Genomic DNA, 243,599 nt, shown 5'->3' with positions numbered 1-243,599 from the left:
AAAGCCCCCCTGTTTCTTCCAGAATCCTCACGCCCCTAGTAAAGATAGGGATCATCCCTGTAGCAGTGGCAGATTTCCCTACAACCCTCTGTCATAAAACCTGATTTTCTGTACATTCACAGAAGGCCGGGTCCTTCATACATAGAGATGCTGTCCTCCATGGCATCGCGTCTGTGAGAGGTCTGTGGGATGCCCTGGCTTAAGAGGATGCCTGTCATAGCTAGAAAGGCTTCCGTACTGTATGGAGAACTACCTTTAAATAAATACACAAAAAGTCCAACCAAGGGGTCCTTAGCATTTCTACGTCGCTATAATCTCCTTTCTAGTTTCACACGTCCTCAAGAAGATCAGGTTTTGCCTGTCAACTTGGCTGATGGATGTGTTCTATATACACTACTACATATTTCATGCATACTAAGAATAAAAACATCCTGCTTCAGAAGGCCAACTGAATTAATGAATTCATTCTTTGGCCTGCATTTCCTTCACCTTTATCCCTTCTTTCTGCAGACTTTGACAAGTTTCCACAGCTAAAAAATCTGTACCCAATTTACACCAGCATACTGAAAAATCCACTGCTGCGTGCCCTTGTTTTTAATGGGAATAGCCCATCAGGGTGCTTGTTCTAACATGCGTGGTATGAATTTTGCACCAGCAAACAAATTTTTATCTGGCACGCAGAACTTATTCAAAAGGTATTACTTCTGCTGGGACTAGAGGCAGGAATGAGTCACATCTCTTTAATACTCAAGAAGTGCCCTGCCCCAAGGAGTGCCTCTGTTTTCCTCCCCTCCCTGTCTCGCGCACTCTCTCTCAAGCCTTAATTGTCTTGAGTTATAAAGCTTTTGAGAAATCACTCTTAAAATTATGACTCCTGTTAAATTTAATTAGACGTGAACTCCAGCCAGGAGAGCAGGGGTAGTTTTGTGAATTGTTATTCTGGCTGAAAACAGCAGGATTCCCTGACCGCAGGAAGTTCAAAGGACCAGCAGCAAAAGGAGGAGATAACCTTCGTTCCCAGGCAACACCGGCTTCACTTGGGATGCCAGCAGATTTATGACATGAGATTTGCTCTACTTACCATTTGGGGTGGGGCCTCTCACATTGATAAACAATCAGGTTTCTACAGGGCTGAAGTTTGCAACAGCACCACATATTTAGGCACAGGCATTATGGCAACACGCATTCAGCGTATTTCAGAGTCTGCTGTCCCTGAAGCTGAATATTGCTCCTAAAAGAGGAGGTGTTGTCCCATGTCACCCATTTGGAAAAAAAATAAGCTTCAGTGAGGCCACATTATTTTAACAAGAAAAATGTAGTAATATAGTAATATTTAGAAATTTACTAACCCAGAAGTCATTCGGATCTGCAACACTTCAGAAAACAAGGGAACTTTATTTAGGCAATATTTCCTCTATATAAAAACAAAGACAAAGCAAACTAACAACCTAAACCTACAACAGGACAACCATAATTGTAAGTCTGTACTCAATAACACCCTGTGGCAGAATTGCCATTGACTTTATTGACCAAATTCTCACCCCACAGATTTTTCTCAAGCTGGTTCCTTACCTAAAAGTCATTTCAAAGTCATTTCAAAGATGAATAATGGTCTTTTATTTATTGGGCATCAACAGTGTATTTAGCGATGTATAAACATGCACAGCAGAGCCTTTGCCCAAAGGTCACCACAGTCTAGTCAAAATACAGCTAGAACAGATCCAGAAGAGCACAATAGCTCCCTAATATAAACATTGATCATCTAAGCAGACAGATACAAATATGGAGACTGATGGAAAACATTTCAGATGCTGCTGTTTAAAGGCTTCATGCATATACAGAAGGTTTTAGAAAAAAGCGAGGAAGGTCCTATGACTCACTGTCAGGATGAAAGCCAGTTTGTTAGAAGGCACCAAGCTGGGATCTGTAAACATGTATGGTCTATGGTCGGGAGGGAATCTGGAGCAGCGTGAGAGCCAGATAAGGAAGGAATGTGTGAGCAGATACAGAGAGAGGGGGTCACGCAGGGCATCGCTTGGGAAGGCAGGAGGCTCCAAACTCAGTGCGGAGAGACAGGAAAATCTGGAGAGAGGGAGCGTGAGGGGTGGTGTGGCAGGAAGGGAGGCCGGCTTCAGCAATAGGTGCACTTAGAGTAATCCATGGTGGGAAGCAAGGACTTACGAAGATACAATTTCGATTCTTCCTAGAAGTTTTAAATACGGATGATTTCTGTTAAAAGAATACATTTTGTCCTTTTTTTAAAGGGTTCAAGAAAAAATTTCCATGTATGAATGACAGAACTTCCCTCCCCTGACCTTTTGCTGTTGTCTCTTTAATACCTGCGAGAAGAGGGCTGATCGCTGCTCACAGAAAGGAGCAACACAACATCTTTCTACATGCAGTGTTCGTGCTTTTCTATGATTGTAACATTCATTTAGCAGAGGGCGCTTTGACCCTGTACTGAGGATTTAAACTTCAGTGGAGCTGAGGTACAGCGTGAGCCTTAGCAGCAAAAACCAGTGCCTTGGAAGGCAACTCAGAAATTCCGGAGCGATGTAGGCATGGGGAAATGCAGGGCTGAAAGCAGACTTGATTGCTGCATGAAACACAGCAGGTTCACAGAGAGCCAGGATCCCATGGTGGCTCCCACAGCCTGCAAACAGGCAGCTCGTGCCCCCAGTGCGAGGGAGCAGGGAGACCCATCCAGCTGGGCACTGCCAGCCCTGCAACCGCAGGAATCCCAGTTGGCACCAGGTAAAGAATATTTTTTTCCACGCCTTCCTCTCATCCGTGAAAGCCCTCAGACGCTGTCAGGAGGTCAGCAAACCACTGCCTTGCAGAAAAACAGCAAGCGCAATGAACAGCTGGATGTGCCAGCACGAGTTGGCTGTAAGAGATGTAACAGAGAGCATTTTCTAAGTCATGCCCTATCCTGCATACAGCCATAGCTGAAAAACAGCTGGCTACTTTTCACAGGGATGAACATTTTAAAGCCAGAAGGAACTGTTTTGATAATGTAATTGGTGCCTGGCACAGGACAGACTATGTAATCTCACCTCGTAAATCTAATCTTGAATCAAACCTGTATTTTGTGGCTGAGTTAAAGTGTTAACTTTTGGAAACATAGGCAATCCCTATTTTACTTCAGACGACTCTATGACAGGGGTGGCTAAGAGCTTCAGGAGGAAAAGATCAACTTCAAAGGATCATTTTGGATCACAGATCTAAGCCGACAGTTTAACTTCCCACTATCCCTCGGTTAGCAAGCAGTATGAGACCATCTCAGTCCTGTCCAGCTGTCAGAGAAGTGGGAGCTTGTATGGGACCAGTTGGGAAAGCTTAGGTGGGAAAAAAAAGAGATATGATAAAGGGATACTGAGGTGGAAAGCTTGTGTATCTTTCTGGCTGTACTACATGATCTGACTTTTAGTCTCTTAACAAACCTCATTTCTCTTGTATCCTTACATCATCCCAGCTACCACAGTTCTACCCCTGCATCTTGCATCTCACCTTGGAAAACAGTATACAGAAAAAAATGTCTTTCAACAAAAGAGAAAGCCACAGCAAAACGCCAAAGCATATCACACCCCCACTGTGTGGCTTGCAGCCAGGTGGGACGGTCTCAAGATCTGTTAGGAAGCATTGCTTAAGTAACAAACATTTGATCTTATAGACATAAAATAATGCATTCAAACAAACAGATAATGCATTCATATGCATGCTGTCCATCTCCTGACTCGCACGTGTAATGCTGGAATGTATTACTTTCATAAAATATGTCTTTTATCTTGCTGCAGCTAATAACAGATCTGTGGTTAAGAATTTTTCATGCATGCTCCATTCAAGTGGTGCTGCCTCAACAGAGAGCTGCTGTGCCGTTCCCCTCCCCTTGCAACCCCGGCCAGCCGGCATGGCCTGAGGGAGGGAGGCCTGGCACACTGGAAAAATGGCTCTTGCCAAATTTACCTTCTGAAAAGAGGAGGGCCACGGCCACAAACCAGAAATCCTCATGGTGCTCCTCCTGCAGCATGGTCCCTCTGCCTCCGGGATAAAAGAGCTCTGACCGAAACAAGCAGGATTTTCCATTGCATTCGTCATCCCATCAGTGGGAAGCAAACTCCTGTCTCTCCTGAGCTCTGAAATGAGCTGGAAATAGCTCATTGTTGGTGCACAGTCAGCCTCTGGTGGGTCAAGGGTGGTGTGGAGAATGAACTATTTGACCTGGTGTCCTCTGCTTAATACGAGAAAAGGAAATTATTTTCATCTTTCATAGCCTGTGAAGTAGCACTCCGTGCTTATGGTACCCTGGAAGACATCAGAAGGTTAGGTACTGTCTGGCACCAGCTAGGTATTCTTATATCTAAATCTCAACTTAGACTAACAAATATAAATGTACATCTACTTTACAGGCATAATTTTTAGTGCTTCCACTTCTGCACAGTTGCACCAAGGGCTCCTGAGGTGCAAAAGGACTGGAGGCTAATTTTGGTGACTGGCACATAAGCTCACTTTGTACAAATATGTGGCCTGGAAAAACGTTTGATCTGTGGTGAAATAGGTTTGTTGCTTACACAGAAGAATTTGGCACAGAAATCCCTTTTTGGATTATGAAATTGCTATGTTTCTAAGCTGCAGTCTGCTCAAGAAAACTTACCTTCTTTTTTTGCAGCATGATCCATTTGTGGTCCCTTGCATTGTACCTGCCATCCTCACACACGTATTGAAGAACTGGGAAATACAGGCAGGCCCCCACCCCCCAACATATGAAATGAAATGACCCCAAGTCCTTAATAAGCTCATTTGAATTCTCGCTAATTAAAAGGCATGAGAAGGGGGTAAGGATCTGGCCCTCTGCCCCCTCCCACATCACCTGGGAGAGCTGAGGTCCCTGCCCTGCTCCCCAGGCACCCGCAGCCTGCTTGGGAGGTCCAAGGAGGATGGTGTCTGTCTGCAACCTGAATCCTGGATTTTAAAAGCCACAAGAGCAGATTAGATAAAATTTCAACTCCACCTGCCGAGCCAAACACATCTTGCATTTAAATCTGCTGATATCAGTGGCTGTGCACAAGACATGGATTCGCTGCATTGCAGCTACCCACTGGATATCAGCGGTTGCTGTTTGCAAATATTGTGTGGTTTCGTCTGCTTTACGTGTATATGTCCTGGCTATGCTGGCCTCAGCCCACCTCCCTTTTTTATGTGATTCCTGGAGCAACACTATTTAACATCAAGCCCATGCGAAACAGCGGGGGTAGGAAGGTACGTGAGTGTGGAAAGTAGAAAGCTGATGTGAGCAAATTCAATGTGGGAAGGAGCATAGAGACTCAAGAGTCGGTCCAGACTTGCTGTTCATCTAGCCCCAGCACTGTCCCTCCAGCAGTGATCTTCAGAAAGAAATGTTCCCCACAAAAAAAAAAAAAAGTTTGGATAATTGCCTGATGAATATGGTTGTAACAGTGCTAAGAATTGTGTGTGTTTCAAGAGGAAAGAAGGATTCATTTCCCTTTTCTCCTCTATACCAATGAGAAGTGACCTGAAACAAACAGTTAACGGCCTAGAATTCCATCTTTTGATGGGAATCTTCCAGAGCCTCTGGTAGGTGACGTTTGAGGACCCACAGAGTAAACTTGCAAAGAAGAAATGAAAAGAAGGTGGCACATACAAGTTTCAATGTATTCCAAGACTTTACCTTGAAGCAGAGGCTGCCCACAGGTATTTCCTTCACACATTTAGGTGTGAGGGACTTTCAAGCCAACCCACCAGCAGTTTTTGTTCTGAGAGCATAGCCACCTTCGCAAGAAACCACATCAACATGCAAGCCAAACCCCCCCAGGACAAGCTATTTCCCATTAACTCTTTCCAAAGCTGCACTGGATCTGAGCTTTCCAAAGGGCATGCCCTTGTCCTGGGCTACGAGGAAAGAGTTTGCCTCTCACACCCCTGATGCAGCTCCCAGTTCCCACAAGGCTGTCCCAGCACGGGGCAATGGGTGTGGAAGGCAGGCAGCTTCCACCCTCCCATCCCCTCGCTATCAGTAAAACATAAATCATTCACGCTCGGTCACAAGTAGGAACATGCCATCTGGATGGCTGCCTGGGTTTATTCTGCCACCGATGGCTGCAAGTAATTAGCAGTTAGCCCTGCAGAGAGCACGAGGTACTATTTTTATGGGTCTAGCAAGCTGCGATTATATAGAGACCACAATAAAGGCTGGAAATAACCCACACGGCCAATTGCCAATGGAGAGGGAGTGCTCTGCAGCGTGGATCCAGCCAGCTTTCCACTTTCAAAACTCGAGGAAATGCCTGCTTCCCTCGGCGGCTACGGGTCCGCCCCGCTGCGGCGTTGCACCGGAGAGCAAAAGCGCTTGTCACTCTCTATTTGCACACCCTCCAGCTCCTCCCCACCGTTGACTTGCCTTCCAGACTGAAAATGACTGCCCGGCTTGGCAATCGCATTGCCAACAACAAAAAGGAGAGAGCCAAAGGGCGGGAGGGGGAAGAAAAAAGAAAAAAAAGAAGAAAAAAAAGGCTCGTGGTGGTATAAAACAGACCCCTGCAGCAATGGGGCTGGGTAGGAGCAATGCCTGCGCTGCCAGCCAGTATGGTGCTGGGAGCGGGTGGGATGGCGTGCAGTCGTCCGTGGGACTTGCGGAGATTGAGGAGGTGTAACTTTTATGGGGGGATATAAAAAAGCACACGCACCGGGCAATCAGAAACTCTGAACCCTGCGCGCTGTGCGTATTGTAGACGTTACATTGGCTCCAGCAAACACAGGGCGGGCAGAGAGGGAAGCCGAGGGTAGGTGGGAACCATCAGCGGTGCCAGGAGGGAGAGGGTAAGCTCCGGCCACAGAGCGCGGGAGGGTCAGACTGGGGAGCCGCTGGCCCTTGCTGCTGCAACCTGCTGCCCGTGTGGGCATGGGCAGGAGAGCCAGCAGGCAGCAAGGCAAAGCAGCTCTGATTTTAGAGGCACTGAACATGCCCCTGCCCACAGCAGAGGCTGAGAACGCCCAAAGAGTCAGAAAGTGGGAGGGTGCAGCACCTGGGGTCTAATGAGGGCGGTATCTCTGAGGAGAGAAGGACTGAAATAAATAATTTGGGGGTTTTGCTATCTTTTACCCCACTTTCACCCACTCTTGTACAATTGTCACTGAGATAAATGAATAATCTGTCACCTTAGTTCCTCCACCTTGTTATCAGTTTAAGAAGAGGCTTTTCAAAGATGCCTTAGTGAGCCGCATTTGTTTTCACTGGGAGTTATAGTTACTCAGGCAGCTACTTTAGAAAACCTCCGCCTGGCACCAAGGGATATGGATCCAGCTGGGAGCCCAAAGAGCTTTGGTGAAAGACACCCAGGGGATAAAGTGCCGAACTTCCTTCCACTGGGATAAATTGTTCACTGAGGATATCTTACCTCTCCCTTCTTTAAAGGACACCAAGGGGAGAAAAACTCCCCTTATTTACATGACCCTGACACACATGTGTTTAAGCACAGACAGTCAAAGGCTTCTGTAAGTTTGACCCGTGATTTCACCCAGGCCATACCAAACCGATTGCTTCTCTGTAACATGTTAGTATATGCAATGCAATAAGGCATGAGCGTTATGAGCCCATATTTCCTTTACAGAAACAGCCACTCAGCCAGTTGCCCAGGGATGCTCCAATTACATCACTACTATACAAAATAATTTAACTTACTCAGAAATTACACGGATTGTTCCTGCTGAGGTTAGGCTGTGTTTAATGCAAGATAATTAAAAAATTTTTCGCATCCTGCATGCCTATTAAAGTGCTCTAATTGTATCTGCTAGGAGAGCGCCTTTGCAGAGAGCTCATTCGGTATCAGCAAAGTTGTGAGACACCGAGGCCCTTTTCTGGCCGTCAGTGGGAGTAGCTGCAGTCCCAGTGATTAATGCAGCTATTAAGTTACAAGGAAAACTCTGCATTTCATTGTCCTCTGACTCAGCCACAAACAAACTTGCTTTATCTCTCATTCTCCAGCCTGGGCCCCCTCCCTCCCTCCTTTTCCACATCAACAAAGGAAAACATGGGACAAGATGAAAGAGCCGGGCTAGGGCTTTCATTAGCATGCCATGCCAAGGAAAAATGGTAAGAAGCTCAGGGAAGGGCTCACTGCCCAATTCCTACCTCTAACCAATGCTAAGGTGTGCAACCTGAAACAACGCAATTGGCATGTAGCATTTAATGACATTAAGCGTTGATGCCTCCTGCCGATACCAAGTGACATCCTTGAGCGTTGTTCTCGGACCCGCTCTGGTTTTAATCCTGCCTTACTTCTGACCATGCTCTCGCCCTCAAAAGGCGCATGATCAGCGTAGGAAGAGAGCAAAGCTCCCTGCTGCCTAGTTCAAGCGCTGCCTGTCTAAACAAAACCTGTCTTTCACGGTAATGCCCTTTCCTGATGCTCTCCAGGACCTTGCCGCAGCAGCCCAAGCTGGCAGACACGGTTTTCATCAACGGTTCAGCCCCAAACGGGCTGAGGGGTGGCTGCAGCCCGACAGCCGAGCAGCCCGGTTTGGAGACCCGCTCTGTAGGCTGCCCCGGGGACCTCTGGGGAAGAAGTCTGCAAGGGGTCATCGGGTTCTTGCTGTGTTTTGTAGCACGGAGCCCATAAACCCATCCTGCTGAATACCTCTGTCGAAAGCTTTTTATTTCAAACCACTTTATCAAATAGCCTGTCACTTGGTCTTAACTTTATTAATGTCTCTTCCTAAACCTGCTTAAACAGATCTTTTACTATGCCATGTAGTAAGGCAGTACTTTATCAGGAGGTTTCAGTGCATACAGAATAATTTATAGCAGCTGGGGAGCAGGCCAAAATACATTTATAGTTCCACTATTTATTACTTTTCATTACTGTGTGTTTTTTAATGCACTATGTATTCAACCTGAAAAAACAATATAATCTAAGCAAACAATACTGATAATGAGCACCAAATAACAACTTTTATATCGCAGAAAGGTCAAAACCAAGCTAGATGTCATTCCTTGCCTGTAGAGATTACAAGTGACAAAGCAGGTGAAAGGGGGAAGGAGGGAAAACCCATACCATCACTGCAATGCCCAGGAAGATTTTGCTTGTTAAGCCACCCAGCTAAGTTTCTGTTACAAATTTTTTTTCACTAGTACGTTAAAATTTTGTATGGATGAACATATCCTTTTATAACTAGTCCCAACCTGTTACACTCTTGGCTGGCGCAATAAAAGCAGCACTATCTTCCATCTCAGGAATGGACAGGGAAGGACGGCGTCTCCGGGTGACGTCAGGAGAGTCCAACCCTTTCTGGTACGAGGCCCAAGACTGCGACCCACTCCCACGGTTGTGTGTAAAACCAATCCTTCAGGATACCGCTTCCACAAGCCCGGTCCTTCCCTCACCTCTTGCCTCCTTTTTCCCACTGAAGCAAAAAGGCAAGCAGCAGTTCCCCGCAGATGTTCGCGCCTGCTGAATTTCATTATATATTTCGTCCATTTTCTTATTTGAAAGCCTTCTTATCTGGCTGGGGAAGATGCTGAGCCATTCCTCCACAAGGCACCCTTTGTGCCCAGCTCCCACTCAGCCCCAGATGAACCACAACGCCATCTTGCATAGCAGCGTGGGGTAACGACAATATTTCTTCCTTGTCCCCACCGCTTGCTACTAAGCTGCTACACTCTTCTGGGGAAAGGCTGCCTCTCATTAAGCTACTTTACAGCCAAAACGGACCCCGACCTTGTTCAAAGTCCTTAAAGCTCACCACAATGCAAGAAACAGTACTACTATAATATTTACGAATGAAGGAGCAAGCCCTGCAATGTCTTGCTCTTCCTATCTGCCATGTTCTTACCATCAATATGGAGCAAGACAGGCTGCTGTGGTTACACAGAGCCTCGTGAAAGAGCACAGGCAGGAGTGAGCCGCAGGAATGTGCTCCCCTCTCTCCTCACTGTCACAGGTGCCCGCGGTAGCCTCCCCCAGCCATCTATCTGCCCGGAGCCGGCACAGGATCCTCTCCAGTTGCGTGCTCCCCACCACACTGATGCACTCTTCAGAGAAAAAAGCTTAATAAAGCGAGAAGTTAGAGATGCTTTTTTAACAACTCTTCTTTTCAAATCACGTTCCCCACGCTCTCTGCTTCTGCCACAGACTGGTGTGACAGCGTCAAATGGATGACTTGTGTGGGCAGTAGCACATGACCCTACTATGCTTGGCACCCTCCAAAAACGAGAAATGATCCCATTGAGCTTTACAAAAAAGCAAGTCCTCTGCCACGTAAGTAAAAGGTGCCTACGCTGCTTTTCCCGTGTCCGTGTCTGCAGATAAGTTACATTACAGAGTTTGCAACTTAAACCGTGTGGTCAAGAAGAATCACTGCAGGCAATGACCAAATTGCCTGTGGCAAAGCAGAAGGAATGGTGCTCCACGGGGGCAGCTGCAAAGCACTAACAATGCTGTCAAAATGCTCGTTAGCACCTGGACCATCCAATACCATATTGGTAAACCAGAAACCATCAAAAATAAGGGATACAGCACATTTTGTTCAGATCTCCTGAGGCTCCAAAGGCCATGGACATACACAGCCTATGGTACAGTCCGAGCTGTGGGCATCAGTACCAACTGCTATGGAAGGGGATGCTTTAAGAGATTAGTTTTATATAATCTACTTCTCAGGCTGATCCCTTTCCTTATACCCTAGGCAGATGCAGTGCCATGAACAGAGAAGCTAAGCAATAGATGCTGTGAACAGGAACAAGCTTATCTAATGAGAAACACAAGGTTGGTCCATCAACCTCAGCATCCAGGCTCCATTGGGTAGTCAAGGGCACATACCTATAGAGCTGCATATGTGCAAGACAAGTGCAAAGCAATACTTCCCCAGGTCTCAGGCATCCGCTGAGCCTCGAGTTAGATGCTGCACCAGAGGAGTGACTGTTTTAACTCAGATACAGTAGATTCTCTTTCATGAATTTATTCAGTCTTTTTCCATGTAAACCTTAAGTAGCTGATGCACCCTAGGCCATTGAAGAAATTCTCACAGAGTGGCTATTCTGTACTTCTCTTTATCCCAGACACATTTCTCTGTACTTTTTCCAGTTTTACAAAGTTGTTTTTGAGACAAACCAGAGCCATAGATGTACACTGTCATGTGCTGACACCTTCACTTCCGTTCACCACCTCCTTCCTAAAAATTATTTGACTTTTGTTTTACATGAGGATCATGCAGATTTTCACAGCTCAGTCATAACCCCAGACCTCATCCTCGTGTGGCAACCACCAGCCTGGTACCCTTTGCAGTATACATAAGGTTGGGATTGTTTCCCCCCTCCTCATCAGGTGCATCACCTTGCACTTAACTGTACTGTATTTTATCTGCTATTTCCTCATCCAGTCAGTGTCACAAAGCCCTTCTGCAGCCCTTCATGATGAGCCCTCAACCTCCTTGCCCTGATAGCTCAGAATCACCCACAGGTGTTCTCACCTCACTGCTCACCCACTCCCTGATCTTTTACAGATATGTGGAACAGCACAGACTCAGGAGAAACACCGCTGATGACTTCCCTCTGTGGCCATGCTTCTGCATTCACTTTTCCTTCCCTGAGGGATGACATCTCTCACAGCAATTGGTGAAGGCTTCTTGTTTTTCAGTAATTCTTTAATTACCATAGCACTAATCTTCCCTTTAAGTGACTTTGCTCTTTCAGTAATTACACCATGCAGGTATTTATGGCTGCAATGGACACATGGAACAACAGATCCACCAGAGTACCTATAAAAATTAGGATAGATACTCCACCCAAACGCTGACTTCGGCGATAAACAGCAAACCTACATCCACACAAGCACATCGTCTCCCAGTTCAGGGCAGCTTTCCGCAGAAGTCCACACGCTGCTCCTGGAGGACTCATTCTCCCACCGGACCGGTGGTTTGAATGCCCAACATGTTCACCGGTGCTGCATTTGCCAGTGGTGAGCACTTCTTCCCTGTGACTGAAGTCTGGTCCAATCATTCATTGTCATTATTAACTGATTTCTGTACTTACAGCACCAGATCCCATCCCTTCCCCAGAGAGCAACCAACCAACCAGCCGAGCAGAGGGGCAGCAGGCACGCTGCAGCAGGGTCTCTCCCAGGAGAGACCTGGCCTTTCTCAGTCCTGAAGGCATTCAACCTTCAGGCCAACTTGCTGTTCAACCCTTAACAGCGGCTGCAAAGCGGGGCCAAACACAGAACCGCAGGTGAAATACGTTTCCACGCTTGCTTGAGGGGTGCCTTGCTTCTCCAAGGATTAGGGCACTCAGCGGCGGCACAGTGTCTGCTTGCTGGAGACGGGCTCTTCTGGCATGGAGAGTTCATCAGATTTAGGACAGGTCAGATACACATTCACGCCCAAGAAACATGCAAGAGACATGCTGATTCCACACAGCCCCCTCCCCGCTGCTCAGAGTTTGCAAAGACGCATCTCAGCATTAAGTGCATGCCTACACACAGTCATTAGCAGGTCAGAAATATCATGGTGGGATAGCTTTTCATGCATTGACTTAGAACAGAAATAATTAAGAAATATATCTATTATTTTCTTTCAAAAATGTTAAAACTGTCACACTAAGTGCTACACATTTGCATGCGTTTTTCTCTTTTAGGATACTTCTGTATTTGTGCCAAGGCTGTTGAATTTTGTAAATATGTTAACATTAGTTGTATTATCTTCACTTCTCAGCCAGAGAAAGTATCAAAAGTTACTTTTTTTTAATTGTCTAAATATTCATAGCGGGATATGCCCTACATACTAGACTCATGACGTCTACATTAATAAATTGTGGTTGGAAGGAAAAAGGACATTTATGGCACATTTTTACACAGAACCATTTTCACTGGAAGAGATGAAAAATAGCGGAGATTTTTCTTACAGTGACTCAAGAGTTGGAAAAATACCATCTGTCTTCATTAAAATTAAGAAACATGATATTTTCTGACCTCGTTCTGCATTGACTTTTTTTCTGATTAACCTCTTTGATGATAATTGTTTTTATACTTCATTGCAGATCAGTGCAGACAAGGTCACTGCATCTCTCTGTAAAGAAAATATGTATTAATCCCTGCATTAATACCTACACTTATACATGACTGCCCATACCTTTTTGTGACACTGTGATACTTACTGTATCAAGTATTGCTATCCAAGTACTAGTTAAGTAAGGCTTTTAGGTATCTTGGTAATATTCATGCCAAATGTTGTTTTCACTTGTACCTACACAACACACGCTCCACTACCAACAAATATGACAATGCATTAAACCTTTCTGATAGGTAGTCAGTGTATTTCAGGTAACTATGAGAAAGTAAGGGGAAAAGGAGATGCAATTCCTGCTGTTATATCACTGTTTCTCAGCTTGGCCCTGTGGCATTTCACCCATATGCAAGACCTTGAAGGACTGCTGCCTTCAAATAATTAAGATCAAATGCATCCTAATGATTTTCCCCTGTTAATCCAGGGCTGAGTGCTCACAAGAATGGTGTTTTGTATTTGTATTTTGAAATCCCTTGCGCAGGCTTTAGAAGAGGCAGCCCTCTGCCAGTCTTCATGTCATCTCCCAATAACTTACTACCAAAAGGAAACCACCAGGAAAGACTGGAGTTCAGATGTTCTGGAGAGTTAGTTTTCCATCTTTTATAAAAGAATTCATGGAAAAACCTACCAAGCAGGACCATAAAAAATAATCCCTTTTTTCTTCAACTGGCTTTAATCTCTCCCTCACTTTCAGCGAGGACGGCTCCCAGTGGTGGTCCCAGATCAGATGCAGTACACGAAGCAGCTGCATTTCAGAGCACAGTAAATCACTTGCAGACATCCAAATTGGCCACAGATGCAGAGCCAGCTCATCCAACAACGTGCGGGACAGTAACGCTCAAGAAGCAACTTAAGTTTCATCAACTAAGGTAGCTTGGGTGACGCCTTTGCCTGGAGCACCGCGCTGGCTTCTGTTGCAGCCAAAAAAAAGCTGCTGAGTGTGGGCAAATCACGGAACAGATTAAGAAGTAGCTGAGCTGACGCATGTGCTTTGTATATCGTCTTCTTTCAATGTTCAGTTTGATCCAAACTCCTCAAGGCATCAAATGGTGGACTGGGGACATGATCTGTTTTCTCCTCCATTATAAAAAAGAAAAATCCACAATATATTTTTTGGAAAGATCAACTTGAAGTGATGCATGCACACCCAAAAATACAGAAAGCACCATGTTCCAAATTGCATAAACATTCAAGATAGTATTTTTTTTTAAAGTGTGCTTTTTGATATTGCTTCACAATCACATATGCAGATAATGGCTTCATGTTATCTAGCAACAGACAACCAAAGTTTTGCCAATACACCTGCACAGAGCTAATGGGAAATGTGCTTGGCTCTCCCCAATATCAAAGTATCCTGTGCATCACTACTCTTATATTTCCCCAAACCTGATAAGAGCATGTGTGCAGCACTTCAAAAGTTAAAAGGTTTCTTTAATATCAAACTGCAGGGAATGGAGAATGGCATTTCACATCTTTCAAGATTGTCTGCTCTGGCTGATCACAGTCATGCTACAACCTCCAAACCAGCAAGAAGTCACAGGAATGATTTGCAAGGAGCCTGAAGCCTGTAACTAGTTTTTAAACTATTTCAATCAGAGGGGGGGGAAACAAAACAAAACAAAACAGACAGTTGTTTTTACTTACGGTGTTTTGCAAACACACCAAACACTTGCAAATCCCACCATAGTTCAGGGGCAGGGGAGCTGCTGGAAAGACTGGCAGTACCTTTCTGAACGGTCTGTGGCATCTGCCACGACACAGTATGGAGATTTACGTTAAGAGGGGCTTTCAGTGTGCAACGAGTATAGGATTCAGTCTAACACCTCCCCGGAGCCTCCTGCAAACTGTGGGAGAAGCCCCTTCACTTCCATGGCTGATGGGTCAGTACCACAGAAAACCAAACCAAACCAACCTGCAAAGAAAGGAAACGGTAAAAGCACGTTGCTAAGAGCTGGAGTGCTCTCCCAGGGGCTGGAGCGCTCTCCCAGGGGCTGGAGCGCTCTCCCAGGGGCTGGAGCATCCAGCTTCTGGAGGAACAGCCATTGCTGGAGCATCCAGCTTCTGGAGGAACAGCCATTGCTGGTACCAAATGACAAGAGCCAGGGTGAGGCGAGGCATTTGCGATTCAAAGAGATGATTGTGCCAGAGGCAGAAATGGAAGCCAAGTAAAGCCTCTGCTCTCCCGACCTGAGCACGACAGCAGGGGAAGGAGTTGACACCAAGTAGGTTTCGCTTTACTAAAAAGATTTTTTGTTTTGTTTTGTTTTTAAATCGACTTGCCTGCACCTGTCAGGGAGAAACCATCAACTCAGTATAATCACAGAGATCTAGAGGGCAGCTCCTCCAGGATCATCCATCACACCCTGGTCCGGAGGAGTTGAAAAAGTTGTAATAAACACAATGCAAGCAAGCAAAGGCTAGAAGGCAAGATCAAAAGGTTTACCCGGCATGCCTAGCTATGGGAATGGGGAGTGCAGCTGCGTACATGAAAGGGTTACACCCAAAAAATGAATACGATTGCCAAGCAGGGTGGAAAGAAATTCTGTTTACAATTGCAAACCCTCATGCTTCCATCATCAGGTGTTACAGAACAGGAATCATTCCCTGCAAAATTTTCCAATTACCTTCCTTGACTTTTTCTGTGCGTAATTTCCTTTCTTATTATTTGTTTGGAAAGTTCTTTTCTGGAGTACTGTTCCCATGCAAACCAAGAATTAAAAAACCAAAACCCCAAACCCAAAAAACTCTGATATCATAGGATGAGCTGTATGCCAGTTCAGACAGGATCATAATGGGAAAAAACCCCAAAACCCTCAACTATTTGCTCTGATTCAGGTTCAACCTTTCAGCTTCACCTATAACAAAAATAGTGATAACTTCCTGTGTCTTTATAGATGGTCCGATTCATGGAGTCATTTGAAGTTTTATTACCAAAAAAAAAAGCATTTCAAAAGTAAAGCAAGCTGCCATTGCTTTCCTTTTTCCCAGAGCATATGCAAGTTCTGAATACACCTTTATGCTTTTAAAGAGGTGGCCAACTTGAAAACAAAATTTAAAAAAGGAAAGAAAGAGGAACACAGAAGTACTTTGAAAAACAACCACCAGGACAGCTGCTGACTTAGCAATGGCTGATATTTTGAGGTCTGAGAAGCTTAAGATCAAGGTCTTCCAGAAGAAAGCATTCAATACAGCAAAGAAGAGTTAAAAAGGAGAAAAAGAAAGGAACCAACACGAATCCCTTTGAGGCCAGTACATCACTGAAGACAAGACAAGGACTTTGCTGATCCTGGAGGCCATTTGCTGGGAGGGAACTCAAACTCCTCCTGTTACGAGATAAGGTTAAGAAAATCACCAGCAAACATCTGCATTGAAATACTACTACTAATAATACAGTACTCTGCTTTCCTGGGATGGTTTGAAAGCTTGCCGTATTTTTATTGGACTTTCCAATGATGTCAGTTTGAGGCAGGGCTTAGGCGAGTAATTGCTAAAGGGCGAGTCTAAAAAGGGTATAATTACCGCAGGGAGTGTCTGATGTGGGAAAGTGGCATTCCGGCTGAAGAGATAGACCGGCCCGTCTCTCCTGGGTCCCGATGAACTTGCCGCATGAGTGTTCCCGGCCCCGTGCAGCTAGTTGCAACTGTGCAACGCCACTGACCTCAGTTATTCTTCAGCAATTACTCAGGCAAAAGCAATTTCATGTCCGGCATTATTCACTGTCACAGTGCTGGGAATGCAAGCACATCTTAAACCTTTAAGATATGTAGCCCTCGAGTTATTGCATCAGGCGATGGTTGCAAAACAGACAATTGCTGACTTCAGTAAGGTTGCATGGGTGTAACTGAGAACAAAATTTGGCCTGTAGCATTTGGAAGGGTTTCACTGTAACTTGCGAGAGGGATGTGGAAGAATCCTCATTTTGAAATAGCAGAGGAAGCACTACCTCACCCGCTGTCCATCTCCTGCCCGCAAAAGCTGCCCAGCCTCCCCTTACGAATGAGAGGAATTCCAGGTGTCACTCAAAAAATCCATCCTCCTTTAAACTCCTTTAAATTCACCTCTCCCACAACGCTGACAGCTACCAAACCGGGCCTGTAAGTAGTCTGTACCAAAACTCCCTCGTAGCCCCGGACAACGTAGCTGCTCCTACACCCATGCCCAACGAGCCATTTGCTTCAGTCAGCTTTTGGGTCTTGCCATTGACAAAGGCTAGAAGAGCTCTGCAGCTTTTTTCTTTTAGACACGCCTGTATAGCGTCGCGGCCCCTGACCAAACCGCCCAACTGCCAAAAACTGTATGAACGCCAGATGGCTGGGCAGCACAGCCCCATCCAGAGCACAAGCGGTTCAACCCCCTTGTCTTGTGCAGCCTCATGAACGCTGCCAGATGCAATAGCCGGGGAGCCACTCAGCGATGCGAGGCTACGGCTACCCTGGGAGTAAAACAGCTCTTAACAAGCTACAGTTTTGACATGCCTGCTGTTAAAGTCCTTCCCACACAAATCTTTGCATCTTTTGCCTGTACTGCCCCTTGCGTCCAAAGCAAACTCCCAGAAGAGATCACCCACTGGTGGTTTCTGCAAGAGCCGCTGTGCTGGTCTGGGAGCTTACGTCTCCTCACGGTCCTGGCTAACGTAACTATGAGATAGCAAAAAGCATCAGCAAAGGGCTGGCTCAAGTCTGAAGGTGCTCTTGTCGTGCACTGACACCCTAAAGGCACGCATGGCTGACAGCATAGCACACACTGACGGCTCTTCGCAATCCACGCCTTGTGTTGAAGGATTTCAGTTGCGTCACCTTATTTTTCTCCCTCACTTGTTCCCTTTCCTTTCGGTACAAAACTCATAGTTTCTCCTGGCTGCACTACCAACAACAGGCGCTTTCAAGACTTGATTAAAACGCACTTCGTTTTCATTTAAGCCACCAAACTAATTTCATTACTCTCAGCTCCCATTTCTAACACTTTCAGCATCCCAGTCAGTACAAAGCAAGAGAACATCGCACCACCCAGCCTCACCAGCTGTCAAGAAAAAGTACTCATTAAACATCTTTCAAAGCTATACAAAGGGCAATGCAAACAGCACAGGTATTGTTAATCCCATACAAACGGTAATCCTTTAATTCAGCACAGTACAACCCATAGGCAGCCACAGGGTACTTAGTGTAATTGACGGACTCCCCAGAAAAGGGCCTGGCTGGTCACAGAAAGCTGACATCTCATTTCTATTTAAGTGGAAATCATTTAGCAGTAGCGTCTGTGGGCATCGCTACTGGTTTCCCCAAATGAAAAGAGACAAGAGAGAGTTCCTGGTTCATCTGTGGGAGGGGAAATAGTCCATAAAACATGTTTGACAGGGACTTGCCAGTATCTTGGGAAAGTTTTATATTTGTTTAAGTACTTGGAAAGCAAATGCTGAAGGTAAGTTAAAATTGTTTTGCAACTTCTTTAAGCAATAACAAATTTTGAGTTTGGTTGTTTTTGTTGGGGTTTTTTGTTTGTTTTTTTTTGTTTGGTTGGTTTTTGTTGTGTTTTTTTTTTTTAAATAAACACTTCCATTGCAGGCTGGAGCTTGTTCAACTCTGAGGAAAGATCAGGACTGGCTTTTCTCTCCACTATCTATCACGTGTACAATGTTGAAGCACATCTTAATGCAAGCACTTTGAATGACTGAAAAAGGCCATTAAAAATATGGTATTTTCTTCTTTTGCAGTATTTTTCAGTGCTATAAGCAGTAATCATCAGAAGCTCAGGAAAAAGAAAACACACATGTAACTGACTCTTCTGAACTGTTCTTTTAAATCCTTTAAAAACAACTTTGAAGGAACCACTTACTTTCTCCTGCTGCACCAATCCTAATGTGCCAGAACACCAAAAATGCGACACATTGAAGAAACGGTGCGCCTGTCTCCCCTACTCAGCTGCAAACTCTTCAGACCCGTTTTAAGCCAGCCTTAAAGCTCAACTGCCATCACTTGCACCTACATCGGGAGTGGGGCCTTTAGCAGGGCTTGGTCTGGTCCCTACCCATCCCCAACAATGACTCGCACCCTGTGCTGCACTGATGCTCCTGATGTCAGGGAGGCAAGTCACCGCAAATCTGCCACCTCAGCCACACAACCCTGCAGGGAGTGGCTTTTCAGACAAGTCAAAACTGCCCTGAAAAGAGTCGCCAGCTCTCCCTCCTGTTTCTTTGTTTTGCCCCACGTGTAGCTGGTGTGCAGTCTATGGTGAAGGTGAGGAGCTGAGGTCAGGCTGGACCAACAAGGGAGGGGAACTAGCAAGCGGTCAGAGCACGGCGGATAGGTGGGTGTCAGCATCTAGAAGGAGCAATGGTGCAAAAGGGGTTGGAGAACCACAAAGCGACAACCCCTTCTCCTCTTCCTCAACTGCTCTTTCCCATCTAGCTTTGTCTATCCAGACCGTTGCTCCATCACTTGAGCTATCATCACCTCCAAAGAACAACCGTTTCCCACACTCACTACTATTAGAGCAAAGCAAGTTGTATAAACAGCGTGTTTCACGCGGTGTGATGTTACCTCCTTACGTTTCCTCGAGGGCCCAAATATTTGTCAGACCCGAGGTCTACTGTGCATAGTGGTGGCTCTCAAGCCCACAGAAAGGCCTGTTTGTAGCCCAAAGAGACGCAACGCTCTGCAACACATGCACACTTACGCTCCACAAGCTCATGCCTGTCCGAGGACCGCAGAACGAGAAACCTGATGAGGACAGAGAAAAGAAACTTGAGGAACTGCTTGTCCTAACCAGAAGTATAAAAGCATGAAAAGCAACACCTTATCTCAAGCAAACAAATCAGAATCGTTCTTTTAAACAGCAACAACCAGCAAACCCTCCACTCCCCATTTCTAGTCAGCATCAGCCATCATCTAGTCCTGCTGACTCACAGGTCTCCAGGCCCCGTGCATCCCGAACGCAAACCCTTGTATGCAGACCAAAACTGCTCCTCTTACCACCTCAGAGCAAACCTTACCCCAAACAACTCTACGCACCTGACCCCACCTCAACACTCAATCCTTACTATATCTGGTGAGAAGGCTGCTCACCCAGCCCCACCTCTCCAAACCTTGTCTCCAACCTGCTTTGACTATTTATAGGCTAACAGCAACGTTACCAATACGATGACTTCAACTTATATACCTTACAAATACTAATCTGCACAGTGAAGAAGCCAGAAGGAAATTGCACCTTTTCAGACTCGCTGTCCAGATCCCTAACCAAAGTGTTGGTGACAGACCTGCAACATCTCCTTGCTCAGAACTCAGCATCATTTTTGATGGTATGAACATTCACTCAGACTTTGCAGAGCTGCCCATCCTGAGTCCCATCTGTCTTTCAGGCAACACACAGCAGGGCTAAAGATAGAGGGGGGTGAACAGGTAATTTTCTTTCTGGATCCTGTAAGTACCACAAAACGAGGCTGACTCTGGACAGTACCAGCTTGGCAAGCTGCTGGCTGTACCTGATCATAGGTTTAGGCTAGGGAGTGAAGGGGCTGAAGAACCAGCTTTGTTTCTTGCTCATTTAGGTGCCAGAGGATTGGGATGACAGGTGCTGCTGATCATACAGCCCAGGATGATGCCTGGGGAATACAGGACTTTCCTGTTTCAGGGTAAGGCTAGAGTTGGAACTGGGGTTAGTGCTCAGGGCTGGAGGCACTGAAAAGCTGGATCTGCCCCGATGAGTTAGTGGCAGGGCTGCAGCCAGCTACAGAGAACCTGCCCTGGCTGAGTCTGGGAGGGGGGTTCATGCTAGGCTTCAAGGGTTAGGGTCGGATTAGGTAAAGGAATGAAGAGCAGGAATGCCAAGTAAATGCTCTGGATCCAGCATTTCTGTCCTCAGAACCAAGCTTTCTGCCCTCATACCCCCATCACTGGCCTTTCATGCCAGCCCTTCGCCCCGCGCTAATGCCAGGAGGTCACTGCCTATCTTTCATCCTGCTCTGCGGCAGCCCAGTATAGCCTGCTGTGAAAAGGGAAGGGGAATAAAGGGAGGGGAATAAAGGCGGGGAGAAAGAACGCACAAAAAACCCCCAAGCAATACCTGCCAACTGCAAGTCCTGCCCAACAATCCCAGCCCCACGGCCTTTGCAAACTCCAAAGCAGACGTGAATCTCTGGGCTAGACTAGAGACAGAGTCTTAAATCTAGTGCTGTAGGCTAGGTCTAGCATTCATGTTGTTGCTTAGGAGAGCTTACAGTTCCACGCAGGCTGCAGAGGTTGGAGGCAGGTTGTTGCACGTCAGGAAGAAGGGCCGAGTTTGTTCTTATGTTGAGCCTTTGAAAATAAACAACTGGGGGTGGGGGGAGCAGCTGTCAACGACGCAAACTGTGTTTAGGCTAGTGATTGTGGCAAAACAATTGCTAACTATGGCGTTACACAAAAGATTGGCGTTTATGCCCATGAATTTGGAGAGTTGCGCAACAGCATCCTTACCATTTTTTAGGTTCTTACCATAAGTCTTCATACGTATGGGGGGAAATAAAGTCTCCTTGGTGTTTGTCATGTGCCATCTAGAACCTCATCCTAAACCCAGCACTAATACCATAGCTGCAGCCCCTGCCTGGCCCAGAACAACTTATGCTGCTATCACCTCTAAAAGTATAAAACTTTGCCCAAGAACTACCAACTCAGGAGAGGGGAAAAAAAAAAAATAAAAAAAAAATCTAGGTGCCATGTACAAATCCACTGAAATTTATAGAAAGTTATGTAGAGAATTGAAACATCATTAGCATTTTTCATGTATTAAGGGAGCCTTAACGCTTTCCAACACAGTCTGAGCAAGAACTTGCTTCTCCCTCTAGAGGATATGAAAATTAGCACAAGGAACAGAAGATTGTGTCAACACCAGGAAAGTAACAAGATGCTAAGGCAGAGGGTCAGCGTTTTTGCTGTGAAAGTCTAGTAGCATTTTAGAAGGACCAAAATTACAACTGGAAAAACAATGAGTTATAGTTACGTATTTATTTTTACAGCAATGCCCTAGAAAGTTCAAAGTAAATTCTCAGTTAGCTTCTTGCATTTAAGCAATCTGTGAAGCTGTTTACCATGGACTATTTTTAAAGTTCATTGAGAGTGACAAAACAGTTTCTTTAGGTCCTGCTTCACTCACCGAGTGTCCAAATCCTTTTGTTTCCTCAGCAGGGAGAGGTGAGGACAGGCTGGTCCCCATAACCAGACAAGAGACCCGTACACACTTTCCCGTCCCAGTGGTTCCCCATCATTCTGCAAGTGCACCCCAGGGGAGAAGCCCAGGGCGAGGGGCACACGGAGACAAAGCACCTGCCATGTTCTGCATCTCTGCATCATATTTACAGTACCATATTCAAACTGGCGGTACAATTTTGCAGGCACAAAAATATTTTGCATTGTACAAAATAGCAGGTAAAGTTTCAGCTGGAGAACCAGGTAAGTAATCCGGTATTCTGGAATTCATCTCTCACCTTTGCACCCCTTCATCATTAGCTTCTCCACCAGCTGTGACCAAAAACTGCAGGACACATCAGTCCTCAGAAAATGTTGGCCCTCACTTCTTTTATATCTCAAAGGAGCACAGGTGTGACTCTTGCCTGAGCATACATGCCAAAAGCAAGCATGCAGCCTGCCACAGTTAGTTTTGCATTGTTTAATCAAAATATTTCAGCAAGGAAATGAAAACCCTCTAAGGAGACATATCCTTACATGCAAAGCTAGCTTTACTGGCTTCATCACAAGGAAACCAAATCCACAAAACTCCACCTTCCAATGCTTCTCTCTGTACATACAGTAAAATATATAGTGTGGGAGAAGCAACAAATTAATACCAGCCTAGCACAGATCTCGGAACCGAGATGAAGCCTGATGCCAACTGCTCAGAGTGCAAACCAGCCATATGGCACTGTAGGACTTCAGGGAGATGGGGGGAGGAGTGAAACCCCCCCCCCCCAAACTCCAGCACTTCACTGATGAACTTTTTTAGAACTTAGCATATCTTAGCTAGGAATATCTCCCTCCCAGTCCTCCCCGCTGTACCTCTCCCACTGAGTCCCAGTGAACGACTGGGAAGATGGGACTACCTGGGAATGCCCTGGAAGATAGGATTAGTTGCTTTTGTACATTTTTATCTTTGATAGCAGAGTTGTAAATATTCCCACTCCACATACTTAAGCATTCAAGTGTCACTAAATCTTTTGGCTGCAAACTCCTAGAAGTGCATTTTTCCAAGCATGTGACCTGTGCCTGAGAATTTGATGTCTTTCATATGTTTAGCCTGTTCTAAAAAACACTAATAATAATAAAATAAAAAACAAAAAAACCCAGCATCTCAGATTAGACAGCTAATTTTCAGCCTGTGCTTACCTGCCCTGGTGCAAACACCACAAGCAGCACTCTGCTGCAACACACCAACAGCCCGCCCTCTGTGTAAAGTGCCTTCTCCTGCCTGTTTTAAACCAATCCTCCACTAGTTTGAGCTAGTTCCCCTTAGCTCAAACTTCTCAGGGTTTGATGAAGAGCGCTTCTGCATTCACTTCCTCCCCCGTTTTCACCATTTCTTAAACCTCTCTCATCTCACTGCTTTGCTTTCTCCTCTCCAAATGGAGAAGTCTCACTCAGCCTTTTCAGGCTCTCCCTCCAGCCCCTCAGCCACGCTCTTCCCTGTGCCAACTCGGTGATGCAGAGACCGGAGCTGCAGGCAGCACATTACATTTTAAGATTTGGTCAAAGCCGTCTTGTCTTCAGCTTGAAACCTATATGTTCCTTAAATGAAAATGTAACATTTTCCAATTGAAAATTTTACCTATAGGGGCTTTGATTTCACAACTGGTATTTTAGAAGCTTAGTGTTTCTAGTTTAGTCAGAAAGGAATATTAAAGCAGTTGATAGTTAACTATGCTTTTGCAGCTGTAAAAATTCATACTGATTGCCTGACCGAATTGTACTCCAATCCATTTTCAGAGAAGACATATAACAAAACATTTGTGCTTTGAAAAACATATCGGACAATATAAAAAGCCTTGCTTGCAGAAACATTCTCAAAGCCACAGTGACAAAGCAATCGAGTTTATGCCATGACCTCAGTACAGATGTTCTCATTCAAAGGGGGGGGGGGGGGGGGGGAAATAGGAATAATCTGGACGCTCCACTTTGACACTGGAACACCCAGTAAGCAGTGGAGCAGAGGAAGAACAAGTTTGCAGTCAACAGAAGGGAATTTTCAGTCTTAAGGGTAGGGATCACCCCCCCACAATTCAGCCTCACCACTGCAGTAACCTCTCAGGGTCATCTCCAGGAGCCACAGCCCACCAGTTACCCCACAGCCCACCAGTTACCCCACAGCCCCCCTTCAGGGCTGAGTGCCATCAGGTGAGCTCCACGACGGAGACACTTGCAACAGCCCACAAGAGACCCCAGAGCCCTACCAGTAAGCGCAATCTTGGGGAGGGGAAGAGTGGAAGACAAAGGGGAAGCATTATCTTAGGCTGTTTGTGTGCCAGTTCTTCTTATACAAGGTACCGGCATTCCTGCCCTGTCTGCACAGATGCCAGCAGCAGGGCGCACCGTAAACATGCTGATATGGCCAAGTGAGTGGGCCTTGTCAGATCCTAATCTCTGGGGGGGAAAAAAAACCCCTACCTCATCAAACATTGATATCAATAGAGCATAACTGAGTATCTGTGCTACTTTGAACTTTGCAGCTTTTTCTTTAGCACAGGATACAAAGTCATGCCATCCCACCCCCATCCTCCCCACCCTTTATCAGACCGATGCCTTTCTGTAGTTATGTCTAATAATTCTTAACAGCCATTCTCTTGCTTCAGGGATCACCAGTAAGATGGCTCATCTCACGGTCCTGGCCCAAAGAGCTCCCGGTCCACCCCGTTCCTGTGGACTGCCTCACTTCTGCACATCTCAAGCCTGCGATGGCCAGGACGTGTGAACTGCACTCACAGCCCACCCAACAAGCTGCAACAGCTATCCCCAGGCCATCTGCACTTGCACAACATGGGTTTTTCTGCCATGCTCCACCTCAGGAGCTCTGCAAACACCCTGCCTATGTAAACATGCCCTAGAGAAAACACCTGAGGTAGATAGCTCATGCTTTGCACAGCCTGCACAGACATCCTGCTGCACGTCACTGCGAGCAAGGCTCCAATCCCAAATGACTGACAGAGGACCACCTTCATGCTGCAGGGTGGCTAGAGCTAGGCAGACCTGATCAGGCTGTGGTGCACGGCCTGGAGGGAAGACAAGGTGATGTAGGATGAGACATTTCCTCTTCCCTCAAGCACAGGTGATAGCAGCCTCCTTTCTCTGAAGTGTCTCCTCAAGTAAAGGAGGTAAACGCTCCCCAGAGAGACACACACTCTGGCTCTGGGGTTTCCAGGCTCTTTGCCAAGAACTAGCATCTATCCTTGTCTTCGGAGCACCCAGCGCCAATGAAAAGAAGGTTGTCTCTGGTGCCTGACAACCCCCAACTCACACTGATAAGCCATGGACCGGTTTTCTGGTGGAGTCATCCACTGCTGAGCTACATGAAGTTAAAGCACACACAGCTTCTTAGAGATTCACTTATGCTTAGCCCGCTTCACCAAAAATGCTGAGGTCTGCCTAATGCACAACCTGTTGCTGGAGGAAGGCAACAGATCAGGCACAATCCCCCCCCGGTGCACACACCTTCGTGAGCCACAACTGCTATCGCAGATGCACACACCATAGCCTTGTCAGTCAGCAGGAAGAATCCCCCGATAAAATAGGATTTCAAGGGCAAAGCGCACCAAGCTGTTACTGTTTCAGTTGCACCTTTGAACACCTCTGGTTCAGGGCAGCCATCGCCAAGACCACCTCTGCCCGATTATGTCAGAACACAAGCTCCCACGACAGCAAGGAAAAGCAGGAAATATTGTGTCCGTACATCTGCCAGCACCTCAGCCCTTGGTGTTAAGACAAATGTCCATCAACAGTAGCCACTCACCTCTGGATGCAGGCCTTGCACCTCCTCCTTCCTTCACTACCAAGTTAGAGGCTGCCCCCTTTCTTACACCTGATGTAATGCCATTTTCCAAAATGCAGATATTTCATCTCAGTCTCCCAACAAACATCCCCACTTGCTGAGGAATATGCTTCCCAATATGCTCCAGCAATATTGTCTACACTTAAATGCATACTGTACGTGAGAGTGCTGTCAATCCCTATATGGGTAGGGAGAACGGGAGCACAGAGAGAGAGATCTGGAAGCATTGACCAGTTCCCCTCTTACCAGATTTCTAGTCAAAGGCACCAAAGAGTTTGTGAAGGTCAAACTGAGGAGTGCAACCACACGTGCAATTAGCCAACATCATCTCGCTTTTGGGTGTGGGAGGTGAGGAGCAGAGAAGAAAGCTTCACCCTGCCCCTGGCCAACCCACCATTGCTGGATATCCATTGATGGATAAAAGCTGTCCTCTGTCATCAGACGATATATGTCCTGTAAGCATAAATCCCCAGGGCATCAACTCCACCCCTAATGTAGTAGAATATATCAAAGACATTTACTGGAATCAGAACCTTTCTCTGTGCTGGCACAGGGAGTTCTGAAATGGCAGGCAGTGGGAAAACACAGCTGATGTGCTGCAGCAGGAGGCAGACACCTCTCCCAAGACTTGTCAGCCTCAGTGGCCAAAGCAGCTGCCAAGAGAGAGGTTGGTCTGTCTTCAGTACGGTGCCTTTGCCCTAGCCCAACTGGGTCACTTGTGAGCAGAGGTCGGTCAACTTCTCCCTAATAAAGAGCTGGGGCACCTTGGCACAACATGGATTGGTAATGCTGAGCCATACCACAGAGAGGTCCTGCCACAAGCTTTTACACAGTCTTGAATTCAAACACACGTGATTAATCTTGATGGCAAATACTCATTTGACCAGCTTACAAAATCCCTGGTTCATAATACTTTTAAGAGCAACACTGCCCTGTGTTGGAATCCAAGCAAAAATAAAAATTACAAAAAAATCACGCTTTGGTCTGTTTGGGTATGCCTGCCCGATTGCTTCAAAAGGGCACTGGGCAATAAGGACAGCTGCTTCCCAAACCAAAAACTCAGCTTTCAGTAATAAAATATTAAAGGTGATGCAAGCACAGGAAGGCAGCAAAGGCACAATGCCTGCAGAGTTTTCCATGGGTAGACTGTGACAGTCTGCAGAGGACACCTAGCTCAATTTGCTTCCATACTGTGAAGAAGGCATGGGCCTTTGAATCACCATTTCCCCTCCTCTGAGAATCTGTTTGAATCAAATCACTGCTCTGGAACAAACCAAACTAGCTTGTATGCAGTGTGAGGCAGGGGAGTAAGACCCCAGGAACAAATCAATGCAAATTTAACAACAGGTTAAACCTGCACAGGTAAAGGATTTTAACATGCACATTCTTTCCTATTGAGAAACCCATGGCATATACTCTGTTCAATTACACTGTGTTATTAACAAAGCCACCCGCACAGTTAATAGTGTATGTATATAAATAAAGGATTTTAATTAAAAAAAAAAAAAAAAAAAAGATGGTGACTAAATAACACACAACAAACCATCCCTTTCCCCAAGCCAAAGCTGATTCTATTTGCCTTTCTTCATTTTTGCAGTCTTTTCTTTCCGCTTCTTCACATGCTTTGGGATTTTGGTTTTTCTCTTCTCTCTCTGGGCTTCTTTAACCATCTTTTTCCTTTCCTATAAAGAACCAAAGACCATTCATTTAAAGCCAGAAGGAATGAGAGATTTTGAGCAGGTCAATCAATTGTTCCATTAACAAGTTAATTAATGCACCACATAAAAATGAGGTTATCAAGAGGAAGAAATAACAAAGGAAAAAAACCATCAATAGGAATGGTGAGGGGAAAGGAAAAAGAAGTATAGGTTGGGGGTGGAGCTAAGAGCTCCACACTGGTAATGACAAGGCAAAATTCAGACTAGTTAAAACCTGAGTTTCATGCAACATTTGAAGAAAGGGAACAAGAGGCACTCTTAACTCATGCTATTTACACCTAAGATTACAACAGGATACCTGATCTAGGTTTTCTGCTACCCTCGGGGCTACTATAGTATGTGTTTCTATATGTCATGGAAAAATACTGATCCAGTAACTGCTGGTAACTCAGAGCAAGCTGATCATCACCAGGATTGGCAAGGGTGCTATGCTACTGCAACACACTATTATTTGTGCCAGACAGTGAAGAGACTACACTCAAATGAAAAATGCAAAGTCAGCGTAATGGGGTGAGGGGTGGAACTAATTGCTGCTAATCAGTTGTTCAACCTACAGCTGAACACATAGGTTACCAAAAATCTCATCTTATTCACACAAAAAGAAGTCCAAATGAAAACCTATCCATAAGGATGAGAAGTGACCAAGACTTCCCTGCTTCACATCTGAAAGGCAGCAGCTCTAGATCAGCAGGAAGTATCTAGAAGAGCACATTTTTATTTGACAGATAGGGAATATATTATCTTACCTTTTCTAGGAAGAAAAGCCTAACAAGCAAACCCCCAAATCTTGAACTCCTTAAGCCCAGGAAGTTTCATCCTTCTTTTGCACAGCACCTAAAAGGCTGCCAAAAGGCTCTCGCCCATGGGTGATACTCTGCAGAACAGCCTCACCTAAACAGAGCATACTTGTTCTGCAGTTTGGAAAATGAAACCTTAAAAAAACCCCAACCAAACGCAAACCATAATCCCTTTGCATGACTGTGTTACATCTCTTGCCCACAGCGAAGCTAGCCAGTCTGTACTAATGGTGCTGCAAAAGCCACTGTGGTACAAACACTGTCACCAAGTCTCCAGTTCTATAGATCGAGTGGTCTCAGTTCCCTTGGCAAAAGGAGGTTAATCAGGGACCATGACCACAAACCTGAACAACAAAGCCTAGAAGAGTAGCCAGAGGCACTGAAAAGCTGCCCAGGCTCCACTAAATTCCTGCTTTGCATAGCCTTAGAACTCCCTGCAGAGATCCCTCTTCTAGCTTTGTCTTGGCTACAGAGAGCTATGTCACATGTTCCTCTACATAAAAACACAATTCATAAAGCATCCATAATGACATTCACTTTCTCTGCTCTCATTCTCCACAACAGGAAAAGTCCATAGCTTGTTTCAGACAAGAAGCAGCAAGAACCACTCAGAACTAAGTTTGGATTTTTTTCCTGTCACATAGGCAGAGGTGGGAAAAATAAACAATTCCTGGCCAGCTGACCTTTTTGTCCATGCTAACTTCAGCAGGTTTATCTTTGGGATGTACAGATTCTTTACAGCCCAAATCGGAGTCCCCTGAGCTGCCATCATCATCATCAGAGTCCGTTTCTGACTCATCTGCCTTCTTTTCAAGAAGTGCAGGAATCTGCAAGATATATCAAGAGAGAATTATATCAAACCAAAACAAAGAAGCCTAATGACAATACACACACACACACACACACATATATATATAAACCAAAACAATCTACTGCAAAGAAAACCTTGAGCGAGCTTCTGCCATCTCCTTTACTACAGCCATCACTGACTCTCAAGAAAAAGAATGAAAAGTAGATTAATCCAAACTAAGAACGAGGAATCTAGAATGTGCACCACAGAATCTTTTAGGTCAGGGCTCACAGCACAGCTGTATTGGCACTCCCAAACTAATTTCCGTAAGTTAAGCAGCAATTTGCTAATTTACGTGGAAGCCAATTTTTAATTATATTTGGATCGTACCTAACTCTACCTTAGGGGCACTGTATGTAGGCTTTATTGCAAATACAAATATCTACACTGGGAAACTCGCTTATTCTTAAGCCTGAAGACTGTTCCACAGCCTGATCCCATCCATATTTATATTTCCATTTTAAAACAGAGTCTACACCACTGCTAGATAACATTTACAAAGGAAGGAGGGGAAATCCACATAAGGCTTCCGCCTTGAATTGTATTGCGACAGACTGATCTGTACTCAAATTCTTATCCAACATACTTTACAGAAGTGTCATTGTCAAGTACTTCAAATATAGTAAGACATAATATCTTATGCCTTATACTGCAGGGTTGTTCTTTAAACAATAATTACAGCAAAGCTACTCTGAACGTAACAAAACTTGTAGTCATGCTACAATTTAAATCAATTACATTTTCCATAATTGGAAAACATCTTCCCTCCTCTCCACCTAAATTTTAGAGATCATGGCCATAGCAAGGATTATCATTTCATTCTCAAGCAACCCAGCATCAGCCACCATGCAGAGAAGCAATTCATGTGGTGTGCAGACACACTGTCATGCCAGACCCATCCCAGACATAAACGGCCACTCCGCAGACAAGAAGCTTCTTGCATGGTGTCAGCTGCAAGACAAGGCATTTTCTGTACTCCTTATAAGAGCTTTTCTGAAAACGACTAAATTGAAGGATTTCAGAGACCCTCTCACCTTCTGAACACCAGACAAATCCTTCTTCAGTCCTGTCACAGTCTGGTAGAGAATCTATACCCAGGGAAAGAGAAACAAAATTACATTATCAAAATATGAGACTTACATCTTCATGCCAAGAGAAAATTATTATCTTAAAAAAAAAAAAACCACAACAAAAACCCCCAACAAACAGGAAAAACCCCACAACATTAGCATTAGTACTAACCAGACGATTTTAAAGTATGACACTAGATTTGGTACTCCATGCCTTGGTAACAAGGCTTCTGGTTTTGTTTGTTGCTATCAGTTTCTAGCAAGAATTCATATTCCCTCCCTCTTTTTTGCAGTGCCTCAGCATGTCTACTCACATTATCTTGCTGAACATTCAATGCCATATCCTCTTCTTTCAATTTCATCATTATATCCACATCTCTCTCATAGTTTTTAACTTCATTCAAAGTTCGAGGTATGTAAGCCTTCTTAAACACCTGGCAGAGTGAAAGTAAACACAGATTTACTAATTTACATATAGTTTCATTATGTTCTTCCTTCCTAATTATGCATCCTTAAGAGAATAATCATAAAGGATTTCACGGCTCAGAGAAACTAAAAATGAACACAGCAGTCATCCACGACCATTTGAACTGCAGCATATTCTTTTTTTTTTTGCAGGAGCAGAATTAACATGCAACCTACACATTATTGATAGATCATGACTAACAATGCTCCGTCCTTAGCATGACTACCACCAGGCCACTTGTAAACTTTTCCAATCCTTCCAACTTCCTCTTGACCTATTTGAGTCCTAAGGTTTTATAATCTAAGGATTTTCTCTGATGTTTTTATTGTGATGTTTACAATGCCTTCAGGAGGCAACTCTGTTAAAAAGTGCTGTTAGAACTTAATCTCTTTATATAATAATACCTGCTTCAACCTACAGTCCAACTCAAAAAAGGTTCCTGCAGCAGTATAGTACAGTAAACCTAACTGCAGTATCAACAACATACCTAAAATTTGTCATGCAGTCTTTTTGAATCAGTTCTCCAGCAACCTTAAGTCACTACTAGATCAAAAAGAAGTATTCTGCTTCTCTTTTTCATGGTATCGGTTCAATCCCAGTACAAATTCAGTACACTTCATGATCATAACTGCTAGACTAAGTGCTGTGCAAAGAGCAGAGGCTCCCACCTCCACAGCGCTGGCCCTTAATCAGCGCTACTCTTTTGTGAAGGAAGTGACACAAACTAGCTGTGGTCACATGAGAAGCCTAAGAGAAATAAACTGAACTTAGATGCTACTAAACCATCTCTCTTATAGGTCAGTACCTTTATATAAGCAAAGGAATAATTGGTTTGCAAAAGATGGGCTTGCAAAGAAACACTAGCATCTGACGCTATAGTTCAGAAGTTGTATGCTGAGGATATTGTAGGTAACACACACACCCCCCCCAACCCCCAAAAAACATCTTTCCTTGGCCACACTTGAGCCAGAAGCAGTCAGTAAAACCAGCAGAGCTCCAAGAGAAAAAGAAAAATCTTTAATAAATCAAGTAGTATTGACTCCAAAGATAAACACCATGTGAACCAGTACAAATAGGTTCTCACTGATACAAATTCTGCTCAACACAGAGTTGGTGTTTTGGTTTCGGGTTTTTTTCAGTTTTTGTTTGGTTTTCTTTTAAACTCTTCTGGAACTGATAGATAAGACTAAGATAGGAATTGTTTCATCTTTACATCAAGCCTTTCCAGAACGTTAGCAGTTTTCTGTAATGGACTTGAGATGGTTTCACTTAATGTAAAAGCAAGGGAGAGAAACAGTACGTGGAAGAACTGAATTAGACTAGGACTGGAGCTAGACAGGCAATTTGGTTAATGCATGTATCCAAATATCCTACTTCTGTATCACTGGTCCAAAAACATTGGCATAATCAGATCTCTCCACTCAGTTTTTTTGTTAACTGTACCTGAACTGGAAGATACATCAAGGGATGTAGCTACAAGCAAACGTATTGGTTTAGGAAGTAGAGTATTTGCCTTCTAACACCTTATCACTGTCAGCTTTTACACATGGTGTCCCTTAATACTTCACATCTCAACTCGTTCAAGACATCTCATTATCACAAACAATGTTTTGCTTATCAACTGTGCATTTTGCCAAGTAAAACAGAACATTTTTCATTGTTTAGAAGAGGCAAGGTTAATTTTAATTTCATAGCAGGAACAAAAATCCTCGCTTACTTCCTCATCCACTTTATCTTGACTGGATCTTTCCTCCTCTGTTCGTTTCGATGCTATTTCCATTGCCTAAAGAAATATAAAACAATACAAAGTTATCACTCTTCACATCACATCACTTAATCCAACTAACCATTCCCATCTGTGTTTCTCCCTGTACTCCACACTGTCACTCAAATACTCCTGCTTTCCCTATGGCAACGCCTTGAGCGACACCTAATGGTAACCAACATTTCTGCAAAGCACACTTAGAACTGCAGATCTGCTTTATTAATAGAGGGAAAACATGCTTGCTGCTCCTCCCAGACCAAATTATGGCAGGCCCAGCATGACTACAGGACATAACAGTGCAAGGAGAATACAGCAAGCAGAGCTCAGTCCTGGAACCTGGCTGTTCTCATGCACATTGAGCAAGTCAGAGGAGCACAAGTAAGGGGAAACATGTAGCAGCAGCTCTTGTCTCATTCAACCTCCAATATGACAGAAAGTACACAACATTTGGAAATCCCCATGCTGTACTTGTATTTGGACCATACTCAGGTGGTCTTGACCAGGAATGACACATCAGATCTCCACTCTAGAGATCATGGCATATGCGGCCCCATTTCTCTTGCGTTAACTTAACCCCCTTTTTTTTTTCCTCCCCCTCCCTTTTCAAAGAAACATCTAACTGGGAGCAGAGGACTGGCAGCTAGAGATGAAATTCAGGGGTGCGGCTAGCGGCACTGAGTAAGTTTACCTCCTCCTAGAATCAGTGTGTTCTGCCAGCTGCTACATTTGGCTAGCAAGACCACGTACCTTGGAGTAACACTGCCTCAAGTCATTCCCTTCCTCCCTCAGCCTACCCTGCCCAAATCTGCATGCTTAACCCCATTCTCTATATAAGCATGGTTATATTTCTGCAGAGCTTCTCCTTGTCAAAAACCACAGAACTATTTTAAAGGATCCTGATTTTAGTAGCACCTGAAACAGACATTTGAGTTTTCATTATTAGACTTTTTAAGAAAAAATAGAACAAAAGTGTTGTCATCCTATAATGGTATAAATGGAGAAGACCTGTATGCACTTTTGAAGCACAACATAGCATAACATAATGACAGATACCAGCTTCCTTCAAAAGCAGGATGTAGAGTAAGTGAGATGAAGGAGCTTGAACTAGATCTGATTTTATTATTCAAGTCTTCCTACATAAGCAATAAGACCATGAGGTCTTACCTTTGACAGATAGTCATCAATGTTCTCACTTGTGATAGAAGGATCAGTAATAAACTCAAACAGCTCCCTCACAGTCATCACTGCAACATTGTGCTTCTGGAAGAAGTCTACCAGGAAACAAGAACAGAGACAAAAACCATAAGTAATTATGTGTAACACATGCAGCTGTGATGTTAAAGTGACAGTTACAGCAAGCCAATGGCCCTGAGGACTTGGGAAAGTTTCAGCAGCATGTACTGCATCATATTGGGTTTAGTTATCAGATGACTCTTGGACACCTGAAATAAAACTGCTTATATTCCAGATGCAACAAATACTGAAAGGAGAATAACTGGTTAAATATAAAAGCCAAATCAATTTCAGCAGGAGCCAGACTTAATGGAGTAGAGGCTAAGAACTACTAAGTACTACACTCAGAACTGGTTTCTTGAATCACGTGTAACCAAATTCGGAGGCTACACTTCTGTACTGCAAAACAGCAGCAAAAGACATTGAGGACTGCTTAATAAGCGTTTCCTACTAAAGTTCTCAGAAGATCTCTCACCATGAGAAATTAATCATAGAAAGAACAAAAAGATTTCATTTGGAGGCAGCTCTCTGTGCCCATGGAACCCCAAGCCTTGCAATGCTCACAGCTAGGGCTGTCTCTGTGGGAGGACTACACAGAGAAAGTTGCAGTGACAGAAAACAAACAAACAAACCACAACAAAACCACTGCAGCTCACTGAGGCACTAAAATATCTAGGGAGAGCAAGCCAAAAGACATGAAAAAAGAGCAAAGGTGCAAGTATCAGAGCTGGAAGGGAGTTATTAGAAATCCATGAATGGAAAAGGAACTAAAACTAGCATACTGGGCATCAACAAACACATAGCATCTAAATGCACACAGTTCTTCCACAGACTTTCAAGAGTCTCTGTAAAATTAGAAAAAAGCCAATCTGAAAAGAAAGGGCTGAGAAAAGCAGCCTGCAGTGACAGATTTCTTGTCCACAGAGAGAAACACAGCCTACCAGGAGATGTGTGTCTGTTACACAACATGCATACTCACACATGAGGATGAAATTTTCAAAAAAAAATACCATAAAGGTACCTTGTTTATCAAAGCACTACGACAAGTGATAACACCTCTAATAAATTACTCTATGCCTCAATCCTCTCAGCTGACCTGGACAAATAAATGCAGGGAACTTCATAACACGTGGTAACTTTTTGCCAGCTGAGGAATTCCAGATGTGGATTCCACTTACAGAATGAAACAGATCACTATGCCCATGCAGTCCTTTAAGTAAGTGAAGTTAAGACTGCGGTGGGCGCTGCTGCAGACTGGGACTGCTCTTTAATCAAGCTGGGACTGGTCTCAGATCTATCATAAATCTGAGATTCGGCCAGGTGACTCATTTCGGCCAGATGATTTCTAGCAAAATAGAGTACACTTTTCTGAACTCGGTACAGTACACTGCTCCCCAAGGAAGCCATCAGAACCCAGGAGAAGGAGCATTTTAACTGAAGATTGACAGCTTCTACAGACAGTTATACCTGAAAGAACATAGGTTAACATAGTTCACCTTCCTAAATAAACCAGCTATCAGAACAAGAGTTGTAAGTGCAGCCCACTCACCATTAACGTTGGCACAATCCTTTCGCAGGAACTCCAGCGCATGCGGGTGGTCATGCTCCACTGCCTGAGACACATCAATGATGTATACATCCCCGCTGTGGTACCTGCAAAACCACCATACAGAGCTGCACTAACTCCACCACTGTTATATGGGAGATACTGAGGGGCGGGCAACAAAGTGTGCTTCAAACTTAAGAATCAGCAAACAATCTTAACGTATTTCTGTAGTGTACACCTCGCATATTAGGGCCAGAGTGGCTTTTCTGGGTCAATCCTTTCCCTCCTCTACACAAGCTGTATTATTAAACTTTAAAGAAATAGCCTTCTTGTGAACACAAAAAGCAGAGTTATGGGTGGGGGAAGAAAATAAAATATACCTTACTAATTTTTTCTCTAGTTGAGGGGTTTTTTTTGTTTGTTTGTGAGGGGTTTTTGTTTGGGGTTTTATTGTGTTGTTTTTGTTTGGTTGGTTTTTACTTTGTTTGGTTTTGTTTTGTGGTTTTTTTCTTTAAAACAGAGAAAGCTCAGATCTGGGTTAAAAGCTACATAATTACATAAGTTACAAAACCCAGTCACGAAAAGGACACCACCCTCCCTTAAAGGTACATTAGTACTCTCACACAGAGGTTGCCAATGCATACATTTTAGATGTCACAATTCAGAGCAAAGTTTAAAAACATACAGCATATTAAATTCACTGAGATCTGCGTGAACAAGCCTGGCATCTTGATACATTCTTCTCATGTACTGGATGATTTGCAGGTACAGCTCCCGGACCTTGGAGTCAGATAACTGAGCATTCTTCAGCAAAGGAGCAGGCCTTGAAATCACAACACAAAAACCAGAAAGTGAATATTTTTGCCTTCTTCATACCAGCTGCAAATGCTTTAATCGCTGTACCTGATCCTTCTGCTCACTAAGTCTGTCAAGCAAGTCAGCATGAGCAGCTAAGTGCACAGAGCCAGCATGAAGGGCAGCAAAGCTTGGTATATGGTTGCCAAAGATACTGAAGCTTTGTTTCCAACGTGAGCTAACTTGGACCATGCTACATTAATGGTTGTACTACAAAACGATGAGCTATCTTCATGTATTATTAGCAGGCTTTTCCAGCCTTAATCTCTGGTTAAGCCACTTTACAAATTCATTTTGCACACAGCTGAGGCTTCAGAATCATGCAGATTGTCTGCAGTAATAGCTGGCACATGTCTGGGTATTCTACAGGTCACACACACACGTAAGAGTAAAATATTAATTTTACAGGCCTAAAGCAACAGAAGGTAAATTCAGAGGGTTGGATTGTTTGTTTTAATAAACCTTTGTGGAAAGCTACTAATCAAAAAAAAATAAATTTGATTTTCTAAGGATACTTACCTATCACCTTTACCAATAAAGCCCATGACAAGCACGTGACTTCTTAGCATAATTGGCTCTGGGCAAGGTATCTGGGCTGTATTCAACCTGTAACATAGCAACAAAGCCACAAAAAAATAAAACCAAACTCTACTATTTGCATTGCACTAGTGCCTATAGGAGCTCTGTTGCTTTAAACATAGTACACAACAAGAGCTCCTCTATTCAGGAAACTCTCACTTGTGAAGAACAACTAGGAAATGAATACAAAAAGCCGCAACCATTCTGGCTCTGACCCTTCTCTAAGCATTCCTGTGTCAGACAAAGAATCTTTACACAGTTCAGGTTAATCCTAGATTAACCTGTATCACACAGTGTGCTGTTACTCAGCAGCAGCTATTTCTAGCTTTTCCTCGCTTTTCAGTCATGTCAGAGAGTTCAGACATCGAAGAGCTTAGAGCATGAGCAGCAAGACAAAAGAATATCTTTATTCCTCCCTCCCCTTTCTTTTTCCTCCCACAGAGAAGCTTAAGACACTTTCCTGAATATTCCAGAGACCCTAAAAGGTAGTGATAGCCACAGTCTAGCAATAGGAGAATACCTCCTATAAACTTAAAGTTTCAGTTACTTTTCCATGCTGAAATAAAAACTGGAAGAATCACCTTATTAAATTCCTCATTTCTTTTTCAGCCCATGTCTTCACCATTTTTCTTGGGTTGCCTTTGCAATATCCATGACGAAATCTTTAAATAAAGAAACAAGACAACGGCGACTCTTAGCCAACCAATACAGTATTAGCACTGGTGATTTTACCACCTTTCAAACAACACCTCCTCCCCAGTAAAACCAGGCAGAAGTCAAACTCACCTGAATTCACCACTCACATACTTATCCCGATCTTTAAACATCAGAATAGAGGTTTTGTAAATCTTTATTGCTCTGTTCTCTCCATTCGCAGTACTGGCATGATATACATTAGCCTATCGGATTATGAAGGGAAGAAATAATATTAAAGAAAAACTCTTTAAACCAACATAACCTCTCTTCTTTGCTTTCTGACATCCTGGAAAAGATCTGATAAGCTTTCTCACCCCAGCCCCTATGTGGTACCCAGCTGAGTGAGACTGCACACAAGGGCAATCTCTTTTTCTACCAGAGGCAGCTTACAGGAAGTACCTAAGACTGGGTAGGGGTGTGACAACGCATATAGGACAAAAACAACAATGCACAAGAGAACTCTCCCTTATCCACATTTTGGAGACTAAAACAAGCCCTTGTGTGAAGGATTAATATGAGCCTGTGCACTATTTAGGCCCTAAAGCATGGCCCAAATACCTCACATTGACACCTCTACACAGGGCAGAAGTATGCCTTTAATCAGCATCCAAGGACTTGGAAGAAAACCAGATCAGCAAAGGGATTAGGCATTCTAAAACTGATTTATTAATTCATTCGGAAATCTGTGGTCTGGTTTTAATTATCTGCAATATTACTTGATAATAACAGCACACAAACGTGCTAGTTTTGTAAAAATAATGAAGGTTTAATAGTATTTTAAACAGAATTTTGTTACACCATTTAGTTACTCCCCTGTCTGCTGTCATGTAGAGCCAGTCTGATCTGCACACAAGAGAGTCTTGCATGAAGAAAGAATTACCTGGGTTTGTAAGTTTTTTCAGGCACTGTTTAATACTGTGTGTACACATACCCTTTCCAAAAATTTCAGTTGTAACATACAATTAACAGGATCCACAAATTTAAGATAACATTTAAATATTCTGAGAAATCTTTCATACTTGGGCAAACTTGTTTCCTTTAACATAAATTGCATTTTAAGATAACTTCCTACCAATCAAGCAACACACACACAAAAAAGTAGTACTAAAACCAGGTATTCCAATACATCTTCTGAGCACCATAAGCTTCCACCTAGCTTGCTGAGAAAAAGACTATTATGTCACTTGTAAGAAAACTTACTTCTTTCCCTGTGCTGATGCAGCCATTGATTTCTGATATGACACCTCTAGTTAGCATCTTGAACAAAATCATTCGGGTCCTTGGATCCAACACCTCAAATTTAATACAGAAAAGTCAGCAGAATTGCTGTCTCTGAAGAGGACAAAACCTAGTAATACAGTCCAGTCTTAGTACTATACTAAGGGACCCACAGCATCAGACCATTCTTAAGGATCAAACAATAATCCAAACAGCAACCACTCAGAATTTTGCCATGATTCTAAAACAATATTTCAATTTTTCTTTCAACATTATTACTTTTTTTTTTTTAAGCTAAGCATATGTCCTTGAGCTAGCTCTAGAAGAGATAAAAGAGAATGATTTCCCGCCCACTGTTGCATTAAATGTGTTAAAATAAGGTTTCTCTTGAGATACAGCTGTCATAACTGAAATAGAGCAGCTATGTGGCATTGGGCCAGTAATAGTTCAGTCTTGCTAAAGAAAAAAAGTAAAAAGCAAACCCAGCACATTTTTATTGTACTTTGGAATTTCATAAAAACTTAAGATGGAATTCTGCATTGCATATATGATCAAATCACAATGCTAAGCACAAAAATAAGCTTCAAAATGTTTATGGAAGCAAGTACAACCTTCATACAGGAAAGAAACATAAAGAAACAACATGTCTCTTCAGGATAACAAGAGAAACAGAATTCCAAGGCAAAACTCTGTTCCTACAGTATCCATTTTATCACTGATTCCAAAATTCTACATTATTTGTTCTGGTCAAAAGAGAAATTTGATGAATTAAGGACTTACCTGTTCCACTGTTGCTCTGTCTGACTTGTCTTTGACTCGGTACCTAGCAGAAGTGAAAATAAAATTATACAATCCCACATATAGACTCAGTACTTTGACAGAGTAAAACACAACATTCTGTATCAAATATAAGATGACAGCCCCAAGAAGTACGACTTTCAGTTCATACAAAAGCAAAGGTTTCCCCTGGAGGCAGGGTTAAAAAAAAAAAATTTAAAAAGAAGCCCATAAACATCAGCGCCCTTCACTTTTATAGATATATTCTTGCCTCCACTGAATTATGCTCATTCAGGAGAAAACAGTATATGTCTTAACAACTTAAGGCTATAAGCTCCAGGCTTTAAAAAAATTTAATGAAGAAGTACTTTTCCCTCACCAAATCATCAGGAGGAACCTTCAAAAGGCTTCCAATACCTTTTTAGCCCAAATGCTTAAGGACCTCTGTTTAGAAAAAAAGTATCAGATAAAATAGTCTTTTCTAGTGGAATGACACCTATCACTTCTGTCTTACTACACCAATACAATCAGATGTGCTACCAAGAGCAGTGACATAAGAACCAAAACTTTGGAATGATTTAGGCAACTGATCTGGAAACCAAGAAGTTTAAGACCAAAAGGAAAATTGCATGCGGACTACCTACAAATTTTGGTTTTCTTAATAAATTTATTCAAGACTCAGGATCACACTAGAAAATAAGAACTACTCTTCTGGGTTCAAATTATTTAAATGAAAATAGAACCATGAGTAATACTCACATGTCTGCTTCCTTCTGTCTAGACTTTTCTGTGACTCTGTTTATAACAGAGTCATCAAAATTTAACTTATCTGAAAAACACATAAGAAGAAATAAAAAAAAAACCCAAACTCCAAGAAGTTTCCTATGTTTGGAACTGCCCCTGCAATTCTGCCACCAGCCGATATGCCACAACACAATATTAAAACACAAGCAGAGCTCTCTGTAGCAAGCACAGAAGCTTAGCTACATACCAGAGTTAACCTAGCTCTCCCCTCCGTGTACTTTTCAAAGTGGTTACTATAAGGTAAAAACACAGATGAGTGAGACAGTCCCACAGACTTGGAGATATAATGCCATCCAGAAGTAATGCCTTTTGGATAACATCTCACCATTAAATTTGTCCACCCTTCTCTTTTCACAATCAAATGCCATTTTTCTGAACAGAATAAGCAACAACCTCCAGGATTCTTTGCCCATGATGTATTTAAAATGGTGTTGATTAATTGCTAAATGTATAAAAGCTGCTGTATTTGGCTACATATACCAACACCATTCTTCTAAACCTTCATTTTAGAACCACTTTGTTATAAAGAAAAACACAACCTCTGTTTACTACCCTGTGAAAAGGCCACAATCACAGCTACATCTAAGCCCTAACAGGCTGAGCTGAGCAGCTATCTCCATGACATGGTAAACATCAAACTACATCAGCTAGGACAGCAGCCCCTTTGCTTATCACAGAAACTCTACCCCTGTGAGATAACTGTTGCATAAGGTACCACCCTAATACTACAGGGGACTGCAATAGCCTAGAAAAATTAGCTGTGGTAGCAGCTTTGAGAATGACCAACATCATCAAAACAGAGAGTTGATACTCTCCCTCCAGCCAAACAGCTTGCTCCTACAGAGAAGCTAGGGAAGAAATACTTCAGCTTTATGTGCTCTGGAGAAGTCAAAGGGAAGGAAAAAAAAAAAACCCAAACCAAAAAAACCAAACAAAACAGCCCTGTGGCTCTAAAGGGGGATTGAAAGGGGTATGAGAGCTGGTTAATGGAGACTAAAGGCAACTTCCAAGTATGCAAATGCCATTTTTTAATCTGTCTGGAAATGGTTAATTGCCATTCCAGTGAGTTCTGGCTTAAAGTAAGCAGAATTAGTCCAAGAATGTCACAGAATGGTATCTGTTTTCATAAAAGAAGACAATGCAATTATACTCACCTAAATTAATTTTATGTTCAAATTTCCTTAAAGCCTTGTCTGTAGGGGTAGACATTTTTGCTGAATAGCAACTAGGGGTCTGTCTATTTGCCTGAAACAAAGGATTTGTCAATATAAGTTACCTTCTCTAAACAGCCCATTGGAAAAGTTAGCTCAAATGCCTATGCCTAGAACTATAAAAAAGAAAACCAGAAAGGGTGAGGAAATGGATACAGATTAAAATCAGATTTTACTTAATTTGATAAAAGAAAATACAGGTGACATATCCCTTAAAATTCCAAAAAGTGCCTCAATTCTGGGTTATTTTTAGTCTCTAATTGAGCTGCAAGTCTCTCATATTAACACTTTTTCTATCTGTAAAAGGAAGTGACATAGCAGACAGAAACAAGGAGAAAAATGAGAAGGTTAACAAACAGAGAAAACTTTCCAAGATGCTGTCTTTTCTTACAGGTAGTCTTCTCCAAACACAATTAGTATCTGAACATGATTTCACCAACGCTGGACAGCATAAACCTCTAACTAAAGGCAAGAATAAATTACCCAAGACAAGTGCTGCGAGTCAGACATGACATGCCATGATCAGCACCTCTCTAATCTCAACTATTCTGTTATGTTGGTATCAATAAGAAAAAAAGAAGTTTTGAACCTCCAGTGTACAAGCTGAAGGTAAGAAGGATGCTAGTTCTCACATCACGTGTGCTTTTCATTCTGCACAATGCCAGTTTCTATGCCAACAGCATACACTCTAAATTAATTCATTTCTAGCACCTCCCTCCATCTCCTATGCTTGCTTTTGCCTCCTTCACCACTAGTCCAAAACACAACCTGTTTCACTCTGGGTGTGACAAGCAGGTATGGTCTTAAAATCAGACAGAAATTATGGGGAAGATGCTCAAAAACACAAGAGGACAAATACAAAAAAGTAAGCAACATCAGTAGAGATTGGGGTGGGCAAAGAAAGAAAAGTTGAGAAAGGTAAGGAACAGAAAGAAAACTGCAGTGACAAAGAGAATCCAGTGATAAGGTTTGAGACAAGGAACTCAAGCGGAGCCCTGGCTACAACGTACATACACACATGGCATGGCAGAGGAACAGACTCAAAGGAAGGGGATTCTCTCAAGTAAAAATTTCCATTTGCATTTATGCTCAACATAATACTAATAAAGAACCAAGCCTTCGGGTTAGCCCCATTTGCTCTTGGACACCCTTGATGCCCACAAAATAGCCTTCAACATACCTGTGGATTGCATCCACCAGCAGCATTGTGGCGCTTCATGAGTCTTCCCACCTCATCATCCCAGTCCCAGTCCTCATCTTCCCCGTCATCATCGTTGTCGTCATCATCATCATCTCCTTCCTCAGTGTTAACTTCTTCACACATGCATGACTGGCAGTTCTCGGTGACCTCGCCTTCTTTAGCTGTTTCTGTGTCTTCTGTAAATTCACTTCAAACAAATGCAGATGTTTATATAACTACAAATGATTGTTGCAGTCATCAAAACTTTGATACGCTTATCTGAACAAATGATTTCACAAGGTTAGCTCTCCATGAAAGGTTTCTCACTTCACCTGTCTCTAAGCAAGCATATATGAGGGTGTCACTGCCTTTAAAGGATGGACTACGTTTAAATTTTCTTCACCAGCTCAGTGCTGCCTTCTAACTTATTCTGCAGTTACACATCTTTGGATCCCTCTGACTCCACACCAGATAAACACACCAGATCAGGCCAGCCGGCTCCTTCACCAGAGACGGTTGCTACCACAGCAGATTTCCATCTGACAAGGTATCCCACAAAATCTCACTGAGGCAGACAGCCAACTTGCTGGTAACTCAGGGCACCAGCACGACCTATGCAAAAAAAAAGTTAGATCTAAGAAGGAGTTTGTAGGAGAAGCGAATCCTCTTGACTTACTCATGTCTTACTGTCCATAGTACCTGCTAGAACAACTATGTCCCAAAGCAGACTGTCCGCCAGCATCTGACATTTAATTAAATGAATCACAAACTGGAAAGCGAATGGCCTGAACCCGTAACACGAGCCCATTCCTTACTCGCTCCCCACTAAATACAAAAAGCTCCAGGCTTTCAGCCCAACAGAAAACGCGCTTTCATCCCAGAACGAATCGAAGCGATTCGCTGTCCTCAGCGGCTCACCGTGTTTTTTCGCCCGTCCGGACACGATCAGATGACGCCAAGGTGAAACTGCCTCCCCCACCCCGAGTCTGCAGGCGGGTCTGCCCTCCCCCGCAGTGTTCAGGGGGCACCCCCCAGCCGGGCCTGCTTCCCCGCTGCAGGACTGCTCCCCTCACCGCTCGCCGCTGTAAGCCGGCCGCCCCTGGGGACGGACGTACCCGAACCGCCGCTCGGCAACCGCCCCGGGCCCGGCCTCACCTCACGCCGGCACAGGGCGCCGCGAGAGGCCCGGCCCGGCCCGGCCCGGCTCCCCCCCGCCCCCGTCCCCTCGCCGCCTCCTACCCGTCGGAGCACTCCGCATCGTCAAACTGCCCGGGCACGGCCTGGCTCATCGCCACCGCCCGGTAATCCATGACGACGGCGGCGGGTTGCAGGCAGGCAGGCAGGCAGGCAGGCAGGCGACCGGCCGGCCGACACGCGGGGCTGCAGGCGCCCGGGCTGCCCCCTACGGCGCGGGCAGAGGGACTAAAAGCATCGAAGGCGAGGGCGGCCGTACAACGAAGGCGGGCGGGAGCCGCCTTCGCCCCCGCCCGCTTCTCAGGTTCGGAGCGCGGGGATTGGCTGCCAAAGGCCTGACGTCGGTCCTACCGTAGCGGGCTTGGCGCAGCGGCGGGCGTGAGGGGCTGGAAATGGCGGGCGGGGGGGAGGAGGGCGCGGGAGCGGGATCTGTGTCCGCCGAAGCCGGTGACACACCGCGGAGCGCCGACAGCGAGGGTGAATCCGGCAGGCACGGCTTTCCCCTGGGGGTACTCACGGCAACCGCTGCGAGGTAAAGAACTGCTCATCGGTGGAACATCCGTGCGGTACGGCATCACCCGGCCTTAAAAACGCTGCCTCTCCAAGCCCTCTTCTCTTTGCTGGAAATGACCGTTTATGCCTCAGATTCTCGGCTGCTTTCCCTAAAACATTAGTGATGATCTGTGTCATCTGTGACAGATGGCGACAGAGTTTTACTCAATATATCTGAAATGCTGAATTCCAATCTTTATTAAAAAATAGCTCCGTCTGAAGCCAAATGAATTCCACATTTTCAAGCCTCGCTAGAAGCATCCGAGGTCACTGTAACACCCCTTACACTGAACGATGTGCTAATCTGTTTATATACCGATATCACCTAGGACTAAGTGAGTGCTAGGCTTTTGCTATCTGGTACATAATGGTAAAATTTTAGAATGCAGTCTTTTCTGTAGACGTTTTCCCATTACCCAAGTGGTATATGTAAAGGCCATCAAAAATCTGTGACTGTGCAGAAAACAGGGATACTTGTACTGAGAAGCCTTTAAGAAAGAACGAATGGAATAGATGTCATTCCCATCCACAGGGCTTGTGTAAAGTCAACCCGTTGAGAGTCTCTGAATGTGGAAAGCACCGAGCCAGCTTCTGACATTTCTTAAAGCTACAGCTTTACTTCAGACTGTCTTCAAGTTATGCCACTTCAGCTTCTGACACTAGAGCAGCTGGAACCTAAATAACCCTTTCTCCTTCTTTTGTATAAAAGAGGGAATCTTCTGTCAAATATTCTCCCTCTGTAACAAAGTGCCAGCTGCTGAGGTGGAAAAGAATACAGTGTCAGTCTGAAAGAACAGTACAAACAACTGCTATCCAAAGATTCTTTACTGCAGACAAACCCACGAGGCCCAACTGCGTGAGAAAGTACTGCTGCTCCGCTTGGTGTTTTTATTATAGTATCTGGGAAATTCAGTAAGAAGATGGTATGGCCTATTACATAAGGTACTGTAGGATATTCTGACTATCCCACTCATTAAACAGACTAATTCAGTAGCATTTCAAGCATATATTTTTGGCTTCTACCTCTGTTTTCAGTGAGTAAAGTCTCCCTTTTATCAGTCTTCTCAAAATTTAGTAAATAGAGCACTGCATAGAGCATTGGAAAACTTTTATTTCTTACTGCTTTAATGTAAACATTTTTTTTCTCTCCATTTTCTACAATCAAGTTGTTCGGCCAAGTTTAATTTAGATTTCTTGGTTTTTTAAAATTCTTGCTTTAAGATCAAAGATTACTGTAAATTAGGCCCAAATCTGACAATGATATTCTTCAGACTTTTCACTCCACTGGAGCTTGATGCAGGTGCAATACTGTAGGCATTGTAGAAGGGTGGGCTCCTTCAGTTTCACCATTTCATAATGCTGGCCCACACTGACTTATCTTCACAGATGGAAAATTTCCACTGAAGTCAGTGAAAAAGTAGTTTGCATAAATTGAACAGAGGGTGTCACCTTTTGTTTTGCAATAGAAAAATGTACTGTAGTACTGTAACAACATGGGTGAAGTTTACTCAAATTTATCCTCAGTTGCCTTTCCACCTTCTTTGAATAGATCACTGTCAAGCCATGTGACCCCTCATTTTTCTAACTTTTTCTAGTGACTTAACACTACTCGTATTTCATTGTACCCTATATGCAAATTGCTGAATTAACTGTGGCATAAAAGAGAAAGCTTGGGGGCTGGTTTTGGCCTTAGTATATTCACTGAATGTTTTGACTATGGGATTTGGGAAAGCTTTCAGTCTTAATATGCCTTATATTTCATTTAACAAAAGATCCACTCAGATAATGTATCACTTTCATATACATTGCCTATCACGCTTTGGGAAACTTTTATCAGTTAAACTATCAAATACGTGACTCAAACCCAGTGATCCTGGATCACACGGAATTGTGAGGTTTTGACAGCACCTCTGTTTCAGTAACACACTTTATCCTTGCTCCTTCCAGAGGTATGTTAGTCTGCTCTGCAAAAAAACCAACCAAACAAACAAAAACCAATCACCAAACAAAAAACTCAAACGTTGGATTTTACTCCTCCCCTCACAGTACGTTAACAAACACGACGGGCATTCCCTACATTACCAGCAACCCAGCCTCAAGGCACAGCCTCTCACACCACCAGGTACCGACGGGGCAGGCTGGCAGAGAACCGGCCCTGCCCTCCCCCACACCCACCCCGCCCACCTCTTTGCGGCCACGACCGCCCCGACAGCCGCCCCACAGCGACACCAGCACCGCTTCCCCCAGGCAGACTGCAGCCGCCCGGACGCGTTTCTCACAGGCAGCGCGACCCGCACCTCCGCTGCCCAGGGCGCTGAGGGAAACCGCGCCATCCCTCCAGCGGGAACCCCCCCCCCACACACACACCCCACCCCGACCTCCCGGGCGCCGAAGGACCCCTACCAGCCCTTCCCCGGCAGCCGCCGCGCCTCAGGCCGGGCCACTCGGCCGCGATTCACCTCAGGCAGGGCGCCCGCCCCCGCGGCGGGAAGAAGGAAGGCGGGAAGCCACCACGCACGCGCCCCGCCTGGCGAAGGTGGACGGCTCCCTCCCCCAACCTGGAAAAGAAAGGGACGGCGCATGCGCGCGGAGAGGACGGGGGCGTGTTGCGCTCACGTGACCGCCCTCACCTCCTCCCCGGCGGAGCCACGTCCGCTGCGGCGGGGGAGGGCGGGGCGGCGGGGGGCGCGGCCGGGGCGGGAGCGGCCCCGGATGGAGGCCGCCGCCATTTAGACAGCCCGCAGCGCCAGGCGCCGGGCCGGTGAGGTGTGTGTGTGAGTCGTTACCGCCGCCGTCCTCATCATGAGGCGCCTGTCGCAGCTGCTGTTGCTGGCTCTCCTCGCCTTCCCCGCTGCCCTGCTGCTCGGGGGCTCCCGCGGTGGCCCAGGTGAGGCCGGTCGGTCGTTGTTGCCCGGGGGAGCGGTAACGGCCGCTGAGGGGAGGAGGCGGCGGGCTCCCGGGGAGAGGGAGAACCGTCTGCCGCCGGGCCTGGGGAGCCCAGCGCCGCCTTCGCCGCCCTGCCGTTGAGGGGAAGGAGGAGGAGGCGGCGGGGGCGGGCGCTGCTCATTCATCGCCGCCGGGCGCGGGCCTCCCTGCGCACATGGGCCGCCGCCGGGGCTCCCCTCCTCGGCCCGGGACGGAGCCTCGGCGCCTGGTTCTGTTCCTGTGGAGGCCGGGCTCTACCCCCGCCCCGAGGAGGCGGGAGCGGGGAGTACCGGCGGCGGGAACCGCGTTTTGCGGTGCTGCTGCCTCGGGGGAGCGATCCGGGGACCAGCGGTGAAACGGACCACGGAAAGCCACCCCGGGGGGGGCTGTCCCGCTCAAATCCCACTGGAGGCTGTGGCAACGGGTCTGGGATGGTGGGGTTGTTTTTTTTTTCCTTCGCTCCCGCTTGGTGCTGGCTTCTGTCGTTAGCAGAGGCGCTGGCTGCCCGCCCGCCTTCCCACCTCGCCTCCCTCCGACCCCCCACCGCCCCCAGCGTCCTTCAGATCGCTGGTCTCTGTTTACACCGCGGCGTTATCTGATTCACCGTCTGAAAATTGCCCTCCCTGCTGCGAAGCCTGGGAAGAGGGAAGAAGGGCAGCCGTCTGGCCCAGCGCACGGGCTGGGTGGCAGCGGCTTCCCCCAGCCGGCGGCTTCGCCGTTCCCGCTCTTGCCACATCAGCAGCAGCCCTTCTGACAGCCCTGGGAAAGGCTCCGAATTTAGAGGTCTAGGGGAACGTGCTAGCGCAGTTGGTTCTGGAGAATGCCTGTAGCCTACCCGTAGGCTGTTCAGATACGAAAGTTTTACTTTAAAAAAAAAAAGTTTATTTGTAGACTTAAAGTTTGAAACTTCAGCAAATGAAATCTAACTGTTGTTAGTCTTAGGTCAAGTATTGCACGTGGCTGAGCAAAAGTCTTTGAGTGTACCCTCTAAAGGCACTGGGGGGAAGGTTGCATTTGCTTTTTCTAGCTATGACTGACAATCCTGAGGTCCTTGGATATACTTGGCCTGGTCAAGGATTCTTATTCCCTGTGAAAGGCTTTAAATATTTATTTTAAATGTGTACTAATGGCAATTAGATCTTTTTCAGGCTTGTGTAAATCAATCATTCATTTCTACTCTTTCGTTTTTGGAAGACGCTAGGTTTTTTTAAAAAAAAATCTAGTTTTGTGTACATGTTTTAAAAATTCTTAGCTTAGCCTGCATGTGCTCTAAACTGCAAACAGACAGAACTTTGTCCTGTGGCCACTATTTTTATTAGTCGTATCTGCCCAGTGTTTGAATGTATGAGACTCAGCTCCATAAAAGCAAAGAGGTGATGAACTATCTGACTGTTCTTGTCTTGGAGCCTTGCTCTGGAGCCATGCTCTAGATCAGGTTTCTTTTCTGAATAATGTTGTGGTTCTTTGAACATATGGGTATAGTAGCATATGATACTGAGGAGGTCATATTAAAAAAGACTTTTTTTATATTTTAAAACTTGAATGAAAATAAGTGCAAAAATAGTAACTGTTTAACTACCTGTGAAAATGTAGTGTTCTGATACCAGCAGATGTAAAGGACATGCTAATCTTTTGTTAAACTTACTAGTCTTGGAAGAAACAGTAGTCACTAAATTTATTTCCTGGCAGTAGCAATGTCTTTTTATTTTCACATTTGTAATGACAAAACAAAATTAAAATATTTTAATATGATGACATGTTAAAAAAAATTAAACAACAGCTTTTAAGGCAAGTTGTTTGCTCTCTGTGAATTTAAGCATTGCTGTGTGAATGTTTGTTACCCAGCTGTAGACTTTTTGGTTTTGAACTTACTGGCACATAAATGAGTAGTTCAGAAAGTTAAAATTCTTCAAACATTAGTTTGAAAATTGTACTACAATGTCAGTTTTCTGTTGATTAACTAGACATTGAAAAAGCTTTCTTGTATTTGCGTTTTCTTTTGGTAGGTTCAGGTTTATTAGTTGCAGCTCAAGATGCTACAGAAGATGAGGAAGCTGTGGAAGATACTGTAGTTGAAGATGAAGATGATGAAGCTGAAGTTGAAGAAGATGAGCCAACAGACTTGGTAATTTTACACCAAATGAGAGAACCAGATTCTCATAGGAGCCCCTCATAGGTTTTTTTCCAGCTTAAGCTGTGCCTCAGTAAACTGAGGAGGATACTGGGGTACAGAACTACTTCATTCTGGTTGCTTTGGTACCTGTTTTCAAGGGGCAACAGAATCTTAGTTAAGCTCGGTATTAATTCTGAAAACCTTGTTCTGCAGCCTGTTTTTGCTTACTAGTGGCTGTATTGCTGTTTGGGGGTCACTTGCTTCATCTTGACAAAGTGAAATACTTTAGTTATGTGATCTGCTTGTAGCAATAAAGTATTAGGCTTGCTAGATGCTTAGTGTATTTAAATTGGTACAAAAAGTTCTCAAATTTCTAGTGTAAAATAGGAAAGTTTGGGACATTATTAGGCGAAGACATGCATAATAAAAATGGAGACCTGGTAAACTGTTCTTTGGTTCTATTAGATTTTTATTGATGTTGGTATGTTTGTGAGCTTATGGTCGGCCAGCTTTGCTATGTGGTAGAAGGTATGCTAGGTATTCAGTATTGACAGAATATTACTAAATTACCTTTTGGATGTAATTTGCTTTCAATGAATAGTCTATGACTTGGGTACAAAACATTACAGTTTTTAGGCAGTTTCTTTTATTTATCACTGAAATAGAAGATACAGTTTTGCACTAGGTGCTCAGCTCTGGTTCATGGCTTCCCTAGCTCATGGTGCATGTGCAACCAATCTAGTAGGCTACTGCTGCTTCAGGTGGTTGTTTAAGCAGTGAAATCAAATGATCTAACTGACTTGCAAGCAATTAGTTCAGACAGTTCAAAATGGGATCAGCCTTGGTTTTATTTGGTGGGGGAGGCGGTGATCCCATGATCCCCATGTGGAAAATAAGCCCTTAATGCCTTTGCCAAATTAAAAAGTGAATCATCAGAAAGGTGAGCTTGAACAAGTGAATCCACCAACCTGTTTAGTTCCAATAGTCTAACGATTTCCAGGCATATGTAACACTTAACTAATGAACACTGAATAGAAAGCTTCTATAAACTCCCTCTGTAGTAAAAGTAATGCTCATTTGCCTTATGGTTGTCTGTAGTTTTGGAAATGCTTGTTTTCTAAATAGAAATAGCTTAGATGTGAACACTTAATATTTAGATTCTATTACTTTCCTTTCACCACTAAACAGAGGCCTTACTGTTGCTTTCTGATAAGAAACCTTTCAATACAGCTAAATGCAGTTGAGATTAGTCACTGTGTCAAATATTAGTAGAAGGATAAATGCTGAAAACTATGCTAGTCAAATCTAGAGGGAGAACAGACTAGGTGCTAATCCTGCAGCAGCAGGAACTGATCTTAATGCATGCCATTGTTGCATGCTTTGACACATGGGATTCTCATGAAACGAGCATGGTCTTTGCTTTGCTGTTCGCTATAGGATTTTTCAAAAAAGTCTCTTGTCTTAGACAGAAGAAAAAGAGGAAGAAGACTTGTCAGGAGAACCTAAAGCCTCACCTAGTGCCGATACAACCATTTTATTTGTGAAAGGTGAAGGTAAGAGTCCTGTGCTAATCTACCATCTTCGTGATGCTCTAAAAAACCAGAACCTGTTCTAGACACTCTCTGTTTAGAAATGGGCTAGATGTGGTATATGAAGCTTCTAATGGTTGAATGAATATTTTTTGTGTTTTAGACTTCCCAGCAAACAACATTGTAAAATTCCTGGTGGGCTTCACCAATAAGGGTACAGAGGATTTCATTGTTGAGTCTCTCGATGCTTCTTTCCGGTATCCTCAAGACTACCAGTTTTATATCCAGAACTTCACAGCTCTCCCTCTGAATACAGTAGTTCCACCTCAGAGACAAGCCACATTTGAGTACTCTTTCATCCCTGCTGAGCCTATGGGTGGTCGTCCTTTTGGACTAGTTATCAATCTCAACTACAGAGATGTAAATGTAAGCCTGATGTTGTAATTCACTTTAATCTTTCTAGTTGATGTGGAAATGTCAGGAAGGAACTGTTTAGTCAATTTACTACCTCTTCAGAAAGTGAATGCCTTTGTGGTTTTTAAGCAAATCAGTAGATACATAAGCACAGTAAGAGACTGTCTACATGTTTCACAATAGCCCTCCATGTACACTTAGTTCTGTATATGTTAGACTTAAAGTTATGTCATCAGTGTAAGCTAGAATGCCTTAGAACTGTAGTTGTGGGCTGTAGTCATTTAAAAAACCAAACCCACAAAACATAAAGCTTTCTTTAGAATAACTTAAATCTCATTGTGCTTTTCAGATTGGGCTTTGCTAACCTAGCTATCCACCTGAATCCCATCTGCACACTTGACTTTGAGCAAATAAATGGCCAGTAGTTGCAGTCTGGGGGAAGACTATCCAAAAGCATAAATGGGGATTAAAACGGGGGGTTCTTTTCTCTTTTAGTGCAGGTCAAAGTTTAACAGGCTTCTGCACCTTTATGTTTTGATTATTCTAATGAGAACCCTTCATATGTAATATCTCATTACAGGAAATAACATATTGAAGGCTAGATGTGACTGTTCTTTGTACTTGGACTAAAAAGTTTGCGCTTTTGTGTTGAGTCAAATTTGCACTGCTTATAAACTTCATCAGGTCTTGTGCAGGAGTTATTCCCTTCTAGAATTTTTCCAAGAACGTGGAAAAAGATAAACACTTGTGTATGTGTTCAAGAAATGAGTTTAAAATGTTATGTGGAAACTTTGTTGTAGGGCAATGTGTTTCAAGATGCTGTCTTCAATCAAACTGTTACAATTATTGAAAAAGAAGATGGGCTGGATGGAGAAACGTAAGGAGGCTGGAGATTCAGGTTTAGTTGGTGCACTGGTAGAACAGGTTATTGATGGTGCCAGCGAGACTAGTTCTTGTATCTTCATTTTATTGAATGTTAGGTCTGCTGTGTTTTGCTGATGGAATCACAGGCATTTGACTTGTAAAATGTTGATAGACTGAAAATACAATCTTTTCCCCCAAATTAAGATCTGTATTAATGCTAGGGATCTTCAGGATTGGTACTAAGTCAGTGAGCATTTTACACATCTGTTTTGGCTCAGAGGGTTTAAGCCTGGAATAGGACCTTATGTTATACAGCTACATAGCAATTCAAAGCTGTTAAGCTTTTGTTATGCTACTGTGCTTTTTCCTGAGAGTTAAAGATGCAGAGGGTCCATAGTATTGGGCTGTAGGTCCTACTGTGGAGACTGAATAACTTGCTTCTGGAGCATTCCTGTATAATCCAAGATTACGTAAACTGAAAGATGTATTCAGAGTATGAGATAGAGAAACTAACGCTCATTCTTTGTGGCACTAAGCCCTTTCTGTAGCAGGTATCTTTTGGGAGTGTGGGGGTTTTTTTGTCTTAAAGACTAAGTACATCTGACATGCCTTATATGTTGCAAGTATATGCTGTGCTGATATGCTTTTAAATATTCTAACACTGGAGTGGAATTTTAAGAGAACCTGTGAGTTAAAAAAAACTTTAGAAATACTTGTAGATAATGCTGAATATTTGAATTCTCATGCCACAGGTAGAAATTCCCGGCTGACCAAGCTTCCTTTTAAAAAAGGACAACCAAAAGAAATAGCTGTTGCATTAATTCATATTTCTCAAATAGAGAATAGCATCAATGACAGAATAATTGGTTACTTGAAAATGTGTGATACTCTGATAAAGGAGCTCTCAAGAATTCAAATTATTAGAACCAGTTTGAGTTAATGTCCTGTGAATAGATAATTACCCTAAATTGAACAGGGATGTTCAATTAAGTCTCTTCTGTAGTTTAATTCCATAATTTTCTTTGTCATAAAACTGAGTTAACATGTTCAATTTGGAATAGATTCTTTACCTGTAAACTCCTGCCTGCTCCCCAGATTAATTTTAAATATAACTTATGTTCACCTCTTGTTAAGTATCAACGGGCATTTCAGGTAGAATTCTTCAAAACAAATGCAAATGCTCAGATTTAAAAAATGATTCTTTGCATAAGTAGAATTCTAACTGTGGAACACAGAACAAGTTAAGCAAGGCTTTTCAAAGCTTTGTTACCAATAAATTAGTATACTAGCAGTACTTGCTTTGCAGTCGCGTACTAAAAGCATACAAGAGATTTTTAAGGGTTTTGTAAGTGGTTATAGCAGTCACAAATATAAATATTACCTGTGACCCAATGTCTTGAAACATGATACTGCAGAAGAGTTCTTGCAGTTACTCAATTTCAGTAATTATTTATAACAGTTTCTCAGTTCATACGGCACTTTTAAAATGTTCTGTTGTTCAGAATTAAACTTAGGATTACAGTTTCTGAAATCGAAGTCAGAATAATTACTTAATATTTGCTAGCACTTCAGTTTCAGATTCATAGGTTTTTTTCCCCACCTACCCCCTACAAAAGTTCTTGGGAAAGATCAAGTGGGCACATGGCCAAAGCTAGTCTTAGTTTCTATGCCTCTTTGTAAACTCTATTAAACACTTAATATTTTTAATTAGTGGTTTCTTAAACTGTTTTTTAAAGGATCTTCATGTACATGTTCCTTGCTGGACTTGGTCTACTCGTCATTGTTGGCCTACATCAGTTACTAGAATCTAGGAAGGTGGGTAGTGCATTTTGTCTATGTGCTTGTTAATACAAGACCTTACTGGTATGAAAAGAAAGCAATTCAGTAATTGCTTCTTGCATATGGTGGTACAGGTAGAACTTTAGAAGACTTACTTTTAGAACTAAGACCTTAAAGATTACTGGAAAAAAGTTTTTAAAAAATGTTCATTATTGGAGACATTTAGATTGCTTACCTAATGCACTTTGGGTCTGTTCTTTGGCACCACACTGAAGTGGTTGAATTGGAATCTTTGATACCTTCCAGTGGATGTGTGCAGCTACTGATTCAATACTTACTGGGTAGACTTTCCCCATGCTCTCTATTTATATCTATTGGTTTAATCCATTTCAAACTTTGGGGAAAACAGCTGTCTAGTCCTTTATTCTTATCAATGCTTTGCCATAAAGTTCATTAGGGCCTCTGGATTCCATTTATAATGCTATTACAGCTAAGAGTTTGTCCATGGAAGTGGTCTGGCAAGCAAAAGCTGTTGAAAGCTTAAGTCTCATCTGTATGCAGCGCATAGGTTATGTGTTCATGCAGTCTGGCTTATGATATTTTTGAAGTGGCTTCCTTTGGGAAGAAGCATGGAATTATTATTGTCCTTTGAAATCTATTTTGCAAGGTGATATACGAGAATATTGCACTAATCTGAGAAAGTATAACAAAATGGGTCATCACAAAGTTTGATTATTAATCAGCTGTATTTTTTTGTAACATGTATAATGAACTTGCCCAGGCATGCATGAAATCCTGGTATCTTTGTGTGGAATAAGTATTGTGAGGCATTAGGAGTGTTAATGCCAAGCTTCAGTGAATAAATTGCTAGTGGTAAAGATAATTAAAGCTAAGCTACAAAGACAGCTTTGTACGTTGACTAGCCTTAAGTTTGTGTCTTAGTGAAATAATTGCAATTCATTAAATATAATGTTATTAGTTAATACTTGTGCCATCAAAACTTTGTGGAAAGAAAAATTTTTTTCTTGAATTTTCAGAGGAAAAGACCAGTACAGAAAGTAGAGATGGGAACATCAAATCAGAATGATGTTGATATGAGCTGGATTCCCCAAGAAACTTTAAATCAAATAAGTAAGTAGTCTGCCTTCCACAAACGAGAACATAACAAACTTAATCAGTTGTAACTGAATAAGGAGCTGATCCAGTTTCTCAGAACAACATACATCTCTTCTAGGGAATAAAAAATTGGCTGAAGCACTGTGCTTAATGATTAGACTATTACATTAGCAGTCTATTCTTGTACAGAACAAACTTCACTGGTTAATACAATAGTGACTATCGTTGACCTTTACAATCTGTTCTGTAGACTCTTTTTGAACAGTATAAAATTTCTACCCAAAACCTGGATCACAAAGGAGGTTTAAATAGGAGAAAATATCTGTCATCTCAAAGTTTCTGTAAGTTGTTTCTAACTTTGCCTATAGACCAAAGCTTTTAAATAAGCTTCATAAGTGTGTATTAACCAAAGTCACATTAAGACTTCATACTGGTTTCAGCTGGGATAGAGTTAATTGTCTTCCTAGTAGCTGGTACAGTGCTATGTTTTTGAGTTTGGTATGAGAAGAATGTTGATAACACTGATGTTTTCAGTTGCTGCTAAGTAATATTTAGTCTAAAGTCAAGGATTTTTCAGCTTCTCATGCCCAGCCAGCAAGAAGGCTGGAGGGGCACAAGACATTAGAAGGGGACACAGCCAGGGCAGCTGACCCAAACTGGCCAAAGGGGTATTCCATACCATGTGATGTCATGCCCAGTAATAAACTGGGGGGGGTGGGAGTGGGGGGGATTGCTGCTCAGGGACTAACTGGGTATCAGTCAGTGGGTAGTAAGCAATTGCATTGTGCATCACTTGCATATTCCAGTCTTTTTATTATTACTATTGTCATTTTATTAGTGTTACTATTATCATTATTGGTTTCTTCTTTTCTGTTCTATTAAATTGTTATCTCAACCCACAAGTTTTACTTTTTTTTCCCCTGATTCTCTCCCCCATCCCACTGGGTGGGGGGAGGTGATTGAGCAGCTGTGTGGTGCTTAGTTGCTCGCTGGGGTTAAACCACAACAGTCTTGATATCAATGTCCTTCACAAGCCCAAATGCCCAAGTTCTACTTTATCTGAAATGCTGGCAGTAAACCAAACATCTGATTTCTTTAGACCATTTGTGTGTTTATACATATTTCTAACTTCTCTTGCTGTTTCTTCTGTTTTGCTTTCCCATGGCTTCAGTGCAGAGTAGAAGAGGTGAGGCAAATTCTGGTAATCTAAAGAGTGAAAGTGCTTAATGTGTTGTCCATGTGATAATTAGGCATAGATAGAAGTACAGCTTCCTGCATGCAGTGATTGGTGATGCAGCATGAGCATGCAATCACACAAACACATTTTATATACATATAAATTTGTTTTCATATATTATAAATATGTATATGTATTATTTCTGGTTATATTGTAGTAATGTAGTTTCAGTAGAATATTGCTGAACTACTGTTGTCTCCTCTACCAGTTCCCAGAACCCTTTATCTAAAATGCAGGTGTGTATCTTGCCTTCCCTGCTATCTTGCTGTAGTGTCAATCTGATGTTACATGAGGGATCATGACCAATGGCTGAGTGCATCTTGTTTCAGTGAGAAACAAACCTCAGCCTTGGGTATAACAGTTTAATAGTCAGGTTTATCTTCCTGGGTCTTCCTTATCCCAGGTAGACTCCTATCACCAGTAGCATTGGCTGGTGTGAAGTGAGATAGCCTCACTTAAAGTGCGTTCTGGACAAGTCCTTTGAAAACCCTTTGCAGGAACTACCTTTACTTGAAAAAGACTCCTGTTTTGATGAAATAAGCATATTCTGAGCTTTATTCAGTATAGAAGGACTAGAGGCTTTAGCTCTGATAGGAAGTTGTGCTAGGAGCTGGACTTTTTTGATTCCTTCACCCTTTTTAATTGTGCCTATATTACATAGGTATAAGGACTGTTTTACTTCTGAAAATGTAAGCTTGCTTGTACACGGTCTTCTGTGAGATAGAAGAATGACAGTATAAAATCTAGACACAGGAATTTGAAAAGCCTCAATCTAGCAAGAAAGACTGAAGTTCTAAATGCTATTCTTTTTTCTGAAGAGCAAGCTGTCTTTAAATGGGTTCAAATCCTGGCCCCCATCCCTTTAAGATAAATAAGGATTCATATCGTAATACCTGAAGTCTAGGAAAAACTGATGTTTATGTTCTTAATTGTGGTTTTCTTCAGCTCATCTTAGTTTTAATTAGAAATCTACACTAGAATCTTTTGAAATACGTGGCCTTCAAGTTCCTCAGACTATTCCTTGACTATTTTGTTGTTGAAGGACACTTCATACTGTACTGATTGGCTTGTGAAGGTGTGATGGTTGCTCCTTGTGTTTGCACATACTCCAAACAGTGAAATTATTGGAGATGGTTCTGTTTAAGAAAACGGGCATTTTAAAGTCAACAGATACACTTAGCAACGACTTCAGCACTTCGTACCAAGTATTGTAGCTTCTCTACAATATTGCAAGGATTGAAATTCTACCTATGTAAGGACCATCCTTGTAAAGGACAACTATAGGCCTGTCATGAAGTCTTAAATGTAGGATGATGCTTCTGGCATGCAGTGATCATACAGCTAAAGCTGGGTGGCTTCCTCATATGGGATAACTGATTACAAAGTAACATCTTCATAGTCAAATGTGGATGCTTCCTGGAAAAGTGTGTTATTTCACAACCAAAACACTTGTCTTCTGCTGTTAATCTGTATGAATGTGGAAATATGTCATGCAAGACAAAGCTGTCTAAAGAAGGGTCAATCACATACTCTTCAGACAGGTAAACTCAAACTAGTAATGATCAAAATAATTCATTAACTTTCTAAAAGTATAATTATTGAACATGAAACTTTTCTAAATGGCAGAGCATGCAGTCTTATCAGGAGATTGTGTGGGGTTTGTTTTTTGGGGGTGTTTTTTGCATTTTAGTAACTGGCAAATTGAACAACCCTCACCCTGGAGTTGCATATTACAGAATAGGAACATTCTTGTTTTGTTACCTTCTATGTAGGATGCTAATAATTAAAAAGTCATAAGTTGTTTGAACTGGTTTCTCTGTGCTGATGCATTGCACTAGAAGGGCAGTTTGGCTTGTGTTTGGGAGCTAGAAAAATACATGGTCACATAACATCTAATCTGAAGTAGCTGTAGCAATTGATGCAACTTTTCTTTTTTTTTTATCTAGATAAAGCTTCACCAAGGAGGTTGCCCTACAAGAGGGCACAGAAGAGATCAGTGGGCTCTGATGAGTAAATGTTAACTAGTACAACAGTTGAACCTTTACTAATCCTGCCTGTTTGGTTTTTTTGGATTGGAGTAGTGCAGAGAATCCGTATCACCATAAGGAAAATACTGCTAAACATTTGGACTGAACAGATTAACTGAATGGTGTTAATATTACTGAAAATGCACTTCTCTTTTTTTTTTTGTTCATTGTTGGGGGGTGGGGGGGAGGTAGCCATTAAGATTTGTGCCTGCGTGTGTAAGCAGTTGGTCTTAACAGAACCATCTTACCTGAAATGTGCCTTTAGAGTTCTTTGTAATGCTGGCTTGTCATCTGTGCACTGTCTTTGAAGGATTTTTCTCCTCCCCATAATCTTAATGTCTAGTGACTTAATCTGTCTTGATTGTGTCATGTCTGTATTGGAATCTGTATGCATTTTTCTTTTTCAGTAAGTAACTTCATTCTCTACAGTGTGCACACACTGAAGTTTGTGTGTGTGGTCCTATTTCAGTGGCAAGGCACTGATCATCTAGATTTCTGCATAGTTTGCATTCTAAAGGCACAATTGGGTATAGCTGCTTGTAGTGGTAGATATTTTACTGCTGTTTTGATCTGGCTGGGCATGCAGTGACCTAAAAATCTGAATTTATCTGCATAGATGTTAAGAAGACTCTTACACAGCAGCAGAACTTGTGAAGCATGGAATTTGTGTGCTGAATTGGTATTACTACATAAATTTTTTTTATACCCAACTTGTTAAATGGTTAGTTATTGAGTTGTGCCAGCAGCTTAGGTATTCTGATTATAGTGGTAGCTCTGCAACGTTTACTCAAGAAATTATTGAATAATCCAGAACAACTTTTCAGTAAGTTCTTGGTTCTCTCACAAAAACTAGAATGTCATATGCATCAAAATGTGGACTTTTCTTAAAGCGTTACATGGGGCAAGGACTTTACATTTACTGTACACAGTTGAAACTGAATTTGAAAAACTGTTGGCTTCAAATAATCTTTCTAAATGGCAAACTATTTAATCCACCCTTTGCAGTTTTTAAATCTCAAACTTCTTTCCACTGTTCAGTACATTGGTCTGAGTTTCTTTTTTTAAATTACTTTGTCTTTCCTACTAGTAACACAGATGCATATCCATTATTCACTGCATGTTAGTTCAGTACTACAGCAGAAAAGCTATATACAATCAAAATGTGATTTTTCTTTTGTGGCAGGCACAGCTTACATGATTACCAGGTACTTGAGGTATTGATCCACATCCATTGCATTCAGGGATTTAACTGACAGTAGAAAGATCAGATAACTCAGAGTGTCAGTTTGCTGCCATTCAGGCACTTGGACAAGGCTTGAATTGTTTGCATCTCAACTGCATCTCCTGTATCTGAAGGTTATCTGGAAGCTTGAGTTCAGGCAAGAGGCATTGATTTGAGACCTCTGTTTTTGTTTCCTCCCCTCCTGATCCCCACATGTCAAAGTGTTCTTTTAGATTCTTCTAAACTTGCTCTGCAGGGACTGAGCTTCTAATCCAATGAATGCTGAGCAATACTTGCAAATGATGTCATAGCATGTTTGAAGCATCTAAGCTCTGAAACTACCTGTACTGGCACTATTCTACTATACACTTTGCCAGAATGAACTGTGAAGACGTTCGTGACTCATCTTGCTGTGGAAAAGATAAGAATAGGACAAGCAACCCCAAAGATGCTTTGTTCAACTTCCTGATAATATGAAATATTTTTCTATATTATATATTCTATATTTCCCAGGCAGAATAATTTTAATAGTTAAGATTGCTGAATCATCATACAGATCACTTAGCAAACCATTGAATGCTATGTTCGTAAGAGGTATCTCCACTCAAATTGTGTGGAACAGCATTGTTTGCCTTCAGTGATGTAATCTGACTGGTTCTGTGGTAGGTTCATGGGCTTACATTCAAGCTTGCATTGATTCAACAAAGTGTTTATGTATTAAATGCTTTGTATACTAAAGCCCTGTAGCTATTGCACAGCACCTGATGTACTGAACTTTTAAGTTCCCTCTCTTGGATTATGTCTCTAACCTGAAATCAAGAGATTTTTTATTTTTTTTACCTTCTGGTAACAGGTAATCTTAAACTGTATACTCTTAATTCTTTCCAAGGTAGAAGGGTACTCTTTTGAGGGGGTGAAGATGAGAACTGCTCTGGATACGGTGGTACTCCAGGGAAAAAAGACAAAGGATCAGAACAGAAGATAATAATTTGTAATATCCTAGTTTTATTTGTTCAGATAAATAGTTTAGTCCTTACTGGTTTGAGTTCTAGAGCAAGTTGGGCCTTTAGGAATCTTACACAGGCTAGGACTTAAGAGAAGTGAAGGACTGAAGCACTGTACAGATAAGGAATAAGTATTTGAAGGTTTCTGCTTTTTCCTCTGCACTCAGTGGTTAACATCCAAATGCTTAAGTTCTGCGCATGAAAAAAGAGAGGAGACAGTTTAGCAACTTGCATGGGAACTGGCAATGGGAAAGTCTGGTTGTACCGAGACTGTCTTTCTGATCCTACAACTTGGCATTCACTGTGGCTGGTTCATTGTAACTTTCTCAGCCAGAAGCAGTTCATAGGAATGGCCAGCAGTCCACTGCTGCTCATGATAAATGAAGTAACAGTTCTGAATTTCGTGTTTGTTGTTGGTTTGCTGTAGTTGAAAGCCGGCAATGACATTCTAGTGTGTAGTGGTAATTGAACTTTGGCATCCCTTACATTATTTCTAGTGAATAAGCCAGTTGACTACAGATTTCTTCAAATGGGAGAACATAGTTTTTGCTTTATCCTCTTGGTTAACTTTTATTTTGGTACTTGAATTTTCCACTCAATATTTAAACACATACAGATAGCTTAGTGTCACAGGTACATAAACTGGATATAATTATTGTTATCATTTGAGTAGAGTATAGCTTCATTGACTTGAAGATGGAACAAGTAGCCATTCTGCTAGTCTCTATGCCACCCCTTTCCATGTGGTATCACAAGCATTTGTATCATCTAGCATTCTTACTAGCCTAGTTTTCAGCAAGCTTTCTATGCTACCACACAACTGCTCATGTAAGGTTATGAGAAGAGAAGCAAGGGCTGTGAAAAATGTGGACTAGGGTTTCTTCCTTGTTAGTAAGAGATGCTAAAATGGTTTTAGACTGCAAATAACTATGGCCGTAGTGTGAGGACTACTATTCATTCCTTTCTCACAGCTCCTTAAGTAATTTTAAAAATTGTGAAGTCTTAATGAGGCTGTACTTGGGGTAAGAAAAACTTTGGAGTTCATGTTTACAGTGGTAGCAAAGCATTAATTTAGCTATACTTGAACTGCATTTGATAGCTGTAGCCCTCTGCTGTCTGCATTGTGATAGCAGTTCATTTTTTCCCCTAGTATCATTTAATCTGAGAAAGAAGAGTGGCTGCTGTCAGACTAAAAGGTGAAGTATCATTTTTATTCTTCATGTACAAAATAATTAAATTGTAGGCCATGGAGATGAATGGAGCAGACTAGTGACGGCAGTGCTTCTGCTTGTTTCAAAACAAGTTATGCTGAACATCTTCCTTACCTTGGAATGGATCTAATCAAAAGCAAAATTTGCTGTTTATTCCTGGAATGCATTGTGCTAAACAAAATGTCGTGGTTGAAAGCTCTGAATTCAGGGAAGCAGCAGGAAAGTCAAATACCAATGTAGGCTGGTTGTCTTGTTTTGCAGTGTGCCTGATGTACTGAGCAGCAGTTAAGAGTCTGTTCTCTTTTCTTGTCCAAAGGAAGGACAGTACCTACCTCATAGGAGTGACACAAGGGCTGTTTCAGGAGTGTTTTGAAATTACTTGAGACTTGCACAATACACTTCCATGGAGACAATGAGACATAGCACTTGTGTAATTTGAGGACAACTACATAGATTGATGGTATACAAGTTTAATCCCCTCGCTGAATTTAGCAGCTTTACACTAAGACTTTTCTCAAATACACAGAGGAATTGTAATTAACTTAGAAAAGTCAGAAAGATCTTTATGTTTCTGCAAGAGTTTATAGGTGGGCTAAATAACATTCTTCTGACATTTTTCCATTTATCTCTAAATTTTCCCAGGGATTTTTTTAAATCAAGTAATAATAGATGATTGTATCTACACAATCAACAGTCAGTTTAAGAATGACTGATTGTTTTGGATGATTAAGTTCAGATGATGTACTGCAACCAAAATGTTAAATTAACATTTACTTTCTTACCTGCTGACTTTGATTTCTAAGTGAGATCAGATCTCCTGAAAATGGCTGCAGGTTTTTTGTAAAGTAAACTTGATTTTTTTTATCTTAGCATTGTGTAGTTTGTTTTTTGGGGGGTTTTGTTTGGGTTTTTTGTTGTTTTTTTTAATAAAGCATGAATATGGCACCAAAAAGCCTGAGTGGTTTGCTGGTGCTCTTTTCCTTGATAAGCAACCTGCAGTAGCAAATATGCAAAGAGTGAAAACATGCTATTCTTAAAAAGCTGCTTTTCTACAAGTGGATTTGGAATGGGAATAATAGTGAGGAAGTATTCTGTGATGTTTCGGTCAATGGACTAGTATTAAGATTAAAATTCTTTATAGGAATAAGGGAGGGCCCTGGGAAAATGTTGAGTAAATTCTTGAATCCTGATCTGAGCTATAGTCCCCTACGTTTCCAGAAAGAATAACCTATTGTTAAACTGTAGGCAGCATGAAAAGGATCTGTTAAGATGCTTAAAGGCTGCTGAGACATGAGGTTGTAACAAGGCCAAATACATATAGCTTTAAAGTGCATGCCATTGTCTGACCAAGCAAACAATATTCCAGGCAATGATACTGAAAGTAGGAGTTCAAGCAGGTATACTGCATCCAGAGAGAAGAAGGTAAGCCTTGCTGGGAAAAAAGCTAACAAAAGCACACCAAAAATGGCTTAAAATTAAGGGATACTGAGACTGCTGTATTTGTGAACTAGATCTGTGGATCAATAAGGGAAAACTTCAAAGCAGATGTGTTAATATGTATTTTTAGCTCCCAGAGAACATAAAAATAACTCTCAAATTTGAAGTCTGCCTCATCTTTCCCTGAAAAGATAAAGATGGATTTTTGAGATTTCATATTGGTCTCTATTATTTCTAAGCCAGCCACTGCAGTCTTAATTTCAGTAGGCTTTCTGTCCCCTCCTGTTAGTAGTCTTGTTTATAAATTTTATATTAACCAAGACTTAGCATTATACCATTCCAGTCCCTTAACTGGTGAGGGAAAACTGAAACTTAACCTGTCTTTCCTCGTCACTTTCAGTCTGTTCAGCTTACCTGGAAACCACAGCTTGTCCTGCCTTAACTGAGGCCACTTAAATTCACATAATGAAACCATAACTTAAGAGCTGGCTCTTTCACATAGTGAAGAGAATACTTTGAGTTAATGCACATAGCGACACAAGTGTCTGAACAAGAGAAATTTTCAAGATAACCTCAGTATATGTTCTAGTAAAACAGATACAGTCCTGCCTTACAGGGCCTGGTTAGAGCTAGACAGTATAGCTTTCATTTGGACGAATCTGCATTGGTGGACCATGTGCGATTAAAGCATTCACCCTGAAGACAAAATACAGTATTAGGTTCACTGGATGGAAAATATAGCCAGCAATACCAAAAGCTGCCAGCTGAGGGATCTCCCAAGCCAGTGTCAGCTGCTTCTCAACAGACAAGGACAAGAGCACTCCCTTCTCAAAGAGCAGCATCTAAATTGATGGGCTAGAGCAACTGTGTCTGGCTTTTCTTAATCATTCTTTGCTATGTCTTGGTCACTGAAGTAAGTCTGAGCACTGCATTTTTCTGTGCTTTTAAGAAAATAACTGACAATGTGAAACTAAAAGCTGTAAATAGTGTCTTGCATTTGCTTCCAGAAAAAGTCAGGGCTATAGCCATCTACAGGGTCAGCCTAAGGTATGCAGAAGCAGGGATAATAGTGATGCTGCATATACACTGCCTCTGTCATCTGCTTTCCTGGTCCTAGGCTCCTCAGCAAGGTTTCCTGCTACTGAAGTTAGATTAAATTGGGCCTTTTAACTCCATGTGCACCTTGACCATGTTCAGATGCAAATAGGTCCACATTCTGTCTTTAGCTGGAGTATTTTCTTTATGAAAGCTTAAAGAGTCCAGTCCACCCAGAACACTGAAGCATACTTCCTTGCATAAGCCTGGATCCACAGCAGTACAGAAGCAAGCAGTGCACAGGACCTTACCGTGACAGCGTGCTTGATCCCAACATCAGCTGGCAAGTCCACCAGTGAGTCTCTAAGAGAGACAGGAAGAACAAACTGTTTTCTTTTGCAGGAATCTACACAGAAAGGAGGAAAGTCTTAAAATGCCCTATTGAAGATTTCCGTTGGAAAGGAAGAGCTAGAATTTAAATATCTGATGACTATCCCATACAGTATGGCAAGCATTATAACCTGTTATTTTGGTGACAGTTGGAAGCAAGTGTAAATACCCTAACAAACTTGATTACGAAGCATGTTATAATTTCCTTAGAGCCAGTATTTAAGACTTTTAAGTTAATGCTTGGTTGTTTGTAATAGTGGTTCCATTCATAGAGAGTGGAATTACTTCTCACAGCTGGAAATGACATTTTGCCCAACTAATCCAAACTGGTTGCTGCTATAAGCAAGCTGAAAACCAGGAGGCACATCTTGCTGTTAGGCACCACAGGAAAGGCAGCCTTTCAGAAAGAAAAAACAAATGAAACAGGATTTAGCTCGTATTTTAAAAGCCACACTACACAGGAACCATCTCCTTTCCAATGTGTTGGTAGTCTGGCAGGTTGTGATACTGCAGCAAGCTGTTGCCCCCACCCCCAACTACAAGGTACAACAGGGATGAAGCATGAGGCATCAGTTGCAGTCACGTAGCCAGAATGATCACTGACTTCACTGGGTGTTAGTCCATGCTCATACAGGGCAAGATGTTCCTTCGAGGTCCTGTTGAGACTGAACTGCCTCTGCTCCTGTTAAATGCACCTTGCCAGGTGTCATTTACTGATCCTTGAGTTAGGTGCAGCACTCCGTGTGGTTACTCCAGTTTTCCTTTAGTGACAATCCCCAAGGGCCATCACCCCGTCGTTGCTATTTTGCTGAATTTGTACAATTGCTCCAAAACAGATGTCACTGATTGACTGCAGCAGTAATAAGCACAGGCCACCATGGATCTGTTGACAAACTGCAAAACATCCCACAGCTGCGGTTCAGTAGAACACTGCCACAGGGAACCCTGGGAGGAGCTGCTATCGCTTTTACTTAAGCATTGTTCAAATTAAGTACTTTCATTTTTAAGCAGGTGTTTTACAGCTGCTAAAGACAATATTTTGGTTCAGAAAAAAACTCCAATGCTTATGAGAAGTGCATTCACCAAGAAGTAATAGCCAAATGCATTAAAAGCAGCACCTGGCTCTGTATCCTGTGCCAAAGTGCGTTACCATGAGGTGCACGTGTTGCTTGGTTCTCCAGATGCCTTCCTTTCCCTCACCTACAACCCTGGCAAGCTTTTCTAACCAGCTCAGCGCTGATTCTGGGTTTCAGGTAGTAGTGCTAGAAGGCCTCTGTGGTTTTAACTCCAAAAAGATACCGGCAGATAACGATCTAGACAGGACATCAGAAATCAAACTCACTGTGTTGTGGTGCAGACTTTTCACAGAATTCTGTGTATACACAGGCAGCTTGATACTTTGGGTTTTGTCAGCTGTGGAAAAAAATGGACCTGACGTATGTAACCTTGAAGCCTGTAAAGCTTCAGTCATATAAGCATCTTGAAGGCAACGGATGAAATGGTGTTAACTATCCTGCTACCAAAAAGGGATTTACTGGCCAAGTGAGCAAATGTACAAGTATTGTGTCCCACTCGGCGGCAGCGCGTGAGGTGGCGTGTGTCCTCCCGTGTTCTGCCTCCTCCCCAGCTGCTACCCTGGGAGCCCTCTGCATCAAGTAGGGCTACGCTTCAGTAGAAATAGAAGAAAATGGCAATGGAAAAGGTTACGTTTTTTTGTTTACAGCCAGATTTTACCCAGTCACTTTTCCATTCCCAAGCACAGGTCACATGGTAAAGCTTGACTTGCAAACACTTGGGAGAAGTATTTGTTGATTAAAGCATGCCTACATCTCACAACTAGCACTGCCATCACCCTAAAATAAAATACAAGTATTTCTTTTGAATGCAGGTTCATTAAAAGTCAGGTGCTGCTCATTTAAAACATAAATCTAGTTGCCAAGTCTAAGCTGTTGTCACTCTCTCTACAATCGGATAACAGGAGCTGGGTGGAAAGGTTAATGCATCAGTTCTGTTAGTTACCCAAATGTAACTGATCTGGTTCCTGCACCCCGCTCCTTGTCTGGGGGCAGGGGCTGCTAGTCCCGAGTACGCTCGCAGAGTCGCCACAGGACCATTTCTTCGCATACTCACTGCAAAGAGGCACATTTCGCTGCTCCTCGTATCCCAGCTGCTCGGATCACACACTGGGGTAGAGCCACCGACCCCGCTGGTTGACATTTTGTCCTAACCTTCACACATTTCATTTTTACGAGTAGCACGGCCACGCTCCCTGTGTGGTTACAGGCTAAAAATCACTGACGGAAAGTCAGCCCACAGCAGAGCTGGCCCTCACCACATTAACCTCTGCCTCTGAGATTATGAAAATAGATCAGGCCTTTCGTGATGAAAAGCCCTTTCTCCGGCAAACTTCTCTCTTATTTACAGCCTCCTATTAATTGATGTTTGCAAACTGCTTCACAACCCTTTACTGAAAGGCCCTAGAGAAGTTCAAACACTTTCACAACAGCCTATTCCAAATGCCCATCATCCAGAGATTCCTCATACACTCCTGGCAGTTTTCCCTGCCAAATGAGAGACAAATCTGGCACAGGAGAAATAAACAACAAGCACAGCAAAGGAGAAAGCCGTTTTCAGTTCCTACTAAGAGGATTGCTACAAGGTTTTCTGCCACATTAAACCAACCCTCCTGCCCATCCACAGGGTCCACAGCCCACAGATTCATTCTCCACGCTTGGAAAGGGACACCATCCTGGTGCCCCTGGCATCCCCGTGGTGGCAGAGGACTTGGGTCTTCCCCAAACTTAATGCTCTGGGGCGAGCTCACGGACTCCACGCCTGAGGCACTGCTGTGAGGTGGAGCCAGTGCCGCTCTCCTACAGTTTCACCTTTAAAAAGGTGGGAAACGAGCTGCAGGAATGCGGCAAGGAGGCGGCAAGTTGGCAGAGGCAGGTGGGGACAGCACCGCCACCGCCCCGTCCCTCCCTTAACCCGGTGTTTCAGGCCAGCTCTAGCTATCGCTCCCACGGGAGTTGGTGCCGGGAGGAGCGGAGGCAGGAGGAGGGAAAGGAGCAAGGAGCAGCAAGGGAGACCAGCAAGGAGCAAAGTTCAGCCGTCCTGCAGGTTGTTACCCTGTCCGAGGCAAGAAGAGCAGGGAAATTCCCAACTCGGAACGGTCACAGTCAAATTCAGGTAGAAGAGGGCTGGGCACACCGGTTGTACCCTTCCATGGCCAAGAACCAAGTGCCTTCGAAGCCATCTATTTTGTAATTAATTAATCACAATCACTTTCTAGCCACATAGACTCGTCCCATTTGATTTTACACCTCATGACAGGTCCCCGCACCCTTTGGACGTGAGTTTCCCGTCAGTCTCCCGAGAGGAGGGGAGCTTTCTCACACCAGCGGGTGGGAAAGGGAAGAAAGTGATTTTTCTGCAGGTTTCTTCCCTCAGAAATCTTGTTTCCACCCCTTCAGCTGACCCAGAGATGGCTCACAGAGCCCTGCTTCATCAGCTGTCTTCGGTTTGGGGCAGAGCTGGTTGGCTGGCTGACTGGTTTTCTTTCAACTTGTCACCATTTGGCAGTGAGGGACCGGGTCCTCACCAGAGTGCTGTGGGGAATTTTAACCTCTGTCACGGAGGTACAGGAGGCTAGAGGAAGGAAAGCAGCAGCAGTTTACCCCCTGGGTATGTCTCTCTGATTCTGAATCCGGTTCACTTCTCTGCCAGAAAGAACCATCCCACCAGGACTTAGGAAGATGCGGATGCTTCGGCTTTGCTGCGATTCCCTGGCCTCCAGAGCTGGATATGCAACTCGGATGATTCTTTGGCTCACCATCCTGTGAAATGCGTTTTATTTATAGGAAAGCATATAAAATGCAGCTAAGGCAGCTCCAACAAGCTAAAACAAAGGATTTCTCTCTTTTTGACACATGCACGTGGCTTTTTAATACATCCTGAAGATTTCACAGCCATACACATTTATGCAAGAAGAAAACTATGCTGGCAGAAACCTACTTAATTTGTACAGAAAATGACTGGTATACCGTTAATCACCACAACGTGCTAGAAGGACGCTCACTTACGTGATGATGGGGCTACAATTAATAAAAAAAAAGGAAGGAGAACCCTGACCCAATGCCTGTGCAGGAAAATCAGCACCGAAGTATTTTTCTGCCATCTTCAGTTCCTACGTTAAGAACTGCACTGAGGAAAAGCACAGTTTCGAAGAGGCCCGACTACCAGAAAATGCTGGTCAAAACGAACGTGAATTTTCCAAGTTAAGTGCTGCGATCATCTCCAACCTAAACTCAAGACAGCTGAAGGAAGAGAAACGGTGATGCTGTTTGCACAGATAAGCTCCGGCTTGTACGTCGTCCTCTAGCAGAGAAGTCTGAAAGCGAGTTACAACAAACCCACAAGAAGAGCCACGTCCATTTTGTAACCTATAATTTTTAAATATAACATTTTATTGCTTAGATGGTTTGATACAGAACAACTTTTACTTTTTATTTTGAATTTGGAAGTACTGTACAACTGAATAAAAAGAGGAATAAAAGTACCAAAACAAATGTGTGATTCTCTGTTCATGTGGCATAAACCAGTCTTGTACACAATTCGTAGCAGCAGTTTAAGTTCCCTTTAGAAAAATATGAATTCTACACATTTATTACTGTTTCCTGCATGGGATGAAATCACTAGGATTAAACTTCCTTCGTGGAGAGAGAGAGAAGAGAGAAAGGAGACATACAGAGAGGAAAGAGAAGATGATGAATCATTCTGAAAATGGAATCAGACTGTCACATAGCCCCCAAGAGTTATTTCACAACAGCCTCAAACAAGGTTCTCTCTTTTTTTTTTTTCTTTTTCCTGTGTTTATTTTTTTTTTTTTTCGCTTTCACAGTCAAGTGCTTAATGTAGTGATTGAATTATCTCAATGTTAAGTCCATTGCAACTCAGGCAAAAGAATTTCAGAAGATCCTTTTTTTTTGTTTGTTTTTTGTTTTTTGTAAAAGCCCTGAGAGAGGAAAAAAAAATAAAAAGATTCAAACAAAAATCGTATAGAGACAAATTAGCTGAACATGCAAACTAAAGCCTAAGATTCACCCATAGTTTAAACACATTATAAATTTCACAGTTTAATATTGGGGGAGGAGGGGAAACAAAAAAAACCCAACAACAGCAACAGTTCTCAGTCAAACTCAACTAATAAAAATGTCAATAAAATGTGGCAAGACCTTATACTCTACTAGGATATAGATAAAGGCTAAATAAAGCTTTAAATCAATAGTGATTATTGCTAGCAGATGTCCCGGCAGGCTGCTGGGAATTAATTACTTGCTACATTGTTCTGCAGCATATAGTTTAGTAATGGCTTCTCCCCCACAGTATTGCGCAGTTTAGTGTGGAGAGTTGCAAAAAAAAAAAACAAAAACAAAAACAAAAAAAAAAAAGACAAAAACCAAAAATACCCAAAATAATAATAATAATTATTATTATAATTATAATAGTAATAACAATTTAAGGGATGCGTGAACTGGTTTTAATTAAGTAGAATGCACCTGGATAGAGCTTCAAATGAATCATTGGTTGCGATTGATTTATCTATATCTGGCGTTAGCTTTGTTTCTGAACTGGTTCAAACATCCCTATTTAAAAAAAAAAAAAAAAAAAAAAAAAAAAACAACACGAAAAAAATAGAAATCACATATACCTCAACCATTTTTTTTTCTTATTCTATTCGCAAGAATATTACTCGAGAACGTTTCTCTTCCTTTGAATTCTGGACAGTGAGATTTCAGTCTCCAGAAATTTTCGGAGAATTTTTAATATAGATATAGATATATATAGATATATATATATTATATAATATAGACTGGGTCCGAGGCCCACTTCCTCCATGTCTGGTGAGAGCAGGAAAAGCGATTCTGCGGGGGGACGAGGGAGGGTCACAGTGCGGGCTGGGCTGGGGGGCTGCAGTGGTGGAATAGCACAGTGAGGCTCCGGCAACGCTATTATGGCTCTGTCTGTCCCAGAGGTCATGACTGAAGGACAATTAACAAACAACAATAAGGACAACAACAACAAGGACAACAAAAACGCTGGGCACTCCTAAAAATGCGCAGCTACAGTAGGATACATTTCGCTTAACCCCTTCAATACTGGCGGCTGGAGCGTCGCCTGTTGCCGGCAACAGGAGCCATACGGAGAAATTCCAGCTGCCAGCATTAAAGGGGTTAAATTATTGATATGAAATTTAGACACACACCTCAAGTCTTCAAGCATCAACCCCAAAATCTCAGGAAGAATTTTTTTTTTTTTTTAATTTATTTTATTTATTTTTAACATGTCTTATATCTGTAGTTTTATTACCAGTAGTATTTTCTTGCTCTAGAACATGACAGTAGCAAGATGACGGTAAGGCTCGCATTTCTCTCCTGCTTGCTTTCAACTGGAAGACGGAGTAACTTTGCTCTTTAAGTAACACGCTGTCACCGTTGTGATTGCAACGAGATTAATCTGGTACTCGCAGTGCCTTTCTTGTGCACACGGAGGGGCCTTACACAGCCCCCTCGTTCTCGCACACTTCTCCCCCCAACACACACGCACGCACACGCACCCACACGCACGCACTCGCACCCCACCACGAGTGAGATGTTCCCCTGTACAGGTGTGATGATACCTCGCTGGCCTCCATTTGACTCTCCGGTCAGAGGAAGGGTTTCATTTAAAGTACAGTAGAAGAGCTGCAACATAAGAAGAGGAGCTGGTGAAAGCGTTAAGTCAAAAACATTTTGAGAGGGGATCCAAGCTGTGTTATACATCTGCGTGGGCAAATATTGCCCATTGGTTTCTGCTGACTGCAGAGACAAGCGAACTGATGGATTTATAAAATAATAATAAAATAATAATAATAATAATAATAATATACTGAAGCAAATCAAACATATATAACAGCGGGTGCATAATTTCCATAGGTTACGTTGCCATGTAACTCTTCTCTGCATACACGCTCAGTCCATGACGGCCAGAAAAACCCCCTAGGATTTAGAAGACCATTTCTCATGCTGAAAAGTGGAAACAAGCGTGAGGTTGAAATTCGTCGTGTTTCCTGCTTTTGGCTTGAACCACTTTGAACACCTTCAACTGCCACGTTGTTCAGGCCTGGAACAGGCTTAATGCTCCACCATGTGGCAAATGCAAGAACATCTACTGAGAAAAAACATAAATCAACATCTCATCTGCATTTCCTCTGACTATTTCATATGAAATTCACATAATTTTTCTTCCAGTTATTGGCTGTGGTATCCAAGGGCCTCCCACCCCACTGCCCCCATTTCCAGCTCAGAGAACAAACACAGCGACTATCACAGATATACAAGAACAAGCTCACGCACACCAATACAAAAGGTAACATTAATGCTTAAATGAAAAAGGTCCTCTCCAAATAATTCATTAAAATATTAAAAAAAATCATTTTTGAAAAAATCTATAATACCAAAAGATCTAATAAAGTAGTAAGGCACTCAAATCAGTATGTACTGTAGTCTCTTGCATTATTATACTGAAAGGCATATGGCACCGCATCCAGTCTGCCATACTCTCCCCGCAGCTGCAGGTCGCTCTTCTAGAACAAGACTCCAGAAACCTTGCTCTGCTGGCTTCAGTTTGCATGCTGGGACGGGTCCGACCTCCTCGGAAGTCATTCAACCCCCAAGAGCTGAGGCGCACTGTCTGCGGAGGCAAGGATGTGATTCATGGGAGACTTTCTGTTGTGCATCTCCAGCAAGTCTTGAATGAAACCCGAGGGCCTCTCGTGCTCGGAGCTACCCCGAGGTTCCTGGTCTTTTGCGGTCTGTTTCTGTGCACTCTTGGTGGGCTCCGTGAGGCAGGTGCTGGCTCCTCGCCCACTCGGCCCCTCCTCTCTGCAGGGGGAGTCCTTGACCGTGCTGGCCGGGGACTCTTTTCGGCTTCCCACGAGGGATGCATGGCTACCGATGCCCCCCGCGGAGTCGCACTCGTTTTCTGAGATGGGGTTGGTGCCACTGTGGCTAGACTCATTTTCGCTGTCTTCTCCACACCTCGACTGGGTCTCCTCCTTGTCGCTCTCCTTCCCATGGTTTCGGGCATTTTTTACTTTCTGGTGTATGCGCTGGTGACGAACCAGGCTGTGTTTCAGAGTGAAGGTCCGTTCACAGGTTTGACACTTGTACGGTCTCTCACCTAGAAGAGAATTAATAGACAAAGTCAGCCGTAAGGTCACAAACGTGCCTCCCTCTTGTTTCAAGCAGCATAAGAACACTTTGGAAATTCAGTACCTATATCAAACATGGATGTCACGTTTATGCAGTTTTTTTGCTTCTGAACTAGCTGATGGCATGCAAGCAGGAATACAGATAAATCCCCTGGGGTGCAAATGAAAAACCGCAACTAAGAGTCTTGAGATTTCTACAAGCTTGGTATGACCCTGCACTAAGGAGGGAGGAAGACCGTAAGGCCCAGGTACTCGTTAGCATCCCATCTAATTTAGCCAGCAACTTTTCTGGAAGAAGTTTGCAGTCGTCCTCTGGAGCTCAAAAGCCTTTGTGAAACCAGCCCACCACAGGGGCTCCCTGCTGCAGGTCAGCCCCTCATACAGGCGGAGAGAGAGGGCTCGAGATGGAAAGATGAGGATACTGCCCAGGCAACTGTGGTCAACAGCGCTTAAAACTGAACCAAACAGCATATGAGAAAACACCTCCCTCTCCCTTAGATGCTGACACGTGGGCAAGCATGAAATGTGCAACTTAATCACCAAAGTCGAAGAGATGTCAGGAATTCCCCTCGCCAGAACAGCCCCCTCCTCCTTCTGTGACGCAGAAGACAGGATCACCATGTTTCAACACAGACACAGAGCAGCTAAAGGACCTAAACTTGTCAGGCGTTCATGGGACACAGGACGTGTCTGTTAGAGGTGATCAAAAGTTACTGCCCCAGTGAAAAATGCTTGCCTCAGGATGTTATTTACAGAGCTGCTGGTGTTCCTCAGCCCACTGGTGCTTTAAGACAGGAGTGACATGTGAAAGCCCCTGAAAAAACTCTTCACACCCATTCCAGAAATGCTACTCAGAGGACAAAGTTCTTCCTCTTATTTTGCAATCTTAAGCCGCAGAGCAGCTGCAGGCACCCTCTGCTGTAATCACCAGGTAGTCTGCTCCAATCTCAGAGCTGCTTTTTGCACCCAAAATGCTTGAATACTTTCCTAAGCATGAACTCATCAGAAAACAAAGCAACCACAGCCGCACAGACAAAATTCCCCCCAAGTGCCAACGAAGCACAGTGCCCCAAGGTGCTGTCTGCCCTCAAGAACCAAAGGTCCCACCCTGTCCGCTGCATTCTCTGTTTCCGATTGCTTCTAGTAAAGATTTTTCAGTGCTGCAACTCCATCAAGACACCATCTCGTGTCAATGAGCATACAGAACAAGACACTTGCGGCTCCTTTCTCACTTGTAATAACACTTGGGATCATTAAAAGAAAACCGATTACAAACTTGAGGTGGCTGGCTGAAATGTGCAAGTAGGTCCTGCTGTCCGTGGGAAGCCTCACGCTTCTTACAAACGTTTCTCTCCAGCGCCCTGCTCTGGCATCTGCTATCAAGGGAGGGCACGGCTCCCCAGGAGTGTTTTCAGGTGACAGCCTTTGCCCATCTGGCACTTGGCTGTGGCCGATGCAGCACCGTGGCTCACCCTGCGCTTGGGCATGCAGCACCAGAGCACCCCACAACTACTTGCTTGCAGGGAAGCAGCCTGCACAGGCAGAACGAAACATTTCCAGCCCAACTGCCATTCAGTAGGCAGGCAGAGGTTTCTTGCATACTTCAGTGTGTTCCAAACTTTCCCATTCTGAGTAAAGAAATACCAAAACCTTACAGTTATCTTTAAAAAAGCCCACACATTAAAACGGAAGTAAAAGCAACGTTACAACCTGACAGTATTTTGTCAATATAACTGAACAAGTGGAAAGGGGAGAAGGAGGAGGCGAGTCAACCCGTAGTATTGAGGCAAAATCCTCAGCTGAAAATGGGTTGAACTAATAGCAGGGATAGGTGGTATTTACATTTATTAAATTTGAAGAAAGCACTGTCCCAGGTTCCTATTCAGCACCTATTCTATGTTAAAACATCCTTCAGTGTCAAATAAGAAAGAGAAACAAATGGGAAAAAAACATAGCGACAAGGCCCACATAGCTCAGCATGCAATGAAAACAATTCAAACATATGGTATGGGAATCACCACGGGCACACATCATTTGGGGGTAAAGCTCAGTACTTTAGATATTAGCATCTTCCCAAAGCTTCTGAGTTAGTATGAAAATAGGCACAAGAATGGGACCTGTCACCTGTTTCACTTGTGGCTCAATGCCAGAGGAAAACAGCTCAATTTTGCACTCAACAGGTCAATATTTATGATTTAGAAGGGTAAAAAGTCTGGCTAAGGCACTAGGCTTTGGTGTGGTTTACTAGACATCACTGTCAATTACAGCACAAATATTTCATTAATCACAAAGACCTTGTCTTGAGCAGAGAGCACCTTCAAAAGATACAAAATGTCAAACTGCACCAGTTTTCCCATGTCAGAGCAGCTTGCTAACAGGTAAAATGCATCATTAATAAGGACGCATTAATAAGGATGAATGATTAATTCACCTTTGAGCTGGCTTGTGGCTTCATCTCATTTGCAAGGCACTGCTACCAACTGGGTATCGCATAAAGCAATCCCACGTATTTTAACTGCCGAGTCCAGTCATGGGACAAGCGTTTCACCACCCGTGTTCCACCCTCCCTGCCCAAGCCTGAATGAAGAGCAGGGTGCCCACTTTGCCTTTCTCTCAAGCAGCAGGTCACGCAGATCACCAGCGCGTTACCCGTACCAGGCTTAGATAATCAGACAAAACCAGGCTGTCTCTTTCTAAACTTTCACTCAGAGATGAAGTCGTATCATATACTGTCACGTTTCTCCATTGCTCGTCAAAACACTGGGAAAAGGTAGAGCCACGCGCACATGACAAGAAGAGAGTCGGAAGCTGGACAGAACAGCTTCCCAGGGATCTCCACACTTGCTTTCACCTCTAAACTCTGCAAGCAAGCATGGGGAAAAACAGTTTGGGAATTGAAGATAAGGCAGCGGTGGCAATTCCTGCTCCCTCAATAGGCTTTGTATGCAGCATGGGGGATTGGAGCAGAGGATACACCTTGCAGATACCTGCAGGACTAAAAGCAGTGCTGCCAACCTCAAGTGCTAGCAGCAATCGTGCACCTACAGAGCAGATGCCTCAGTCTGGTGGCAGACCTGCTCGTCACCTGTTCTGCCCTCAAGCCTCCTCTTACCTGTATGAGACCGCATATGTCGCGTCAGATCTTGCAGAGACCAGAAACGCTTGTTGCACACAGTACAGACTTTCTTTCTTTTGTCTGCTTTTGCAGTACTCTTAGCCCCATCAGTCTTTGGTTTTTTGTCATCACTGCTCTTCTCAGTGGACTTTCTCTCTGTGCCTTCCCCCTCAGAGATGCTTTCGCTCTCTTCATTCTCCTTTCCTGTTGCCTCACAGTCCACAGGAGACTCCACTACCTTCAAGTCCATCGGAGACTCTTCCTGCTCAAGACCACAGTCCTGCATCGAGGGAGCTCCTGCATCATCCTGAATGCTTTTGCTTTCATCCTCACTGCTCCTTTCATCCTTTCTGTCCTCACGAGTGTGGGCCTTTTTGTGACGGCTAAGAGTGCCAGCAAACTTGAAGGTTTTGCCACAAATGTCACAGGCATGTTTCCTTTCAGTCTGAGAACTGCTGCCTGCACTCTGGTCACTCTCTGCCAGCTTGAAGTCCATTAATTTGCTGGCAAAATTGAGGTCAAGACTTTTGTTACTTACAGAATCTTCCTCAGGGCCCTCTTCATATCCATCCGCTTTTTCTTCGGCATCCTCTTCTGCCGGAGGGGAGTCAGCCTTTTGCTCCTCCTTGGGGCCGCATTCACTCTCTGGTAGCTCTGTTATTTCCTCCGGCTGTTCCTTCTCACAGGAGGTCAGGTCCAAGACTTCGTTTCCTGTAGCTAGTGCCTCCGCATCAGACTGGCTGTCTGCAAGCAAACAGAGAGAAACTTTCACTGGGATGCTCTCTGCTAATTCACAACTACCAGTGGTAAGGCTGCACGTGGACCCACAAGCATTGCTTCTGATCAAGCATCCCAACATCTGTTTCTCTTATCTGTGACCCAGCCCAGTAACTTAGAGCTGAAAAGACATCAAAACACTGCAGAACCCAATTAACATGATGATTAAAAATCTGTAACAATATGCTTTCTTTTCCAAAATACGCTCACATTCTTGGCAGTTTCTTGAAGCCATTTTTAATATTAGCAATTTTACCAGAGAGCACAAAATGCTGAGACACCAAAGAAGAGCTGAGGTCACTACTATTAAAAATACACCGTTCCAGAGACACGTGGATGTATTAAACTCATGTATGAAAAATATGGACATAGATTCAAGGAATATACATCCACATACTAATCAAACTAATCTGTAAGTGGCAGGAAATGTTTTTCAAAAGGAATGTAAAGGCCTCATGCAACCAACTGGTACAATTAAGTGTTAAAGGTTAGTGCAGACAGTACCACAGAGGTCAGTTTAAAAAGTTGGGTATACCTCATGTAAGCAAAAGATGCAGAAATTCGTCCACATGTGGGTCTTTGGCACACACTCTTTGACACACCACCTCGAACCAAAACATAAAGCCAAGATGCAGTAACAGGCAGTACCCTTCGCTGTTCCACAACTGCTCCAACAAGAAGGCAAAAACTGCCTAAGATGTTCACCTTAATGACCTCCTCTGCTTCCTTATCAGTCTGTAGCATTAATGTTGCTGAAGATGTAACATGTGTCCAAAAAATTAAAAGAGATAAGGTGCTTGAGGAGAACAAAGGGCTGGAGCTGTACCCCTTCAGAGGTCTATACAAATAGCGTACCTGTAAATTGGAAATTAGCTGGACTAGATCTGGACGCCAAAGCTGACGATGATGCACAGCATGTTAACTGCATCCCCAGTGCCACTTTCCAGCAACCGTTCTGGGACATGAACTTTGCAAACTGTGCTTTCTGAAAGTTGAAACTTTCCTTGCTTTAAATCTTACACCCCACCTCCTTCTTGTTGACAGCATGCAGCCAAGGGAGCACACAACCTACCAGGCATTTCAGCATTCATCTCCAAGCCCGATAGCTGCTGAGTAACTACAGGGATTTAGAAACTCTAGTAGAGCAGTTTAAGTTCTCCATTTGACATAGTACATGTGCTTGTCTCCAAATTGCTTAGATTTCCTAATACAGGCTTTTTTCATAAGCAAGGAGTAATGACAGAAGATAAGAACATAGTTCTCAGGCACTTAGTAGTCTGAATGTAGTCTTGCAACATGAGTTGCATTGACCCCACCTCCTCGCACAAGTGATAATAAATGGCCATTAGACAAATGTCAAAGCTTAGCAGCATTTCCAGTAATCGTGAACAATCACTTAATAGAGCATAATCCTCGGTACGCTTTTTCTTGGGGGGTGGAAGGGGGAGAAGTGACCTGTCAAAAAAAATAATCTCGCCTTTTAATCAAAACAGATCCGTTTACACAGACAGTGGATTACACAAAAGCTTTCCACAAAGTTCATTGCTCATGTAATTATCTGTCCATTAAAACATGCAACCAAGCCATAATCTGTGTATAATGCTGGAGAATTTGAGGATGTGGGCATCTGAAAACGAAGGTCACCTACAAGTGCCCTATGAATCTGCATTTGAATTCTGCGTTTTGACTTATTGATTATCTCTTGGCTATAGTAATGCAAAAAAGAAGAAGAAAAAAAAAAAACTATTACAAACAAAAAGAGGTCACTTGTAAAAATCAAGCTGAAATGCCAATGTGTAATAATTAAGGGGAAGCACTGCTCCGCAACCCAGAGAAACAGGATCCAGGCAGGTATGAGACGCCGGGCCCGCGCACGGCGCTCCTGGTTACACACAGGTAGCCGGGTCTCACAGCTTGCTGGCACGGGCAAGGGACCGAGCCCAGAAGCCAAAGCCAGGCCATACCTACACAGGGGAGACGTTAAAAAAGGAAGCATGGCTATGGGTTCCTGCCTGCCGCCTCCTTCCACATGCTGCATTTGGGGGCAGGACGAGCACATCTGGCTCTCACCGGCAGCGCCTCGCCTTGGCCTGAGAGCGGGGATGAAAGGAAGGATTAATGGCAATCGATGTGGCTCCCTGCTGCTGCTGGAAGGGTCCTTGTCCTTCCTCGGCCACCCACTCCTGCCCCAGCCCTTGCACGGCCCTAACGTTCACACAGGGTCTTCTTCGCCAGAGCACAGATCTATGTTGGACTGAAGCAACCCTGTAGTCACCGCTCCCTTTAAGCCAAGGGCAGGGGCGAAGGGAAACAAGAGGGAAGAGGAGTCTCCTCCCCAGCCACCTTTGGTGCCTACCATCACAAAGACGTATCTGTGGATGATGGACAAAGAGACAAACGACGGAGCGGCAAAGCGGCTCCGAGGCGCAAAGACCTTGAAGTGACACCAACAGAGAGCACCTACAACGGCTGCTGTACCCCTGCCATCGGTGCTCATCCCCAGCAAAGTGGGGGGCACCTCCTGGCAGGTGTGGGCCACCCTATCCCATCCCCGGCGAGGTCAGGAAACACTCCCCGAGGGGACACGCGTTAGGCCGAAGAAAAACCGCAAGCACAGCACGGAGGGGGTTCATTAGGGAGTGGGGCAGGGAACCATGTGAGCTCTGTTAGGATGGAGAGGAGGGAAGGGCAGGAGGAGACCAAGATGGAGAGAGATGGAGAGAGCTCCTCTTTTATTGTACCCAGAGAGATGTTTTGTAACTCTTTGCTGACCAAACGTAAGACAGCGGATGTAGAAATAAGTTGGTTTTTCAACATGAAATATCAGGAGCAAAGTGAACGAGGGCAATATACACTGGTAGCACTGAAGTAAGAGCAAGCCAAAACCAGAATGTCTTAAGACTCTCAAATGCAGAAGTCCCAATTTTCCCCTGATCTTCCCTAGCTTTTTCTTCTTCTGCTTCCAGTATTTCCAAAACTATACTTTTTTTGTTATAGTATATTCATCCTCCAATGAATCATACCTGAACTCCTATCTCCTTTTTTCATCTCCTTTGTACCCTGGGCCCCTTCCCACCTGTTATTCTGTTCTTGTGTGGCTGCCCTGCAATTACATTTTCCTGTGCATGAGAGAGACACTCCAAGGCATAGGTGGTCCACAGGTAAGTGGCGTTGCCTTCCTAACACAGGCACACAGACGAGGTCAACACCAAGAAAAACAAACGCCAAGTTTAAACAACGTGCCTTCACAAAGCGCAAAGACCACTTCAGGCACCGGCAGCACAGATGTACACAGGCTTTCTCTTCCAAAGCTGGCCCACCACCCCCAAATGAACACATTCAAAACTCAGGCAGGGATGTAGCCGTGAACATGCTGACTCGCATACGTGCCTGGGTAAGCGCTCTTCTTTCTCACCTGCACAAACCAGACTTGCCATTTTCTTCGTCAAGAAGGAGTTTCACAGGCCCCTTATGAACTTCATGCATATCGTAAAGCGGCAGTCCCCGACTAGTCGAGCCGCTCTGAGGTTACCTCCAACCTGCGTGGTTGGTTTTGCAGCTGGTGAAAAAGCGAGCTGCTTTGCACAAACCCTGGCTGTTTGGGGATGGGTGAGAATCACCCCAGCTCTGCTGCAGCCAAACTGGAATAGCAGAAGGGGAGCTGCGAAGGTGTGTGGGAAACACGACGGTCGTGAAGACAGCCAGGTCAGGTCTGGTGTGGGACTTTTCCCGCAGTGCAAGGGACGGCTCCAAGGGTAGTCTCGCACTGGCAGCTGCTCCATCCACTCCAGCAGAGGTTAGTCTTGGCCTACACTACTGGTTTTTCCCTGCTTACATGCCTACGTGCAGCAACAGAAACCTTGCTGGCCATACAACTCCAGCAGGCTTGTATCTTACACAAGGAGGAAGATTTTGACCAAGCCTTCAGATCTGGGCAAACATCCCTCCAACAAGGCCAAGCTCCTCTCACACGGGTAATTCGTGTTTCCAGAATTTTGCTGATTTGCAAGTGCAGAGCACTTGCTTGCATCCAGGCAGCGAGGAAAGCAGGGTGTGCAGGAAAGGCCTGCCATTTCTTTCACCCCTTTCCCATCTTTCACTTACTAAGGCAGTAAAATGCTTTCCGGTCCATTTGTTACCCCACAGATATTTACGCTCAGCAAGTCAAGAGGACAAGAGTGGAGAGGTCTGCTTGCCAAGGCTCCCACCCACCGCCACTTCTTCAGCAACCGTGGGAGCAGAATACATTACCTTGTCATGCACAACCAGAGTTTGTGTCACTCCCCCAAAGTGAAGACAAGAAGGTGACACTATTTGATGATGTCAATTCTGACACCAGAGTCAAAGAACATGGGCAAGGTAAGGGAGAGAGAGAAGACGAGCAGGGAGGTAAGACGTACAGAGGAAGGCAACACGCAACCACTGGTAGCTCAGCTGCTGCCTCATCAGCTCCTGGGAAAAAATGAACTTCTCAGGAGATATATTCATAAGCAAAACCTCAAGGACTCCATCTGAGAATCCAAAAACTTTTCCGCTTGCATGAAAGAAACCACTATATAGTTGCAGCCAAAATCATTTTTCCTTCAAACTGTGGAAAGCAAAGACTGTTTTGCTCTAGTCTATTTACAATTCAAGTTGCAGTTTTCAGTCAGCCCAGTCAAAAGACTCTGCTTCATCTTTTATAGGTGGCAAGAAAGAAAGAGAAAGAGGTGGCAGAAAGAAAGAGAAACACAAACCGAATTACCAAGAGACACACCAAATGTGGAAAGTTTCAGATTAAAGAGCAGATACAGATCAAGGCAGCGAGGTTGCTGGTTTGATTCTGTTTTCCCGTGGTTTTCTTTTTTCCTGGAACTAAGGTGGAATAGAGAGCAGAGCCTGAGATGCTAAGGAGTTGTTAGATAAAACAGGATGTTGTAATGGAAACTATTTTGTGACTTTAAAGCAAGTGTTTATTGCCAAACATTCCTGACATCCCGAGAGAAGCGTTAGAAAACCCATCGCATAAATAATGCTCAAACTTGGAGCAGACAAAGCACTGGAAATGGATGTTTTACAAGCAGTTGGCATTATCAGTCAGATGAGCCGACGATTTACTATTTTCCCCACATTAACTGAAATAACCCCAGCTAGTCTTACATTTTACAATAGACAGAGCCACCACTAGGTGGCAGCAGTCTAGTAAATTTTGGATTTTTTGGACCCACTCGCACAACGCTGCTTTTACTTCCATCCACTGGAGAACATCTTTCCAACCTGAGGAGTCAACCTGCAAAATTTGGGGGGCTATCTTTGTCCATTTTTATTGTAAACACTCTAAACACTAAAATTTACCCACCTTCATTACATCACCGGCACACACACAAGTTAAATATTTAGTTAGCCCACAGTTGAGGAAGCTTTGGTCATATCTGCATGCCTTTTGAAATGAAAACATTCGAGATACAAAAGGACTATTTACAGTAAATGGAACTGATTATATCTGGAGGAAAAGGAGAAAACCAATTCTGAAAAAAAAAAAACAACCCCACACACTTTTTGCCTTTGACACAAGGTATGATCCCTTAGTACCTTCAAGGGAGGAGCTGAAGTCACTGACACAAAGAAGAGCGTTCAGGACTAGCTCTGACTGCACCTACCAAGTGGAAATCTACATTGAAGGGGCAGGGGAAAATCCCCAGACTTTTAGCTTATGGTGAATTTCACTGTTTAGCGGAAAGGCAGTTTGATGTAGAGCTGGCAATGCAATCAGCAAGTTATACACCATCTCCTCAGCATCTTCCAAACAGCTCTAGCACTCAGGCCAAACCCCCAGCGGCAAGCAACTCTTGCTTTACCCTGAGCTGCAGCTCTGGAGTGGCTGTTAAACTCTGCCTGACACTGAAAATGCAGTTTCAAGCCCTTTGTCCTCTAGGAAATACCCACAAATGTAGTTCAGAGGTACAAACAGCTAAAACAGTTTGGAAAAACAAAAAGTCCCCCACTATACCCAGCACTCACATGATTTCTGGAGGGATCACAGAGCGGCAGATATCTAGAGCAAAGATGAACTCTGCTGAACACCAATCGGAAAATTCACTGTTGAGTATACTTACTTTGTCAATATTTGCCTAGTTAGCACAGAGCAGTTGTGTTCGACCCTCTCACATTAGGGGCAAGCCTCTTTAAGAAAGGGATCTTTCCTTAGCAAAGTCTCTTTCTGAATTACGTAAGAGATAATCCCTTACCCCATTCCCACCCCACATCTCTCCTTCATCAACTGTATTTTGTTGCAAGAAGGGAGCATTCAGAAAGCCCTAAGGAGACAAAGGCAGGGCTGCTTTAATGTGATGAAAGTGGGCGATTCATCAAGTTGTTCCACAATTTCATTGTACGCCTGTCCGCCAGTACACGTCTCCCCCGGTGTGACCGCTGTGAGCCGGGCGCGATGTCCTCAGTTTGCGGCAGGTGCTTCAGACCATTCCCCTCCTCTCCATGCAGCAAGGACATGTACAAGCCCCATCATTTACACAGCCTCCTCATCTCTGAATCCCATTCAAAACCACCAACCTGGTTTTGTTTTGGTGTAAAACAAGACTAAAAGAAACCCTCTATAAACTTGTTCCCAGTGACACTCTATTGAATTGCACTTCCTGTCTTACACCTCATCTTAAAGCTTCCCTTCATTTATGGCTGACCAAACACCATCCGACCATCTCCCTTCATTCCTTTTCCTTCTGGCATGCAGTGCAATCTGGGATGATTATTCACTTCCAAATAGAGCCCTCGCATGGGCTCTGCTTGTGAGCTCCAAGCATGCTACTCACCCACCTTTTAAAACCAGCAGAAAAAGATAAACAGCCCCATTTTTAAACTAAGCCACAGTTTCAAATTGTCAATTTACTTCCACTGATTTTGAAATCCGTTTTTCTTGGACAATGGAGGGAGACCGCAAGTCCAAAGCTGTTGAATGATTTTGGACCATGATTAAACACCACTTGGCAAAGCCAGTTATAAACACTAAGCTGAGCTATAAAGCGCACGCACTAACTATAGCAGTATAGGATCTGGGCTCCTTCCTTGCTGTCTAAAGCTGCTGTTTGAAGAACACAAAGCATTTGACAGCAAAGCCAATTTCAACAGCATCTATCCCCAGCGCCTCCCAGGAGATGCTGCCAACCCCACACCTCAGCTGCACCAATGTGCTCTTCCAGTGCCATACCGCCAGCCAGATCCGGGAACTGATCTCACGACTGCTGGTCCCTCCCCTTGCCCTTTTCATTTTTTTGGGCAGCTGGGTCAGCTACAGCTGTGGGGATGAACAGCTGGGAACAGGTTGAGCCAGTACGGCCCAGAAGTGCTTTGTGTTATCCAACCGTGTGGCCCAAGGCTCTGTCTGCCGGGGGCAGGTCGAACCACTCTGACCAGCCCAGTGGCGGCTGCTAAGAACAACATCTACGTTCCACCAAAGTCCTACCCATCCTACGTGCTGTGCCAGTGCTCACCTGAGCAGCTTTAGAAGCTCTTGCTTCCTCACCCCACTGACCAGCTGAGCTGTGTTAGGATCCCTCTGACTACAAAGAAAGTTTTCAACAGACCCAAGTAGGAAGTTTAGTTTCATTCTGCCCGTGAAGACCGTCAGCATTGAGCACTTTCGGAGCCCTTTCTGCAGACTTTTGTTCTGCAAGGGGATCATGTTATAACATGAGTCTTCCTCTCTCACGCTGTAGCCATCTGTTGTCTGCATAGGCAGGATGAGCCCACGTGACACCCCAGATACCGTGCTACAGCCCTGTGAAGTTACAGGCTGTTAACATGGTAACAAGCCAACTTAAGTCTCTTCGTGATAGGCAAGATCAAATCACGTCGTAACATGTCCCCAGCATGGCAGATTTTAATGCCAGACTAGTACCGAGACCTGTATTACTACATTTGAATCACTGCAAGGCAACCTGCTGTATTAAAAGAAGAAAGGATGAGAGAGGCTGGGAAGACAGCAGACTTTCCCAAACAAACCGGAGCTTAGAAATGTAAGAGGAAAATCCTGTGCACTCTTTTGTGCAATCTGATCAGCAGCTACCCTGAGGTTGAGAGTAACAACTCATTTGTAATTTTAACTACCCTGACGCACAGAGCCAACTTCTTGCTGCTTTTAGGTTTGTCACTTCAACAACTCTCCCGTGAAACCGGCTCCAAGTGACACAAAGTGACCCTGTCTCTCCTGGAGGTGTGAACACCTTACAGGAATGGCTCCCCTGTGCAAACACTTTTCAGGCAAGGGACATGTACCACCATCTGCTGAGCTTCCTTCTTGCATCCATCCCATTTGGTCGGCACAGAAAAACCCTGAGTGACTGTGCTCACCCTTGGTTTCGTGTCAGTTTGTCCCTTCTGACTAAATGTCACTCACCTGCCTACAACAAAGCCTCGTGTGATCTGAGAATCTGCTTCGCTGTTAAACTCTCAAAACAGAGAAGGCTATATGATGGCAGGTGAGCTTCAATGCAGACGAATATAAGGTGAAACACCTCTGGAAAAATAATCTAAAACAAGCCTATGTGATGCCGAATGTGGTACTGGCAGGTAGTCTCCTCCTTCAGGCAGAAGGTCTCGGAGCCATCGCTGACAGCTCTCCAGGATCACTGGCTTGGCCTGCAGCAGCAGCCAAACTAAAGCCAAGAAACACTTGGTACCACGAGCAAAGGTATTGAGAGCAAGACTAAGGGTGTCCCTTCGCTGCTGCATAAAGCCCTGGTGTGCCCTTGTTTCAGGTGGTGTGTGTCCTTCTGGTCTCTACGCCACAGGAAGGAGATAGTCGTGTTGCAGATGGCACACACCAAACCTAATCCAAGCGATGGGGCAGCTGCCCTGTGAGGAGAGACCGGGAAAGTTCAGGCTTCTTGTTTTGAAGGAGAAAAGGGTGTTACGATTGAGGTTTATAAATCATGAAGGCAGCTGAGAGGGCGCACACAGAACTGCAATTCACCAAATCCTGCCATACTGGAACTAAGGGGGGGCTCTCTGAAACTAGCAGAGGATCATCTGAAAGCAGATTAAAAAATAGTTCCTGACACAGCAGGTAGTGAACTTCTGGAGCTTGACACCAGATGAGGTTGGAGGCAGACAGCATCGGCGTGTTCAGAAAGCAATCGGGAGAGACTTGCAGACAGCAGGTCCATAAACAGGTAGTCAAGGGAGGAGGCAGGGATGTGCCCTCCAACACACAACCCTAACGCAGCAGTTGTGGATGCTGATAGAGCATTAAGAGGAATAGACTGCAGGAAGTGGCCAGGCCCATACGCTCACCCTAAATTGCACATCCTACCACTACCATCGGAGACACGAGTACTTGGCTGCACGTACCACTGCTCTAACGTGGCAGGGCACTTCTCACGTCCTTATGCTTCGCTGGTTTGCAGCGTTCAGTCCAACCAAACACAACTTGGGCTTCCTATTCTGAGCAGCTGGGAAAAACTGCATGTGCCACCGTGAGATCCAGCACCCTCTTCCTTAGACTGGGGGATAAGCACATTTCTCCTCAGGCAGCAGCCGGCAACTCCGGGTTTGTGCAAATTCTGTTAAATTTGGTAGAAAAGACAACTACACATTTGTGACAGGGGAATGGCTTTTGGCCTGACACAGGAAAAAGGTATGTCTTTCTGTCCTTCTAATGTGTAGTAAGAAACTTATTTTGTTTTTTTCCTTTTCCCCCTTTACTGCTTGGTGACCAACTACAACATCCTGACCGCAAGCTCCTCAACAGCAGGCTCTCTCCTGACATGTCTATCACCCGTGTGAATCTGACACAACTTCCATCAAAGTCACGGGGCATCTTTCCATTGACTTCAGTGGAATCAAGCCTGATATGTTGAATAAGCAATTGATTGCTTCCCCACAGGAGAAAGTTTTTCATGCCTGTAATTCATTTAAATGACTAGAACAAGGGACGGGACTGAGCATAGGAAGAGTTGAAAGAAAAGCCAGGATAATTCAGTGCCATGAGGAAAGCGGACCTGCACGACATCTTCGTGATGAAGAAAGAGATTTTGAGGATAGTCACTTGTAAAAGGAGATCGGCTCTCGTCACACCTTCCACCTCACACCCAAAATCTCCGAACACCCCCCCCACACACACACACCCCCAACACACACCCCACCCCCACAGCCAGCAGCCTCTTTGATACAACATTGTGGATGTGTTTCTCACTTTAATCTTCCGCAAGTTGGTTCTGTTCTAATTAACATCTCAACCTCTATGAGGGATTCCCCCCATCTTATAGACATCTCAGGCACTGTTTCTTTCTCTTAGTTTTCTTCCAGTGTCAACACAACTTTTTAGAAGCATCAAGGCACTGTTTTTTGTAGGCTTTCAAGTCACCCTTTCTTTTTAGATGCCTGCTAAGTCAACCATAAATTTCTGGTTACGAATACCACCACTTTCTGCACTTTTATTTGGCTTCATTCGCAATGCAAATACAAAACAGAACTTCAAAGTTGAGCAGAAATCCTTTTGCTTCATGATAGCCCAATTCCTTTCCACATTTCTTTTCAAGCATGCAATGACAGGATTAGCTGGGGATTAATTACTTGAAACTCAGCCTGCATCCCAGGTCACAATTTTCTCATATTTTCAGCCTTTAAAACTTCCCCATCAACCAAATATTTGTCATACAGACCAGTATTTACAGCAGGTAAGATATTCTTCTTTCCACACAAATGTCCTAGTTGGAGGTCTCAAAACCCAAACAAAAATCCTGCTCTACTGTGCAAACCCCAATCCTCCCACCCGAAGTTATAGTCCTATTCCCAAGTGGAAACCAGACTGCTTTCTAAAAATGTCACCTTTGAAGGCACAAAAAAGATCATTCAAAAAAGCAGTGTTCTCTGCTTCCTCTATTGTCCCTTAAAGACAACTGCTCTTCTGATAAAATATACTTACTCACTGGAAGGTAACCTAAACAGTCAGTTTAAGCGCAATGTGATTTCATTTTTTAATAACTTTTTCCATAAGAATGGTCATGGCCTGGATTAAAATACATTTGTGCCTACATATTGACTCAGAACTGACTGTAAAATTTGGTTAGCAGCACAGCAGGACTTGTCTAGGCTGGACATTTCATGGAGGCCAGTCATTTGAAGGGAGTCTTTTTCGATACAAAGGGTCATCTAAATCATCATGTCATGTAAGAAGATAATTCCTTAATTAAGATATCTCCTGCCACTGTTGTCCTAGGGGAAACACATTATCACCATGGTAAGGACAAATGTTGCTAAGTAAAGATGTCTACGATTTTACTTTTATTTAAGTCATAAAAGCAAAGAATAAAAATGCCTCCAGTCCTTTTTTTTAATGACTTGTGTTCTCTGATTAACAGGAAACATTCAGGTGCATGGGCTAGGTATAACTGTATTCTATTTATTTATTGCTTTATTTTGTCTATAGATCTTTTCTTGTCCAGTTCATTCCTATTGTAACACCAAAACAAAACAAAAACCTAACCTTCTTCTGCCACTAAATCTCACTTTCTGCAAAAAATAATCTTGGGCCAAATAAGGTCTGGCAGTATCACTGAAAATATCCTCAAGTGATTCTTTGCAAATGGATTTACATTATCGAAAACAAACTAATGGCCAAAAAAGACCATTATTTCAATTTTATATTGAACCTAGTCTGATGCACATGCCATAAAAGGAGCAAAATTAACTGCACCACCTGCAGGGCACATCTTACTTGCTGCTCTGAGAATGAAAAAAGTCAAGAGCAGGAGAGAAGACCAAAAAAGAAAGGCAAATAGAGTTGAACATAGACAAGTAAATTAAACAATAAAGACATCAAGAGAAAGAAAGTATTAAAAGCAAGTGTTCAAGCATGTTCAAACAAAACACAGGTACTGTGTTAAATACTGCATAAAACCAAGCTATGCCAAATTCCCAGTGCCCCACTTGTGAGCTTTGCATTAAAATAAAAACCGGTGAGGAAGGTGTATGCTTCTTCATCGAAATGCTTTTGAACTAAAAAACACGCGGTAGTGTCGAGGCAAGAATAAGCAGGGTGAAAGCTTTCACGAGACAGACTTTTGGTTGCGCGAGGGATGTGGGTTACTGGTAGCATGTGTGTTTTTGCACTTTCACAAAAGGTAAATATGATCTTGACACCACATGGAAGGAGTCCTCCATGTCGAAATTGTATTGAACATGAAAGGCACACTTGCAATAATCTTTTCACGTCTGTATAAACACAGTAGTTTAAAACTGGTAATATATAGATACTACTTAAATGCTCAAAATTATATACCCTTTCCTCAATCATGCTCACTCATTATTAGCTTAGACCACTTACATAAATTACTCCAACAACAACTTCCCTTCAAACGGATGGAGAAGAGCTAGTTGCCACTTTTTAGTTCAAATGACTGCCTTGGTTTTTTGATAGCAGCATACTACAGAAACCTAGGAGCATGGACCAGCCTGCCTGCAGTGATTCCCTACGGCGCAGACATGCAGCATGCAGTTTGGAAGCAGATCAAGAGGACTCTCATCTATCCCATTCACATCAGCCTCTGTGCCCCTTCTCTCCCCAGGTCAGGGAGCAGTCATCAAGCCCAGATTATAATGTTCCCTTTTTCTCTTACAATAAGATTAGTGAATAGAATTTTTTCTTAACTCCTTTTAAAAAAACAGAACTATCTAACAAGTCACCGCCTGTGCAATAGGTGGGGACAAAAACAGTGCGCTGCACTATCACACTAGACGTCTCCATCAGAGACCCAACTCGCCCACCCAGAACACAAACCCAACAAATTGCTGTTATCTATCGCGCAGCTGCCAAACGCCTCCCATGCCACCAGCACCTGACGCTCACCACAAAAACACAGGGCTTGCTCCACCTGGATGCATCCTAGCACCTGCTTTGGCACCACCTCCCTGGCCTAAATCTCCTCTACCTTCCTAGCTTACCCTTCCCTCTCCCCTCCAGTAAGCCTCATCTACACTGCTGCCACAGGGGAGCTGCTGCCAACTCCCAGTTTAAAAACAGAATGCTCGTGTCACCTGAAGGTGATGCCCCAAGGCCAGTCAAAGCTTGCTGTGGGGTGGTCCTCCAGCAACAAGTCTCCTTCAACACTGCTCTGATCATATTAGAAAAGAGCTCAGTATTGTCATTGCCAGAGCACATCAACTGGAATCTGATTATTGCCACTGCTGTAGTATCACCAAAAATCTCGTATCTGCACTGAGGATCCAGCCCTGCTACAGCCACAGTTGCTTGCCTCCCTTGTGGGGATTGCAGCACAGGCTTTCTGAAAGGACAGTGTCTCCTTCCAAGCCCAGTGGTGGCAGGGGCGACAAGTTTTACCAGTGTAACTCACGGCCGAGTGCATTCTCCTGTCTTCATTAAGGGTTTACACCAGTGCTGCTACCTTGGAAGTCTGCCATCAATAAGCAGGTCAAACCCCTTAGTCTGGGAAAAGCCTCTATTGTTTTCTGTCTCATGAACAGTTTTTCAGTAACTATATATTTTTTTTGGAGAGCAGGGTGTTAGAAAACAATTGATACAAATAAAGAGCTCTCCTTCACCATGGAAAGTAAACTGTATGCTTAATAAGATGAAATAATTTGGTCTCTGTGGGCCAGAAAACAATAGCCTCACTGTTGCACTGATACCTTGCAAGTTATGTCCTCACGTCACCCAAAGCAAACTGTAACAAGGACTGCTCCACAGCTCCGATTCCCTTTAAACCTCTTAGCTAACCTATTTTACCTCTTCATGACATGAATCAGTTGCTCCAGGAAACCTCAATTCCTTCCAAAAAATGAAGTTATCTTTGATGAGGCTGTACTCCATTCCCCTATGTTTCTTAAAAATATCCCTAACTTTTACTCCTTACACCAGGAGTTGAGATTGCAATGAAGCAAATAATATCAGCAACTGTGACTGACTTAAAAGGGAGCAACAGCAAGTAGAGCTTTGTGTTCTCTCTCTCTCTGAGCAGGATGAGAATCTGCTAATTACCTTATTACAGTGTGGGTGGAAAAAGGAGTGAACTTCAAATCAGCACACTATTCAACGCAGTATTTCCTTTATAGCGAAGAATGAAAAATAACCCCAAATCTAAAATAAATCTCCCTTCCCAATTCCTCCTTTTGTTTATACCAGGTTTGAGGTTACTTACACAGTGGCACAATATTAAAGATTCCATACACATCTCCATGCCTTAGAGCATAAGCCCACCTTTAGTTGTCTAGCACCGAGAAGAAACATTTCCTAGAGGCAAGCTACTACGTAATGCTCAAGATGATGTTTCTTGCATCCTCCTTCTTTGATCTGTCAGATAAAAGCCACCGCAAGAAAAAAAATGCTAAACACTGTATTATTTTATTTTCCTGCCACAATTCTATACTTACTTGCTCTTATTTTTATGGATCTTTTTATCGTTACTGATGCAAACAAACAGCCACTGGAAGCAGCCAAACAAACATGTAAGGTACAATGAAATATTCAACACACACGTTCACCTTCAAGGTAAGACAATAACAGAACACCTGAAAGCAGAGTCTTTTCCCAGGTACACCAAGTTATGCCACTGAAGTCAAATGGGTTTTAGCAGTTCAGTTTGCCCCCTTGATATGCAAAGGCACAGAGATTATTCCATTACTGAAAAATTTACCACCACCACCACTATACAACAGCAACGGCTAGGCACTTGCAAAATAACGAATACCATTCAGCCATCAGAGAGAGGTAAGAAAGGAAGATTCCCCCACAGGGAGGCCCCTCCTTGAGGAACATCCTCAGGGGCTACAACCCACCATGAGCACAAGGCGCTCTTACCTGTGTGAGTGAGCATGTGCCGCTGCAGGGAATTTGCCCATGGAAAGACTCGAGGACAGTAAGGACAGGGGATATTTTGCAGGCAGTCTGAGTAAGCGTTCCTCTTCCCTCTCAGTAGCTTATCTTCGGCAGTTTCCTTCTCATCTTCACTTGTTCCATTTCTGCCGCTGTCTTCCTTGAAATTGTCAGTGGACTGCAGAAACGGGCTGAATTTATTAGTGTCTGTGGTAGCCAGCATCTTCTCTATGCTGGCAAACTCTCCACTTGACTCCAGATCCACACCACTGCTAAGCTTAGGCTTATTTTTCGTTCCTTTCTTTCTACCTCTTTTCTTAGTCAACCCAGCATCAGCAATGGGAGACTGCTCTGGATCACATGCTTGAGTCAGGTCACTGGGCAGGCTGGAGTCTCTCTGAACAGCGGTCACGATTGTCACTTTTGCTTTGGCATTCCCTGATTTGTCACACCCCGTGGAGCTGCTCACTGCCTTGGGACTGGCGTCTGCAGCCTCCGTTTTCAGCAAAGCGGGAGCAGAAGACACAGATGAAATGATCTGCGCGATGGAAGCCAACGGTGGCAGCTCTTTAGTCACTGGAGGCTTTGGCAAGAGAGGTGGCGGTGGTGGTTTAGGCCTCAAGGGTCTCAGCAAGGCAGAATTGCCAAGGAGAGCTGGGGAAATGATTGGGACAGTCAAATGCAATGAACTTTTCAGTGGCTGGGGATGTCCGACAGCCCTGTTTTGTTCTGAGTTCCCATTGGCACCAAAAACCAAAGGACACTGCAGACAGTTATAGGCTTTATCACTGTTCCCAGAAGCAGCCAACTCTTGATTCCTGGCTTCACACGGGACATCATCTTTATCCTTCTTCAGGGCTTTGGGGATGGACAGGTCGATAGGCTCCATGGAACAGTCATAGAGGGACAGGGGAGAAGAGCCAAACAGGTTTTCCTGCTTCACTTGCACAGCACTCAGGTTTTTGTTCTTCTGAGAGAAATCCAACGGCTCGTCAAAATCCATCGGGAAGTTGCCTGCAGGTTCAAGTTTGATGGGAACGTGAGATGACGTTCCAAGCAAGAAGCCGTTTTGCGGCTCCAGGAAAGGCGTCATGGGCTTGCGGTCCATGTAAGTGCTGTCCTCCAATAAAGGAGGGTCTGTCTGGCTTTCCTGGGCACTGCAGTCCACCGCTAAGATGTAATTCTCAATCTCCCTTTCTTGCACATGCAAGTGCTGCTTGAGGATATGGTGAATACAATTTCTCTTGGCCGAAAAGGCTGTGCCACACTCCTTGCACTCAAACGGCTTCTTCTTCTGGCAGCCACTGTGTGTCCTCATGTGAATGCGGAGGGCCCGGTAATGCTTCAGGTCCTCACCACACAGCTTGCACACAGTGTCTGGGGAGCAGAAGGCATCCACCATTTCTGCGGCATTGCTGGTAACATATTCAATATTCTTCTCTATATCCTTCCTGGTCACTTTGAGGTGCTTCTTTCGCAGGTGCCTCTCACAATTGGCTTTCACTGTGAACGGGTAGTGGCAGATTTTACAGATATAAGGCCTCTCCCCGCTGTGTGTCCGCAGGTGCCGGATCAGCGCTGCCTTGTCAGCTGCGATGTAGTCACAGATGTTGCATTGGTATGGGGAAATACCCAAGTGAGAACGGATGTGAGCTCTCAGGACACCAGAGAAAGCAAACACCTGGTCACAGAAACGGCAGGGGTACAAAACTTTCCTCATGGTTGGGGCTTTCTTGTTCGCTGCCCCTGCAATGATGGCTTTGAGGTCTCCTTCTGTGACCTCTTGCTTGATCTTGGCTTCCATGCTCAGAGGCAGGAGAGCTTCGATGATGCTGTCCTGCTCCAGCTGCGTCTTCATCTCGTGCTGAGTTAAAGGCTCTACTTTGGGTTGGAGGAGCAACTGCGAGGAAGGACTTGATTTGGCTCCTGGCTGGGGGAGGTGAGAGTTGGACGAGGACTCCACCGAGTTCTTGATCAACCTCAGAGGGGGAGGTGGGAGGCTTGGGCTGATGCAGCCAGGGGAGGCTTGCTGGGCACTGATCAGAGGAGGAGGTGTAGAGGTTGCGACGACTGTTCGGGGCGTTACCAAAGGCTTTGGCTTCAGCGGTGGCATATGCTTGAAAATGGACTGCACAGGGACAGAAGGTGCCTTAGAAAGTGGAGGAAGACTGATTTGAGGAGGAGCAGAAGAAGCCATCTTCAAGATTTGCTGAATGTCCGCCAGCTCAATGGCAGACTCATTGGAGATGGGTTTTACCACAATACTGCTGTCAGGCTGGATGATAAAACCCTTCTGGAAAGGCTGCAGCGAGAGGAGCTTTATGTTTTCTTTCGTAGGGGGAAGGACTGAAAATGACCCTCCCATAGAGGCAGCTTCCAGAGGAGAGAGGCTGAGCAGACTGGTGCTGCCGGGTTCCTGAGGTAGGTTACTCTTCAGTGCTCTGAGCCGCATTTCTTGGACTTCATCTTGTGTATTGTCCTCTTGCTTGACAGGCTTGATGTCTTTGGTGTACTGTAGGCCCAAGGATGCCATGAAGGCTTTCTGGTCTGGGTTCTCGCCGGGTGGGGTCATGGACTGTGGCTTGTGCTTGTCTTTTCCCTGATCCACCACGTGAGTTTCTGTGTGCAGTTTGAGCGCCGAAAGCATGGGGAATGCCTTGTTACACGTCTCGCAAATAAATCGATGGAAGTCGCTGATGCACCTTCGCAAATTAGTTTCACACCAGACCTGCAAGACGTGCAAAAATATTTAGAGTGGACATCTCAAACTGGAAAGGCATCACATGCTGCTGCAAAACAAAACCAGTTCATTCTCTCTTCCACTGCCCAAGTTAAGGAGTTTAAAGCAGCCACCATCTGCCTGGCATGGAGATATTCCTGCTCCACAGCCTTTAGTCACCTGAGCGCTGTATCTGAATTAGGGGCTTATTCTGCAAAAGTTCGCTTCTATAAAGGCAAGCTCCTTCAGAAGGCTATTCAGACCCTCAAATACTTTTCCATCCTGAACTTCCCTTCCAGAAACCTCTCTCACTTCACGGACAGGACAGGAGCCTTAGCAGACTATACAGCAAACTTCAGTAAGCTGGGCAGTAAGACTACCTCCTTTAGCTTTATTACTCCAAAGAAACTAGGAGAAGAAAGAAAGAAAGAAAAAAAAAAAAAAAAAAAAGGCATCCAGGAAGGCAAAACAACATAAACCAACCAAAATAATATCCCCCAAAAGCAAATCAATGAAACGCAGAGCCCAAAGCAGAAAGGCTTTTGGTTAGTGAACTCTGATTACATTTATTCTCCCAAGAAAAATACTAAGCTCACAAATGGATTTTATACCTGTCCCTGAAAATGATCATGAATCCAAATGCTGTATTTAAATGCTACCCAGACAGCTTACATGTTGCAAAGGTTCCACATCAAAGAAGAGGGCAAGCGATAAATTAAGCAGAGGGCTGGCAAGATCTTTATATACTCCACACACTGTTCAGATACTTCACAGGTCTTGCCTCACAGTGCAAGCAAAACTATTACAAAAGGAAAAGTCCCAACATTTAAATCCCTTAATAACTTTAAATGTCTGCCATAATTACAAAAGAAATAAAACCAAGTTGTTTAAAAAGTTCTCTCTTCTCCTCATTTTGTAACTTTTACACTAAAACTCTACTAGAGTTACAGAATGACCTACATGCTCCCCTGGACCAGCAGCAAATTTCAGGCCTACCACCTTACAGCCAGAAGAGCTGGAAATCAATGCTTTAATCCAAGTAGAATAAGAAAAGTGGACATACTGAATAAGCATGGTCCTGGTGGACTGTGCTTTTGATTGATATCTTTTTTTTTAAAAAAAAAATAGATAAGCAGCTTCATCCAGACCCAAACTAAGGCAGGCAAGGTTTGACAGAGGGAGGAATAATACCATCCAATAGAAAGCTTTATGGCTCTCAGAAAAATATTTACAGACTACCTCCCTGCCTTTCCCCAGCCACTGTCCCTCAAAGGTGCAAAACCTTCAGAACTCACGTGACGAATGTAGTGGAAAGGTGCCTGGGAGTAAGTAAGGTGACTTCCCAAAGGTTTTCACGATAACATCTTTCACACCACAACTACCTCCTTATTACAGTAAACTAAATAATGTCTTGCTTACGATGTGTCCTCCCTATTGATTTTAAATGTGGGATGGTTTTGGGGAGAAGAGAACTAATGGGCAGGCTGGAAGGGGCAAGGATCTAGTACCACCGAAATTTTCCTTTAAAATATTTTTATAGATCTTTACAGCAATAGTTATCCACTGGAATGCTGAAATAAAACAACCCAAATATTCTTTGATGAAAAAAGAAAAAGGCAAGGCAGAAAGTATTTGAAGCCTACACAGACAGTGGTAAAGTGCTTCCCACAAAAAATTCTACACCCAGCCTCTGCCTCATCAAGGACAAGTCTGTCAATGAATTCAGAAGACATGGACTGTATCAGCTGGTACCTTAAGCTATGAAGAACAGAGAGTACCTGAGAAATGCGGGGGAACTTCCTACAGGAGAAGTCCGTGAATCCCAAGTCGTGGAAGCCTGCCGGAATCGAAGGGTTGTTCTGAATGAAAGGCTTTCCCATGGGATCTCTGGGAAGCTGCTTGTGGATAACTGCATTATGGCGCAGTAAGCCTCGATGAGTACGAAAGGTAATACAACAGATGTCACACCTGGAAAGGAGAGGAATAAAATAGAAATGACTTACTGACTGCTGTAAGCTTAAGAACTAGCATTCTTCTTGCATTAGGACAGCCTCCTTCCTCTCACCCCATGATACTAAGAACGTGCTAAATGCAAAACAAAGCCACAGCACGTCAAAAACCTATCACCACAGAAAGGCCATTTCAATCACAGTCACTTTCTACCAGTTTCTGGCTGTTAAGTTCACTGGAAGTTTAAAGAACATAGCATATGAGAACTGAGCGTCCCACATGGGCAGACGGCAAAGTGGCAGCTGAGACCACAGCCTTCTGACAACCTTCCCATTGTCCAACATAAAATATTTCAATGGCTTTACACGATTTCGTTTTTATTAGTAAGTACTATTAAAATAAAAGAAATTTAAAAAAAAACAGTGACAAGGAGAGGCTAAATCAGACTTAAGTAGCAAGCAGCTGCAAATGTATAAATAGCACCTTTATTTAACTACTGCTTAAAACATACTACTGCACACCATTCAAATACCCATGTATGAACTTCCTTCGTGCTGCCTTTCCATAAACTTTCACTGATGTTTCTCAAAGCTGTTATGAGAAATATACTGTTTTAGAAGGAAAACTAGTGCTCCTTGAAGGGGAGGAGGGTCAGAGGAGGGAGACCTGAAACAAGGTCAACATTCCTGACACTCATACACCCCCTTCACAGCCAGTGTGCCCTAAGAAAAATGCAGAAACAAAGTCTTCCTACCCACACTTTATTGCTATGATTTCTTGTTTTTCTTAAGTTCTCAAATCTCAAATTCAGCTAAACAAAAGTTTCTCACATAAAGCAGACTTGCATTAAACAATCAAAGGTATTGGAAATGCAGCTACGCTGCAGGCAGTAAGGACTATGCAGCAACATTTGGCCAACAGGTCAACAAACAAGCCCATTGCCTTTTAAATATCTGGTGTTTGAGCTCTGAAGCGTGACAGGTCACGTCCACTCTGCGTTCAGCAAGTGACATACAGTTTCACTCAACATGGTTTCTTGTGGTTACAGTTCCAGCTTGCAACCAAAGCATGGGTTTCACAGAAGCAAACACCAGTGAACGTGAAGCAGTCAGATTTTGTCAGGAAGAATATTATATGCACTAGGAGTTTTTCACGTCTTCCCTTGCCTTAGTTCTCCCCATACTGTCTTCGCCCTCCGTATCAAGGAAAAGGACATGTGCCTACTCATTAAAAAAACATCCTGCAATTAGAAATGACTTCTGACAAAATCCTGAAACCACCCCCTCCCTGTCCTGTCCCTAACAAACTCCCATTGTTGTTCTTTATACCACTACATAAACTTCCAAAGACCTTTTTTATTCCCTGAAAATGAAGAGATAACCAAGTCACTCACAAAGCAACTGGACTCATAGTCTATGAGTGGTGAAAGAAGCAAGTGTGAAGTATATGTAACATGGCCTTTGTTATCACGGTACCCAGAAGGCTGGGACATAAATATTATGCACTGGAGGTTTAATCTCTTTTATCTCCTCTGCCAATTCACTTGCATCCTACCTTTATAATTATAGCCAACACAGTCCCTGCATCCCATTAAATACCGAACCAATGCCATTTACAAAGCAAATGTTTACTTAAAGAGGTCTGCTAAATGTGACGACAATCTCTGGTGATGGTGGGGGAATGCCAACACGTAGCACTCCTCCAGCATCAGGATCTACTGCTCTCCTCCAGCTCACTTGGCAGCACCTATTCCATGATGCAAAGCTTTCATCTTCAGCAAAAACAAAAACACGCAACCACTAAAACCGCTGGGGGAAGGAGGGCATTAAAGAGTTAGAGCAGTCACCTGAAGAACTTGCAGACTACTGAAATAAATTCTTTTTTAGAGGTGATGAAAACGCTTTGCGTGAAAGCAAGCAGTGCTCCTGGCACACTCCTCCTGGTACGTCAGCGTACAGACAACAAGGGCTTGCAAGCAATGCTCCTGCACCACCGGGAGCATCGCTGGTGGTCTGTGGGCCCAGCTGCTCTGCAGAGGGATGCAGACCCCCTCCTCAGGGCGTCCTGAGCCAGCTCCGGGGTCCCCTATGTGCCTGTCCCCCCCTGGACCAGCAACACAATGCAGCAGCCGTATCCCCTCAGGAGTGACAGGGCAGCCACAGTTACCATTGATGGGACTACAGATCTACTGGAAGAGCTGGCGCCTGCCACGGTACCCTCAGGATTTGGGCTGAGCAGGAGCCAGCGCTCCTGGGCAAGCAGCCAGCCCCCACACACAGCGGGGAGGTGAGCTTCGTCCATCTTACGCTCCCTCACCTCCACTGGCTGTGCGACACGCTGATTTTAAGCACTGGTTTATTTAGGGCTCCCATCAAAAGCTGCACTTGAGAGTAAATCTTTCAGAGCAGAGACCCGTGTGAAAGTCCTTCGCAGTACACCTGTATCAACTACTATGCCTCAGGACAGTAAAAATTTGCAATGTAAAAATGGTGTTTTCCATGCAAAGGGAACCGCCTCCCCTCCCCCAAAACAAAAGTAATATATCTTGGAAGAGGAATATGTACTTTCTCTCTTTTATAATGCATAGAATTAAACCCCCCTCTGTATTTTTCTCTTTCCTCCTTAGTCTTCTCTCTTATTTTCTTTGCTGTGAGTGAGGAGGTGGCAAGCAAAAAGAGAAGCTGGGAAAAGGATTAAGCTCTTTTTCCATTCGGTCAAAAAGAAGCTCCTGGCTGAAAAAAGAAATATCCAGATAAATCACGCCTGGCATCTCAAGATGCAGGCACTTCGACGCATATAAGCACACCACGCGCTGGCTCAGCACCCTCCCCTGGTGTCACAGTTTACAGGATCACACAGGAGCTGGAGCACAGGAGGACCCGTGGACGCCCTCCCTTCCTCCGCGGTCCAGGCACACCTGTAGCAGCGGCCGCAGCGTGGAGAGGGGGAACAAAAACAGCCTGAGAAAAACCCTCCCTGAGAGATGCGTGGAGCTGCCTCTCCAGGGCAGGCACCTCGGGCGAGCAGGCGGCCGGCGGGCTCCGGCGCCTGCGCTGGCACCTTGCGCCCGCGCCGCTGGCCAAGGACAAGGGAGGTCATTGTAAAGCCGCTCCTGATGCTGAGGGGTGCCACCGTGCTGCCAGCTTGGGAGGTCTCTCACGCTCTGCAGACCTCACTTGGGCTTGTCAGTCTTCGCTACGGATGCAAGCTATTTAAAATACACGGCCCATTTGCCCAAGTGTATGCACAACGGGTTTTTTTGTGTGTGCGTGCGTTTGTTGAGTCCCCCCTCCCTCACCTCAAGTAAGGAGTCCAGAGTTTCTCCCAAATGACATGCCTTGAGCTTTGAATACAATTAGCAATGCAGATGCAGATAGGGATGTGTACCACCTCCAAGAAAAACTAACAGGTACTAAGCTTCAAAACCTAACTAGTTAAGGCAAGCATCATGCTGCATTGACTAAGGCTTGCGTTAATTTAAAATGGAGTTAGCTGCCATGCCTAACAATGCATTAACTGGAAGCATTACTTATTTTTTAAGGAAGCCTAACAATTAATTTCTCTGTTTTGTCATCAGTACTATTTTCCATCTTTAGGTAGTGTCAATGCTACAGTATTTTTAAATCCAAAACCACAGTCTAAGAAGGACAAGAGAAAGGAATCCTAGGTGATATGAACTTTTTTAAACCTTAGTTAAATTGCTTTAAAAAAAATAAAGTTAAATAATTGTGGAAAGTCTGAAAAGTCCAGCACATCAAATAGAGCATCTGAAACATATGGTAATACTTTGCTCATGATGAACTTTAAAAAAAACAAAACAAAACACCACCACCACCACCCCCCCCTTACAATTTCACAAGTCTGCTCATGTGTAGTGCCAAGTCAAACACGGATGGTATGGCTGCAGAGAACAGAGATGGGAACAGGTTCTGAGGTTGTTAGCAGAACAGGCAGAGCAATGGCTCAACACCTGAGTGAAGATAAAAGCACTCTACTTGCAAGGTAAGTTTCCAGATGTAGCAAATAAAAGCCGCTGTGTTATCATGTGATTGCTAGTCTTGGCCACGGTTTTCCATTTTTCTATAAATATGATTACAGAGCAGAGAGAAGAAAGCTGTTCAGTTCCAAGCACAGAGATTCAATTATAAGTAAAAAGGAAAAAAACCTGGTTTTAGCAGTTAAGACCGCTTTAAAACAAGCTTCATTCTCAATTGCCTTTATGTTTTGGAGTCATTCATACCTGTACAATGCACACGTAATACTAGGGCTCTGGCTCACGGGCAGAGGTGTACAAAGCAAGCGGGTGAGAAAACAGAACTGCTAAAACCCAAGAGCAGAACTGAAATATAATCATGTGACAACAGTGCAATGACCAGGCTGACCTTAGTGCTCAGGTCACATATCACACCAGGCGAGTCTGTTTAATTATTACTACACAAGTGCACCTTTTGCATTTTTTTTTTAAAAGGCAGACAAGGTCTCTGTGTAAAAACACACCATTAAAAAGCTTTCTACTAAAATTAGTTAGTATTCTTGAAAACTGTAATGCTAATTAGGATATAAAAGCATTTTAACAGGCTTTAAGAAATAGTCAATGCTTTGTGCAGCTTGTTCAAGGAGCAAGCCAGGATTTGCTATACTTATGACAAGCAGCACCTATGCAAGAGAAGTTTACATAAGTGATGCCTGTTGCTTTGCATTACACTCTGAGCCAATTCCAATCTGTCAGCAATGGAAATAGCTTTTTTCTTTAAGAAAAGGAAAGACATTTTAGAAAGGAAATGCAGAGCCAAATTTTAAGCAAAATTAATCAGTCTTGATTTTGATTAAGGGTAATGCAGTCAAACATTCAATCCTTCTAAATTTTGTATTTCAGTAATCAAGATGCGGATGCCAAATATTTATATCCATCATTCTGTTACCGAGAAATCAAATAAACACTATGCTCTGCATTACCTGAGGCTGGTGGTGGGAAAGTGACACTTAGCATTCCTCTACTTACACTTCTGAAAGCACAAAAGAGTAGACCAAAACCTGAAGACCTGAAGACTTGAGACCTGAAGACCCATGCAGCTCACTAACACTATGTTGCCCAAGTTGCGGATATCAATAAATAAAACCAGTGTTAATTTCTAGGCCTTATCTAAAATAAAAAGGTTGGTACCATTTTGTTCCTTTCCTCTCTGTGCTCTTTAACAACTGCCACAAACAGAAGCAAGGAAAACAAAACAAGAATTGAACATATCCTGAGAGAAGTCATTAATACACAGTTATGTTATTAAGTCATCTAACTCCTCCCACTGAAATCCCTTCCCTAATACAGCCAGTACATAAATTTCTACCTTTGTCCTTATTATTCTCCTTTCCGTCTCACAATAGTTGCAGAATTAATGCGGCTTTCCTTAAGAGCAACAAAAATCCTATGCTGACCTAAAAATAATACAACCGGGCAGAAGAGAAAGATGGGCGATTCCCTGCTGTTGACTCATGTCCACACCAGGGATGGGAGCAGGCTCCCAGCCTCCGCACTGGTAACGTGCGCTGTAGAGGAGGCCGACAAGGAGAGGGAGATAGGAGAAAGGATGGTTCTAAACATAAGGGCTTTCACCATCTATGAAAGAAAAACCAGCACCTTACAGACACACTCCCCTTCAGGAAAGGATTCCTTTGCTTCTCTCTCACTCCTTTTGGGGCAAGGCGAAGGGAGGGAAATGAGAGAGAGCAAATTGGTTTCTGCTCCTGTGCAACCCCACCCAGGTCCAGATACTCATCTCCTTTTGGATGAAAAACCCTTCCTGGCCTCCACACCCAGGGCCCTGGGAAATAACATCCACAGCTGCACTAATCTCTCCCAATTGCTAGAGATGAGTGATGGAAAAGCAGCAGTGCTTTGAATGCTGCTCCCGCCCCCCTCCTGGGGATCTCTGTGGGTCCTCCCGCTGTCCTGAGATGACTGTTCCTGCCTCCTTCCCCCACAGCATCACAGTGTGTCTGACCCCGAAGCACCGGCTGCTCTCCCACCTCCACCTTGCCCAGTGCTGTGGGTCGGCGCTGAAACTGCAAGCAGCACCGCGGCACTGGGAGCCAACTCCCTGCCAGGCACAACGGGCTGGAGAGACTTCCCTCCCCTTTCCCAGTGCGTACGGGGACGGACACAGCTCACCAGAAGTTCAATGCATGCTGCTTCACGTCCGCAGCAAAGGCGGGACTTTTCTTTTAACTTTTCCTCCCTCCCACCTCCCCACTGGCTGTCTGACTTTGTTACCAATGTGTCCCGTCGCTCCCTTTAATCCTCTCCCTCAAAGAAGCCACCCTTGGGTGCAGCAAAGGCTGAAACCACTGCACCAGCCCTTCTATTAATAGAGGGACACACAATGCTATGTGCATTCCTACAGCCGCGCTGTGGTCCAGGCGAGAAAAGTACCGTGTGGGAGCCAGGGCAGATCCGATATAAACTGGGGTGATGTTGTGCTTCAGAAACTTGTCGGCATGCCACGGAGCCAGTGTCCATACCGGCGTATCATGACTCCCACAGTCAGACCAACTCAAATGAAGTTAACTGCTATAAGGTTTAATAAAAAGGGATGAGCCATCCTGTGCCATCTTTTAACTTTCTTTGTGTGTGAGCGAAGAAAGATCAGGAAAAAAGATTTCACTTCTTCCCAACACTGTAATGAATTGCATGTACCAGCAACACTTCGACAGTGCCAGATATAAATACCTCTGCCCCAGTGGAACAGTAGCTTACTCTACCATTTACTTCAACAGAATTAACATGCAACTAAGAACAAATAAAGGGAACATGGGAGATGGCCTGCAGACACTTGCACAGACAAAGTAGTTCATTTTCTCATAATGACCTTTTTACTTAATAAAGGTCAAATTTTTAAAAACCAGAAGTGGCTGGACAGAATCATGGAGCAAGAGCTGTACTGAAGATCAACATAAATAACAATGAATAATTAGGGCAAGCATACCTGGTCAAAAAAAAAGCATGACCAGTGCAGTCCTCTACAGCTACCAAAACTGGAAGCTGCACAGCATCCAGAATAAAAGTCATTATTTGTACACACAAACTCAAGTGGACCTTCTGGTATTCTTTCGAGGTAAGAAAAGGAAAGCTATTCCTGCCTTCTAAGACATCTTTCAAATATGGATGCCAAGTACTTGTGTAGTTTTAAAATTAGTAGCAAGAGTTTAAAAAAAAAAATAACCTGTGTCTACCATGTTAAAAAAACCCAAAATTTTTCACAAGTAACATAAGAATAAATACATCTGCAGGCACTTGTCTATCCTATAATCATCCACTGATGACAACAGGGCTCGCAAATAGGTGCAGCCGAATCTGGACTGAACACCCTTGCCCTTATCTACATTTGCAGGTAAGCTATGCTGAGCACGCAGACTGACTGCTAACACAATAAGCAGCAGCCAGCACGTTGAGACAGCCTGCGTATAAACAAACCCCGGTCATCAGGATCAGGCAGGCATGCTAATAACCTATTTTAGCTCAGCCCTCTTTCCCTCCTGTATTCCCTTTTACAAGAAGCTTTCCTCTACAGTCCACTTTGCATTTTACCCACTTTCTATTCTTGCAACCGAGCTAAGATATTCAACACCATGTGACACACCACACAGTTTCACATGAGGGTATCGCTCCCTGTGTCCATTCACTATCTGATACTTTTACCCGGCTGCTCTGGATTCCCAGTCTCCTCGCACAATGAGCTCCCTGATGCGAGGTGACCGCTTCTAGGCCAGTGTTGGACTCGCACTGCTCTTCAGATGTTTCCCATCTCTCTTTTCTGAACAGAAACTTCAGAAAGCACTTAAAACACAGTTCTGGTTTGCTTTTGCAAGCCAGCATACACAGACAGATGCTCAACCGACTGATTTTACTTCTCCATTTGCTCAGTAAAAGGATGCATTCACCAGCTTGCTTGCATATCCTCTCCTCTGCCTTATCAACACTAAGAGTTGCATTGTACCACAGCGTATTTTTGGTCCTAGCGTTTACAAGAGCTGCATTTCACCCTCACCAGCTGGCTCATGGAATTGCTCCTGCACTGAAAATGCTGCCAACATTGACCAGGATTCAGTTCCTCGTTCCTATGAAGACACTGAGCGAGCAACTTGCAGAGCAGAGCAGAGCAGGAGAGTCAGCCGAATCAGCAACACCACACAACTGACCCTTGTGCGCTGCCGTCCTTGACTACAACCAGTCTTGTAGCATCGACTCTCTTAGTACTCAGTAACTCTAGCAGCAGTTCCTACCTAAACTAGCCTTGCTAGTACAATCTCAAACAATGACTAAGGAGGAAAGTATCAGGGCCAAAGTATAGTGTGCCAAAACCAAAGGTCAAGGAGGTCCATGAACATGTCTATGCTGGAGTGCTCTCCATCTCTCTCTTTGTACTCAATGATCATGTAGGATACAACCACCTCAAAATTATCCAGCTGCATTAAAAAAGCACAACATTTCATATTTTGAAGTGCTAAGAAGGAATGAGCTTATCTATGTGCACATCAACGGTTGTGACAGAGATGGAAAAGTAGTATGGAATTTCACAGCGCTGCATGAAGACTACTCGTCATTCATGCTTCAAGTTGCTTCAAGTTGCTTCCAGTAACAGTAGTGTCAACTACTAGGAGAAAACTTCCCACCACGAACCTGTAGTTTTGTCTCACAAGTAATATAAATTGCAAACAACATTTAGTTTTCCAACACATTCATTCTTCTAAGTTTGCAATGTCCCTAACACCCTCTTCCCACAGAAGGCTGACCACGTGTAGAAAGCTACATGCTTCATAAAAATGAAGTCAGCAGGATTATTCCCTACTATATAAGGAGAGAAAAAAATAGAAAGTGAATTCCTGAAGTTGCTTGAGTAGGCATTGGCAAAAACAGGAATGAAACTTAAGGGGCTTTTTCTGGTGTTTTTTCTTTTACATCCTGTACAATGTACTTTTACTCAGGCACATGGCTGCTCTGTATGCAACTTAGTCTTGTACTAGTCTTTTCTACTGGTGCTAATGACTGAAATAATCTCTGTACACTCTAAACTTGCACTAATTTATTTTCTTGGCTATTTTATCTCCCCAAAGCTGATGTACAGAACTGCCCTCAAGAACAGTAACTGGGCAATAAACATGTAATATTCTAGGTAGCTGGAATCATTTTGACTCAAAACCCACTTCCTTTTGTCTTGACTTAAACGGGGCTGCTCATGTGCATTGGCTAAAATGATTTAAGATTGGGACGTAGGTCCAGGTGCCTTGCAGCATGCCACCACCTGACACCATGCACTGAAGAACGGGCATGTGCTGGAAAAGGGGGAAACCTGGTGACCAGCCCGACAGACTCGCAAGCTGCACATGACACCTTGTGAAACAATTTATCCACAGAGTCCAGGAGACCATTCCTAGCGCATTTAAGTTGTCCACTCCTTCTGAGTGAAGCCAGGTAACACCAAGCCACAACCATAGCATTTTCCACGTGGGAGTGTTTTCAGAAACAAGAGCTTACAGTGGTTACCCTGGCAAAACTGGAGGCAGCTGACAACAGGCACCAATGGTCAGGGTGTCCTGACACTTTCCATTCCAGGACCTGAGCTCTTCTTTTACTACGCTTGTTACCGATCGAACTGTTCAAAACAGCTTTCCATGGTGGTGTTCAACCTCTAGCCAATTTGACTTTACAAGTTTCAGCAAAACTTGGGTAGGCTGTTTTGAAGAACAAGGTAGACTGTGAAAGACTTTTGGTTTTCTTTGTTTGGAAGTTCTACAGAAGCACATTACCCTGGGGCAAGAAAACTGCTTTCGCTGTCCTTGTGAAAATATGCCTGGGATTTGGCAAGTTTCAAAGCTTAATATATTATATCACTGTTTGGACATGCTCTGTAAAAGGTCAAAAAACTTAATCTACCCTGAATCCATTCATGGCAACAGGCATCTACTGGTTCTGGTCACCAGGTCAGCTCAGTGACTGAGGCAGTCAGTGTCTTTCACACTCTGCTACGTCTATTTATTTCTTGTCTCCTATAAAAAATCAGCAGACACAAATCCTGTAACTGAGGGAAATGCCACACTGAACCAAATGTGATCAGAAAGTTCCCGTAACACTCATTAAGATCCAGGCCTTTACCATGTTCAGACTGCACAACTATCCTCTCTGAGAACTGATGTTGAAACATGTCTGTAAGAAAGGAGGTAACTGCAACACCATCACCACCTCCCTCCTCCTCTCCTTAGGAAGACACACGGGCATGAGAGGCAGCATAAATATCTCCTTGCTGCTGTGAGGAAGGAAAAATTTAGAAACCTTTAGCTGTTGGTACAAAGTACTCTAAGAAGCCTCCTGGAGGAGAAGGAGAGGAAATATAGAGGGTACGCTCTGGTTACGATGAAAACCAACAGAGGAATGTTATAGTGCATGTACTTTTTTAAAAGCCACACATTTTACTTTAAGTCTGTTCCATCGTACTTGCCAAAGGAAAGAGGAGAAACCTCACATAGCGCCTGGAGAGGTTTCTCCCCAGGAAATCCTCATGTCTCCTTTGCTTGCACTGCTGATGTTGCTCAGAGCTGTCTGTCAGGCGACCTTTACAAGCACATTACCATGTTTGACAGCAACCCTCCGCCACAGAAGTTTCCAGAGAAGTTACCCCGCTCCACGAGGTTTCTCATTTTCCCTATTGGCTGCACAGCATTTGAGCGCTCTGCTAATTATATCAACACTCAGATACAAACTCACCAAAATAGACAGTGTCCTGAGGCCCCAGCTGCAGGGAAACAGACGTCGTCTTTAAATAATCCAGGTAGAGAGGCAAGGGAGGTCAGAGAGCACCCCTGGGCCACCTCCCACTGCAGACAACCTTGCTGGGACCAGCTCATGTCACTAATTAGGGTGCAGGTCCCAGGGCTTCAAAGGGACAGAGACTGACCAGAGGGGGTAATGCCATGAAGGAGATGCAGTGCCACAGCCCATTGTCAGCGGGACAAAGGGCCCTGTTATTGCTCCAAAGAGCAGGGCAGTTCTTATCGTAATTAGGAGACAAAGATGCACGATTTAGGATTTTACATAATCAAGAGATACTCTCCCAGGCAGGACCCCCTCTCACACAATCAGTGGATTAAGTATTGTTTATTCTGCTGCAAGTAAACAATGAGGTGCTCTCCCCCCTGCCCCCTACCGCTTGGGGCTTTACATGAAAAAGCAGTATTAGGGAAAACAATGCCGGGTGTCTTTTCATCTGACTTTGAACAGCTAACCCTGTGATTTAAAGTTGTTCATTTGACAGTATCTGGAAGGGTAATGGCCCACCCTGTAAATTAGCTGCTCACATACTGATTCGAGGGCTGCCAGACAGCCTTACCTTTGCTGCTGCTTAACAGAGCCGGGCAGGAACAGAGAGAGCGAGCTCTGGGGGCAAGAGGCTGTATTTACACTACAGCACTACAATGGCAGGATTAAAGGACCACAAGGAAGCCAGGCAGAAGCTCCTGCCCACCCCGGCACTTCGCTGCTGCTGGGGATGCACCCCTGAAGGGAGGTTGGTACCACCGTCAAGGCAGTGCATGCTGCTGCACCGGTCCAGAGACAATGTCCGCAATCACAGAATCATAGAATCTTTTAGGTTGGATCATTTTCATACTAACTACTGGGGGAACAAAAAGGAGTCCGATGTTTGCCCTGTGGTTTACAAAGAAAGGCACGGCTAGGCAGATTGAGCATCACTTATTTTTGGCCATGACAAAACAGCCTGTGCTGGGCTACCTAAAGCCGTAGCTCCAAACCGACTGCCAGACCTAGAGCACCTGGCTCTGGGATGCACGAAATCTCATACCTGCATCACAGAAGTCCTGAGGAAGTGACTCTACTTTTACAATATTGGCAATAAAAAGAGACTGAGGGTGTTCTGCTGCCTGCCCTTTGCTCGTAACACAGCTGCTACGCCTTTTTGTTTGAACTTTAAGGAGCGTTCTTCCTCCTCGTCTTCTACAATAAGGAAACACCAGGACTTGATGAACACCTTCTAACATTTTGCAGTTTGCTCCCCTGCCACGAGCACACCCATACACACGTGCCTCCTGCTCTGATACTCTAGCAAAATATTTTCTTTTCTTCATCTCTCTCACTCAGAAAAACACCCCTAAGCCCCACCAAGAGGAATCATTTCAGTCACATGAACTCAGGACTGAGAATGGCATGGCACTTTCAGTGTATCTTGTTGAATCCTACAAACAGTCTTGCAGAACTCTGGGAAACCAGAGGGTTACAGCCCCTGCCTGCCAAGGATTTTAACCTATTTCGTTTGGGATGAAAGCATCACCTTAAACAGCAGCCCAGACTGCTCTGCTTACCAGAGGATTTTCTGTTAGGTTGGGCCAAGCAGACAGTGTCATTTGACTTGTCTAGACTAGGACAAAAGGTGTGTTTTAAACCAGATAGGCAGGGCAAGTTGTATTTGAATATGTTAGCTGACCAGGGAGAACCACAGCTTCCTTGTCCTGTCCTATCTCCACTGACGTGTCTTAAATTGCTAAAGCAAATATTTGACACCCCCCCCCCCCCCTTACCATCATCCAGACAAGGCCATGAAAACCAGCATCTCAGCACCACCCTTAACTCATGCCCACAGAGCTTGACAATCATGGTTTTGATTTAAGGACACATTTTAGTCTTTGTTGCTCAATACAGTCAAGGGTAGCAAAATCCATTTCAGGAGAATATTATCCAAAAGCAAACATCCTAATCCTAGAGAAATAGCTGCATGAAGAGGAACAGCATGTCTGCCCAGCCAGTGTGTCTTTCTGCCTTGCTGTAGCAGACTGCAAACCTGCCAGGCTAGAAGGGTATTCCACTATCTTTTATCCAGCACTCAAAGCAAGAGAATCCACCTCTCCACTCAGGTCCATGGCATATAACTTTGCAAAGAGGTCATATCTTCATAGAAGCTTCAAAATGAGGCTAATGCCAGAAGAAGACTAATATCACAGCTGCTTTCTCTAAAGTGTAAACTGTATGGCAAAATTATCTCAGGCTCCCTTTTGTGGGGGTTGCAGAGCTCTTACCAGAGAACAACTGTTTCAGTTTTGCTCTTTAATGAAAATTTACTTCATTTACTTTGGAAACAGCAAACTCCATTTAATTAACTACTATTTGTTGGACCAAGTTTAAGAAAGAGCTTTCCAAATTCTTTCCTCAATATTACAGCACTTAAATGCCTTTAAAAATGGTTTTACACATATTTACCAAGGTTTTCTAATTAAAAATAAATGGAAAATTTAATACAATTAATTCCATTTAATAAAATGGCATGGAGCAGAGCCATCCCATTCTATTAAGAAACTGTATTCAGGAGAGAGTGTTGACACTTCAAGATGCTGAATTCTGCACCATTCCCAAGAGATCACTAGAGTCCAGCGTCTCAAAATAAGCTTAAAACAATGACAATCTTCTGCAAATGGACAATCTCCATTTCTAAAATAGCAGCTTTCCTACCTGTTTAAACTAGACTTGGAATATCTCTTTTGTATCTTCATGTACCTGGCTCTACATTTTTCTATGGTAAAAACCAGGAAATAAAAAAGTATCAGGAGTCCCAGGGGCAATTACTTGAACCAAAACACAACACCCAAGCACCTTCCCAAATAATTAATAACTAATTTTTCCTTGTTAAGAGAAGCTGATTTAAGCCAAAATCCAAATCATTCCCTAACCTCAACAGGCAGAAAAGCATAACACATTTTATTGAAAGTCTGGAACCAGAAATTCATCTGTCTTCACTCACTCCCATGACAGACAACAAAACCTTTATATTCAGCTGCCTTCTTCTCCCCGAGTGGAATAATCTCATAGGTTGGTACCTGAATGCTTCTATGAAGTTTTGCTTCATGTTTTAAGCATCTTTAGTCTAACTTGTTAAAATTTTGCTATGTTGGCATTTTACAGTTTTATGTAAAAACAGTGCTGAGTTTGGAGGGGAGGAAAGGGTGCTTTAATTTCTTCTAAAAACATTCCCAGCTATTAACTGGCAAGATTTCCTGTATTTGCAAAAAATAGTAAAATTAAGCCCTACAGCACCCTGGTGACACAAGATGAGGCAGGAACATTTAAAAACCTGTTCAAAATCACAAAGAGGGGCAGTCAACAGTGCAGGGGGCTGAATGGCTGTACCTCTCCCCAGCAGGCTCCCTCAGGCCACTTGGTGACCAGAAACACTCTTAGGACTATTTCTTACCTCAGCGAATTATCTGGATGTGTCTCCATGTGGGACTCCAGCCCATACTTGCAAAAAAAATCTTTGAAACACACTGGACAATGATAAACTTCCTCCTCAGCCTTCTTATCCCCTTCACCAGAGTGACCATCTTCGACAACCTTCAGAGAAAGGGGAAAAAACTTCACTAGACCAAATCTTAACCAACACACTAAACATGCAATCCTTTCAAAGCCCTTCTCTTAAAAACAGAGTAGCAGGCTTCATCGGTAACATTGCTGCAGGTGAGCAGAAATTACTCATTTCAGCAACAGAGAGGGTAAGTGACAGAGCCTCTGCGTGTGTGTGAGAAGGTGCATGACAGAAAAGGAGGCTCAGTAGGAGATAAAGTACGCAGCTAAGTCACAGATACATCAGTTCTAATGAGAAACTGCGATTTGAACAACTTATAAACCCGTATGTTTATATACCACTGAACTAGCATTCCTCCCCCTTCAGAAAGCCAGGCGAGCTGTCAGCCTAAATTATTTATGCCACTGAAGATACTGCCAACTGCTAACTCAAGTGGTCCAGGGAAAAGCAATAAACTTCTGCATGTTTTCTATAGCCCTCTTCTGATTACAGGAAGAAAAGCATGCATATAACAAGGGATACTGAGCTAAATGAAACTGCTACTAGTTTGCCATTTAGAGATAGTAAGTGGAAAGGGTTGAGTTAAGTTTGGCAGCCACCATACATTCTGTACAAATGACTGAAATGCACTAAAATATTTCATAAATAAAACCCTAATGGAAATGTCTAGCCTTCAAATACATATTTTCTGGTTGCTCTTGCAACTCCAATAATGCAGGATTATGCTACTGTGAAAGGGAAATGTACTACAGTTTATTTATTTTTTTTTTCTGGATCAAGACAAAAACAGACTTAAGCTGTTGCTGCTTCTGAAGTAAACGCTGTTTTTTTAGAAGTTCGAAACACTATCCTGCAAGACTACTATGAATTAAATGGGAGAAAACAAAACTAGGGGAAAAGCTGCAGTAGCAAAAGAATAGTTCATCCTCTTGTCATCCAACATCAATTATCTAATATAAATCATATGCAAATCCAAAAATTTAAACAATAAAGAATTAAACAAATGGAATTCTTTCAATCTCTGAAATTAGAAACTCATTTTCAATCTCAGACAACAGTGTTGGCTGCACAGGAAAAGCACGGCATCTTAAGATATATACAGGTCTGTCACAAGCCCACATTTTAATATTTCTATGCTGACTGCATGAACTCAACAGCTGACAGTTTAGGAGGTAGCCAGGAACATCTTTTGCTTCATGCCCCATAAAGAACCTTTTTTGCAGGTGTCCTCTCCTCTCTGTCCATCTCAGCATCGTGACTAAACTTTCGTTTCGAAGATAATCGCCTGCGCTTTAGCGGCGACGGGGGAGTTGTGCTCACTGTGCTGTTCGGATCCTTCTCGTGAATCTTCATGTGCCTGAACAGGAGGGGGAAGAAGACACCGTTAGCAGGCAAATCGGAGAGGAAAGTCTGCGTAAATTTTAATGCCAACACCACTTCTAACGTTTGCCTTTAAAGGATACCAGCAGAGATCCCATAAACCGGACTGCACTTCTGAAAAAAAGCTGGGGCACGATCCAGCACGGGCCGTTTGCAGTGCCCATGACCCTGCAGGGCCACGGCAGGGAGCCCGGCAGCTCTCCCCCACGCCCCAACCCCACAGCTCGGCGCCTGCCCTGCTACCATCTAGCCCCATCAGCACCGTGTCCGTCCCCCACCACCCAACAGGCCCTCCTTCTGCCTAATGCTGCACAGTAATCTACACGCCCGGCCTCCCAGTCTTGTGGCGGTCTAGTAAGTAAAAGACTGCACCGTAGCATCCATTTCTCTCAGTGCAAAAAGAGTGTCCCATCTTCAGCTGGCTCTCCTTTTGTAGTTTCAGATGGATCTGTATATGCCAATGCCAGAGCAACACTTCTTAAATACATTTGTTTTCTTCTCATCCTTAATGTGTTGGCGCACCCCAATATCGCATTTCAACTGCAACTCTGAAGTCAAGATATATCTGGTCACACTGTTCAGCTGCAGCAGGTATGGCTTGCAAAACTCTGTATTGCCGAAGCACGTTCACAAACCTGCCTCCCCAGGAAAACAACTATTTCTTGTCACAAAGACAGTGGAAAGGGGAGAGGGACAAAACGGCTCAGGAAGCAATCTCATGAATATCTGTATATAGCTGACCCACTTTGCCTTTTGGTTTTCTGTACTTGCAACCTGAGGAAGACACTGTCATCTAGTTCCCTTCAGTTAGATGAAAGGTATTGCTCCCGTGCTTCTTTTTCTGAGCACTCAAAGCTCAAATTGTAAATTTTCTTTTTAAAAAAAAACGTAGGGCCTTTAGCCTCACTTCAAATTTGCAGTGCTTTTGAAAAAAATCAAACTTGCGCTCCTACATGCAATGAAAATTTTTGCTTCTAATAGCTAGAAATAGGAGTGCAGGAGAGAGTTGCCCTTTGTCCATTCGACTGACTTCAAAGCAGCTCACGGGAGACAATGTTAATGGCATTTGGGCACATCCTTCAGAAGTCACACCCACAACTCAGCTCAGGACTGTGCCATTTAACTTGACTGCACGCTATCATGTTCAAACATGAGAGAATGTTGTAACCTAGACGAGTCTCGTATGTCCTCATAACTGCTTGGGTGTTATGACATAAAATCCGTTTTAGTTTTGGATGCCAAGGGCATGATGCTTCAAGATAACACACTGGACCGAACTGACCCACGGGCAGACTCCACTGGAGCTGCTGGGAGGACTGTCTCCTTAACACAATGCTTTTTTTAACATTTCCTTTCACCATCTCTGAACCTTAAAAAAAAAAAAAAAAAAAAAAAAAGGCATCTAAATTACCGTCTCAAACTACAGCCAGGCTTCTGAGGGTGTTATGCGGGAACAGCCTCAAGCCAAAAGCACCACATGTACCAGAATCGATGCAAGATTAAAATGGCTGTTCAGCTACTGCCTGCTTTCAACACCCGGCAAGGCTGGGGCTGCTCAGAGGACCAGGTCCACATGAGGAAAACGTGGCTCCCCCGGCCTCCCAGTAACCCTCACTGGTCACACAAATGGTGGACGGATACTGGTGTCACCTGTCAGTCACAGTGTTGGAGGTTCGAGGAGGAGAGAGCACCTGTCTGCAGACGTGCCCAGCAGGTTGGGCACAGCATCATGGAAGCGTTGCTGAATCTGACGTCTTTCCCTGTCAATTGCCTGACTGGGAGCAGACGGAAGGTTGAAACTCTGAGGGTTTGGCTCTCTCCAGGTTCGACAGGACCCAGGGAGAAGTCGGAGCGCTGACACAGCCTCTGGAGCGCCGTGCACTCCCCTGCCTCAGCCCCCTGGTAGCCCTGCCACCACAGGCACCAAAGCTGACTGATTTATCTGCATGAACCCAGTGCTACCTGGTCTCACAAACTCTGCTGGGAAGGCATCTGCAGGTACCGTACTGCCTCATTTTCTTTAGTCTTTTTTTTCTTTCTCTATGGCACTGACCTAACTTCTTCTGCTAGCTAGAGCTTCCTATGGGTGATAAATCAACAGCGTGAGGAGCAGTTGTCTGTATTCATGCAAGAATAAGGGAGAAGAAACCAGTTACTTGTTCAAAGGGTTTCTGTCCACAGTGGTTGAAGATAAAACTCAAAAAGCATCTGGGAACAACAAAATGTAGTATTCAATTGCACAGGCAAAGCAAAAGCTGGAAGGTGGTTTGTTAGGTTTTTTGGGGGTTTTTCCCTTCTTTTTTTCTTTTTGGTAAAAACTGCTTTCCAGTTTCAATGAGCTCTTGAAAGTGAGACAGAGGCTTTTGCATGTGCCCGTCTGTCCCTCGACCCCAGACACACACACATGGCCTGCATGCTTAACCTTGTGGCAGCTTGGCTGATGCATAACTAATATTACTTGGCCAGTTACTTTTCAGATAGCTAGAGAGCAAAAGCAGTCAAGCTAAATCGCATTCACCCAGAAAACAAACAAACAAACCAACCAACCTGCTATGCATTAAGCATGGGACTTTTTGTTCATATTTTCTTTTAACATCTCTTTTCTGCTAATAACAAGTATGCAGAACTCCTGTTTAGTAGCTACCTATGCAAAACAGCTTCCTTAGGGCTAAGTTCTCTCCTCTTGCTGTTTGTCCACCTGTTGAACTCTGCCTTTTGATGGATCTGTTCCTACTTGAGAGGGGTGCGATGGCACATCCACAGCATACCAAGAGGAGAAACTGTTGAGACCCCCAGGTTCGTGCCAGTCCAACCTGGCACCTCTGCCTGCTATGACCTAACGCACGCAAACATACTGGCTCCTGCAAGTCCCAAAAGCAGTCCAGCCTTGTCTGCAATATAACATATACTACTAAGGCACAGCTTGCTAACGTGGGTGCAGCACCACAGTGACGGGGCTTTGCTACATCTGGTGTCAAAGTCATCGACTGCCCCCAACTTGCAGTTCTCCTTCCTGCAACGTGCATGCTTTTGCCATGCCCTAAAAGCGAGAGCAGAATCCGTACCCACAGCAAGGAATGTGGCAATCCCTTCATGTTTTAGTTTTGCATATTTCAAAGGAAGCAGCTCGAGCTATTAAGCTATAAACAGGAAGACACCCTGACTGCACCTTTGACTTTTACTGTGTAGGTCAAATATCACAGTGGCTGTGATAGCTCTCTGCATGCAATCATTAAGGAAAAAAGAAAAATCCAAAACCTAAGCAGCCGGTTCCAGAGTTCTTAAGAAGAGTCGCAACCTGTCCACATTACAGCCAGCAAGTTTGTTCCTTTGGCAGGTTAAGCAAGTTTCACTACATCAAGTCAAGGGTGGAGAGGAAAAAGATTACTAGACCTTACAGCCCAAGATAAGCGGGAAGATAAAGCCAAGCAGTACAAAGGATAGACACAATCTCCATCTCTCTTTTACTTTGCAACATGGATGTCATTCTGCCTCAAGAAAACATTTATCACACAACTTGGGTTGAACTGCAGCAGATGCCAAGTCACATCCACATCCACAATCTGTCTTTTAAAGTTAAACACTCCCTTCACCAAGGCTCCTTTTACTTAAAAAGTTTCCTAACTATAATTGGGGGGGGCAAGTATTTGTGTTGCCTTACCCTCCCTTAGAAGAGTTTGCCTTGCTTAGATCTTACATGTAATGCTGAAAATGCTCGACCTCACAGTTTAGCCTGCCAAGATACAAGGAGAACAGGAACAAAGCTGTGCTTAGAAGTTATTTTCCCATTGTGACTATAACAACATATTTTGGCCTGACAACACTGGCATACTTTGAATACAAAAGCCAGGCTCACAAGTCAGCCTGGCTTTCAGCATCTTACAATGATAAAGGAAAATGATATGACATTAATCAGTTCCAGAAAATAAAGATAAACACTCAACACTTTAAGTGAGAATTAAAAAAAAGCAAAATAAGGACATGCACAGAAATGTTCATATTCAGCCACAGATGCAGGTTACAGTAACATGTGCCAGCAGCTGTGAAGTTACCACTACTGCAGCTCAGAAGAGAGCCAGAGCCACAGAGGATGAAACTTGGCTTTTTTTTTCTAATTTAAATCCATGAATTGTGCCTCTGAGCCATCCTACAGAGCAACCCAAGAATCACAGACAAGCTTAGGAAGGTACAGAGCCCTGAAGCTTGCACTTCATATGGCGTCCAGCTCTGGAGTCCTCAGCACAGGACAGACATGGACCTGTTGGAGCAGGTCCAGAGGAGGGCCACAAGAATGGTCAGAGGGATGGAACACCTCTCCCGTGAGGAAAGGCTGAGAGAGTTGGGGTTGTTCACCTGGAGAAGAGAAGGCTCTGGGGAGACCTTATTGTGGCCTTTCAGTACTTAACTGGGGCTTCTAAGAAAGATGGGGACAGACTTTTTAGCAGGGCCTGTTGCAGTAGGTAGGACAAGGGGTAATGGTTTTAAACTAAAAAGAGCATAGAATTAGACTAGATATAAGGAAGACATTTTTTTATGATGAGGGTGGTGAAACACTGCAACAGGCTGCCCAGAGAGGCTGTAGATCCCCCATCCCTGGAAACATTCAAGGTCAGGTTGGACAGGGCTCTCTCTGAGCAACCTGATCTAGCTGAAGGTGTCCCTGCTCATTGCAGGGGGGTTGGACTAGGTGACCTTTAATGGTCCCTTCCAACCCAAACTATTCTATGATTCTGTTGTTATTAGCATCCCCAGCACCCATGTACACATATGCTTGGACAGCACTGAGGGTGGAAAACTAAAGTGCAACCACGATACACAGGATGAAAGGAAGGAGATAAAAATTTGATCTTAATACTAGGGAGGACTCCCTTGCACTAAGTGCTAGCTAGCCTCATTTAACCTCACAGAGAAAGTGGTGGAACTCTATTTAAAACGAGACCAGATGGAGAGCCAGAAGAATTTGTAAAGAATAATCCTGAAATGGAAAAAGGAAATTAAGTCTTTTCCAAACAAGGTCTGATCCACCTCTGAACTAAACTAGCGTTTAAGAACTGCTATGCAAAAAATGCAGATAGCTTGCTACACACTATGCTTTTTGCAGCACAGCTGTACAGGAAAAAGCTCTCCTTGTAATCTCTTCCCTCCCCCTCACGCAAGGAATTTCCCAGGTGAGCCAAGAGGATCCAACTGTGTTACGACTGTGTGCCAGTCAGTCCTCTTGACAAAATCACATTTTTCAAGTGCCTGACTGCCTTTCATTCCGTCTTCCCTGTGAGAATCACCTTCCACTTCCCTTCTCCAGCCACAACTTTCCTCTCCCCTCTAATGGTCACGTGAACAGGATGACTAAGATGATACTGCACAAGAATTCCCCGAGCTTCTTTCTTCTTTCTTTTTTAAAACAAATGGGCAGAAAAAGTTTTCAGCCCCACACTGTAATGCTGAGTGTGATTTCAGAAGGGTGAATATTCCACCAGAACAGTATCAAGTGAATACTTTGCTACTTTTCATTGAAGAAGAGACTTTTGTAATAATAAAAAAAAAAAAAAAAGAATTCAAGTACCTTACTCCTTTTTCTCCCCACGGATGGTGCTGGATCAGTGCCTAAGGGAGGTGACTCATGGGGGGGGGGGGGGGGAAGGCATGTGTCCTAATGAAGTGACATGCAGCTCCTGCGGGTCACATCCCAGTCTTTACCGCATCTCCAAAAAGGGCTGCTGTATTTTTTTAATGCCGAGAGGATTTGCATGTTGATCGTATAAGCTTTCTGGAGGTCTCGAAACAGGGCAGCCTACAGCTTCAATGCCAAAACCAGAACGTGGGCAGGTTTTGACTGGCTGGCTCAAGGCTAGAGCGAGGAGTCAAAGCATCCTGAAAGAGGCAACTGCAAGAAGCAGCTGCTCCCAGCTCCGGGTCCCACTGAATTATGAACAAAACCAGGAGCTCCTGCTTTGCATGCAGATAACCCGATCAGCACCACTTTGGCTCTTGGAGAGGAAGCATCCCTCCGCGTGTGTGGGAATCCTTCACCTCTTAACTCTGGGGAGAAAAACCGGACCGTAGCTGCAGCCCGGGTTTCCACAGCTGCTGATGTGCTCCACATCCCTAAGAGAAAGTGCCTGCCTGGCTCAGAGGCCCAGGCAAAAGGAAGGTGTGGAACGAAAGGGTGTATCTGCAGCCTCTGAGCAGGGTCCAGAGTTAAGCCTCTCCCTTATAACTATGGCAGCACAAGCATTCCTGGCTTTCAGTCAAGAGAGGTTTATGCCAGGTAGGTCTGATTAGAAGGAGCAGCATGTCCAGAGGGGGAGCAGCAAGCAATTTCACTGAGGCCTGGTTGGGAAAGTCCCAGCATCTAAATCAAGATTAATTCTTGAGCACAGGATCCAGTGCATGTATAAACACCCTCCTCCTCCCTCACATCTCCACGCCTGTGGAAACGCAGTGGGGAGGCCAATGAATCCGGGCATTATCAGTCCAGAGAGATCATCTGACAGTATCAAGTTCAGGTTCTGGCTTCAAATCCCACATATTATTCTAAGTTTCTCCACTTTACCACTAGATGTACTCTATACTCTACTGTATTGCACATGGCTGTTCCTCATCTCCCTCGTGATTTCTGAGCAGTTTGATATCAAAATCAAGGCGATGATCCTCATACATGTGATGCTTATCTAAAGACAAGGGAACCACACATCCAACCACTCAGAGACTAAATAAAAAACAGTGCCTTCCATCCTTCACCTTATTTAAAATACACTTCTTTTTTTTTTTCCTCCAATGTCAAGAGTTCTTCAAGTTCACCGAGCTAGTCTGGGAAGGACTGAGCTGGTCAGAAGCCCTAAATACAATCTAATTGATGCAACTGCTTTACCTCTTGCACTGTTTTCTTTCCTGAGATCTTTCACTTACATTGCTACCTTCGAATACCAGTAAATAATCTCCAAAGAACCAAAAAAACATGTTTTCAATAACCTACAGTAAAGAAAAAGCACATCTATCATTCAGAACATGACCAAACATCTCTGTATTAAAAAAAAAAAAATCTTCTTTGTCTAAGCTTCAACTTCGTGCCACTGTATCAGAACCAACAAGAGTGCAGGATGCTTCTGAGACAGGTTGAAATTAGAACTGTGACGTTCTTCAGGCCCCATGGAATGAAAAATGGCCCCCAAAGTAAGAGAAGGCAGCCTTCAAAATAACACTGATAACGTCTCTTTTGAGAGATTTCTAGGTCACGTCATCTTTGCCACTGTTTTTGTTTCATTCTGCTTAACAAATGTTACTTCAGCCCAAATTGTCTAGAAACGTAGGAAACCCCAGGGAATTCCTCTTCAAAACTTCTGCCATTAGACATGCATGGGAAGTAAATCCTAAACAAACAGAAAGTGAAGCAGCAGCATTTTTAGGAGCAATCACTATTAATACACTGCTGCTAACCCTCTCCTCAAGAGTCTTGAGAATATGACTGGAACTTAAGTCAAAAGTGCAGTAACACTATACCCTTTGGTTAAAGAGTTTAGTCAGTTGTTTGTTTGTTAAAACATGTAGAGAATCTGTATTGACAATGTATTTCCAGTGCTAATTACCAACATCACCCACTTAAGAGAGCAATCCACTCAACCCTTGCCAGTTGTAATCACAGGATCCACCAGAAAGATGCAGGTAATTTTGCAAATCAGACACGATCTGTACTTGGACAAGTTTCTGTTTGTCTTCTCTTCTTGGCTTGTTTGCTATTTGTATCCTCAAAAAAAACCCAAAATGACCCAAAAAGCCCTCAGACATGCATGCACACTTCACAGCAAGTCAAGAGACATCGGAATACCAAAAACCCAACCATCTGGGAAACACCCTCTTACAACTGCGGAGCAATCTCAAAACAAATTTCAAGTACCACCAAATATTCTAGTGGTAACCAGTGCTGAATGCTAGCATGGGATAAACAAAATGAAGCTGAACAGCAAGAAATCTCCATGGCTATGCTATTAAGAAAGCCATTGCAACGCATGCTGTGAAAGAGCAGGGTGGGGCGAACAGGTCCCAGGAAGGATCAGATTGGGAAGCACTGACTCATTTTAGCCACACGTCCGCAACCGGGCACAGCAGGAGATCCCCCAGCTAGCACTCCCCACAGCATCCACGCGCTGCAATCTTGCCGGCACAGTGGCAAGGCTCATTATCCTCATGGAGGCCCCAGCACTTATTAGCTCTGTCTATCAGGGCTAACACGGCCCCAGAGAGCCTCCCCGCATAGCAGCGTGCAGCAGCATGTGGGTGTAGCAGCCCCCTTGGCGTCACCCCGGGAATTGCTGCGGCCCAAGGTGCCACACAGACATGCCATAAGCATCCCCCCAAGTTCAGTGCGGGCTGCCGCGCTAACTCCCTGCATAACGAGGTTCTCCCAGCAAAGCAAAAATAGCCTTACAGCAGGGTGGCAGACAGCATCATTAGGATGACATGAGCATTATTATTTAGATGCACCAAGACTAGCTCGATGCATTAAGGCTGCAACAGCCACCTGTGATTACATTCGAATGACAGATTAGACATCCCTTTTCAGTGCTACCAGGACAGTCTGCAAAGTTAACCAGTGCCATGCAGCTGCCAATACATGATACCTAAGGATATATGATACACATGCATGCACACAAAGCATTTTGTATTTTTATCCTAGAGTAAAAATTTGCTTCGCTGTGAATAAAGGCAAGTTGTAAGCATGAGTGAGAGGAAAGATACTGATCTACAAATCCAAGGGGGGGGGGGGTACCATTTCTGAATAATTATGCTGTATTCACATTTAAGCAACTACTTGCTACGCAGAATCAGCAAGTTCAAACAGGCTGAGATTGATATAACCGCATTCCCAGCTTGGCTCAAAGGTACTCCTCTTCCCTACCAGCAGCATTGTCAGAACACCTCAAAGGAAAAAAGGGAGACAAATATCTGCCTGATGATGTTGTGACAGGGAAGTGATTCAAACCATGCCTCCAAAGCAAAGCTTCCCAAAGCACAGCAAAAGAAAGCACACATTTGCAGTTTGCATCAACTCTTGCACAAGGGAGGACAAAAGAGTAGGGCAATGCAGTGTGAGCTTCCCACTATCACTTCCACCAAACTGCCTGCCTGCAGTCTGCACTGAATTCAGAGCAGACCTAAATTAACAATGCCAAATACTGCAAGGAGACTTCTAAGCCATAAGAAACCCTTTCATAAGGGACAGTATTAAACAAGATCCTTCTGAGGCCCCTGTAATTCCTTAAGCTTGGAGACAAAAGTTTATTAACAACAATAAAATTAAGCAGGAATAAGATTTTTTTTTTAAGTGTACCAATCACTTGGCCTGGGACATTCTGAACTGCTGTTTTCTTTCATCTTTTTGGAAATTTGTGGTTTTCGGGCACGTCCTTTAGTTATAATGGTATATAACCTTAGCCAATTACTTCATTGCTGATTTTTCAGGAAACTTCAGGTTTAAAGAAAACAGGTGGGTTTAGATGGTAAGGACAATTACAGCAGTTTCAAATTTTAGCATCAGGAAAAAGAGGCAGGGGGGAGAGAAAGAGAGAGAAAATTAGAGAAAGGATGTCAGAAGGTGGAGAAGTTTTACCCTTACGAGCAAACACAGTTGAAGAAGTCCTACGTACGTCCTGCCTCCCCCCGCAAACCGCACCCCTTTACCAACCAAGCAAACATAAGCCCCAGCTACTTCCCAAAACCAGGCAAAGCCCTCATGCAGTTGCTTCCCTCTCACACTCCACTGTTGAGCAATCCTGATGGCACACAGCACAGAACAACTTGCTGCGTCACACAGCTCAAGGAGGAAAAAATAGACAGCCACAGCAATGCTGGGGACGCTGTGCAGATGGAGCAGAATACCTCCGCCCGGCACACACACACATGCACGCACGCACGCAAGGAAGCTGCACTAGATAAGAGAAGCACATCTTCGTTGAAGCAGGGTCTTTGCATCACCCCGCTATCAGCAGTCACCAAGTAACTCGAGGGGCAAGGAAGTAAGAGGTTATCACTGCACGCACACAAGTTGTGCAAACTTTTCCCAGCGCTGAGGACGGCATCCTAGCAAAAGCTTTCACGTGCTCAGCCCATTTCCTCTCCTGTTCCTGAACATGTGGTCCTCCTTCCTCACCAGTGGTGATCTCACAGCATTCCCTGCCGAGCACATAAGCACTAGAAAAAGGTTTTGCATCTTGTTACATGTCTGTTTAGTCAAATGAAGTAGCTGGAAACAGAAGTCCCCACGTGACTTGTGCTACTTTATGGGAGTTTGGGAACTTTCACCCTCAAGTGAAATTAATTTTGGTGCAGCCCATAAGCAATATGGATTGCCTTACTCTCTTCACCCTCAGTTTGAAACTGTCAAGAAAGATGACACATTGAGGTGGCTTGATGTCAAAAATGAGCCATACAGAAGTTGTACACCTCTTCTGTTTTAAGACATCTTTCCACATAAACCACTGGAGAGCTGACTCTGAGGATTTACCAAAAAATCGCTGAGAGTGTTTAGAAAACTTCAGCTAATAGAGCAGCCTGAAGAATTCCGCATATCTATAGAAAGATACAGAAGAAACAGAAAGCAGTATTCACATATTGTGTGCTATTTACCAGTTGTATAATGGCACTGCTACTTTATAGACTGTGTCTTTGCCTAAGCTGTGTGCATCACGGCTCAGAAACCCAAATGAAAGGCCCTGGTTAAGCCCAAACGCCAAGATTCCCCTCACTGGTTTTTTTTACAGCTCAAGAAGTTTCCCCAAATGCTGTCAATGAACAGCCTATTTTAAAAAGAGGGGAGAAAAGAAAGAGGAAGAAACCCGCTGACCCTGAGAGGGGGTACATTCTGCAGTTTGCTGGTTCCAGCATGCTGAACTAGAACAGGTTGAGCAGGTTAGATACTGGGGGGAGAAAAGGTAAAGCTGGAAGACATACATTAAAGGTGGAACGACAGCAACCACAAATGCAGTTTGAGATAGACTTTTTCCTCATTCTCGTCAGTACTTGGCCCTGGGGTCTTTTCAGACAACAGGAGGAACAGCGAACACACATTAATTAGAGAAGTGATGCAAGCATTTCTGACGTGTGCACACACAACAGGCTGAGCAAAGATTACCTTAACATACAAACTCTACAAACTCTCCCAGCAAATTTTCTCACCACCAGCATTTTCTACACAGAATCACTCAACTGAAGTATAAGCTAGAAGACAAACCACCAACCAAAATGCCAAAAAACCAACACGTTACTTGTTAACCTTGAGAGCTAACATCTCTGCAAGAATCGCGTTAATCTGGCTTATGGCAAAGGACTAAAAGCACCTAAACTCCCCGCAAAGATCACCTGGGTTTTCTAGTACTTGCTAAGTCTTGTATTTATTTTGTAGCTCTTCAAGGTGAGAAGGGGAGGTAACATCCCTGAGAATACTAGACCTTCAGAGGAGGCGATGTTTCTGAAAGGGTGCTTTAGCCGGAAAGATCAAGGTCTTGTGCTGCCAGGCTAGAGTCTCATCTGTCAAGTGGCTTGTGCTCATTTGAACTGTGACATGGGTAACAAAGCAGCACTAAGCTACGCTCAATATGCTCTGTTACACGGAGATTTATGTTATTGCCCATGAGGAGGGTGGTATTACTCAGTTACGTCAGACTACCTTCCCCTCGGCACCAGTCGCATCAGAAACCTAAACTTATTGAAAGCAGCATGTACCCTTTTTTTGCCTGCAGAAATCCAAAACATAAAATTCCACAACCTTACAATGCACAAGATCAGACTTAGCTACTCCTCAGAGGCAATACACACAAAATCTAGGACTGAAAGCACACTGAAGTCTTTCTTATGTTGAGGTACTGAAGAGCTCTGGAGATGCAAGTATAATGTTCCTCATTGTGTACACTTCAGTTCTCAAGAACAATGGAGCTAATTAAGGTCTGCGTATAAATCTTAACTCTGCACTTCCTTGCTTCGCTTGATTCTAATCAGATCTCAGCGTTCATGTTTTTGTGTTAACTTCCTTTGCTGTTCTTTAATGATAACTGAAGGGGAATACTGTCCAAGGCTACAAGCAGCATGTAACATGTCTGAAATCATGGCATCTCCTTTCGCCTCCGACTGCTCACAGAGGTACTGTGGCACAAGGGCTCCTTCAGAGCCTCTCACTGCTAAAGACATCTATGGAGGGTTTTTTTGGAGCACCCTATTTATGCGTCATGTGAATTAAATAGAAGTTTATATAAAGTCTTTACAAAAGATGACCATCTACTCAGCAACAGTGAGACAGACAGAAGTTTCTGCCTGGGACCATTAAAAATACTGTCGTCTTCTACTTCTCATCAAAGACAGAGAAACAGACTTACTTACTGCTATACTGGTGTTGGAAAAGCCTGACCTTTTCTTTCTTTCTTTTTTAATCTTCTTCAAAACATAGGGATCCCAGCAGAATACCAAACATTTACTCTGGATATATCTGCTGACAGGACAGAGAACAAAAAAACTTCCCTCTGCCTCTTTCCCCATCCTTATTTACAAAATGTATTAGCAAAACGTAAGAAACTTTTTTTAATTGCAAAAAAAACCAAAACAGCTATCACATCTCACCTGTCTCCTACAACCACAGTCATCAGTTAGTAGAAGCAGAAATTAGTCTTTTGTGTTTGCTATCCCTGCTCAAGAATTAGGGCACTTGCATTTGCTGAAGCTTATCTTTCACAAGGATGCTGACAGTGGTTAAATCATCCCCCACATATAAGGAATGGATCTGAAAGCCTGTAATACAGCCTGCTTCTTCATATTTAAGAGCACTGTCTACCAATTATTACACTGAAATAAAAGCTCCTTAGGAGATGGCCAAAGAGACATTTCTATTGTGCAAGACAATAAAAGAGGGCCTTTTCACACGTGTGAAGTGTCAATCATTTTCAGCATCATGAGTTCCTTGGCTATTTGTTTTTAGCTTCAAGTTCTTATATGTTCAGTTTTTCAAAGCCACACAACATTTAACACCAAATTTCCACCTGGCCATCTTTGCAAACCACCAGAAACCAAACCATGTTGTAATAAGGCATGTTTTCGTCCCTCTCGCCTTCTGGAAAAAAAAAAGCTGATCACCACATTTGGCTATGCTCTGCCTCCAAAAACTCCCATCTTAAACCAATGCCAGACTGCACGTGCTAGACTGCAGAGATCCTATTTGTACTTAGAGGCTGGGCATTGTTATTGCACTGCACCCTACAAAGCACACACAGTGTACTGGAAGCAGGCCAATGCCATAAATAACACAGGAGCAAGTCACAGGTGGAATGCAGGGAAAGGATGGATTCAGGCAGATCTTGAGGACACTCTGCCTATTGGTTATTTGCAAAGTCAAAGGCAGTCTGTACACACGCCCGCCCATGAAGCACAGACCCATGTTAAAGAGAGTGAGGAAATCATTAAAGCATATGCATCTCAAGCCCTGTGCCTTTATCAGGATCTGACACTCATCTTCCAACCACTACATTACAATCTTCACCAAGCAGACGCTCTTCATTTGCCAGTGAAGATGGCTTACTAAAACATCAAAATTCACAGGCTACCCTCCAGCACATGCATTTTTTTCTTTCTCAAAAAACTCATTTAGCAACATATACACACACATAAAGTATTGTTTAAAAAAGACTGAATATGAACATCAGAATAGTACCATACCCTGATAACAAAAACAGCTGTTTGTCTCTCCACAGCACATTAAAAAGAGAAGTTTGGGAAAATTATCTAGCACTGAAAATAAGATTGAGAATGAAAGTGCCTTCTTAATTAAAAGAAGAAATACCTTCTTTGATAGGACCCTTTGTAAGCATGCTTCAAAGCATAGCTTCTGCGATCCAGATCTTCCAATTTGAGTTTCAAAGACTTCTGCATGTGGTTGTTGCATGTGGTGTTTCGCGTGTGCCAAAAAAAAAATAAATTCCCCAAACTTTGAGACCTGTTTCTGAGTACCTACAAGTACCTATGTAGGATGTAAATAAAAAGCCATTATGAAGAATTTTACTCGGTATGGAGTAAGAAGTGGGAGGAGAGAAAGAAGGTAGATACCTGTGACCTTTTGTTTTCATATGAAACCCTTCGGTAGGTTTGCATTACTGTACTAATATGGACAGCCTGGTGAACATCAGCCATGGATACTGCAGCTTCGTTTACCAAACTGGGGAAGCTGTGGCTGCAATACATATATTACCCCTTTAGCCTTTTCAGACTTGCCACAGAGACTTTAATAGCTACCCACTGGAAACTGGCAGGAAGGTCATCTCTCGCCTCCCTTCTGGCATTTATATCCTATTAACATTTTCAAGTTGCATGGAGACCATGTCTTTGGCAGGGAGGAAAATGTGATTTTAAAGCGATAGGCAGAGAACATCCTCAGTCACAGAAATGGAAAAGGAGCTGTTGGCAAAGTCTCCTACCCCTGAAGGAAACCCTTTTGGAGCAAGTGGAGGCATCACCCTTCCCCCTGAAGCCTGATGCATGTTCTACTGGAATGCAACACAGTAAGTCAAGCAAAGTCTTTTCTCCATCTCAAGGTCCCTTGCTAAAGCTTACAAACCACCACCACCACTAAAACTCACAGCAGCAGCCTAACTCCTCTGTCTGCATTTTGTGGAGATGCAGTGGTGGAGATGGAATAAGAGGCTTGCAACCTCCTATTTGGTGGCAGAGCCTAGACCCAAAAGGGCTCCTCAGAGTTGGCACTATTCATAGATAAACTCCCCAGGGAGCTACCGTGACAGTACAGATGGAAAGCCTTTAGTAATTGCAATTTATTGATTGGAGACACTACTTTGGAAATCCCCAGCTTTTTTCAGAGCTACAGAAAACTCCTTATACACACCCCCCCTCTCTTTCCATATAGTTTATGCTCGTGCTGGAGATCTGATAATACTCAACTTTAATTTACTGTGTCCAAGAGAAAGCCACAGTGTCTGTGTCTCTAGCGTGAAAGTGTGAGGATCAGTATCTCCTAAATTGCAGATTTTCCTATGTACTGATCATGACAGTGCCATTCCAGTTATAGGAATTTTGAACTCAAAATTACCATGATCTAACTCCTTCCTCCAAATTCCTGAAAAGCCCCAAGAAAACAACACACCAAACTCCCAGATCAGTCCCTGATGCTAGAAGGCTTGCTACTTCCAAGAAGACTTGCTCTTTCCAGTACTGGTCAAAAAGAAAACTCTCTAAAAAACTCAACATTGTCTCCAGCTCTCCTCCTCCAGAGCAATTCCTGTTGCTGATAGCAGACACTGATGGATCTCCCAGTTATCGTACCAGATTGCAACAACCCCCCTCAAACAGTAGGAGCAACGCTGATATGGAGACAGTTAGCTTGATGGTACATTCAGAAGGAGAAAATCAGCTTTTTGCACTGGACATTGAGCACTCTGCAGAGACCTTTGCTCTCTCCAACAGCGACTGTCCCCACAGGAGGCTCCTGCCACTCCTGAGCAGCCTGGCAGCTGTAAGAGAGCTTTCTGAGGTGTCCTGGGCTCATGGTTCCCTGCTGAAAATCCTGGCCAAGACTCACCCTAGTCAGAAAAGGAAGCAGGTTTTAACCTCTTTCTCTGAATGTTGCTGCACAAGAGAACCTTCCCCCTCCACCCCTGTCTGCTGTGCCCATTCAGCTTGACTTGTTGTCAAGGAGCCAAGAAGAACAAAAAGAAACCGGACTTTATGTGAGAGGCTATGACTCATTTACAAATGAAGTGTTGCATGACAGTCAGAATTGTGGGAGTCAGGAAGGGCAGCATCAGTTTAACAGGTAAAGAGTACACACAACACCCCAATACAACTAGACTTACCCAGAGAAGAGATGGGCAGAAAAGAGTGTTCCCGCTCCACAAAATGGCTATTGCAAAAAAGTTTTGCCCACAGGCAAAAGAACAGCAAATAAGAGCTCTGGAGTGTCTCTTCCTCTCTTCACTTAGTAAAGTGAGGGGCTTTCTATGGAGAAGATAGGCACTTAAGAGTGTACCAACACTGATATTTCTAACCCAGAAAAGCAACCAAAACTCCTTCCCTCCTCTACTCAGCTGAATGTCTAATGACCTGGCGGCTATGAGGTGGAAAAATGGATCAGAAATTTAATCCTCTGCCGGAACAGTAATAAGCACTCCTGTGGCACAGTATTTCCCTTGACAAACCCATTTTGTTGGACTTTCTCCCCTAAAAGGTCTTTTAAAAGTCTGGATTAAAAAAATAGTACAGACAGTTAAGTAAGAGCCAGAACAAGGCAGAGGGAGAGAAAGAGAATGTATGTGCCTATACATTTCTTCCCTCTGCTCAGATACTGGCAGATTAACTTCTCCCTCACTCCTCTCTTGTGCACCAAGCTTATTTGATGTAAATACTTGGGGAGGCTCCTTTAGGACCTTCACAAGCTGTGTTCACTCTTTAGCAGCACATTCACAACTTTCTGCTAAAACCAACAACTTCTTTCTCTGATCCCACACTCTGTGGGATGCTCCAGGGATACCACCATGCTGGCTACCAGGGGCACATTAGAAATCTTATTCTTTGCTGGTTTGGGCATGTATCTGTCACTACTTCGATACCATGGCACAAAAATAGCGAACAATAAAGGAACTGTGTGCAAAAGCAGAGAAAGATGGACTTGTATTATCACCCAGCTGGTGCGGAAGAAGAGACACGGCACCACCGCAGGCAAGGCCTGCAGGAGTTGCACACAAGGCAGGACCTGGCAAGCAGGTCCTTGTTCCGGGATCCTCAGACAGAAGCAGTTTTGATGCGATGTGAGAGTCATTCAGGCACAGCACTAGCAGACCGTTGGACCTGATGCTACAGCTTAGTTTGAGATGCCTATGAAAGAATTTACTTCACACCATCTTAAGACTAGAAATACCTGTTTTGGAAGGAGGTACCCGGTGGGCAAAATGAACATCTTCCTTGTGACTGTGTCATAGCACCAGATAACAAATTTCATTTCATTTTGCATTTAACCTCATCTGCCTACTTGCACATTCATGCTTTCCACTTCAGCAACAGGATTCACTATTACAGTCTGTTATAGCAACATGAAAAGGCTATTCACTGCAAAAAATTGGTGGTGCAGTCCTGCCAAGCACAACTCTCCTTTAGCAGAACCAGCCTGTTCCAGTGTGCTCAGGATCTTGCCTGTCACAGGTCTGGTGTCACCTGTTGCAGTGCCACCAAGCTCAGTAACAGGTTTCTGCAATGTCCCACCGAGCTACTGCAGTGAGGAGTTTTCAGAGCAGACAGCAATCTATTAGATGGAAAGAACTTTTAATAGGAAGATTTTTCCTTGCATGAACTTAGGTCCTTCTTAGTGCAGTCAGTAAATACAGTGTTCCATCCTGGTAACTTCAAGCAACATCTTGTTAAGAGAAAAACCTAAAACAACCTTCTCATCAGAAGGTTCTGATCTGTACTTACTTCTTTTGGGCAAGTCACCAAGCCTGGCAATTCTGGAAAATTTGTTACTAAAGCACGGTTAAGAGTTGCTGTATGGGGAAACCCACATAAGCAAATGACTACATCAATATCTGGTAGGCCTGGAGTCAGGTCTCGGGGGAAGCCTCCCTTTCCTGCTTGTGGGAGAGGACGAGGAGATACCTAGTGAGCAAAAAGCCAAACAAACCCTGCAGCAGTCCTTCAGCAAGCAGCCTGGGCTGAGGACCTGGACACGAGTGTCTGACCACCCCAGAGTCCCAGCACTGAAATTCACCCTTGGATGCTGACAGTGGCATCAGCTGCAACTCAGCAGCTGCCCTGCCTTCCTCACAGCAGACAGAGTAATGACCCGGCCTGGCAAACATGTGGCTCGTAACACCTCTGGTCAGGTGAGTCAGATGTGTGATTTATTCAGTGCCCAAGGCCAGTATCTCCTCTGAATGTCTTTGTGTCTTTCCCTTCTCATTTTACGTCTCTGTGTCCAACACTCCCCAAATCCAATCAAGTATAAGTTTAAGAAATATGGAATTACAAAACTGCATTTCTCCTCTGTTTTCACGCAACTGTTTAACCTGGACAATGCGACAGAGAAAAGGTAAAGCTGCAAGCAGCTATTGCGTCCTTTGTCCGGCATTATGTTATCTCTCCTCTTGTCACCAAAATCACCCCTTTCATTCCACCTATAGCACATTGCTTGACTGGTAATAGTCGAGGAAACAAGATCTCTTCCCTCCCACACAGAACCAGTCTGTAACCATCACTCTTGTCATTTTGCTTATAAGCCGTATTCCTTTCCCCCACCTGTCTTGCAGTTTCTTTGTAGGTTGTAAACTCTTTGATATGGGGACTAAAGCTATGTGGGAATTCAGCTCTGAGGTGTTCCACCCATGCAAATAAATGAATACTGAATCGGGGGATGAGAGAGGGGAAGAAATATCCATGTGATTTAACATTTTGTTTCCCCAGTTGACAACTGTACCTATCGCTACATCCCTATGAAGGAAACTACATGAAATGTTTGGCAGCTTGGGTTACAGAGAATTTCCTGGATCTATAGTGCGGTAAGTGGTCTACAGTACAAGCAAGTACTGATGTATGTATTTAAAAACAAGATCAATTATTCCGAAGAGGCATCTTCACGATGGCACTTGGATACCTACTACATAACATACAACACCACCAAAGATGTTCCAATACAACTACCTTGCATCCACGACTCTGAAGCTACAAAATTAGAAGCTTCTGTACAGCTTGGCTATATAATTTTGTCATCTGAGAAAAATTTATCCCATTTGTCAAAATAATAATACTAATAAAACCAAAAAAGCAATACTTCTTTATATCTGTAACAACTCTTGATAACATGTGAACAGAGCTAGAAGACCTTTTGCAGCTCTGACTTCCTCCCAAAACCTAAGCATCCTAGTAGTTGTAGTGTGTATATGTGTCATGCCATACTTGTAGATCACAGATAGTCCACATTTTTCTGCCCAAGTGTCTTTAGTCAGCTTGCAAGTCCTTCCAAGGAAAAACAGCCCTCTATCCTGTAATGCTTTCCAAACTCCTGGGTCATGATCAGCACTCACCTGTGCATGTTTCCATTGGTGGTGAAGGACTGTCCACATACTGAACATTTATAAGGCCTTTCACCTGAGTGCACCAGCATGTGGCGATCAAGGGAGCTCGCTGAGCTCAGAGACTTTCCACAGATGCTGCAGGAATGGTCTGTCCCTCCAGTGTCAGTGTTATGCTAGAGAAAGCAATGATTTTTTTTTTCATTGAATGCCCCTTCTTAGGTGCCAGTCAAATATTAGCGAAACCATAAACATCTTAAAAGCAGCTTTAAAGAGCCACTTGGCACAATACCTTATATTAAGCTGTGCCTTGTATATATCTCTCCTCCCCAGCCCTCCCCCCTCAACTCCACCCCCACCCTTCATTTTTAATTCCTTAATGCACCAGCACAAGTAGCCTGCAATGCCTGCCACATGCAGCATTTCTGCTGGGTGTGCAGCAGAAGAGGATACAACGGAAGTCAGCAACAACCCATCAGACAAACGGTACCTTGGGACATTTTAAGCTGTGCAGTGGTTTGGGGTTGGGTGAGTGGTAAGGGGGAAAACAGAAAGAGGATGTAATTACGAACTTCATGGCATAAGAAGGACACTGAAAACCAAATACTCTTTAAAGATATTCATTTCAAACTGACTGTGTAGTAAAAATCCCAAAGTAAACTGCTGAGTGCACATGCAGACTTCTATGGCTGTAAGGACGTGTTACAGGGCCAAAATATTGCCATTAGCAACTGTGCTATATGTACCATTCTTTCTTAATTGCATTCAGTGACTTGAAGACTTCTTCACGTACCAAAAAAAAAGCCGTCAGGAGAATAAGAAAAAAAAATTAAGTAACAGTTACAGTACAGGAGGGAAAACTGAAGTAGTAAGTATCTAGTGGACTCACAATGGTGAACCACAACCTTAGCATCCAAAGCAGAAGCTTCTGACATAGAGAAGGCCAAACCTCCTTATAAAGCATGCATATATTTCAAGAGAAGCAAGAAGAGGCTTGTAGCTCACAAAAAAGTGCAGTGTCCATTAAAAAAGTGTATTTTTAATTCTGCCTCCCAAAATTTCTATACTTCTGTCTTCCTGCTGCTTAATTTGCATGACCAGTAAAGAGATCTGTACTCAAACAGGATAACATGAGGACTTATGCCTCATGATGGAAGTGGTTTTCCAGATCCTTGGGATACCTTAAGCTATGCAGAACAGAATATACATCCTTGTTTGAGCCACTGGTGGCAGGGAGTGTTGGGGAAGAACAAGAGGAAAATTACCCCCCTCTGCGTTGGGTTTGTGGGGATTTTTTTAAAAGAAATTAAAAGGGGAAGGCTAAAATAAAAGCAAAACAATTAAATAAAGATATAAAGGAAACATTTCTGGTTTGCACATGGAATTGTTTTTCACCACTGCAAAACACACCCTGGCAAACCAGACACTCTTAATAAAAGTAAGAAATCAAGAACTGGTACTCTGCATACCTGACGAATGTGCATAGTTAGCTGATGCTGTGTAGTGCAAATCTTTTCACACAGAGGACAGGTATAGGAAGACTTCTCTTCTTTTGTTTCCTGTGCATAAAACAAAACGAAACAAAAAAATCAGAAGGAGTATCGATATAAAAGAGCTCTAAAGCTGTTACTGCTGGGGATGGAAAAAATATAATCCATCCTAAGTACAAAAGGCCACTGCTAACAGAACAACTTGCACATGCACATTTATCATCCTGATAGATCCCTCAGGGAAGGTTCAGAAACTTCTGAATTTATAAATAGGGGCCATTTCAACTACCACAGAGGTACAGCAGCTGTTTTAACAGCACACGGATACTCAGCAGTAGCAGTTTAGGACGGGAAGTGAAGGCAATTATTGCGACCAGCTCAAACTGCCAGGAGCAATTTAGGTGAGCAGAAAGTAATTCCTGGAACACTGCCAGAGTATGTGGGCAAATGCCACTAATCTTCCCAAAAGATCTTTAATAAGCACAAGTCGTTGGACTTCAGGTTTTCCACCCCATCTTGATGGCAAGGCATTAGCTCAGTGCCCTTTTCTAGGGGCTGTATGTTCTGCTCCATGGCTGACTCAGAAGGAAGAGTGGCATTTACTGAATCAGCAGCACCATTTCCCTTAGCATCCTGTGTTTCTCCTGGAAGCATCCCATTCAGGCACACTGGCCAGGCCCAACCCTTCTCAAGCTTGCAAGATCTGATGAGATCATAGCGAAAAAGAGGTGACAATGCAGGAGTGTACGTGACTCAAAAAGAACACATTATGAACCCGGTTATTCTCCACCCAGGTGAGAATCAGGAGTAACCATGGTCAAACCACGAGCACAAACAATGAAGCAGACCAGAGAGCTCAGCCTGATTTAAGTATGCCCTTGAGACACTGAGCAAAGCCGCCACTCTCAGCCAAAGATGAAATGGCACTCTTGCAGGAACCAAAGGCGTTTGCCTGAATTGTCCGCAAGGATGGCTACTGCATGACATAAAGGGTATTTTCACCACCTCGCTAAGAAGCCCAGGCGTGGCTTCTGCACCAATGCCTGTATATTAAAAGGAAGGTGGTCTGGCACCAAATATTAAACCTCAGTTTTCTGTGGAATGATGCAAATCTTCACCAGCTAGATAGATCCACTGCCTGTTACCTACACTTCTGGTGACAACACAGTATAAAAAACATCTCTGCATGACCAATGGGAAAGCATAATATTTATGCCAAAAGGACATGTTCTGCTGAACCTCTATTTTAAGTATCATTAGTAAAACCATGAAAACAAGCAGAAAAGAAAACCCGCCCTCAGCAGCTCTTTAGTTGGAAGGGAGTTGATGGGTGTGAGTGTATCTGTGCGTTTCCTCTCTCCCCACAACTCTTTTCCCCCACCACCATCCCAAAAGTCATCAACTCAGAAGCAACCATTTGCAGGTTGTCAGACACAAGAATTTGTGGAGAACACTGAGAATGACTAACTCTAGTCTCTGTGACAAATTCTCTGGCATGTTAGGAGGGAAGATGCTGACACAGGGTTAGAAAAAGGTTTTTTTAAGTCTCAATAAAGCAATATCCCCTCCTACAGGATTTAGGGAACCATTCTAGAGAGTATCCTATCAAAATCTAACACTGTGTTTTCAAAAATAGGGCCATGATAGTTTTCTATTAACTTCAGTGACCTGTGGACATGGATGAAAAGCTATTTTCCCATTTTGCCTGAAGTAAACAAAACTCATGACTTCACTTCTAAAAGGATCAGGACTGCAACGATTAGGTTCTCCCACTCCTCCCTACTGTTTCTCTTGTACATCTTTTTCTAACTGTATTTCAGGGCTCTCCATCCGAAGGGTAATCACTGTAGGTCACGCACACAGGCCAAGACCTAACACACTATTACTCGCAAAACATTAGAAAGCAAGCGAGAAAGGCTGCCATTACGAAGTCTGAACACTCCAAGAAAATAAAAATGCATTATCCCAGTGCCCCCCATTGTTATATACGAACATATAATTCACACAAGCTCATTCCATCCTACTTATACAACTTTAATTTTACTATATGCAATCTGTCTGTGGAGTAATGTTCAGCTCCAATTATACTGCAACTCTGTTAAAGTTGGCTCAGGACAGAGAACAAACACACTGTGCCGTGAGGAAAATCCCTGCAGCTGTGCTGACAGTTTAGACGGTGTTTAATCCCCAGGGCATTTCTGTGAAATTATCAACCTACTACTTTTTTTTTTGCACACACACACACACACACACCCTGCCCCAAGTGCTGCAGTTCTACATGATGCACTTGATTGTTTCAAAGCCTGCTTTCCAGACTGCCTGCTCTTCGAATCGGCAAATTAGCACAAGATAGAGTAATTACTGGTTCACCTTGAAGCAAAGATCAGAAACACACTATAGCTCAGCCAGAGCTGATTAGTATTGAATCTGGGGTTTATTATTAACTAAAACCCAAACTTTCTCCAGTGGTCACACAGGGTACATGCCACATACCGTAACACAGCTCAAGCAAATCCAGGGTAGCTACAACAGGAATGCTGTTGACTGACCCAATCCAGACCAAAAATGTAGCATCCCTACTGTAAAAGCACCTCCACTCACAAATTTAAAACATAGCACTTGGCTACCTCACCAGAGCCAGGCTGGTGAAACACACTTCCTGAACTGAAAGATAAAATTAGCAGCTAATTTGTTAGCTACTTTCCCTTTAGTAAGTCAACCTGGCACAACTGCTCTGCATTCAACTGATAGGAAATGCTTTTGGAGTTGTGCATTAGGTCTATTTGTTTTTCTCCAGCTCAAAAAAACACCTTTGTCATACTTTTTATTTTCTTCAAGAGCAAACCAAATGAGAAGCTAAAATGGATGCAGGTTGATGTGAGAACATGTTTATTAGACTATGGGTAGACTAGAGCCAAGATAAAGTCAGCTTTATAAAGAGAACCATAGACTTCAGGACAAAGGTTCAGGGCAAAATGTTGCACTGCCAACTCATGGGAAACAGCAATCAGACCCAGAAAACTAGCTAACTGTTATTATCCTTGAAATTATAATAAGGGGCACATTCCGACCAGAATCTGAGATCTGTGTGCTGCTATGCACTCAAACAATTCAGTGCTTTCATTCTGCATGCTGAAAGTGGAAATTCACTGTATTACAAGTTGCTAACCAGATTGATACCCACTTAATATTTCACATCTCACTTCTGTGTTCCCAGTAATGTAGCCATTTGCCCCTCTGGCGATAACAGTCTTTCAGGCTAAAAACAACAGGCTATTTACTATGTTTTCAATGTATTTGTTTATTTTTATGCTGTAAGAATCCCTCTTAATCCTGTCACATTTACTCTCGAGCTTCCTTTGATTCGATGCCCATCGAAATATCAGGTGGAATAAAGGTCACTAACGCTAATAAACTTCCCTGAAGCCAAACCACATGGTGTACCAGCAGACAGTTGTGTAATAGCACTGCCACTGAGACCAGTCTGAACTCCAGTGCCTCACTTCACACGATGAAATCAAGGAAAGAGGGAAGCCCCTAAGCGGGAAGACTGCAAAGAAACCTTAAAGCCAGGTGCTAGACTATACAATCCCACAAACACAGTTGCCCGTCTACTCCCCAGACTCTTCATTTAAGAATGTTCCTTTATAGCTAATGGCTTTTAACTCCTTTCAAGCAAAAAAATCCAAGACAAGTCATAAGTCTGTCAACTAGGCAGCTACTCGGCAAGCTATTAATAAACTACTATAGGAACATCACATGAGTCATGCCTCTCAACCTTTCTGGTCCCTGTTACATCTTGATTCATCTACAAATTCTCTGTGCTTCACCACAAGCTCTAAAGTCAAATGGACACAGGGATCTGGGGCATTTCTTGATGTTCTGCAGCACCTTCATTGGTAGGACTTGGCCCAGCTGGAGAAAAACACAGATATAAAAAAGAAGAGCTTTAACTGATAGACCTCCCTCATTTGTTTAGATCAATATTGCTATCAACTGGTGCCATCAACTGGTAAATGGAAAAAACCTTATAAAAGCTACATATATTTGCTCTGCAAGATTTGTACAAAGCATTCTGCAATAGCTCTTCATAGTTTTATTAACAATGAAGTAAAGGCACCTTACACTATACGCATGTGAACTGAGCATCCTGATGGATGTTTCGTTCTAGCACCGCCTTTAATCACTTGGATCTTCCCTGAGGAGAGCCACACACTTCATGAAGGGTACCAGATGGTGGCCAAGCCAAGCCCCCTGCCACACTGCTCTGCTCCTCTCTGAGCTATTTCTTTTCTCCTAGTTTCATGAAATGAACTGGTCCTCCAACAGATTAGGTGAATGCAAGAGCCTGGAGAAAGGATGCAGCAGGAAGAAGTGGCAATTCTTAGGTGGCTTTGCCACTGCTAGTGGCGTCTGCTAGACCAGGTCACCACTGCATGGCATCGAAGCTTGTGCTCAAATGTTTTATGTGTGAATCCAAGCAAGCGGTCACCTTCAATTCCCAGTTTTCTAAAGTTATGTTCTGGAGAGCCACCAGAAAACATACATGGAGGAGCAATAGCAGAGGCAAGAACTACCCACTGAAGGAAAAAAAGGCAAAACAATCGAAGAAACATAAATTATGTCTTATCACTTCCCATGCAGCTACTTGTCTCCCCTTCGCCCTCCCTGCATTCGGGTTTACATACCTGGTTCCTCCTGCCAATCCGATTTGGTGCAGGAGACTTTGAGGGGGATTTGACATTTTGAGAGTTCCCGCCATTTTCAGCAATCTTTCCCACATTCATCACTGCTGACATCATGGCGTCAATGGAGGACAAGTCTGCTCCGTCCAAACTGTTTGGTGAACTTGGTGATACCTTGTAGCTGTTTAAGCTTTCCAGCTGCTTCTCTGGAATGAAAAACAAAAACACACATAGGAGTTGCTAGGCCATCTAAAAAATAAAATACCACAGTATTTTCAGGTGCCTGTAGCTCGCTTCACACTCTGCTGGATCATCATGGAGCAGAGGCAACAGCCCATAATAACTGAGTTCCTGTAACAGGAGAAGTTTCTCATATTGGAACACACAGGACAAAGTGTACATTTCTTCTCACAGGACATTCACGTTATCTTCATTTTCAACCTTAATTCGGTATTCGGCTTATAGAGTGATTTACCTTAAAAAACTCTCTTGCTATAAAATGGTGTTATTCGTGGTACCTTGTGCTCACCATGAACTAGTAGCGCAGTACTGATGAATGAACGCTCTGGCAAGCACAATCATTCAAGCACACACGTGTTTTGAGCAGAACTGCACAATTAAGGCATTAGTAACACAGTGTAGGGTACGGGTTCTCTTTCTATCATAGCTTAAGCCAGCTCTGTATATGGAGTAAGCTAAATTAGTAAAAATCCAACCAAAACAAAACCCCAAATCCCCCCAAATGCCTCTTTACTGCCACAGCTGGCATCTACATAGATTTTTTTTCTTTTTGGTCTACGAAGCTGTATGAGCCCATGGAGCATATGTGTTACACCCACGACTAATGCCACAGCTAAAGCTGTTCAGATTCAGACTTCTCCATCACATTCTGTATGTAGCAGGGATGCTCCTGTCTCAGATACCAAATTCAAAACACACCTAAAATCTCATCTCTGGTTTCTCAACATACCATGTCAAACACACAGGTAAGGCCTTCCATGCTCCATTTTACAAGTCTGAAAAGGAAAATGCTTTCAAACTAAACACTCCTTTCTCCCCACATAAGTCTCCCAAACAGGAACACCCTGCAAGTCTATTGCTCTGTCACCTCTGGTGGAGAGCACTGAATCTTAATGTGTGTTTTGAGAAAGTCACTGTGACACAAGAGGATGTGAGGGTGAACAGGGAGGAACACGTCTGTCTGTGAACATTTGATCTCTGCATAATACTGTCTTTGGAAGATAAGTTTGAGCATTATAAACAGGTGGTTTTTTGAGGCTAAGTAATGTGGTGCCAAGTTACTGGGAGCCAAGAAAGTCTTAGTTTGGAAGCCTGCAGTGGTAGTCAAGTATTGATGTGCCCATGCTTCTGCTCAACCTATTTTATACTTGTCAGACAGATACAGATTAGGGATGGGGAAAGAAATGCACCAGTGCTTCTGCTCAAGGTATCTTATAGTCTTCACACAGATAAGGTGTATGGATGTATAACAAATGTTTCTACAAGCCTATTAATGCCCTAATTTACAGAGTCACACAGAGCTAGTCAAACCAGTTACCTTCATTTTTATCCCCTGATTGACTGTGGCTCTCTTCTTGGTTGCTGGTCTCCTCACTTAGTGTAGTATGTATAGTAGCGTCTGGCTCTTCAGCCTCTTCTTCAGCAGCACCCTCTAGCACTACATTAGGGAGAAGGGAAAAAGAGAAAGGGAGTAAGTTTTTCTGGAAGTCATTTTAGCAAAATAAAGACTACAGTCCTTTAGCTTGAGGGCTCCCCTAACTGGTACATAGGTCTGATGACAGAAGCACATGAACAGCACCAGCTCAGTCAAGCGCCCACTCCCACGAGTGGCTGGGCACTGGGCTGGGAGATGCTGCTGCCTCTGCCAGTGGCGAAACCTGGGCAAACAAAGAGAGGAAACCCTTACCAGCTTGGTCCCCAGTATTCAGCCAGTAAAAAACAAGAGGAGGGAGAGGAGAGAGCAAGTTAGCATATCACTGAGGTCCTCATATTTGGTTAAGAAGTTGGAAGAATATTCTGCAGCTAGAGAATTTAAGTAATTCAATTTCATACACACACTCCTCCCCCCTTCTCTTCTTGGAGGATTAACATTTACTCCAATACATGAATTCATAGTGACCTTTTTCTTCCTTCTAGCAGTGGTGAAATGACTACTGAGGTTTCTGGGACCATTTGGCACATTCCTCACACTCACTGCCCAAGGTTTCCAGATGAGTTGAAGGCACAAGCAACCATCGAATGTGCCGACAGAATTTCTCCACACCCCTTTCTGAAACCACAAACTTATCATGCTATCGCTGGGGTTTCAGGAAGGATGCCTGTTCTGGCTGGAGAATGACAGGGCAGTTAAACATCATTTTTAGAGGTGACGGGGAATGATCGACGCATGAGAGGAGTTCTCTGCCCACAGCACCCATGGCGATAGCCTCTGGAAAAGGTTATTTGTAATATGGAAAACTATTGATACATTTTTCATGGAGAAATACACCTTTATAACCTTACAAGCAAAATACTTATTTCATTATCGAAACAAACACACTGTGGACATTTCATCTCATCTCAGATTTACCAATCGCATCCAGCAAACTTAATACAGGTTTTCCTTTTTTTCAGAAAGCAGAGACCATCGGCCTCAGACTGTGCTTAACTCAACAGGGTTTCTTCCTTTTAAAAAAATACATTCTCAAGGATGACATGCAAATCAGTCACATAACACATGTTCAAATGCTGTTTGAACAGCATCTGCAAACAATAAATGACTACGTTATCCCAACTACTGATATTTTAGAGCGCGCAAGAAAAGGCAAAGAGAAAGGGCCCAACCTGGGTCAAGCAGTTCCTTGTTTCACACAATGCCAGCCAAAGCAGCAGATTCAACTGTTACGTTTAACTGCTGACCCTCTTAGGAGCAGCACACAAATAATTTGACATAGAGAGCCAGCACAGTCTAGAGACAAAACCTAGGACCCGACTAAGCCCACTGTCTAAGGCTCTGGATAACACCAACTTCTTAACAAACACTGTTTTCAATATGCATATTCAGAAACAGACAAAAATACTATGTTTGTGCTATCCTGAACAATTCAAGGTAAAACTTCTCTAGTCACTTTTGTACTTTTCTGCTAAGAAAACACTAGTAGTGTCTGCAACACAGGGATTTCTTGATCCAAGGTGAGGCCAAGCACCCACCCTTCTGTATTTTCTCCAGTAATTATGGGAGCTGTTTGTTTGTCTTTATTTTGTTTGTCCTTAACTGTTTTAATTTTGCTGTTATTCTGTTTTTAAAAAAGGACCATCTCATTCAAGAGCAACACAGTTTTGGGTTTTTTCTCTCTTGATCTTTTTTTAACCACTTGTGTGGTACCTGACTTAATTTTGACTAGAATAAGCACAAAAGAGTTATTTTCGACCTAAATCTTCTAAGTTGCTTGCTGTGTCTGCTTAGTACCACCAAAAATAAGGACCAGTTTAAATTACTGGGACAGATTTCTGTTAAAACAATGCAAATAAGTGCTTTAGCCCTTAAAAAAACCTTAACCAAACAAAACAACTCTCCCTTCCAAAGTAGACCTATTCACTCCTCTTTCAGTCAATACCTAGGACAGTAATGTCACCACTGATTCATCCTGGAAAAAGTCAATCTACTGTGTAACTGTGAAGACTCCGGTATTGGCCAACTCTAAGATAGCTGAGGAGCTTCGCAGAGAACTAGAGTCAGAATTACTAGTGCTGCTTTTGGCAGTGAAAATGGGAAATGTTCATCACAAAGAGAAGAGACAGGAATACATGGACACATTAACAAATCTACCTCCCGGTTTAGAAACACCTGCCAGCTTGCTCTCTGTTCTTCTCTCAGGAGGAAAACTTTGTATTGTGCTATTACAGCCTTTCATAATTTCTATGAACCAACAGTTACTTTATTTCTGAATCTAAGTATCTTCCTGCTAACACAAAGATGTATAGTCACAGACTTTGTTTTTTAAAACCATTTTCCGTATATTAAAAATTTCCTATTCTGGAAGCAGTCAAAATATCACAACTTAATTTCTGCAAAAATAGGTATTATTGTTGCATGCTTTTATTTAGATATGCATTTTCCAGTCTCTTGCATGAAGCAAAAATGCATGAGTGAAACAAAGACAACTAACTGCATGAGAAGCACACACCGATTTCAGAAGCGTAACTTTCTATTTGCAATAGGATATAGAAACAATAAGAATACTGGGCCAAATCACTCCTTCCTGTGGGAAAACCCGTGGCAGAGCGCCTTTAGGCAGGAACATACTGAGAGATTTCTCTTGCAGCTTTTTTTTTTTTTTCTGCCCTTTTTTTTTTTTTTCTTTTTTTAAATAAATGCACCACTGAGGATGGGGAAGTGTTTTGGTGTTTTTTTCCACAGCACCTATGAAACTCAGGGAATCAGACAGGCAGCAGCCAGCATGGATGCCCTGTGCCATGCTGCCTTCAGGACTGCAAGCCTCCTCAGCTCACACCTAATGCCCCTGCTTGGAGGTCATGCTGATGAAGCCTTCTTCCTCCCTCTCCCCAAAAGAAAACAAAGACCTCCAGGAAAGAGGACAAACAGGAAATAGGCTGGCAAACAGTGCAGCCTCAGGTTGCATTCAACACGGGACCAAAGCCTCTAGGAAACAGGGAAGTGGTCACAAGCATTCGAGTCATCTTTTACTTTGAAGAAACCCCCCAGTGTCACAGTCATCCTCTGTGAAAAGGAGGAAAAGCAGAGAGCAAGCGACAGAGAGTGCTAACACATGTTGGGGGTTAGGGACCAAACAAAACAACACAGCAGCCCTCTTTGCATGGCCACACCAAGAGACCTGGCTCTTCTGTGGGAATGTGTCCCCTCCACTTGATGATGTTGCTGAAACCATGAAACTGGGGCAACTTCGATCCCACACAGAAACCTGAGGGGCCTTTAGCTCCTGCTTCTGACAGAAGCCCATGCCTGATGCCTCGCATAACCAGCTAACGGAGAGTCCCTGAGAAAGCAGAGCTTAAAAAAAAAAGAAAAAAAGCCTTGTTGCTTCCCATTCAGTCTGTACAGGAAGACACTTGCTAGACCTATTTCCTCCTTTGGGATAAAGTGTGACTCCACTGTATGTTAAAGCTGAGCCCATCCACAGTTACTTCCCCCCTTTGCTTATGTGTATTTGTTTGTATTTAATTTTGTTGTTTTAAGACCACTCTCAACAGCTACAGCTGCTTCTCCTTCTGGTGAAGAGCATCACAGATGAAGCAAAAAGGAGAACACAGGCCACATGGGAAGGAAGAAGAAAAGAGAAGAAATGATGAGTCTTCAGAGTCACAGTCACTTGACTTGCCATCGAGAGGTGGTTACAGAAGCACGGAGCAGCACGTCCTGGCCCCTGGGAGCTGGTACAAGTCTCTGCTCCAGATTGCTCCACTGTCTTTGCACATGAGCTCTCCCTTTGGAATAGATAGGAAGAAACACACAATACAGGCAAGGAGGGGGAAAACCTGGTGTGTTGTACAAAGCTGCTCATTGTTCTGCCTTCTGAAAAAAATCCACATTAACGTTAAAGTAGAAGCCATGCACTAATTGGGCCAGGGAAAGATTAACACTCTCAGCCAAACACTTTTATTGGTTTCATTAAACATGCCGTAGTACGTAGTACAGAACACGGGGGGAGGAGAAACAGGGGAAACAAATGACAGTTTTAGGAATGTGCACCCCCACACACACATGCATTTCAAACCACTTTTTCCCGTGAGGCCCAAACAGGAATCCTGAGCCTTCTTCATCATTTCCATCTTAGCAACACTATTAGCTTATTCAAGGCTTTCCCACCACTTTTTTTCTAAGTGGTAGAAAAAACCCAAGGATCATTTAAATGAAGGCCAGACCTTCTAGTATACAAATTTAGACGAGAACAGAGCTTCAAAGACGGATATCACATTTGAATAAACAAAAGTTTACCATTTACCCTTGAGATTATAATACCTAAGAATTGCTAGGCTGCACTCCAAACGGTCTCCTACTAAGCTTCTACACAGAGGAGCAGATTTTACTCCCAGAGCACATGGCGACACTCCCAAGCACAAACAGTCACTCCCACCCCAAGAGATGCACACAATCACCCGCACTACATTTTGAACATGATTTTGCATCAAAGCTGGCAGGCAGGAAAGAGGGTGAAAAGGCATCGTGGGAAGAAAAAAGGGTTAACGCTATTCAAAGCACTGCCTCAAGGCAAAGGAAAACCAAACGAAAAAAGTTTTCCCAACTGACCTTTTTAATACCAACTCTGCCCTTGCTACTGAAGTGTTGGTGCTGACTCGGCACCCCAGCGGTAGAGAATTATACTGGCAGCGTCACCTCACTGTCACCACTGCTGGAGCACCAGTACAGAGCAGCCTATGGGGAAAGGAAGACAAGCATAAAAAGAAAGACAGTGGCATGGGAGTATATGGTGGTTGCTCTTTCACTTAGCATTTGGTAAAAACTAGGAATGTTACCCCAAAGGTTTTGAACTTGTACCTGTAACTAATGTTTTCCTCTAGGGAAAAACAAAACCAAACAAGAAAAAAAACTAAAAAGACAACAACTGAAAGGAGCAACATCTCTTGAAAGGTACTCTCTGAGCACCAAAAGACAGACTGCTCCTCTTGCTATGGACTCTCTGAGCTATTAGCGATACAATTGTTTTACCTGTGTTAGCGCACATGTAATACTTTGCTTCCTAAAACAACCCTACAAATCCACAACATCCCTATGCCTTTTCTTACCTAACGTACATACACAGATACACCCAGACACAGAATAAACAAGCACACACTCATGTCCATGCCTTAAAACTGAGCTAGGGACCACCTTCTTTTTGGGGGCAGGGCAGGGGAAGAAGCACCAAACAAGAACAAGGTGACTCCGTATTTCCAGGTTATTTTGTATAGTGTTGCTACAACACCTAACAGTTAGGCTAAATTTTAAATATTCAAACATATTTACTCCTCCTGCTTTATTCCTTTGTGTGCATGATGGGATACACATGTGCATTTAGTTTTTATGTAGGTTTTGCAAATCACCTTCTGATGACTTATGGACCACGAATGGTCCTCAGGACCGTGGCTCAGACGACCAAAAGCATCTCTCCATAAAGCATACCAGAATTTGAACTTAGTTAATGCCTTAAGCAAATGACAACTCTGAATCACCGTGATACTCTGGTATTACATTGCTGTAATACACTGAAAACAAGGAAGCTATATTAATGTAACAGTGAGAAACCCAGGCAAAGCAGGGGTTTCCTGGATGAAATTCACCTAGTTTACAGCAATGCATGGAGACACCAGGCAGCCTTAATATAAAATGCAGTGGTACGTATCTTCTTGGCCCTGTGCTCAATTTGCTAACTTGAACATGGTACCCACGTTTGCTCCTTCCGCAAGTGCTGCGTGCTGTGGGAACAGCCCTCACACAGGAGCCTGTGATCTTGCTAGGCTAGAAAGGAGAACCAAGGCACATGCTGCTCCAGCACTGAGAGTGAAAGCAAAACCCAACAGCCCCCAGGCTCCCAAGAGGAAAGCCCAGGTCTCCGCCAGCACGCTCTGTAGGCACCTCAGAGGGTTTGATCTGAACCTGCACCGAGCTCCCGACCAGCACTGCCATTCTCGGCAACCGCAGCACCACACAAAATGCACAGCACCTCAAGAGCTGCAGTAACCCGTGGCCGCGTTTAGGCTCAACAGCTGCTGATTTTGAGATTTTTTCTAACGCCTCAGCTCGCCTACCCCCCAGCCAAAGAAGTATCTACGAGCTGTTCCTCATCCTCACTGTTCGCATCAGCTTGTGGGTGAGCACCTGGCCCTCCAGGAAGCCTTTGTCACCAAATTGCAGTCAGCTTTGAGAGCTTGTTCAAGCAAAAAGGATACTGAGATTTGAAGACATCTTAACAAACCTGGGGCCACGAGCACCACTTTTAGACGCGCAAAAAAATAAAGTCAGGGCAACAGCAGAGTAAAACATGTGGCTGTAAGCAGACATCCCTCCACTCCTTCCCGTGTCCACGACTGCAAACACCCCTCCATCCTCATCCTTGCCTGCCCGCACAGCCGTCAGGAGGCCGGCGGCGAGGGGGCCCGGCTCCCCCCAGTCACCGGGAACCACGGCGGCGCAGGGGGAACAGGGGACAAGACGGGCTGAGGGCCTTACCCAGCACATCCCCTCCCCTGCGCCCTCCCCGCTGGCTGAGGAGGGACACAAAAGCAATACTGTCTGTCCTTATAAGCTCTGCTTTGCATGTGTTCGGGGAGCGGGGACAGCTGTGCGGACGGCTCGCAGAGTTCCAGGAAGTCGATGTGTTTCTTGGCTTTGACTCCAGTTTATTTGCCTTAGATGAAGTGGCGACCCGAGAAAGTCCCTTCGCGTCCCCCCTGGGCTGGCACCGGCCACAGCGGGGCGGCGCTCCTTGGGACACGGCCCGGGGTCTCTCCCCACACCGATAGGCCTTCCCCTCTCCGGCTGCTGCGTCTCTCCCTCGGGCCGGCGCTGGCTCACGTCCCACCGGGCCAGGGGACGGCCGTGGGACGGCGGCGCGGGAGAGGGTGGGAGCCCAGGGCAGAGCCAGGGATCGGAGGGAGCGGGCCCTGAAGGCTCTTCCCTCGGCAGGCGGGATGGAGGTGTCTCACGAAGGCGGGAACAGGTCAGGCGAGCGGCGTCGAAGCTGCCTGCCAAAACCGCCGCTGCCCACACGGCCCCGAAGGAGCCGAGGAGAAGGCAAGAGACCGGAGGGGCAGGGGGAAGCCGAAGCGAGGGCCGTCGGGCACCCCCATCGCATGTGTCTCCCGGCCCAACGGCCCAGGAAGGGGAGGCACGCCTGCCCGAGGGCAGCCCCGGCCACCCCGGGGAAGCACGGCCCCGCTGCCGCCTCAGACGAGCGAGAGGAGATGAGGGATGCAAAATGAGGAAACAATCTAAAACGTAGCTCTGTGGGTTTGGGGTTGGGGTTTTTTTCCGTTTTTGCTTTGCCCTGCCAAAGCCAGTTAACTTAAAACCCTGAGCAGGGGGGAAGCTATAGGTTGATGTCCCATCACCTACATGGCTAAGGAAGCACTGTGCTGAGGGAATGAGATACTTGCCCAAGAGCCCGAGGGGTAAGCTGGAAGGACTGTGCTTGGGAGAGCCAGATGGAAAACATTTCTGAGTAACGGAGAAGAAAAGCAACCTCCCCTCCAAACAGTCCGAATTACAGCAACCCTCGGCTCCGACTGAGGAGCGGCTGCAGGGACGTGGGGCGGGTGAAGTGGGACGCCGGGCTCGGCCGGGTAGCTGTGACGGAGATGCTGACATCCCCGACAATATATGGCCAGTCTAAACCATGGGATATCTTGTCCTTTTAAGGTGGGCCAAGAGCAAGCATCTGTGCAGCAGCAGCACAGCCCCAGCCTGCCATCAATAGCCCCTGGTGTCACTGAAAAAACAGGGGCTCCTGTGCCATACCAACTGGCCCTGCAGATGCCCAGGCACCCACCCCAAGAGGAGACAATCCGTCTGGTTGTTCATCCGCACAGCATCACGGAAACAAGACGGAACAGTAGTAACAAGAGGAAGAAAAGCCACAAAACCATGCAGCCGGGCTGCTTGCTGGCAATTGGCGCCTGCAGCTGTCAGGGAGGGAGGGAGGGAGGGAGGGAGGGCCTGTCCCCATCCCTGTCCCTCGCCCTAATGGCCAGCAGCTCAGCCAAGTGCAGCTTTGGACCCGGGACTCAAGGCGAACGTTTAAAGTAAATCTCCGGAGAGAGAAAAGAGCAAAGGTGTCACCCCCTCATACTTGCTCTTCACACGTAGCCAGAGCTGTGTGTGCGCAGCACGACGGGTTCAGCCGGGTTTAGAGAGGCAGGATGAATCACGTCAAGGAAGATGCAGAAAAAAATCTCCTGTGCTAGTGCCCTGCTTCTTGTGCAGCACCCTGGCTGTGATCCTCTTCCCCCAGGATGGATTTAAAGAGAGCTTCACAGAGGGCCTGAATGCACGGGCAATTTTACAAAAACCATTCTGCAAATAGGGTAAGCTAAACCAGGAAAAGACTCTCTCCTTTTGGAATAGCTATGTCCCACATGGCATTTCACCACTGTAACTGTGTCCACATGCTAGCAAATTTCCTTGCACAGGCAAGCCCAAGGGCGAAAGCACTGGTGCACTTACCGCAGAGAACCCAACACATCCTTTGCAGCCCAACTGTGCTGTCTTTGCGGGAGATGCCAGTGCACGCACTGCTTGGAGCACCGTACCAGGTAGAATGCCAAAGCACTTTGCACCTTGCAAGATAATGCAGTAACATCATGCACAACATGAGAAGAGAAAGAGTAGAAATTACAGGGATTAAAACTCATTTCCTGGTGGTAGCATTGTCAACCATCATGATTTTATCATGAGCCCTGTAAAAATCTGATGGTGTTACATTACTGCACAAAAATCTCAAACTTTTTAAGTCAAAGTTCTAGTTTTCCAGGTTGTGGAGAAAGAACAGAAACATTACATGCTCAGCAAAATAGAAAAAGCAAATTGAAGTGACTAGATTAATTTTAAAGCCTCAAGCTTTTAAGTACAATCATGATCTCAGATGCTCGACTTGTAACTTCTTAACACACAGGGATAGCAACACAGAGCGTCCCTTCTTTACACAACGGATTTTGTACCTTGGAACATATACTTTCCAGAAGTAAAATGGCTTTTTTCTTTTTTAAAGAGGGAAAAGAATCACAACATCTCAGCACGTTTCTAACGTTTTATTTAAAAGCCAACACAGCTGCACTTTAATGCTACTTAAAGATGAGAACCTCCACCAAATTACCAAACTCATTTTAAGCAGAAAGAGATTCAACATGCAAATATTTTGCAGAAAGAATGATTCAAGAGTTTGCAGCTCTTCTCGCTGCTCTTTTCCAGGGAGCATGACTTGCTGACAGGATTAACTACTGCCAGGCTCACGAAGCTGGGAGACAGCTGCCACATGGCAGCCATTTATTACAAAGCTCCACTCCTCTAAAGTTAGGAAAGAGGCAGACTATTTCATCTGTGTTATCAGCAGGGTTCCTCTGCTCCACAGGCTTTAGTGACTAGGGTTTTTCTAAACAAACACCTCCTTTTCTCCCCCACCTTGTTAACATCATTATCTTCCTGTCTTCTGTTTCTGGTCAGCACAGGAACTATTCCCCCTATCACACTCTCCAAACAACAACAACAACAACAAAAATCTATAATCAATACAACTTAAAATGTTCTGAAACACACATACCCTCAAAACAGATTTTTTAATTAGAGAGTTTTAGCTTGAAATTTTAAGAGGGGAAACCACATGCCACAGGGAGGAAAGAGAGATGTGCTGAAGCAAAGGGATTCAGAAGTGTGCTGTACAAACCTCACTCTCCTATGCACCCTAGGAGGCATTTGTAATGCAGCCTCCAACCGCAGTATCCAAAGCAGCTACACAGCTTTTTCATGAGCAAGATAACCTGCAGCGCTCCTTCCTAACTTCTATCTCCACACCAGGCAGACCCTCTGCAGACCGACAAGCCAAAGCCAACTGCTCCCCTGCACCGTATGAGGCACAAACAGGACTCAAGTCAACCACCTCCTACAGTCTGCTAAGGACCAGGAACAGATATACACCACCTACATCATCTCCATGTGATATTAAGCATAGGTGACCATTGGTTGCCATTCTCCTGTTATTTTGAACCAGAGTTAAGAGATACAAGCTAGCTGTTTAATATTACCTGAGGTTATTCTAGATATGTATTTACCATAGACGCCAGAGTACCACAAATCACTCAAACTGAGGTTTATTGCTTCCTCCAGGTGAAGGGAAAACCCAGCCTTGAGAAAAACGTCTCTCTCCTATCACTGAAGAACAAGTTGCCACAGTCTTGTGAGCACACCCACTGGCTTATACCAGCTGGGCAGGTAGCCTTCCGGGTTGTTGTGGAGCTCTAGATTTTGAAATACAGAGTTTCTTTCTTGGTTTAGTTAGGTAAATTAATTACAGCAGTAGATGGTGCTGGCAAGCCTCTCCAAGTTGAGATCCTCACAGGAAAGCCACTAGGAAAATTTTAAACAGCAGTGCTACTGCCAATGGTATTCTTCAGTACGAGTTTTCTTTCTATTTTGAAGTACACCCAGTGAAACTAACCTGTGGGAGGTGCTTCCTGCACACTGACAAAATGAAACAGCATCTGTTAATTTTCATAGACTGCAACATGCATGCAAAAAAGGGCATAGGGATCCAGTTCAACAATTTCTTATGGAATTCAAAAGTTGCTCAGCTTTATCAGGTGAGTACAAGAAGCCTTCTCAGAAATGACGTATCTCTATCAGACTTGAAAAAAGATGTATTTTCAAAACAAGAACTGCATACACACACACGCATACACGCACAAATCCCCCTTCATCCACAACCACATCCAGCTGCTGACCTTCCAAGTTCCTTGTAGTATAGCCTTTGCTCTGGGACTTTAAAAGCCTAGCAGGCATTTCTAAAGGATTTTAAAAAGTACACAGGCCCAGCCTTGTAAAAGCTCATGAGGAATCCATGGAGGTCATCGTGGAGCTTAGACAGTCTGCAAACAGCATAATCCACGTGCTGGTGAGGTAAGGAACAACCAAAGTCGGGTGGACAGGGCTGAAGACTTCTGCAGCAACTGGCTCCTCCAACAATGCTGTAAACCCTGGAGGAAATGCCTGCTGATCTTCAAAGCCCTTCAGTAGGAACAGCCTTAAGTTTCCTGAACATGAGCATTCTGGTTGCGAGGCCACAGTCCTCTTATGCACACAGAGAAAAACACAAAAACAAAGCATACAAAAAAAAAAAAAAAAAAAATCCACGAAGGTTAATAACTGCAAATAACCAGCAAGACTGATCCTCTGCTCTGCAATGAGCTGTCGGATCCACCCAGTAAAGTTCTGATGTTCCTTGGCACAACGGCCACACTGATGAAGCAGCAGCTTACAATCTCTGCAGCTTTCCTTTTTCTGTTCCAGGCAGTCCTCCACACGTGTAGACTCCTGGAATGCAATACTCAGTTGTTCGGATTAGGAGGGGATGCTACAGCCTGTAGCTGTACAAGGTGTCCACCATAACTATATCAAGAGCATTACAATACGCTGCACTGCCAGCAGAACTTTAGGTACAGCCTTCAGTCGCCTGATGGGCTGCACAGGCGACCATGAGTAAAGGGGAGTCTGGACACCTGCACACTGCGAAGAATTGCAGGAAGTTTATTTCAGGAACGCTGGGGGGGCGGGGGTGGGGAGGGAAAACAGACAAAATTGTGAACAGGTTTCTTCAGTAAGTGAAGTTTCAAGTTGCTATTCCTCCAGCCAAAAACGTCTGCTGCTAGTCCAAAACCACCCTTCTCTTCCAAAAAAACAATCCCACCGCTAGTGCTTCGCACGTTGCCATCAAACAGATGATACAGACAATTCTTTCCACAATTCACGTATGAAAAGGGGAACTCATTTCCTTCTGCTGACTGCCATTGACATATAATATACCAAAACTTTAGCCCGAAACAAACTATTATGAATTATGCATAGGTTCAACCCAATTCTGGGTAAAGTAGTAGTTGCAAGTGTTCACCTAGGAGAATAACAAACAACAACAAGAAGATGACCAAGTGGCCTGTGCACCCACTCGCACCCACCCCAATTTCTGCAGTAGGACAGCAAGAGTTTGCCAGTGGAACCTTGACTAATCACTTTCATATATGCACACATAGTGAAGCAACAATGAAATATCATAACCAGACCTATGATACTGAAATTCATATTTCTTTTGAGTGATGTTTCCACGTGAACATTTTCTCAGTCATATATACATACACACCCACACAGCCACTTTCTTTTAATTTTAAAAACGAAATCACCTTGCTTTACAGTTTTAAGGCAGTACATACTATAGCAATATATATATTTACATTAATCTTGCTGAGGTCACTTAGAACCTACTCTAAGACCAGAGGTGAACAAGACCTAAAGTGCTTTAAAAGAGCCACAAAAGAAAAAAAATCTGATATTGTTCTTTGATTACATTACAACTCTTTAAAGGAACAAACTGTATTTCTACCCAACTGACAGATCCCAACCTCCAAACTTCATATAAAAATGATGTTCATTCAGAGCAAAAAAAAGGACAAACAAAGCCTCAACACCAGAACTCATACTTTCACTCAGATACTAAATAGCAGGAGCTATTTTCCACTTCCAGCTCAGACATTATTGTTTTCTAGCAAGTTTTATATGCCTTATGGAGCTCAACCGTTCAATACAAAGAGAGCAAGAGAAGAATTCAAGACATTGGCAGCTGTCTCACCTATAGAGCAGACAAGTGTGCATTTGAGTTAAAACAAGAAACTACAAGGAGAGAGCAAGCAAAACCACCAGCTAAATAAATTATTTTTCACAGTAAGGTGAAAAACTCTTCCTTATCTACCCACTTATTTCACACATGGTAATGTGAAACTATCATTCTACCAAAAATTAGAAGAGAGTCACCACCAGATTTGTTCCACCTGTTCCTTCATCTAAACTTCAAATGGAGTTTCTGAAGCTAGAAGATTTCACCATCCCTGCTTACTAACAGTTGAAGACAGAAACTGGCCCCTTCCTCATCTGTTAGGGTTTGGTATCCCACAGAGGCTATGGAGGTAGGTAGGCACTTTATAAACAGAAGTGGCAGCAGCAACCTGTTCAGCGTATTTCATACTGAACTTGAAACATTATTCAATACTGATTTGACATAAATAATATGAAAACTGACAAGTTCAAAGGTTCCTCAGCAAATACACTCTTTTAAAACTTCCTAAAATCTCTAACCATGGATAATTTCTGAAGTAACGAGGTCTTTAAAATAGCAGTAAGCAAGCTCCCAGAAGGGTGGGGTAATTGGGAGGGTTATCACACCTCTGGGGGAAGTCACAGGCTCTATCTTGGCAGTGTTTCATCCCTTCATATACCCAGGGGACTGATTAGTTCATGATAAGCAATTAGGCACCCTAGGGAGGACGGTTAACCGTCTTACCAAAACAAAAAGGCTGCACAAATGTAAGTCTCACTAGATTAAAGAAACACTATCTGAAGAACAGCAAATTTGCGTTTGTTCCCTTCTACTGGAACTAGCAAATATTACATTCTGCCTACATATGGCACACACAGATCTCAGAAATCCCAAATTTGAGCACGTACTTGCTGCTAAATTGGTAACAAATGCTCTGAAGCATTTTCTTTCCCAAGACACCAGTGCTGTGATGCAGGAAAAAAGGAGGAGGGACGGAGGGGAGGAATACAGTAAATAACGATTAGATGACTTGAACTACCCATCTCATTCATTTAAATTCTCTTCCTCGTTGTTAAAATAGTCCCTCCTAACCAAGGATCAGCTGCTGAAAGCGGGACCTGGAAAGGCTATATATGGCTGAATGCTGCTTGCATTTTAGAATGAAACCCCCAGTGAGCAGCAGCCCCACCATTACACGCCCTGCTCCTAAAAAATTCTGGGAAGCTCCTGTCCGCTGTGAAGCTCGCAGTGAGGCACCTATGCCTATCACAATCATAGCCATGTTAAACATTTATCTCTGCTGAAGCAGAGGGATGAATTCACCTTTTGCCTGCCAACTGATGTAAAAGTTCCAACACACACCAGAGCTGCCAATGGGGCTGTTTCTGACTTACATCAGGCCCAATGTATTTCAAAGTACTTCAGCGGCTTAAAATATGAAGGAATGCTTTTTAGTAAGACGACCCCCTGTTCTTTTCTGTCCTTTTATCTTTTCTTAACAGTTTGCCATCCAGTGATAGGAGGGAACCCCAGCTGCATAGCCCGAGCTTTTATCTTCTGCTGACCATGCAACAACACAAAGCTCAGTGCTGGATTTCCTGCTGCTTGCCTAAAGGGGCTGTTCAGCTTGTTTAAATATTACTTGCCTTGGGAGCCTTGGAGTTGTGCCCAAGCACTGTACTGTATCTTCCCAGCATCCATTTCAGCATGTACTTTAAAGGTCTTTAGGTTCGATGTACTAAAGCTCTCCCTCGCTATGGGAGGAGCCTGATGCCTCCAGAAAAAAAAAGAAAACCCACGCCACTCCTCCCTCTCTCCCCGTTCCCCCCATTAATCTCTGTGCCTCATTCTGTTACACAGCTAACAGAAGTCTCTCTTCATCCTAAAAGCATGCAATCATATTTAGTCCAGTAAACCGAACCAACTGCAACCAAGGGAAAAGACATTCTGGTATGAAAGACTACAGCGACGAAGAAATCAGATGCTGTCTATCACGTACAGCAAGCTATCAATGCTCATTGAGCAAACAACCGAACAAGTACAGTAGCAAAAGAGGGCTTTTATGCCAAGCTGTGGCACAGCAGCCTCTTGCCATGCTCAATTTGGGAAGTCTCTACAGTGGATTTTAGAAGAAAACAATCTTCAAACACGACCTTCTCCGAATTTGCAAACTTAACATCAAGGCACTTTCTTTCCTCGTTCAGAGCCGTCATGAAAATAAAGCACGGCTTTTACAAAAACAGAAAGGATATTCCAGCCTTTACGAATTCTTTCAGAAGCCTTCCTCTTCACAATTACAGTGCCACTGAGAGGCTGAGTTCTGGCTACAAGGTCAGCAGGGAGATAACCTTGGCCAATAGAAACGATCTGTATCACCCCAAAGGCAGCCCCAGGCGGCCACCCATTAAGCAGCTCGGCAGGCCTTCCTGTTAGCCTGTTTGCAGCCCATAACAGCTGATACGGATGGAGAAGGAGGAGGTAAAAATCCAGATCCAGTCTACTTGTGTGAAAGTTGCGGATCGAGCAGTTCGAATAAGGAAAACCTTAGTGAACACTGACTGCAAGAACTGTCCTACAAAAAGATGTCTCTCATGTTCCACGGCAGCTGAGATGCAGAAATACATGTACCCCCACAAGCTGACACAGAATTGCAGTTGCGAGGAAACTCAAGGCTAGGAGTGAAAACCTGGTTTTAATCCATTCTGCTTCGCCTCAGCCTGCAGTGTACAGACTGATTTAACCTAATGTAAGCCATGGCTGTCATTCAGAAGGACAGACTGCCAGTCCTCACTTCACCCTGGAGCTCCAGCCACACGTTCTCCGTCCAGTCTTGTGCCAGTCCTAGCGTTTGAACAACCACATGGGGATCACAGAACTGATCTGGTTTGGGATTTGCATTTGTTTGGGGTTTTTTTCTGGTTTTCACTTAAAAATGTACACACATAGAGTTTCATCAACAGCCTTCACACAGGGGAGCTGAGACATCGTCAAATTACACCCTCTATTTGAGTGAGGGATGAGAGACCTGAGCAAGAATGTTGACGGTAACTCTACTCCCGTGGTGCTGCAGTACCAGGGAAAGATGAAAAGATGTAGTGGAATGAACCCACAGTCAGCTTCATCTCCAGACTCCCTCCTCCTGCTCCCCCTTGCTCCCTTCTCTCAGCTCAGAGCTCGCTTGCAACCCTTCTGCCATAAAGAACACTCCTATCATTCAAAAGTCTACCTGAAGTTCAGTTCTCCAATTGACCCCAGTGAAAATAAGTTCACAACAAAATAAACTACCATGATTAAAATGTCTGCACCGCTCCTCTCCCATGGCATCCCTGGAAGAGGAGAGCAAGAGCAGTCCCAGGCAATGAGTTAGTAATTTTCTGCTTACCTATCCAGTTTTTCCTAGATCAAGGGTTGGGTGTACCTTTTGCACAGGGCTAAGCACAAAACAAACACAAGTCCAAAATATCCCCCTCCCTCCCCGCCTCCCTCAGTCTTTACACAGCTGAATTAAGCATCAGTTTCAACTTTTTTGTTTGTTTGTAAACACTTGTAAATGACCCTCTCCCCATGCACAAAGACAAAATTTACCCCCTCCAATAGAATTCATGCTTCATTAAGTCACATCAATAACAACGCTGAAACAGTCTGCCACCATGTGCCACCACATGTACCAACCACAGCTCCAGAGTCCCCCATAAGCAGGGCAAGCAGCTCACCTGGAGTCCTTGGGTACTTTAGAAACAATATTTATAAACCTTGGGCCTTTCACTTAACATACAGCACAGTGGGAACAGCACACATGCTCCCACACAGGCAGCTGACCCCCTCCAGAGAACGGTATTTATTGTAAAATGCATCACCTTAAGGGGATGGGGTGGGACAAAGTGGAGAAAAGAAACCAAAGCTGCAGAGGGAAAGGACATGTTGCCTGGCTGCATGTCCTCAGGCGCTGCTAGCTCACGTTGCTTGCACCATCTGATCACTCAAAGCTAAACATGGAATGTAGGTAGCAAGTCATAACGCTGCGCAGGGCTGGAGACGTGACCCATCAGCTGTTTCTGCATTATAATTATTGCACTGGGGCACAGCAGGACCAAAATTTCGCCTGGGCAGATTTCTGCGACGTTTTGGCTTGGTGAAAGCGACAAGAAAGGCCACATGCCGCTTCCAGATTTGCGATTACAGTCGCTTTTCCGCAGGCCCAGCATTCCCTATTTAAAAATCCTCAAGCCACAAGAAAAGCAGAAGGCCTAGAACTATTTCACTTTATTCAAAACAGCATTAAGAAGTCAGATGTCACAGGGCTGTGATCTCTCTCTCCCCCCTCCACAAGACAGAAAGGAGTTTCACATGAAGATGCAGTAAAGCAGCACTCCTGAACCACCATTCTCTGCATTTCTAAGCTGGTCTTGGTCATTTCCCCTTCAGGCCACTTCTGCTCCCAGGCTTTCTTGCACTCTCTTTTTATTTTTAAAGTTTCTGCTACCCATAAAAAAAAAAAAAAAAAGAAAACCTTATTGCAATACCATCATTTCCTTGTATTATCATATTCTCTAGTGAACTGATTAATTCTCAGAGTGATCCTGACCCTCAGCTCCCACTGGGCCTCAAGTGATGCAAACGGTTTCTTTCAGCTCTTCCTCAATTTTATTTTTGTCCTAACATGCACCAAGTACAAGTAGAGGACTATGTTTTGCAACTCTGGACTTAAAATGCAAATATCTTCACTGGTATAGCTGGAAAGGAACACTTCACTTTTAGGCAATTTGATTGTTTCTGTAACACGCTCAGAACTGAGCGAAGCTCAAAGAGTACAAGTCAATAAGGAAATTATTTAAGCCAATATATATTCAACATGTCTTACTGTCCAGGCTTTGCCCCCTAAGTAAAGCTTAAGTTATTAAGAGCACAGTTTGTCAAGCAGTGACATGAATTTTAGGGCAACTGGTCAATGGACAAACAACAACAAAAATTGTAGAAGGACAGAACAAAAACCTGCAGCAGTACACGGCCACAGCGTTTGTTACATGAAACGTAGCAAGCAGTGGAAATCGGGATAGCACAGCCCCTTTCCAAATGACTGCCTTTAGAAGACCATGAGCATTTATAGGCCAGAGGGATGCTTTCAGGAGGTCACTCAGAGCTACCTCAAGCTTCCTTATTTAACACCATGCAGCCTCAACCAAACAAAATTAAAATTTTAGCACTTTCAGAGTATTTCCAGACAAAGATGCACTCAAAGCAAAATCGTTGTGAGGGCTGAATACAAAAGGGATATCCCCCAAACTTCAAATATGCCATTTTTGGCAAGAGCAGAGAGGTACAGGGATGCCAGGTGGTTAATGGGAAGGCAGACAGAAGGAAAGAAGACATCAGTAAGCTATGAATGGGCTGGTAGGTCAGAAAAGCACACTGGAGGCTAACAGACCAAAACTTCTGTTAGCACAAGAAGAGAACCCATCTCTAAGAAACCACTTCCTATCTTATTCTCCCCATCCCCTCCCCAATAGCCTTCTCCCTATTGTAATTCAGAACAGCCAGGCAACTGATGTCTAACCATCCATCAGAAGAATTGGCTAATACAATGTCACCCTGCCTACCACATGAACAAAAACCACCAACGAATCCAGCTAGTGGTTAACTGCAAATTTTTGCTTTACTGATGGTATTACACCGCCGAGAGTTCCCTTGCCTTTACACATACACTGCCCTCTTAGAAACCTCCTCTGCTCAAACTCAGATTTACAAACACATGTACAGATATTCTACACATCTGCTTCCACCTGGTGGATTACCAGAGACGGAGACTGCAGTGTTTTTAAAATAAACGTGTAAACCCACCTCTAAAATTAGTTGCATGGTAATTCTGTGGGCAAGAGCAGAGGGGAAGAGTGGTTGGGCTCAGGAAGGTGGCAGGGAGTTTGCAAGAAATGGAATACAAAAATACAAATCACTAAACTGTTTAACCCATTTTGAAAATTTTTTTTTCTCTCTTGGAAAACAAAAAAGGGTTTTTTTCTTTCATTTTGAGGAGTTTCTTGAAACAGAGGAGGACAGAACTATTCAATATTGCTCTAGGGTGCTTAACATGAAAAAAATACTTCAATCAAGTGATCGTCAAAGAACTTAAAAAATACTCTTTCCACCATCTCCCCTTCCATAACCAAGCAGAAAAGCAGTTTTGAAATGCACATTAAAATACATATTATACATACACACCATATATAATCAAAACAAAACAAACTCCTAAGGTTATTTATTAATTGCTAGCCATAACTACAGAAACCAGGGGTTCTTTTAACACTTCAGCAAAGCAAATGACAAATGTCAGGGAGTATCCTGAGATACTCACTGTTGTAAAATCTTTCAGGTCTGGTTTCTAAAAATTTCCTTGCTATGATACCTGCAAATGCAGCTTTGCAGTAACTTCCAGTTCCATTTTCATATGCATATTTTTAAAGACAGCAGCTACCTCTGCCCTGCGTATACAGCATCGGGGGTATTTCATTCTCTCTGGCAGAAGTTCCCAGAAAAGCCGACTCCGGAGATCCTAGGTGTGGCACGTTCCTTTTTGCTCTAGATACTCCTCCTGACTGGAAGTGAAGGTAAATATTACTCCGGCCTCAATCTGTTTCCCTCTTGCATCCACAGCAGCTTAGTAAGATACTGTCAGCAGGCTATTGCAAATTACACTTAAGGGCTCAATACAAATCAAGGCCTCAGTCTTGCTAATGAATTGATACTAACAGTCCCGTTCTATGGAAGAGACCCATTAGCTTCAACTGAAGCTACAAAGGTCCCAGTTCAAGCCGTGGTCTGCAAGGGAGGGCTGGGTGGCCCCTGCATCAGGAAGTTTGTTCACCTCGCATGCACAGGTATTTACAAACTTCTGGGCCTTTGTTTTTATTTAGGAGACGTGGTGTGGTGTTTGGCAAGGTGTGCAAATCTTGTCAGACAACTTTCAAGCTACCCTTACTCCACATGGAACAGAAGAGCCTATAAAGTAAAGCACATTCACGAGAACAATGTTTTCGTCTTACACCAACAAACCCCTCAACCAGAGATTTATACCTACACCTGTACATCACGGTGCAAGAGAAATGGTCACACATTCCCCATGTGTTTTTTGCATGTGAAAGAGAAGACAAATATGTAAGTACACAAGGTCGCTAAATTGTTAACTGGAGATGTCGGACTAGGTTGCCAACTTCAGTATTCACAGAGCTGATCTGAATTCTCTGGTCTGGAGTAAGAGGGACAAGAGGATGCTTGGCTTTCACTGGGTCATGCACAGTCCCCGACTGTATGTATTGCAACAGACATTAAGAACAGAAAGAACTGGAGAAATCACCACTGCCGATGATTAACAGCTATGATAATCAATAGCTAGCTAATTCAATTGATAGCTATAGCTGCAATCTCCCACCCACTTCGCCTTCCCAAATCTCAATGTCCCTGCATTACAGCTTTGAGGACTAGAAGAACAGGTCAGATTTTCACCCCCTTTTTTAGGAATTCTAGGTTTGTTGTGGGTTTTTTCTTCTTTCCAATAAGAAAAGAGAGGACATGAAAAAGAATTCAAAACCTGAAGTTACCGTTCCCTTAGCTGCATTCTTAGAAATGGCTGAAGAGTATTTTTTTATCACTTTTTTTTCTTTCAACCAAAACAAATGTGGCCTGAAGCTAAACACCTGACATGTAGTGTTTCAGCACAAATGGTTAAAGCTTGGTAGAGCCACATGCAAGAGAAGACAGGGCCCGTAATAAAGCTGCCTGGTGATCTCCAATTGAAAATCCTCCTGGCAGCCCAGCTTGTTTCACGCAGAGGAACTTACTGACGTTCTGTCTCCATTCCTGTCCCTGATGACTCTCTCAGTATACCTGGAAATTAGGAAGCTGACTAAGCTCCCTAAAAACTGGTCTGGTCAGTCCCAGTCACCCCTGCTCCGAAATGGTGAAAGCGGACAGTTTGACATTTCAGCAGATGAAGTCTTAGACTACAGTGGTAGAATTACCAGCAAACATTAAAAGTATCTTTTTTTCCTGGAGTTCAGTTGCTGTCACAGCCCCTCATCCCAAAAGTCAAGAGACATTTTCAATGCATTTTGGGAGTTGCTGACTTTAAACCCGTATGATAAACTCCACTAGTGGCTGTTCACGAGTCAGAAAATGTTTGCTTGGAAAAAGAAAGCAGAAAAAACCTGCAATTCTCTCACAATCGCTGGAGTCCAAGAGCCACAGCCTTAACACTGCCAGTTTCCCATCTCATTAAGTGTCTTGCAATACTTGTTTTTGTAATCGTTTTCCATGCTGTCTACACAAAAAGCTATCTCGGAAACCAGAACAACCACATTCCTTAAACATGGACCCTTTCCAGACTCACCCCAAACCTTTCTGTGCTTAAGGTCCTATACATACATGAACACACAGATCACTACAGGCCCAGCAGTTAATTCATTTTCAAGTTGCCCTAATTTTGAAGCTAAACACTTCCTAAACTTCTCCATCCCTGATGTTCCCCTAGCTCTTTCAGGGAAGCCAGGCTGCCTTCCGCCTTCTCTCCATTCATGGTTGCTAAGACTCCACTGCAGCCTACCAAGTTGCTCTCCCGTAAGCCATGTAAGTGTGCTACCATGCATGCAGAGTGCGATTCGCATTAACTACTACATACGCAGCATCTTTCTTTCCAAGAACTTTATAGTGAGTAGTTGCTTGTTTTCCAGTTTTTCCTTTTCAACTCTTTTTTAAGACACGGACACCTCCTCCCCCTCTTTCCTCACCACCTCCACTCAGTAAGACTAAAGCTCACTGATCCCATGGTACATGACAAGGCCTTTGAATCAGTGGCTGCTAGCTGGTCTTGAACCAGCCTTGGTAAGGTTCAGACAAGATACAGAGCACAAACACTCTTCCAGAAAACTTAAAATCCAAATTCAAATTCTCCGCCCATCACCTTGAAATGCCAGGCAAAAAAAATGGTAAGGAGAGAAGTCACAGTACAAGAGGTCACCGGCTAGCTGTCTGGGTTCTGATGACTGCCAACCAGTCCTTGGGAGAAAGGGATGGCAATCCAGCCACTGTTGCTGGTTGCCTCCCTTAGTCTCTCCACCAGATCTCAGCGTACCAACCTGGCCCCCTGTTCAGCTCACCCGAGTCCCTATGTCTCTCGGAGGTAACGAACAAGTAACGGCTGAACACCTCTAACGGCCACTTGAACTCAACAGCATCTACGTCCTCTCCTTGTCCTCCGGCCATGCCACAGGCATCCTGGGGCTCAACAACACCAAACTCAGAGGCACAACGAAAGATAAACTGGTGGTCACTTCCTGAGGTTGGAGTGTACCTACAAACGTAGGCCCACAATGCAATGCACATTTATTTTCTTGGCATACTTTACATTGTCTACGTCTAAGTCAAGACAAACCCCATTTTGGAAAGCTTTTGAAGAACAAAAAAGCCCAGTCCTTCCAATTTTTGTGCAAGGAACAAATCCTCCAATACTCACTTTGTGTGCTTAAGGCCCTGAAAGCTGCCAGAAATAGTCAAAGGATGGAGGGAGAAGGAAGATTTCTGTGACGACTCCTACTTTTCAAAAGGTTTTAGAAATAACTGTACGACCAAACAGATACAATACATTGCTCAAACCAATATGTAAACTCAGAATGGAAACTATTTTAAAAATCACTATGGCTTTAGGTTTTCTACTTCTGTTTATTTACAATTTTGACAGCAAAGGACAAGTGGTTTCCTGTAGAATAAAATTACTTTTCAACTTCCAAGATATAATTAACACAGAAATTGGTATCTTTGCATCTTTCCTATGCATTCATATCATAGGCTCAATGGTACAAACATGAGGATGCATACCTGCAAGGTTCATAACCACACCTTTGCATTAAAAAGATTACTGAGCAAGCTAACAAAAGGGTGTTTTAGTGCATACAATTCTGTATCACTCAGCCGATTTGCAATCTGTAACACTGATATCATTTAACATTGGAGACAAAGGGACCCATGCTTCTCCATCGATCAGATGCAGTAAATGCACAGAAGTCAAAACAAAACCAGTCAAGAGATGGAAGAATCAGGCCTTTCGGATGCTACGCTACTGTCTCCTGCGTGGTTAATTTTGATGAGCTTGTTAAAGCACAGCCTTTAGCCAAGTGCTTTTTCATACAAACTCATCCATAGCTCAGAGACGATTAATCATCATTTATTACTCACCTTCTGGCAACACCCACTTTAAGTTAGGCACCATCCAGACACATCAAGAAAGACAGTCCCAGTCTGAAGGCTTTGTGGTAAAAGGGAGCCATTTCTGAGACCCAATCCTGATGGACAGACAACTACAGACACTGATGGTACTCTGCACAGCTACTAGGATCTGCCAGAATAAAGCTGCTCACAGGATAACTTAAACACGAATGCAGTTCTTTCAAAAAGGGATAAGGTATGTATTAAATACACTGGCTATACCTACTTTTTAGTACCTGTCAACTGCTACTGGTGTTTCGGTACAAGTAAGTCTTGTGAAAGGATTTTGCTGAATAAATGTGGTGAATATTCACAGATTTATCGATCAGAGCACTTCACTTGGTTACAGTACATAGGAAAGTAGTTATTCTGTTCTTCTGCAGCATTAGTAACTTCTCAAACAAAGAAGCCTGATTGAGGCAGACAGTGAGGGGCTTATCAGCTTAGGAAATGGGAAGGATGGTCCAATTAACTGCCAAGCAGTCAGAGATAATTCACTCTGACGAGGCCAATGAGAGACAAGTCAGAGAAATGCATGTCCTGTCCATTTATGTAACACCCAAACATTACCCCCTGCAAAGTCTCCTCTTCTGGAAGCACTGTCTAAATAAGGAGCATGTCACTAGAGGAAAATCCACCTGCATGGATCTGCATCTAACCAGCACCCTCTCTGATTAAGCAACCATCTCAGTGGTACAGGAGGCACTGCCAGTCGCTAAACTGCTGGACCCAGCCATCACCAAGCAGACAGCCAAAAAGCTCTGTGCAAGTTTATCTGGGGTCCACACCACTGCGCTGTCTTTTCACCCGTCAAGGAACAGGGCAAGAAGTAGAAGGCATAAAAAGGCAAAAATACCCCACCCAGGTCTAGGTAGGCAGGCTTCATCTCCTTTTCCCAAACCACTTTTGCTAGCAAAGAAAGAGTCAGAAAGTTAAAGTCATTTCACAATGTCAAAAAAGAAGAAAGAAGAACAACAAAAGAAAAAAGCTGAAGGCAAACCATATGCAACAGCTGATTAAGAAAGCTGTGAATACAGCCACAGCCCTGGTCTTTGTGCCCTCTGCCATGCTTAGTACCCTGCTAGCACAGGATAAACAAAAAGAGGCACAGAGAAAGAGGAAGGGGAGAAATTCTATGAAAGATGCTGTAATGAAAAGAGAAAGTTCTCAGTGAATCATAGCTTTAGCTTGGGACCCATCACCTAGAAGGCAACAGGCATTTAAAGTGGAGGAAAAAAAGAAAAGAAAAGAAAAAAAAGTCCCCAAAACATTGATTCATAAATACAAGCTTCGTCTGATGTTTACAGAAAGAGCAGATTCTTCACTCTGCAGCAAAAATGCACACGTGGGACCTGGTCCATCCTTTGATAAGGCACCTTGTTTTGTATAATCCGCTTTGTTTTTCAAAGTGCCAGACTTAAGACTGTCATCATCAGAAACACGTGCTTTAATGTACTATGAGCAGGAGTGTAAAAAACACCCATTGTATGGAGTATTTATGTTACATATGGCAACATCCTATTTGTCAGCTGGTTACCAGGAGCTAAGGAATCTGTGTGGTACTAGCAAAGTCGCCTTGCAGCAGGGTGTTATAGCGAGCACGAACCGGACTATATATGGTATGTTTACTGAACGATTAGGCATAAACATGTTACAGGAGAAATGATGTCCTGTATTAGACGCTGGGCTCGCGTCTTGCTCGGAAAGCAGTTTGTCACATATTCCTCATACGCTTCTGGCTGTGGGTGCCAGTGAAACCTCTAGAAAACTGGAACAGGTTATGCTGCAAGTAATGATTAACTATGTGGAGGATTAGCCCTCCAAGCTCCACCCGCCAGCATTCCCTGTCTCCTTGCTGCTCTTCCTCCCCCGCTACTTTTCGGCTGGGACTGTTTGCAAGGCAACCCGGCGGAGGGCACGAAGGCACAGACACAGGCGCATGCCATGCAGAGCGCTGCCTCTGCGATGGGATGACGGGCACGGACAAGTGCACCCTCTATTTCTTAAGAAACAGCTGGCAGCAGGCGAGCAAGCGCTGCAACCATCCGCCGGCCCCACGTTCAAACCCAGTCGGCACAGGATTATTTCATAACGGGGAGGAGGGGGGGAAATCCTGAAAGGGTAGAGGGAGGAGAGTGTACTGAAGATGCCTTAAAGCATGGGAGAAGGTTTGTATCTGGCTTCAGCATCCTGCCTAACCTGTTCTGTGGTATGTTCCGGTTAACTCTCCTTTTGGTCGAGGTTGTTGGGGTTTTTTTTCTGGCAACCAGACCCAAGCTGCAGCCCCTTCTCTCCTTTCACACTCCATCGCACTCCAGCACAAACACAGGCACACGGAGATGCCAGTAAACAAAACGACGAGACATCACAGACTGAAACTGGACGCACAATTTCTTTACTGTAGGGAACTGGATCTTCCTTATCAACTCACCAGGACCACCAGCCCTCAAGTGCCAAACTTTGCACCTTCATCACTGCTTTTCTATGTTAGCAACTTCTGCAGCTCCTCAAAAAAAACCCCGAAACTATACAAAGTGGTAAGGGGGTGAGAAAACAAAGCAAAAAAAAAACCCCAAAGCCACACACCCAGAAGACTGCATGCCACGCAAATCTAGCCAGAGCATGGTGCAGGGGCAGCAGCAGTGATCGTAGCATCAGGACATACCATCATCACCACAGCAGATTTATGTCTTCATTGTGTACAGTATTCACAGGGTTAATGGATAGCCTGAAGATCAGAAATATACCTCCTAAGCAACAAAAGCATCAACTCAAAGCTGTGCTGGGTGGTTTTTGACAGAGGTTAAGCAGTTGGTAACCAGTGGCAAGAACTTGCTGGTGGTTCAGTAGCCATTTTAAGCAGCAGACATATTAATCATGGGAGTGCAGTAACAAAAGAACCAGGGGCAAAAACATGCTACAGAAACGAGGACCCCTAAAAGCTCAGCAACACAAACACACCCCTCCATCGTGTGTAAAATAAACTCAGAGAAGCCAACAAAGAAGAAAGATTATTACATGACCTCCAGAGCACAGCAAATCCCTCAGAGCAATGAGTGCTAGGCATCAGAAACTTCCTGGTCTCCAGGCCGTTGTTTCACATGTTTTCTGGGGAGTTTTCATGCTGTGGGAAAGATTTCTAAGTACACTGAAAGTAAGCCTGTAACATCCCCTTCCACTCCCACAGCAAGTATGCAGTCCATAAAAGATTAAAGCGTTGGAAACATATGCTTTAGCAAAGACTCCTCTTTTTTTTTAAATTGTATCAACAGTTTAGCACTTGATGTATTTTATCAAACTATTCTGCCATCCCTTTTTTAAGGCAGCAAGGTGGGGGGGGGGGGGGGTGCGGAGCGAGTGAGCGAGAGCGCGTGAGACGCATGCAGTCTGTAACTTGAACACCGTTTTACAGATGTATTTACTATACTGCTTTTCTTCGGGGGCTTTTCAGGCCAGGGCAGCCTTTGTCTCTGCGTGCTATATGCTAGCCAGCTCATAACAAATGAGCAATCACAGGGAAAGCAGATCTGGCTCCTTCTCTGAATCTGCTGTGATGCCAAGGCATGAAGATGTGCCTGAAAAACTCCTGTCCAGTTACGAATATGATCAATCCCTTTGGTCACGCGAGTGCCTGAAGTCTGGTACAATTATTAACTGTGCTACAGTCACATGAAAGAGAACAAGCTTCCCCCTCCCACCCTCATCCCGCGGGTAACATTATGTGGGCAGCGAATATATGAAGGAACATGGTGAGGTGGGGGGGGGGGGGCGCTGGAAACTTCCACAGAAAGGCTGCAAAGCTGTACTTTTTTTTTATTATTTCTTTTTGGTGGATGGATTATTACCTATCAGGCAGGCCTGCCCGACGCTTAGACTTGTTCGGGTACCCAAAGGAGGGTCAGGTGGGGAATCCTCATCTTCTCCACTCAGTACCACCTTCTTTAAAGCGGGAGAATTAGAGGTGTTTCCCGTTTTCCCCATTTCTTAAACACAATGATGATGGAGCATGGAAAATATTTTTACTGAAGCACAAGTGGGCAATTTCTAAGCCAGCGAGGTTGCTTTGGAGTTGTTCTTATTTGCTGGGGGCGACTCAACACGTATGAGAGCGCAAACATGGGGAGAAGAGCCCACTGTGCTTCCCAGGAGAAACTCCTCACATTGAGACAAATGAAATGGGTACCATGGACTAAAAGCCTAAGCTGTGATTCAGCTGTTCGGACCAGAGCCTCATGCAACCTCCCTGCTTTACAGCCTGCGCTCATGTAACTGAGAACGGGGACCAGAAGCTGCTTTTCAGGGCCAAGGGGGAAATAACAGTGAAACGACATGCAAACGGCATGGTACCCACTAAGCCCCAACTGTGCCTCCACATCCGCCAGAAGGATGGTGTTGCATTATTTTAAGTGTAAACCGAGCATCGTAGATGTGTGCATGCCATAGAAACCTGTGCTGGGAAATATTAAAGACTGCATCTCAACTAGGACGGGAGCCACACTCGATGGCCACGCAGCTCCTCCAGCCTCTCCCAACACGTCCGGACCCACCGCAGCAGCCCCGAGCCATCCGCACTACATGTGCAATTTTTAGGCCCAAACCAGTGAATTGGGCTCACTTTAGAAGGCAGATAAGCAGGGCAGGCAGTGAGAAAGAATGGCCAGGTTTGACATCAGACGACACTTCCTAGATGTACTTAAAAATGTAAAGCACAGAGCATCTTAAGTAGTTACATCTATACAGTCTCCAGCCCTGCAGGACTTAACAATAAAAGGTGGGGGGATACAGTGGATTGATGACATACAATAAAACATAAATGAGCACATACACTTTCAAAGTGCTACGTGTATTTTCAGTTAAGTTATAATTGAGTACATCCCCAATAAAACAACTACATTTGTAATGTTATACCATGCATCCATTTTATAAAATATTTTAAAATGTGCTTTTGCCTCGGCCCGCCTACACAAAATAATGAAGACATATCACTCATCAGGAACTCCCTAAGAAAAATAAACCTTAAAATAGCACGGTACGCTCACTGAGTAACATGTATTTCTGCAAAACTGCTGTTCTTTATATATTTTGCATCTGAAAACTGCAAGTCTCACACGCGCACACACAAAAGACAGACGGCTGCTGTGGACAAAATGGTGCCATTTAATACAAAAATCTGGTTTATGCATAGCCTGGCTGTAGTGCATGCTGGTCCCAAGCAGAGTGGGATGCAGCCAGTTATATCGAACAGTTGTGCCCTCAGCAACAAATGGTGCATTCATAAAACTGGAAAAGCCTCTGTCTAGGGGCTCACAGCTCTGCAAATGAAACAATTGCTTGCTGACATTTTCTGAGGGAGAGTATGGCCAAAAGAGGTTGAGGGGGAGAAGTATGATCTACAGGAAAGTTATGTACAGAAGAAATACCAAAATATAAGGGAAAACCCCCCAAATCTGCCACTGAGTTACCTTTGCACTCTCCCTGCATTAACTAGCCTCTAACAAAAGAGCAAGGCCACCTGAAAAAGACAGGTGCTTGGAAAACACTTGGTCAGTCAGAAGTATGGAAGAAAAAGAAGAAGAAGGAAATAAAAAAGCTTTCTTCTGAAACACTGGCCCATGAAGAAGCGACAGACATCACGCAGGCTGCAGTACACAAAGCCACATCTGACAGGCAGTTTCTCAGAAGTTTCTTACCCTTGCTTTATTAGCTATGCCACCTCCACACTGGTAACTAAAAGCCAACATCTGGTGCTAGCTAAATGTCAGCACAGACGATCCCTTTAATAAAAATTTAAAGAGTCTGGGTCCCAACGAGGAAGTCATTAGTGCTTTGAATGCAAGACCCTACATGAGAGCTGTACGACTGAAACAATTCAGGCTTTTAAGCCAGGCAGAGCAGTGACTTTGGTGTGCACCAGGCCACCTCTCCAGGCCCCCTGCCACCTCGCACAGGGGATGCTCGGCTCGTGGCCGCCAGCCCACGTGTAGCCCACCTGGACTGTTCACCTGGTCAGCACCCCACGGCAGGGAGCCCAGATGGGTCTGTGGATGCCCAGGTCCTGCTGCAGGATGGGAGCGTGCCGTACAGTCTGTCCTTGGTCTTGGGAGCTCTGCCTCCTGAAGCTGAAACGCCGGGCACCGCTTCCTGCCCCCAACACACCTGGCATCTGCATCGCCGAAGCCGAATCCTGCTGGCCCCTAAGATACATGAGACACCCACAGCAAGTCAACGCAAAAGTGCTCCTAAATGGCAGCTGAGCAGCATGGCTTCTTAATGAATACCTGTCACCTGCTCCGTTCTGCCGAGCTCAGTAATTAAACAAAAAAAAACCCCAAATCACACACTGTAACTGAAGTTCAGTGGCAGAGCCAGTGAAAGTTTCCGTAAGAGAAGAAGTGAATTGAGGCCCACCTGCACAGATAGGAAATAAAAAACAAGCCTCCCCAACCACTCCTGGCTGCCCCAAGGCTGTGGTGGGGTATCCACCCTGTTTTCTCCTGGCACTCAGGTGGCAGAGAGGTCTCTCCCAACAAAATTTTCTACCAAGCCAAACCTGACCACAATAGTTTGGAAGTGAAGAGACTGTCTTCACCACCTGAAGGTGGGGGAGGGCAGCTGAAGGACAGAGGACAGAAATTTTGTGTAATGGTTGACAGAATGAGTCCCTTCACTATATTATCAAAAGACTTTGTATATTAGAGATTTTAAGAGAGTACTCTTGCACTGGAGCCTTTGCAAGGGTATATCTACAAGGGGGACACATGTAATTCTTCCTGCCCACAGTGCACCTAACGATACTCTGAGAACATTTTATGAAACAATTTCAGAGGGGAACAGGACTGTGGTCTCACAGACTGACAGTAAAAGTATTTTTCCACAGAGGGTTAAAAAAAAAAAAAAGAAAAAAAAAAAGGAAAAACAGGATGAGTTGTCATTCTTCAAGAGAGAGAGCCCTTCCTGCACCTCAATGCTACAAGCAGACACAACCTGCGGGTCTGCTGGAGTCAAGGAATAAACGCTGGGAGCACGCATGGCTGGCTACAGCAGCGAGAAATGAGTAGAAGCTATTGAGGCACTGGAGAATGAATAGTAATGTTTTTGTTTACCAGCTGTGCACTGTAAATGATTGCGACTGCAATAAAGTTTGCACTGTATTTGCATAAATAATTTCAATAAAACTGTATGAAAAGCCAGTTATCAGTTGGAGATCTATAGCAAATACAAAACTGCAAATGCATTTGCAGAGGCATCAAAGCAATCTAAAAATTGTCTTTCTGACTTTATTCCTTCGTCAGTTTCCAGGCAAGGCAAAAGTTTACAAACACACGTAATGTTTTGTACATGCTCCCATTAAACTTGCCCTTAGTACTCAGTGAATGTGTTTTAGAATTCAAGTAGCACACATGATTTTGTTTCCCTCCATAGACTTTACAAAGGCTTCTAATACAACACATGATCGACTTGTTAGGAAAAGAAGTTTTGTTTGTTTTGTTTTAAATTTGGAGAAGGAGGCAAAAACACCTGGGAAGCTGTGGGAGAACATCAACAGAGTTAAAAAGAAAATTACATCCCAGCGTCCTGAAAAACTTTAAAATTAAGCTCTATGGGAAGTCTGTGAATAAGAGACGAACAAAGTTCTCAATTTGAGAAATGTCTTTCCTTTGAACACTGACTCACAGAATACAAGTCTCCACATCACCTTGCAAAAGAAAAATAAAAAAATAAATCCTGCCTGAAATGTGTCACTTTTCGCTGCTGTTTACTTTGTTTGTTTGTAGTGGTTTGGTAAAATCCCACAAATATTTAAGACCAAAACCACAGTCCGTATTTTATATTTAGATGAACGACGGCATCTTTCAAGAAGCTGCAATTGCAAGCCTGCATCTAAAGCTCCTCTCCCTCTGCCACCACCAGGACCATGCAGCCACAGCAGGAGGAAGAACGCAGGCCACCACAGCAGCCCTGGTGGTGGCCCTCCTCCATGCACTGGCCCGGCCACCCCACAGCTCAGCTTCAGCAGGACTTGAGAGCTGAGCCCTTGCACCTCCCATGACAAGGGATGGTTTTGAGTTGGATGGCTAATGTCTGTAGTTAAAATTCAAAACCAACAACAAAGTCCCATCCCACCTCTCTTTCACCCCCCAGCTGATCCAGGTGGAATGAACAGGATGGGATTTGCTTCTCACACTGATGCTTCCAGTATCAGCCCTGATTTAAATCAGTATAAAATGCAGTAAGGAAAGGAGCCCGAAGGTTTCTAACCGGGTATGTTAAACACCATGACCTCCTCACACCCCCGCCCCACAAATGCTTAACTGCTGAATGAGATTCCTCTCGTTTCCTGCACTGAATCATCTGTGTCACCACAAAGATGAGATTTTTAACCGTGCGCACACGTTTCTTATTTGAGGGGCATGCAGCGGAGGGTGTTTCTCAAACTATTGTCAGATCGGCTACAGACGGTTTGGATTTCTTCTGTGTTTGATGTATCATTTAAGTAAATCTGTATTTTTCCAATGAGGTACAACCTTTCAATGATGCTGTTTTCTAGGAAACATGCAGGTGAATGCTGCTGCTTCTTTCTTTTGCAAAGTATTATTTGAATGGAGCTTGGAGGGACAGGATATGCTGATTTGCACAATTAAAAATAACTTACAATTTGAACTCTGGCATCAGATGCTTTAACAAATTTCATTAGGGGAGGTCACATGCTCTTTTCAACATGCTTTTTTTCCACACCTCAGCTTAAAATAATTTCATTAATTTACCTGCAAATTACCTCATTTTCATTGCTAAGCTGATCAATTATTTTTTAATCACTACAGCAATTCATTTTGTAGAAAAATTAGCCGCACTGCACCCCTCAAAAGCAATAAAGAAACATCCAAGTCACCCAAGAGAAAGAAAGGTGAGGCAAACTGCTAAACCACAGTTCCTTAACCACCCTTCCTAACCAGGATGGCTTTGTACCATTGCTTCATGCAGGCAGGGAGGGGAGGAAATTGTGATCTCTTGCTGCCTGCGCTTGGCTGTGCACTGCCAAAGTCAGTGGGAGCTTTGTGGATGCTGGGCAGGAGCAGGCCCATATAAAGATGCAACAAGTGATATCAAAGATAATAGTCTGCTCTGGATTGATCTGAGTCATGAGGAGTTCATGGTGTCAGTCAGCAAGAGTGCAAGGAGGGCTGATGTGTTCTGGTCATTTCACGAGAGCAGAAGAAAAATTAAAGATGCACATCCTCCTTGCAGTACCTCACGTACTCGCACCTGGATGAAAGCTTAAGGACAAGAACCATGTTCTTCACAGGAGCCTACTTTTTTCCACAAAGTGTTCTCAACCTTCTCCACCCCTTATTTTAATAAAGAAAAACATACCATCCTTTTGACCTTGGACTTGTTCATTTTCTCTGTCTCTCTCAGTACATGCTCTTTACTAACCATTCAGCATGCTGCAAGCCCTGATAAAAGTGGTTAATGTTTACTGAAACCTGCATATGAACTGTACTAAACCTGATGCAGGGGGAGGCAAAGTTCTGCTAGCAGCATCCATGACCAATTAAAACAAGTGTTGGTTTGTTTTTCTTTTTAAACTCACCCCCCACACACACTAAACAGCTGCATCAGTAGATGGGCAGGCAGCACAGGGAAAGGACTGAAAAAAGGCTTCTAATCCATCCACCGAGATACTTCAAAATAAGTCACAGTTCTGAGTAGCATAGGCCTTCCAAGAATACACAAAAGCAATGGAAGAACTAACTATTGGGGTTCTCTTTCTGGGGGACGCATACTTTATCCCCAAATAATTGTTTTCCAGAGCAATCTGAAAACCTGCAAGTCTAGCAGAACTGCTGAGTGTTCCCTTCTAGCTTTCCTTGCAGGAAGTCCATACACCCTTGCTTGAGCAGTCTTCAAAACATCCTCTTAATTAAGTGAAAAAGCAAAATATTACTAGTCTAAACTCAAACTACAACTAACAGTTGATCAGTATGATTGAAAGACCTTAAATTCACCATAATTTCTTCTCATCAGAGACACATCCTTAGAAATAATCACCTGTTTTAATAGCTGTACCTGTGCACTATTTAAGAAGAATGTTTTGTAGCGTAAACCAAATGTATGCATCGCCCCTTCTTAGCTTACCAGCATTTTCTCCATCTGTATTCTAATATCCAGCCCAGAGATCTCTAACAAACAGCTCTTTCCTCCCTCCCATCGTCTCTGATGACAGTGGGATGCTCTCAGGTGTTTAAAGCCAATTTTTTTTTTGTACTAGAGGGCAGCAACAGCACCATAGTCACCTGGGAAACAACCATCACCCACTGTTTGCAGAACAAACAATGGTACCTTTTCAGCCAGTGCGAGGCAGGCAGGGCAAGGGGCAGCCAAGCAATTCTGGGACTTACAGGAGTGTTAACATATTGCATTCATTCAGTGCGTCAAAAAATAGTTCAGCATGAGAAGCAGGGCGCTCTCAAAGTGAGAGACTTTGGCTGGAAACCACAGACAAGTGCACGGGGCTCAGAAGGTCAAACAAGTCTCCCAAGTCAGCAGTGAGGTCTTTTCCTATGATTTTTTTACCTGCCCTCTGATTCCCCTCTCTCATACACACAGAAGGAATTAAAACGCACCTATTTAAACTGATCTTATCCACAAAAAGTCAAGTGTTCAGCTTCCAAGTAGCACTCACTGAAGTTTTCTCAGCGTGCCAAAATATTTTAAAGAACTGTTTACCCGCACTTGTAGTGCTTTGTACCCAATGCATCAAGAGCCGTTTCCAGAAGCGTTCCTTGTGAAGTTAGCAAGAATTGTGGTTATTCAGCATTTCAGACCCTATGTCTAAGCACTCGAGCAGTCACACACCCCTCTTCTTTCAAATTAATTCCACTTTCACAGAGCCATGGATAATCTGACTGCTTTAAAAAATATACAATATACATCTGGCTTAACAGTAACTTCTGAGTGGCTTCCTATCTCCTGAAGACTTTTTCCTCTGTTCAACCCCCCCCATCACCACTAAACAAGCCTTTTTACCTACCACAAGCAGGAAAAAAAGCTAAATGTTTAAGGATTCAGGTTTTATCTATTTTAACACCTTCTCAACAAGGCGCTCGCTCTTGTGGCCGGCTGCGTTTAAAGCAGAACGGAGACTGAGGCATTACTCGGATACTTTAGTGCTTTATAACCTTCCCACACTGGCTAGCAGACACGTACGTCGTTGAGAACAAACTTACAGAAGTCCAGCTGCCCAGCTCATCTGTAAGGCCACTCAGCAAAGGATTGTGAGGCCCTACAAAATCACACTCCTGTTTGACTCGTGCATTAAAGAGCATCCAAGTGTGCTGTGAAGGAGTGCCAGGCACGACACACCCAGCTGAGAGCTGCGCTGAGGTGATGAGAGCTGCACAAAGGTACAACAAACCAACTCCTGGGCGAGATCTGTAGATTTCCACATCACAATATAAACATTTTTCTACAGCCTTCACTCATCTTCCATGCTGCACTCAGCTTTGGGGAAGAAAAAAAAAATAAAAAAAAGAAAAGGCAAATCATCTTAATTAGACCATTAGAAACACTGACTGGTGCTGTCCTGCTAACTAAAGCCTCCAGCAAGCTTGTCCACGTGGGCCAGACAGGTTCACTCACGACTACAACCATGGTAGCTCAGTTGAGTCAGATTAACATTACTAAAAATCTATCTTAATGTTCATTAAGATGCAGGTTAACACATTAACTGGTCTCGCACGGCCACAAACATGGCTTCGGACACAGTAGGCTGTACCTTAAGGAGCATCGAGAGAGCTTGCCTTTTTTTTTTTTTTTTTTTTTTTTTTTTTTTTTTAATTGTGTTCAGCTAACTCAGTTGACCTCAAACAATTGAGACACACACCCTTTTTGCCTGTCAGGACAGGGTCCTTCTCTGTCTTTCACTGCTGGGACAGGAGAAGTGAAATAGGTACAGAGGTGATTCACATGCAACCCCATCCTTCACGTACTCCTAATGGGGGGTGAAGGGGAGGGAAGCACACGGGTGAAAAGCCACAGCTGTTCCAAGGCTGTTCCAACCTTACAGCACACGATTTATGGAAAACAAAACAAGAAGAACAGAAAAATAGGATTTGAACATTACCGACCCGAAAGAATCATTATAAATACCTCCTGCTCTGTGTAAGGGCTACCCTGGGCTCCATCTGCCTCCAAGGCCAAGAAAGGAAACATTAAACTTGAACAGCAGCCAGAGTTCACCATCTACTTTCTAACAGCGCCAGGCCGCGCTTCAACGGGGAAGCCTCTACCTGCGGCAGACCAGCGGGCAGCACGTCGGCCGAGCCTTGCCTCCACGCTTCGCGCCGTCGCGGCGAGCTCCAGCCGGAGCCCGGCGGAGGGACGGACGGGCAGCTCTGTCCCACGGGCCTGCCCTCTCCCCGAGCATCTGCGAGCAGCACCCACGTTCATCAGACAGAAGCGCGCTCCTCACGCCCCAGCGAGAGGCTGGGGCGATGCTGGCAGAGGCGTGTGCTCCGCAGGGCCCTGACTCAGCGGGCGAGGAAGGCGCCGGGTACCACCAGTCAGACGGGAAGGCTCTCCCGCACAGGACAGCCTTCCAGCGGGCTGGGCTCGCCCTTCGAGGCACCGTGCCGACGTTTAAACGAACGCGGATGGCAGACGCGTCCCCTTCGCTCGAGCATCGCCAGGAAAACTTCCCGGGGCTGCCCTGCGGCCTGCAGCCGGCCCCCCCTGCCCCGAGCGCGGCGGAGAGGCAAGAGCAGCAGTTGCTGCTGCAGGGCCAGCCCTCTCCCTCCCTTCCCCCCACGCAGCCACCCCCACCCTCCAGGAGCTCTATCACAAATCCCCAGGCCGCCCCGACTGCCAGCTGACATAACTGTTTAGTCAGCAACCAGGGAGAGGAGCGGCCGCCCCCCTCCATCCTTCCCCAGCTCCTTCCCCTGGTACCTTCCCCGCCGCCGGCAGCGGCCGGGGAAACAGCCCCCGCTCCCCAACCCCTCCCAGCCTCCCTGAAATACTCAGTTTTCTGAAAAGTTTGTCGAGCCGTTGCATGTAGACGAGAGATGAGGGTTGTTCTTTTTTTTTTTTTTTTTTTTTCCTTCCCTTCCCTACCTCGGTGCTTTGTGTAACCCTCTTTCACCACCCTGCCCCATCCCCCCGGCGAGAGGAGATCCAGGAGCACCGCTTCTGCTAGAGCAACTTCCTCCATTTGCTGTGAGAACATCACTCCGGCCGCCCCGCGCCGCCCCGCAGAGGAAGCGCGACATAATAGCCAGGCCCCAGGTGCCAAGGTTAGCTTGTCCTTTTCCTCTCCCCGGGATGACTTCCACTCCTTAGAATACCAGCCTCCCCAGGAGCAAGGGCGCTCAAAAGCCATGCAAAAGTTATGAACCAAAAAAAAAAAAAAAAAAAAAAAGGAAAAAAAAGCTGAAACCTGCCAAAGCTCCACAAGGCCTTTGCACGCTAAAACACACACGTGTTTCGGAAAGGTTTAACCTTTTCCGTGGAGCAAAAAGTCAGGTTTCATCCACGTGCACAAAAGCTGACCGACTTTAACCATACCTTTTTCAGTCAGAGAAGCCCAGCCCCTCACCAGCAAGGCAGCAGTACTAGCAGTGTACAAAACTGCCCGTGCCGGCTTTCTCTGCCTGCCTAGTGCGGATGCAACAACTACAGCAGAACAAGCATCTTAGCTGAAAGGAAAACCGCATCCCAGACCAGGCTGGAATAACGAAAAGCATGGGCAAGAGGCAAGGGTTTACTCTGCAAGGGAGATGGAGGTCATCACCCGAATCCCATTCATTGGAAGGCTGAGGATGCCGTTTCCACCCTCTATTCTGATAACACCTGTGTAACTGAAGGCACAACGTATTTTAAAAAAAATAGGTTTTAATAGGAAGCTTCACAATGTGTTATTACACCTTTCCCTTGTCAGTTTGCTTGCCTGGCACAAAAACGTGCATCTGCTTACTCGGAAATGCAAATACTCATAGTGTCAAGTTGTTGGAGGAAAGCTGCTACCCTGGCTGATTTCGCAAAATCCTCTGCCCTTCCAGGTGTAACAAGGGGAGATTAAAAGGTGTAACTATGCCCTAGGTGTTATGATGCTATCCATAGTTTATGCAGAAACAACAGGTACTGTGCTGACATCCCTAAGCAAAACATTTATGTGGCTTATACAGAAGTCTATTTCACAGTGAAAAACTGAAATCTCCCCTTTCCTCCTCTCCTCCCCATAAAAAAATAACACACATGCTCTTTTTTGTATTTCCTCCCAGCTGGGTATCCATGCAACTAACTCCATTTGATGACTAAACTGTAGAATAACTGAGAAAATTGAAGAGTTAGCGACCTGTCTCAGTTTATCATATTGTGAATATAAGGAGCTACCGGAAGAAACAAAACAACCCTACAAATAGTCTCCAAATAGCTAAGCAATCGTGAGGACTAGAATTCCCTAGAAAAGAAGAATGTTTTAAGTTCAGAACTCCTTAATTCACTCTTCCACGCTTCAGTGCTAAAACCTCACATTCTACACAGGCTGCCTGCTGCCAAGAGATAGACAGCTGCAACACGTAGACACAAAAAGGAGGTGTCTTTTGGCTGGAGTTTTAGATTTCTACATGCTGCCCTGTTTTACACGCTACTCCCCCAAACAGTTATAAAAAATAACTTCAGAAATCTAAAAACAAATGGACTATTGTAACTGATGATAACTACCAATAGAGGCTGTATTAAGTGTGCAGATGCCATAAAGTCCATTCACAGTCCATGTTCCTTTGCAACAAGACAATTTTCTTGGAAACGTGCTGTTGCAGTTACTCTACTTATTTCACCTTTAGCATATGTTTAGTTCCATATCTTATAACAGAAGTCTGGGTGTTCCAATAAAACCTACATCAGTCTTCACTATTGTTTTCTTTAAGCTGGTATCTCTGCACAATGATTGATACCCTGCTCCTGGCTACTCAAACCGACTTGTTCCACAAAAGACGCTGCACCGACACTGGCAAAGTTGCACCAGATTTCTACCAGTTCAGCCAGAACAAAACCTGGACCACAATCTTACATGACGAAACATGATCTCCTTACAGACTATCAAGCATAATTAAGAAAGATACTCTTCTAAGATGGAAATTAATTTGGGAGGACAAAGAACAGAACAGCTAAAGGATTTACAGAAGCAACAGAATTTTTGCACGGCTAATGCAATAAAGAGATTTGCATCAAGAGAGCAAACAGAGAATGTGTGATGTGTGGTAAGATGCGGTAAGATGGGAAGACGAGACTATCTCACAGCTGAAACTCTCAAGCCTCTTGACGCAAACAGCATGTAGCTTTGTGCTGCTTGCACTGCAGTTCAACACCTCTCCAGAAGCTCTTCCCCTTCCTTCGGCTGCTCATTCCCATGCCAGGGAAAGCCTACGGTTTGCTGCCTCTTTAGTGACCAAAACAAAAGTTGGTGAGGTGTGACTGCTGAAAGACAGAAAAAATGAAAGAGGACTGGCAAAGACCCAGATCATTTTAGAGACAAGGCTTAGAGAGAAACCCCACGAACCCTTGCATCAGCACCTCTGAAGAGGAGGTGAATTACAGTACAACTACAGGAATGAACTACTAGAGGTGAGGGGGTAAACAAATTATGAAAAACAAAAACAAACCCCCCTCCTTAAGCTGTATTTGCTGCTTCTTCATCCTATGATGTCAAACACATATTTAAGTTGCCAAGGAAACCATTCTGAAGTCACCAATTCAACATCATTATGAATGTTTTTTTAGTTATCCAGGCAAAGACACACCAGAAAGGGGAAAGCTGGGAGGAAATACCTAAATATCAAAAGACTCCTAAGAAAATGGCAGCTTCAAAGAGATAACAAACATCGCACACAGATCTCCATTGAGATTTTTCCCTTTCCATTGTTTGTAGTCACATACCTGGAAGAATACTTGCCTTGAAGTGGTGGGGGGAAAAAAGAGTTAAAATACATGCGGTGTTAAATACAACCTTTGAAGGCAAACACTGAAATGTACCTGAAAGACAGGGACAAGTGGGAAAAGAAAAAGGGGGGGGAGGGGGGGGGGGCAGGGGAAAGTGACTGTATAAACATAAGCCTGCACTCTTAAGAGTTACTGGCATCACAGTACTGAGATACCCATGAACTGATAGTAGCCATGGAGTGGAGGCTCACGCTTACCTTCAGTGAAGCTGGAAGCCAGAATGCAGATGAGAATATACAAGTTAAAAATTAAGCATCTTCAAAAAAAAAACCCAAATGGTTGTGCTGGTTTTTCAACATCGCAACTCCAAGCTGGCAAAGATCCTAAGCCCAACAACACAGCAGATGCAGTTCCTATAACCAAGGACAGATACAACAGATATTGCTAATGACCCCTCACCCATGGCGCAGAGCTTGGCTTAGGCTCTGTGTGCAGGAATTCATCAACCCAGCAACACCGCTGCATGGATTCCAGGATCCATCCTAGCAAGCAATGCCTCCTGTTTCATCCAAGGTTGATTCGAGGTCCCTGCAAAGATAAACTGTCGAACAGGCATCCCACTTGGTTCTTCCACTTTTCCTCCCAGCCCCTGCTTCACTACAAAGACATGATGGTTTTGATGGTTTGAGCAGTGGTCTTTTTAATGATAGTTGCATGAACTTTTAAAATCTGTTCTGTCTGCATTGCAATCGCAAGTCCTGTCCTCCTCTGCTATGTCTTCTCCACTGCCTCCTTGTGCCAGCACAACTAAATCAGCTGCATAGCAAGTCAGATTAGAGGACTGATCCAGCTGAAACTAACCTTTCGGAACACAGAGGTACAAATACAGAAAGTCCTTATCAGCTTCCTGGCCTAGCACTTTAGGATGTACCTTTAAGATATTTAAGACCTTTAATATTTAGGATATGTACCCTAAGAAAAAAAAGCAGTTAAGAAAAACACTTCCAATTAAAGCAACATAAACATGCCCTCCTGCTTACACATACACAATGACTGTATTTTAGCTTTTAGGTTTTCCAGATCTAACACCCAAGAGCAGAGAGACACCTGCAAAGCATATGCCATGCTACAGCTCCATTCCTTGGTCCTCACACAGCCTTCAGGATGGTAAATTTAAATTTAAGATACTAAATGCATAGAGCAGCAGCAGAGCAATACAAGACAAGCTCTGAATTCAACAATCAATTACAACCACAACTTCAGTTTAAAAGGACAGCCCCTGCCTCCCTCCTCCAAACAGATATGCTTGCTACTTCCAAACACTATATAATTCACAGAGCCCAGCTCTAAGTGCTGAACAGCTTATTAGAACAGTTTTATACACAGCAACATTGAAAGATTATCATTATAAATCAGTACTACGCGATGAACAGGGCTTGTTTCTCCTAAGACCACTATATTTCATCAATCCTGAGAGGCTTAATAAAGGGAATAAGTAACCTAGAATAAAGCTGCGTTCTCATTGTGAAAGGCTTTCTTTACCAAAAGGTTGGAAATCGCTACCGTCACCCTTGCAAGTAAGTTCCCAGTTCTGGCAAGCTGGCATAAAGTTTTTCATCAGTTAAACACAAATCAAGTAGCATGCATCATTTGGTAGGCAGGTTGAGGTAGGGCTTTAAAGACGAAGGTTCCTTTTTAGGCTATGTCAGTACTGAAGAATGCACAGCACTTAACACAGAGAAAGAAAGAGGTTAGCGTGACCTGATCTAAACCTCTCCCTTCTCACTCTCCACTTCAGAAGTGGCTGCATTTCAGTAGCACTGCAGGCACTGATTTGTAAAGCACCCTGGGCGTGATCTAACGCAAGTAAATACTAGCACTATGGTTAGTACTGAAGCAAAATTCTTTCGGCTGCAAAAATTAAAATCTCCAAGTCCACCAACATGGAGCAGTCCTACAGGTGGACAAGTGGGTGGGCAGACTACCAAAAAAAAGGAATGGGAACACAGTAGAGTTGTACCAATAAACATTTTACTTTAGAGAGCTCAAAACAATTCCTCTGATACCCGCCAAGACCAAAGAGATGGGTGAATCCTAGTCACCATCCCAAATAAGTAGGCTAGCATTGGAAAGCAGGCAAACTATTTTGTGGGCAGTATCACTTGGTTTGAGTGGAGCTCAAAGAAATACCCCCAAAGCTGACAAGGACAAATGCCCCTTGTCTCTGGGTAAGTTGCATTCACTAAGGTTTTAGATACGCAGGGCATGCTTCAGGCTGCCATCTATGTGGGGGGGGGAATATTAAGTGGAGGGATACAGGGACACTGCCCTTAGAAACCAGTAGTGTATTTGGGAAGCAAAGCAGCAAGCAAAGCACCATTGAAACAAGCAGTTCTCAGGTAATCAGGATGGAAGTAAGTGAGCCCTCTCCAATCAGTATCTTCTGCCTGTAACCTGCCAACACTGAGAAAGTTTCCTAAAAAAGCTGCTGAAGAGGAGAATCCTGGCAGCACCTGGAAATCTTTAAGCCTGTCCAAGTATATGTCTTACAGCAATAAATATGTAGGCAAATAAAAGCACTTTTGGCATGTGCCCGTGAAAGATGTTAACAAGGCAAACTGAAGCTTTAACAAGTGTTGGTGAACAACGTAATCAAAAGCATGAACAACTTTTGCATAATAACCGATACTCAGATTGTGACTCCAACCTGGGAGGAAGGCCACAAAGGTGATACAGCAGAGGTCCACAGAATCCTCAAAGGCATGGAGAAGGTTGGTAGTGAATGATTACTCGCTATTTCCCACAGTACAAGTCCTAAATGGTATCAAGTGGAAGCATCAAATGGCAGTCTTAGAAAGTTGTTTTTTCACCTCCTCTCCAACAGAGCATGTAGTTAAACTGCCACACCGCCATAACATGCCACGTGTCAGTATGAGTTCAAAAAGCTGCTGGACAAGCTCAGAAAAAAGGATTTGTGAACCTAATTACTGAACATAAATAAAAACCCTTTGGCTCAAGAGATTCCAGAAGCTGCACATTGCTGGTAGACTATCCTAGGAAAGTATCATTAATAGGCGCCTTTTTGCCATACTCCGTTTTGATAAATCCACATCGATCAGCATCCTGGGCTAGATGGGCTTTTGGTCTGACTTGGTATTAGACACAAGTAGGACTCCCTCTAGTTTTCAGTTCTGCAGGCAAAAAAATGCAGCATGACTTACTCCACAGGACTAAAAACCTTTTGCCACAGATGCAGATGCATTTCTGTCAGCTTTAAGAGGCATTCCCCACTCTGAACCCAAGTTTCACTGGAGAAGCAGGTACCAGGAACTGCTCATTCCAGGACAGGGCAGTCCTGAAGAAACATTGCTGGAGCCGCAGCTTCAGCGTGATTCAGGTCAGGGTGATTTCAGAGGTTACCGTACCACGGCTGTCTTCCCTGTCTGACGGCCAGAGGTTACCACACTTGCAGCAGAGACGTGTCCAACTCCAGAGCTGCCCGTAATTGAAGTTTTAACTACCACTCAATCCAACTGAATCACAGCAAACTCTGCAGCGCACTGCTTGGGAGGGAAGAAACACATCCACACTTCTGCCTTCTCTGCAACACTGACCCAGGGTCAGAGCAGAGCAGCAGGATGAGAAACCTCTGGAAAACTCTTAAGTCATTTCTGCAGCAAACATTTGCCCGAGGCCCTCACCTAGGCAGTGACTACAGGCACGCTTACTTCCAGGTCTTTGGGCAGGGATGGTGGTTAGAGGCACGTCTGCGGACCACCTCCAGCAGAAGAGTCCAGCACAGAGCCAGGCCTCTTGTTGGTACTGCCACAGGCCGTATTAACTTGTCGCCTTCAATATGCATCCAACAGAGTTCAGGTCATGGATTTGTTGGAAGTTCATCACTTATTCAGGCTTTTGTGCGAGAGGTCATTGCTGTCAAACTGTCTGCTTTCACAAGCACAAAAGCGCATGTTAAAATGTAAATACTTACAGGTGTTCCACCAGGCACTCAAGATGAAAGTCAGAGCAAATATATTAGCCCTAGCCGTATTTTACAATGCTGGTAGTACTTGAATGTCACCTGTTTGTGAACCAAGGTTTTTATGTGGGTTCATCTGCCTAGGCAGGAAGCATGATCTAATGGTGAAGACACAGGACTGGATTTAGAGTATTTGGGTTCTTCCCTGCCTCTGTTACTGTCTCCCTCTGTGACCTTCAGTAAATAAATTTTTCATGCCACGGTCCCAGTTGAAAAGAACGTGAATAGATGCTTACTCGGTCCCATACAACTGCTGTGACCCTGAGCCATTTTTGCTAATTACTACAAGAATTCTGGAATAATATAGGAAATGTTGATCTGACTCGTAAAGTTAACCTGAGTGAACAAAAGCAAGAGCCTTATAAAAGAGTGCAACACCCTCCTCCCCAAACGCCTATGTCACGCTGTTTGTTTTTCAAGACGAAATCTCTGCAACTTATTATTACACTGGCCTTGATAGAGACAGCATTTTGCAAATTCAGCTTTGCAACAAGCGTGGATAGGCTGGCTTACCCCTGTCGCCTAGATTTGTGCACTGCATACCACTTGCAAGCAATTCAAGCACAACTTCTGTGTTGGGGTAACACCACAAGACTAGCAGCAGGACTATGCTGGCACAGGCCTACTGGGAAAATCAACTCCCCAGCTGTGGGAAGAAGCAAAGCCAGCGGAGGCTGCAATCACCACGTCACCCTGGAATCCAGTTTCATGTCCAGTCCAACCTCGTTCTGTGATTGAGCTGCACAGTTCTGGAAAAGCTGGTATCCTCTTCCCTCAGCACTTCCAGCTACACGTCAGATTCTCTTGCAACTTTCAGAAACTACCGAATTAGCTATTACATTGGAAGAAGTCACATCAAGCCCGAGAGGAACTTGCATTCATTCAGTTCAGTACCTATCACAGGAGTAATTTTGCAGTGTGCATCCCATGTCACAGAGGTCAGACAGATAACCCCACCGCCCTTAACCACGCAGAGGCTCTCACCACCAGGGACCCTTGGTATCAACACATGAGGAAAAAGAGCTTCTGTAAACCTCAGGGGTTTGGAAGTGCCATCTCTCTGGAACAACACAAGGGAGTGGAAGGGAGCTGCGAACAACTGTGTTCTTCTGATGTGCATTCCCTTCCTCTGCTCAAGCAAGTGCAGGAGACCAAGCGAGCACACATGACATGCCCCCTGCAGGATGCCACATCCTGCCGTATTTCATACCGCATCCCAAGGCAAGCCAGATACTTTTCAAACACAGTATGATGTTTGACAGTATGATCTGTCACAGTGTGAAAGGTTCTCAGAGACAACATAGGGGAGAGAGAAGGGAACGGCACTGACAGATTTATCCAACAGCGCCGAACTGTTCCTAGCCACACTTCTCTTAAAAGGAAAAAAAAAATCAAGCAAACAGACACACCGCAGACAGACACAAATTTTACAACACGTATTCTTTCTGCTCCTTGCTTTCGGTAACTTGTTCTACTGTGATGAATTTCTCATAACACTCACTCATCCAAAACCTTCCCATTCCTACAGAAAGCAGAGGTCTGTTTTGAAGGGGTAGGGGAATAATCCCAGAGGTTGTTTTACGTACTGCTTACCCCCCAAAACCTGCTCCCAGCCCTGCTCCCCCTCGCCCCCCACACACGGTGCCGCATTTTAAGGAGCGCTGGTTATGCTGACATCAGTGAGGCTCCGGGGGCCATCTAGGCAGCTGTTCCTGCTCCTGTGCGTGGCCAAGAGCCAAGTCGCTCTGCCTTTTTGGTGATGTTCCCTCCTGCCGGCTACCCCCACTCCCGCCCACGTGTCTGCAGGGTGGGGTGAGGTGGCCACTGGCAGCCTTTCCAAGGAAACCTAAGCAAAAAAAAAAAAAAAAAAAAAAAAAAAAAAAAGGCAGCTTTCATTTCCAGCCTCTGCTCAGAAACGCTCAGCAATTTTTGACAGGGTGCTGTGCGTTGACGGAACTGCAGTTTTTCTTCCCGGACAGCCAAGGTCCAAGTTGCCCTTAGGACTTTGTCACCTAGAGGAGAAAAACACGTGCTCCGTCCTCCCTCTCCCCACAGGCAGGGACAGCCCGCCAGCATCAGAGACGGCCCGTGGGGGCCCCACTCCGTACAGCTGTTCCCCTGTTTTCAAGCAGACCCATCCTCGGAGGCAGCTGTTCTCCAGCCAAATGAAGATAGCAGAGCAGCAGAAAGCTCACCCAGACCAACTCCAGAGCGCAAGGCGGGTGCAAGACATCTTCCAGGCGCAGGAAAGGGGCCACCGCAGCACTTTTTCTTCCCTCTACTGCTCCCCGCAAGGGCAGGAAGCAGTGCGAGGGCAGGCGAGGCGTGCCAGGGCAACTTTCGGCCCAGCCAGCCCCACGGGGGCAGGTTTTAGGCAGCTGGCTATCTGCAGCCGGTAATCCCAGCGGTGGGGAGCGTCCCCGTGCTGAGCCACAGCCAGATCCGGGGAGTGAAAAGGTGACAGCCAAGCCAGCTTCACGTACGCCCTCGGAGCCTGCAGCTCAGACCCCATGTCAAGATTAGGAAAGTATGCACACAGAGAGAGCACATGAGCTGCTGGAGCGCTTTCGTTTAACTCTTGCAGACACCGTGTATCGAAGGAGTTTGGGTTCGCGGCCACGTTTCTTGCTGTCTGTCTTCAAAGCCAACTCCTCTCAGGCCACAAGACCTGCGACACTTCCTCGGGCTGAGCAACACCTCCTCAAGTAGGTCAGAAACCGAAGTCAGTGAGACGAGTTCGGAGCTGCAGCTCACACGGGTTAAAGATTCTGGCTTGTGTCAGGAATACTTTTTCTGAAAGTTAAACGCAGGCCCCAGTCCTGAAACACTTCCCCTAACTTTGCCCATGCCAGTATTTTGACTTAAATGGAACAACCTACTTAAGTAGAATTATATTTGTGTCTAAAGTGTCTGCAGGATCAGTGCTTGGCGTGATCACAGGCAAGTCCATGCCTCCGACATACACACGCCACCAAATTTTAAAAATACCTTGAGAGCCATCAGGCTAAGCCGTGTTAAGACAAAAAGAAAAGGATAAAGACAGTAACCCTCGCCACAGCACATTTAAAATTTACATCTGCGTATGTTGCAGGATGATTCACCGGGGCAGGAGAAATAGGGATGCCTGAAGGGTACAACTGGAAGCAAGAGAAGGGTCCCTAATACTCGGTTTATCTGGGTAAAGGGGAGTCTCAAAACCAAGCAGATCCGTACACTATCAGCACCAGAAACACTGACGATTCTGGAAGTCAAGATTTTTTCAATTTTACCTCCTCTAAAGAATAAGAATTTAAGTAGAGTGATGTTAGCACTCCTAAACTGCAAAGAACCCCCCCCTTCAGCCAAGAAACAAACTTGACTCCTTCCTTCTCTGTACTGAGCACAAAAGCAGCAGATACAAACACGAGTTTCCCTGGAACAAACCAGTCAAATTCATTCAAATCTTCCCGAAGCGCAACAGGGCAGAACCCATTCCTGTTCCCAGAGCTTATTACAGTAACATGACTAAACATGCTCAGCAGTCCAATGTGATAGGATGCATCCATTTGCTGATGCCAGAGGAAGATGCATGTCTCTTCTACATGGCACTGCTCTCACAGGCTGCTTTTCAAAAGATGTTTTGAAAAGTGACCTGCTGCGTACATTCTTAACAAGTCATAGTATCACTGGCTGTACAAGTGTTTGACCTCCACTTGCTATGCACGGTGGACAAAAATCTGACATCAGTTTATTCCAACCTTAGTAACACCAAACTGCTCCTACAAAGCTGGCTGGAACAGACTACAACAACGCACCGATAAACTCCCAGACAGACCCCTGGAGTGCTGAAAATTCAACTAGTTTAGCACATGAGCCCACATGTTTTAAATTTGGGTTGGTTTAATCCAAGTAAGTAACCTGATTAAAATGGGAGTCTTCTCTGGAGGTCTAATTTCTAGATGTTTCCATTACTCCATGTATTTTCATGTTGTATAAACATAACAAATGATACATACATCACTGTTGGGATGATTTAAGAATTCAGTTTAAAGCTACAACGCAAGTCACTCAAGGCAAGAGAATTAGATTACTTTGTGAATGGCAAGAGCCAGCAACTGCACTTCGTTTCAGTCTTGGGAAGGTGACATATTGAGGGGGTGCCATCTTTCTATTGCCAGCTTCTTCTTCTAATTTCTCTATTTCAGAACCTTGACATTTGTCATTTTTACATACAGACCTAAAGCAAAAGGGAGAGAGAAGGACATGGTCTGACTGTGATGTTTTAAAACATGCTTTAAAGCTAGGAGTGTATTTGCTTCAAAACCAAACAACCAGACGCAGACCCCTGAACACGTCTATATACTTGCACCTATGCTGCCTAGGGAAAAGAAGGAAGAAAAAAAACAAACCAAAAAACTTTGTCCCTTGTGTGCAAACTAGGCATTTACGAGAGCTGCCCAAATTCTGCCTTGCAACCAAAGCTCTCTGTTTATACGTAGACACCTCAGCAGCAGCAGTGCTGGTTCCCAGCATGCCTCAACCTTGATATCTGGAAAGGCTCCACTGTGGGGTAAGAAGATAGTTATAATTAAACATTTATACTGAGGTAATGCAGAGCAGGTCAGTTCCACAATGTGTTAGGTGGCTTTTCAAAACTTGGTAATTGAATGCTGATCCCTGCCCCGAAGAGTTTACAGTGTAGGAAATCAAAGCATAACATTTGGCATCTGTGTACTAGGAATTAAACAAAGACCACCACCAGCAGCTCATTGCTTGGGTCTTTGGACTAGGGAGCTCTTATAAACATCCATTACCAGAAAGAGTGGAAATTTTTAAATCAGCAGTCTGGACTTTGCTAATCCACATCTGTGCTACTGGGTTGTGCAGCTCCGTTTGAGTCACTAGCTGGGACAGTAACTACAGAGTGCAGTTTGCACATGCTGCTGGCATCTTCTTGTCCAGTGTAAATTATTTTTGGCCCAAATACTTTTTAGCAATCATTTTGAAAAGACAGTGAGCACACAAACGGAAACATTTATTGCAAGTCAGACGATTCAGGCAGTGCAGGCACAAGAGAGGCTGCCAATGCATGAGGTCGAAAGTCAGGCAACAGCAGATCCTTCTGCACTGGGTCACCCAATACTCCAGGACGACCCCAGGCAGGCATCACTACATCTACTATGCAATACTAGCACACATCAGCTATCAGGCAGCCCATGGCCACATGCAAGTCTGTGGCATTGCAAATCTACTAACCCACATCTTTTCCTATGGAGATTAAGAGTTACGCAATGGTGTAAATAAAAACTCTGGCCCCAAACATGCAGGGGACATCTCTGTCCCAGATCCATCCTCAGGGAGAATTCTCTACATTCCCCTTTTCCTGCAGGGAAGGGCAGGCCTGGGAAGGACAAGTCCTCCTCCCACTCACCAGAGCAAGTATACTCAAGAAAGTCAAAGCACAGCCTCTAGGATTTAGAAAAGGGATGCAGCAATGGCCACACTGTTTCAGTGATGCCCAAAACCAGGATGGAAGAGACTTTAGTCAAAACAGGCTATTATATCACAAATTCAGTTTGCTGTTTATCAAACAAAGTCCTAAAACAGATGCACTGACTTTGTAACTACACCTGTATGAATTTCAGGCACCAGAAAAATACAAAGACACTATTAGTGTTTCAGGTTTTTAAAGTTTCCTGGCGTCTTTCATGTTATGAATGCTCAAAAGCTTTCACCACTATATACATAAAATCTTAAGTCCAGTGAAGCCTGAAAGAATTTTGCTGTCGATCCGAATGAAGCCATGTTTTCCACTTCTACATACTGTTTACACATCTATTGATTTATTAAGCACCTAACAGCAACCATAACGGGGCACAATCTGTGTTCAGCTTGGCCCACTTAACTATTCTGTGAACACCGTAACTTTCATTTGCTGACTTTTGAGCATTTAAAATGAGTAACCTTACCATTTATTTTTATCTTTTTTTCTTTCTCAAGGGAAAAGAGAACCATGGAAAATCCTCAGTCACTAGTTTTAAAGAGCTTACAAGTTCCAAAAGCTTTGCAAGTAGAGATTGGGAACTGCTTGAACTGCATTTAGCAGGGCTGCAGAGTTTACAGAATACGCCAGTTCCTTCCTCCAGAGTTTATCATCTGCATGGCTTCTTCCCAAGGTAACTGGCATCCTCTCTGAGGTACTGATCATTTTACCCACCTGTAGAAATTCACCCTCTGGTTAGGTTGAACATGGTGGCCACTTCACACTCAGCAAAAAGACTCTGCCATTTCCCAAAAAGGAGGAATGGAGACAGAGGATGGAGAAGACTTCTCCCACAAAGTGTAAGTAGCACTGATATGAAAATAAATTCTTCATTATTTAAAGAAAAGCACAGCTTCCAACAATAAACCCAGTTTACACCAGGGAGATAGGGGCACTGTGATACAGCTCTCTTTACCCTTTTGCTACATGGAGAGTCATGCTCCTGACAGTTCAAAGACTGCCAGGAGGTCTTACCAAGCAGAAAAGCCACCTATCTGCTGTAAAGGCTGGAAGTTGCTCCAAAACTTGTTTCAGAAGCTGCCAAGGACCACGGTTTTGAACCTTACTTGGAAATGTGGTAAGATGTACTAAGCGACACCTGGCTGGACCATCTGATAAGCAGGAAGAACAAATGCTACCTGCAGCTGTTAGAAAAACAGACCAAAAGAAATATACCCTTCAAATCAACTAAATACAAGGCCTAAGTTACATCTCTGTAGAGAAACACTTGTCATTGCCCTCATACTTCTTCCCCTAGAAAATACAGTCAAACCTCACAAATGGAAGCCCTTAGTAACCCAACTACATCTCTTCCACAACCACCTTCTATGGCACGCGCTTCCACTTCCTGGACCTCCAGCATCTCACTAAAAAGCACGCCTCCTCCTGCAGCCCTCCTTCCTTCCATCCGAAAGCATCAGGATGTATAGACAGCAAAATATGTGAGTTGTGCGGCACGTTATCCAGGTGAACACCAATTCAGGATACCTTAACGTTTTTGGGGAGAAGTAGGGGACGAAGCAGGCAAGCACACGCACAAGATGCCACAGCCACCTGTTGTCCTCAATGCACAGGCAACTGCATCAACATCAGAAAAAAAATGCACACGTGAATGAAGAACAGCACACAGGTATTCATGTCCTGGCTGCTTCTCATGTTCTCAAAACACTAAGAGCAATAAGACATGATGAACTTAATTTAATGAAGAAAATGCATTTTGCGTAACAAAAAGCAGAACTTAAAACTAGGCTCTTTCCCCTACCCAAAGCTATGAGTAGTCCAAATTAAGTGATGTTGCTCCCTAAAGGAAATACTGCTGCTTATCGGCGCAAAACCCAAAGCCGTTCTCCCTTGTCCAAGCTGTAACGTTAGCAGTGTGAAGGAGTGTGGCCTGAACACAGGAATGGAATTTATTGCTGTGATGCAAGCGCTCTAAGCAAAGCACTCCCAGGTACTGATACACCTGAACACTGACATCACCTGCCGTATGAAACGGGACTAACAAGGGCTCGAGTTAAAGCCAGCTTATCACACAATAAAAGCAAAGGCCAGCTACACTTCAGTGTGAACATTTTGCTTTTCTCATCTTCAGAGAGGAAGCACATACCTAAATTAACTAAAAAAAGGTTTGTCAACGGCTGATCATCCTCTGTTTTCAAAGGACGGATGATGCAGGCCACCCATTCCTAAAACACCTACGAGTATGTTTATGCTGTTTCAAGAATGAACTCGCTAACACCTGTTAAAATATCCACCAGGATATTCTCCACAAGTGGAGAATTCTTACATGTATCAGAGGCTTGCACTTCCACTATTAACCAAAAAATATATTTATGTTTTAGAATCAAATTAGCAAGTCACTCAGGCACATCAGCACAGAAAATTTTTAAGATTTTTACCCAGAGTGACTTAAAAGTCAAAATTCAATTTTTCAAAGCTGACAGAAATTACACTGGGAAGTCACTTGGTCACTGTGTGCAAGCAGCTCTCCCACACTTTTTGAGAGCTCTACACAAATAACGTCCCTTGTGGAAATGGATCTTCAAAGAAACTTCAGGCACCAGGATGAGGGGATGTCCTCTTCAAAAGGAAAAGGATCTCTCAGAATCCTGACTTTAAATAAGTAAATAATTAAATAAGATTAAATACAAGCCATTTTTGCTCAGGAAGGTTAGGTGCAGCAAAACAGTGAAATTTGAAAGTTGCATTCCACATGCTTCTATGGGAAGACTGGTAAAGGAGAGGGGAGAGGTAATCAAGGCCTGAAAGGCCTCCCGCTCTAATGGTCCTTGGAATACCTATTTCAGTTCAGGAGCCTAACAACGCCCCTGGGGGATTTTGACAGCTTTTCTTTTCCCTTGCTGTAGCACCTCTGCGGATGGCTGCAACTCTGCAGGTGAATCCTGTTGTTAAAACAGCTGCCTTTCTCTACATCTTTAAAGAGGTATTCGGATTCTCTTAGCCTTACTTAGCTGAATCACTCTGAATAAACAGTCTCCACCCATCAACTACTTCTTTTGTGTGAAGCACCTATTCAAAGGCAACCACCTTTATTGATTGCTAGGCTGGCCAACCTGAAAGCTGAAATACCTCTATTAAAAAAAAAAAAAAAAAAAAAAAAAAAAGGCAGGATACACCAGAAGGCCTGTGTTGTTTCTAAAGGAAGCACAGGTCCAGGCGCTGCTCAGTTACATCAGGACAATTCCTTTCTGACTGCAGGAGGCTGCTCTAACAGGTTTAACAACGGCACAGCCACGAGCCAAGTATCCCACTGACTCTTCTCCCTTTTGTCCAGGCCCTTTTCCTTGTTCTGACCCTTTGCCAGCACAACACGAACAAGCCATCCAACGGGAGTCCACAGCACATGCCCCAGCTGGCAATTATTCGTACTTTTAACATTTCATAATATAGCATTAGCACGAGCTCGAAGGAAGTTTTGTCACCCTGCTCTGAGGAAAATGCTGAGGGAAGGGGGGTGAAACACTCAGGTACTGCTGCCTCGGAAGCCCACACTCAGTTCTAAGTCACTGGCCCTCAAATGTTGCTATTCAAAACAGAGGGGCAGGGTGGGGCAGAGGGAACACCTTCTGGTGGGAAAAACATCATGACTGGCAGACATCAAAGATAAGCCATCATCAGATTTCTTGCACCAAAGAAGAACAAAGAGTCAATGCTCCTGAAATTCCTGTTCAGAAAGTACCCCAGAACAGAGCCAGCACTTCCCACCTCAGCCAACCTCACCTATTTTCATTTGTAATCAAACGCTGATAACCAAACCTGGCCTGGCAAAGCTCTGCACGTTTCAAGCCTTTCCTGGCTCCACACAAATAGCTAACTTTTCACTGTATCACCAGAGAGTAGCATTTCCAAAGATACTCAAGTCCTGCCTTTGAAATCGCTTGCCTATAAAGATGCTTCTAAATGAGGGGCTGCGGGGGGAGCCACAGCTCCCATAGGTGCTGGTTTATGTAGGATATTAACAACAAAACAAAACAAAACAAAACCCCCCAACACACAGAGACAAAGGATTCCTCATACACCTCCCCAGAGAAAATCTGCATTAACTGCTGAACAACAACTTGGCAAGTCAGATCTCCCACCCCAAAATAAGAACCGAGCTGTTGCACGGTCTCAGAAGGCAACTCTTCCTCACCCTCAAAGTTTACATCTAATCTTTGAGACACTTCCCAGCAAAGCTGTAGGGTACCTGAACACTCCATCCACGATGAAGCTGCACTCAAAAGAACACGAAGCAGCTCCTGGCCCTTTTCCAAGCTGCAGAATACTCTTGAAAAAGCGTACTTTAAAGCTGTAATCCCATGATTGACCGTCTTGCTTGAATCCGGAAAGGAGGTAAAAGAAAAAGACACAGAGCAACAGGCATTCTCGCTACCTTCAGGAGAACCAAAAGCAGCACTACCGTCCTCCTCTACAGACAATTATCTCCCAAGAAAGAAGCTACCACATCATCAAGGCAGCCGTCTCAAACTGGTCCAGTAACATGGTCCAATAACACACTCATTTTAAAACAACCTTTATTGTGCTGAAAGAAGAAGACGTGATTTCACATGTTTTAAGAGTGTACACCTAAAACACAGATTTCCAAACTTAGGCATCATTCATCAAAAAGTTAAAAGGGGCTTTTTCTGCACATGCATAGATTTCAGACTAACAGGATTTACTTGTTTTCTGCCTGTTCCTGGGGAACCTTTGCAGTTTCTTTTTTCCCAAGACTGTCCCTACAGGCTGCTATCCAACATACATCAGATGTTCTTGGAGCAACAGATAACTCTGGAAGGACATTTGCAAAGGGCACAAATCGAGGGCCCAGTGCTGGTAAGATTTAGGTGTACTGGGGGAAGGTGGATTTACTCCTGTATGCAGATAACTTGAACACTCAACACAGTCCCCCGGAAAGCTTTATTAATGCATCTAAGTATTTTTTTCAGATGTTTTACTATCAAAAAATGTATTTTAAGACAATAAAAAAATCATTGCAACTTAAAAAGTGAATCCCTTACAAAAACACTCAGGTTAATTTTAGCATCCTTCTGTTTAGCTGCTTAGCAACACTTATCCTATGACCTTCTAAGCACCACCTACTTTTACAAGGGATAATGAATATAACCAAAGGGATTTATCTATATGTTTTTAATCTACACAATGTTAAGTAAGTACATCAACAGTTTTTATTTAAATGAGAAATCCAACTGAGAGCAATCCAACCTATTTCTGCTTAGGAAGAAACTTTTGCCAGCTAAAGTCAAGCTACTGTTATGATTGCGGTGCGACTTCAATGTAGGCAAAGTGATAAAATCCTTAAGGATTGAGAAAAGCACTACAGAAGTCAATGTTTGTATGCCTTAGGAAACACTGTACTTGCCTTTGGTACCAAAAGGGATTATAAATATTACTAACAGATAATGAAGACATTCAGCTTTCCCAGTTTTGAAACTTCAAGAATCTCCTGACCCTCAGAATCAAAAAGAAAAGCCATTTGGTCAGAGGGTCACCAAATATTGGAAAGAGTTAAGTATGGGCACACAACCTGTGGGAGCTGAGTCAGAATAAGATGTTTCACTACACTGAAATCTGCAAGCAAATAAAGCTTCAAACACCCAAGTCCCGTTGAAAAAAACAAACAAACAAACAAAAAACAGAAAAAGAGTCAGCAAACACCCTGTTATGTTCTGTCTTAATACCAATATTCTTTCAGGTTATTAGTTATTAAAAGAAACGTGTAAGAGTGGCTGCATAAATAGTCACTACTGATGGACAAACAGTTTGACAACTAGAAGCTGCCTGCCAAATTAAAGCAGAAGAAAAGTTTACTCGATTGTACTTAAAGGATGGTGTTTTTCCAAGTACACGATACAAATTCCGTTCCAAATACGGCTGCCAGGAGGAGGAAGGTGAGGGAGCAAAAGAGGCCACACTGGGCTGAACACAGCTGCCCTGTAGCAAGAGAGGAGGCTGGATGTGTCCCTGCCGGCAGGTGAGGGAGAGCCCTGGTACTCTGATTGATTGGATGATGGATTCATGCTGTTTCTGGGTTTCTAACAAACAAAAGGGCCTATTCTTCCCTGGATGTACCCAACTCCCGTTAAGGCTAATCGGCATTATGCAGGCACACCAAGAAAAGACTATATACCCTTAAGTCTTCAAAGAGAAAATTAAAACCTAAAACAAATATGGCTGGCCTGACCCTGAGTCACTGCATCCCTTTCACGCACGCTGACCCCGTGGAAAACAGGAACTGCGGTAACAAAACTCGGTGCTTGTGTCAAAACTACAGACCTCAACGAAAAAACTTCAGCCATCATAACAGCTGTCTACTGTGCACTGCAGGGGTGACAAGACGGCGTTATTTAGCAACTGCTCCTGTTGTTAATAAGCAAATTTTTTTCCCAAGGCACGGGGCTGGATGTTGGAATGGTTAAGAAACATGAACTGCATTTGTTGTCTCTCCTAGACCATTTGACTGCCTTCAAATCACACTGAACTGAACGTTTAGCTGTTTCTCAAATACGTAACCACACTTGATCTTAACTACAACAGAAGACAGGCAAAAGACGGAGTCGGGATTAAAACTGGATGGCTGGCGTGCATGTCCCCCCTTCCCTCCAGAAATCAGCTCAGTGGCTCCTGGGCAGGATGCTGGCTCCTCAGCGGGCAGGACCAGAGCATCAGCTCCGGGCCGGACACCCTGGCGTGGCGGCCATGGGAAGGTGGCAAGGCACGGAGGCGCCCGGGCTTTCACGGGGTGCGCAGTGGAGTGGAGCAGGCCAGGCAGGGCAGGGAAATGTGCTGAGCTAGGAGAAGCGCTCTCCTCCTCCTGCGTAACTCGGCGAGGATGCCGAGCAGGAGAAGATATTGCAGCCGAGAGGTGAAACGGGGAGTGGGGGGGTGGTGGTGGGGGGGAAGGGGGTCAGGAAAAAAAAAAAAAAACACAGAAAAAAGAAAGCGTGCGTGCGGAGGAGAGGCGGGGGAGAAGTGCAGGGAGAAGAAGCCAGAGGAAACTTATCTGCGACATGACAAAGTTCAATCCACCGCCCTCCCTCCTCTGCTGAAAAAAAAAAAAAGTTGCAGCATCTCGGCACGCCGCGCTCCCCGCGGCCCGGCCCGGCCCGGCTCTGCCCAACAACAGCCGCGCCCGGCCCGGCCCGCGCCCCCCTGCACCGCCGCCGAATTGGGGGCGGCGGGGGGGGGGGGGGGGGGCAGAAGAGCCCCCCCCCCCGGCCCCGTGCATTATGAGCTGGGCGGGAGGATTCGCCTCGCATCCTCACCGCGGCCCCCGCGGAGCCGCCGGGGGGAGGCGGCGCGGGGGTCCCGGCCCGTAGCAACGGCGATGGGGAGGGCAGTCGCCTGAGAGACGGGTCGCGCCTGGCTCCCATCCGCGCCGGGCACCGCGGCGCTGGCGGCGGAGGGGGGGGGGGGGGGGGGGGCAGCCGCGCGGCCCGAAACTTTGTTTTCACCCGAAACATCGCGGGGGGGGGGAGGTCTCCACCGCCCCCAGCTCCCTCCCGGCGACACGGGGGATGAAGGGGGCGAGGGTGACCCCGGGCCGGACACCCACCCAGCCACCCCCCCTACGCCTCGGATGCTGCCCGGCTCCTTCCTGTAGTGGTGACGCCGCCCGGGCGTCCCTGCCCGCCGCTGGCCCCGCCGCGCAGGGATGTGTCCCTGGCACCGCACAAAGACAGCGGGACGGGGGGGGGGGGACGGACCCGCGGGGGGCAGCGGCCCCCCGCCACCCCCGCGCCTGGCTCCCCCCTGCCGCCGCGCAGGCCGGGAGGGGAAAGGACACGCACGTCCCTCCCGGGGAGGTGGGGTGGAGAAAGAGGAGGAAAAAGGAAAAAAAAAAAAAAAAAAGAAAAAGATAAAGAAGAGGGGGAGAGGGGAGAGGTACCGGGGTGCCGAGGAAAAGCAGGCACGGCCGGCCTCGCCGGGGAGGGGGGGAGAGAGGGGAGGGGGGGGGGGGGGGCGGAAAGTCAGCGGAGAGATGCGCGGCGCAAGCCGGCTCTACCTGCGGAGAAGGGGCGCCTTCATCCCAACTTCCCAGCTCCAGCGCGGCCCTCCCGTCCGGGAGAAGCGGGCAGGGGCCGCCGCGGGACCCGCCGCCACCGCCGGCAGGAAAATAAGCCCGAAGGAAAAGTTAAAAGGCAAGCGGCTGCGGGCTCGGGAGGCGGGGGCGAGCCGGGCTAGAAGATGTTGCTTCCTCGCAGCCCCATCCAAATTGTGGCGGTGGCTGGTTAAAAATAAACTTTGCAGCAGGAGGGGGGGGATGATCTGGCCGGATTCCTGAGCTCAGACGGTTTAATATGGATGAGCATCAGGTCCTGAAGGCAAAACGCCGCGGCTGGTGCCGCTGGTTGGTAGAAAGTCTGCAACAGGGAAGGGGAAAAAAAAAAAAAAAAAAAAAAAAAAAAAAAAAACAGGAGCCGCGGAGGGAGGAGAGGAGAGGGAGGAGCGGGGGAAGGGAAGAGGGAGGCTGCACGAACTCATCATCATCTCCACCGCTGCCAGCCAAACTTTTTTTCCTCCTCTTTTTTTTTTTTTAAAGGAAACTTTTTTCGCCCCCTAACAAACATTTCATTTCTTTTAAAAAGTAGCACGACCAGCCGACACGCTGCAACGTCCTCACCCCCGCGCCTGCCCCCTCCCAGAAGTTTATTTTTCCTCCTCCTTCCTTCTCCCCCCCCCTTAAGAAAAGAAGGAAAAAAGAAAAAAAAAAAAAAAAAAAAAAAAGAAGAGGTCCCTCCGGAGTTAAGGCACGCTCCTGCCCTTTGTGAGGGAGCGCGGCGGCCGCGCAGCCCCGCGGTACTTACGCCGGACTTTGCTGGGGCTGGGCTGCTTGCGCCGCGACATGCCGGGAGGATGGGCCGCCGGGGGGGCGCGGGGGCGCGCCGGGGGGGGGGGGAGCGCGCACGGGAGGGAGCCGCAAACTTGTTCCGGAAAAAGGAATCAAAATGGCGTTTCTGTGGATGTGCAAAGTTCATCAACTCCGCGCTAACTTCCCGTCCTCCGCGCCTCCCTGGAGGGGAGAGATGGGCACGGTTAGGGACCCCGCCGCGCCGCGCCGCGCTCCGCGGGCGCCCCCGCCCCCTGCCCGCCCCCGCGCTGCCCCGCGCACCCTGATAAGGAGACACATCACGTGTCGCTCCGGCTCCTCTCCCGGGGACGCGCTACCGCGGCGGCGGCGGCGGCGGCAGCAGCCTGTTGCAAATAGCATCTCTAGCTCGCCCTCGTCGCGGGGAGGGGCGCCTCGAAGGAGAGGAGCGAGCACAAGTTTCCCCCCCCCCACCCCCCCCCCCCCCGCTCCTTCCCTCCCTCCTTCTCTCCCTCCCTCTCTCCCTCCTCCGCCCGGCCCGCCGTGCACCGGCCCCCGCCGCCGGCAGCGCAGCAGCGGGATGCCCCGAGCCGGGAGGAGGACGGGAGGAGGAGGAGGAGGAGGAGAAGAAGGGGGGGGCCAGGTGCCACGCGGCGCCCCGCGTCCTCCCGCCGGCCGCGGGGCTCTCCCGGGCGGGCCTGGGCCCCGCTCCCGGGCGGGCGGGCGGGCGCCCCGGCAGCCGGCGGCTTCTCCCCGGCCGCGGCGTGCGCTCGGGGCTGGAGCGCATCCGGAGCCGGCGGTGGCGGTGCCGCGCAGCCGGCTGCTGGCTTTAGGAATTCAGCTGGGCTCTCCGCTGGCCGTGGAAATGTCTCTGCATCCTCCTCCTCCTCCTCCTCCTCCTCCCAGCCCGGCGCCTCACCAGGTACAGCGGCCGCAGGCTGGAATCCGCTGCTCCGTGCGCCGAAGTCAGCTTCTGGTTTTGTTTGTCGGTGTCCTCGGAAAACTTTCCTCCGCGGGGCGTTTTGGGTCCCTGCTGGGGTCAGTCATCCATCCGGCTGACGAAACCTAAAGGACGTGAAATTTAACAAGACCCAGAACATCAGCGTAGGAACAGCAGGTCCAAATACCGTGTCTAATCAAAGGCGAGATTCGGCCGTTTGCCTGTACAGGTAGTTACAAACTGCGCAGCGCGCTGTATGTGGCACTGCACCGATGGTCCTCTCCGTCGCTTTCACTGCAGTGGAAGTTCAAAGATGTAGAAGACTCAACAAGTGATGGAGAGGTGTTCGGAGTCGTGGGGATTTCACTTAAAGCCAGTACCGGTTTAGAGTTGTGTGACAAATGGTAATAGCACGTAAAAATAAAATAGCTGGAAATACTGCATCCTGAAAGCACGTTGGGGAAAAAAAAAAAAAAAAGTAAAGCAAAAGTGCTTGGGAGGAGCGCCATAATGAGCATAGGAGGAACCAATTTACACTTTAAGAAAATGGTTATTTGCACTATTTCTAAAGCTACTAAAACTAGGCCTTTTAAAGCTGTTATTGGTGAGATGGAACCTGAAGTCACAGGCTGGTTTTTAAGGAAATCAAGTCCTGGCCTGTAGGCAAAAGGCTCGTACCAGCTTACCTGGTATCCTGTCTCCTGATTGAAAAGGGATTCGTGTGGGAAGGGAGGCCAAATTCTAGGTATGTGGCAGTAAGCCCTCAACCAATTCTTTTGCAAACAGTCTTTTGTCTGTAAGGTGTCATTATTAATTTCCTTTGCACCGTTCTTTTCAAAGATTGGATAAAGGCAGACAAGTCAGGAATACACAGGACCTGTCTCAAAGACGTGAGCTGTGCTTCATGTCAGGAATAACCCTCTTCCCTTTGGACTCCCAAGTAAAACACCTGCAGGTCTGGTAGTCTGGAACCTGGAAATGCCAAAATTGCAAAACTGAAAGGCACACGCGTGTATTATGAACACGAAACTGCAAGCTTTAACTTACGTGCGCTTGTGGTGGTGGTTTCTGCAGGCTGAATTTTTGTTACAGGATTTTTTTGCAGTATTACATGTGAGCTTTGTGTACATATTTCAATACCATTAAGCTCTGTTAAAGTGGAGCTGCTGACCGACTGAACAGCTATATAATAGTTTACCCCACAATATAGCAGCAAGCGTTTCAAAGTGCGTTCTGCTACAAGGCTCTTATTTTGCAAAAAAACAATCAAGGGAAGTAATTAAAAATACATTCATTGTAAAGTGTCTTTAACCTTTTCATCTCTGTCCCCATTATACCTGCCAACCTGCAGGGGCAGAACCATTGGTAAATTCAATAGCTTTATAGCCAGCTTACATCGTTACTTCAGTATCTCTTGCGGTCAGGCATCCAATTAAACAAAAACCTGAACAGTTGTCTGTCTCAAGCTCAGCCTTTAAAACATGTTATTCACACTGGAAGACTGCTGTGATTTAAGCCTGCATAGCACATACATATAAACTACGTGGAGATAAGGCCTACGAGTTTACAACCTTAGGCCTTGTTTGCACAGACATTTACATAAATTTCTGTAATTGAAACTGGTGCAAATTCCTGTATGGATAATCATCTCTGGAGGCTGACAACGAATGTCTCATTGACCTGTGACTAATATCTCTAGAATAGTCTTGGAGGCATTTTGGACCACCTTTGCATGAAGATTCCCATCCACCCTCACTGTATTTTCTAATTTCAGAGGTGCTTAAGCAGCCTTCCACGCAGGAAGTTTAGCAAGTGGGTAGGCAGAATGGGAAAACAAGCATCGTTCAATTCAGCATCTGAAATCTGCTCTAGAAACATGGAAATGCAAATAATGTAGGTATTGTAAAGCTCTCGCTGGAAAAAAAACCCAGGATTTTAGTGCTTGGAGAAAGTATGTAGATAATATTTTTTATCAGATTTATGTTTTTATGTTTTAAACATCCCTGTTCTTTCAGAAAGATGTAATGAAGGGTGAGCCAGCACATTCTATGTTATGGTAATGCTGTAAATAAAAAAAAAGGGCAAAAAAAGTTATGTAATAAAAAAAATTTAACTACCAGGGCTTATGAAATAGTAAAAAGTGATGTGTCTTTAACAGTTTAGGAATGAATTCTAATTCTGGGCTATCCTGGGGCGAGAGAAATTAAAATAACTGCATGTTCAAACTTTCCATCATTCAGACTTCTGTAACGCATCAGAGAGGTCAAAACTCACTGTGGTCTAAGACTGAATGTGAAATTTTGAGCAAATGGTTTCTTTTTTTTTTTTTATTCCAGTGAAAGAAAAAGCCGAGATAATTTTTGTCTAATAAAACCCACTTTTATGAATAAAATTGCTCTCCCAAAATGTTACTACAGTGCTTACATGATACAGCTATCCTTTTCACTCTGCATTTTCTACCATCTACATCGCTGTGTTTTATCCCATCTCTTCTGATCACTCTATATGTGACAGTTGACGTATTAAGACTTTTTTTTCCTAAGAATGCACATGGTTTGTATACTTCCTGGATATCATGACATCAGTTCTCAACAATGATGGTAAACATGCTAAGGGGTAAGAAGACTTTAACTTCCATATAAACCTCACACACCTCTCTGATCCTACACAGGGATGTTAAGTGCAATGAACAGTAGTACAAATAAAAACAATAGTTTTGTGAAGGTATTTCGTGTATTATCAATTTCATTAAAACCACTGGGTGACATAGCCATGTCGGCAACATAAAAGCCACCTGCTGCTGCTGCGGTCCCAAGAAAAGGACAGCTCTGCCCCCACCCACCATTCAAGTATCAGAGATGCTGATTAAAGGTATTCAAGGAGAGAAGAAAAACAGGACGTGTGGCTTACGTGGAGGCCGCAACTTGAGGATACGACGATGTCTTAAAGCGCAGAGACTAAAGCCAACACTGGCATTGAAAGAGGAGGTAAAGGTTAGCAAGGAAATCGTACTTTCCCCCCGTCTTACTAGACAGTATCAATGCTCTTTGCTTTAGATCATGTTATTTAGAAGTTACTTTAATTTCTTGCAGTGCTTACACATCCCTTTCAGCCAAAACATTCGGAGTAAGGCAGTTCTCTTACTAACCAGGACCATTTTACACGCAGTAAGAGGCAGCATTGGGCCCAGACTTCCTGACACCTCACTACTGCTGGGTGAGGACAGCGGCCAGGAGCCAGCTCCCTCGCCCTGGCATGTGGCCGTCCAGCCACGGAGGATGTCGGAGGCACTGGAGGCCCCATCCACTGCCTGAGCTTATGCCTGCACAGCATCCGGAGTCCTCTCGCCGCCATCCTTTTCCTGATGTCCTCACTCGTGCCAAGAGGCAGAGCTCAGCTTACATACTAACGCAGGGAAAAGCCTGCTTGGAGGATCAGAGAACACAGCCCCGAGGGCTTTGAGAAATAAGTCTTTATAAAACCGAAGACCAAAAGAAATGCTCGAATTTCCTTTACATTTCAACCAGGTATTTCTTTAAATGAACAAACATGCCACTGCTGGGTCTTCTCATGAGTTGGGGGTTTGTTTGGCTTTTGAGGTGGTTTTTTTCCTTCAACTGAGACACAGGTTTCTTGGATCAAAAACTCCTTAGAATAAACGTAGAACTGACAAGTGTGACCACCATACAGGCAGGTTAATTATACAGAATAAAAGGGGGAAAGTTCGATCAAATATGTTTCCTAAAAAATGCTTGGAAAACTAAACTTGATGGATTTGTGCAGTGGAAAACCACACAGGAAAGCACATCGTGTAAGACCAGCGGCAAACTCTCTCAGAGCATTTGTCAGATGACACAGCATCACATAGCATTCCCGTTTTCCCTGTGTGGATAGATGTGATGCACCACCATGCTCAGCTACCTTGGCCTCTGGAAATCAGGCAGCTGGGGAGCAAGGGAGCAGAGTGGTGGAACTTGCTCCTGCAGCAGCCCCACCCATTATCTCCAAGGGCAGCTTTGGATGATCAGAAAGTCAAGGCCGAAGCTTCAGTCCAAACTTAATCTTAACGTTTGCCTTCAGTGAGTGAAAGAAAAGCTGAGGTTAACACAGCATGCTTAAGCAATTTCCCTCACATCTCAACAGGCTAGCAATGGCAAAGCTGTTAATAAAACCCGTCTTTCCCCCAAAATCCAAGTGCAGTTCTTCAGGTACCAAGCCATCCACTCAGCTTTATGACCTGTTCTCAGCAGACAGTATTTTAGTGATAACACACAGCACAAATAAAAGATCGAGTGCTAAGTATTTGCTCCCTGTTTGCTCTCAGCTGTTTCAACAGTGCAAAATAGACCTTGAGCTGACTCACCTAGCCAGCTAAGACTACCTCTTGTCTAAAGACTCATCTGGAAATACAAAGACAGAATTTCTGAAATCCACACCACTTTTTTCCCCCATAGATCACAGCCCGCAGGGCATATTGCAGGACTGCTTGAAGTGTCTGGCTGCAATAACTGCTGGCCCCATCTCCTTCTCTCCTTTCACTGTGGGAGCCTCCAGCAGATAGATGCAATGCAGAGCAGCCCTGCTGCTGGGACTGGACCAGCCTGATGAACTAGTCCCTTCCCCAGCCCTGATTTTCAGGGTGTAAAAAGCAGCATAAACTATCCCCCTAAACTATTTTAGCAATGACCAATGTTTCTAAATCCTTTCTGGGGAAGATCAACAACTGAAACCTATTTTTTCAGGTATATAGGTATACTATTATACATCCTATATAAAAAGGTAACTGTAGAGAATGGCTAAAGTGATATGTAAGGAACTGACCTGTCTCTCAGCCTTGTAACCAAAACAAACAACTGGGCACAAAAGAGTGGTATTACAATTTTAGTACTCAAAATTATTAAAAGAGGAAGATTTTTAAAAATAGTACCTTTTAAATGGATAAAACTAAGTAAGATCCCCCATGCATACTTAATTACTTAGCAAATTTTGGAACAGCACAGCCTACTTATTCCTCAGACTCTTTAAAAAGATAGCGTGAAAAAACTAGCAAGCAGATGTTTGACATTTACATTCTCAAACAGTTCTGTGATCACTAGTGTACAGCCTCAGAAACAGGTTGTATAGCCCATGTGCAAATATGTCTGTGTAGAGATGGAGCAGGAAAAAGAACAACGGTAAGCAAAACCACCCACTGCAATATTTTCACTTCTTTTAAAACTCTGCATTGTTGCCCAGAAGCTTTTGTTGCCAGGTAATGCAAAAAACACAGGTGTGCAAAAAGAAGTTAGTGTTTAATGCCCAGCTTGTGATTTGGTACTGAAAGTGACATGTTTCATTCTTACTGACCACCCAGCCTCTCACACCTAATTGATTGTTAGTTTAAATGTGATTATTTTCCTTCCTGAAGGCAAGTAGTAAGCCAGCTGTGTGTTTCCCCATGTCCCATTTGTTAGGGAGAGCTGATTCTGAAATCTCTCACAAACAAAATAAATGCTCACGCTAACAGCGACTTCTTCAGTTGTTCAGAGGGCTGCTGTAGCACCAGCGGAGACAGCAGCAGCTAAAGGCAGGCAGCAATATCCAGCTGAAGCATTACTTACTATCTTTTGGTACTATAGGCGGAAAATACCTGCTATTCATTCCCCGAGGCTGCCACAGTATTGCTCTATGCAATATACTTTTCAGTACTGTCTTGGTTTAGTTTTAATATCCTCAGTTACGGAGGATTCAACAGCTTCTGTTGAGAGCTTGGTCCGTACTCTTGCAGATTTTGCTGTTAGGACATTTCTTTTGACTTTTCCAGCCTACATTTTTATTTTCTTAACTTCATGCCACAGCTAATTATAGCTCCAAGAGTGCAAGTAGAAAAGGGGGTGGGGAAAAAACCCAACCATCCCAGGGAAAATAGGGTAGACAGTGCTTTGAGATGCACCCACAAAGCAGCAGAAAATAGGCAGAGAGGGCCAGCAAGCAGCAAAGAAGTGAAGAAATAGGAAGTGAGGCAGCAGTCATGAAGAAAGTATGCAAGGGAGCAGTTACCCTGCAGGGAAGGAAAAAGCAGGACAACTTTCAAGGGCAGAGATTAATGTAACTTGGGGGAGGCTGCAGTGACAGGATTTGGGGAAGAGAACAGAGAAACTGTACTACCAGGGAAATATGGCCAGTGGATGCAGTAGACAAAGAATCAAGGGGGAAGCAGAAGAAAATAGCAGGGCTCAGGTAAATGGGCACGAGAAGAGCCGCTTGTGCTTTTGTACCTGCTTAAATTGTGCTTTGTGTCTCCTTAAACCAGAGGCAAAATTGCCTCGGGACAGGTCTATGCCATAAAGTTGTGCAGGCCAACTTAGACTAGTCAGATGTACAAAGGGATATGATTTGCAGCTGAGGTTAAAACCAAGCTACCCTACCAAAAGCAGCAAATGTTCACAGTTATGCAGTCAGAACTACTTTCACCAGTGCAGCTTGTGTCATTCAGATAATGATAAGATAAGCCACGCTGGCAAAAGCACAGTTTTGCTTGTAAATTGTATTGGAGGTAGATATACCTCTGCTGCAGGGTACAGGGGTGTAACTACACCAGTAGAGCTTTTTTCTTGTCAAAACAGCCATGCTGCATTAGCAGATCGTCCATAAGGGAGACATGATTAAGACAGGTAAAACTAATTCTTCTACTGACATAATAAAATGACTTCCACAACAACAGCAAAAACTGTCAGCAGAGGGTTTCTCCTGGCAGAAAAGATAGCTTTGTGGACCAGAGAGGCGTAAGATAGGTATGTGTTTTAGATAATTTCTGGAGCTCTCGTATAAGTAAATACTTGCTTCTACAAAAAGAAAACTCAATACTTGCAGAGTGTCTGAATATTAGGAAAATGTGGATAAGAGCATTTAAGTCCTAATATCGGCACTTTTACCTTCATTTATCTTCATTTTTCAATAAAGGATTCTTGGGAAGAAAGTATTGGCAACACATTTTTCTGCATTCCTGTCTTCAACTTGTATAATAGATAACATGCTCCATAATCTTGTTTCCTCCTGTGCAATACAAAGAAGGTGAAAACTCTCTTAATGAGCATCTAGAGAGGAAAGATTTGGTAGACAGGGTAGATGTGCTACTAAACTTGGGGTTTTTTTTCTTTTCAATTACTTTGGTGGTCAGATGGGACTGTTCTCTATCTAAAATGAAACTTGAAAAGGAAAAAAAACCCAAACCACTATTATTAAAATGAGCATAAGAGAGCTGTTACCTGAAATGATTCACTGAATGGAAATCTCGACTCTTGAAACAAATGTTTTCTAAGAACAAGGCACAGACATCAGCCTATTCCTCAAAAGAACTCCGAGTAACTAGAAAGGGCAGAAAACATTTAAACTCCAAATTTTCAGCTTGCATTCAGTGGCCCATGTGTTTACAGCAAAGGATTAAATCATTTGGGATTAATGTCTATGAAAACATCCTGAAATCCTAACAGTCATGCAACATTTTTTCTGCAACCTCTCGTGAACTGATAATAGACTGCTATGGCTCCCTAAATGCACCAGTGGAATAATCTTCTCAGCTATAAATTTTGATTAAATGGCAACTGCAAGTAAGATTTTCTCTAATAATGTTTTGAACAATCTTATGTACTCACTTCACAAAGACCTTCTGAGTTTGTTTCATTAAGCTGTGTGTTTTACTCTATGTCCTTCCCTCTCAGAAGTGGCTGAAAGTAATTCTTAGAGTGCAAGTGAGCAGCCTGAATAGTTCCGCAAAATTATTTTTTAAATGGTCAAATGCAAAGAAGCCAAAAAACCAAGAAAAGGCCTGAGGGTAGAGCCTATCATCACTAGAATAAGAATTATACAGAAGGCAATCCAAGAGAAGGCTGAGGAGAACACTGCTAACGTGCCCACTAGCACAGTGGGTTGGAGCACTGACTTTCTACCTCTAGAGATCTGGATGTAAAGCCCGATATAAAATACACTTAAAAATGATTGTGATGAATTCACCTTAGACCCTTCAGAGCAGTGGTCCACCTGTAAAAGTACCATCTGTTGAAGGACACCAATGTCCTCTGCAATTACTTAGCCCCCTACACACACACACATACACATACACATGCAGTAAATAAGGCTAGGAAGTTGCATGAAAGGTCTCTCTGACTGAAAAGTTAAGCTTGCTTTTGTTTCCTGTTCATTTTTACCTGGTATTTATAGGAGCCTTGCTATGGTTATATGCAATAAAGAACTGAATAGCGAATAGTCTCCTAAGTGACATGAAATTCTGAACTGTGGTTTCTGCTGTTAAGTGGGGATGATTCACCTCAGAAGATCTAGTCTGTCATTCTCTGGGCACAGCCTTAATCAGTAAAAACCCTGCCTGATATTTTTGTGTTAGCTGCTAAACCCCCGATCCACTAGCCAATGGACACAATTCACCACAGTCTGCACACTTTTCTTGGGATAATCTTAAAGACAGATCCGCAGATGATGTTTCTGGTCTGGACTCCAGGTTACTGACACAGCAAAAGAGAGGAAATATTCCCTGTGCCTACTTGCATGTGGTGATTCAGTAGAGCTGGTATCATTAGTCCTGTCCTATGATGAACACCACATTACCCAACCACTCTGGAAAAGAATGAGCGGGCTCAGATTTCATATCTGGAAACTAACAGCTCTTGTAGAACTTGGTACTTGGGTAATATCGCATGTAAATAGGAACTACAGCAAAATCTTGTGGCAGCAAATTTGGGCTAGCCATAAAAACGGAGAGTTTTGGAGAGCTGGGACAACAGTGGAATGAAAAGAAAGTAAGATGAGAGTCATGTATAATAGTTCAGTATACAAAAGTTTGGTAACTCAGAAACTAATAGAGACAGTTCTGGCATGATTTTGGGATAGTGCTGACTGCAGAGAACTGCTGTACAGCTGGAGTACTCGTGTGAAAATGTTAGCAGCAGATGTAATAAAAACCACTGAACTGGAATTATACAGAAATAAGTTATTATTGAAACACAGCTGCACTTTGAACAAAGCGTTGAGGAATTTAAAAGACAATGATTTGCCAAAGGGAACAGCATAAACTTACCTCAGTCAGGGAGCCACAACCAGTTCCTGTGGCTGCTCCCCACCACTAAGTGCAAGCCCTGTTTGCCTGCAGTAATGAAATGGGGACCAAAGCTTTAATTACATGACATGCTCCACATCGATTTCTATAAATTGATGTCCTTTCTTAATATGAACTAAAACCACAAGTGTCTTGCAACTTTTTTCATCCTCTTCATCATTGCTATCACTCTTATCATATGAAAGTTGATCACAAGGGAACTGTAATCATTCAGCTAGCAGTTAGTGGCGATAACATCAAAGCAAAAGTATGTTTATAGAGTTAATGCATGATTATTTTAGCATCCCAAAGGCTTTGGACTGCCATACCATCCAATTATTCCAGGGCGATGTGAGAAGAGGGAACTTCATATAATTAGGAGGGCCTAAACTAAGCTTTCAGGATCAGTGAAATACATCATGTCACAATTCACACTGCCAGCTGTTTCTCCCCAATTTTACAGAACATAACATTACTCTTTTTAGAATTTAGAAAATCAAACAAATATGTTGAAAATCAGACTGTAGAATTAGTAACTACATTTTAGTTTGTAAATAGAAAAATCATGACATTTGGCAGACATCATACATGTACGTATCAGATTTACCACATCTGAATAAGCAAAATCCATTAAGTCATATGCTCTGCTTCTGCTAGGAAACAATACTTCATCCATATTCAATAAATTAAAAAAGAAAAAAAAAAAAGGCTGGGTTTTTTTTCCAGTTAGGATGCCTGTAGTTAGATACTTGATTCTGTATTTTCTATAGCCTGATTTTCAGAGATGTTGAGTACGTTCATTGCTTCTATGGCTGCTGAGCAACCCTGAAACTTAAGCACGTGAGTATGAATTAGACGCCGAACTACAGTAATTCCATTTTAAAAATTAATAGCATAATGCATATAGCTAGTTGTGTGATCTCTGATGAAAATTGGATGAAAATAAATGGAAACACTTTTCTGCATCTCAGGTAACTGTGCAAACTACTGGGATATTGAATGAGTCACCTTTGACTCAATAAACCTTCCCAAGAAGGGCTTAATCAACACTCAAACATTTAAGTGAAAAATTTGGGATGTAAAAGTAAAATTGCATTTCAGAAATTTGTGGGGAAATTCCAGAGCAAATCTACTTACCAATAATCTGTTTCTGAATAATACCAGGAAGTTAGTTTAAAAGTGAAACTTAGTAAGAAATATTCATTTAGAATCCTCTACAGTTTGTAAAATATGCTGCAGCATGTTGAAACACTTGAAAAACTATTACTAAGAAAACAAGTTAAATTCCTCCCAACAAATTCTAAACAGTTGGGAAAAGTGGTGGAGGTCACTGTGATTAAAGAGAGATAGGAAGGTTGCTATGAACACAAAAGAAAAGGCTTTCAGGAATACAAATAATATAATGAAGAAGTAGGTTGAACTTTAAAGAGTGACATAAGTTAAGAGCTGTTTATATAGATAATTTGAAAGTATACATGATTAGTAAAGTTTTCTTTGATTATCAGGCACCCATAATAAGGATTTGGAAACAGGATAACAAAATGATCTCCTAAAGAGATATTCTGCTATAGCCTTTATGCATGCAAAATGAGAGGATGGAGTCAGCCATCTATGAATGGAATACAGTTTCCTGGTGCAGTGGGAAGGAGTTAGTGTGCAGATAACAGAAAAAAAGCTGCCAAAATATTGTGTATAAAAAATGCCAGGTAACAGACATCCACTTGTAAATGTGACCTGCAAACATCTTTGAACAATCCAGTAATATTAGAAGATGTTTGCCAAATGCTTCTGAATGTCGCAAGGTTCTATGAATTATTAACTTTTACATTAAATAGCCATGCATTTTGTGACTCTACAGAATTCTGGTGATCTGCTCTTAGTGATGATCCTGCATGCTCTCTGCTGGTCATGTCTCATCCATAAACCCTTTCTGCAGACTTCAGAGGGCCCACAGTTAGAAAGATAAATGTTGTCTTATTACAATGCTTTCCATTCTTCGGGGCCTATTTTTCATTTCAGCATTTTATTTATCATTTGGCATTCACATTAAGTCTCCAAAGCAAAATTCCTGATCCCATTACACAGACACACTGCTCCATTGTAGGAATATACAGAATTATAATATCACCCACACAGTGCTTTCTGGGGCATTCTTTGGAAAACCGGTGTCTGACGCAGTGCAAGGCTGTTACAGGACCCTGGGACAAAACGGTGTAAGGATGAAAAGGCTCAGCTTCAGATTAATAAAATGTACAACGTATACAACTATTGCACAGCTTATATAGCCTGTTGCTTTGGTGGAGAATTTTTTATTTTAGGCGATGAGTCGGAGGAGGGTGAAGATGCAATGCAATTACTCTCCTCCACCCTCCAGAACCAGCCTAACTCTAAATCTTCATGTGCATTTCAGTTACTTCAAAAAAAAAAAATTTAAACTATCCATTAGTAAATTGAGATATCAGATTAAGGAACCATGCCTCTGGTATCAAAGTTGTGTACAAGATTCAGTGCAATGAATTATTTTTTTAAATTGGAGGGATTTTCATTCCAAGTTACTTCAAGTTTCTCATAAAATAAACTCAATGTCATGCTGGGCATATTAATCAGCAAGAAAATAAGGCAGTGTAACTTACAGATCTAATTGCTTATAAAACTGTTCCTGAATTATCCAATGTTTGCTACATCCTCCAAGACTAGTTTCTGAGGCCTGCTCTGAGAAAAGATGAAGTTACAGAAATGCTGATATACCCAACTATGATGAATTCCAGAGCTGTGTAATTCACCTACTATCAGTTTTCTGTAAAATATTGAGATATACAGTAGTACTTAGTAATAAAATAACACTTAAATGATTAGAAACCATCCTTATTTCAGAGGACAAAGGAAGAGATACTGTGCATACAACATTTACTACCTCTTTGTAAGTATAGACTCTCTCAAGGTTAATAACAGGTTAAAAGAGAATTGTTAGGTTTTTTCCCCTGTATTGCAAATAACTTCTGCCAGGATCCTGACAAGATCTTAAGAAGACCAAAGTAATGATATCACACTGCACAAACATTTTCTTATCTAAGATGCTGTTCTACCCTAGCCAGGCTGAAGAGTAGAAGATGCTAACCTTGAAAAAAGTTTTGCTGCTTTGTGTATACTGATATGATGTTGGAGAAGTCCCCACACAATGACAGTGGTATATAATACTTCTGCAACAGCTATTGCTGTCTAATTTCAAGTCAAGTTCTTCACCAAGAATCTTAAATCACTTTATGATAAAAAAAAGACAGTTTTGTGAGCCCCATTGCACAGCTGACGAAACTGAGGTGTGAGAGGGGAGCTAATCGGCAAGATGTAGAAAGGCCAGGAACAGGAGCCCCGTCTCCTAGCTCTGGGCCTGCTTATATCAACATTGCACACTTCAGTGCATGAAATAGAATAGCTTCTCATTAAACAAGGAAGAGAGGTGTCAGCTGTATAACCATGTTTAAAGAAAAAGGTTTAGAAATTGCAGAAATCACATCACTGACTGATACAGTTCTACTTTTACAGCTTTTGAATGCAAACCAGCCTGTAGCTGGACTGCTGCTCTAAGCACACTGGTAATAAAAAAGAATCTGCTGGTCCTTGGCCATTCAGGAACAGACACAAAAATATAGAAAATGACGGACTGATGCTTTTAGGAAGGCAAGCTGTGAGTTGAAGAATACAGAGGAAAAAAGCAGAGAGTCATAACAAAGAGTAGGAGGCAAGAGGAGGGAAGGTTTAGGGGAAGGATTTTGCCTTGTCCAGTGTTTTTTTGTGAGGTCACTCCTGACCCTAACTTTTAGGGTGAAAAGGCCTTGTAACACAGCAGAGCTGGTGTGCGTTTGTCACATGGAGAAATAATTTGAGGAGGGTGTACAGGTGTTTCCTGTGTTGCAAAAATCATCTCTACAGAGAGTCTTGTTTGCTATTACCCAAGACTTCAAAGAAAATACAAAGACGGATGTGTGAATGGTTCTGCCAATACCAGGATCCACCATCTATTCTCTACTTACCAAAGCAGACACAGACACAGCTCCTGGGAGTGCATAGGAGGAAGCACCATCAACAGCAGCTCTTCAAAACAGCCTTAGATGTAAAGGAGATTCTTCCTTTACTATTCACTGCTGGGTAGCAGCCCCAGTGACTTATGTACATTTCTAGAGTTGGGCCCTACATTTTATAACACAACATGTACATTTCTCTCACTGTCCTGATTTTTTCTTAAATTCTTATGCTGCTGACCAGCTGTACTGGAAGGCCCTTCCCCTTCAGCAGAATTTCTTTTTCAGTCAGAGCTGGTATGCTTCAAACCCAGTTCCCCTTGCTCTAACATGATGCATTGTTTGCATTGTCTTTTCTGTTAGGAAGCATATCCTGAAAAATCACATCTAAATCCTATTTTACGTTTTTGAGCCACTCAGTTCCAATTTTTCAGAGCAAGCTGTATACAATGAGACTGTTTTTCAGAGGTGCTGAATAACCCATTCTGACCTGAAATGCTTTGCTACACATCAAAAAAAGGGGTGCTGAGAAGTACTGAGAAATCTGCAGTTGGAAAGGGGGAACCAAATAGGAAGCTAGCGTGTTTTGCAAAGTCCTTATCCATGTCTTTTCTCCTCAGACCTCCAGTGCAGAGCAAGCACTGCTTGGTGGCTGCAGAGGAGCTGGTCTGTCAGGCACTCTGACTGTGCTCTGGGCTTGGGTGGGAGGACCCATGCACAGCCCTGTGACCTGAAGCACAGCCCTTTTGCAGGAGAGAAAAGAGTACAGCCTTGGGCAATGAAACCTAATTTCACTCCAATGAGTTCTAGTTAATGGGAACTCAGAGAAAGCAGGATTATACCACAGTGACCGTTTCAAATGAAGTACAAAGTGCCTGCATCTCCTATGGTCCAGTCACTGCATAGCCTCTCCCGTGGGTGTTGGCTGACTTACAGTGAATTAAGATAAGGGGAGGTGGGTGGGTAATTAAGACTTTTATATGCATGTTTTGAAACAGGATCCAGTAAATTCACAGCTAAAATTTTGAAAAAATAGGGTAGGTTAAGCATTTTAAGTCCACCATGTTCTTACTTGCAAGATGCAAATCTTTTGAGCTCCTTCTGAAGCATCTCACTGGAAAAGGGGCTATAAATCATGAAATACCTGACTTTTGTTGTTTGGGACACTACAAAAACCAGGGAAATGTGTTTAATGAACATTCTTCTTGTTCAAAGCATTTCAGTAGTTCGGCTCTGATATTGTTTCAAAACTGTTTTCTCAAGGCCCTCCAGCACATGGCGTTACGAAAAAAAGTTGTCAGACTGGTTTTAACACATCTTTTCAGTACTGATAAGCAAAAGTTCACTGAAATAATTCTCAATAAGATACATGTGGAATATAACTTTCTTAATGTTTTCTCGTTGAATTCAAACTTTGAGACCTGTTGCATTCTAAGCTTAAGCAGCCTCTTTCAAAGTTATTAGAAAAGTACAAGGATGTGTCACATACTGTGCTGAAGAGAGTCTATGTCACATCCTGTTAACCATGTCTGCTTTTAAACCTGTTTTGTAAGTACAGTGAGTGGCTGACAGTCTCCAGCTGCAAACAGCTTTGAAACTACATGCGTGAGTTTCAAAAGAATGCCAGACTACTGTATTTTGGTCGCTAAAGGTAAAACACCCAATAAATATCACGTTTTTCTCAATGAGCTAAACGCTTTAATCTTGAGACTACTTTGCTTAACAATGCCATCATTAAAATGGTAATGGGTTTTGAGGTCCCTATTCAGCATGGTATGGCATCATACCTTTGCTGCTATTGTTTCATCCTGTTTACAGGGAAGCTTCTGCAGTTCAGCCTGGTAAGAACAAGGTATTAACTAAGGAAATAAATCTCCAAAATAGCATGTGGCTAAATCTTTAAACCTATCTTAATAGGGCCCAATCTACCCTTTCCCTGAAGCCAGTCAGCCACTTCAGTAGGATGCAAAATAGTTCCCCTGCAAGGTGGAAAAAAGAGGAGCTAATAACTTCTTTGAAATTATTATTATCTAGGTTGGAAATGATGGCTTTAAAAGCCAAAACATGCTAAAATTACTCAGAAAATAAGTATTTTACTAAGCCATGCACATTAGCCTGCTAACGTGATTTGGTAAAACTTTATACATCTTTTTTTCTCTCTAATAACCAGGGGACTCGACTGAACACAGCTAGAAAGAACCCTATTTAAATAGGGGGGGTTTCCTCCTAATTTTCCAGTGTACAAGTTAAAGCAAAAACAAAGCAAAAATACTTTTGCAGGTGGACTCACGTATCAGAACTGGAACTCTTCCATGTTTCCTTTTCCATACTTTTGCATTAACTAGCCTCTCACTGCAGCCTAGGCCCATGCCCAAAGCTTGGCAGTAAAGGCCTAGTCTGGGATGCCACCATCAACTCCTGTTCAAAGCAGCCACAGGTTGTAGGTATAATTCTCCTTTATACCTAAGCTGTGCTTCATGCCTTGTCATATTATCTGGTCCTTCTGGGGACCTCTAAGACATCGATACAGATTTAGAGCGGCGTCAAGGTCCCTGCCATTTACCCTTGAATTGAAAGACCTTTGCCAGAGCCAAGAATAACTAGAAAGCAGCAACTTTCTGGCCACACCTCCTTCCTCACATCATCCCTACAAGTAAGGGGCGGGGGGAATAAATAGGAAACACCCTGCTCCTACAACGAGCACAGGAGGATTTTCTCCTGACTCTTTCCATAAGGCTTAACATGCCCTTTGCTTGTCCAGAAGGGCATAAAAAGGGCCCAGCCTAACAATGAAATCAGACCCTTGCTGCCAGTAGGTGAAGGAATGGTTGCTAACACAAATGCTTCTTCTCTGTAATGTTTAGTTTTCCCAGCTCACTGGATTGTCTCAACACACATGCAAATATGCTGATAATAGGTGAGACAATCAAGACTTTCTGTGCAGTCTTGGAAGCGGAAGCTTTCTAACCTGGCATTTTCATCCGATAATGAGAGAGACCTGTGGGATCCCCCTGCACAGATCTGCAAGACTGCATGGCGGCAGAGGCCTGTGCAAGCAGATGGTATGAAAGACTCTGTCCACTGACTGTTCTGCATTGCCAGAAGAGTCGACAAAACCAAGTAATGTTGTTCCACAAAAAATAAGCACGACATACCTAAGCAATTATTGATCTTAAAACTGTGGATAAAGACTGTCTAAATATTTTCCATGACTGGAGGCAATGGGCTACATTCATCTGTGAGGTATCACCCAGGCCCTCCGCTGAGTTCTTTTTAAGAAAAGCTTTGTGGCCCACTGCACTTAAACCGTTATTGGTTTCTACTTTTTTCTTAAAACAGGAGTAATGGGACAATAGATGACTTATATTTCACCACAATTTGCTTACGCCCATGTAACTTTTATTATTAAATTTAGCTTTTAGTAGCAAATTATTTGGGAAATCAACTTGACAAATTCTCTCACATAAAAAGCAGAAACAGTAACATTCATTGTGCATCCCTGAATGTCCTTGAATTAAAGGGCATGGATGCTTTTAAACACTGAGTAGCTTTCAGAGATGAAAGAAGCTAAAGGGATGTTTATTTATAGCAATACCTCCTTGACAAATAATTCAAAGGAGTAAAAGGAATAGCTGCACAGTTTGCTCCACTGACTTTTGTTCCCTTAATTAAATGTGCATGCATACCCTCATCTGTTGACTGTATGCATACCTATCTGCTGCATGGCCTGCACCGACACACTCGGTGTTGTCCCTTCACTCCTGATGCATCTGTGAGCCTGACAGCTCAGTTCTCCTCTCTCAATCCTCAGGCTGGGAGCAGAATCGATCCCATGTACAGCAATCCAGTTTTTCTTCAGAATACCAGTGCTTTAATAAAAACACAACTCTGGAAGAAAACTAAAGAAGAAATTGATATATCATGGTATCTGTCTTTTGGGTTTTTTTCAGTTCTTCATTCTAACTCTGAAAATTGATTCCCCACCCCTGTGAATAAAGATGTATTTCTCTATAAGAGGAAGATGGAAATCAGATGATAAGAACCAGAGGGAATAGGGAGAAATGATGCATGACCGGGCCTCAAGTTGAATCTTTTTTGCTTGTTCTTTTAGTTTGTTTTCCACTTTGAAAGTATTTAGTTTGAGGATTTCCTGTAGGAGCAGGGTTGATGAGTTCTCTCTTTTAATCTAAGTAAAAACATTGAAAATTGTTAATCATCTAAAGTAACAATGCTGAAAAGAAGACCGATGCAAACTTAAGGTTTTGAGTCAGCGTTCACCTTCTTTCACACCTCTTAACTTTCAAAAATTCAGGCCACCAAACAAAAATTACTGGCATGCAAAAGGGCTGCACAGAGCTACTGCAGATTTGTGGGTGAGCTCTGCAGCTCATGCTACATCAGTAAGGCAGTTTATTTCTATCTCTGTTTTCTTAGTAGTTTACAATACATAGGGGATAAATTCTGAGAGTTTTATTGCATCAGGAAATGTAGAAGTCATGTACTTAACTAATACAGTTTGCTGGGATGTTTTTTAAACGTTTCCTGACCTGACTGCAAGAGTTATCCAGCCTATACAGTTTCAGCTTCCTCCTCCTCCATTAGCAAGGCTCACCTATGGTATTTACTGCATCATTGCATCCAAGGCATACTTGGTTACTGCGGCAACTAAGTTTTTCTTCTCAAAGGGTCACAGGGAAACACATCCTTCAGGATCCCCTAGTAACCGTCAGCTGGTACGACTGGGGAACATCAACAGTGCAATGCCTGCTTTCCATCGCTAAGGCAGCGCCGCCTGTGCCTGCAACAAGGGGGGCAGAGTCTAGTTACATTCCTGACCCACTTTCACATCCCTCCCTCCTCCTCCTCCATCTCCTCCTCCCTCCCTGAGCACAGCAGCAACCAGCAGGGCAGCAGGAGCCTCCATTTAGCAAGCCTCACACACCCGCAGCCACCAAGCTGTGTGCTGTCTCCTAGCAAGCAGCAGAAGCGCAGGTTTCCCCAGCAGTGTGCAGGGAACGGGAGGGGGAACGGCAAACCTCCTGGAAAGGAGGTCTTCCCTCTTGCCACCCTGTATGCGCAGCGATAGTGCTTCTGTCTCTTGTCCAGCCCTTTCACGCACCCAGATCGAAGCATGCACCTGCACCAAACGCAGCGTAAGGCTGTCCCCCTTCCCTCCGCTCCTCAGCTGGCCAGCCACACTTGGACGAGCGTCTAGTTTCCTCTCCCAACACCCCTTCTGCCATCCCCTCGCCTCCGGATTAGCCTGGCTGCGCGCGTCTGCCTGTCCTGCTCACCTTCTCGCCCACCTCCTTTATGTAACCCCACTGTTCCTCTCCCACTCTCGCGCTCCCGGGGCTCGTCCCTTTCCCCACATATTGCAAAACCTCCTGCCGCCTCCCGCCGCGGTGGGCAGGTAGGTGAGTAAGAGGAGGGAGCTCCTGACTGGTTTTGCATCCCGGCGGCTGCTCACAGAACCCATCTGTTACCCTGCGAGGGACGCTCCCTTCCCCTGCGGGCAGCTGAGAGGGATTTTGCCCCACGCTGGGGGCAGGCGTTATCCCCCACGCCCCACCTCACCTCGCCTTGCCACCGGGGCTGCCCATGTATCCCCGGCCTTGCGCCACAAGCTGCCACAGGCCTTGCCAGGCTACGGGAGGCCTCTGCCGCTTGGGAGGGGGGCTGCAGACAAGCCTGGAGGGTCCTTGCTGCTTGGGGGGGTGCGGACACGGCCTGGGGGTGCACCTGCCACCCTGGGGCTACCAACTTTTGGAGTGTGGCTGGGCCTCGCCAGGCCTAGGAGGGGGGCTGCCTCCTGGGGTGGTGGACAAGGCCCGGCTCCGGGCCTCAGCCTTACCCGGCTCCCCTCAGGGTGCGGGGGGGCCACCCCTGGGGCAAGGAGAGGGGATGGCAGCTCCCAGCACCCCTCCTGGGTCCCTGGGCAGGTGGTGGGTTTCAGAGCTCCATCCTCACCAGGACCTGGAGGGGGGCAGCTCCCCGAGGAGGCAGGTGTGCTGGGCCCTGAGGGGGAACACCTCCATGGGCGAGCCCTGCTGCCGCGACACGCACCAGCCCACTGCGGTGGTCGCGAAAGATGTGAATGGAAGCCATTTTTGTTTTTTTTTTTCGGTTCTGTTACTGCAAAATACCAGCTATGACGACAAGCAGGCTGCTCTCCAGCCATGCTGCGGAGCCCACCCTGCAAAGGTGCCCTGGTTTGTGCCGAGGAAGTGCTGCTGTCCCACAGTGTTAGACACCCACCGGCCCGGGCACACAGGCCGCTGCTGGCCCGGCAGTCCCTGGGGGAAAAAAAAAGGGGGAAAAAAAGTGGTTTCCCACCCCTCCATAGTGGGAAGGAACCTCAGTTTTAAAATGACAGCTTAGATTTCACGTGTTACTTTCTCAGCCTGCCCGGGGCTTTTTTTTCGGTGGTGGACATGGGAATAAAAATAGTTGTTTAAATTCTGAACGCAAAAAGCGGCTGCTTAAAAAATTGTTCACTGTTCTTTGTGCTTGTATAAGTTAAAACCACCTGTTTTCAAGTTTGGGCTTGATACATATTTCTGCTCCGGTCCTGTAAGCACTTCAGCACATGTTACACACATGCTTATGTCTGTGGAGTCAGGGGCCTGAATCTTCAATGTCACCCTAAATCTTTAGTGCTGTACCACATTTACAAAACTAGTTGAGTAATAGATTAATAATGACTCAAAATAACATGACGCATAGGCAGTATATTATTTCCATCACCACGGAAATGGTGGTTTTCCAGATACTCTCTCTCTGTACATAAATGTTCATGTAGCAGAGTTCTAGGTACTGAGTACGTAGTACATCTGTATTTTTAATTATTAAATTTGGACTAAATGTTCATACTTCTCATTTAACCTAATGTTTTACACATAAAAGGGCCCTAAAACATTTTTATTATTTACGTAAGCTTTAAGTTAGCATGCACTGTCCTGTGTGCTGCCAGTACTAAGCTGGTAGCAGTACCTCAAGCATCTTTCACCTTCCTCAGGTATTTCTCCACAACAGTGAGTTGATGCCTATAGCTAGACGTGCACTAGGGAAGAGTTACACACCTGCAGGGGTGTTTGTAAAGACATGAGATTGCGCACAGATTTGCTCTCTGGTAATGTTTTGTAGGTCAAGTGAATACATTGGGCTTCCCTGCATCTGTTGTGACCACGACAGCAACCACATGCCGTGAAGTGCACTTGTCACTGACAGAAGTTTAAGTGGAAATGAGCAAAGAAAAACTAGAGAAGACCTGGGAGAAACCACCAAGAAAATAATAAATGCAGAATGACAACAGTGATAGATGTAAAAACTACTAAACTAATTTCAAGTGCTGCATTTTTCACTGAGATAATCAAATCTTGTGGCTGAAATAAAACACACTTCTGAATAGACAGCAGTAGCTGTGCTGCAAATGTATTTTTCACCTCCTCAGAGTTTTCAAGAAATTAAAGTGACTATTTGCTGTACTGTTTGATAGCTTATTATTAAAATAGTAGCATCCCCATTCGTAACATCAGAAGACACGTTGGAACAAACTGCTAGGCTGTTTAATGAATGATTGTCAATGAGCAGAATATGCCTTTTTCTGTAAAGGATTTTTTACTTCTTACTAAGCTTGCAAATAACCTATCCAAGTCAGCAAATGCAAGATATTTCTAAGAAGAGTTGTAGAGAAGAAGGTATTGTCTGGATTTATTGCATAAAATATTGCTTTACAGTACTTTATCATGAAAAGTTATCAATTAAACAGCTTGTTTGGGGAGTTTTTTGTGCTAGTTCCTAAGGTAGCTGAGAAAGGAAGGTGAAATTGTATGATGCAAGTTGGAACAGACACTGAGACAAGCTGCAGTTGCTCAAGTATAAGATGCTTTTCACAGGTGTATTTTCTGGATCGCAAGGCAAGTTCTAAGGTGAAATCTTTACCATATCTGCTGTAGTAAAGATGATAGTTGTAATACCCTTGTCAAGCACTCTCCTTTGGTGAGTTCATGAAATGGATAAAGAGTGGTTTGCTACAGAACAGATACTGAAACAGCATTAGCAAAGTGATAAAGCAGATGCATATGTAGGAGGTTTCAAAAGGTTCAGAGGACCGTGGTGGGGAGGCTGTCCTAGGCTGTCCTGGGATGCTGGGATGGCACAAGGGAGCGTGCCGAGGGCAGGAGTCGGCCAGCAGCCCGAGATAGTTACTTAAGATGGCCTTTATTCAGGCACCTACTGCAGCCATAAAAATAGGCGTGCGAAGAAATATCCTGAGAGAACCTTTCCCAAACAGCAAGGCGCGCCTCGAGGCGCGCCGCCATGAAGGGTGAGGTGCAGAGGGGCCCTGCTGTAATGAGAGGCGTGTGGAAGATCCCGAGGACAGGATGGTGCAGAGCGGGAGGAGCCAGATTGCAGTGGGAATGGCTCTCCCTTCCTCTCCCTGCTTCCCTGTGGCCTCCAGCCACGCTGCCGGCTGCAGGGCGAAGGCCTGGGGGTTAGGGGTGAGGGAGCCCATCAAGTGGCAATGTGGGGGGCGTGGAAGAGAGAGGGAGGACACGGGGCAAATAACCCCAAACAAACCCCTTTTAATACCCTTTATTTCAAAACAGACATTAGGGCCTGTCTTTCCTGCTCTCAAGGATTTTTATTTTTTTTTTAAACCTTGCTGTAACTGCTGCTGATGTGGTAAAGTAGGCGAGGCCAGCAGCACACCCCCATTTGGGGTTGACCTTGCCTGGTTTGCCTTGCAGTAAGGCTGAAGTTGCTTGACTTTGCTGCTTTTTTACCTTGGGACAGGTCAGAAACATTACCCTGAGGTAAAAAACTGCACCTCTTTGTGCGGCGAAGGTAAGGCTTCGCTCTGCCTCAGCCACCTCTCTCGGCAATTGGAATTTCAGCAAGTACCTGCCCCTAAGATGAATGTTGTGCAGCATTCCCAGGCACGCCCCACCTCAAACGCCGGCCTGATCTTCCTCCGGGCTCCGACACAGCATCAACAGCCTTCTCCCGCCTGGAGCAACGCACACCGGCTTTGGAGCAAGGCTCCTCGCTCCGCGTGAGCTACTGATTCATGCTGCTCTCCCATCAACAAGCAGGGAGTCGTCCGCTCCATCTCGGGACCTGGGTACGAGTAGTTACCCAGGCAAAGTTCCTGCTTGGAAAGAAGGACTTTTTCTTTCTCCACTGGCCCCATTCTTGAAGATTTATATGACCGATTTATAAACTCTTCCTAATTGTGGAGATAATGTATTTAAAACATATGTGCTTCCCATAGCGCTGTGCGCACTTTGAATGCTTGTCTGCCTCTTGCCCCGTCTACGTTCACAGAAGGTACTTGTGCATATGGAAACAATCAGGCTACCCAAAAGACAACACACTTGATACTGCTAATTACACGGAGTAAACGCCGCTGGGACTATAACCAGTCTCTAGATCTGAGTCAGTGTTTTGCTGCTGAGCTAAAGAAGAAAGTCCATTATGTGCACTCATATTATAGCCAGCTAAGTCCCTGCTGCACATATTGCTGATTTCTATACATGCTACATGGCGGAGAGCCAAGGAATTGTAGCACAAACAGGATTTTATAACCAGTGTTATTTAAGGATGGGCAAACTGTGAAGCTCCAAAAGTTAATGATTCTAGTGCACTTTCAATTAATTTTTATTGTAAAGCTATATTTCAGGGTACTAAAGACCTCTTGCGATGACAAGAAGGAGTGTGTGGGAACAGACGGGAATACAGTATGCATTGTTATTCTTTCTGATTTATAGATCAGTGAATAACCTATCCGACTGACAAGTTATTTTTTTCCTCTCATGTTAGATGGAATTCATCTCTGTGTTGAGCTCCCCCCAGAAAATGCATGTTAGCAATATAAATACAGTATCAGACATCGTATTGCACTAATGGTACATTTGAGCCCCTGCACAGAAGTATTATCACTCTTTTTGCACTAAGGAGATCTGTAATACTGGTGGTGTTAAGACAATCTTACAGTAGCCTGATACAGAAATCACCGAATGGAGTTAAAGTATTAACTACACCTTAATGACTTACAGAAGGAACTTCTGTCAGGATACTGTGTTTTAAAACACAAGTACACACTGAATTCTACATGCCATAAGTTTCTAAATCTGGATTAATGCAGGCTGTGCATGAGCAACCAAAGTGATAAAGGCTGGCCTCATATGATGAGCATCAGGTTCACCACCTCAGCTCCCTCCCTGTCCCTCTGAAACTATAGGCCTGTGTGTCAGCTAACTGGCAGCACTGGCTAGCAGCTGAGTTTTGCCTGCTTTTCTCCTTGCAGAGGACGTGAGTTTGGGCTTCTACCCAGACACTGGCTGATTTAGAGGGACATGCTATGTTCAAGATTCTTTCAGATTTAACTGAGATTGGACAGCAGATTTGAAAGGGATTACAGGAAGACTGAGGGACAGAACAATTGCAAAAGCCTGAGTTCCTTAGGAAACCTAAGGAAAAAAAACCACAAACCAATAATACAACCAAAACACACACTTTGGAAAGTATTGGTAGAGCTGGGCTGCAGTCAGGTGTCCTGCTCTAGCTTGCAGCTGAGCGAGGTGGCTGCTCCGGTCGGCTCCTTCTCCGCTGCCCCAGGTTACTGCTTCATTGGCTGAGCTGATTCAGCTGTTTGTCTAGCTGCCCTTTAAGCCAGTTCTGTGAAATGATCCACTTAAGAGAAAAGAGGTGCTTTTCAGGGAGGATGTATGGTGGGTTTTTTTTATAACCCAAAGGTCCTTAGAAAAATCTTTAGAGCTCAGCTACGCAAACACTTGACTCGGTGTCATGGGACAGCAGGTGTGTCTCTGTGGGTGTGTGAGGGGGAGCTACACCAAGGGGCTCCGCTTCAATCTGAACAGATGTATGTCCGTAACCTGTGGCAAAAAACAGTGTTACATCTGTTCTGGTGTTCCTACTCTTCTCAAATCCACCAAGACCATAAAGTGACGTTACACCTGCCTGTACAGTGTACGCATCTACTGGGTGGTCACTGTGTGGTCAGCTGCCATCCTCACCGCAGGGTTCCTTTGGACCCACCAGTTTTGGCAGACCTAGCCTACACCGATTTTTGCCAGTTAAGCTATATCATACCAGTTCGAGAACTTAAATAATGGCAAAGCTATGCCTGCACCATTTAAAATGTTAGTCAAGCCTAATGCATTAGCACCAGGCTCATCTCCATGTGAAAGCTGGCATGCGACAAGCCAGAGTATGAACTTCTTGGACACTGTCACCCTGCACTTAGGCTTTAGACGTTCATGTAGGCTGTGGTAGAAGTTACCATCTCCAGCTCTTCCCTGGCGCTGGAGGTGCCTGCTGCTTCAGATCCAGGGAGTAGGCTGCAGGGTGACCACTTCCCATCTTGCATTGGGGGGAAGCTTATAACATTGAAATACTAGACCTCTGCTAACCTACCTCATTCAGACTGAAAAAATGTGAGAAGCATTCAAGCACAATTCAGCAAAGCAGACTCGAAAGGATGGTAACCACAGGCTGGAAGGATAACCTTTTCTACCAGCACCTTAGCTTGGGAGGATGTGCATCTGTAGCCCAGCCCCGTGCTTGGACGTTGCTAGATTAGAGAGTTTATTGCAGAGAAACCTGCTGCTTATTTCTAGCATGAAACCACACAGCTCCTCCTTTGGGCTGGCATTGTGCTCCAGCTAATGGGGGCAGCTATTCAGATCGTCTGTGTCTGCTTAAAACGGGTAGACATAATCTTTGTGTATGCTAAGTGGGAGGTAGCTCACCCCTCTTTGAAATGCAGGTAAGCTACTCATCACTGATTACAAACCAAGAGCATCTTCATGGGGAAGTTTTCTGCTGAAACCAAAGTGAAACTTTACCCTTTGCTTTCTTATTGCTACCTCCTGAGTCACCACATCCTTCTCTTGTCACCATCACCTTTCAGTTTAGAAAGTGGCAACAAGCTACGCTATTCAGCAGTAAGTGAGAAGTGGGTCTCTCTGTGTTTGTGGGGAAGGGATGAATTTATGGAGGGGTTAAAATTTACTCTTTGAAAGCAGTGAACACTGAAGGGTCCACCTGGGGAGAACGTTTCTGGTGTGCTGCAATTTTATGTTGTTTCCCTACGTTTCTTGTGGAGACAAGCCCCAAGGAATCTGAAGACTTGGCTTATTTTCCTGATCCTGCAACAGATTTCCTGTCTTGCCCAGCCATGGGCAAGTCCTTTAGGTTCACATTTTCAAACATGAGCTTTAATTTTAGCCCTGTAGCTTGGGATACCCAGAATCTGTCTTGCACATATATTAATCCCTAGGCAAAATTAACAGAAGCTGCCTGTACACAGAAATGCACTGAAAATTAGATGCCACTTAGAAAAAACAGGGCCGGCTCTGTCTAACTCAGCTTGCTCATATGTTCAGTGGAGATGATAACACCTGTCCAGCTGGGGAGACATCAGGCTAAATTAATTAATGTTTGTAAAGCATGTGAAGCAATTAATTTCTTCTTTTTTTTTCTGTAGCATTATTTGCAAATGTAACAGAGAAGAGCTCTTGGAGCATTGTTTCTCTTGGTTTTGTGTTTTTATTGGATTCAAATAAGGATAAACATTACCCCCTTCAACAGCAAGCTTGCTGCCCATAAAGAATTTGGTTTTGCTTGGAAGGATTAGGGCATGAGATTCTGGTTCCCCTCGCTTGTTTATGAGCACGAATTTGCTACACATAAATCACTGCAGGTCAGAACATTGCTGTTCCCTTAGCACAAGGTAAGAGAGCACAGAATCACTCTTTAATGTTGTGCAATTGGACAGGATTTGGCTTGTCCTGATTTTGTGTTTGGAGAACTCAGGCTGCCCTTTGCGCTTGATGTTTTACCCCTTTTTCTCTTGAAGGTCCAGTGGAGAGATCTGACTAGGTGCATTTGCATCACTCCCTCACTGCGTGCTCTTTGTCTGTGCTCAGTGTTTTGCTGAAATTAAAGTACAGCTTCCTTCTCTTTTGCTCTCTGTGGGATTTCCCAGTGCTTCACCAGGCTGCAGTTTGACGAACTCTTCAAGCTGGCACTGGTGCTGAAAGAAGCAGTTGTATTTTCTTTATAGCTGGTCCAGAGTGCATGTGGCTGTAAGGTGGACCAGAGGAGGGAAGCAATCTGGCTCAGAAAATAACCGTTTCTGGTTTTTAATCAGCTTAGTTTTGTTCAGTTCAGTTTCATGATAGAGCTGAGCAGCAGGGCAAGAGCAGGAGTTGCAGAGAGAGGGAGTCGAGGCCCGATCCTTCAGGTGGCCTTGCATGGTGGTGTTTGCAGAAACACAGTCTTACTATTTGCCACTCTGTCTCTTCATCTTCTCTTAGTGCTGCTATCTCTCGGTGGCGGGGTGGTGGTGGCAATGCGTTAATGTTACTCAGTAGCTAGCAAGCAATGGGGGTAAAGACCCACATTGTGCCTTTCTGATCCCAAGGCTATTCCCCCTCCCCCTTTCCATTCTTTGGTTTACTGAGTAGAGCTACCCTGATTCACATAAGCTAACAATCTGCTTGAGAAGAAACAATTAGGCCCATAGAAGTTGTTGACATCTTATTTTCATTTTTTTCAATGGCATAACGGGTACTCTGGTCTAGCTTGTCCTTTTGTGTTCTCCATCCCAGGCATTCCTCCCAGATGCAAAGACCCCGTGAGGATGGGGACTGAACAGTGGCCCTCCCAAACATTTTGAACCAAGAGACTGCTAATGACACTTAGCATTTCTCACAGACCATGATGTGGCTGCTGAGCAGGCTATTAATTGAAAACACTGTGCATTTTACTGCTCAAACCAGGCAGGCTCCCCGGGCCAGCTGCGGGCCGCTTCCCGTGCCCTCTGAGCCCCTGTACAGTGCTGGCAATTGCCGGGAGGAGCCGTGGAGCCTGGGCAGGACGGACTGCGGTTGCAGGAGGCCATAAGAACAGCTTGGGTGTCTTTTCCAGGAAGTCGAGTGCACGCTCCCTGCTTCTTCTTTCTCTGTGGTCTTTCGGAGTTCAGCTTAAATCAGATCCTGAAAACAGCATCCTGCTGCACAAGAGCCAATGGTCCTAGAAACAGACTCTTACTATAAAAAATCCTACAGGAGCCAGATGCCCCTGGCCCTGACAAAGATTGATCAAGTGGCTGGTTGTATCACCTTTCACTTTGCTTTGGCAAGGGGGGGAAGCACAGAATGATGGAAAGTTTTCAGGTAGAGTTGTATTTAAGTGTTTTTTGGTTTTTTTTTTAAGTGCTGCAGACGGGAAAGAGTCATTCTACAGAATGCAGTGCCAGCACAGAGACAGAAAGAAGGGAGGACTATAGGTCCTGAGGAGCAGTCATTCCTGAATGCAGCGTGCTACAGGTTTGTGCTTTGTGAGAGGCCAGATTAGATGATTACCACGGGAAGGAAATCTATTAAATGATTCTGCTGGAGGTTCGGGAGGCTCTGCGACAAGTCTCCTGGGGCGGGGTGAATCTTTGGCCAGAGAACCGCTTCGGAGACTGAAGAAGAGAGAGAGATGCTCGACTGCGCTGCCAGTCCTTGCAGAACCGCTACGCCCGGTCTTCCCGCGGCTCCTTCTGCGGGGAAGGACGGCGACTCCTTCATCGGCGGGTCTGATCGCCTCCGACCTGCCCGGTACGTCACGACGCTTCTTTAAACCGCTGCTTAGGGTCGTGACGGACGTAACTCGCTTCCGTTTCAAGGCCCGTTCTGGCCCGCGGCTGCCGCTGCAGGTGTTCCCGTCAGGCAGGATCCGGCCCAGGCTCTGCAAGGCCGGACCGCGGCCGAGGCGGGCGGACCCCCCTCCACCTCCACCGCCGCCGCCGCCATTTTCCTGCGCGCCGCCAGGGGGTGCTGCGCCGTGCGCTGCGCCGGGAGGGGGCGGGGCCGCCCGCCCCGCCCCGCCCCGCCGCCGGCTGGCACGGCCCGCTGCCCCCCCCCGGGCTGCTGCAGCCCCCCACCCCCATTTCCCTCACGGTTTTGCTGGTCTTGGCCTGCAGGCCGGCCGGCCTCGGTCGGGTGCGACCCGGCTAGCCGTGAGGACGATGCTTGTGGCCGTAGTGTTCCGCACGGGGGGAGGGGGGCGTCGACGCGGCGGATGAGGCGGTTGTGGTATCTCGGGGGACGTGCGTGTGTCGCAAATAACGTCCGAGGGAGCCGACCTGGCTGTTCACCGGGATCGGTTTATTGACTTCGCCCTCCTCGGCAGAGCCACCAGGCGTCATTTAAGAGAAGAGGTTTAAGACAAAGCCAGAGAGAGCGTCAGTCTGGGAATGGCGTCCCTTGGCTTATCTCCTGTCCTCCACGGCCTTCGGCCGTTCCCCCGCGCCCCGTCGGCGGCAGGCCGCGCGTACCGCCTGGCGTCCCTCGGATCGGGGGTCGTTGCGCGGAACATCCCTTAGAAAGGCGCCTCTCGGCGCAAAGGCCGTCCCTGGGAGCGGGGTCCTAGGTTGAAATGAAACCTTCTTGGGATAAGTAAATGCCAGGGGTTTATTTCCTATTAAGCTAGCAGATTGTTCATTTTGCCGCAGTTTGCGGTGTCCGACCACATACGGGTGGATACTTCTTGTCTTCCTTCCTCTTTATATTTCCAGTCTGGGAAACGGCAAAAAAAGTTAGTGAAAAGCGTAACATCTGTGTGAGAGAGAGAGAGAAAAGGATGAGGCGGGCTGGCCAGGCAACGAGCCTCAGGAGATGGTAACACAGAAGAGCTATTCATTCTGAAAGCCAGTTGCTCCTCGCCCTGCTAGATTATAAATTGGACACCTTATTAAGAGTTGATCCTCCAGCAGCCCCACCCAGGGCTGTGCTCATGCTCTAGACCAGGGGAACGTAATCCCATTTCACTATTGATGCCTGTTACTGGATAAGCACATGTGCAAGCAGGGCAGAGGATACTAGGCAGAAAGCAGCAGCACCCTGGCTATTTTCTGAATTGCCAGTTTAAGAAAAGAAGAGAGAGTTTGGGGAGAGAATGGGGACAAGGTTGGTTTGCACTAAAATTTAGGCACTTTGATGATGATGCTAGCTGCCTTACCAAATAATTAAACCAGCATAGATTTAGTTTTGCTTGGTTTTTTTGCTTGTTTTCTCAGTTGTAACTTAAAAATGCTGACTCACTGGCACGGTGTGCCAACCCAAATGTTGCTGCTAGAATCAACCACTGGAAGAGCCTGAAGAGATACAACCCCACCGTGGTGTAGGCTTCAAGTGGGCCTCTTCGGTGATTCCAGGTTTCTCTTCTGATGGTTTGCTTGGTCACTTACTTCTTGTCAGGTTAGCCCAAAGATCTGGTCAAATTTAGGCAGATGTCAAGTTGAACAGTTGTTGTGGTGAAAATTTCATGTGAACATAAATTTAACAAATTCAGCAAAGTTTTATCATCCTTGGCAAGACTTCCAAGCTTTTCAACCTTTGAGCACCTTTTAGCCCTTTGAAAAGTTGTCCGACTGGCATTTTAAATGCACAGAGTTATTGCCAGTTGTTGTCAGCAATAAATACCTGACATGTATCCTTCAGGTCTTATTTTGGTGCTGAAGCTAACAGGATGGACTGTTATAAACCTGTTTTAGTGTCTCTGAACAGTATCCCTGCTCATACACACATTTTTTCCCTTCCAGGCAGAACCAGCTGGGGGGTTCATGCAATGCTGGATGCATCGTGAGGATTCTGTATCATCAGAGCATTTATTCTGAATATTGTCTAGATACCCAGCTGGTTGGTTCCCCTATTGAGGTACCTCTGTTCTACTTTCCTTGGCAAGCAATTTAAACAGATATATTGCAAATGACCAGTGGTCAGGATATTAAAAAGTAACGTGGAAATGCAACCTTAAAACAAGGGCCTCTCCTTGTGTAGCAGTGAGTTATGGACATAGATTCAGGTGTAGTTCAGTGGTATCTCCTAGACTTTTTGACTTGTTTTGCATCTCATATAATTGAAAAGCGGCTTTTGTGTTTGTGTTTGGTTTAGGAGGAAATAAATTTATTTCAGATCTGATTATCATTAGTGACTCATTTGTCATTTGAAAATGTTTTTGTGATTCTCCCCAGGTTCTGAGTCCCTGACGGTCACTGGTGTCTTGGAAAGCAATGACTCCTCAGATGTTTCTGGATACCTTTATGTATCTGCCTCCAATTACTTTATGAGCTCATGAAAATGAACACAAGGCATCTTTGACATTCCTCTCTCTTTTGCTCTCCTATTTTTTACATAGGGTACTTTTGGCAGTAACTGTTTCCTAGTAAAACAATGCCTCTGAATTTGTGCTCTGTGTGTATGTCTGTCTGTGTATGTGATTCCATGTGCCCTACCTCCCCACCTCCCCCAAAGCGTGAGCCTGTTGGTCAGTTAATTTGACAAAAGAATATAGATCTGAAAGTGAAATTCTTATAAGGTTGAAAGAGAGAGGCAGATGGGTACACAAGAGAGCCTGTTTGTGCTAGAAGCATCAAGGTGCTGCCACTTCAGCTCACTTTTTATCAGGCACCAAAGAACCCCCACTGAAGTGTACCCTTGGAATTCAGACTTCATCCTGTCTGTCAGTCATGGACTACTTGTTTGTACTGGTGGTTTTGATATGGTTAGAATAGAGACAGGAAAGCTGGGTTGAAAAACTGGAGTTTCTCTTTTATTCCGCACTTTTGAGATTTATGGTTGTCTCCTGCAGATGATCAGGAGTTCCTAGGCAGTAGGCAATCTCTGTCCCTGGTGCACACACCCTTCAAATTGGGTATTTATTTTGTTACAGAGCAATGTAACTGTCAGGTTTCAGTATAATACTAGACGTGTGGATGTCCTTAAACCGATTTTTGCTAAGGTCATGAAGGCTTTGAACATAAGGGCAAAGCCTTGAATTTAATCTGGGATTGAGTGGTCAGCAGAGCAAAGAACAAAGCTCAAGCTTGTTTGGTGGTCTTGTACTGCTGAATAAATGGACTGAAGCATTCTTGTATGGGGTATCATTTCTAAATTTGCTAGGTTGTAGAAATTAAGCATAAGGGCCAAGTTCAATCTAGCAAGTAATCTGATCAGAAATAGTGCTGAAGGATTGAGGCTTTTGCAGCAACAGTTATTGGAGTTTCCAGGATGAATGAGTTCAGATGAACGTTAAATCTTCAATTAGTCTTAATGCCGGTGATGGGGAATGGTTGACATTATGGAAATGTAAAATACTTTCCTATACCATCATCAGCCCAGGCTCTTGCGACGATTCAGCTTCAGCCAACTGCTCTTCATTCATTTGCTGATCTCAGCCAAGCCCTTGAAGAGCTGGGTAATGGTGTTATTTGCATGGGAGGTGAAGATGATGTAGAGATGGGTGTTACATGTGTACTGCTGACAAGTCAGTCCATGGTGCCACCGAATCTTCTCTAGAGGCTTTATATAGATGTTGTACACCCTGGGTGAGGGGAAAGAATCTTGTGTTATTCAGCAGGTGGAAAAGGTTTTGGAGGTTAAGGAAAGAGCAAGTGTTTATCATAAATCTCTTTGAGTGTACAAGACATTTATGCAAGGGATGTCTGAAGATGTACCAGCTCAGTTCCATAAGGCTGCAGACAGACATTTATTTTCAAACAGCTGAGCTGGCTGGAGATCTTACAGCCATTCCAGATGCTTGCTACGAATCCTCTGCTGATGCCGCCTGTACTCCTTGCTCTGCTATTAGAAAAGGTGGTCCAAGGTCTTCTTAATCTGTCAGGTGAAGCCTCTCAGATAGTTTTAAGTGCTGACGAAGGTAGTGTTAACCCAGTTGACATTGCTTTACCTTTAAGAGAGAGCTGTTTACTAGCACAACCTTACCCTGAGTTTTAGAAAGGATGGAGAGAAGGCGGCTGCAGCCTTTCTCACAGAACATGTCCATAGCCCCAGACAGTTCCTGCATTGCCTCCTACAGGTCTGAAAACAGGTAAGGCACGTGTGTGGGACTGGATACATCTACTGGAATAGACTATGTTACTCCTGTTTTGTGTGAATATGTGCTTGGATATTTTGTGCCAAGCACGTGTGTAAAATACATGTGAAGTACTTGTTTGTTACATGAGCAACTAAAATGGAGTATTTGGAGCTGTGTCGGCCTCCTGTGTAAGCAAGAGCTCTAGGATGGGTACACAGTGTGGTAGAAACCCAGGTAACTAAGAGATCATTATTATCCAAATTTACTAACAGAGCATTTACAAGAAATTGGTATTAATTACTATGGTAGTACCACTGTGGTTAAAGCTGAACCAGCAAGTTATAAAAAAATCTTTTAAGAATATCCAGTTGGGGCAAAGAAGAAAGCTCCTGTGCTCAAGGGATCATTCAGAAATGGCAGGAAGCAGGAAGAAAATGTGCAGGTGGTTTTTAAGAGATCCTGCAGGGTTTCCAGATCCAAAAATACAGAATTGTTGAAGAATCCTTGATGCATGCACAGGCAAAATAGAGCAAGCTGTAACACTGTGTGTGGCCTGGTGATAAACATGTCTGTGTGTTGGTAGTGCTTCAACACAGAGAGCTGATAGTACCCACTACTATGATTTTCAGGTAGCGAAATGTGCTTTCCATTATTGAATGGTCCCCTCTGAGGACTCAGGAGTCTTCCCAGCATCCCAGAAACAACCTGCAGCCTTTCTGAAACATGGAAATGAGCACACAGTTTTAAAATTCTCCCTTCATCAAGGAAAAAACCTGCCTTTTCCTGTAAAGCTGCTGATTTACTGTTTATTGTCATAACACGACACAAACATGTTAAAATGGGCCACCCTAATGTCTGAGTCTGGCTCTAAACAAGATTCCTAACTTACTGGTCATCCTGTTTCTGAACTGGGCCAGAATGGAGCATCCTACCTTAACAACAGCCTGAAACTCTAGTGGAATTTAGACTTGGATCCAAACTCAAGGCACAGGCTCTTCTCTAAATAAAAATAACTAGATCACAAGCTATTTTGGGGTGGTGACTTTTAGACAAGAAACGTAGGGCTTACATAGGTTTTTACTCCTGTCAAATACATCTGGATGCTGTCCTCCTTCCAGTCGATATTCTGAAAGTGCTTTCATCAGGTCACAGCCAAATAACTCCAACTGGAGGGTGGAAACTGAAGAACAACTGACATTATTCATGGTAAACACTGGTTGTTTTTTCAATTTTTTTTTCCCCCCTTTTCTTCCATGCAGAAAATTCTGCTACTCTAGTTGCTGCTGATGCTGATATAATTTCTGTCACGGCCTGTGACGAATAGCATATGCAATGCTGGGTCAAGATAAGAGCCAACAGCATGTTGGAAAGCCTTCTCTAAATATGAATCCCAATGGTTCTGGCTTTCTTGACAGGGAGGTGTTTAATGAAATTGCCATGCCTGGTACCATTTACATAGCTGCCAAAGCCGCTGATTGCTATCACCTCCTCCCTTCCCCTAGCATCTGCTAGCAAATCTTCTGGGTTTTCCTGCTTACTTGGCTATACCTAGTATAATGATACGAAAAGTTTCCATTCATGAAGAATGTGGTGGGATATAGCTAGTTATAACGGATAGGAAGCAAAGGAGGAAGCAGTGTGCTGGCACCTTATTGTCAATGGCACCAAGTATCAAGCACTAAAGCATGTTTTATATCAGTGGGAGCTGGCTGTGTGTGGTACCCTACTGGGAGCGTTCCCACAGTGCCTAGTGGATGGATGGCAGGGTTTCGTTGCTGTATTTTAAGGTAAGAGCACTTATCACCTCGGGAGCTCCAAGCACTCTATGAACTTCAGTTAATGTAAAGCTCTGGAGTGTATGAATTATTATCCTGTTGTATCGAGGAGCAAACTGGTTTGCTTAAGATGTCACAGGAAGTTTTCAGCTTTGCCAAGGGTATAAACTAGGTCTTCTGAGTCACAGGTCTGGGCTATAATCGAAGGAGTCTTCTTCCTCTTAACATAGCTGGCCTACCTTCTCTTTGATGTTATCCCATCTTCCCCTAATCACTGGGTGACATCCGATCTCTGTAACTTTTGTACGGCATCCAAGATCCATTGTATTTGGTCCAAGATCTCACCTTTCATTTCTGGCTCTTCTAATTCTGTTTCAGTCCCTGGCGATTCCAGGAGGCTCATCCTAAGCCCAGCTGCCAAGCCCTTGGAAAGCAGGGTGCGCCTTGGTGGTGTATCTTGCCACGGCATGGAGATTTCCCAGGACCAGCCACAGGAATGGTTGCAGTGTCCTCCACTAAAGTCTAGCGTGGCAAATGGCTATTGCCACCCCCACACTTCCTGCAATTTCTGCTTAAACACAGTGTTCTTTACTTGCTGCCTGCAGTTGGTATGTAAAGCTGCTTTCTGTAGGTTTAAAGCTGCTGCCCCCTCCAAAGTGGCTTTAATTTAGTGTTCAGTTCAGTGATTTCGACAGAGTACCTACTAGCTGGTATCTAAGGTTTTATTTAGAGTCAAGTTAACATACAGCATTGCTTTTGTCAACATTATTATTTTTCTTTTGTCTCTAATCTCACTAATTGTTTTAGGTTTCTTTTGTCTCTTTTTTCCCCTCTCCTTTTAGGATTTGCAGTTGTTCTTTTCAGCTATGGATGTCAGGGACCAAATCCTGCCCTAATTTACACCTGTAAGACCAATGGAGCTGCATGCATGCACATGAGGAGAGAGTTAATAAGATGCTGAAGTTGTTTCCCTGTTTTGAAAAGTCACGTGGTCTAGAGGATTGATGCTGGGAAGTATCATTTAGGATTATATAATTCCTAAATCTGTAAATCCTGATGTACAGATAGCTTGTCTCATGGCTGTATAATTTTATTGGTGATAAAATATATACACTTTAAAAATTTTAGATGCTGTACTGGTAGAACCCCTTACTGGAGTTATAACACTTTTATAACAGCTTTTTACACAATACAGCGCTTTTCCCATCGTACCTAGTACTAAAGGCTTATCTACACCAGGAGATTTCACAGGTTGAGAATTGTATTCACATAATGCTTAACATTTGTACAAAGGGTGAAAATTGAGATTTAGGTTTGGTTTTGGAGAGGATTTTTACTTTTCAGAATTTGATTTGGCAAATTTTAAAACCGTCTGTTTTTTCACTCTGAACTTTTGTTTTGTTTTGGATCAATTGGACGCTTTGATTTTGAGTTTTGTGGCTTACCTAATGCAATAGAAACAGACACAAAATTAAAATGAAAGTAGTTTTGAAATAATAATAAAAAAAGCGCAGCTATGTTGCATTTCAAACATGCTGAAAAATGTCCCAACACCACTGGAACTCTTTGTTTTCCTGATTTTCTTCTTAAGGGAAATCCTGGTGAAATCAGCTGGATTTTGTGATGTGTTTTGATTCCAGCAGAACAGCATTCCAGCAGAGATTTTTTCCTGGTGCATGGAGAAAAGCAGGACCAGCAGAGCTCCTCATGCAGAGGATGTTATTCCAGAAGAGCACTCCCTCACCCGCAGAGAGGAGCGATCCAATACGCCTTCTGTCTGGGGGCAGGAGGGGGAAGGAGGGAGGAGAGGGGGGGATAAGGATGCTTCCTTCCCAGCACTCGGGGCTGCCGGCCAAGAATGTAAGTCTAAATTCAAGCCCGGCGAGTGCTGTGCCAGATCCAGAGAGTTTGGAGTCCCTTTGTCCAGAAGCTTTCAATACTTGAGGGAGTTGCCAAATGGGATGTGTGGCATCCATGTAATATATCTGATGCATGAAAACTGGTTCCTACTGAGCTTACCGTGGTGCCTGAGGCAAAAGTACTTCTGATTCCCCACATGATGCAGCCATCACCAGACTACTGCTGTTCTCCTTAAACCTGGCCACAATGGCAGTTCAGGACAACCTCCCGCCTCAGGTCAGGCTGAGGCAGGTGGCACGCACAGGGAGAGGAAAGGTAGTGCTGCCTTTGACCCTGCTTTCTCTCTCTGCAGAGGGAGGACCTGATGCTGTTTGCATTTCTCCCTAGGCTGAACCAGTAAGTCTGATGACAGAAATGAACCTTTCCCCCTGGACACGGGCCAAAAGACTTTTTTTTCCCTTTCCCTTCCCCTCCTGATTCTTTCATAACCGTCATTTTCACGTATCTCTGGAACATATCACGTACTACTGTCATGTGCTGTAGGTGTGCTCCCCTTTTTTTTTTTTCCAGCTACGGCCTGCTTCCCATCTGCCAGATAAAAGTCTCTCCTTGTCTGGCTGATGCTTGCCACAGGTGACAGGGTGGACCGAAGCCATTGCTTCTGCCCCAAGGGAGAGCCTTCACATCTAGGAGAGAGGGAAATCTGCTCTGGAAACACCATCTAGCAGCCTCCGTGTCAACAGAGACGTAGCAATTCCTGTGGGATGAGAGTGCCTGTGTTCCTCTGCCTCGTTGGAAAGTTCAGCCAGTTGTGCTTGTGCAAACCCCTGGAGGAGTCTGAGGTTGAGCAGGTGTCAGTGAGGACATAGCCTGGGTTGCAGAACTCCTACAACAGGCTGTGCCGGACAGAGAGGAAACTTGTCTTGGTAGGAATTGTTTTTGTGTTTCATAGGCGTGCCAATGCAGGACAATAGGCAGGGGGAATCCCATGATGTTGCTTCCTGTGCCAGTAGTACCCAAGTGGGTTTCCCATTTCTGTACTAATGGGGTTCACATCAAATGCCAAGGGTTGCTGAGGGCTGCCTGTGGAGCAACTCTGATACGGGACATGCCATTGCAGAGCCCTGCACAAGGGCATCGGTTCAGCCAGCGCCCAGGCAGAGGTGGAGCAGAAGCAATGTGGTTTGATGGGGCATGGTTCTTTTAGACTTGAATCCCACTAATCCAGGTCTGAAAGGGCCCACGGCAATGTGTGGCAATAGGTTTGCAGCCCAGGTCCATACCTGGATCCAGGCCACTGTAGAGACTAAAGGAGATGTGATCTCTCCATCCCTCATCCTCCTGACGTCAGTCACGATCCTGGCACACGTTCCTTCAGGTTTCTGGGGCTTCTTGTGAAGCCATGCTGCTGCACTGAGAGAAGGAGCTCTGGAGCAGAAAATGAGAGCTAAAGCTTTTTCCTGGGGCTATCCTAGCCTGCGCAACCACACTGTCTGCTGGGCTGCAGCCTGGCTGCTCCAGCTCCACAGGCAGCAGCCCTGCTTGTCCCCTTCAGCGTGTGCCAGGAGTGGAGTTTCAGCTGCGAAATGGAGCGTGGTCTCTCCTGCCCTCCCTGGGTCGGGGTCCAGAGAGCATGCCCTTTCCCCGGCATGTCACCCACATGGGCGATGCCCTTTCCCTGGCATCACACCTGCTCCGTCATCTTCTCCTCCGTTCACATTGGGGCTGCTTTTTCTCCAAGCACAGGGAGTAATCCCCCGCCTTACTGTCCCGTGCTGGCCAGGAGTGAGGCTTTCTGTGTGAGCCTCCCAGGCAGTGTGACTTGTTTCCAGCGCACTACAGCCAGGCCTCTATTCAGATGAATGTCCCTGTTAAATATGTATGAATCCGATTGACTTCGACTTCCTAGTTGTCCAGGTTTTATTCCTTTTTATTCATTCACAGATGCCTCCTGCTAAATAGGGAGTCGTGGCCATGTCTCAGTGAGTTTTGACTTGTTTGAGAGGCTGCCCTCAATCTGCTTGTCTTTAAAGCTTCCTCCCCTCCTCCTCCGCTCCATCTCCCTCTGGCTCATTCCCCCCCCCCCCCCCGCAGCTGCTGGACAGCTTTGTGACCACCAATTAGGATGGCTGTTTGCCACTCTCCCATGATTGCTGCCATGTGCTGTTTTCCTTATGCCTGTTCCCTGTTTTCTTCTCTGGTCAAAGAGAAATTCTCCTCCACAGAGAAAGAGGCAGGAATGGTTGTCTCTGGGCTGAAGTGGGAGCTCGTGCTTAGCTCTTACCCCATGGAAAGCCTAGCATTTTTTTTATGACGACCACGTACACTTGGCAAGCAGCAGTGGCTTTCTCAACCCAGCTGTTCACCGCCTCTCTGCCGCAGGTTACCAGCCATCAGGCAAGCAAAACACGTGTTCGCACCTCGGCTGCGGCTACGCGAAGCCCGGCGGCTTCATGAGAGTGGCTGATGCCACCGAGGCTGCGGACGGTCGGTGGAGCAGCAGAAGGAGCCTCTTCGGGATGGGCAGGCTTTTTGTTGGGCTGGCTCCCGGCAGGAGTGGGGGTGAGCCCCAGGGGCTCGCTTAGCGAGCACTCACTCCTCGATGCTGCAAGCACTGGTGGTGGAGCTGGAACAGGAGGCTGATGATTTATAAATAGACTTATTGTTGCAAATGGGGCAAAAGTCCTAGTGACAGTGGTGCCTGTGTACAGGCAGGTGAGCTTGTATAACCTGCCTGAGCTGGGCCTGAGGACTTAGGATGGGATTTTCAGTGGTGCCAAAGGAACCTCAGTACCTGACTGCTGCTGAGGTTTTGCCTTTTAAGCTTTTGGGAGGTTGTTGTTTCCTTTCCTCCCAGCCATCAGGGAATCCTCACAGACAGGCAATGCTTGCAGTGATGTGAAATAACAGCAAGTTTTAGCAGAGAGGTCTCCAAGCGCACGTGCTGGCCCACAAGCTAGAGTGCCACCCGCTGAAGCAGTGGCTGGTCAGAAATGCCACCTAAGCCCGCATGAAATCAAGGGCTTGTAGGTTTTGCAGCCTGCCCCTGCTGCGCGTGTCCTACCAGGGCCTTTCGGGGAAGCTGGTGAGACAACTGATGCCTCAGACATCGCGGGCCCAGGAAAGAGGAGGTCTCCTGCGCCCCATTGTGTTCCCTGGAGGTTTCATGCTGGGTAGCAGTCTCCTGCAGAGACCTGCACAGGCCACCTGGCCGGGCAAGAGATGTCAGGTGTCCTCCTCCTGCCTAATCCGGGAGGGCATGAACTGAACAAGGAAGTGCTTTTCCCTCCTCTGCCACAAAAATCCGTTCCTGCGTTTTCCTGGGAGCGCCCATGGCACCGGCTCTGCCGGGAAGTCTGCTGTGGCCTGTGAGCCACCCCAGCCTTTGACTGGGGCACCAGGTTCCTGTTGACTCCCAGCCAGAGCCACCTGCAAAATGGCCGTCTGCGAGTCAGGGCGAGATGGCACCTGGGAGGCCCCTTCGCCGCCCGCCTGGGCGAGGGGCAGCCTCCTCGGCCGCCGCGGGTGGTGGCCAGCTCCCTCGCTGTCTGTTGGGTGGTCTTCTCCAGGGATAAAGCCCCGTGAGACCCCCCCTCATCCCTCCGTGACCGGGGATGGGACTGTGCTGCTGCGGCAGGAGAGCCAGTGAGAAAGCGTCTGGTTCTCCTTCCCCCTCCCCAGCACATGTTATTTTACATTTAAAATGTATTTATTTTATTTTACTTCATCCTATTCCATTTATTTTTTACGTATTTATTTTTACTTCGCTCTCTTTATTGTTACCTTGTTCTTTCTTATTTTACTTTGCCCAGCTCTGTCTTATTGAATTCCCCTCCCTGAGCACTCTTCGGGCTGACGGTCAGTCCCTCTCACCCCGCTCCCTGCACCTCCCTCTCTTTCTGCTCGGCGGGAAGGATGTTCCTCGGGTGCTGGAGCTCGTCCCTGCACGTAGTCCGTCATTTGGCCGAGGAGCCGTGGGAGGGCCGCCCCGCCGCCCCGGCCGGGCAGCAGTGCCTATGCCAGGCTGGTCTTCGCCATGTGTGACTCGGCTGTCCCATCGTCCTGCGGCCGCTTGCTCCCGCGCGCTCACTGACCTTCTCCTGCCAGGTCCAAGATGGGGCCGCAGGCCGCCTCTCCTGCACCCCCGTCCCTCTTTAAAGATACAATAGGATTCCTTTATCTCCCAGCGCCGGGCGAGCCTGGGACGCTCAGAGGTGCAGATAACATTGCCGCTGCGTGTGCTGGGGGCCCGGCAGGCGAGCAGGAACCTCTCCTCTCCCCCAGCGCTCAGCAGATGACCGCCTGGTCATCTCCCTGCCCTTGCTTTTATTTCTGGCAGGTGCGGAGGGATCCAGCTGCCATTTCTGCCCCGTCAGCAAACTGCAGTGCGGCCCTTCCAGGTCCCAGTGGCAGGGTGGATGGGCAAAGCCCTTGGAGAAGGGGCAGCAGGCAGGAGCGAGCGGGCAGCAGCGGCCGGCAGCTGCCCTGCTGGAGCTGCAGGGCTCAGTGGGGCCATGGTGGCCTGAAGGGGATGGATGGGTTCAGGCTGTGGTGCAAAAGGCTGGTGGGGAAGCCAGGATGTGCACAAAAAAAGTAGTTTATGGCCTGGCAAGGCAGTTAGGGAGGAATTTGATCCCTCCTTAAACCGCAAGTGGGTATTTGGGGTTCTTGTTTCTTCGGGTCTGCTTGTCCAGGGGCACAAGTATCTGGCCCCATGGATGCTTATGGATATCCAGTTACTTATGTGCTGAGGCATAGATTCAAAACTACTTTTGGTAAAATCACAGAAGAAAGAGCAAATTTTTAGTCACTGTTAGCACAGATTACTGGTGATGCTTCCATCCAATACCACAGTGCATTTTCCTATGATATTTTACAGTGAGAACATAAAGCCTGGCATCTTTTAATTTTATAATCGAGACATGTTTACAACAACAAAAATACGTGGGAATTCAATATTGTTCAGGTTATTGGATTAAAAGCCTGTCTCTCAACTTATTTACCCCTCTGCCTATGGCTTTTACTGCACCTGTTTCCACAAGCATCGGAGCATTTGTGTTTTGTCTGTCTTTTCCATGGCAAGATGAAATCATCTTGGAGCATGGGTGCGGTGGTGAAAGACACACGTAGTGGATTTACATCTCTGGGATAAAGGGAGAAGCTGAAGAAAGATTCCCCTGTGAGCTGGCTCATCGTCAGCGCAAAGGTCTTAGTCAGCACAAGCCCAGACTGCCAAAATTGTGCAGCCTGGTGCTGTCAGGGCTAGAGCCCCTGCAGCCTCCTGGTTCCCTGGATCAGCCAAGGATGAAGGCTTCAGGAGCTGGTGCTCCTCTGGCAGGGTCTGCTGAGCCCAGGTCAGGCAAGCGGCAGGCATCTGAAACATGGCATGTCACCCTGCTCCTCTGGAGCTTGGAAAACACCCTCCCGTTTGTTTTTAACAAATCACCCCGAGGCCAGGTCCTGTAGCATGTTGAGCATCCATGGATATTGGCTAGAGCTGGGTGAAACCTAATGTTTTGGAGAATAATTTCCATGATACAGACATGATACTCAAGTGTGATATTGCGTGTTTAAGTACTCGGGTTTCAGGCAGCAAGGATGTGCAGATACTCTGACTCACTAGAAGAAAAATTACTTCTAGTGACTCAAAGGCTTGGATGCGGTTGTTTCCTAGTTAATCACTCTACCATAGGTCCAAAATCCTCCTCTGAGGACCAGAAAGTTTGTGGCCTTGAGGATCCTTCCCGCTCTGGTGCAGCTCTCTGGGTGGAGAGATTAACCTCTTGCTGCCCATCAGTACCATCTGCAGACCTAATTCATTTCTGGGCTCTTACCACAAATGACCTGGTAGGCTCTGAAAGCCTGACGGTGATAGTTTTGCCTAAAAGATGGACTCTGTGGGGGACATGTGGACTTCATTGGGGTTACCATGTGATTTGAGGAATCACCACAAAGGTATACTGCAGGTTTGGCAGCGATCCCGTGATCTGAGGACACGGGGGGGTGCGTGGACCTGCAGGGGTTGTCATTCCTGGGAAGAGATGGATCCAGCAGTGCACTAGAGCTGGGGAAGCCCAGGGAACCCTGCTACCCTGCCCTTCTTTTGCAAGAGCACAGTAAGAGATGCCACCCTTTACCTTGGTGTGGCTGGTCAACCAGGAAACTGTTCCCATTGAACAAAAGGTGAAATTTCTCTCTTTTGTAGCTTTGAGTTTGATTTTTGTGTCCTGTGGTTATTTTGTACCAAATGGTACAAAACCCGAGTATTATGCATTGAGATTCCAGATTGCTCATCTCCTCTGTCCAAAGACCAAAGTGTATGCTGCTTTCAGCACAGGGAAATAGTACATCCATGGATGGGAGCAAAGAGTATTTCTTTTCAAAGTTTGTGATAATTTTGCACTTAACTGGTATGTAAGAAACCTAGCAAATCATAATTAAAACCCGAGTTTTCCTTTTGCTAAAACTGGGTCTTAAAATGTAACTTGCCTTAAATATCTGAGACGAAAAGGCAAGCTTTTGAAAGAGATGAAGCATGCCCTCATGTGGCAATAGTTTTTCCTTATAATACCTGTTTGTTTTGGTTTTAATCCCCAAATAATCTATTACAGCGAGTTATGTCATTACAGCAGAACTGGCATATAGAGCGGGTGTTGTGATACAAAGCTGGCGTACACACAAAATGTTTGGGAATAATTACATGGGCTCAAACTCTCTTGTTACTTGAGGCCCTGCATGAGTGTTTTTATTCTAAAATAAGAATAGCTCCAGACAGGAATTCTCAAATAAACAAAGGTGTGAATTAAAACTTGTCCTGTCCTATGCTCTGTGGGAAAGTTGCTTTCCATGACTGAAAGCAAAGTTTAAAATTGTTACAAAGCCCTGGGTGGACAGCTTTGTTTGAAACCAGAATAATTGATCTTGAAGTCAATTTTAAGCTAAACCAAAATCAACTGAAAATGAAATACATGTTCACAGAGCTGGCCTGAATAACTCACTTTAAAATCATGTTATTTTTTGAGCTGAGGAACTTCCTCATGTCTACATAAGGCTTGCAACTGCGTGGATAAGCCTTTGGAAACCTGGCTGTGCTGTAAATTTTATATTTTTGACATGTAGAGGTTGGGTTTTAAAACCCCAGCTGACACTGCTCTGATAAATCAGGAAGTTCTAGTCTGGCCTGATACAGCATCATCTGCTTTTACTGTAGATTTTCTTTCAGTTTTCTTTTTTTCTTCCCTGAATTTAAACAGTGAATGTGATTTATAGAAATTACTGGCTCCTAGAAGCTTATAATGACTTTTTGTAGCATTATTTTGTGTGTGATTACAGATGGATTGGTATCTTTCATCCAGAGCACCGTAGGGAGAGTAAAGATAAAAATGGATGAGGGTCGTGGGATGCCTGATTTGGAGTGTGATGGTTGCCATCAAGTTTTAAACTGCAGGGAAGCATTTGAAGTTCCAGTGTTTCCAGTCAGTGTTTCCATTGGCTCACTACTGGATTGCCAGGAAGATGGAGGCAAGGAAGATGTACTGCACCCCACCATGGAGCAACCCGCAGCTTGATCTCCCTCCAAAGTGTGATTTCTCTTCTGAGGGACCTGCCAGGGGCAAGATTCATCTGCATGGGCGACCTCTGACCCGTCTGTGGCAGATTGTCACCACTGTCACCAGGCAATCACCTGCGCCACAGGTTCCCCAAGGTTCATCTTCCTTGTAAAGCTGCATGGGCTCATAAGGTGGTCAGGTGAGCTGAAGAGCAGTTGCTTTCTCCTCTCATCTTCCTTTCCAGCCTACAGCTCCCTCCTGTGCTGAGGGTAGTTTCCACGAGGTCAGGAAATATGAGAAGCAAAGAAATGGGAAACTCAGGATCCACCGAGCTCCCCTTGACTCTGCTGGGGGGGCCTGAACATGTGTGTGAGAGCTGTGGGTGGTCTGAATTCTGGGTGCTTGATCTGGAGGCTTTGGATATCGGTGTGGATATCCAAGCTGCTTTGAGAAGACTTCAGGCTGAATGAGAAGTGAATTCCTTAAATCTCTCCCCTAGGGTCTCATTGACTTCAGTGGCAGCGAAATTCTTCCTCAGAGACAACTTGGCAGTTTTCATTCATCGCATCCTTGGCAATGGTCTGCTATCGAGTTCCCTTTGAAAAGGTTTTTGTGCCCTAATCTGCTGGCTGATTATTTAACTGGTGCTGCCTACAGACCTCTGCTAGTTGTTGCACATCTTGTAATTTTTAAGGGTTTATTTCAGCTCCTTTGCGAAGTGTAAGGAAACGGATGATTAGCGAAATTCTTCCCAGTATTTTAGAAGCATTAGTAAATATTGAATAAAGGGCAATTGCACTGTTGTTTTCATGGGAACTGTGAAAGAAAGTAAGACTGCTAGATTAGACGCAATCCTGCTCTGGAAGTCACAATTCTTACACACTGTTTGTTGCACTTGGGTGCAAAAACTCATGTGTGAGAATGTGTGCTTATAATGAGCCAAGTAACTCAGTACCATAAGAATCCCAACTTCATCTCCAAGCTGGTAATGAACACGGGCCTCAGCATGTCCAACTGATTTGTTTGCCTGCAGAAACCATCTTGCACTATTTACAGTCAACGACAGCAGTGTCCTTCAAATGTTGGCTTAGATGCAGTAAACATAATTGCCACTTCTGCTTTGTTTCCTCTTCTTGCTGTGCCCTAGGCTGGTCATAGCTGTGCTCCGCTTTCTGTTACCTGGCCAGAGAAGTCCTGCATCTGGAAAAAGGCGAGTGGGGCAGCTCTGTTGGAGAACGGTTAGTCCATCCCTGTGCCTTGCTGCCCAATTGCATGGCCTCCGTACGTGACCCAGTGCATTTCCAGCTGGTCAGGGTGCATCTGAGCAGCGCTGATGTCCCTGTAGCAACTGCGTGGAGGACTGGAGTGGAGATGCTTGCCGACTAGATGAATTGGTCGACTGGTTAAATATTGGTGGCAAAGGCACTTGCAAAGCTGCTTTGAAGAAGTGGGTGGGTCTCAGCCACGTCCCCACTGGCTTTTGTGTTGCGCCCTCAAGCCTGATTTCCATTTTCTGGACACCCTTTGCTTTCTGCTCTTCTGCTTGTTTGGCAGGAGATGCTGGCCAGTGGGTTGTGGCAGGCCGTCAGAAGCGGACAGAGGCCTCCATGGGACGAACAAAGCCTGCCCGTTCTCTGCCCAGCCCGAAAACCTCGCAGAAGGCATGGGATGCCCAGTCATGGTCCTGTCGCTCATCTTTCAATCTGCAGGAGATGAGTGACAGTGGCACCCCAGACATACCACCCTGGTATGAGACTCACAGCAGTGTGAGCCAGGGCTCGGCTGGTGGTTTTCAGATGAAGAGCACTTAAGGCCACGGCTGTGAGCACTCTCTCTAAACCCCTTTTTCCTGGGCCCTTCAGCAGTTTTTAATGCTTTCTGTTCAGATACATCTGAAATAATAGGTATCATAGGGGTATAGAAATATATATATATATATATGGGAGAAATGCCTCCAAGAAGGAGCTGGGCCACCACGCTCGCCTTCCTCTGAGCCCGTCTGCCCATGCTTGTCAAAGGTGATGTCTGCAAGGCCGCCCAAGGCTTTGACGCATGTAGGCAGATGCCAGTGAGGTTTAATCCAGATGGCTTGGGTGCCAGTAGGCAGGGAATTGCTGCCCCAACTTTTAATCACCTGAGTGAGTACCGTGTGAGCCTGAAAAGCTCAGGCTGGAAATGGTGGTGTTGCAGCAAAAGGCAGAGGTTTTGTCCTGCGCTGATCCTGGCTGGCAGCCAGGGACGTGTGAGAGATGGGCTGCACTGTGGATGGTCCTCCAGGCTGCTCAGGCCACCCCCTGGGTGGATTCAAGGTCCCGATCTCTGAGGAGCTCCATCCGTGGCTTGCAGGAAAAGGAGCACTCGTCTGGGCCGGGGGAAATCCCGAGGGCCCTGAAGCATGTGGCCAGGTCTGCTCCTCTTCCAGAAGGTCCTACAACAACAGGAGTGCTGTACAAGAGGGTGACTTAGGCAGGACTGTGGCCTTTCATAGCACATGGGCCCCCACCCCCGACGGAAAATTTGCATAAATACCTTTCCAGGTAATGAGTTTTTTCTAAATGGGACCAAAATCACATGAGAGGCAGGGAGGGGTGTTCACGGGAAGGGCAGATCTGCTACGATGGGACCTCATGTGAGAAATTGGACTAGTACTGTCCACTAAAGTTAGACCATGAATTTGGAGGGGCCTAGCTGAGGAATCTCCTTAGCACAGCTGGATTGACCTCGATGTTTTTAACCTGACGAAGTCAATTCATGCCAAGAAGTAGCTTCTGTGTCCATGTCAGGGAGAAGAGACCATGAGGCCCCATGACACCTCTTTAGAACACCTCCGTGCGAGCCTGATGGACCAGAGCGATGCCCATATGGTATGAAGAAGGGTGCTGTGGAGTTTGATGAGGTGGGGAGGAGGCAGGGGAGAATTGAGTTCATTTAGAGTTATCCACTTACAGTTTTCTCCCCTAGTAGCTCTCAGAGCGTTTTCCAGGGGATGCTGTTATTCTTACCCTGGCTTAACCCATGGGGAAATTGAGGCACGCAGCAGTAAGGTGACTGATCCGTGGTCAGTGCAAAGCCCAGAGAA

General features: G+C 44.6%; 3 protein-coding genes and 1 long non-coding RNA gene across 20 annotated transcripts; 2 read left to right on the top strand and 2 right to left on the bottom strand.

Annotated features, from left to right (window-relative positions):
- Positions 1–27,556: 27,556 nt before the first annotated feature.
- On the bottom strand, positions 27,557–47,130 carry RIOK1 (RIO kinase 1). Of its 8 annotated transcripts, none has more exons than XM_049823907.1 (18): positions 47,047–47,130; positions 44,081–46,551; positions 42,842–43,049; positions 41,605–41,695; positions 40,406–40,475; positions 39,650–39,692; positions 38,852–38,944; positions 37,742–37,854; positions 37,537–37,617; positions 36,896–36,982; positions 36,207–36,344; positions 35,525–35,628; positions 33,907–34,013; positions 32,695–32,760; positions 30,826–30,945; positions 30,476–30,529; positions 29,275–29,418; positions 27,557–27,758 (listed from the first exon to the last, which is right to left on the bottom strand). In XM_049823907.1, the coding sequence occupies exons 2-18, from the start codon at positions 44,149–44,151 to the stop codon at positions 27,648–27,650; spliced, it is 1,701 nt and encodes a 566-aa protein (XP_049679864.1). In that variant the 5' UTR covers positions 44,152–46,551; positions 47,047–47,130; the 3' UTR covers positions 27,557–27,647. The 8 variants fall into 8 exon arrangements, with proteins under 8 accessions (XP_049679864.1, XP_049679863.1, XP_049679865.1 ...); XM_049823906.1 differs by having other exon boundaries at positions 46,991–47,124; XM_049823908.1 differs by having other exon boundaries at positions 44,081–46,546; positions 46,991–47,124.
- A 154-nt stretch (positions 47,131–47,284) lies between these two features.
- Positions 47,285–69,476, top strand: SSR1 (signal sequence receptor subunit 1). 3 transcript variants are annotated; one of them, XM_049824192.1, is made up of 9 exons: positions 47,285–47,474; positions 49,519–49,637; positions 51,091–51,178; positions 51,318–51,580; positions 52,369–52,445; positions 54,169–54,247; positions 55,249–55,342; positions 58,511–58,574; positions 68,617–69,476. In XM_049824192.1, the coding sequence occupies exons 1-9, from the start codon at positions 47,390–47,392 to the stop codon at positions 68,639–68,641; spliced, it is 894 nt and encodes a 297-aa protein (XP_049680149.1). In that variant the 5' UTR covers positions 47,285–47,389; the 3' UTR covers positions 68,642–69,476. The 3 variants fall into 3 exon arrangements, with proteins under 3 accessions (XP_049680149.1, XP_049680148.1, XP_049680150.1); XM_049824191.1 differs by lacking the exon at positions 58,511–58,574; XM_049824193.1 differs by lacking the exon at positions 68,617–69,476 and having other exon boundaries at positions 58,511–63,631.
- Positions 69,477–72,324: 2,848 nt separating this feature from the next.
- On the bottom strand, positions 72,325–196,853 carry RREB1 (ras responsive element binding protein 1). Of its 8 annotated transcripts, none has more exons than XM_049824185.1 (12): positions 195,588–196,851; positions 143,771–143,896; positions 139,040–139,159; positions 137,485–137,687; positions 132,776–132,865; positions 131,319–131,482; positions 112,093–112,237; positions 110,770–110,909; positions 96,355–96,544; positions 91,843–94,585; positions 76,254–77,000; positions 72,325–73,110 (listed from the first exon to the last, which is right to left on the bottom strand). In XM_049824185.1, exons 4-12 carry the CDS (start codon positions 137,596–137,598, stop codon positions 72,590–72,592), a joined length of 4,854 nt encoding a protein of 1,617 aa, XP_049680142.1. In that variant the 5' UTR covers positions 137,599–137,687; positions 139,040–139,159; positions 143,771–143,896; positions 195,588–196,851; the 3' UTR covers positions 72,325–72,589. The 8 variants fall into 8 exon arrangements, with proteins under 8 accessions (XP_049680142.1, XP_049680141.1, XP_049680144.1 ...); XM_049824184.1 differs by lacking the exon at positions 143,771–143,896 and having other exon boundaries at positions 196,390–196,595; positions 196,695–196,851; XM_049824187.1 differs by having other exon boundaries at positions 196,390–196,412.
- Positions 196,854–226,532: 29,679 nt separating this feature from the next.
- Positions 226,533–227,632, top strand: LOC126048685 (uncharacterized). The gene is made up of 3 exons (XR_007508947.1): positions 226,533–226,715; positions 227,060–227,174; positions 227,492–227,632. It is a non-coding gene; the product is annotated as an uncharacterized LOC126048685 (long non-coding RNA).
- The last annotated feature ends 15,967 nt before the right edge of the window (positions 227,633–243,599 follow it).

The sequence above is a fragment of the Accipiter gentilis genome, chromosome 20, assembly GCF_929443795.1.
Source record: "Accipiter gentilis chromosome 20, bAccGen1.1, whole genome shotgun sequence".
Classification (NCBI taxonomy): Eukaryota; Metazoa; Chordata; class Aves; order Accipitriformes; family Accipitridae; genus Astur; species Astur gentilis.
This window is presented reverse-complemented; position numbering and strand designations above follow the sequence as displayed.

What these genes read in the sequence shown, in the direction of transcription:
- RREB1 (XM_049824183.1), bottom strand. Translation starts at nt 196,429, where the DNA reads ATGTCGCGGCGCAAGCAGCCCAGCCCCAGCAAAGTCCGGC. An exon ending in ATCAGGGGATAAAAATGAAG is followed by an intron (nt 137,688 to 139,039) that starts GTAACTGGTTTG and finishes TTTTCATTCCAG; the next exon opens with AGAAGCAGCTGGAAAGCTTA. An exon ending in CATCCAGATAATTCGCTGAG is followed by an intron (nt 96,545 to 110,769) that starts GTAAGAAATAGT and finishes TCTCCTTTCCAG; the next exon opens with GTGTGACATCTGTTGTATTA.
- SSR1 (XM_049824191.1), top strand. Translation starts at nt 47,390, where the DNA reads ATGAGGCGCCTGTCGCAGCTGCTGTTGCTGGCTCTCCTCGCCTTCCCC. An exon ending in TTTATTTGTGAAAGGTGAAG is followed by an intron (nt 51,179 to 51,317) that starts GTAAGAGTCCTG and finishes TTTGTGTTTTAG; the next exon opens with ACTTCCCAGCAAACAACATT. An exon ending in AGAAACTTTAAATCAAATAA is followed by an intron (nt 55,343 to 68,616) that starts GTAAGTAGTCTG and finishes CTTCTCTGCCAG; the next exon opens with AAAGAACCATCCCACCAGGA.
- RIOK1 (XM_049823907.1), bottom strand. Translation starts at nt 44,151, where the DNA reads ATGGATTACCGGGCGGTGGCGATGAGCCAGGCCGTGCCCGGGCAGTTT. An exon ending in AGACAGAAGGAAGCAGACAT is followed by an intron (nt 39,693 to 40,405) that starts GTGAGTATTACT and finishes CACTTCTGCTAG; the next exon opens with GTACCGAGTCAAAGACAAGT. An exon ending in TTTATTGGTAAAGGTGATAG is followed by an intron (nt 36,345 to 36,895) that starts GTAAGTATCCTT and finishes TGTGATTTCAAG; the next exon opens with GCCTGCTCCTTTGCTGAAGA.